Genomic DNA, 288,358 nt, shown 5'->3' with positions numbered 1-288,358 from the left:
TTTATACAGGGGTCTGTGGGAGGAGCCACAGGAGCAGTCAGCAGGGGGCGTGTCCCGACAGGTATATGTAGTTCACCACAGACATATTCTTCAACATCCAATCTGGGCCAGCCATGCACTATTGGATATCCAATAACTGAAGTCAGAGAAGGTGGCCAGTTAGAAAGCCCAAGGAAAGCTTAAAACAAACTACACTAATCAGAACTTCTTCTGATCCAGTTGATTCAGGAGCTACAGAGTCATATCGTACAGAGAAAGGTCTGTCAGGCAGTCACATCCATGGCAACCCTTGACTACCTGTCTATACATTACCTATTCACCACCATTTTCAATGTGTTGTGATTCAAGTGCTCATCTCGATATTTGTTAAAGTTGGTGAGAGTACTGGCTGCCACTACTTCTCAGAGAGTATGTTTCAGATTCCAATCATCCTTCCAGGTAAAAATGTTCTGACTCAGATTCCATTTAAACTCTTACACTTTACCCTAATCCCACGCCCTCTGCTTGTAGGCACCACTGCTGTTACTGATGTTTCCTGCTATCTGTGCTATCTGTCTCCCTTATAATTGTGCATTCCTTTCAGCTTCCTTCATTCCAAGTAAAATAGACCCAGTCGATCCAATCTCCTCATAACTGAAATGTTCCATCTCAGAAAACATCCTGATGAACTCACTCTGCACCCACAATTACATCCTTCCTGCAGTGTTTAATGAAACAACAAATTGTAACTTCAATAATAACCTGCAAAAGAACAAGCCGTAAGGGACCACAAAACAAGAGAAAAAAGATATTAATCACTTTAGCCAAGGAGGTAACTGAAGGCCAGGAGGTTCTCCCAGTGGCCACCCCCAGTTTAATTCCAATTCCCATTCAGGTTAGAGGAGAAACACCTTATATTCCGTCTGGGTAGCCTCCAACCTGATGGCATGAAAATTGATTTTTCAAATTTCCTGCAATGCCCTCCTTCTTTGCCATTTCCTATCCCCCTTTCCCACTCTCACCTTATCTCCCTTTTTCTTCTTCCATGGCCTTCTGTCCTCTCCTATCAGACTCCCCCTTCTCCAGCCTTGTATCTCTTTTGCCAATCAACTTCCCAGCTCTTTACTTCACCACTCCCCTTCCCAGTTTCATCTATCACTTGTGCTTTTCTCTCTGCTGCCCCCACCTTTTAACTCTAATCCTCATCTTTTTCTCTCCAGTCCTACTGAAGGGTCTCAGCCTGAAAAATCAACTGTACTCTTATCCATAGACGCTGCCTGGCCTGCTGAACTCCTCCAGCATTTTGTGTGTGGTGCTTGGATTTCTGCATATCTGCATCTGCAGATTTTCTCTTTTTTTGTGAAGGCTGGGAGGAACTGGTTGAAGCTTAAACTGATTTGTAAGAGCGAAAAGGGCTGTGGATCGGAGCTGGGTTTTAAAAAGGCTGGAGGTGATGAGTTAGAAACAAGTGGCAGATGACTCCTGTTGGTTGGGTGGAGACTCGGAGGTGCCTGCCCTTGCAAGCCTGACAGAACACCCACTCTTATGGCTGGCACACGATGGTCTGGGACAATCCAGATAGGTCCGGTGGAATTTCCTGATTAGCAATCGATCCAAGATGAAACCAGATGGCACCAAAGTCCTCCCCTCTGGGCTGTACCTTTCCCATTTGACCAAATACAGCTCGCCTTGTCCACAACAAGATGAATCTATCTACTGCTGAACTGTGCACACAACCATACACCATTCATGGTTCCGGAGGTACAGGCTCAGGTGGATTGAGAGGTAGGACACATGGAAGTTAAATGTGATCCTGAGGGTGGTGGCAGTCGGAGACAGTAAGCGACTGGGTCAATGCGATGGGTAAACGTAAAGGGACCAATAAACCTGGGCAAGAGCTTGTTGGAGTCGGTGCACAGGGCAGATCTTGAGTGGACAGCCAGACACAATCCCCTCACTTCTACCATTGGCTCCTCTTCTGGGAACAGCAGGGTTTAGTAACCATGAAGCACCTTATGAGTGACATATCTGTGGCAGAGGAGGTATGTAGATTGTGGGGCATTTCAGCCAAGAGCACTTATTTCTCCCATGTGAAAGGGTTAGAAGCAGTGAAGCACTGATAACCAGAAGAGCAGGTGCGGAGGAGGGAGTAGAAGGCTTGCCAGAAGCAGGAGACAAGTTGTGGGTCCCGGTCTGACACAATGTCCTGAAGGAGAAGAGAAGAGTGGTAATTTGGCTGTAGTTCCTGGTGAAATTGCAGTAGGAATTGGAGAAGCACAAGAAGCATTGTTACTGTTTGAGGGCGTGCAGTTGTGGCCACTGAACAATGGTGCACACTTTCTCTAGGTCTGTGGTTATACCTTGGTGTGAAAGGATGTAACCCAGGAAGGAAATGACTTAGGTGTGGAACTGGTATTTTTCTAACTTGCACTACAGCTGGATATCAAAGAGATGCTGAAGGACAAAATGGTTGTGACAGATGTGGTCTAGGGGGTTCTTGCAGAAGATAAGGATGTTGTCAAGGTAGACCAACACATACTTGGGTAGCACATCTCAGAGGATCTCTTTATTGAAGGCTTAGAAAATGGCTGGACTGCTGGAAAGTCCAAAAGACTTCACCATGTACACGAAGTGGCCAGTGTGCATTATGAACATCATTTTCCACTCACTTACCTAACAGGCGCAGAACAGATTGTACATGCTCCATAGCTCCAGTTTGGTGAAGATCTCGACCCTGAGGTGTGTTTCAAATGTGCTCTACATCAGAAGTAGAGAGTACCGATTTGTTTTTGGTGATTTTGTTGAGTCCATGGTAGTCAACACAGGGACAAAGACTCCCGTCTTTCTTCTTGACAAAGAAGAACCCTACACTGGCTGGATACTGGGTTGCTCAAATGAAGCCATGCTGTAGCACTTCAGCGATGAAGACATTCATGACTTGTGTCTCAGGAGGAGAAATGGAGAGCAGATGAAGTCGAGGAGGGGTGGTGCCCAGGAGGAAGTTGATTGTGCAGTCATGTGGTCTGTAAGGTGGTAGGGTGCTCGCCTCCCTTTCACTGAATGTGTTGGCTAAGTAGCGGCATCCCTGAGGGAATTTGCTGAATTCTCCATGGATTTATGGAGTGAGGTCAACTGAGGTGCACACAGATTCTCCAGCAGGTTGGTCCCCAACTCAGCAGTGAAGTGAGGGTGAAAAGTGGAGAGCCAGAGGTAACCCAAGATGAGAAGAGTGTTTGGTGAGTCGATCAGGAGGAGATAAGATGGACTCGTGGTGCTCTCCAATGTTCATGTGTGCAGACCGTATGCGTGCTTTGACCATTCCTGACCCCAAGGGATGTCCATCAATGGCCATTTTGCAGAAATGGACAGATTCTGGTCCAGGAAGTTGCCTACCTCACTTACGTCCACAAGAGCCTCCTATGTACGTAGAGCCATCTGGCTGTGGAGGAGGACAGAGAGAGTGAGTGGGGCTATGGAGCAGGAACGAGAGGCAGTGGGGAGCTTACCAGATAGAAGGCCTCTTGTTTCCGCTTAGCGATGCCATCATCCTGGACGCAGCAGGCATTTGATGCATGGGCAATCTGCAGTAAGTACACAAATGGTTTCTCCACTGACTCTCACACTCTTGAGGTGGGGGGGGGTGGGAGGGAGAATAAGAGAGCTCTGCCTACCTGCATGGGTTCTGAAGGCATTGATGAGGTTTCTGGGAATGGAAACTGAGGTTCTGGCTGACATTCTGGTCATTCCATAAAATGCTTGCCAACTTGGAAAGCCAGAGTGATGAGACTTTCAAGGTCAGGGGCATCTCCCAGGTAGGTAGCTTGTCTTTCGAGCACTCTGAGAGGTTGTGATGGTAATGAGCCAGCAGTTCTTCCACATTCCACCTGCACTTTGCTAGGAGGGTCCTGAATCCAACATCGTAATCCAACACCAAGTATGAACCTTGATGCAGGCACAGTAACTAACCCGCTGCCCCACTTCCACTGCCCAGATGGTCAAAAGTGACACACCTCAGTGGTGAATTCTTCATATTTATTGTAAATGATAGTTTTTTTTGTCCCAGTTAGCAGCTGCCCAGCTCAAAGCTCCCCCTGTCAGGAGAGAGATGATAAAGGCAATCTTGGCTCGGTCTGAAGAAAACAGAGATGGCTGGAGCCCCAAGTGCAAGCTGCACAGAGACAAGAAGTTGCAACCCAGAGCTGAGGTCTATCAAAGCATTTGGGCATCAGAATGTGGGGATCCAAGTGTAGGATTGCTGCATCAAGACAGAGAGTTAGTTGAGATTGGCGAGTAGATGATCAATGGATTCCTGTGCTTCAAGCTCATGTGCTTCTGTCAACAAACAACTTCCTTTAGACAAGTGTTCTCTCCTGGGTCAATTGTTGGTTCACTCATCCTATCAGGAAATGTAGAGGAGGCTTGACCCAAAAGCAGAGCAGTGGAGACAATTCAGCGATGAATGGTAACCTTAACAATAGATTGTAAAATAACAAGCCGTACTAATCACCAAAGGCAACAAGGTAACTAAAGGCTAGGAGAAAATGGTTGAGGCTGGCTGGTTCATATGAGTGAACAGGGGCCGTGGATGAGAGCTGGGTTTAAATAGGCTGCAGGTGATGAGTTAAGAATGGGTGGTAGGTGACTCCTCTTAGCTGGGTGGAGACTGGGAGGTTCTTGCCTGTGGAGACCTGACACCAGCCAGACAAGCTCAGCTGTGAACACAACATCAGTTCTTTTTCAGAGAGACACAAGAGACTGCAATTGCTGGAATCTGGCACAGCATACAAAATGATGGTGGATCTCAGTCAGCATCAATGGAGGGGAATGAACAGTTGTGGCAACCCACTTCCTCGCGCACTCGAACCGGCTCACAAATAGCCAGCGTGCAGGCACAAAGGCCAGGTCCGCAACAAAGGGAAAAAGCCTGCGTGGGTTTGTGAGTACGTGTCCCTTGGAGCGTCCGTGCCCGGGGAGGGCGGGATGAGGGAGGCTTTAAAGCAAGGCTGTGAAGTTCGAATAAAGTCATCTTTAATTGCAGTTTACCAACCCCGTGTCATTATTTTAGCACTGCGTGTAGCACACCGCTACAATTGGTGACACCGACGGTCCAAACGATTTTTGGACGGCAGATGACCGACGCCACATCTGTTCATGCGGTTTCGTTGAAACTGCCAAGCTTCTGGGCGCTGCGACCTCACCGATGGTTCCAGCAAGCAGAAGCCCAATTCCACGTTTGGCAGATAACCTCAGAGGCCACACGTTACTACTATGTGGTGAGCTCCCTCGACCAGGACACAGGTTGCAGAGTTCGTACAGTCTCCCCCGGCGGACGGCAAGTACACGGAATTCAAAGCCCTGCTTCTAAGGACTTTTGGACTCTCATGGCGCGAGTGAGCTGCCCATTTACTGCATCTGGATAGCTGGGGCGACAGACCTTCATCGGCTTTAATGAATGAGATGTTGTCTCTGGCCGACGGACACACACCCTGCCTCATGTTTGAGCAGGCATTCCTGGAGCAGCTGCCCGAGGACATACGCCTGCTGCTGTCCGACACGGATTTCAGCGACCCCCGGAAGGTGGCAGCCCAGGCGGACTTGCTGTGGAACGCCAAGAAGGTGAGTGGGGTGTCCATCGCACAGATCACCAGGCCACGCTCCCAGCAGCAAACCAGTCCAGGCCCGGCCGCAGAGCCCATTAACCCCAGAGGCAGGGGTGGGGAGCCCAACGAACAATGGTGTTTCTACCACCAGCGGTGGGGCACAGAAGCCTGCCGCTGTAGCCCGCCCTGCAAGTTCTCGGGAAACGCCAGGGCCAGCCGCCACTGATGGCTATGGCGATTGGCCTTCGGGATAGCCTCCTGTATGTGTGGGACCAGCGGTCGGGACGCCGTTTTTTGGTCGACACCGGTACCGAGATCAGAGTCTTACCTCCGACAAGTTACGACACCTACAACAGGGCACCGGGCCCCCCCCCCCCCCGAGGGCCGTGAATGGCAGCACAGTGAGGACCTATGGCACCCATCAGGTGCAGCTACAGTTCTGCTCCAGCCAGTTCACGTGGGACTTCACACTGGCCGCCATAGCCCAACCGCTTCTGGGTGCAGATTTTTTGCGAGCTCACAGCCTACTGGTCAACCTGCCCAGGAAGATACTGGTCCACGCCGAGACCTTTCAGATGTTCTCCCTGGGTGCAGCCCAGTTGCCAGCCCCTCACCTCGACTCCATCATGCTGTCCAACAATGACTTCACCAGGGTCCTGATGGATTTCCCATTGGTTCTGGCACCGCAGTTCACAGCAGCCATGCTCCGACACGACATACAGCACCACATCCCAACCCAGGGACCACCCCTCCATGCCCGAGCTCAGCGGTTTCCCCCGGACAAGCTCCGACTGGCGAAGGAGGAGTTCAAGAGGATGGAGGAATTGGGGATCGTCCGGTGGTCTGACAGCCCATGGGCCTCCCCCCTGCACATGGTGCCCAAAGCGAAAGGGGGCTGGAGACCATGCGGCGACTACCGCAGGCTGAACGAAGCTATCACACCGGACCGCTACCCTGTGCTGCACATTCAGGACTTTGCAGCAAACCTGCATGGCGCACGGATCTTCTCCAAGGTAGACCTCGTCCAAGGATACCATCAAATCCCAATGCATCCGGACAACATCCCCAAAACGACTCTCATCACCCCGTTCGGCCTTTTCGAGTTCCTCCGCATGCCGTTCGGCCTGAAGAATGCCGCACAGACGTTCCAGCGGTTAATGGACACGGTGGGACGGGACCTGGACTTCGCGTTCATCTATTTGGACGACATCCTCATAGCCAGCAGCAGTCGTCAGGAGCATCTGTCCCACCTCCGTCTACTCTATGCCCGGCTGAGTGAATACAGTCTGACAATCAACCCGGCTAAATGCCAGTTCGGGCTTGACACCATTGACTTCCTGGGCCACAGGATTACTAAAGACAGGGCAACCCCTCTGCCCACTAAGGTAGATGCAGTCCGCCATTTCCCCCGACCCACCACGATCAAAGGCCTTCAGGAATTCGTAGGTATGGTCAATTTCTACCACCGCTTCCTCCCTTCAGCTGCCCGGATCATGCGCCCCCTGTTCGCCCTGCTGTCGGGTCCGGGCAAGGACATTACCTGGGACGAGGAGTCCGTCGCCGCTTTCATTCAAACGAAGGAAGCCTTGGCGAACGCCGCGATGCTAGTGCACCCCAGAATGGACGTCCCTACAGCCCTCACAGTGGACGCCTCTAACACGGCAGTCGGTGGGGTACTGGAGCAGCTCATCGCGGGTCGCTGGCAACCCCTGGCGCTTTTCAGCAAACACCTGCAGCCACCCGAGCTCAAATACAGTGCTTTCGACCAGGAACTGTTGGCGCTATACCTGGCAATCCGGTATTTCAGGTACTTCTTGGAAGGTAGGCCCTTCACCGCGTTCACGGACCACAAACCGCTTACCTTTACGTTCACGAAGGTGTCCGACCCCTGGTCATCCCGCCAGCAGCGCCATCTGTCCTACATCTCTGAATACACGATGGATGTCCGACACGTCTCGGGTAAGGACAATATCGTAGCAGATGCGCTCTCTCACCCTAACATTCATGCCCTTTCCCAAGGTGTAGACTTTGAGGTGCTGGCAGAGGCACAGCAGGCAGACGAGGAGATCCCGAGTTACAGAACTGCAGTCTCCTGTTTGCAGCTCCAGCACCTCCCCGTAGGCCCAGGTGAGAAGACCCTACTCTGTGACATCGCCACCGGCCAGCCCCACCCAGTCGTCCCGGCACCTAGGCGGCGAAGTGTTTTCAACTCCATTCGTATCTTGGCGCACCCCTCCATCCAGTTTGTTTGGCACGGACTCCGCAAGCAGGTCAGTGAATGGTCCAGAACGTGCATGCATTGCCAGATGGCCAAGGTGCAGCGGCACACCAAAGCCCCACCGCAGCAGTTCCATCCCGCCCACTGGCGTTTCGACCACATTCATGTGGATATCGTGGGCCCCCTGCCAGTGTCGCGCAGAGAGCGGCACCTCCTGACTATCAAGGAACGGTTCACAAGATGGCCAGAGGCGATCCCGCTCATCGACACCACCTCCAAATCTTGCGCCCGGGCACTGATCGCCACCTGGGTGCCCCGCTTTGTGTACCAGCCCACATTACCTCCGACAGAGGCGCCCAGCTCACCTCCAGCCTGTGGTCAGCTATGGCCAGCCTTTTGGGGACTCAGCTGCACCACACCACTGCCTACCACCCACAGTCGAATGGTCTAGTGGAGCATTTCCACCGTCACCTAAAGTCGGCTCTCATGGCCCGCCTGCAAGGAGCTAATTGGGCGGACAAGCTTCCCTGGGTCCTACTCGGCATCCACACGGTGCCCAAAGACGATCTGCATGCCTCATCGGCCGAGTTGGTATACGGCGCACCCCTGGTCGTCCCCGGGGAGTTCCTACCAGCCCCAAGGGGGCAAGAGGAAGAACCCGCAGCAGTCCTAGGCAGACTACGCAAGAGGCTCAGTGACCTGGCCCCCATACCCACTTCGCAGCATGGGCAGAACCCAACCTGCGTACCCAAAGACCTGCAAAACTGTAAGTTTGTGTTCGTACGAAGGGGCGGGCATCGGCCACCGCTGCAACGGCCCTACGAGGGGCCGTTTATGGTGCTCCAGAACAATGGGTCCACGTTCGTGCTGGACGTTGGGGGGAGAGAGGAGGTTTTCACAGTGGACCAACTCAAGCCGGCCCATGTGGACCTGGCGCAACCGGCCGAGTTTCCAGCACCTCGGCGGAGAGGCCGACCTCTCAAACAGGGTCCGGCCCAGACTGTGGACATTGGGGGGTGTATCACCGGTTCTGGGGGGGGGGGGGGGGTGGTTATGTGGCGACCCACTTCCTAGCACACTCGAACTGGCTCACAAATAGGAAGCGTGCAGGCACAAAGGCCAGGTCCGCAACAAAGGGAAAAAAGCCTGCGGGGGTTTGTGAGTACGTGTCCCTTGGAGTATCCGCGCCTGGGGAGGGCGGGATGAGGGAGGCTTCAAAGCAAGGCTGTGAAGTTCGAATAAAGTCATCTTTAATTACAGTTTACCGACTCCGTGTCGTTATTTTAGCGCTGCGTGTGGCACACCGCTACACAGTCAACATTTTGGGTTGAGTTCCTTCATCTGGACTGGATTTTCAGATGTTTTGGATTCCAGAATCTCTGCCAGATTGCATTTTATTATTTGAGGAGAGTGGTTGCATTAGTGTGGCAATGTGGTGGAGCAAATGGAAACTCTATCTTATCAACAACCACTTCTGTCGAGCTTCTCCCAATGTTTAATTCAGTCCTTGCATCAGCATGAAACAGTGAGTTGACACACGTCCTTAGCACAAAGGGTTGCTTGTCATCTAATCCAAGAACAAGGTGGAGTAGTACCCATCCCAACCTTACAATCTCCTGTTAGACCCACAACAGAATAACTTAATTAAGATAAATACGCAACTGTTTAAACTTTGCCCAAGGGTCGGGTTCAGATCCAAAGGCTCCCTTATACCTTGTGGACTTCTGGAATTTAAACAAAGGTCAAATGTGCTTAAGTATCTTCTGAGAGAAAAATGAGAGCGAGACAGAGAGGCATAGAAATACAGAGACAAAGACAAAAATAGAGAGATAAATATACAAGAGATATAGAGCAAGACAGAGCGGGGTGCGGGGAGAGAGGGTGGAGAGAGATGGAGTTACAGATAGAGACAGAGAAAAAGAGTGAAAGAGGTTCATTGCATTAATTGGATAGAACAGCAAGTAACATAACACACTTAAGTTCTGCTGACCTTGCTCAGGCTGAACCATATCTTGTTTTTCATCAGTTATTGTAGCGTTAACATTTGCAAGTCATCACCGTCATTATGGGCCATGTCATATTTCATAGGCAGTAATGGCCTTTATGACCATGATAGTTCTTGGCATTTTTTTTTAATATACAGAAGAGGTTTGCTATTGCCTTCTTCTGGGCAGTGTTTTTTTCAAGATGGGTGAGCCCAGAGGTACGAGGGGGCAAAGTGTGGAATTGAACAAGAGGGAAGGAGGGGGGAAAATTATTGGAAGTTAGAGAAGCTGATTTTCATGCCATCAGGTTGGAATATGAAGTGTTGCTCCTCCAACCTCCAAGTGGCCTCATTGTGGCAGAAGAGGTGGCCATGGACCAACATGACAGGATGGGAATGGGATAGGAATTACAACGGTTGACACTCCCTTTGAACATTGCTTTGGGATGACATGAATCTGCACTGATTTTTTCCAGCAACCTCAAGGTAGAATAGCAAGCATTAATTTTTACTTTAAAAAGGCTGAAATCATTCTGGGGCTATGAAATAATGGATAGAATAATTATGGATTAACTAAAATGAGGACTTGTCTTCAGGAAATAAGACAATATAACTTAACTTCCAACTCAAACTTTGTGCTACTGAAGCCAATCACTGGGTGTGGGACATTCTGATGCGGCCCCATTGAAACTACATAGGGTAAGACGAAAGATAAATAGGCGCCACATGAGCATAGTGGTTAGCGCACATTATTACAGCTCAGGGTGACAGAAATCGGAGTTCAATCCCAGCATCCTCTGTAAATGGTCTCTGTACGTTCCCCCTGTGGAATGCATGGGTTTTCTCCAGGTTCTCCAGCTTTTTTTTCTCTCACTCTCACTCACTCACAAATGAAGCTGGAATCACAAAGGTTAATTTCAGCTGCTTCCATCTACTTGGTGCTGGAGTGTTCAATGTTTCTGAGGACCAGACTGGCTCTCAGCACTTGAGTGGAATTGTTCAAATGATCTCCACCAAGGAGGGCTGGGCCAGTGAAACTCGGGCTTCAGCAAGGCACATTTTGAATAGGGATGAAGGAAAAACACATCCCGTTAGCGATAGCATAAATAAAGTCAAGGAAAACTAATGGGAAGTGTTATTAATCATCTGAAATGAAAGTGGCTGCATTTTGTTAAATTGACAAGAGCTCTGATTACACATGGAATGGTAAGGGTCACAAACTAATGGTAGCATAGCGGTTAGTGATGATATTACAGCCTAGAGCAGTCAAGAGCTCAGATTAAGGAGTCTCTGTACGCCCACCACTTGGAATGCATGAGTCTTCTCTGGGCGCACCGGTTTCCCGTCACAGTCCATAGACATATTGGGTAGGTTAATTTGTTATTGTAAATTGGCCCTGACTAGGTTAGGATTACTCGGTGATGTGGGATTGTTGAGGTGGTAAGGACCGACTGTGTGCCGTATTCCTAAATAAACAAAATAAATATTCTGGGTTTTATTATTAGAAAAGTCCATCAGAAAACTTGGCCGTTATATAACTCTAAGTAAAGCAGTTAGAGTACTGCGCGTAATAGTGGGTGATACTGATGATGGTTCACCAGGTTGCCATTTCCAGAACTATCCTCAAAGCCTTGAAAGCATTTCCCCTGGAAAGCAGTTCCATTATGACTTGTTTCCATAATGCAAAGTGGTTATAATGCAATTGGTGGATTAGGGACCGTATTTGTAACATGAACATTGATCATAGCACAGACATGATGGGAAAAACCTGTTTAAGTCTGAGTTGGAAGGTAATTGCAGCCTTTTCTGCTATTGTATAACCTTCTATAACAAAAGTTTCTTAGGAACTGTCACATTTTAGCAGAATCTCCTGTATGGCAAGCACCAACATTAAACCTAACCTCATTGGTAGAACTCAAGTCATTTGTAGGTCCGTGAGTCGGCAAGAGGTTCCAATTCCAAGGAGCATAAAACTCATTTTCTGTGTGGACCATGTTCAGGTGTGAATGCTTCCAGCTTGCAAGGCCACAACAACAACCTGTTTGCAACCTGTTTCAAAGTTGTGGCACTGTCTGATTCCAGAGTAGCCCCTCCAGTGTCACTTCATCATCAGAATGTCCTGAAAAGCTGGAGAGCAAGCCCAAAAGTTAGAATAAAATACATTGGTAGGGTTCTTTTAGATGCATATGTATTTTTTCAAACAAGTAACTGGAAAGGACAAGGAGGAGGAGGATATTCTTCCTTCCTTCATCAGAAATGAAGGGAAGGCGCTGTGTGTTATTTCAGGGACAGCAGATACTCCCTGCATCTGCAGTGTAGATGTAGATGATAAAGAAGTTAGCAAACACAAGGGTCCCATGAATTAAAAGCAAAGAGATCAACAATACTAACAAGAGAAAATTTGTAGATGCTGGAAATCCAAGCAACACACACACAATGCTGGAGGAACTCAGCAGGACAGGCAGCGTCTATGGAAAAGAGTAAACAGTCAATGGTTCAGGCCAAGACCCTTCATCAAGACTGGAAAAAAAAGATGAGATGTCAGAGTAAGAAAGTGATGGGACAGGAGGAAGAAATACAAGGCAGTAGATGATAGGTGAAACAGGGAAAGGGGCAGAAGTGAATTAAAGAGCTGGGAATTTGATTGATGAAAGAGATAAAGGGCTGGAGAAGGGGGGATCTGATAGGAAAGGATGGAAGGCCATGGAGAAAAGAGAAAGGGGAGGATCAGCAGAGGGAGGCAATGGGCAGGTAAGGAGATAAGGGAATTGAGAATGGTGAAGTTGGGGAAGGGGGGAACATTACCAGAAGTTTGAGAAATCGATGTTCATGACATCACATTGGACACTTCGCAGACGGAATGTCAGGTGTTGCTCCTCCAAACTGAATGAGACCTCATTGCAACAGTACAGTAGCCACAGATTGACATGTCAGAATGGGAATGAGAAGTCGAATTAAAATAGGTGGCCACTGTGAGATCCCACTTTTTCTGGTGGACAGAGTGTAGGTGCTCAGAGAACTAGTCTCCCAAGCTACGTAGGGTCTCCCAGAGACTACACTGGAAGCACTGGATACAAGAGTTGACCTGTACAGATTTACAGGTGAGCAGAAGGGAAAGATGCACTTAGTGGTGGGATCCCACTGGAGATGGCGGAGGCTATGGAGAATTATGTGCTGGACACTGAGGCTGGTGGGGTGGTAGGTAAGGACAAGACAAATTCCTTGGTGGTTTGGCAGGAGAATGGGGTGAGGGCAGACGTGTTTGAAATGGAAGAGATGCAGGTCAGGGCAGTGTTCATGAAAGGGAAGCCCCTTTCTTTGAAGAAACAGGATATTTCCTTAGTTCTGGAATGAAAAGGTTCATCCTGAGAGGAGATGTGGTGGACACAGAGGAATTGAGAGAAGGGGGTGGCATTTTTACAAGTAACATGGTGGGAAGAGGTATAGTCCAGGTAGCTGTGAAAATCAGTGGGTTTATAAAAGATATCAGTAGATAAGCTGTCTCTAGAGATAGAGACAGGGAGATCAAGGAAGGGGGCAGATGGTGTTAGAACTGGACCAGGTAAATCTGAGCGCAGGGTGGAAGATTGAAGCAAAGTTTTTGAATTCAATAAACTCTACATGGGTGCAGGAAACAGCACCAATACAGTCATCGATGCAGTATAGGAAAAGTAGCAGAGTGATACTTTTTTTTCCTCTCTCTCTGCCCATCACTCTGCCTGTTCTCCATCTCCCTCTGGTGCTCCCCCCTCCCCCTTTCTTTCTCCCGAGGCCTCCCGCCCCATGATCCTTTCCCTTCTCCAGCTCTGTATCACTTTCACCAATCACCTTTCCAGCTCTTAGCTTCATCCCACCCCCTCCAGTCTTCTCCTATCATTTCGCATTTCCCCCTCCCCCGACTAGTTTCAAATCTCTTAGTATCTTTCCTTTCAGTTAGTCCTGACGGAGGGTCTCGGCCTGAAATGTTGACAGTGCTTCTCCTTATAGATGCTGCCTGGCCTGCTGCGTTCCACCAGCATTTTGTGTGTGTAGAGTGATACCCGTGTAGGCTTGGAACATAGACTGTTCCATGTAGTTGACAATAAGTCAGGCATAGCTGGGACCCATGCAAGTGTCCATGGATACACCTTTTGTGTGAAGGAAATGGGAGGAGCTGAAGGAGAAATTACTGAGAGTGAGGACCAGTTCCGCAAATAGAGGAAATTGATGATGGACGGGAACTGGTTGGGTCTGGTGTCCAGAAAGAAACAGAGAGCTTTGAGGCCCTGGAGGTGTATAGGGACTGGACATCCATAGTGAAAGTAAGATGATCGGGGCCAGGGAACTTGAAAGCATTGAAAAGATCAACAACATATGAAGTGTCACAGATGTAGATAGGAAGGGACTGAACTAGGGCAGATAAAACTAAGTTGAGGTATGCAGATATAAGTTTGGTCGGGCAGGAAGAAGCAGAAACAATGGGTCTCCCTGAACTGGCAGGTTTGTGGATTATGGGTGGGAGGTAGAAACAGCAGGTATGGGATAAAGGAACTATGAGGATGGTTGCAGTGGTGGGAGATCCCCATTGTTAATAAGCTGGGTGATAGTTTCATTCTAGGATTCAGGAAATCCCCAAGCCATTTTCGTCCTTTTATATGCTTTTGACCTAATGTAGGAAAGACCACAGCCAATTTTCAAGTTCCAAGAGCAGCAATCTGAGGAGCAGTTTTTTTTTACTAATGTTGGGTGGTGGTTTAATAGAAAAGATGGAATGGAGGGAATTCACCTGCTTCACTTCAAAAAGTGCAATGAATCTTTTATATTCAACTGAGAGGACAAGCAGCCCCTCAGCTTTATAACCTCTTAAGATTCTCCACCAAATTTCAACATTTCAATTACATGCTCATGGCATGGCTACACAGGGCTGTGTTTAAGATCTTACTGGATGGTATAAGAAGCATGAAAGAGCAAACAGCCTAAACATGCTCTTATTTATTGTATTCTTATGTTTCTTGCATGGTCTACAAAATCAGGAGTCAGCATGCTTGGATTAGATTGCTGTTTTAAGCACATCATTAATTGAAGGTTTAGAATGAATAGAAAATGTGTTGTGGATACTCAAAGGATGTGATCAAATTCTAGATTGTAAAGTGCATGTCTGACACTGAAAAAGTGCAGTTCTTCCACATGGCAGCCCAGACACAATTTGACGTGGAGTTTGATCCCACCACCTCAAGCAGGATGCGGGTTGTTACCGAGTCATTTTAGTGCCCATAGGTCCATGAATGCACCTACTTCATAGTTCCAACAGCACTTAAAATGAAGAACTTGCATTTGCAAAATTGAAGAAACTCTAAAATGAACAGTAGGACAAATGGACCTGAGAACACAGACGTATTATTCCTTGAAAGCAGCACCACAAATAGATAGGGCCATAAGAAGAACTTACGGCACATTGGCCATCATTAATCAGGGAATTGATTACAGGGGTTGGAATTTTATGTCGAAGTTGTGTAATATATTGGTGAAGCCAAATTTGGAGTTCAGGCAAATTTGCAGTTCAGGCAACCTACCTACATGAAAGGTATCAAAAAGCTTGAAAAAGTGCAGTGAAAAATGACAAGGATGTTCCCAGGACTTGGGGAATTGAACTATAGGGAAAGGTTGAATGGGTTAGAACTTTATACTCTGGAGTGTAGGAGAAAGAGAAGAGATTTGATAGATTATGTGGGGTATAGAAAGGGTAAATGCCTACAGACTCTTTTCTCCTCAGGTTAGGTGAGACTAAAACTAGAGACCAGAGGTTCAGGGTGTAAGGTAAAATAGATGAAGGGATCTTCTTTACTCTGAGGGTGGTACAAGTGTGGAAAAAGCATGGACTAGATGGGTCAAAGGGGCGAATTCTGATCTATAGTGCTCTAGCACTCTATAACGTAAAATGAACAACACAGGAGCAATGTGGCCTGTACTGATGCAAAATCTGCCCAAACTGATCCCTCCTTCCAGATCTGATCACCACTCTTCAAAGACACATCAAAGTAATGTTTAAATGTGATAGCTCTTTACAGTCCACTTTTGTACATCTACTTCTTAGACCACCTATCCCACATTAGATCATCATGCCTATTTTATGTTTTCCTATTTCTATTTCCATTGAGAGTCCAATTACAGAATCTCTTTTGTGAAGGTAGCCTTCTATTGATACAGCTTCAGTCTCTAAGACTACCTCACAACTCAAATTGCCATGTTGTTATTCTTCTCCAAAAATCTGTCCCGAATGCCAGTAGCTCTGGGCTTCAGAAATAATGGAATTTTTACTCAAGAGTGCCTAGTAATGCTTGAGAAGTTATACAGCAACGGGTTCAGATTGGTAATCATTCTGAAGCATTGCCATGGACATTCTACCAAGTTTACAATCAAAGAGAGACCACCAATCTGTTCCCATTATCATCTATCATGTTGCCAACCACTGACTAATCTGAAAATTTCCATCGTAGCCACAACCAAAATAGCAAAAGAATGAAAACTTCAGAACTGTTGGTCTGCATTAGATAGGCATAATGCATTGCTTGGATTGAGTTCTCAGAATAGATTGTACTAGGAACAACAGAGGTACAGGCACAGGAATGACAAGAATTATGGTGAATTATGGAGTTGCTGAAGGGGAAAAAGAAAATACCAGAGGTTCTCATAGGTGATAAGTTTTTATCTGCAATTTGAGAAGGATAAGGGCAGATCGGAGGAGTCAGTGATGCAGTTGAACAGGGGAAACTATGGAGCCATGAGGGAGGAGCTGGCCAAAGTTAAATGGATGGATATCCTAGCAGAAAAGACAGTGGAACAGCAATGGCAGGTATTCTTGGGAATAATGCACAAGGTGCAAAATCAGTTCATCCCCCGGAGAAGGAAGGATTCAGAGGGGGGAAAGGGGCCACAGTGGTTGACCAAGGTAGTCAGAGATTGCAGAACATTAAAAAAAGAAGTATGACAGAGTTAAGGTGAGTGGGAGGACAGATGATTGGGAAATTTTTAAGGAATAACAGAACTTAACTAAAAAGACAATACAGGGAGTAAAAATGAGGTACGAACGCAAGCTAGACAGGAATATAAAGGAGGATAGCAAAAGCTTTTTTAGGTATATGAAGAGAAAGAAGATAGTTAAGAACAATGTTGGGTCCTTGATGAATGAATTGGGTGAAATTGCTTGTGTCTTCCCTAGTGAAGACAGATCTAAAGTACTTATTAAATTCTTCTGCCATTTCTCTGTTTCCCATAACAATCTCCCAGATGTATGGATGGACCAAGGACATAGGGTGACAGAGGAAATGAAACAGATTGACATTAGGAAGGAAACGGTGATGAGTAGACTGATGGGACTGAACGCTGACAAATCTCCAGGTCCAGATGGTCTGCATCCTAGGGTACTAAAGGAGCTGGCTCTGGAAATTGCAAATACATTGGTAATCATTTTCCCATGTTCCTTAGATTCAGAATCAGTTCCTGAGGATTGGAGAATGGCTAATGTTATCCCACTTTTTAAGAAAGGAGGGAGGGAGAAAACAGAGAACTATTGTCCTGTCAGCCTAACATCAGTAGTGGGGAAGATGCTAGAGTCCATTATTAAAGATGAAATAGTGGCATATCTAGATAGCAGTGATAGGATTGGGCCGAGCCAGCATGGATTTACCAAGGGCAAATCATGCTTGACTAATCTATTGGAGTTTTTCGAGGATGTAACCAGGAAGTTAGACAAGGGAGATCCAGTGGATGTAGAGTACCTCGATTTTCAGAAGGCATTTGATAAGGTCCCACATAGGAGATTGGTGGGAAAAATCAGAGCTCATGGCATTGAGGGGAAGATATTGACATGGCTAGAAAACTGGTTGGCAGATAGAAAGCAAAGGGTAGCTGTGAATGGGTGTTTCTCGGAATGGCAGGTGGTGACTAGTGGGGTGCCACAGGGCTCAGTATTGGGACCACAGCTGTTTATGATTTACATCAATGATTTAGATGAAGGCATTGAGAATAACATCAGCAAGTTTGCTGATGATACTAAGCTGGGTGGCAGTGTGACATGTGATGAGGATGTTAGGAGAATTCAGGGTGACTTGGATAGGCTGGGTGAATGGGCAGATACTTGGCAGATGACGTTTAATGTGAATAAATGTGAGGTTATCCACTTTGGAAGTAAGAACAGGAAGGCAGATTATTATCTGAACAGTGTAGAGTTAGGTAAGGGAGAAATACAAAGAGATCTAGGAGTTCTTGTTCATCAGTCACTGAAGGTGAACGAGCAAGTGCAGCAGGCCGTGAAGAAGGCTAATGGAATGTTGGCCTTTATTACAAAGGGAATTGAGTACAAGAGCAAGGAAATCCTTTTGCATTTGTACAGGGCCCTGGTGAGACCACACCTCGAATATTGTGTACAGTTTTGGTCTCCAGGGTTAAGGAAGGGCATCCTGGCCGTAGAGGAAGTGCAGTGTAGATTCACAAGGTTAATTCCTGGGATGTCCGGACTGTCTTACACAGAGAGGTTAGAGAGACTGGGCTTGTACACGCTGGAATTAAGGAGATTGAGAGGGGATCTGATTGCAACATATAAGATTATTAAGGGATTGGACAAGATAGAGGCAGGAAATATGTTCCAGATGCTGGGAGAGTCCAGTACCAGAGGGCATGGTTTGAGAATAAGGGGTAGGTCATTTAGGACAGAGTTGAGGAAAAACATCTTCTCCCAGAGAGTTGTGGGGGTGTGGAATACACTGCCTCAGAAGGCAATGGAGGCCAATTCTCTGGATGCTTTCAAGAAGGAGCTAGATAGGTATCTTATGGATAGGGGAATCAAGGGATATGGGTTAAGGCAGGAATTGGGTATTGATAGTAGATGATCAGCCATGATCTCAGAATGGTGATGCAGGCTCGAAGGGCCGAATAGTCAACTTCTGCACCTATTGTCTATTGTAATGCAAAACTATGCTGACTTCCCAAGGTTTCAAGGACAAGAAGGTATGAATGGAATAACCGTGAGAGAGAGAAAAAAAATCAGTCTTGAGATTAAGATAGGAAGAATGCAATTCAATTCACTTGGGATATCGTCAGAGGGAACAAGATCACTTGGGAAAAATCCAAATGAATTAAGATTCTGCTAGATAACTAAAGTTATAAATCCCACATGTGCATCCATCAAAAAAGGAAATTGCTGCATACAATCCGATTTTAGCTCTAAAATACCTTTCTAATTCCTTGCCCATAGGCTCATTCCTACCAGAGAAAGGGGCAGGAACTGGAAAAAGAAAGTTAGATCAACCTTGATCCTATTGAATGGTGTGAACTTGAAGGACTGAATAATCTACTTCTTATGGTCATGGTCTTTTAAGTGAACAAAGTTCACTTCTATTAAAATATATCTGACATTAAAGAAATATTTTAAATAGCTATTGGGATATTTCTTCCTCGGTGATGGTGATCAAAAACTTCTGGAGGCAAGCTAATGCTTTAATGGGACAGTTTTACATGTAGAGAAATAGATTTCAGTGGTGAATAGATTTCGGTGAAGGCTGCTCGAGATACAGCCCATTGAGGTTAGATAAGTCATTGAACCCAGAACCTAAGACTATTTGACTCAGCTTCATAGTATAACTTCTGATAGATATCTCAATATTCTCTTGCATCTGTGTGGCATGAAGCCACACCATACATTTCAAACTGTTCAAAACTATGAGTGCTTTCCTTGTGGCAGTTTGAGAAATTCATATTTATTTTGCTCAATGAATCAGTAAACAGAGATCACAAATTGTTGCAGATATTTATCAGGCTGGAGACCACCCAGCCAGAAAATATAGTAAAAGTAGAGTCCAAAGTTTTCAACCTCCTGGGCTTGAAACCAGCATTGCAGAATAGCCAACCATTATCTCCATGGCAATGAACTTTGGGTGGGTTCTTCATCAAGTTGGCAAGTCACAACACCAGATTCTAAACTTGCACTTGAAAGACGAGCTGAAAATCTACACCCAGTATTTTATAAATGACGAGTGTCATGCATTCTTTAGAGGATTTAAAAGTGAAAAGGGGACAGGATGAAACAAGAAAGATAATTAACAAAATGTTAAGCAATCTGCAGAGAAAGATGGGCAACAAGATCTTATCTTCTGCTGTAGCATTAGCTTTGACATTGATATATGAATATGTAAATTCACTTAGAAGCTTGCATTTTTGAATCATTACACTGATAAGCCTGCGTGATAGAAGGATAAAGAAAGTCACAACAATTTTATGTTATCTTTAGTTTGGGTGATATGATATTGCTAGCTGAATGCCAATGGGAGCTCATTGTGCAAACTCTGAAAGTCGTAGCATGTGGAAATTGAAACTTGGGCCAATCAAGTTCTCACTGCTCAACAAGCACATACTCATCTTGTTTTTATTTCTGTTATTTGCATATTGCCGTCAGCCCCAGCCCCAGATTCCACCACTCACCTACACACTAGCAGCAATTTACAGTGACGAGTTAACTGACAAATCAGTATGTCTTTGAGATGTGGGAGGAAGTTAGAGCTCCTGCAGTCTTGGGGTGGGGGAAGGGGTAGGGGCTGAGAGGGGTGTGATGTACAAAACCCTCGAATCTGTAGAAATATCAGGCTGCAGCTCTGCACTGCTCTTTGCTCAATTTTCCTCTATGAATGTCACTCTGATGGTCAATATTTTGTTCAGAAACACTTAACTAAAATCCTGGTACATTACTTCCACAAACCAGTCCTCACCATATGAAGAAGAAATTCATTGCGCTCAGAGTAAAGCAAACTTAAACATATCATTTACAATTTGCTACAGGTAAGCAATTTCATCACTGAAGATTTAATTACTATTGCTTGATTAATCTAAACTGGGCCACCAAATCAGTCCAAACTGAAAATAAATGCAGATATAATGGAAATCTGATCTAAAAACATGAAGTCTGAAATACTCTACAGCCTAGGCAGGAACCATAGAGATAAGAGCAGAGTTCAACATTTCAGATCATCTAACCAGAGAAGAGAAAAGAAATATGTTCTAAGCTATAGGGTGTGGATGGAGTAATTGGTTTATTAATGTCACGTGTGCAGAGATAAACTTTGTTTTGCACGTGTTACCATTTGATCATTTCAACACATCAGTACATCATGGTAGCGCAAGTGAAAAGCATTAACAGAATATAGTGCTAAGGTTACAGAGGAAGTTCAGTGCAGGTAGACAATAAGATGCAAGATCACGATAATGTATACTTGGGGATTGGACGAGGTGGATACCACTCAAGCACAGTCTGTGACAGAACAAGGTTATCCGAGTGGTAAAATACTTCCAGAAGTATATGGCCAAAAGATGATTGAAGCAGTAGGTGAAAGTGGTAAAAAAAAACACAAAAAGGATATGCTGGAACTGAGATGCAGAACACAAAGCAGTCAGTGGAAATAAGAGACAAAAGAGAATGTTGGAAACCCTCGGCATATCTGTCAGCATCATGGGCTCCAAATGCACTACACCAGATTGGGAGAAGTGAAAGTGATTTGCTACTGCACCTGGAAGGAGTACTTGGGTCCCTGGAAGGTGGGAAGAGGCAAATTGTGACATCATCTGTAGCTACACAAGAAAATGCTGAGGAAAGGAAGTAGATGGGTGGAATCAGAAAGTAAATTGCCAAGTCTCAAAGGGAGTGGTCTCTTTGGAATGCTGAAAGAGAAGGTGAGATTCTCTCACCAGACAGCTGCTGCCCGATCTGTTGGGTATTTCTGATATTCCCTTTTATTTTGGATTTTTTTGAAACTGCTGTGTTCAGTTCCGGTTTTTATTTCTCTTACTGCCTTCTCTCACCTATAAACTAGAAATGAGAATCACTGGAAATTTGTCTTGGAGCAGAAACACTGGCAAATTTTGTTTCTCATTCCATCTAAGGCCACCCTTGAAGGTGAATTAACTGAGGTCAGTTTGTCTAGGGGGTTCTAGGCTTTGAATTTTTAAAGGACAGAGTTTAGGACTTAAGTGTTCTTAGTGACTCTGAAGTTTTACTTGACAATAGGGGTTAGATCAAGTGTTTGCACTCCATTGATTTCTGCCTGATTATTTCAGAATCAGGGTTAATATCACTGGCATGTGTCATGAAATTTGTTATTTTATGTCAGCAGTACTTTACAATGCATAACAATAAAAACAATAAATTACAATAAGTACATACATAAAATTATATATGTATGGCAGAGGGGAAGAAGCCGTTCCTGAAATGTTGAGTGCGTGCCTTCAGGCTCCCATACATCCTCCTTGATGGTAGCAATGAGAAGAGGGCATACCTTGAGTGATGGGGGTCCTCCTTATAAATTGGAAAGGTTGGGTTTATCAGCCAGTTCTAAAGCTTTGAATATGCGTGTTACTTAACATCAAGTTTAAAAGCATGTAATCCACATCATGAAAATCAGCACTTACATGCCGCAGAAAAATAAACATTGAATGTTATTTGATAAACAGAGATCGCATTCTTACACATGTATTCTCCAGACGTGCTGATAACCATGGTCCGGTAATCTGCAGCTTCGAACATTTTACAGTGACTTGTCTTCAATGAATTATACATATTTGATCCTTCAATAACACTATATTTAGGACTGGTTTCTAAGAATTCAGAGCTGGTTAGGACAAGCCCTTAACCCCTGCTTCCTTAAGGTTGTTACAGCCCAGGTTGCTAGTGGGGATAAGCTCCCATACTTATTAAATGCTCCCAATGGCATGCATCTCAAATAGTCTCTGCCAACCAAGCCCAGCTCCTGAGCTACTAAGCCCAGTGGAACTATTCCTACTGACAGGAGAAGGGGCAAAGGCAGGCTACTAGCACCTTAGAAACAGTTGCTTTGAGCAGATGGAGCTCATCAGCCATGTTTGACAGCTCATCAAGGCAAAGGGAAACTCTGACCTTAAATGGGGTAGGCTTTGGGAGTAAACCCCAAGGAAAAATCAGGAGCTGGAGTATCTAAGGCAGTCCTGCATTGAGTTCAATGCTAACTGACAACTCCTGTGTCGCCACTGGTGCCAAACTGTATCAGTCTCTACCGTTCCTTTGGATTAGCTGCATGGAGAGGGGAAGCCTGCTACAGAGGCAACAGCTTGCTCTCCATATTGTGGTGCCCTGGCTTGTTTATTGGCTTGTATATCATGCGGAGAGGTGTGATGCAACATCCACAGTCGATCCCAATCAACAGAGGGCTTCAGTTAGAACGAGACCATAATAAACAAATACTGTTGCCAACCGAGAAGAAAAAATATAGGCCAATTACATCAAGTACCGTCTTCAGGTCAAGTTATCTTCAAGAAAAAAAATCTACATTGTATTTCAGAAAACCTTTTTGTAAAGTTGTCAGGTCAACATTGGTCTGATACATATGAGTCACGTTAAGCATGTTGAGAGAGTTTCAATATAGTCTACTGCACTGTTGTCCAAATACTTAAGACTTTTTTCAAACTGAGAGGTCAAGAATACAATGAGTGAAATGTCAACTCAGGTTTTGTTTTGAAAAAGAAATCTGATTAACATATGGCTCATTTCATTTCAGCTAGTAACATAGAGAGGAAGGAACAAATTTACGGGAACAACCTTTCTTCAAACTCATTTATTAGTTATTTTACAATTTTTCACTGATGGTCCACTAAATTCACCATTGAAAGCCAAGTCAAACAATCAATAGCGTATATGATAAATGTTAGTAATTGCCTGTCAAACTTCCTTTCAGAGAAACTGAGTTTATCAGAAGCATGGGCTCATTCCTACAATGTGAATTGCTGTGCAGTCTTAAATATGTCAAATTCTTTTTCGTTAATTTACTTTCCCCTACTCTTTCCTGACCTATTTCAATCTCTCTCTCTCTCTCTCTCTCTAAAAATTGCTTTCTCCACTTAACACTGAATTCAATCATTCCAGAATCCCACATCTCATTCCTGGCATCAATTATTTTATTTTAAATGTACAGAGAAACAAATGAGACCAATCAGTCTGTTGGATCCATGCTGGATCTCAGCAGAGCATTTTCATCAGCTCCATTCTCCCTCTCCTTATATCCCTACGTCCACCTTTTCTTCTTGGAACATCTTTTTCATTTAACTTCCTCTGTGAGGTAACTGCCAGCAGCCAACTTAACTACCAACAGCCCTTTTGGATGTAGGAGGAAACTAGAAACCCACGAGAAATCTACGCAACCACGGGAAAATCATGCAGATTCCACACAGACAGCATCCAATGTCAGGAATGAATCCGTTTAATCCTCTGCCCTCACTGGGTAAGGAGGCAGACCCTTCTGACTTGCATCTGTGTGGGAACCTGGTATTACCACAAACACCCAAGTACCTGAGATGTAGATCCCATTGCAGCAACAAGGCATCCTCAGGAAACCTCCCATTCTTCCAGCAGATACTTCCTTTTCTTGCCTCTAGACAAAAAGAAATCCAAGAGATTAATTAGGAAAACTTATTGATTCTAGCAATAAGGCATTGTCAATATTATCCAATCACATTTACTAGATTTGATCTATCCCAGGTCTCTTGCAATCCTGGCTTTAGCGTAGGCTGACAGGTGACTTCAGGTTTTGGATACTCTCTGCTTTGGGACACGGCTATTGCACGATGTGGAAGGAACGTCTCAGTTTCCATCTTTAATAATCTTTGGAATATCCTTCTTTTCCACCAAACTTCCACTCTGCTCTCCAACCTCTTTCATCTTGCCTCAAACCTGTTCCTTTAACCCATACTAGCTGCTGTTATTTTAATAGCTCCAGTTAACCTGCGATGAGTTTCTCTGGCAACTATTCATAACCTCTAGTTACTTCAAAGTATTTTGAAGAGATCGAAGCAGCTATCAGTAGCAACCGCAAAAAGCAATGAGATAAACATGAATGTTGGTGAGGGTGAGAAATCTGCTCCATAAAAATGTATTTAAATGTAGTAAGTTTGGTGGCATTGTGGGTAGCTTAGAAGACTGGAAAAGAGTACAGCAGGATGTATAGCATTTCCGGTCCTGATGCAGGATTGACAGTTCCTTTATCCCCACTTACAATGCTTGACTCACTGAGTTTCTCCAGCTGTTTGTGTGTTGCTCTTGAGTCAGTGGAGATGGGTGGTTAACAATTGGCATGGGCTTGATGGGCTGAAGGGTCTGTGCCCAGACTGTATCTTTTTATGACTTTATAATTAAATTTAATCACCTCAGAGCCTTGTTGAGATTTAAACATATCTCAAACCTCTGGAATGCTTAATTACTTTGCTGATATACCCCTGAAAGAGTTCTGAGTGACTGGATTAATCAACAAGGGAGGTTGAAATGCAGACCTGGTCAAATAACTTACCATGATTAACACAAGTGCAACAGGTATTTCTAATAATTCTAGTGGCGCAGGAAGTACAGGAGTAACCCGGGGGAATAACTGATCTCTGCCTATAATGAAGAGAGAAATGGAATGTGCTTATCTGGAGCTCACAGACAGACTCATGGTTATGGATGTTGTGGTATAATTTGGTCTGAACAAATAAAGGGCTGAGTCTTAATGTTCTGAAACACTAGGAGCAGTGTGGGTGGGGGGGGAGACTGACTGCACAAGGAAAGCTTGAAAGATTAAACAGTTCGGTGGGTTTTGAAATTATTAGCATATTATTTATCCACACCAACAGCTAAGTGCCTTCGATGATGATAACCATGACTCAAATTCAACTCTATTAACACAAGCAAAAGTAACAATTGAGGGGCTTTGTGGCTGGATGTGGAGCAAAGTAAATGGAGAGTAGACCAATCGTGGCTCTCTCTACATTCAGTGATTCTTCATGGGTTGCCATGGTGACCTGTGAGGGGATGACTTCACCTTCCCCACTGACCAGAGGAATCAACAGTGCAGCTAAAAAAGGATGTCTGGGCACAGCCAGCCGAGGGGGTAGCAGCACCAAATCAGTCTCCAGGATTCCAAGGAATTAACCTGTTCACTAAAGTTAGGAAGCATTCACACATTAACCACATCCATAATTTGAGAATTATTGAAACCCCCTCAATCTTCCCTCTTTAAACTTACACCTGCATCACTGCTCATAAACCAGACATGCAAACATCTGAAGTTACAATGGATATGCTAAAAGAGGTTATAAAAATACCCACAACTGGGAACATACCAGTAATAATAATATTCATAATTATTGGTCTAAAAATTACTTGTCATTATCCATTTAGATATACATATCAACAATTTTCTTAAAATCTTGGAAAAAGTTCCTGAATTCTTGATAGAAGGTAAAACATATCTCTTACCTAAAGGAGAAACCACAAATAACAAACAAAATATCGTCCTATCACTTGTTTATAAAACTATATATGAAATGGTAAATTCATACATCTTGCAACTAATCATCACTCATAGATTACCATAATAAACTTACAGAAGAGCAGAAAGGATGCTGTAAGGGTATGAAAGGATGTAAAGAAGACCTGATAATAGATTCTATATTTCTAAATCAACTTCAGAGGAAAAGCAGAAATGTTTCAGTTGTTGTATCGTCAACCAAAAAGCCTTTGATTCTGTCCCATGCTTATGGTTAACAGCTCTTAATATATAAACAACATTCAATTCTTGTTAAATTCTTACATCTGATGGAGTGGACCATATCCTTTACATGGTCAAGCAGTTCAGTTGTTGTCCATTGTTACGAATGTGCCACAACTCTGAGGGGCCGAAGGGTACAAAGTAGCCCCCTCCTTTTTGAGAATCACAAGATCGCGATTAATTCAGGTCTGGGACCCAGGAAATGAGAGAGAGACATGCAGAATCCTCAAGGTTTGGAATGTGTCCTGGGCCTCCGAAAGACAAAGCCACGGATAACCCCCATTGTCTCTTGGAGACGGAATTGTGTATTGAGTACTGTAGTATTCATTGAAGCCCTCAGGGAATGAACAGAGGGGGCTTGTTGAGGGATTGCATCATCCCAACCTGATTGACATCTGAGACCCCGTGAGTAAGGATAAAAGAGGGTCTGGGGAACAACCCCTTTAGACGCACCAGGAGAAACGCTTGAAATCCCATGCCAGTGTTTTAATAGCGACAGCCGGTGGTGACTCGTGTGTGTGTCCATACTTGCCCAGATGACGAGTTTTCCACGGAATGGCTTAGCTAAAGGACCAGCTACACAAACGGAACTCTCGAAGGATCAACATCATAAAAAGGAAAAGCTGGCAAGTTTAAAACATCGGTCTCTCTCCAACCAAAAGCTGCAGCCTGAATGAACTTGAGTGACTTTTATATTTCCATCGGACAATACATTATCCCCTAGACAATGATAGAGCTATTTCTTATTGATTATTATTAAACCCGCACCTTTAGATCTAGTATTGATGATGTATAGTATCTGTATGTTTGCATTGATATTATTTTTGTGTATTTTTACAAATAAATACTGTTAAAATAGTACCATCAGACTTCAACGGACCTCTCTATCTTTGCTGGTAAGTTACCCAGTTACGGGGTATGTAACACCATCCCATGAGGATGGGGAAAGAATGTGATCAAAGAGATTTTGACCTTGGAATGATTGTTGATGCCAAACAGGGTTGCTTGAGCATCAGAAGCTGCTGATCTGCTGTGATTTTCATGCATACCAACCTCTACAATTAACGGGCAATGGTGCAAAGAACAAAAAACACCCCATGAGCAGCAGCTCTGTAGGCAAAAACGCGTTGTTAATGAAAGAGGTCAGAGGAGGACCCCAGTCTGGTTCAAGCTGAGAGGAAGGTAACAGTAACGCAAATAACCATGCAATACACCAGTGGAGTGCAGAAGAGTATCTCTGAATGCACAACACGTCGAACCTTGAAGTGGATAGCTACAACAGCAGAAGACCACACTGAGTTCCACTCCTAACAAAGTGGATACTGAGTGTAGAAAGGAATGTAGCACTCTAAGGGAAGGTGAACCAGCCACACTGCACACTCTAGTAATGAGATTTGAGGAGTATGTGCCGAGTATGAGGGCACCACATCCTGATCCTTTCCAGTGATTTCTCCATCTATGGAAAAAATCCCTCCCCATCCTACTCAACACAGCAATGAAATGGGTATGTGCAGGTCTATAGACCACAACTGCCCAGTGGAATATACAGTGCTTTCATTTCAGCTACTCAAACCCACTGACTGGAAGCAAAGAGTTCAGTGGCTCGTTGTTCGGAGATGATAATGGGGATGATGATGATGAGGGGACATGGAAGTGAGGTTGCTATCAATGTGTGTACTCAATGCCCACATGCTGTCCTGACCCATCAATCCATCCTTGCATATGTGGGCAGGCTCTCTGTGTCAGAATGTATAGTAAGAGCACACCACCTCTACGTCTATCTGTTCAGTTCTGTTCATTGGACTATGTAAACGTTTAGTACACATGCACACTCTCCCTGTTATGTGTGTCTGCATGGGAGGAGGAAGGGGAATTGTGGGATGAAAAGGTGGTGGCCCTCAGATATTGAACAGAGATGTTGAAACTAAAGCTGTTTCAACAAAAGAAAAACGTATCCTATTGTTTGCACATTAACAGTGGTAGGAGAGGATGATTTCCAATTATAGGATCCCACCAGCATTTGATGAGAACAAGCCTTACGAAAGCTAGAAAAAATGAAATTGAAATATAAACTCATGTTATGGAATATAGGGTAGCAAGAAAGGAGCTTAAGAAGGGACTGAGAAGAGCAAGAAGGGGGCATGAGAAGGCCTTGGCGAGTAGGGAAAATGAAAACCCCAAGGCATTCTTCAATTATGTGAAGAACAAACAGATGACAGGAGTGAAGGAAGGACCAATTAGAGATAAAAGTGGGAAGATGTGCCTGGAGGCTGTGGAAGTGAGCGAGGTCCTCAATGAATACTTCTCTTCGGTATTCACCACTGAGAGGGAACTTGATGACGGTGAGGACAATATGAGTGAGGTTGATGTTCTGGAGCATGTTGATATTAAGGGAGAGGAGGTGTTGGAGTTGTTAAAATACATTAGGACGGATAAGTCCCCGTGGCCTGACAGAATATTCCCCAGGCTGCTCCATGAGGCAAGGGAAGAGATAGCTGAGCCTCTGGCTAAGATCTTTATGTTCTCGTTGTCCACAGGAATGGTACCAGAGGATTGGAGAGAGGCAAATGTTGTCCCCTTGTTCATAAAAGGCAGTAGGGATAGTCCAGGTAATTATAGACCAGTGAGCCTTACGTCTGTGGTGGGAAAGCTGTTGGAAAGATTCTTAGAGATAGGATCTATGGGCATTTAGAGAATCATGGTCTGATCAGGGACAGTCAGCATGGCTTTGTGAAGGGCAGATCATGCCTAACAAGCCTGATAGAGTTCTTTGAGGAGATGACCAGGCATATAGATAAAGGTAGTGCAGTTGATTTGAGTTACATGGATTTTAGTGAGGCATTTGACAAGGTTCCACATGGCAGGTTTATTCAGGAAGTCAGAAGGCATGGGATCCAGGGAAGTTTGGCCAAGTGGATTCAGAATTGGCTTGCCTGCAGAAGGCAGAGGGTTGCCGTGGAGGGAGTACATTCAGATTGGAGGGTTGTGACTATTGGTGTCCCACAAGAATCTGTTCTGGGACCTCTACTTTTTGTGATTTTTATTAATGACTTGGATGTGGGGGTAGTAGGATGGGTTGGCAAGTTTGCAGATGACACAAAGGTTTGTGGTGTTGTAGATAGTGTAGAGGATTGTCAAAGATTGCAGAGAGACATTGATAGGATGCAGAAGTGGCAGATGGAGTTCAACCCAGAGAAGTGTGAGGTGGTACACTTTGGAAGGACAAACTCCAAGGCAGAGTACAAAGTAAATGGCAGGATACTTGGTAGTGTGGAGGAGCAGAGGGATCTGGGGGTACATGTTCACAGATCCCTGCAAGTTGCCTCACAGGTAGATAGGGTAGTTAAGAAAGCTTATGGGGTGTTAGCTTTCATAAGTCGAGGGAAAGAGTTTAAGAGACGCAATGTAATGATGCAGCTCTATAAAACTCTAGTTAGGCCATTCTTGGAGTACACAAGTCAAGTCAAGTCAAGTTCTGTGTCCAGTTCTGGTCGCCTCACTATAGGAAGGATGTGGAAGCATTGGAAAGGGTACAGAGGAGATTTACCAGGATTCTGCCTGGTTTAGAGAGTATAGATTATGATCAGAGATTAAGGGAGCTAGGGCTTTACTCTTTGGAGAGAAGGAGGATGAGAGGAGACATGATAGAGGTGTACAAGATATTAAGAGGAACAGACAGAGTTGACAGCCAGCCCCTCTTCCCCAGGGTACCACTGCTCAGTACAAGAGGACATGGCTTTCAGGTAAGGGGAGGGAAGTTCAAGGGGGATATTAGAGGAAGGTTTTTCACTCAGAGAGTGGTTGGTGCGTGGAATGCACTGCCTGAATCAGTGGTGGAGGCAGTTACACTAGTGAAGTTTAAGAGACTACTAGACAGGTATATGGAGGAATTTAAGGTGGGAGTTATATGGGAGGCAGGGATTGAGGGTCAACACAACATTGTGGGCCAAAGGGCCTGTAATGTGCTGTACTGTTCTATGTTCTATTATGGAACTGGAGAAAACAAATCAAGCCTTGACTTGAGATGTGATGTATTTGCTTTTTCAGAAGGCCTTTGACAAGGTACTGCACATGAGGCTGCTTAGCCCATGGAATTACAGGGAAGTTACTAGCATGGGTGGAGTATTGGCTGATCAGCAGAAAACAGAGGGTGGGAATAAAGGGAAACGGTTCCGGCTGGCTGCCAGTTACCAGTGGAGCTCCACAGGGTTCGATGTTGGGATTGCCGCTTTTTACGATGTATGTCAAAGATTTGAACTATGGGATTAATGGATTTGTGGACAAATACAAAGATAGGTGGAGGAGTGAGTAGTGTTGAGGAAACAGAGAGACTGCAGAGAGACTTAGATAGTTTAGGAGAAAAGGCAAAGAATTGGCAAATGAAATACAACATTGGAAAGTGTGAGGTCATGCACCTTGGTGGAAGAAATAAACAGACAAGACTATTATTTAGATAGGGAAAGAATTCAAAATGCAGAGATGCAAAGGGACTTGGGAGTCCTTGTGCAGGATAACCTACAGGTCAACCTCCAGGATGAGTTGATGGTGAAGAAGGTGAATGCAATGTTGGTAGTCGTTTCTCGAGGTATAGAATATAAGAGCAGGAATGTGATGTTGAGGCTCTATAAGGCACTCATGAGACCACAGGGAATATCGCATGCAGTTTCGTGCTCCTTATTTTAGAAAGGATATACTGACATTGGAGAAGATTCAGAGAAGATTCTCGAGAATGGTTCCAGGAATGAAAGGGTTACCATATGAGGAATGCCTGGCAGCTCTTGGGCTGTACTCCCTGGAGCTCAGGAGAATGAGGGGATCTCATAGAAACATTCCGAATGTTAAAAGGCCTGAACAGATTAGATATGGCAAAGCTATTTCCCATGGTAGGGGAGTCTAGGACAAGAAAGCATCACTTCAGGATTGGAGGACAGAGATGTGTAGAAATTACTTGGTCAGACTTGGTGTTCCACTCAAGTCTGTCATCCATGTGCACCCCCAGCTCGTGAAATTTGTTGCCACGAGCAGCTGTGGAGGCCAAGTCATGGGTATATTTAAGGCAGAGATAGATAAGTTTTTGATTAGTCAGGGCATCAACCTGTATGGAGAGAAGGCAGGGGAGGGGGGATGATTGCAAGAATAGGATTAGCCCATGATTGAATGGTGGAGCAGACTCAATGGGCCGAATGGCCTACTTCTGCTCCTGTATCCTATGGTCTTATGACTGTTGCGTTGTTGCTTTCAGGAAGAGCAAGAGGGACCATGATGGGACTTACAGTGTAAAATTTGAACAAAGATGACGGTATGAATATGCTAATAAATAGATAGATTGATACTTTATTGAGCCCAGAGAAAATTACAGTGTCACAATAGCATTACTAGTCTACAGATATAAATAAGATACAGAAGTGAAGAAAGGATAAAAAATAAGTTACTACAGTCTAACAGAAAGGCGTCAAAACTTCCCTGGTTATAGGTTAACTCATTACAGAGCCTAATGGCAGAGGGTAAAATGACCCAATTTAGTGCTCTTTGGAGCAGCGTTGTTGTCTTGGTCTATTACTAGAAGTGCTCATCTGTTCAGCTAAAGCGACAAGCAGAGGGTAAGGAACATTGTCCACAATTGCCAGCATTTTCTGTAGGGTCCTTTGTTCTACCACAGATTCCAGTGTATCCAGTTTGACTCTTATAACAGAGACAGCATTTCTAATCAATTTAATGAGCCTGTTGGCATCACCCATGCTGACACCATTGTCACAGCACAGCACAGCACTGGGTAGAAGATTGTACTGGCGACAACAGACTTGTAGAACATGTGGAGGAGAGGCTGAGTACTCCAAAGGACCTCAGTCTCCTCAGGAAGTAGAGGTGACTCTTGTACACAGCCTGAGTTGGTGTTCCACTCAAGTCTGTCATCCACGTGCACCCCCAGTATTTGGAGGTCCTCACCACATCCACGCACATCCTCACATCAATAGTAACAGGCAGCAATGCCGGCTTTGTCTTCCTAAAGTCCATCACCACCTCCATTGTCTTACTGATGTTGCGCTGCAGGTGATTCAGCTTGCACCATTTACAAAGTCCTCCACCAGGACCCTGTATTCATCCTCCTGTCCTCCCTTTATGCACCAAACTGTTCTTGAGTCATCAGAAAATTTCTGCAGATTACATGACTCAGATTTATATCTAAAGTCTGAGGTATACGGGGTAAATAGGAGTGGAACCAACACAGTCTCCTGTGGGGTCTCAGTGCTGTTCATAGCCATGTCTGACACACAGCTCTGAAGTCGCACATACTGTGATCAGCCAGTCAGGTAGTCCATTATCAGGATACAATAGAAGTGCCAATCTGCATTGAAGAGAGCTTTTCCCCCAGCAATGAGGGCTGTATGGTACTGAAGGCATTTGAGAAACCAAAAATCATGATCCTCACAGTGCTGCTCGGCTTATCCAAATGGGAGTAGGCTCTGTTCAGCAGGCAGATGACAGCATCGTTGACCCCAGTGTGCTCCTGGTAGGCAAACTGCAGGGGATTGAGGGCTGATCTGACCAGGCATCAAATGTGAGCCAGGACCAACACCTCAAGAGTCTTCATGATATGTGAGCTTAGGGCCACTGGATGGGCCAAAGACTTTTGGTTGGCCCTCCTTGGGTTCTGGGACCACACATGATGTTTTCCCCACAGTCAGGACTCTTTCCAGACTGGGACTCAGATTGAAAATGTGTTGGAGAACTCCACACAGCTGCTCAGCACAGTCCTTCAGGACCTCAGGGATCAGACCGTCCGATCCCAATGCTCTGCCGTGTCTGAAGTTCCCCAGAGCCCTACTCACCTGCTCAGTACACTTGACTCCTCTTTTGAAGGAAGAAAAGGAATGGATTTATGAGGCATATTCAGACTTTGATGAAATTTATACATTCAATTCTAAAATATGGCTGATTATATTATTGATTTTGAACAAAAGCCCAGTCACATGCGTAATTACAATATGGAACTTCCTGATGCTAAGAATTGAAAATACACGTGGACTAAGATGTTAACTGTCCTGTTCTATCATCAATGGGATCATCAGTTGATCTGCCACCTGTCCTCAGGAGTTTTGGCCCGCTTATGATCAAGACCCCCTCGAGGTGGTGGGCCAGCAGTGATGAGCTTAACAACTTGGCATCTGCCTCTATCAGAGTTGTTGGTCACTTCCATCCAACAGATAGTCTACTCTTCAGCTGTCTATGCAGCTACTGAAGAGTTTACAAAAGATGGATACACTGTCTGACTATTTGCCCCTCTGGACGTACTTGGTCCACACCCATGATGATCCTGCCTCTGCTGCCTCAGCTACAGCCCTGCTGGTTGACTTGATCTCTCTTCTAGTAAAGCCAAGGTCATGGAGCCACTTCTGGAAAGTGAACGCAATAAAGCCACGGCACCCTACTTCGAATAGCATGAGACCTTCCACCCTCTGTCTCTGTACTCTGATCTTAATTCTGCATTCTTGGTTAACTTGCACTGATGGGCTTCATTGATGTTGTCTTCCCAGGGGACCGTGAGTTCACCAATAACCACTTCTCTACTGGTGTCAGACCAGGTGATTATACCTGGACGCAATGTGGTGAAAGCTATTTGCTCCGGGAAATTGCCTTTCCCATCCAGGTCGGCCTTGACACACCAATCACTGGCTGAAGAAAGTATGCTTGATCGTGGGCCTGCGCTGTACACCCTTGACTTGGAGCCTTCTTTCACAAATGATATGCGATGTTCTGTGCAACAAGGGGCATGAGATAAGTTGTGCTGCAGTACCCTCAGCTCAATCGCTTCTGTTACAACTTTGAGAACATTGTTATGTCTCCAAGTGTACATGCCACTGGAAAGATTGACTCTGCATGCACTCAAAATATGCTGAGGTGTATATTAGCTTTTAAATTGCTGGATACTGTGTTTAGACATAAAGGACGCACAGAACTTACATTTCCTTCTATGAACTCAACATTGAAGAGGATTTTTGGAGAAAAGGCTGTTAAGACGATAGTCAGAATTAGATTATGTCAAGAAATGGCATACTTCACTGAGCGTAGATCCCAGAGGGATCAGACAAGGGTAGCATTATCTGGCACAAATCCAATAAACAAGTCCAGTAGGAGATAGAAAAGTGCAGTATGTCTAAGTATTTACCACTGAGCAAGAAACTGTCCACACAGAACCGAACGAGTGAGGCTAGCTGAAGAAAATAATAAACCTGAAGATGTAGAAGAGTGCCATATCACATTGTTTGCAAAGAAATCACTTACTAATGTGGAGACATCTGAGGCAGAGGTTTCAATGATCTCTAGGATCTGCTGTTATTGATACAGCATGCACATGCACAGTTTGTGGACAAAAGTGGCTTGAAAGCTACGTAAGTGAACTAAACCAGAATGAAGTGCAGAAACTGGTGAACACAGACACACCTCGTAATAAAGCATTCAGATTTGGAGAAGGAAAAAAGTGAAAATTCCCACAAAAATACGGAAGACAAAATGTTACATTGAAACGGAGGTGGTACCAGTGAACATTCCATTACTCGATTAAATTTTCCCTAAAGAAAGCAGGAGCAGTACTGGATATGGAGAATGATCAGACACCAATGTTTCAACAGCCAGTGTCTCTTGAGCACATCTGCTCTGGACATTACTGTGTGAACGTTCTAGATAAAGACATTACTAACAATCTATGTGAAAATGAAGTACTAACTGTCACACAAAACATGACCATAGATGAGAATTGCAAAACGTTGTTCAAACTTCACAAGCAGCTTGGACACACTTCAATTGATAGACTTCAAAAACTGCTCAGCAGTTCAGGAAACAAAGATGCTGATTACTCTTCCAATCTAAAGCAGATAATTGACAGCTGTGAGACGTACCAAAAGTTTGGAAAGCCCAAGCTCAAGCCTATGGCTGGTCTGCCACTAGGAAATGAATACAATGAAATACAATCTAGCCATAGACCTAGATGAAGGAGTGTGGTGTCTCCACATAATTGATGTGTTCACATGTTTCAGTGCTGGTAGCTTTGTAAATACAAAGAGACCATCAGAGATAGTAAAAAAAACTTCATCTATTCCTGGATAAGTGTGCACGGCCCACCTCAGAAAGTATTCAGTGATAATGGTGGAGAATTTAATAATGATGAATTCAGAGATATGGCAGAGAACTTTAACATTGAAACAAAGACAACAGCTGCATATAGTCCTTGGAGTAATGGACTTCTGGAGTGACACAATCAGATGCTTACTGAAATAATGCTGAAGGTAAAAGAAAAGCAGTGTCTGTGATTGGAACACAGCCCTGGACTGGGCCTTTATGCCGAAGAACACCATGCACAATGTACATGGCTACGCTCCGTATCAACTGATGTTCGGCCAGAATCCAGACCTTCCCTCTGTACTGGGCAGTATCTGCTCTGGAGGACACTACAAGAAGTGAGTGTGTGTTGGGAAACATACTTCAGCACTGGGAAAGTTCATCAAGGAAACTTTTCACCAAAGCAGAATGTTCAGAGAGAATTCAAAGAGCACTGGGAGCATAGGTCCATCCTACAGGGGACAAAGTGTATTACAAAAGAGCAGACTGTGCAGAATGGAAAGGTCCTGGAGTTATCACTGGTCAGGATGGAGTTGTGGTATTTGTGAGACACAGAGGAACATATGTGAGAGTGTATCATTCCAGACTATGTAAAACACAAACTGAAGACTGTCGGAACTCCATGCAGAATGACACAAAAATGAAAAGCACTTACTGGCACATGGTCACGTAGCACAAACAGGGACGTGCAGCAAAGGACCCAACAGAGTCGCTGAACAGTGACACAGAGAGTGGGAAAGAGAGTGCAGCTGGGGACAGAATTGCCTGAACAGAAATTATCACAAGTGCAAAGACAACATGGAAGCTTGTCTTAAAAAAGGATGAACTGTGAGATTTGTAGACAAAGACATTGATATTTCATTCAAAGCTGAAGTCAAACTCAAACGAGCAGGCAAACTCACTAGGAGAAACAAAAGTTGGTACAACTTGAATTACCTAGAACCAGTCACGGTCACCGACACTTCAGGGTCAGTCGACATGTTATGTGTAGACAGACTTTCTATTGAATCATTTATAGATCAGGCTGGACCATCAGAGAAATGTCACGATGAAGAAGTCCGAGTAACTAAAGAGGCGTCACTTGAATCTGCAAAACAGGATCACAAGTCGGAGAAATAATGGAGTGTTTGAGGAAGCCAGAAACATTGGCTGAAAGACAATGTCTACAAGATGCACACACAAAATGCTGGAGGAACTCAGCAGGCCAGGCTACATCTATGGAAAAATGTACCATTAACGTTTTGGATTGAAACACTTTGGCAGTACTCAGCAGCAGAGATCAGAGGGGGAGCAGTGAGAGAGGGTTTCACTAAACTCCCATTGAAGAGAAGATTTAAACTTCTTCAGGATACACATCTCTGGAAGAGACTTTGCAGTGTAATAATCAAATCTCAAACAAGAGAAAATCTACAGATGCCCAAAATCCAAGCAACACACACAAAACACTGGAGGAACTCATCAGGCCAGGCTGCATCTATGGAAATGAGTAGAGTCAACGTTTTGGGCCAAGACCCTTCGGCAGGACTACGAGATGGGCGTGCGCCCTGAAAGAAATCCTGACAAGAATTATGCTAAAAGCATGTCTGGTGGCTGGAAGTTTTGAGGAACTGAACATAGAAGAACTCTGAAAACACTTGCCTATATGGGCATCAGAGTCTCTCCAACTCCTTCTCTCAGGGAAATGTCAAAAGCATTGGCAACCCCATTGCATGGACATAAAATATGCATTCTTACAGGGAAGGGAGCTGTCACATGACATTCACATTAAACCCCCATCTGAAGCCAGAAGTGAAGGAACACTGTGGAAACTCAAAACTTGTGTGTAGGGTCCAGCAGATGCATCACTCTACTGGTATAAAAATGTCAAGGAAATAATATTGAAAACAGGTGAACAGGTATCACATGTGGATCCAGTTGTTTTGTTTTTGTTGGCAAGATTCAGGATATCATGTGATTGGAATACTTGACTGTCATGTAGATAACTTCATATGGGAAGGCTCACAAAACTTTGCCACAACAGTCCTCCCTCTAAAGCTAAGGTCAGCTTTTCAGGTTGAACGGGAGGAGCATGATAGATTCTGCTATGTAGAGATAGGCAACCTTGCTATTGATGGAACAGTACAACTGCACCAAATCAGGAATCTTCAGACAATCCACATGGAATCATCATGTGTAGCACAATGGGATGCACCCCTCGGTGAAGCGGAAGCTGAGCAACTTAGGTCAAAGACGGGTCTGATTCTGTGGGAGGCAAGACAGAGCAGACCTGACATCATGTTTGATGCCTGCAACTTGGCATCTAGCACAAAAAATTGCCGCAGTACAAAACTTCACATGAGGCAAACAAGATAGTGCACAAAATTCAATCTGAAATAGTAGTCCTGAAGTTTCAACAGCTTGGCAAAGATAGGTCATTGAAGCTCATTGTCTTCAGTGATGCCTTCAGTGGACCTCTTCCTGATGGCAGTACTCAAGGCAGACATTTTATTGTACCAATGGGAGAAAAGGGAAGATTTTCACCTCTATTGGCAAGCAAAAAGGATCCAAAGATACCTTCAGATACCTTCTTCTGATAGCATACTGGCAGGAGAAACCCTTGCAATGTCTGAAGGTATTGATAATGCTGTTTTTACGGCCACACTCTATTCTGAGCTTTTCCATGGTGATCCAAAGGACAGTCCTCAAATAACTTGTGTCACAGTCAAAACTATTGTTTGGTTGATGCTATCAAATCCAACAGGTCAATGCAGAGAAGAGGTCTCATCTAGAAGTAAGCAGCATCAAAGAACTTGTCCAAACACAGCAAATTCATCATGTTATGGTCAACTACAAAAGAATAGCTAGCTATTCTAGCTCCCTTCACAAGGGAGGGAGCGCCGGCTCTTGTGCTGTTAAAGGCACTTAGTGAGGGCATTTGGTACCTTAAGAATTGTATTAACATCAAGGGTTAAAACTAATTCCTATAAATTGTTTGGATATTTGAATGGACTTTATTTTTTTCAAATTTAACTTTATTAAGATATACATAAAAAGGATGTGAGTTTGTTGAGTTCTGTTTACTTGGGCTATGTAAATATTTAGTACACATGCGCACGCTCACTGTAATACACACATGTGTGGGAGGAGGAGGGGGAATTGAGGGATGTAAAGGTGGTGACCCTCAGGTACTAAATGGAGACGTTGAGAGTAAAGTTATTTAACAAAGGAAAGACATGCCCTTGTTGTTTGTGTGCTAACATATTGAAGCACATGGGCTGCCTCCATGTTAGATTCGTTGGAGAATTTACATCTGCACATGGGTACTTTACTGGGTGTCTGCAAGAGACAGATGGGTACATATATATTATACTATAATATTTATGGCCAGTGACCATGTGATTATAGAGTAGACAAGATTGGAGGGCTGGATTTGTGGAAGGACCATTGGATGGACAGCAAAGGGATTCAGAAGCTGCCTCAAACTGCAATGTACTGGCCCTACACAGGCAGGCCAGGCAGAGCTAAGTCATCTCCAACTCACAGACAAGGGCAGCCCAGGGCTATAAGTCTGTAGTGCAAGTGTAAAATATAGAAGTTAAATGGCTACTACTATGTGAGTAGAACAGGATAAACCTGGGTGAGAGTTTGTTTATTTATTTAGTGATAAGGCGTGAAATGGGCCCTTCCAGTACTTGAAGCCACACTAGCCCAGCTACGCCACAGCCCCTCATAACCCTAACCCAATCACGGGACAATTTACAATGAGCAATTAACCTACTTGGTATACCTTTGGACTGTGGAAGAAAACCAGAGCACCAGAGGAAAACCCACCCATTCCGTCAGGGGAGGACGTACAGACTCTTTACAGAGGACACCAGGATTGAACTCTGAACTCCAGGGCTGCTCAGAAAACACAAAAAGCTTGCACCATGAAGCCAGGCCATGATACATCGGCAGCAATGCACATGCAAACTGGTGCTGGTCCATTCAATGACAAATGTGATGATTGGCTGCAAGGAAGCCAACCACTTGGTAATGAGACATACTTGGGAAAAGGTAAGACAACAGACTGGCCAGGCAAACTGTGGAAAATAAGAAAGTTTGCACATGATAGAGTCAAGGCCAATGGTGAAGCAGCATGATAGTGAGAGGGAGCTTTTATCTTCAGATGGATAATACACACAAAGAGTTCTACCTTCAGACACAGAAACCACTGAAGGCATTTTTGAAGTGTCAGGGATTCTCAATGCTAATTAATCTGGTATCTGACTGTAGGCTGCTTGGCCAGTGTCCATTTCACCACAGGTCAACAGGTAAAACAGGTATTATGTTATGAGAGCAGTGAGATATTGGGGCAGATGGTGTCATTTACAGAAATAAACCTACAAAGCAAAGTGACGAGCTGGGCAGAGTATTAAACCAGGTGGGGTGTCCCAGATGAAAGGTATTCTGAGCCAGAGGCCAGCAGAAAACAATCCAATATGATTAGCCTGATTCAAAGGCATCACTTTGAGAGTGAATTAGCATTTTCTAGATAATGGAGCTATTCACAAACCACCAAGGCAGGCAGGTGGACAGTCTGTGTGAATCTATGTGAGTGAAAGAGCCATTTCATATGATGCACCATCAATAACTCTCGGAGACGGGAGGTGAATGATAGGCTTTTATTAGCTGTAAGAGACCACCACACAACATCCTGGAGACTGAGGGAAGAGCAGTGCCTCCAATCGCCTTTATACAGGAGTCTGTGGGAGGAGCCACAGGAGCAGTTAGCAGAGGGGCGTGTCCAGACATGTATATGTAGTTCACCACATTCACCCCCCCCCCCCCTTTGTTTTAAAAGAGAGTCCCCATGGGGTGAAGTTTCTTACAAGTATATTTACAGGTTAAGTCTATCAGGCGGTCAAATCTGTCACTGCGGTCTACATAGAACCGGTGGTGATTGCACCAGTGCCGGGGGTGATTGCACTGGTGACAGTGGTTGTGCTGGCTCTGGCCTGACTTAAGGTGTCAGCCCACTAGGCGTCAGTAATCCCTCATGCGTGTGCGAGAGAAGAATGCTATCGGCCTGTCTGCCTGATTGAGGGTAGCAGCCAGCGTGAAATCGGAGGTGTCACTCTCTACTTGGAAGGGAATGGTCTCGTCCACCGCATGCATCGTTGCTTTGGTAATGTCCCCTTTAATGCAGCTGAAGGCCGTGTGGGCCTCGGCAGAGAGGGGAAATGTGGTAGACTTGACCAGGGGGTGGGCCTTGTCTGCGTAGTGAGGGACCATTGGGCATAATAGGAAAATAAGCCCAGGCACCGTTTGAGGGCTCTGAGGGTGGGGGGGAAGAGGGAGTTCCAACAGGGGCGCATACGATCGGGGTCAGGGCCAATGACCCTGTTCTCCACGACATACACAAGAATAGCAAGTCAGGTGGTTCCAAACACACACTTGTTCCTGTTATAGGTAAGGTTAAGAGCTTTGGCCGCTTGGAAAAATTGTTGGAGGTTAGTGTTGTGATCCTGCCAGTCGTGACCGCAGATGGTGATGTTATCCAGATATGGGAACGTGACCTTCAGTTGGCACTGGTCCACCATCCGGTCCATTTCCCTCTGGAAGACAGAAACACCATTCGTGATACCGAAGGGGACATGCAGGAAGTGATTGAGCCTGCCGCCCACGTAGAAGGCGGTGTAGGGACGGTCCTCCAGGCGGATGGGGAGCTGATGGTAAGTGGATTTCAGGTCTATGGTCAAGTACACCTTGTACTGAGCAATCTGGTTGACCATATCCACGATGCGGGGTAGGGGGTATACGTCAAGCTGCGTGAACCTATTGATGGTTTGACTATAGTCCACGACCATCCTATTTTTCTGCCCAGTCCGAACAACCACCTGGGCCCTCCAAGGACTTGTACTTGGTTCAATGATCCCCTCCGTGAGCAGCCGCTGCATCTCTGACTGAATGAAGGCCCTGTCCCCCGCGCTGTACCTCCTGCTTTTAGTTGCCACAGGTTTACAGTCAGGGGTCAGGTTGGCGAACAGCGGTGGGGGAGGAATCTTGAGGGTGGAGAGGCTGCAAGTGGTGTCAGTAGCACAGCTGTCAGCATGGTGCTGGGTGGGATGTGCGGGTCGGTGTGTGTGTGGGGGCAGTAGCAGGGTATATGACAAAACCCCACAAAACTGAGGATTTCTGACAGTGATTGGTGGGAGGGGCCCATCATACTCCATTGTCACACTTTTGAGGTGGCTCTGGAAGTCCAGCCCCAATAGCACAGGGGCACAGAGTTGAGGCATGACCAGTAACACAAAGTTCCGATATTCTGAGCCCCACACCAGCAATGTCGCTACACAACCCCCCGGATGTCTGTGGAATGCGACCCAGAAGCCATGGTGACCCTCTGGCTAACTAGCCGTGTCACGAGTCCACAGCGTTGCACTGTGTCCGGGTGAATAAAACTCTCAGTGCTGCCCGTGTCAAACAGGCAGCTAGTCCTGTGCCCCTCCACCAGGATGTCCATCATTGACCTTGCAAGCTGGTGTGGAGCGCTTTGGTCGAGGGTTACGGAGGCCAGAGTTGAATCGCCATCTTGGTGCCCGGTAAGCACCCACGGGTCGGAGGCGGGGCGAGGTGGTGCTGACAAAGATGGCGACCCCCATGCCTCGCACACGGCGCTGCTCGACTCCGCTCGTGGTTTAGACTTATAGGCCTTGGCGAAGTGGCCCTTCTTTCCGCAGCTGGAGCAGGTAGCTTCTCGGGCCGGGCAGCGTTTTCGGGGGTGTTTTTTGGTCCTCAGAAGTAGCACTGCGCGGACTTGCGACTGGCAGGAGCTGTGGTCGATTGCGGGGATTTCATGGGCTCGCGACTGGCAGCAGCTGTGGCAGCAGGACTACAGCCACTGCTATAAAAACCCAAAGTCAGGGGAGATGCACCAGGCTCAGCAAAGTGTGTTGATGAGAAAAGACAGCAGCTGGGGGGTATAAAATTCACATAGGCAAAGAGGTTAAATCTACTTAAATTGTGGATACATGTGTTCAAAGAGTTTGCTCTTTACAGAGTTGCCGACTGGCCTGACTCAAGCAATAGTTTGATGTTTCAGAGTGGAGTGCAGTGTAGAGGAAGTTCCAAAGCTCTGAAAATACCACAGGGGTTTGAACTCTCTAGTGTCCACCCATATTGGTATAATAAGACAGACTGGAGACAACCGTGTAAAGCTAAAGGTCTTGGAGATGAGCCAGAGGAGATGACTTTATGTCCTCAAAAGTACAGCAAGAAAGAGTAAAGATCCAGTGGTCACAGTGTCAGGGAATAGGATAATGTGGAATCAGAGGCATGGTGGTGCAGCAGTTTACTGCTGTCTTCGAATTATACCACAGATTCCACCAATATTTTATCATCCAGGAAAAATGCTTGGAGCATCACCAGCCTTCCCAACCTTTGACAACATCTTTCGGGAAGCGCTGTGAAACATCTTTCTCAGATTCAGCTGCCCACCACAATTCATCATATTTTGACTGTCGGCTGCTTGGCCAGTGTTCATTTCACCACAGGCCAACAGGTAAAACAAGAACTGTGTTGTGAGGGCACCACGATATTAGGGAAGGTGGTGTCATTTATGGAAATAAATCTACAAAGCAAAGTGACCAGCTGGCGAGAGTTCTAGTCCAGGGTGGGGTGTCCCAATGGGAAAGGTATTCTGGGCCAGGGGCCGGTGGAAAGCAATCTGTTATGAGTAGAGTGATTCATTGGGTCGTATTACATACACTAACCAAAATGGTCCATAAACGAATCAGTCTCAGTGAAACCATTGTCAAACATGGTCTAACACAGTTTTCGAATTTCTTAAATTCTTATTAATTTTGCTTCTCTCTCTGCAGATGTTGCCTTGTCCTTTCAAAATTTCTGCTAACATTTCAGAATTCCAGCCTCTGCAATATTATGCTTATAATCTTAGTTTAAATGAATACAAGGACTTCTTTTTAAAAAGAGGACAACCAATACACACCTGTGTTTGCATATATTGTCACATGCTATAATTCATACTCCCTTGTATCCAGACACAGCAGTTTGAGTTACTGCCTTCAATAAATTATTCCCTTACTTATTAATAAATGACACAGCTCAAACACCATCTATAAATTTGCTGATGACACAACCATTGTTGGCTAAATTTCTGATGGTGACGAGGAGGTGTGAGGAGTGAGATAGATCAGCTAGTTTAATGGTGTCACAAAAACAACCTTGTTCTCAACATCTGTGAGACCAAGGAATGATTGCGCACTTCAAGAAGGGGAGGTCAAGGGAACACACACCAGTCTTCATTGAGGGATCAGCAATGAGCAGTTGGAATTTTCCAAGTTTCAACATCACTGAAGATCCACCCGGAGTCCAACATATAGATGCAATTACAAACAAGGCACAACAGCTGTTATATTTCATTAGGAGTTTGAGGAGACTTGGCATCTTACCAAAGACTCTCTCAAATTCCTACAGATATATATGTAGAGCATCCGAACTGGTTGCATCACCATCTGGTATGGTAGGGCCACTGCACAGGATCAGAAAAAGCAGCAGAAAGTTACAAACGTAGTCAGCTTCATCATGGGTACTTGCTTCCTTGGCATCGGGGACATCTTCAAAAGATGATGCCTCAAAAAGGTGGTAGTCATCACTAAGGACCCTCCTTTGCTACCGTCTTCTCATTGCTACCGTCAAGGAAGAGGTACAAAAACAGGAAGACATACACTCAACATTTTAGAAACAACTTCTTCCCCTCTGCTCTTAGATTTCAGATTGAACAATAAACCTATGTACACTACCTCACTCTTTTAACATTTATTTTTTGCTCTCTGTATGTACAACTTAATTGATTTAATTTATATGTATATTTCTTACAGTAATTTATACAGATGTTTTTAAAAAATTATATACTGCTGCCACAAAGCAACATACAGTATTTCATGGCATACTGTATGCCTGTGATATTAAACCTGATTCTGATCTAATAGAGGTTTTAAAAAATCATGATAATAGCTAAGGTGAATTATCACTGTCTTTTCTCCATGGTAGTGGAGTCCAAAACTAGAGGATATGGATTTAAAATGAGAGAGAAGAAATTGAAGAGAGACCTGAGGGGCAATGTTTTCCACACAAAGGGTGGAATATCTCAAGAATGAGCTAGCAGAGGAACTGGTAGAGGTGGGTACAATTACAATATTTAAAAGATATCTGCGGAGTTACACGTACTGGATATATTTAGATGGATATGGTCCAAGTCCAGGCAAGTGAGACCTGCTGAGCTGGGCGACTAAGGTAGCATGGGTGAATTGAGCCAAAAGGCCTATTGCCATGCTGTATAATTTAGTGACGATGATTCTATGCTCCATTTATAACTCTATTTCTGTTTACTTGCTTCTGGAAGCAGTACAACAAAGGAACCTATACAGATGCTGTGTTAAAACAGAGAACAGTACAGGAATGGATCATGGGGCAAGATGTCTGTGCTGTACACGTATCAAATTAAACCAATCATCAGATTAATTTAATCCCTTCTGCATGTACCTGACCCACATCCTTTCATTCTCTGCATATTCTCATGCTTGTATAAATGACTCATGAATTTCATCTTGTGTTCTCCCTCCTCTGTCCACACAGCACGATACGGGCTTCTTTTTGTTGCCGTGTGGTATCGGTCCACTGAGTGAATAGTGATGGCAAGATCAGTGATCAGAAGGATTCGCAGGGACATGAATTAAGAATGCCTGCAGCAAGCTTGCAGGAAAACCACAACTCAGACATGCTAAGAAAGTCCACCCACTGTCTGGGCAGACCCACAGCCTCACAGACCCCCTGTGGGATGCTCCTGTCCACCACTGACCCTTCGCTGTTGTACAGCTGTTGTAGCTGTAGTCGAGCAGCCTGCCTTTGCTGCTGGCACAGCTAGTGTACGTCAGTCCTCTCTAAATCCCATATTACTGATGTTGCCATTTACACCTAATCCCCTTCAAAGTCAGAGAGTGAACCACAAAGTTTACAAACTTAGTGCCAAAAATTCTTAAGTGATCCCTTCAGCCCGTTTGAACACAAAGTTATACGGTCTTAATAAGCACATTGAAACTGACAATCCAAGAGAGACTGCAGATACTGGAACCTGCAGCAAAACAAAGTGCTGGAGGAACTCACTGGGTCAAGCAGCACCTGTGGAGGTAAAAAAATGGTCAGCATTTCAGGTAGGGACTGGTGCAGAATCTCAGTCCAAAACTTTGACCCTTATTATGCCTCCATTGATGTTGCTCGACCACTGAATTCTTACAGTTTTTTTTTCCAGTGGGTCACAATTGACAACCTACTTGCCTCAAGAGAGTGATGTCTGATGTGATTAACCATGGATGACAGTGGTTTGTCTGCATCTGCTCCTTGCACTGTCAATCTCAATGCATTTAGCCTCACTCAGCTTCCAATTAAGCAAACGCAGGAGTTACATTTCAGCCCAGAGTCAGGGGAAATGGAGAGGTTAGAGATGCAACTGTCAATAGATCTACAGAAGTCACTCTTAACATGTACATATCATAATGCACACTGCGATCCTCCATTCCACTACCAATGTATAACTTTTAATCCCTATTCAAAGTTTGGTGACTATTGTGCACAGAAGCATTTATTGCTTCATCCCCAATGAGACAAATGATAGAATGTTTGGTACACTGGTTTTGCTTTCAGCAGTTTTTGTTAATAAGTAACTGAATAATCCTAAAAATTGTGCAGCACATATGATATGATTCACATCTCTCCCTTCTACTGTTACAGCAGATTACCTTAAAATATTTCAAATAGAATCATCAGGGAAATTTGACCTCCAGATAGCAAACACCTGCCCTTTGTTCCCTGAGATGTGCATACTTTGGATTTCTTTGGTGAATCCCCAGTTTTCCAGCGAAGACTAGAAATGTTTACAATGTTCAAACCATGCGAGAGACATGCCTGCCCTGAAATCCGCTCAGATAGTTTGCTGGATATTTTTCACTCGCTCAAACTTTCTGGTCACTTCTTTGCACACACGGAGAACATATTTCAAATGAATGCAACAAAGGCTAAGCAGACTGATTCCTGAGGTGAGAAGGAGAGATTAAATAACCTGTCTGGTTCAGAACGTAAGACATACAAGGAGAATTAGGTCTTCTGGTCCATTGAATCTACTCCACCATTTGATCATGGCTAATTTATTTACCCTCCCAACCCAATTCTCCTGCCTTCTCCCTGTAACATTTGATGTCCTTACCAATCAACAACATCAACTTATGCACAATTACTTGGTCTCCATCGCTGCCTGTGGCAATGAATTCCACAGTTTCACCACACTCTGACTGAACAAAGTCTTCCTCATCTCTGTTCTGAAGAGACGTTCTGGAAATATGGCCCACAATCTCAAAATAAAGTGTCAGCCACACATGACTAAGATAGTAAGACATTTTTTCACCTGATAAATGTTTGTAATTTACGACACAATAGAAAGATGGAGGTCCAGTGACTGAGCATATACAAGAAAGGAACTGAAACATCTTTTGTTAATCAGGGCATCAAATGATATGGTGTGAGCAAGGAAACATAGCTTGAGGCAGACGACTAGCCATAGTTTTACTGAATGGTGGACCAGGCATGAGAGGCCAAATGAAACGATCTTGCTTCTATTTATTGTGTTAACGTTGTCACATAGAGCTGAATTATACAACAAGCTGTGCCACTTCACTGGCCCAAAATGTGTAGGACATAATAACAGACATAAAAAAATAGTAGCTGGAAATCATAACTGAAGCTGTGCCTTTGGCTCTAAGTTCCTATTAGCATCCATCCAGCCAACATCCCTGAAATCTTGCACATTTCAATAATATCACCTCTCTTCCTCTTATCCTCCAACAAGTACACCAACAAATAAGACATCTCTTCTTTGCAGGAATCAACCCTGTGAATCTTTTTTGAACTGTATCAAGTATATCCCTCTCATTTGCCCTCATAAGTGGATCTCTTGCATGCTGAAGATGAACTGCGATCTCCCAATCTACCTTGTGATGATCCTCATACTTCATTTGTCCACCTCTCCATATTTAAGCTTCCCTGCAGTTGCGATATTCTGCATTCTGTTTGCATTTATTATGTCCATGTACTTCAGTATCGTGATCTGCCTGGGTGGCACAAAGTCTTTCATGATATCTTGGTGTACGTGACAATATTAAACAAACATTATCCCTCCTAAAACAAGAAGACTATTGCCGTGCTCCAGGTAGAAAATCACTAATGGTCTGTACAGATAGAGCAAGATTTCCCTACTTTTGTATTCTATTGCTTTTGTGATAAAGGCCAATATTCCATTCCCTTTTTAATTACATGCTGTCCCTGCAAGCTAATGTTTCTGTATTGAATGTAAAATGGCACCCAAGTTCCTTAGGATGGCAAACCATCGAACTAATGACTTCTATACAAGCTAATCAAATGTCAGCAGAACTCCTACTACTGCTTGCGTCATGGTGTGCTCACGAAGGACTGGACCCAGGTGTGGAAGAACAGCAGTATCTCCAGGACAAGATGGAAACAAGAGGTTAAACACTGGAATCAGAACTTCAGAGGTGCAACTGAGCAAGACCACGAGAATTCATCCTCTCTGACACAATGACCCCCACTCAAGCACCAACTGAGAGACCTCTTAAAATAATCATAAGACATGGGAGCAGAATTAAGCCATTCAGCCCACCGAGTCTGTTCAGCCATTCCATCATGACTGATCCCAGAGCCCACTCAACTCCATACGCCTGCCTTCTTGCCATATCCTTTGATGCCCTGACTGATCAGGAAATGATCAACTTGTGGCTAAAATATACCCATGGACTGCAGTGTGTGGCAGAGCATTCCACTAATTCACTCCTCTCTGGCTAAAAGAAATTCCTTCTTACCTCTGATTTAAAAGGTCACCCCTCAATTTTGAGGCTATGCCCTCTAATTCTGGATGCCCCTACCACAGGAAACATCCTATCCAGTCCTTTTAACATTCAGTAGGTTTCAATGAGATCTCTTACCCATTCTTCTGAATTCCAGTGAGTACAGGCCCACAGCTGCCAAAAACTCCTCATATATTAACCCCTTCATTCCTGGGATCATCCTTGTGCACCTCCTCTGGACTCTCTCCAATAGCAACATGTCCATTCTGAGATATGGGGCCCAAAACTGTTAACAATCCTCCAATTAATCAGAGACTAAAGGAGACATGTGCCAGCCACAATTAACTTGATGAGGTCAAACCAAAAACACAAGGGTTTATCAACTCTAGTTAAGGCAGTGATTAGCAAGTACAGGTGCTCAAAAACCCAGAAGCTCAAGGCTCTACGGCAAGCTGCAGGGCCCATGACAGCTTGATTCGGTTCTGTCAGATATAAAGCATGCAGACTCTCATAAGTTCAGGGATTTCTGGAAACGTTGTGTGAATCAAGTGATGCCAGAGTGCTGGAGAACTGTATGGGGAGGCAAGAAGTGGTAGCTAGGGGTGGGAGAAAGTGCACACCAGGCAAAGCACCTTATGGGAGCTGGGGAAATAATACCTTTGGTCAGGGAAGAAAATGAGGTCTGATGAAGGCATGAAACTGCAGTTATTGATTCACATTCACAAACCAAGAATTTTCTATAATGTATCATAATTAGTGAAGTAGTCCGACATAAGTCAACAGGACCACAAGACGTTGTAGGAAACCCAGCAGCCAATGTACATGCGGAGAACTAGCTCAAACTGTAGTATATCTGTTATCTTTTTTCTTGTTGGCTGTGGGATAACTCTTTTCCAAGTTATCCCACTATACCTTTCACATTAACATGAGGTGGCAGATTAATTCAGAAGATGAATATCTCCCCCTGATGAAGGTACTGGGGATTAAGTGTATATATTTTACATTCAGGTTTCTTGTGTTGCACAGATTCACCAGCTTCTGATTCAGAGGACAGCAAGCCAAGGCTGACATCTGTCAACGGGACCACGAGAGGTTGGAAAGTGTTGGCACCGGTGAGAAACAGGTGGAGAAGGTGAACAGTCAGCAGGACCCTTGGTGTTCGAGGCTGAGAAGAGAGCCAGATGGAATGGGAATAAGGAAAAGTCGAGAAGGATTGAACTGGATGCAATTTGGCTATAAGATCTAGATGTTTTATAAAATCTGAACCCCTCTTTATTACAAAGACTCCTTTGGAAACCTTATTGCCTTCCACTGCACAGTCCCACTGACCCAGGTTCAATTCCAAAGTGGGTGCACTGTTTCCACATGCTCCCTTGGGTATTCCAGTTTACTCCCATATCACAAAGGCATGCCAATAGGTCAGTTAGTCATTGTAAATTGCCCTTTGTGAAGGTGAATGGCAGAAAGCAGATCTTGGGCATGAGAGAGAATAGGATACAGGAAAAAGTACATGGAAGAACTGGGCTGATGAGTGTTTTGAAGGCCAGAATGCATTCATGGGTCAATAGGCCCTTTCATATGAAACAGGTATACATGTTCACTTTTTAAGAGTCTGCATTTTCTTTTAGTAATTCTCAGTGGTAAACCTATGATCTATTATCATTTTCATTCGTTCATTATGTGCTGTGTCATATGACATGGACAATCATGATCTTTCCATGATCTTTATTGTTTCTAGCAAACTTTTTCTTTACAGAAGCAGTTGTCATTGCCTTCTGAGCATTGTCTTTACAAGATGGGTGACTCCAGTCATTATCAATACTCTTGAGAGATTGTCTGCCTGACGTCTGTAGTTACAAAACCAGGACTTGTGATATCCACCATCTGCTCCCATGGCATCATGTGATCCTGATTTTGGGGAGGGGGGAGGATGCTAAGCACGTGCTGTATCTTGCCCAAGTGTAACCGGGTGACCACCGAATCCTACACATTATCGTAAAAAGTGTACTCAGGTACCCATCTGGGTAATTCTAGAATAGTTGTCTGTGCCTTTAAGTGGAGACAATGACATTATTACACACACATGGGATAGTGGGGAGACCATTTTGTTTCCTGCAGAGGAAGCTGGTGGAGCTTTGGGATTAAGTTCCTCCCAGAAATACAGGGAATGGTGAGAAAAAGTGAGTATTAATTGACGATATCCATGTGAATTCGTTTATGCTTGTTGGTGAATCAAGAATACCAGTAATCTGACACGTTTTATAGAAACATAGTAAATAGGTGCAGGAGTAGGCCATTTGGCCCTTCGAGTCTGCACCGCCATTCAGTAAGATCATGGCTGATCATCCAACTCAGAACCCTGTACCTGCTTTCTCTCCATACCCCCGACTCCTTTAGCCACAAGGGCCATATCTAACTTCCTCTTAAATATAGCCAATGAATCGGCCTCAACTGTGGCAGAGAATTCCACAGATTCACCACTCTCTGTGTGAAGAAGTTTTTCCTCTTCTCGGTCCTAAAAGGCTCCCCTTTACCCTTAAACTGTGACCCCTCATTCTGGACTTCCCCAACATCGGAAACAATCTTCCTACATCAAGCCTGTCCAATCCCTTTAGAATTTTATACGTTTCAATAAGATCCCCCCTCAATCTTCTAAATTCCAGTGAGTACAAGCCTAGTTGATCCAGTCTTTCTTTATATGTAAGTCCTGCCATCCCAGGAATCAATCTGGTGAATCTTCTCTGTACTCCCTCTATGGCAAGAATGTCTTTCCTCAGATTAGGGGACCAAAACTGCACACAATATTCTAGGTGCGGTCTCACCAAGGCCTTGTACAACTGCAGTAGAACCTCCCTGCTCCTGTACTCAAATCCTTTTGCTATGAATGCCAAAATACCAATTGCCTTTTTCACTGCCTGCTGTACCTGCATGCCCTCCTTCAATGACTGGTGTACAATGTGTGGTGAACTACATATACCTGTCTGGACACGCCCCCTGCTGACTGCTCCTGTGGCTCCTCCCACAGACCCCTGTATAAAGGCGATTGAGGCCTGAGCCCGGCCTCATTCTCCAGGATGTAGTATGGTGGTCAACTACTGCTTGTTCTTTCTTCCAGTCAATAAAAGCCGATATCTCGACTTCACATCTCAGAGACAGTTATTGATGGTGCATCAATTTTATTGACTGGAAATTTTAAAACATGGAAAGCGTTTTACGTCCGGAAAGATTGGATTTGGACCCCCAAGCCCCTGAAGCAGCTCTGGCCTTTGAACTCTGGCTTGCATGCTTCCAATCATACTTGGAGGAAGTTAGTGCAACTGAACCCGCTGTTATGCACCGAATTCTCCTCTCAAGGGTCACCCCGAAAGTTTACTCACTTATCAGAGGCCTACTGACCTACGAAGGGGCACTGGATGCCCTCAAAAGACAGTACCTGCGGCCGGTGAACACCGTCTACGCAAGACATCACTCAGACCCCTCTGCCGCTGGTTCCCGCGAGCGAATTTGCCAACGCCGCTGCCAGTCACGATTCCACGAACTCCCCGAACCCAACCACAGCTGCTGCCAGTCGCAAGCCCATGCAGTGTTACTTCTGCGGACTCAAAAAGCACCCCTGCAAACGCTGCCCGGCCCGAGAAGCGACCTGCTCCAGCTGCAGGAAGAAGGGCCATTTCGCCAAGGTCTGTAAGTCTAAACCACGAGCGGGGTCGGGCAGCGCTGCCTGTGAGGCATGGGGGCCACCACCTTGTCTGCCCGTCTCGTGCGAGGCATGGGGGCCGCCATCTTGCATGCCCAGATGGGGTCGGCCTTCTTTGTCGGTGCCAACATGCCCCGCCCCCTACCCACCGGTGCTTACCGGGCACCAAGACGGCAGTTCAACTCTGGCCACCGTAACCCTCGACCAAAGCGCCCCACACCAGCTTGCAAGGTCAATGATGGACATCCTGGTGGAGGGACACAGGACTAGTTGCCTGTTTGACACGGACAGCACTGAGAGTTTTATTGACCCAGACAGTGCAGTGCTGTGGACTCGTGACACAGCCGGTAAGCCAGAGGGTCACCTTGGCTTCTGGGTCGCATTCCACCAGACATCCGGGGGGTTGTGTAGCGACATTGGTGGTGCAGGGCACAGAATATCGGGACTTTGCGCTACTGGTCATGCCTCAACTGTGCGCGCCTGTGCTACTGGGGCTGGACTTCCAGAGCCACCTCGAAAGTGTGACTATGGCATATGACAGGCCCCTCCCTCCACTCACTGTCAGGAATCCTCAGTTTTGTGGGACCTCGCCATATACCCCGCTACTGACCCCACACACACACACTGACCAGTACCATGCTGACATCTGCGCCACTGACACCACTTGCAGCCTCTCCACCCTCAAGATCCCTCCCCCACCGCTGTTCGCCAACCTGACCCCCGACTGTAAACCTGTGGCAACTAAAAGCAGGAGGTACAGCGCAGGGGACAGGGCCTTCGTTCAGTCAGAGGTGCAGTGGCTGCTCAGGGAGGGGATCATTGAGCCAAGCACAAGCCCTTGGAGGGCCCAGGTGGTTGTTGTTCGGACCGGGCAGAAAAATAGGATGGTCGTGGACTATAGTCAAACCATCAATAGGTTCACGCAGCTTGATGCGTACCCCCTACCCTGCATTGCGGATATGGTCAACCAGATAGCTCAGTACAAGGTGTACTCGACAATAGATCTGATATCCGCTTATCACCAGCTCCCCATCCGCCCAGAGGACCACCCCTACGCCGCCTTCGAGGCGGGCGGCAGGCTCTATTACTTCCTGCGCGTCCCATTCGGTGTCACAAATGGTGTCTTGGTCTTCCTTAAGGAAATGGACTGGATGGTGGACCAGTGCCAACTGAAGGCCATATTTCCCTATCTGGATAACATCACCATCTGTGGTCACGACTGGCCGGATCACAACGCCAACCTCCAACGATTTTTCCAAGTGGCCAAAGGCCTGAACCTTACCTATAATAGGGACAAGTGTGTGTTCGGAACCATCCGACTCGCTATCCTTGGGTATGTCATGGAAAATGGAGTCATTGGCCCTGATCCTGACTGTATGCGCCCCCTGTTAGAACCCCTTCTTCCCACCACCCTCAAAGCCCTCAGACGGTGCCTGGGCTTCTTTTCCTATTACGCCCAATGGGTCCCCCATTACGCAGACAAGGCCCACCCCCGGTCAAGTCTACCACTTTTCCCCTCTCTGCCGAGGCCTGCGTGGCCTTCAGCTGCATTAAAGGGGACATTGCCAAAGCAACGATGCATGCGGTGGACGAGACCATTCCCTTCCAAGTAGAGAGTGACGCCTCCGATTTCGCGCTTGCTGCTACCCTCAATCAGGCAGGCAGGCCAGTAGCATTCTTTTCTCGTACCCTTCAAGGCTCTGAAATTCGGCACTCCGTGGTGGAGAAAGAAGCCCAGGCCATAGTGGAAGCTATTAGGCACTGGAGGCACTATCTCGCTGGCAAAAGGTTCACTTTGCTGACCGACCAGCACTCAGTTGCGTTCATGTTTAGCAACCAACAACAGGGCAAAATCAAAAATGATAAAATTTTGCGGTGGAGAATAGAACTCTCCACCTACAACTATGATATCCTGTACCGGCCTGGAAGGCTCAATGAGCCCCCTGATGCCCTATCCCGGGGAGTGTGTGCCAGCGCACAGCTCGACCAGCTACATGCCCTCCATGCACATCTTTGCCATCTGGGGGTCACCCGATTTTACCATTTCGTGAAAGCCTGGAACCTGCCGTACTCCCTTGAGGACATCAGGATGATGACCAGGGACTGCCAAGTCTGCGCTGAGTGCAAACCACACTTCTACCATCCTGAAAAGGCGCAACTTATCAAGGCCACCCACTCCTTTGAGCGACTGAGTGTTGACTTTAAGGGCCCCCTTCCCTCCACCGATCGCAATGTCTACTTTCTCAATATTATCGATGAGTACTCGCGGTTCCCCTTTGCCATTCCCAGCCCCGACACCACTACCACGTCCGTCATAAAAGCCCTGCGCCAGCTCTTCACTCTGTTCGGATATCCCTGCTATATCCACAGTGATAGAGGGTCCTCCTTTCTGAGTGACGAGCTGTGCCAGTACCCGCTGGGTAGGGGCATTGCTACTAGTCGGACCACGAGTTTTAATCCCCGGGGAAATGGACAGGTGGAGAGGGAGAATGCCACAGTGTGGAAGGCCACACTTTTAGCCCTTAAGTCAAAAGGGTTGTCGGTGTCTTGATGGCAGGAGGTCCTCCCCGAGGCACTCCACTCTATCCGCTCCCTGTTATGTACGTCCACTAATGCCACCCCTCACGAGCGCCGATTCTCTTTTCCCAGGAAGTCTGCCACTGGGACCACCCTACCGGTTTGGCTGACGTCCCCAGGGCCAGTGCTGCTCCAGAAACATGTGAGGAGCAATAATTACTCCCCTCCGGTTGAGAGGGTTCACGTTCTACATATGAACCCCCAGTATGCTTACGTGGTCTTACCTAATGAGCGGGAGGACATGGTCTCCGTCCGCGACCTGGTGCCCACAGGAGCAGCAGACCACTACCCCGAACACTCCACGGAAACTATGAACCCTGTACCCAAGCTGACACCGCGCACACCGAGTCCTACACAGACTCCTCACGTTCCTATACCGGGCGTCTCGTATGTGCATATACAAGGCGCCTCGCACATGCATGAGGGATCACTGACGCCTATTGGGCTGATACCTCTAGTCAGGCCAGAACCAGCACAACCACCGTCTCCGGTGCAATCACAGCCGGTGCTACGTAGATCGCAGCGACAGTTTCGACCACCCGATAGACTTAACTTGTAAATATAAACTTATAAGAATAAATATAAACTTATAAGAAACTTCGCCCCATGGAGACTCTCTTTTAAAACAAAGGGGGGGGGGGAGTGTGAATGTGGTGAGCTACATATACATGTCTGGACACGCCCCCTGCTGACTACTCCCGTGGCTCCTCCCACAGACCCCGGTATAAAGGCGATTGAGGCCTGAGCCCGGCCCTCATTCTCCAGGATGTAGTATGGTGGTCAACTACTGCTTGTTCTTTCTTCCAGTCAATAAAAGCCAATATCTCGACTTCACATCTCAGAGAAAGTTATTGATGGTGCATCACAATGACACCCAGGTCTCATTGCATCTCCCCTTTTCCTAATCGGCCACCATTCAGAAAATAATCTGTTTTCCTGTTCTTGCAACCAAAGTGTATAACCTCACATTATCCACATTAAATTGCATCTGCCATGAATTTGCCCACTCACCTAAACTATCCAAGTCACCCTGCATCCTCTTAGAATCCTACTCACAGCTAATGCCCAGCTTCGTGTCATCTGCAAACTTGGAAAAGCTGCATTTACTTCCCTCGTCTAAATCATTAATATATATTGTAAGCAACTGGGGTCCCAGCACTGAGCCTTGCGGTACACCACTAGTCACTGCCTGCCATTCTGAAAAGGTCCCGTTTACTCCCACTCTCTGTTTCCTGTCTGCCAACCAATTCTCTATCCAAATCAATGCCGTACCCCCAATATCGTGAGCTTTAAGTTTGCACATTAATTTCTTGTGTGGGACCTTGTCAAAAGCCTTTTGAAAATCTAAATATACCACATCCACTGGCTCTCCCCCATCCACTCTACTAGTTACATCCTCAAAAAAATTCTATAAGATTCGTCAGACATGATTTTCCTTTTACAAATCCATGCTGACTTTGTCTGATGATTTCACCTCTTTCCAAATGTGCTGTTATCACATCTTTGATAACCAACTCTAGCATTTTCCCCACCACCGATGTCAGGCTAACTGGTCTATAATTCCCCGGTTTCTCTCTCCCTCCTTTTTTAAAAAGTGTGGTTACATTAGCCACCCTCCAATCCTCAGGAACTAATCCAGAATCTAAGGAGTTTTGAAAAATTATCACTAATGCATCTACTATTTCTTGGGCTACTTCCTTAAGCACTCTGGGATGCAGACTATCTGGCCCTGGGGATTTATCTGCCTTTAATCCCTTCAATTTACCTAACACCACTTCCCTACTAACATGTATTTCCCTCAGTTCCTCCATCTCACTAGACCCTCGGTCCTTTACTATTTCTGGAAGATTATTTATGTCCTCCTTAGTGAAGACAGAACCAAAGTAGTTATTCAATTGGTCTGCCATGTCTTTGTTCCCTATGATCAATTCACCTGTTTCTGACTGTAAAGGACCTACATTTGTCTTAACCAATCTTTTTCTTTTCACATATCTATAAAAGCTTTTACAGTCAGTTTTTATGCTCCCTGCCAGCTTTCTCTCATAATCTTTTTTCCCTTTCCTAGTTAAGCACTTTGTCCTCCTCTGCTGGTCTCTAAATTTCTCCCAGTCCTCAGGTGTGCCGCTATTTTTTTGCTACTTTATATGTTTCTTCTTTGGACTTGATACTATCCCTAATTTCTCTTGTCAGCCACGGGTGCACTACCTTCCCTGGTTTATTCTTTTGCCAAACTGGGATGAACAATTGTTGTAGTTCATCCATGCGATCTTTAAATGCTTGCCATTGCATATCCACCAACAACCCTTTAAGTATCATTTGCCTGTCTATCTTAGCTAATTCACATCTCATACCTTCAAAGTTACCCTTCTTTAAGTTCAGAACCTTTGTTTCTGAATTAACTCTGTCACTCACCATCTTAATGAAGAATTCCACCATATTATGGTAACTCTTACCCAAGGGGCCTCGCATGACAAGATTGCTAACTAACCCTTCCTCATTGCTCAATACCCAATCTAGAATGGCCTGCTCTCTAGTTGGTTCCTCGACATGTTGGTTTAAAAAAACCATCCCGCATACATTCCAAGAAATCCTCTTCCTCAGCACCCTCACCAATTTGGTTCACCCAATCTATATGTAGATTGAAGTCACCCATTATAACTACTGTTCCTTTATTGCATGCATTTCTAATTTCCTGTTTAATGCCATCCCCAACCTCACTACTACTGTTAGGTGGCCTGTGCACAACTCCCACCAGCGTTTTCTGCCCCTTAGTGTTATGCAGCTCTACCCATATTGATTCCACATCCTCCAGGCTAATGTCCTTCCTTTCTGTTGCATTAATCTCTTCTCTAACCAGCAATGCTACCCCACCTCCTTTTCTTTCCTGTCTATTGAATATCCCTGGATGTTGAGCTCCCATCCTTGATCACCCTGGAGCCATGTCTCTGTGATCCCAACTATATCATATTCATTAATAACTATCTGCACATTCAATTCATCCACCTTGTTACAAATGCTCCTCGCATTGACACACAAAGCCTTCAGGCTTGTTTTTACAATACTCTTAGCCCTTATACAATTATGTTGAAAAGTGGCTCTTTTTGCTTTTTGGCCTGGATTTGCCTGCCTGCCACTTTCACTTTACTACTTTTTGCTTCTACTCTCATTTTACACCCCTCTGTCTCTCTGCATTTGTTCCCATCCCCCTGTCACATTAGTTCAAAGCCTCCTGAACAGCAGTAGCAAATGCTCCCCCTGGGACATTGGTTCCAGTCCATTCCAGGTGCAGACCGTCCTGTTTATACCAGTCCCACCTCCCTCAGAACTGGTTCCAATGCCCCAGAAATTTGAATCCCTCCCCCTTGCACCATTTTTCAAGCCACATATTCATCTGAAATTTCCTGCTATTTCTACTCTGACTAGCACATAGCACTGGTAGTAATCCAGAGATTATTACCTTTGTGGTCCTACTTTTTAGTTTATCTCCTAACTCGCTAAATTCACCTTGTAGGACCTCATCCTGTTTTTTACCTATATCGTTGGTAACTATGTGCACCACGACCACTGGCTGTTCACCCTCCCATTCCAGAATGTCCTGCAGCCGCTCAGAGACATCCTTGACCCTTGCACCAGGGAGACAACATACCATCCTGGAGTCTCGTTTGTGGCCGCAGAAACACCTATCTATTCCCCTTACAATCAAATCCCCTATCACTATAGCTCTCCCACTCCTTTTCCTTCCCTCCTGTGCCACAGAGCCACCCATGGCGCAATGAACTCAGCTGCTGCTGCCTTCCCCTGATGAGACATCTCCTCCAACAGTATCCAAAACAGTATATCTGTTTAGGAGGGAGATGACCTCAGGGGACTCCTGCACTACCTGCCTAATGCTATGCTGTCTAGTGGCCACCCCTTCCCTTTCTGCCTGTGTAGCCTTTACCTGTGGTGTGGCCAACTCACTGGACGTGCTATTCAAGACTTTCTCAGCATCGTGGATGCTCCAATCGCAGCTCCAGACATGTGGATGCTTTAGATTTTCACGAGTAAAGAACTTGACGTTGGACAGCATGGCTTGCAAAGTTCCTCACCAGCCAAGTAGGTCAGTCTTCCTGTAATTTAACTGCCAGACAATATCTTGTAAAAGTTGTGCCAAAGTGTACCTTTTGTCTAACTTTATTGTTTCATGACTGACTGTGAATGTAACAGCACAACGTGAATGTTTAGTCTCTGTCTGGAAGTTAAGCACATGTGGGAGTAGACGTCATAGATGAAATGTATTCACTTACGTTTCTGCTGCTATGTTTCGGATACAGGGTTGGGGGGGATTCTAACATTCTTTGTATTGTGTTCCTTCAGAATTGTCACTACTGTATTAGTACAGTATTAGTTGTGTGCGGTTTCCTTTATGTATTTTCACACAGCATACGCAATCCGTTGACACACAAGTGTGTGGATTGAAGGTTAAACTGAGATTATATCTGCAGGACCTGATTGTAAAGTCGTTCGTTTTGTTTTAAGACCCTCTTCCAGCACTAAAACAGATTAAGGAATTAAAACCCGAAAAAGTATTTGTTGTCCTGAGTGTGTACTTTTCCCCAGGCTGCAAAACAAGGATGACCTTCAGGCTAGCAGAGAGGAACACCTTACACCTCCTTTACTAGAGACGTATCTCCACCTACCAACCAGATATGTATAAGCACCTCTTGTAAAAAAAAACTGTTGTCCACAAAAGCTACACATTGCCTTCTGTAAAACAGGAGGCAATGTGTACTACCCTGCCATCTCACAGACCACATGATTGACCTCCTCTCCAAGACCATCTGTTTTCTCTCTCCCCTTGAGACCCTAGTCATGAATGACTACATCACTAAAGCAATACAAAACCTCCCATCCCCCAGCCAGAGGATTCTTCTTTGTCAAAAAGAAAGATGGGACTCCTTGTCCCTGCACTAACTACCACGGACTCAACAAAATCACCATTAAGAACTGCTAGCCTCTCCCCTTGATGGTTAATGCACTCAAAACATTCTGTAAGGCCAAACTGGATCAACAGTGTGCTTACAATCTAATCTGCATCTACTAGGGGATCAGTGGAAGACAGTGTTCAAAACACCCATTAGCCACTATGAATACTTGGTGATGTCTTTTGGTCTTTCCAAAAGTCCAGCCATTTTCTAACCCTTCATTAATGAGATCTTTGGAGAGTTCTTCTAACTCAACAGCATCTTCATCTTTTCCAAGAATCCCAAAGACCATGTCTATCACATCCATTTAGACCTTTAGTATCTCCTTGAAAACCAACTGTACTGCAAGTTAGTAAAATGCCAGTTCCACACCAGTCATTTCCTTCCTGGGTTTTATCCTTTCACCCAAAGGCATTTCTGTCGACCCAGAGAACATGTGCGCTGCCTTTGGGACATGCCTCCTCTACATTTCATCTTTGAAGCTTGACGTAGGTTACAATAGGTCATTGACAGAAGATAAAGCTAGGCTGAGAATTGGCAGATGGAGTTCAACCCAGAAAAATGTGAAGTGGTAAACTCTGGAAGGACAAGCCTGAAGGCACAGTAGAATATTAATGGCAGGATTCTCAGCAGTGGGGAGGAATAGAGGGATCTTGGGGTCCACATCCATAGTTCCCTCAAAGTTGCCACACAAGAAGGCGTGGGGTGTGTTAAATTTCTTTAGTTGGGACACTGAGTTCAAGAGTCACAAAGTAATGGTGCGGCTCTATAAAACTAGTTAGATTTCAGTTCTGGTCACTCATTATAGGAAGGATGTGGAAGCTTTAGAGAGAATGCAGAGGAGGTTTACCAGGATGCTGCCTGAATTCGAGAGCATGATTTAGCAGGATAGGCTGAGTGAGCTCCAGCTGTCCCTTAGGAGCAAAGAAGGATGAGAAGTGACTTTATTGAGGTGTACCAGGTAATAAGACATGCAGAGGTGCTAGAAGTTTGTGAGACCAGTAGAATTTTATCTATTTCTGCATAAATATGACCTGAAATATGATTAAATCTTCAAGTTCTAAAACTAGATAAAGAGAACCCATTAAATAAATAACACAAATTTATTTATTTATTTATTTATTTGGGGGGGGGGTGATCTAATATTACATGTATTTATTGGGAAAAAATGTGAATCTTTGCTTTCAGTAACTATAACCAAATGTTTCCAGTAATTGTTAATCAGTCCTGTACATCAGCTTGGAGGAATTTTAGGCCATTCCTTCTTACAAAATTGCTTCAGCTCTGGGATGTTGGTGGGTTTCCTAGCATGAACTGTTTACTTCAAATCCTTCCACAACATTTTTATAAGATTAACCTCAGGACTTTGTCTCAGCCATTCCAAACCAGGAATTTTCTTTTTTAAACCATTTTGTTGTTGATTTACTCTTGTCTATTGGATCATTGTCTTAATGCATTACCCAACTTCTATTAAGCTTCAGATGATGGGCCGCTGACAATTCTCCTATAAAGTGCCTTGATACAATTTTGAATTCATTGTTCCTTCAACAATAGCAAGCTGTTCAGGCCCCGACACAGCAAAGCAGCCCCAAAACAGATGCTTCACAGTTTGGATGAGGTTTTGGTGTTGATGTGCCCTGCCCTTTTCCCTCTGAGCATAGCAGTGTGCACTTCTGCCAACAATTTCAACTTTTGTCTCAGAAGAATATTGTCCCAGAAGCGTTGTAGACATCCAACTGATCTTTTGCAAACTTGAGATGTGCAGCAATGGATTTTTTTTGAACACCAGTGTCCTTCCATGAACAACATTCTTGTTCAGTGTTTTTCTTATTGTGGACACATAAACAGAGATTTTAGCAAGTTCTAGAGAATACTGCAGGTCCTTTGCTGTTAACTTTGTGTTCCTTTTCACTTCCTTCAGCACTGCACGTTGTGCTCTCGATATGATCTTTGCAGGATGCCCACTCCTAGGGAGAGTACTGAGTTTCCTCCATTTGCAGACAATTGCTCTTACTGTGGACTGATGAACACTCAGGTCTTTAGAATTGCCTGTGTAGCCTTTTCCAGCTTCATGCATCTCTACAATTCTTCAAAAGTCCTCTGAAAGTTGGTCTGATTGAGGCATGGTGCACATAAACAGATCTTTCTTGAGAAGAGCAGGCTCCATCAGTAACCTGACATCATGTATCTTTATTATAGGGCAGAGCACCCTCCAATCTCATCTCATTGATTGGAACACCTGACTCCAAATAGCTTTTGTAGAAGGCATTACCCCAGAGGTTCACATACAATAAATACATTGCAACACCTACAAAATGCTGGAGGAGCTCAGCAGGCCAGGCAACTTCTATGGAAAAGAATAAAGTCGATGTTTCGGGCCGAGTCCCTTCATCATTATTGGATAATTTTTCTCAATAAATAAGTAAACAAGTATAATGTTTCTTATGTTATTTATTTAATTGGGTTCTCTTTATCTACTTCTAAGACTTACATGAAGATCTGATCATATTTTAGGTCATATTTATGTAGAAATAGAGAAAATTCCACAGGGTTCACAAACTTCCTAGCACCACTGTAGATCGAGCGGCTAGCCTGACACTTTTTCTCAGGGTGGTAATGGCTATCATGAGATGACAAAATTTTAAAGTGATTTGAGGTAGAGCAAGCGGTGATGTCAGAGATAGGTGTTTTTTTTTAAAAAACATGGAGTGTGGTGGGTGTATGGATTGTGCTGCCAGAGGTGCAGGTAAAGACTGATGCACTAGTGATTTTTGTAGGCCTGTGGATAAAAGAAAAAAATGCAGGGAAGGGTTATTTTGATCTTAAAGTAAGTTAAATGTTTGGCACAACATCAAGGGCCGAAGGGTCCAAACTATACTGCTCTGTTCTATGTAAGCCAGAGTATAGATTGTTGTTTTTTTAAATACCAACAGGTTTTCGCTCTTTAAATCTCCTCAACCAACCACAGAAAGTGTAAAACAGTTTGTTGGACCATGAGCCTAGTTAATAAGAGCATTTTGACTGGTTGCAACCAAGCCTGATATGGTGCATTCAATAGGATGAATCACAAGAGGCTGCTGAAGGTTATAGACTCAGCCAGCTCCATCGTGAACATAACTGTCCTCACTGTTGAGGACATCTTCTAGAGGTGATGCAGTGTCCATCACTGAGGGTCCTCACCTTCCAGCACACACCCTCTTCTCATTACTACCATCAGAATGGAGGTACATGAGCCTGGACTCACAATCTGACTCAGGAACAGCTCCACCATCAGATTTCTGAATGGACCATAAGTTCATGAACACTGCCTTGTTATTCCTCATTCTTACCGTTTAGTCTGTATATTGTACTGCTGCAGTGAAACAGCAGGTTTTACATTATCTAAGTCAATTATAAAAAATCCAATCTTGATTCTGATGACTCGTGTGTCTCAACTTTCCCAGGTAAGCCCCACTTACTGTGTCCAAAAATGTATTGGCCTTAAATAAATTGCATTGCTGACCATTGTCAGTCTTTTTTTGAGAGGTTACAAACTCTATGAGAAAAGGAATTTCTCTCTCTGGACTTAAGGTCTTTAAGACAATAACTGGGTAGTTCAAGAGCAGTAGCAGTAGAGGGCCTAATAGGGATGATCTAGGAATTTCATGTTTCAACTTGATCACCTCATTCTCCAAAGCTTCAGACAATGCAGCTCCATTATGCTTGCTTTTTCCCCCTCATGCAACATCTATCTTATACCAGAATCTGACAGAAAAATGATGTTGAAATTGGTTTTAATAAGGGCACATTCATTCCGTTTACCTTCCTTACCTAAGGAAAGAGACTGAAACTGAGCATAATGAAGCTCTGTTCTTCAAAGAGTTGGACAACAAGGTGATATAATTGGATCATAAAATTCCATCTGTCTTTCTTGTTTTCGATGTGTGTAGACATGTGCGTATTCAGTAATATCAACTGTCTCTAAAACACCGTCTTTCCTTAGGTGAGGAAAATAAACTGAACAGGCTCTGCAGGCAAAACCTTCTTGACCTTATACGCATACCCTCTGCAATAACCTCTGACACATCAGTCTACCCAAGTACTTGCTGTACTATGCTGTGCCACCACTATTTAGGACTAGGGAGGATGGCAGACAACTTCCTTTGATTTAATCTCTTTAGCTTTATACCTCAAAAATCAAATGCATTCAGTCTACCTACATGGAGTAGCTATCACCCCAAACCCAAAGAAAATATGACATTTCAATTCCAATACTGTACTCACACAGACAGCGGTATAAATTTAAAATATTCTTTGTGTGGACCTTCAGGAATAAAAACAAACATATGAGAAGAATACAGCAGGTCAGCCAGAGTCAATTGTGAAAGAGGCAAATAACATTTCAGTCCAATAACCTCCATTCTGATGGAAGATCATTGATATGAAACTTTTATTTCTCTCTCTAAAAAATGCTATGTGAATTGCTGAGGCTTCCTTCTAGCATTTTTCTATTGGATTTTCCACATCAGAAGTTTTTTTTCTTATGGATATATTTTATTTTATTCAGGAGAATAAGATTTATTTCTGGCATTTAAAGAAATTATGTAATTCATCTTCCAACACACATATCTGTTGGTAAAGAGACCCAAACTTCTCTAATTGCCATGAAGCCAAGGAACACCATTTGGAATAATTTTTATTCAAAGGCACTTGGTGGTTTCCCCTCACATCAGTTTTGTTTAATCATGCCAAAGTAATGATTCCCAAAGATAAGGTTATAGCAAAGTTGTATTTCTTCATTTCTCCAGAAAGAAATTGTGGAGTTTTATAACTGAAGAAAGTACAAGTGCTTTATCCATGATCATCCCAAGCTCTTATAGACCAGGAATGGAAATCTAACCTTTTAATAAAAGATGGGTAAGAAAAACCATGAAATTATGGACCTGTTAGCCTATCATTTGTTGTCAGGAAGTTATTGCAACTAATAATTTAACTACAGCAACAGAGAACCTAAAGATTAAAGAGAGTGAAGTTACAGAGGTGCTTTCAAAGCTGTTTTTTTTTTGATAAAGCTTTTATAATGAACAGGAAAAGGTCCATGGTCAATATTTATATGAACTTTCAAGAGGAACTCTGCAAGATTTCATGTTAGAGACAGACAAAAAAATGAAAGTTGCTGGAACTGAAGGCAATTTAAGATGTAGCTACGAGATTGATAAGGTAATAGAGAATGAAGGAAATGGAAGGAAGTGACAAATGATATCCCACTAAGATTTGTACAGGAGCTCCAGTTCTTCACAACTTTTATAAGTGACTCAGTCAATTCCTTAGAGAATATTATAATCCAAAGTTTTGAATAAATTCAAAGATTGGTGACATGCCGGATAATGAAGATACAGCTCAAAACTACAAAGGGATTATGATAAATCAGATGTAAACCTACAATATAACTTTTTTGGAGTAAGTATAAAATCTTATATTTTGAACAAAACAAAAGAAAGATCCAAATATGTTTTTTTAATTGCTAAAAGGCAAGGAATAAAGGAAGTCTAAGTCGTCAAGAAACTTGTGAACACAGCTTATGAAAATATAGAGATCAGGATAAATAAACATTACAATTTATAGTTGGAACATTATTATTTCTTACTGTTCTTCACTTGGTTTGAACATGCTTGTCCTTCAGGCTTGGATTGAACATGTGTGAAAATTTTCTCCTAAAAAAGACTAGATCATATGAATACGAGGCCAGGCATTAATAAGATCTGGAACCAAGGAAAGTGAAGATGTTGTCGTGACCCAGCCCAGCAAGGAGTCAGTGATTATTGAATCGGATTCATGAAGCTGGATGAATTGGAAGTAGAATTGGAATTGGTTTATTATTGTCACATGTACGAAAATAGAGTGAAAATCCTTTCTCACATAACGTTCATACAGATAAAATTATCAAACAGTGCCTTGAGGTAGAACAAGATAAAGCAATAACAATGCAGAATAAAGTGCAACAGCTACAGAGAAAGTTAAGTGAAAAACAATATGGTACAAGATCAGAATGTGGTAGACTGAGGTCAAGAAACCAAATTATCATACTAGTAGACCCAATCCTCTCACTATATTCCTACAATTTCTAATGTTTGCCATGTGAATCAACTGGGATGACCATTCCTGGCCAACAGTTTGGATCAGTGTATAACTGCGGTTTTGGATTGAATTGACTTTAGTACTTACATCCTTCATGCACATGAGGAATAAAAATCTTTACGTAACATCTCCATCTAAATGTGCAATGTGCAATTATAGTAATTTAGAATAAATATAATGTACAACAGGATAGTCAATATAACATAGAAATACAGTTGCAACCGCATGAATTAAGCAGTCTGATGGCCTGGTGGGAGAAGCTGTCTCGCAGCCTGTTGGTCCTGGCTTTTATGCTGCGGTACCATTTCCCAGATGGTAGCAGCTGGAACAGTTTGTGCTTGGGGTGACTTGGGTCCCCAGTGGTCATTCAGGTCCTTTTTATAACCTGTCTTTGTAAATGTCCTGAATCGTGGGAAGTTCACATCTACAGATGTGCTGGGCTGTCCGCACCACTCTCTACAGAGTCCTGCAAATGAGGGAACTACAGTTCCCATACCAGGCAGTGATGCAGCCAGTCAGGATGCTCTCAATTGTGCCCCTATAGAAAGTTCTTAGAATTTGGGGACCCATACCAAACTGCTTCAACCATCTGAGGTGAAAGAGGTGCTGTAGTGTCTTTTTCACCACACAACCAGTATGTACAGACTACCTGAGATCCTCGGTGATGTGTGACCTCAGAGTCACGGAGTTATGAGTATACAGTATGTGCCACTGCAGAAGAATGAGCTGATAACCCACAACTGCACTTCAGTGCAGTGCTGAAGGTATGCCACTGCATGGAATAATAGTAAATACCTTCTACTCAGTGCTTTTGTCAATAACAATCATTCAGCCATGGGGAGAATTTGTTCAGTGCTAAAGTTTGAAGAATACCAGTACAAAGAGCTGAAAATACTGACATTTAGTCAAAAAACAAATCTGTGGACAGAATGCAACTAGAAGCATCCTCTCCATGTCCACAGTGATGGTCCATCAAGAAAGAGCAAGGTGAAACAGTCACAGTGCAAGACAGAAGAAAGAAGTTGTCAGGAATACCACAGAACAGTTTAACACAGCAATGGGCCTTTCAGCCCAATACATCTGTGTTGATGATGATGCTAATCAAAACATGGTCTGTGAACTTTTATTTCCTTCCTATATTCTGTATAAATGTCTCTGAAATGCTGATACTTTATCTGCTTCTGCAACCTCCCCTGGCAATGTGTTCTAGGCACCTGTAACTCTAAAAATCTTACCTTGTGTATCTCCTTTAAACATTCTCTCTCTCTGCTTAAAGCTTCGCTCTTTTGTATTTCACATTTGCACTTGGGAAGAAGACCCTTGAGTTATCTACACTATCTATATTTCTCAACATTTTATACACATCTATCAAGTCTCCCCCCCAGCTGTCAACACTCCACAGAAAATATTCCAAGTTTTTATACCTACTCCTCCCCAATCCAGGCATCTGGTTTCAAATTATGAGGACAATAAGAAAGTTAGAAGCTTCCTGACATAATTTCTGATGCAGAGAGGAACACTGGTTTAGTTTTGGTTCCTGATTAGTTGCTGTGTGCTTGCTGTAGGGCAAAGCTGTTCTCGACTCCCAGGGGACTCTATCATGTAAATATAGTGATCTAATTGAAGTGGAATAAACTTACAGTGGTAACTATGGCAATCTGCCATTGTTCCAGGAGTCATTCACAATGGACAACTGGAGAAATGACAGCCAACAACAAGATCTCCATGGCCTCAGCTACCTGAAGAAACAATCAGAATAATTTTTCAGACCACATTCTGAGTTATCAGAGGCTTTTCTACTCAGTTTATCAGCCAAGCTACATGCTCAGTATTAAAAGCCTGCCTAGCAGGCCTGGAGGTGAAGATTGAGCATTTGTTCCAGATTGCTGGAGATACTCAGTGCAGGCTTTGTACTGATATTTGGCGGAATATTCCCAATGGATACTGAGCACAGACTCAAAAGGGTTGGGAGAGCTACCACTTCACATTAGCCTAGTGATTGGAGAGTTCTGCCTCTGAATATTGGTTGCCAAGTAGCCAGGCAATGTGAGAGTACTCTCCTTACCAAGCATAACAGACCACTTAAACATTGTGGAGGAGAAAACTACTTTAATTTGAATAATCTTATATCCTCGTGGGGCAGAACAAAGCCCACTCACAAAGAACAAATAACCTTAATTTCTCTAGCTGGCCATGACTGCCTTTGGTTTAGCTAATGTTGAAAAAGCTATTGTTGAATTGTGAGTTCATGGTTCCCTCTGAGATTTTGAGCACCATCTAGACTAGCAATAATCATAGTGGTTGAGGGAAAGTATTGCAACTCTGGAGGTGTCCTCAGACATCGAAATATATCTGAAGACATACAACTTACAGTACAATCATATCACTGTTATTATTGATATAACCTCTCCAACTGATTGTGACAGACACTTTGTCACTGTGCTGGCCTGTTTCAGCTTGCTTTCATCTCCCTGAAGGGAGGAATTGAATTGTAGGAATTTTGGAGTTGTTGCCTCGAAGTAGAGTGACCCAGGTTCAATCTGGTGACATCTCTGAGGAGTTTGCCTATTCTCCCTGTGGTCGGGTGGATTTTCTCTGGGTGCTCTGGTTTCCTCCCACATCCTAAAGGTGTGCTGTGAGACTGGGGAGCTGAGGGGAATATAGAGAGAATAATGTAGGATAAGTGCCAATGGGTGTTTGATGACACAATAGTCTGAAGGGTCTGCTTCCTTACTATCTGTGTGTGCAACAGTTGAACTAGTTGAAGGCGGAGGTAAATCTGTGAGAGGAGCTTGTATGATGGTAAGTACCTGACTGGTTGTGTCAATGACTTGTAGGGCTTTCAGATACAGTGTAACTCAATACTGAGTTTCCTCAACCACCCTGAGAACCAAACAACGCTGATACTTGAGATGTAGTTCAGCAACAGGCAAAGATAATTGAGAAAACTTTATTAGTGTCGATTTAGTTTTAAGGAAGGGTGGTGAAAGAGGCCTTCTAATAAGCCTTCCCCTCCCACTGGTAAATGTCAAGTTCAGCAGTTTCAAATTCAAGGTTCCTGGACTTTCTCATTTCCGGTGAAATAAAGCTGTCCTCTCGCTTCAATTAACAGAATGACTGGGCACATTTCTGAGAACAAACATGAAGTTGTACGTTCTGGCACATGTCTTTGGAATTGTGACAGAGACTTGGGGCAATCAGTTTTCCAGCTATTCAATTATCCCTTCAAATGCTCACACTTGTGCTGCCCATGGCACAAAGCAGCAGATGTAGAACCAGCCAAACCCACTGGCTTTCACTGCTTTCTCCACTGAGAGAGTTTTTCTAAGCTGGAAAACTAAGTGGGTTCACTCAGTGAATCTGGAATGGAACGTCATTCAATTACAAGGTCATGCTGGTAGTGGGTTTGCACAGTAACCTTTCAAACAGGGAATTGGTCAATGTAAACCAGGAGACTACTCCTATTGTGGACATCTGATATTGTTAACATCTTTGCATTGATTACTGAACAAATGATTCTGCCCAACTTGATCTTAATGTCATTTAACTAAAGCAAAAGGGTCAAACAATTTTCAAGCGAGAACAAAATAGTTATGTTTTGTTACACTGTAACAAATTACAGTGGATTATCTCCTTATTCATAAATCTTCAATGGAACTTCATAAGCACACTACAGTCAGCAAAAGAAAAGGATAGTTGTATTGAATCTTTAACCAGGCACTTCAGGGACGGATCCCACACTGAACCACTGTGGCAGTGACAGAGGAAGGGTAGGAGCTGAGGGAGTGTGAGAAAGGAGGAGGCTTTTAGGGGAAGGAGTCTGTCATAAGGTGGGTGCTGGGAGCGGACCCAAATGCAAGACACAGACACTGAAGTACTGGGAACTGGACTGGACCAGAGCTTAGGGATGGGACTAGACACAGACTAGGAGCTGGGACAGGAACATAGACTTGGGCTAGGACAGTGGAACCAGGACAAGGGACTGGAGCCTGGGCTTGGACTCCGAGCCACAGACTGGAGAAGGACCCAGAACCTGGGTCTTGACTCGGGCTCAGACTCCAGAACCAGGCGAAGACATGTGTGGCTACAGCACTGGATGAGGCTTGGATTCTTCGAGGCTTTCCTGGGCAGGATGAGATACTCCTGGGCTGGGCGAGGCACAAGGACCAAGGAAGCTGAGACTTGGTCTTGGCAGAACCAGAAACACAGACATGGAACACAGAGCCAGGACCCCTCCTTGGGAATAGGACTTGGGCTGGGGCTCTACACAGAATCAGGACCCCTCCTAGGGAGCATGACATAGGGCTGGGACTCATACACAATGAGACAGTTCGCAACACAAGGTAGCAGCAAACAGCTAGACATACCTAGTGAAGGCATAGACAGAGAGACAGTTCCAAACAACAATAGACAGTTCCTTATCTAGACACAGCAAGGCTCCAGTCTTGCTCCAGCAGTAGAACTTGACAGCATTACAGGCAAGGTTGCAGGTAGAGGCTTCAGGAGGAAGGTGAAGGGTACAGTCCAGCAAATGAAGCTGAACCCAGGAGCTATTGATGTAGCTAGCCCAAAATGAGAATCAGGTGCCTCAATTAGAGCACCCAACAGAACAAGGGAAAACTGGAAAACCTGAAATAAGGAACCATGGACCGGACCGTGAACTGGAATGCAGACTTCACGGACCGGACCATGACAGAGTCAAGATGATCAGTTTACAAGGGTGTAATCCTATGACAAGCCAAGGGAAAATGAAATTGTGCATGAGTGTGTATGGACTGACAGGTGATGGGGTGGGATGGGAAGAATATGCTGAAGATGAAGAGGGAAGATGATTCAAGTTATAAACAGGATAGGGGCAGATCTTCAGAGACACCTAGCATAGAATTGACAAGTCAGGGAAATACAACTTTTGCTGTTCAGAACAATTGCACCAGAAAGGAAATACAATCATTGCTGGGTTTGATGAGCAGCTCTCATTAACCATCTGAGCTTATAAACCAAAGGTCAGTTTTTATGCTCCATTTAGTTACATAATATTTTATAATATCTCACCTGATTTTCCATGAAATAGGAACGTTTTAGTAAATTATAGGATTTAATTCATTACAGAATTTTTGACAGTAGACAAAAAAAACTTTGTCACAACTCCAATCATCCGGGTCGTCGTGGAATGTAAATTGATGGAGACAGGTTTGTCACTGTGAAACACCAGGGTACACTACTGGTAGGGTCAATTCTGTCACTGTATAACAGTGGTTAGGATACGTCTATCAGGGTACTTATAGTGGGGTACAGTACTGAGTTGTGGGGCAGTTACGTCTCTACCAAAGGAGGTGCAAGGTGAGCCTTCCCTCTGCTAGCTTTAGGCAAGGTGTAGCACCTGATTAGCCACCACCACCCCCAATCAAGGTCACGTAAAGCCATGGGATTAGGTGGTGGATGGTCGTATGAGTAACTGGTGCATGGCACAAGTCCTGATTGAGCGACTGTCTTGTAAAGACCCTGCATAGAGGAAGGCAATGGAAAACCACTTCTGGAAAAAAAAATTGCCAAGAACAATGATGACGATGACCACGTCATATAACACGACACATAATGATGATGACGGTACTGGAAAGTGCAGCTTATGTTGGGGTGGGTCTGTCACTATAGAGCACTGTGGTGGGGACAGCTCTGTCACTGTTTAACACTGGAGTACAGTGCAGTCAGTAGTACACTACCAGATGATCACATGACCATAAGACATGGGAGCAGAATTAGGCCATTTGGCCCATCGAGTCTGTTCTGCCATTTCATCATGGATGATCCAATTTTCCTCTCCGCCCCAATTTCCTGCCATCTCCTCATATCCCTTCATGTGCTGACCAATCAACAATCTATCAATCTCTGCCTTAAATATATGTAAAGACTTGGCCTCAACAGCTGCCTGTGACAAAAAATTCCACAGATTCACCACTCTCTGGCTAAAGAAATTCTTCCTCATCTCTATTCTAAAATGACACTCCTCTATTCTGAGGCTGTATCCTTTGGTCTTAGACTACCCCACAACAGGAAACACCCTCTCCACAAAGGCCTTTCACCATTCGACAGGTTTCAATGAGGACACTTAGGTTTTCTGAATTCCAGTGAATGCCGGCCAAAAGCCATCAAATGCTCTTCAACTGAGAAGCCACTCAATCCTGGAGTAATTTTTGTGAACCTCCTTTGAACCATCTCCAGTTTCAACACATCTCTTCTAAGATAAAGGGCCCAAAACTGCTCACAGTACTCCAGGGGAGGACTCCTCAGTGTTTTATAAAGTCTAACATTACATCCTTGCTTTTATATTCTAGTCCTTGAAATTAATGCTAACATTGCATTCCACTTCCTCACCACAGACTCAACCTGCAAATTAACCTTTAGGGAATCCTGCACAAGGACATCCAAATCTCTTTGCACCTCCACTTTTTTAGAAAATGGTCAACCATTTAACTTCTACCAAAGAGCATGACCATACACTACCCGACACTGTATTCCATGTGCCATTTCTTCACCCATTCTCCTAATCTGTTAAGTCCTTCTATAGCTCATCTACTTCCTCAAAACTACTCAACCCTCCACCCATATTCATATTACCTGCAAACTTTGCAACAAAGCCATCAATTCCATCATCCAAATTATTGACATACTGTATAACACAAAAAGTATCGGTCCCTACACAGACACCTGTGGAGCACCTCTAGTCACCAGTTACCAGCCAAAAGACTCCCTTTATTCCCACTCTTTGCCATTGGGTGACTGGAACACAGAGCCTTGGTCTTGGGAGACAGGAGCATGGAACACAGTGCTGAGACCCTTCCTTGGGAACAGGACATAGGGCCGGGACTCATACACAGAAAGCTGAGCACGAGACAGTACCCAACACTAGGTAGCAGCAAACAGCCAGACCTACCTAGCAAAGGCATGGTCACAGAGACAGTTCCAACTCAAGGTAGCAGCAAATGGCCAGACGTACCTAGCAAAGGTGAGGACACAAAGAGACAGTTCCAAGCAATAAAAGACAGTTCCTTATTTAGACACAGCAAGGCTCCGGTCTTGCTCCAGCAGTAGAACTTGACAGCGAGAATAGGCAAGGACACAGGCAAGGCTCCAGCCAAGGTCTACAGAAAGAAGGGGAAGGGAAGGGAACAGTCCAGCCTCAGGGTGACAGCAAAAAACAGCTTGACTTACCAACAGAGACAAGGACAGGATACTGACAAAACAAACCAGCACCTACACTTGAACCCAAGGCCACTTATATTCCCAGCCCCAAGACGAGCATCAGGTGCCTATGATGAAGCCCAAATGAAGCAAGGGACAGCCAGAAGACCTGGAGTTCGGAATCCATGGACCGGACCATGAACCGGAACGAAGACTTCACGGACTGGACCATGATAGTATGACATATTATCCCGGGGTGCAGGATTGTCCCAGAGTGCTTGGAGAGGGAGGTTGGTCAGACCATGTTTCTGTGGATGTAGTAACTCTAGTTGGTTGTGTTTTCATGGACTGGGGTGCATAGGAAAGAATGTGATCATTCACCCATGAAAATACTGGGTTCCCAACCACTTTTTTCTCCCAGTCCTCACCATGAAACCAGATTTCACTGGAACCTTGCGAGGCATTGGTACTACAGGCCTGACATTGCTTCTTCTCATCCATTTTGTTCAGGTTGCTCTAATGTAAAGGGTTAATATTTGTGTGTGTTGCATGTCTTCACCACAGTTGCATTGACAAGCTGCAGAAGATGTAACTGTGGGAATACAAGGCTATGACCATGGAATTACAGTACAACCATGAGATCATGAGAGTCACTTGAACACAGGGTATGGATGCCTGATAAGTGGTGGCAAGTGACGACTTGGCTTGATGGTTTGAGGGAGGTCATGGAATCGCCTCTCACTGTACACAGATGGATGAGATCTTTCACCCTAAAGGTTCAGTCCATGAAAAAATTCCAACATCCTTGCAAAACTAAAGTGAATTATCCCCACTGGAGGAGGCATAATGAATATGTGACAACCTCTGTCCTTTGTGTTCACGACAGAGTCATTTACCTGTTGCACCTGATGAAAAGGTCTCTGAGTAGGTCACTGAGAGACAGCAGCTGGTACATAAACAAATGATCTGTATAGGGATGATGATGAGATGGCCTATCCCTTGAATTATAACTTTCCTCTCCCTGCAGCCCAAGTTGATGCTTTTTTATTCCACGATAAGACTGTACCATCATCTTTCCTTTGGATTCTCCATACACTTTTCATTTTGTTAGCTCAACTCTGAAAAATTCAAGATGGTCTCACTGCAGAACATGACCTTAACTACTTGATCCATCAGCTGCTGTGACAGATGGGTCTTTGAGCACATTACATGCTCCAGAGATCTGTTTGTTGTGGAGATTGCATAGGGAGATTTTTAATTACAATGTTAGGCTCAGGAAGGGAAGTGGTGTGGTTGGTAGTGGGAGCTCAGTCGAGCGACCATGAGGTCAGTCTCTGGGGAACAAGATCTCAGAGGGAGCAGTAAGAGAGAAAACGGAGTTTTCAGCAGAGTTCTGGATGAACTGTCCAAGCATGTAGGACTGGTTTGTACCAGCGAGTGGCAGCACCTTCATGTTTGAGCTGCTTCACAAAGCAATTTTGAGACAGTGTTGTGCACAGGAATTGAAATTTAATCTTTTTGGAGGGTGCTTTAATGTCAGTAAGGTAATAATTATCAGTGAAGAAGTCAGATGGACATTCCCCTGATTGTCCTCCTCTCTATCGTTGCATGTGTACCAGGTACTTTCAGTGCAAATGTCTTTAGTATAAAATGGCCAATTCCTCACGCTGGGGCTATACGGCTTTGAGGCGCATCCCCTGGGTGGTGGATGGGGGATCCCTCGTGTGAGGGGTGCTCCGGATAATATGGAAGAAGGTGCCGTGAACCAACATAGCCTAGGAGAAGGAACTCCGATTCCAAACCCGGGTAGATAGGACTCGTTAGCCTTGGATGGCAGCCTATCTAGGAGAGGGTAAACTTTGATTTCAAACCCGGGCAGGTGGAGCTCGTTAGCATGGAAATGCCATCGCCTGGGGGAAGGTGACCCCGACAGAAAACCCCTGGTCCTCCAGGTTGGGGGTTGTGCAATGGGCTAACAACCCGTTCATGTAAAACAAACAATTGTTACAGAAACCGTCAACAGATTGTTAACCACTAACCCAGATCTTAGGAAAAGCAGGGCCCCATTCAGGAGGCTGATAATGTGCTGTAACCAAACCCATCAGGAAGCTGCAGGGCTGACAACCCTCCTTCACCCGAGGAAAACCATAATGGAGGTTCCAAAGCTGGTCTCATAGAAGAAATCTATCCTAATAGGAACATGGAATGTGAGATCGCTTTGGGAGACAGGTAGGTGCGCACAGGCAGTGAAGGAAATGAACCGATACCCTCACACTCCTGGGCATGTGTGAAGCAAGGTGGAATACTTTTGGTGAGACCAAACTGCAGACGGGAGAAACTCTGTTCTATTCCAGCAGAGAAAAAGAGGAAGACCCGCATGAGGCTGGTGTGGCCCTGATGTTGTCCAAAGAAGCAGCCAGAAGTTTGATAGAATGGGAACCAGTGTCCGACTGTATCATCACAGCCAGGTTTGAGTCCAGATTCCAGAAGGTATCCATTATCCTGTGCTACGCCCTAACTAACAACGCAGAGGAAGAAGAAAAAGATCTCTTCTACACCCGGCTTCAAGCAGTAGTTGGAAAGGTACCTAAGCAAGATATGCTGATCATCATGGGAGATCTGAATGCCAACGTAGGCAGCGATAACACTGGCAGGAAGAGAGAGATGGGCCAGAATTGTTTGCAGAATAAGAATGAAAATGGAGAACTCCTTACCAACTTCTGTGCCTTCAACGAACTGACCATTGGAGGTACCCTCTTTCCCCACTGACGATGCCACAAGATAACCTGGGTCTCACCTGACCATCAAACAGAGAACCAGATTGATCACGCCACAGTCCACCAGTGCTGGAGAAGTTCATTGCAAGATGTGAGAGCCAAAAGAGGAGCAGATATTGGATCTGACCACCATTTGGTTGTTGCAAAGCTGAAGATGAAGCTGTCAGCCAAGAAGAAGCAACAGAACACGCGAATAAAGTTTGATGTTAGAAAACTACAGATGGAAGAGAGCAAGAAAGATTTCCACATCACCTTGCAAAACCGCTTTGGGGCTCTTCAAATAGAGGAACAAGATGAGAGAACAGCGGAACACGCCTGGATTACCTTCAAGCAGGCCACTGTAGGAGCCTGCGAAGAAGTACTGGGAAGACCACCAGTCAACAGTAAACCTTGGATCAGGGACGAGACATGGCAAAAGTTGGAGGAGAGGAAAAAGCTCAAACAGGAGTTGTATCAGGCCAGAACCCAGCAACAGAAACAAATCGCCGCCAACAGGTATAGCGTAATGGCCAAGGAGGTGAAGAAACAGCTCAGAAAGGACAAGAGGTCATACTTCAATGAAATAGCAGAGCAAACAGAAACAGCGGCCAGTAAAGGGGACGTCAAGGCACTCTACATAACAACTAAACTTTTGAGAGGGAAGAAAAGCAATTTCAACAGACCTGCTAGAGACAAGACAGGCCACCTGCTCACTTCGGTTGAAGATCAGCTGGCGAGATGGAAGGAACACTTCCAGGAAGCATTAAATAGACCACCACCACAGAACCCACCTGACCTGGAGCCTGGAGACCCACTCAACATCAATATAGGTGAAATTGCCAAGCAAGAAATTCGAAAAGCCCTGAAAAGCCTGAAGAATGGCAAGGCTGCTGGAGAAGACAACATTCCTGCAGAAGCATTGAAAACGGGTGGAGAGGTTATGGTGGACCATTTGCATATACTGCTGATTTTGATATGGAGAACAGGAGAGATCCCATCAGATTGGAAGAAGGGCCTCCTTGTTAAGCTGCCAAAATCTGGAGATCTTTCACTGTGTGGCAAGTGGAGGGGGGGTCACCTTGTTGTCCATTCCTAGCAAAGTTCTCACCAGGGTCATCTTGGAGCGGATGAAAGACGCCATTGACCAGAGACTTAGAGATGAGCAGGCAGCGTTCAGGAAAGAGAGATCATGCATTGACCAGATAGCTACATTTAGAGTCATTGTGGAGCAGACAATAGAATGGCAAACTCCACTATATGTGCGTTTTATTGATTTTGAGAAGGCATTTGACAGCCTGGACAGTAAGTCAATGTGGAGCATCTTACGACACTATGGTGTACCGGAAGAGATGGTGAATATCATCAAGCAGCTTTATGATGGTTTCTGATGCAGGGTCATCCACGATGGGAGACTGTCCGAAGAGTTCATAGTCACTACTGGAGTCAGACAGGGATGCCTGCTGTTGCCTCTACTTTTTCTTGTGGTACTCGACTGGGCTACAAGAACAGCCTATGCTGGCTCAGAGAGAGGCATCCAGTGGACGTTAACAGGGAAATTGGAAGACTTGGCATTTGTAGATGATCTTGCTCTTCTCTCACACTGGCTTCAAGATATGCAGAAGAAAGTAGATTCCTTGGGAGAGACCTCACAACGAGTAGGCCTTAAGATCAGTCAGGAGAAGACCAAAGTTCTACGCATTAATAACAAACAAGAGGAGACATTACAGATTGAAGGACAAATAGTTGAAGATGTAGACAAATTCACCTACCTCGGAAGCAAAATCAGTAAATCAGGAGGTACAGATGAGGACATCAGAGCAAGGATCGGAAAAGCCCAACATGCCTTCACAACCCTGCGACCTGTTTGGAGATCTACGGCCATCTCTGTCAAAACTAAGCTCTGTACATTCAGCTCCAATGTGAAAGCCATCCTGCTATATGGATCCAAAACATGGAGAATCACTAACACCAGCTGCAACAAGATCCAGACTTTTCTCAACAAATGCCTCTGGCAGATCCTCTGCCTCAAGTGGTACGACAGAGTGTCAAACCTAGACCTATGGAAGAGAGCAAACCAAGAGCCCACTGTATTCCAGATAAGGAGGAGGAAGTGGAGATGGGTCGGCCACACGTTGAGGAAGAGCCAGTCGAATGTCACTCGACAATCACTCGAATGGAATCCACAAGGGAAGAGAAGAAGAGGTCGCCCAAAGCAAACCTGGAGGCATAGGCTTTTGGATGAACTGAAAGCCGCCGGCCAAACTTGGGAGACTGTAAAAACATCTGCTGGAAATCGCAGAAAGTGGAGGACTTTTGTTGAGGCCCTATGCTCCATAAGGATTAAAGATAAAATGACCAATTGATAATTTAGTGGCTTGTTTTAAATTAAAACACCCTTGTAAAATTTTAGGGTAAATTTCTTCCTACACTCTAATGCAATTTCATTTATTTTACATTGTAATTTGGAACAAGACAATGTTGGTTATCACGTCTATACCAGCTCAGAGAGCCATGCCATCAGTTTTCCCCGATAACAGCTTGCCAATCAATTCTCCCTTGATTCTGCTGTTTCCCAACCCCACATTACAGCAGCCAATTAACCTTTAAAGCCAATTGTCTTTGGGAGTGGAAGGAAAGGGGAGCACTTAGGGAAGCCCTGGGGGATCAGAGGGAACTATCAGGGAACATTTGTACTTGCTGTGCAGTTTTATGGAGAGCTGCCACACTAGCTTTTCCTGGAAAACATTGGCAATCTGCTAAAATCCTCTCCCTTGCTTCTACCCTTACTTCCAAAACAAGTAATTTATGGAATACATTTCACTAGGATATTCTACATTTCCAATCCCCAGTTAACTGGGCTTAATCTTCACACAATCCTTAGGCCTGATCCTGAGCTTTCATTGTCTTCCATTTTCCAGCATAAAGATATCCATAAACTCACGTGGAAATCCCCAGATGGGAAAACAGAGAGTCAGATTGACCACATCATTATCAACTACAAATGGAAGAGATCACTCAATGATGTTCAGGTTAAAAGGCTAGCGGATGTTGGCAGCGATAATTATCTCCTTGTAGCAAAAGTGAAACTAAAATTGAGGGAAGTGAGAATGGGCTAAGGAAAAGGCCGATGCTTCAATTCCAGCAAACTTCAAAACTTTGAGACACCAAGAAAATTTATACTCAAACTTACAAACAGATTTAGCATACCTGGCCAAAGATACTGACATGACAATCCATGACTTTAATAATGTGATGAAGGAGACTTGTAAAGAGATCCTGGGATACCAAAAGAAATGGAAAGAAGAATGGATTAGTAAGACAACCTGGATGAAGATAACAAAAAGGAAAGAAACCAAGAAAAGAATGTTGTGTACAACTTCCCATCGCCTTAAGGAGAGACTTGCTGCTGAATATGCCGAGAATGACAAGGATGTTAAACGAAGCTGCAGAAAGGACAAGCGACAGTATTTTGAGACACCTGCCTCAAAAGCTGAAGAAGCTGCAAAAAATATGGATATGAGAACATTATACAAAATAACCAAGTGCATGAAGGGGAACTATGGAAACAAGCATGATATTGCTATAAAAGCAAAGGATGGCAATGTTATCAAAAACAAGAAAGGAATAGCCACCAGAAGGAAAGAACATTTTGAAGCAGTTTTGAATAGACCAACACCTCGAGAAACCCCTGAGAATTGTGAGAGTAATGAAGACCTTGATAACTCCATGGAACCACCCACAGCTGAAGAAGTCCAGCAAGCCATTAAGAAAATGAGATCGGGAAAGGCACCCGGAGAAGATGAGATACGTGCAGAAATGCTTAAGGGAGGTGGCAGAGGAATGTGCCGTGTGCTGTGTCAAATCTTTAACCCTATCTGGAAAAGTGAAGAAATACCCAAGGAGTGGAAAACTGGATTTATTGTAAAACTGCCAAAGAAAGGAGATTTAAGTATATGCGACAGCTGGAGAGGTGTTACACTCCTCTCAATTACAAGCAAAGTTTTGAGTCACATCCTGTTAAATCGGCTCTCAGAGGCTGTGGAAGATATCATCCGGAAAGGACAAGCCGGCTTTAGAAAAGGTCGATCTTGCATAGACCATATATTTGTACTAAGACAAATTCTCGAACAATCTGAGAGTGGAACAACAATCTTTATGTACTATTTGTGGACTTCAAAAAAGCATTTGACAGTATCCACCGAAAAACACTTTGGAAAATTATAAGAAGATACGGATTTCCCCCAAAAATTGTAAACATTATTCAAATGATGTACAGCGACTTGCAGTGCAAGGTGATTTGTGGAAAGCAACTGACAGAAAGCTTCAGGGTATGCACAGGACTTAAACAGGGATGTATCCTATCACCTTTCCTCTTCATTTTAGCAATGGATTGGCTTATGAGGGAAACAATCACAGAAACGAAACAATTCAATGGACACTTACCTCAACACTCAAAGACCTGATTTTGGTGACGATATCAGTCTGCTAGCGAGTCGTCATTGTGACATTCAGGAGAAATCATACAGACTTACATCATATGCATCGCAACTTGGGATGAACATTCAAGTGAGAAAAACAAAGATCATGAAGATGAACACTTCCAACCTCCAACTAGCAATCATCAATAATCAGCAAGTGCAAGAGGTAAATGAGTTCACGTACCTTGGGAGTAAAGTCAGCACTGACGGAGATAATGGTAAGGACGTATTAGCAAGACTATCTAAAGCAAAATCAAGATTTTGGCAGCCTCAATGCAGTTTGGAAATCTACACAACTCAAATTTAACACCAAAATCAGAATTTTTAAAAGCAACATCCTAAGCGTGCTACTTTATGGAAGTGAATGTTGGAAGATGACGAAAGACACCTGCAAATAACCTGACACGTTCCAGACAAAATGTCTACAACGTATCAGGAAGATCTTCTGGCCTGAGAAAATCAGAAACCAAGACTTACTTACATTTTGCAATATCGAATCACTCTCAGTTTGTGTGAAAAGGAGACAATGGAGTTGGCTGGGCCATGTAATGAGAATGCAAATGGTCAACTAGCAAAATTAGCACTAAGGTGGACCCCACAGGGAAAGCCAAGTAGGGGCAGGCCCAAAGTGACGTGACGAAGATCTGTGGCAGCAGAACTGAAAGAAGTCGGCCTGAACTGGGAAACGGCGAGCAGCAGAGCGAAAGACCGGCAGAAATGGAAAACCCTTGTGGAGGCCCCATGTGCCACCTAGGCACTAAGGGTTCAGACGACAACGACTTCCACAGATCACAGTTGTAAAGCATGGTTATTTGAATTACTGTCACTTTCCTGTCAGCTTGAACTAGTTTAGCCATTCTCCTTTGAACTTTCCAATTAACAAGATGTTTTTGCCCACAGAACCATCAGTCACTGTATTTTTTTTGTTTTTTGTACCATTCTCTCTAAAGTCTAGGGACTGTTGTGCATGAAAATCCCAGATCACAAGTTTCTGAGATACTTAAACCACCCCATATGGCACCAACAATCATTCCATAGTCACAGACAGTTAGATCACATTTCTTATCCATTCTGATGTTTGGTCCAAACACAACAGAACCTCATGACTATGACTGCATGTGTTTATGCATGAAGTTGCTGACACATGATTGGCTGATTAGACATTTGTATTAACGAGCAGGTATACAAGTGCAACTAATAAAGTGGTCACTGAGTGAACTTCACCATCTACTGCTTATAGTCATGGAGCCATAGAGAGATAGAGCATGGAAATAGGACCTTCAGCCCATTGAGTCCATGATGACCATCAACCACTCAATTACACTAATCCTACAATCATCCCATTTTTCTGATTCGACCCACTTTTTCATCAACTCTCCCCAAATTCTACCACTAAACTATGCACTAGAGAGAGTGACAAATTAACCTCCCAATCTGCACGTCTTTGAGATGTGTGGGTAAACCGAGCAGCCCGAGGAAACACACATGGTCACCAGGATATGTGCAAACTCCACACAGACAGCACCTGATATCATGTTTGAATCTATATCTCTGGAGCTATAAGACAGCAGCTCTACTATCAAAACTATTCTGCTACCCAGTTTAAATATGGCTCATGAATTTTAAGCCAATGATAAAGAGCCTTTCCAGTCTGTTTATTACAACTATTATATTGACTCATTGAAGATGATTAATTCCATTTTCACACACACTTGGCCCTTAATTATAAATCATTGGCCTTATACAATCAGCTACAGAAAATGAAATTATGAAGAGAAGTTTGGCATAGGTCATTTCTGGATGGTTGAGACTCGTTATCATCCTCTTGCAATGTGCATTCAGCAATGTGGGACTATAGTGACCAGAGAGGGCTAGAAAAGTAACATTCACAGAGTCATTCCTTATGTAGGAAAAATCTGTCAGTTTTTCACATTGGTGCCTGCGCCCAGAACCGTAATGAACAGTTGGTAGCTTTGGCAGCTGCAGATGAAAATGCCAGTTGTGAAGCCAGTGAATTTGTTGACGTTGGAAGGACAGTATTACAGATGGTCAGACATTGCAGACCAAGGAAGAACTGAAAATCATGAGCAATATGCAAAAATCTGGAGGAACTCAGTAGTCAGGCAGCATCTATGGAGGAAAATGGACAGTTAACGTAGTTCAGGACTGGAAAGAAAGTGGGGAGATAGTTATAGTCAACTATATTGTGTCTAATCCCTCAAAGTGCTATCGATTGTTTCTCTCTCCCTCCCTCTCTCTAGAAGCACTTCTTCCCATAATTCCTCGCAAGTATTTTGTTTTGAGCAAATATACATCTAGTCTGGCATTCATGTTTGAAATGAGCAACACATTATTCTCATAGAGGCTGCATCCAACAAACATGACATGATGGACAGGACTCAGAGGAGCCAGTCTATTGAAATTGGGTGTTAGGAAGTATTTGTTTGGAATTTAAAACATTCCAGGCCACAATCACAGCCATTTTTTTCTGCCCATCTGTGCCTGCTACAACCACTCTTCCTGTCCAAATCAGCAGTCAGTGCTGAGTACTGGATTATGTATACAGGAACTACAATAGACGGAAAGGGTGACAGAGGGACAATCCATAGGATAAATTCTTTCCAATCATCCCTGGATCAGTGTTAGTCACCTGGCATTATATACAGGAACTACAATGGACAGAAAGGGTGACAGAGGGACAATCCATAGGATAAATTCTTTCCAATCATCCCTGGATCAGTGTTAGTCACTGGGCATTATATACAGGAACTACAATGGACAGAAAGGGTGACAGAGGGACAATCCATAGGATAAATTCTTTCCAATCATCCCTGGATCAGTGTTAGTCACTGGGCTTTATATACTGCCCAGTTAGTGCTACAGAAGGATAAATACTGGTTAGGGAAGTACTTGGGCCAAACCATGTTTCGGGAACTGGAATAAGCAAAGAGATTACACAGAATGTTTAATTAATACCCGAGCATTGAAGTAGAATATTTAGCACTACTGATCTACACTGGGATATTTATCATCTGGGCTCACCCAGCTTGAAGGGTCAAGAGTAGTTATGGCATATTGGAAAGGAAGAAAGTGCTGTTATCATTGTACAGGGTGATTGTGAGGATCCACCTGAAAAACTAGACAGATTCAGTACCCTTATGTAAGAAAGCAAGCATACTCACATTGAAGGCGAGTATGAGAAATTCACTTGCCTATTTCCTGGGATAAAAAGCTCGTCCTGGAATGACTGACAAAATATGTTCTTTGAAATAATTGGAGAGCCCCAAATGAGGGTACATGGCTTCAAGATAAAATGGTGATTAATGAAATTCATGAGATTCCTATTTCAGAATCAGGTGAATCTGTGGAATTCTCTACTCCAGAAGATTGCTGAGATTGGATCACTACAGGTTTTCAAATAGATCAAGACTTGGATGACTTGGGAATTAAGAAATAACTGGCTTCGGCACGGGAGGGTTCACAAGGTAAGAACTTGTGAGATGTGAAGCAAATTAGCTTGCGAATAGCAGACAGGGATTGATAATGGAGAGTCACTTTTGTTGTTGGAAGCCTACTACCAAAATAACCTGTATTGGGAGCCATACTGTATGTTACATACAGTAATGATATAACTGTGAATGTACGTACAAGTTATGATTAGTAAGTTTGCAGATGACTCAAAAGTTGGTTGGATTGTGGATAATGGAAAGTATAGTTTCAGGCTACAGAAAGATAATGATCAGCTTGTAAATTGCGCAGAGCAACGACAGATGGGATTTAATCTCAATTACTCTAAGTGAAGCATTTTTAGGGCAGGGGCATAAAATAATGGTAGGCCACAAACAATAAATGATAGGGCCCTAGCATGTGCAATATTAGCATTCATTTCAAGAGGTCTAGAATACAAGAGCAGGGATGTGATGTTGAGGTTTTATAAAGCACTGGTGAGGCCTCACCTTGAGTATTGCGAACAGTTTTGGGTTCCTCACCTAAGAAAAGGTGCTGGCATTGGAGAAGGTTCAGAGGAAGTTCATAAGGATGATTCTGGGAATGGAAGGGTTACTATAGGAGGAACATTTGATGGCTTTGGGTCTGTACTCACTGGAATTTGGAAGGATGGGTGGGATCTCATTGAATCCTTCAACTGTTGAAAGGCCTAGACAGAGTAGATGTGGAAAGGATGTTTCCCATTGTAAATTTGTGGAATTTGTTACCACAGGCAGCTGAACAGACCAGGGCACTGGGTGTATTTAAGGCAGAGATTGACAGATTCTTGACTGGATATAGCATTAAAGGTGACAGAGCGAAGGCTGGAGAGAGGGGCTGAGGAGGGGAGAAAGGGATCAGCTATGATTGAGTGGTGAAGCAGCCTCAATGGGCCAAATGGCCTAATTCTGCTCCTATGTCTTACAGTCTTATGTGCTGAGGTATGGAAAAATCTTATAGCCCAAATCTAAAAATCCCAGTCATTGACAACATTGGTAAAAGAACGGGGAAAGAAAGCATATGGTATAGCAACTTATAATAGCTGGGACATAGAACATAAGTTGTGTGATAATCACATTGGTGCCACCAGGTTTAAAATATTTTAATTCAATTTTATTTAGAGATACAGTGCGGAACAGGCCCTTTTGGCCCAATGAGTCAGATACAGAGCAGCTCACCTATTTAACCCTAGCTAAATCACAGGACAATTTACAATGACCAATTAACCTATTAACCAGTACATTTCACGTTATTTGTCAGCTCTATTAACCACTTGGTCAGCAATGTTATTAACATGGTTAGTATGTTCACAGATGATGCCAAATCTGGTGCACTGAAGTGAGGTGAGTTATCACAAAGTAATGAAGCCAGACCAATGCGGAACTGAAAATCATAAACAACGCACTAAAAATTCTGAAGAAACTCAACTTGGTCAGGCAGTATCTATAGGATCTGCAGCAACTTGGGAAGTGCACCAGGAAATGATAAGTGAAATTTAACTCAGACAAGTTTGTGATGTTTTACTTTGGTAAGTGAAGCTAGGACATGGTGAATGGTAGTAACCTGGAAAGTGCAGTAGAACAGAGCAACTTTGGTTACAGGTACACATTCACTGTTCAGTTTTGAAATGCTTAAAGAGAAACACTTATTAGAAAAACAATATTTTTATCGGTATTTACAGATGCGACAATATGTTAATAAGACACTTAAAAATGTAAGCAAGGCAAATACATGCTTGATAGAGCTCTTTAGAAAAGCATATGATCCAGATAATGGTAGTAGAATCATTTCAAGCATGTATAAGGGGTTGTCAAATCTTAAAACACATTCAACTTCATACATTAAAATAAAATGGGAGAAGGAAGGAGGGATAATTTTATCTGAGGAAGAATGGACAACAATATGGAGATATCAATGGAAGTGTACCAGTTCACAGAAGTAGAGGGAGTTTGGATGGAAAAACTTGATAAGATATTTTATTACACCCTCTCAGAAATCCCATTATGATAGTAACCTCCCTGTTTGCTGGAGAAATTGTGGAAATCAAAATGAAAAAAAATTATCATATTTTTTGGGTCTGCCCTGTTATCAGAAACTATTGGAGGGGGATACACAATGTCCTACAAGACATCTTTAAATGTGAAATACCCTTAGAGAGTAAGACCATATATTTTGGATATATACCTCAAGAATTATTGAAAAGAGATAAATATTTAATGAATATACTGTTGGTGGCTGGTAAAAAGACTCTTACTAGGAAATGGTTATCACAGGAGAGCCCAACTTTAAATGCATGGATGGAAATTACAATGGACATTTACAAAATGGAGAAGATAACAGCATCTGTTAATCATATGCTGGAACAATTTGATTCATACTGGGGAAAACGGCTTAACTACATAATGCCTCCTAGGCCTGATTTTATTCTCACAAATCAATGAATCTGTTGTAAAAAAAAAGATCACTCCCTACTTGTACATAGTTCTTTCCATTGCTTGTTTTTTCTTTCCACTCTTTTCTATAAGTGTATACCTCAAATAAATACTTTGTGGAGATTTGTGATATATATGATTATATGATATATATGTACAATGTCTGAAATACATCTTGTATACAAAGTATATGTTTGTTTGATGATGAACTTCAATAAAAAACTAAATTACAAAAAAAAAAGGAAGTGGGGACATGGATGGACAGTGATGTGAAGGCCTGTAGCCTTCTGATTACAAGATTCGAGACAAATTTTAATTGGTGTACAAGATGTTGGTTGAGAATGCATTTGGATAACTGTGTCCAGTTCTGATCAGCTTGGTATAGGAAAGATGTCATTGATCTAGAAAGGGCCCAGAAAGGAGGTGAGCAATAAGGACAGACAGGATAGACTGGGCATTTTTCCCCTGGAGAATAGGAGGCTGAGATGGGAACTTATAAACACTCATTGAAATCATGAGAGGTAGAGATAAAGGGAATGGTCAGTGTTTCTCACAGGGTGGAGAGGGGAGACAGTCAACATTCCAATTAAGTTTTTATTTGCAGCAGCATGGACCAGCCATTGCTCTGAGCAGGAAATGTTTACACAACATGACAACAGTGTGATACTTTAAATCACAAAGAAGAGAAAATCTGCAGATGCTGGAAATCCAAGCAGCACACACAAAATGTTTGAGGAACTCGGCAGGTCAGGCAGCATCTATGGAAAAGAGTAAAGATGGACCTTTCAGGGCAAGACCCTTCATCAGGACCGGAGGGAGGGAGGGAGGGAAGGAGAGAAGGGGGGGTAGGAGGAGGGAGGGGGAAGGAGGGGAGGGGGAGGGAGGGAGAGAGAGGGAGAGAGTGGGAGAGAGTGGGAGAGGGGGAGGGGGGAGAAAGGAAGAGAGGGAGAGAGAGAGAGAGATCATATCATATCAGACCTGGGAATTGAAACTTTTTGTTTCTCAACCGTCTCCTGCCCCTCTGGGTCGCATAATCATACAGCACAGAAGAAGGGTTTTCTGTTCAACGTCTGTCTATGCCGACTCAGATTCCCATCCAAGCTAGTTCCAGTTGCCCACGTCTGACTCACATCCATCCAAACCGGGGGTTCCTAACCATTGTTATTCCATGGAGCCATACCATTAACAGAGGGTCTGAAGAGCCCAGGTTGGGAATCCCTGCTCTAAACATTTCCTATCTATGCATCTGTCCAAGTGCCTTATATGTCCTTCACCTCCACTCCCTGATCTCAAGTCTGGACAATGTTAGCCTCACAACTCTGGCGTCAAACTCTCGCATTCGCTCACAGATGGATCTGAGCTTGAGTGAAAATAAACTGGGAGATCCAGGAGTGAAACTGGTGCCAGCAGCTCTGATGAGTGCAGACTATAAAATGCAGAGACTGGCGTCTGGCCCCGAACATTAATATGATCCGTAATTGTGTTGCAGATAAACACTGGGGATTTCCCCATTTCCTCTCTCTCTGCCTCCTTCTACAATGCTCTCTTAGAACCCCAGACTAAAATGTGTCGGTCTCGAGGATCTTGCATGTGCCCTCAATATAAACTGTTCCATTGCTGGAGCTGGATTCAAAATCAAACTCCTTCACAGACCGACCTGTCCTCGCTCTCCGTTGCCACTCTACAGGCCCTCTAGAGTCTGCAATGGATTAGGTAAAAATTTGGGTTAATGTTTAATGCCAAAAAATATCAGTGAATTCATGGAGTTTTATGATGATATTTGTGTGTTGTTCAAGTATTAAAATATCGATGTATAATATTGTCAATATTAGGGCACGTATTTAACATTAATAAGTTAAAATGGTAGGTTACTAATTATTGAAGTACTAATCTGTTTTCCCACTTTATTCTTCAATGTGTTTCAGCCTGTGGGATAATTAATTCAATTTCATCAGGACCAAAGAGTTTGGGTTTCTGTAGGAAAGTAGACATAGGCTGAGTGTGGAACTGTGAACATATTAATATATAAATAGATAATAGATGTGACGTAGACTGGGGCAACACTTTGTCTAACACCTTTCACTATGTCCACCACAACAGGCGGGATTTCCTGGCGGCCACCACCCATTTTAATTCCGCTTCTCATTCCCATTCCAACATGTCAGCACTCCTCTATCAACACGATGAGGCCACCCTCAAATTCTGGGTAACCTCCAACCTGACGGCATAAATATCGATTTCTGTATCTTCCAGTAAATTTTCCCCCTCCCCCTTCCGCTCCTTCTTCCCTTTCTCCTATGATCCACCCTCCTCTCAGATTCCACCTTCTTCAGCTCTTTACCTTTTCCACCTATCACCTCCCAGTGACTTACTTTATTCACCCTCCCACACACACCCCGCTTCCCCTTCACCTGACCTTACCTGTCACTTGCCAGCTTGTACCCCTTCCCCTCCCCCACCTTCTTATCCTGGCTTTTGGCCCATTCCTTTCCAGATCTGTTGAAGGTCTGGAACGAGAATATTGTTGACAGATTTCCCATGCTGCCCATTTACAACATACCATGAGAATAGTTTTCAGCTGCAGCTGAACATGAGTCAACTGCCTGTCCATACAATGTTGTTTCTGACTGATATCTACGGCTGGATATTCTCGGGGGGACTCTCACGAATCGCACAATCAGGAAGAGGAAGCACCCAGGAATGGGCTGATAGTCTGGATCGGCATTAATCACACTCATTGTGCGCATGGTGGAGTCACCTTCAGTGAGAATCCTTTTAGCCCTGTTGCCGGGACAGTGTAGCTGTGACTTTTACTCCAGTTCATGCAGCAAGTTGTCAAGATTCAAAATTATTTATCATGCATACAGCAAAATTCGCAGTGAAACGCGTCATTTGCGTTAACAAGCAACACACCCGAGGGCGTGCTGGGGGTAGCCTGCAAATGTCACCATACATCCCAGTGCATAATGACATCAATTTATCAAGTACCTCAATGATTAATCTTAGATCTCTTCTGGAGTAATTTGTAATCAGCGGCCACCCGATTTAAAGTGACGATGATAAGTGGGACTTGATTATTCAGCCCGTCACACGTTGTAGCATGTTTGTGAACTGTGTATGATTAGAATTAAACTGTATACAATTTATTTTTCTTACAGGTTAAAAACTTATTCAATCTTTAAGTTACAATGATAACGGAGACTCCAACGAATTGTTGTCAGCTCCTGAAGTAGAGTTCACTGTGGTGGTTTGAGAAGCCCGACTGAGGTTCCCATTCTATCCCCAAGAGACAGAAGGACCACATAAATAGTTTCTGTCTATCTCCTCTACTTGATACTCCTGATATTCCGAAACCTTAATAAGGCCACTTGTCAGATTTTCACTTGCTAAAAGATACCGCCCATGTCTTAATCTGTGCATGTAATGCAACTCCAGAATCCCGGCATCAGTCTGAGAAATCCACTCTTACTTCATTCGAGATGGGACAAGAGGTAGATCCAGGCTATCAATGAGACAACGGTATCCCAGTCAGCTTCCCCGAGATATTACAAAACCTACAACACAACGGCCAGATACTCAGGATCAGCTTTATTATTGAACATGAACTGGAGAGGTATGAAGGGCTATGGTTGAGAAGCAAGAAGCAGGTTGATGGCACAAGGCAATGTAACAGTTCAGCGCCAACTACTTAGACCAAATAGCCTGTTTTTGGGCAGTAGTGCCTCCCTTGGCATAGCTGGTTGATTTATGCAACTGCCCGAGGGGATTTTTGCTTGTTCTGGCTGGTCATGACTTGGGAAGCAAGATCAAGTTTTGGTATGGGGAGGTGAAAACTCGAACAGCCACCGAGCCATGCAACTGCCAATGGTGGAATGGCATTCGGACTGGACTTTGAGGCAAGTGGTTCTGGGTTCGAATCCGGCTCAGCTCCTCACCATGCTAAATTGTTAGCATCTCGGCTTCGCAAAAAGTAAAGATGAGAAAACAACCCTCGCGTTAACAACAATGGAGCCATTTGACAGAGGTTTGGGAGGAGAGATTACATTCAGTCACTCCAGAACAGTATGGACTCAATGGGCTGATCAGCCACCTTTCTGTGCATTGCCTTGCCCAATTTAGGTGGGTAATATATTGTCTCATGGTGGTGGGAAAACCACTGAAATCCAGTCGAAAGAACTGTGTATCCCTGAGTTCATAAAGAGACCGATCAGGGTCTGATCCGAAATGGAAGATATAGAGAGGCTACTCATATTCTTAACAATATTCCATAGAAAACTCAAAATATCACCTCTCTCTCTCTCTTTCTCTCTCTCTCCCTCCCACCCTCCTTCACTTTGAAGTATTAGATAGCTTCCATCGGCCATAGGATATGTGTTCCAAATAGCAATATATTACAAATCTAAGTGCTGGAGCAAAATCGATGAGCCGAATTCTGCTCCTCTGTATTATGGTTTTATGGATTTGTTCATGAAAATAATGTCCAAAGTTTGGAGTAAATAATGAGGAATGGGTATTTCCTGGTGTTTGAGCCAAGGAAGCCTCCAAATGACTGAGGAACAGTTTGAAATAGCCCAAAGAACAGAAGGTGGTGTGGCATATGTTGACATCTACAAAACAGTTAAGAAAAGGCTGTGATCTGCCAGGGTGGGTTTAAACCTCAAATATTTCAATCTCCAGATTGCTTCTAGTTCCGCCAGGTAGTGAGTATAGGAATAACAGATAAATCAGAGGAATGTGTAACTGAAAGGATGGCGCAGTTGTGAATTTTAGCTTCTTGGGTCATTGGGATTGTTTCAAGGAAAGATCTGATGTGTTCAAGAGGGACAGTTCCCCTCCCTGATCGGAAGGGGGCCAGGGAAGCAACCCCTTTGCAGTTCAGATTTATGGTGCTACTGGGAAAGTTTTAAATTGATTTGGCCAATGAGTGGGTGGAGAGTAGATATTCCTATTGGGTGGCGTAAAAAAATGTCCAAGAGAAGAATAGAAATCCAAATTGCATCTACTTTAATGTATGGAATATAACCTGTAAGGTAAATTGACTCAAAGCTTTATTTAAAACACAGGAGCCAAAAGATTACGCAGACGCTGGTAATCCAGAGCCACACAAATGCTGGAGGAACTTCTATGGAAATGAATAAACAGTCAATGTTCCGGGCCAACCCCCTTCATCAGGGCTGGTGAACTACCACAAGAATACAAGAAATAGGAGCAGAATCAGACCATGTGGCACATCGAGTCTACTCCACCATTTTGCATGGTTGACCCAATCTTCCTCTCAGCACCAATCTCCTGCCTTTTTTCCATGTCCCGTTATGCCTTGACCAATCATGGATCTATCAACCTTGCCCTAAATTTCCCAGGGTGAAAATGGGTAATGCGAGGGGGCATAATATTGGAGGAAAGGACCATGACCTTGTTGCCTTCGCTGAGACATGGCTGAGGGGCGAGCAGCTCCGCGTTCCGAAATATAAAATGTTTGGAGGAAGCTTCAAATGAGTCCATTAGGAACAATAATGGGTGTCGTTACTTATTCTATATTACAAATCTCCTGTCCATCAACAGGAAATAGCGGTTTCACTTCAATGTTTATCAGAAAAGGTATGATTTAGATTAGTGAATTAATTGGTCATCTTTGAGCAGTCTGCCAAGCCGTATATGACTCGAGGGCAAATTACAGAGAGGTAATTATTAAAACAGGGTTATAGTGAAATAAATTCCGATTTCCCAACACCTTGCTAGGAAGGAGCTCTATTTTGAAAAGCTTTTGACACAGTTTGCAGAAAGTAGAATTATTGGAGTCTGTATTGGAAAGTGCAGGTGGTCAGTGGGGTGTGTTGCAGATGGCGAGCATTTTATTTGGAAGCAGAGAATTTAAGTCCTCAAATTTTGAAAAAAAATAGACACGGGCCAGGAATAAAGGTCTTGAGTTGGGCAGACACCAACTGAATTCAGAAAGGTCTGGAAAATGTAATCTGATAACATCTAATTGCATATATCTACATTCGTACTGTGCCGGGGGTGGCGAATCACGTGAAAGTCAGAAAACTATAAATAGAACATATGAAACAGAGAACAATACATCACAGTTTAGGCTCTTTGGCCCACGATGTTGTACCAACCTTTTAACGGACTCCAATAACAATCTAATCGTTCCATCCCACATAGCCCTCCATTTCATTCACCCCTGTGCCTGTCTAAGATTTTCTTAAATACCTTTAATGTACCTGCTTCTACCACTAACCCTGGCCATGCATCAACCACCCGCTGAGAATCCCCTCATACTTTCCTCCAATCATCTTAAAATTATGCCCCCTTGATTAGCCATTTCCACCCTGGCTGCCACTCTGTCACTGTCATTCCTATAATGAGGCACCCTGGACTGAACACAGATTCCAAGTGTGGTCTAACCAGAGTTATATAGAGCTACAAAATTACCTCCTTGCTCTTCAACTCAATCCCCCCCATTAATAACTTCTAACACACCATACACCTTCTAATCCACAGAGGAGGAGAAGATGGCAGCACGACGCAGCGTGCGCGGCCTCTCTGGAGAATGGATATCTGTTTCGTGTTAAGTAGGGGATCCATGCACAATCCTGATTTGATGGAGGCAGACATGAGAGCGTGGAGAAACATCTGGAGAAACTTCTGAAATGCCCGCTTTGCTGCCACTGCTACTGTGCGGTCCGGAATCTCCGGAGGAGAAGGCCTCTGAGACCTCGGCTTTGCTTGTTTTGGCAGCCAGGACGAGGTCGAAGGGGCTCAGCAGAGGTTGGAGCTCGGGAGGCTGTATCGGAGGGGGTGGTCGGAGGCTCGAAGTTTTCGGACGGACTCAGTGCCTGGAAGTTTGCTGCCTGATGATCAGACTACTGGTATCGATCGGGGACTTTGAGACGTTTTTTTAAACCGCCTCTATGGTCTGCGTTTATTGAATTACGGTATTGTTTTGCACTCCTGTAACTATATGCTATAATTATGTGGTTTTGTCAGTGTGAGTCTTGGTTTGTCCTTTTTTTATTTTGTGATATCACTCTGGAGGAACATTGTATCATTTCTTAATGCATGCATGCATTTCTAAATGACAATAAACGAGGACTGAGTGTCCTCATAATCTAAAATCTAAAAATCTATCAGCTTTCAGGAATCGATCTATGAAGGTGATCCCCAAGATACTTCTGTTCCTTCACATGGCCAAGAGTCCTGCAATTAACCTTGTACCCTGCTTTCAATTTCAAGCTTCCAGAATGGATCTCTTCGCACTTCTCTGGATTGACCTCCATCTGTCACTTCTTGATCTAGCTCTGCATCCTATCAATGGTCTGTTGTAGTCTACAACATCCTTTTACACCACAACACCAGCAACCTTTGTGTCACCTGCAAACCTACTAACCCACCCACCCTTCCACTTGCGCATCCAAGTCATTTATATAAATCATTAAGAGCAAGGGTCCCAGACAGTTCCCTGAGGTATACTACTGGCTGCTGACCTCCAGGAGGAATATGCTCCATCTACTACCACCCTCTGCCTTCCGTGGGGAAGCCAATTTTGAATCCCCGTAGACAAATTTCCCTGGATTCCACGCCTCCTGACTCTGAATGAGCCTACTCTCCTCCTCCAAACAGTATGCAAAGAAGTATACTTTCATTGTGGGGAATGGTCACAAGTGTATTCTGCACTTTCTGCCTGTTTCCTTTCCCTCCTCTTATAGGCAGCCAGCTCCTGCCTCCCTGTAGTTCCTATCAATGAACTCCTCATTCCCCTGAGTGATCTGTAGGTCATCCAGCTTCTGTCCCAGTTCCTTAACACAGTCCGTAAGGGGTTTCACCCAGATGTACAAATCAGGGAGATTATAGGTTCACCAGATCTCCAATATCTTGCAAGAAGACCATAGTACTGCCCCAGGATCCATCAGTGCTACTCTAGCTAGAAACTAATGAAGAAAGAGAAACTTGACAGAAACCTCAACCTAGCCTCTGCTTCTCTCACCAAGACCTCCCTTTCTAGCTCTAACTCTGTCCCGCTTGCACTATGGCCGCTCCACTTGAACCCATATTCTTTTTCTTGGTTCCTGCTAAGTGTCTAATTACTCAAACAATCTCGAGTTCTTCAGAAAATCCTGAAACAGCCTACTCGACTTTCAAATTAAAAAAAAGGTCATTTTATACTTTCTGTATGATTCCTTACATAGGGAGAATTTCTCCAGATGAGCTTTCCCCTTTATTGATTCACAGAAGTGTAGAAGAGAAATAAGCGCCAAGAGAAATAGAACTGCAAGGAGCGTTTAAAATGGAACTTGGGAAGTCACGGATGTGTCAATGTACATCACTGGTGGAAAATATACATTCTATATATACACAAGATCATAACACCCTCCCTTCTGAAGCCATAACATTGAACATCCCTCTACTCTGGGGAGATTCCACCAAAAGGCTCTTCATCCTGCGGATAATAAATTATTTTTTGGTGGTGCAATTTTGGGAAATTATACAGAGTAGCCACCCGCCCAGACTTGGGTGGATTACTCCGAGAGTACTGATGATCTACCGGTGAATTTCCATGTATAGTCGCACTCGCCAAGTAGAGGGGACACCCCTGATTTGTCTACGTGGTAATAAGCCACTATAAGTAAAATGGCAGATGTTGTAATTCACAGGAGGATCAGAAAAGGAGAGTAGAAGCTGACGACCTAAGCCCCCATCCTCCCGCCATTCTATTCAGTGAAGTCATGGGTAAATATTGCTGGCCTCAATTCCTCTGTGTCCATTCCCTGCCCTCTACAACACTCATTGACCATGAAACCTCCACCTGCTCTATGAAACCCTTTCTCTCTGTAAGCAGCTGCCGAGCCTTCACTCCTCCCTTTGTAACAGTGCCTGATCCCTACATCCCCCATCGCTGAAAACCCCTTTGTCGCCATATCCTCCGTAACTCTAGATCGATCCCGCTCCTACACCCATTTCCAATATCTCTCTAGTCTTCAGTATCCTCTCCAGCCCGATATCTGTAATCCTTTCTGATCCATTTTATACGCACAGTAGTGCAGCAGTCAGCCTAATGCTTTCCAGTGCCAGCCACAGAGGTTTAATTCCACTGCATCTGTAAAGAGTATCTATGTACGTTCTCCCAGTGACTGCTTGGGTTTCCCCACACTCTCCAAAGACATACGGATTGGAAAGCTGCGGGCATGCTATGTTGGTATCGGAAGCATGGTTACACTTGTGGGATGCCCCAGCACATTTCTCAAACTGAATTGGTCGATGATGCAAAATAACAAGTGACAAATAAAATTAATCTTGTAACACTAATCTATCTGCATTCCCCTTACAGCAATTACACAACTATGCCTTTAACAGCCCCTTGTCCTTATATTCTCTCCTGCCTAAATCCTTTCTTATCTCTGTAATCCCCCCCCCCCCCACTCCCCATCCAGGAAACTCCTCTTCATAACACTTTCCAGTTCACACGTCTCACAATTTCTCTGTAACCTGCATCACTGCTACCCATCCCAGTCTCTGTCCCTATTTCTATACATTTCAATATAGCTTCCAGGCTCTGCACCTCTCCCTTTCTCTGAAAGCCCCTCCAGCCCCTAAAGCTCTGTTTACTCTATACCTTCCTCCATGCACCTGTAAACCTCCCCCTCCACTCATTCACTGCACCTGTCCGTTTCTCTGCAAGCACCTTCCTTGCCCATCTCCATGATACCCTCTGGTCCCTCCATCCTAGCGTCCATCACCTTTTGTCTGCACATCTACCTATCTAAATATATATCTGCCTCTTTGTCTATCGGTCATATATCTATGTAATTGTTCTACCTATCTATTTACCTATCACCTGAATCCCTCTCTATTATCCTGGCAGCGGGTGCCTCTTTTACTTTTCCTGGGATCCTGGCCCACTATCTAGATCAACATGTGATTCGGGGTCGCGATAATTAGGAATTAATGGCGTACAATAAGCGAGAGCAAGAGTAGGTGCAAAAGGCAAATCCGGGAAAAGTCGCAATTACTGAAGGAGGGAAACTGTTGCTGGTTGTCTCTGGCCACCAAATCTGTAAAAACCAGGGGAAGAACTGAACCCTGGGCTTCCTCTGAGATAGCCGGCAGGTGGTAATAGTGGGCTCCCTCACCTCCGACCCTCCACACAGTTGCCCATCAGGGCTGTGTCCTAAGCCCACTTCTTTATTCTCTGTGTACCCATAACTGTGTCGCCACCCACAGCTCCAATCTGACTGGCCTAATCTCAGATAATAACCAGGCAGCCTAGAGAAGAAGCCATCACCCTGACACAGAGGTGTCAAGTAAACAACCTCTCCCTCAATATCACAAAAACAAAGGAGCTGGTTGTGGACTACAGGAGGAATGGAGACAAACTAATCTCTATTGACATCAATGGATCTGGGGTTGAGAGGGTGAACAGCTTTAAGTTCCTCAGCATCCACATCACCGAGGATCTCACGTGGTCTGTATGTACCGGCTGTGGGGTGAAAAAAGCACAACAGCATCTCTTTTTGGTATGCGTCCTCAAATCCTAAGAACTTTCTACAGGGGCACAAATGAGATATGTAGGAAAAGAAAGGCAGTGAACTGAAAGAGGGTTGGGGGGGACAGAAGGAGAATGGCAGTAAAGTGGCGAGAGTGGATTGTGGATGCAGATTGGAATGTAAGTTTGAAATAGTTCTTATCTACTTTCCTATCGAGCTGAAGATTCCCATCACCTCTTCCATCTCTCTCTCCTCCCCCCCCCCAATATCTCCTCCGGATGCCATCCTTTCCTTTTCCTTTCCCCGCTTCTTCTTTTCCCTCTCTGGTGTCTCCTCCGGTCTCCACCATCCTCTCGCTTTCAGTCCTACTGCTCTCTAGTCGGGGCGCTTCTAATGCGGCACCAGCTCTTCACGGGAGACCGCCATCAATTGAAACATCTTCCACATCGCCCTATGGGGTAGGGTGACACCATTCAACAAGCTCCCTGTTATTGGAAGAGGCGAGATGTCGGGACCACCTCCCTGACGATTTACTGTGAGAGGGAACAGATGAGTGAGAAAGGGATTCTTGCCAAATAATCATATAACCAACAAATGAATTCACTCTAAATCCGGTTAATGTCCATCTACATGTTGGAGTAGGGTACCAGTTACCTTCTATAGAATCTCGTTTCATCACAACAAATGGGCTAGCCCTTGCTGTGCCTGACAACCTGGGGATCTCCCAGGTGTTGGTGAACTCGTGCAAGCAATCAGACGGCATGGCGGTTAGCTCGTGATGTCTGCTGTCCTCTGACAGAATGTTTTCCCGCGTGGGTTTTCTCTGGGTGCTCCCGTTTCCTTCCGAAGTCTAAAGACGTAACGATTAACAGGTTAATTGGTCATTGTAAATTCAAAAAAAAAATGATTAGGCTAGGTTTAAATCGGCGGGTTGCTGGGCTGCATGGCTCGAAGGGTGGGAAGCACCCATCCCCGCGCCGGATCTCTAAATAAATAAATAAAACTTCCGTAAACACTCAGTTACCAAAGAGTAACCACTCCAGGTCATCTGTATTTCCATATATAAACTTCCGCTTCCATTGAATAGATTCCAACCCGGAACTCGTTCCCTGATCAATACTGTATTCGATTTATAAATTCCGCAAAAACTTCGATTTAATACCAGTTTATAACTCATTCCCATCTATCCCCTACGTGTGATCTTATCAACACATTGATTAGATTCCAACCTCATGCTCACTCCCGGGGTTTGTTATTCTGTACATAGCCCCCAGCCCTCGAGATATATGATTAAATTCCGTTAAATTAATGCCCAACATCACAATTTACACCCCCATACTGTAAAAGCATGATACCATGAGAAAAATGATTCTGCTTTAAACTTTAATTTGTCTTTAAAACTAGCTTACACAGTACCTGTGCGTTGTACAGCATCTTTGATATTAATGTGATCCTTGGGCTTAATGGTTTTTAGCAGGAGTTGAAATATCTGGTTCAAGCTGTGACAGCAAAGGCTTTAAGCCCCCATGCGTAACAATATCCAAACAGTTTCTGTTTTTTGTGAGTGACTGCACTGAAGTCTCTTTCAACAAGTTAAGAGGATGGACAAGCAATGAAAAGCAGTTTGGTTCTTCTCCAAAGACCAGAGAACTTCATATGACAGTGTAGCCATTTACCACAAAAGCTGACATTTTTGAAAAGCATTTTTTGTTTCTTCATCATTCTGAATTTTGATATTTTCTTCTTGTAAACTCTCTTCATTTTCTTCCACCTTGCAAAGAAATGAGTTATTTACCCAGTCCTGAATTTCCAGATTGTTCAATTCCTTGAATCAATTCTGAAAATCCTTCTTCAGTGTCTGGATCTCATCCCTGTATAGTTGCTTAACTGCCTTGATGACTTTGCGTAGATTGTAGCTGCACTTATTGAGTTCCTGTTGGCTACCAGCAATGTAAGCTCTGTCTCGCATGGAACTGTTGATCCAGGGTTTCTGGTTTGGATGGGGACAAAGTCTTTGATGCATTTCCGGATGAAGCTTGTGACCCATTCCATGAACGCAGAGACATCCTCAAAGCTATCCTGCAGCATGGAGAATGGTTGTTCGGATTAACAGTGGATGATTTTAACTATGGCCACCTCTTGTTTCAACTTCCACCTGTACGCGGGCAGAAGCAGGATGGAGGAGTGATGGTCGGAGGAGTGCTCTGTAAGCATTGTGGAAGGGCGAGTAGCAGTGGTCGAGCATGCAAATCTCCCCGTGTGCTCACCTGGCTGTGCTGACAAAACTTCGGAGAGACTTGAGTCAGCGCTGCTTGATTAAAGTCACCAGCGACAATGAAAGCAGCCTCCAGGTATACAGTCCCCAGGGTGCTGATGGTCTTGTACGGTTCCTTGAGAGCCAGGTCAGTCTCCATAAAGCACAGAACGTTACATTCCTTTGTTTCCTGCTGATAGAAGATTCTGACTTTCAGTTCACAGTTTCTTGTCCAGGGATTGAATGTTAGCCAGGAGTATGCTAGAGATTACACAATGGATTGCAAACAGATTTGGAATTTCTTTTTTTCACAAACACTACTAAACCAGCATGGCGATCTGTAATATATGGTGCTCCATCTGTTGTACAAGAAATCATGTTACTAATTGAAAAACTTCTTTCCTCAAAAATATACATTTTGAGCTTGTTGTAGATTGATTTTCCAATAATGTTTGTTTTTAACTTGTTACATATGTAGCTGAAGTTGTTTTGAACACCTTAGGGGAATCCTTGGGATCGGCAGGTTATCTGATTGGCTCTAATTCACTGTTTGGTTCCAGGCAGTGCTGTATCGTTGCACAAACTTCTTTTCCGTAGAACTGTAGAGAAAGCTGACAGGGCATATTTGGCTTACTGACTGTTAAATTGCATGAACTCGATCCATGTCGCAAGTCAAGTGGAATTGTTGGGCACCTTGGTTGCTAATTCATGCATCAGCAGTAATGCTTGTTCAATTGGTAAGGTCAGGTGAGATTGCTGAGTTTCAGACACGTTATGACGATCAGTGCTCACCACTTGCAAAGCTATGGATCTTCCTGTGTTCCAATGCACCACCCTTTAAGTGCCTGCTCTACTAACAGACGATCAGGTCTTGTGCCTCAAGTTAGGATGCTGCTTACTGTCATCCACCCCCCAAGACTTATGAATGCCCCCAACAATTTCTATTTCCCCTAATACCCCCTTAGGACATGTAACTGGGAATCACTGGGTTATGGTTATATCAGAGGTAGTTGGGCAGTGCAGCTCAGAGGGTCAGAAGGGCCTATTCCACTCTGTACATCCAAATAAAATAGAGATCAGAGATTAATTGAGCGGAGACAAACACAACACAGGAAACTTTAGTAGAGAAACCAAACAATGCACAGGTGCACTGTTAACTAAAACAAGACACAGGTGAAAATAATCAGCTAATAATCAGGGACGGAGGCTCATTGGAGCTTGGAAGACTCTGGTGCCCCCTAGAGATCAAGCCAAAGCCTGACAGGATCCCCCATGCCTTCTCACCCCACCCCACTCCCCACAGCTCAGGGCGATTCAGATGGTGACAGTGGAAGTCACTGAACATGTCCAGGTCCGGCATGTCACAGGAGGGAACCCATGATCTTTCTTCTGGGCTGAAACACACTCAATCCACCATCTACTAGATTCAGCCATGAACCAGACAGGAGTCCAGAATCCAACAGACAGTATAAGCTGGCTGACTGTCAATGATGAGAGGGGCTGGGACAGTTTGCAAATTGGAGCCAGCACACTGCACAGAAAGGGTTTAGATGGGAGAAGTGGAAGGTAGGGCTGATAGGCATGGCGTGTGGCAAATGGAAACATCAAGTGACTGGGTTGATCTGACATAGAAGCTTGAATGGTCCACAGTAGCATGATGCCACTTTAAGAGACTCAACCTGCAGAAGAGGGTCTTTGGAGGAGATTCAGACCCTTTGACTGGGACAGAATGAAGGCTACAGCCACCTTCAACAGTTAGCATGCTGCTCCTGGTGCAGAGAGGCCCTCAGCAGGGCTGCCTGATCTTTCTTCCACCCTGCCAGCAATGATGGATAAACTGTGCAGCAACAGGACTCCCACCTCAAACTCCTGATAAGGAAACAGAGGGATTTTTTAACCAAACAGACACTCAAAGGGAGACCTACCAATAGAAGAGTGGTTTAGAGTGTCCATGAGCAAACTCTGCACAGAGCAAGTTAACACTCCAGGTTGATGGGTTGCCCAACACAAGGCACACCATGGTCTTCACCAGGTCCAAGTTGATCCTCTCCATCTGCTCATTGGTCTGGAGGTGAAATTCCAATGACAGGCTGACCGTAGCTCTAATGAGTCTACAGAAGGCCAACCACAACTGGAAGAGTTCTGTCAGAAACAACATCCAGGGAAAAACTGTGCACTCTAAACACTAAACAGTATAAGGTTGGCCATCTCCTGAAATGAGAGAAGCTTGAGAAGGGTACAAAGTGGCCGGCCTTGGAGAACTGGTCCATCAACACCATAATCACAGTTTTACCACACAATGGTGGCAGACCGCTCATGAAGTCCACGAAAATATAGGACCAGGGACAGGAAGAAATGGGCATTGGATGTAGCAGCCACTGTGAATGTGATCAGAGTTCTTTGTTCTGGGCACAGTCATGACAGGCTGCCACATATGATTTTACACTGCCACACATGCCAAACCACCAGAAATGCCTTTTGATGAACTCCACCATTTGAGCAGTTCCTGGATGTCCATGATGTGTGCCTGCACTGGAACACATCTGAAAGGACAGAGTTAGCTACGAAAAGGTGACCTGGTGGGCTGCTCCTGGTATGTTTTGTAACCCCAAGATCTAAAATTAATTGAAAGAAAAACATGAAGCAGGGGATAACTTCTATATGTTTAGTTTTACTTTTGTAAGGTGTGCATATATGACGTGGTGGCGTAATGTCGTAAGCCACTCATGTATTTCTTACATATAACCCATAATGAATTATGTAAACAAACAAATAATACCTAATTGAACAATATATTTACCACATTACTCAATTATTAGTGAAATATTAAGTACACTGCAATTTCCCAGATCTGTCTCCTGCTGTTGTGCTTTCCTGACAATAGTTTCAAGCTCCCATTGGACCAGTACCATCAGCGTGGACCTCAGGGAGATGGGTTCTGGGGTGGTGACTGGGCCAGGTTGTTCAGTCTGGCTGGAGAGGGCATCTAGCTTCTGATTCTTTGAACCTGGGTGGATGATGATAAAATCCAAATGGTTAAAAAAGAGAACACCAGGCCTGGTGTAAATTTAACCTCTTCACCTCTTGAATATAAGTCAGGTTCTTGTGGCTGGTCCAGACCACAAACAGATGCTTGGCCCCCTCCAGCTAATGTCTCTATTCTTCCGTCAACAGCTCTCTTTTCCCTTTGTCATAATTCCTTTGTATGGGAGAGAGCCACCGGGAGAAGTAAGCACGGAGATGGAGTTCTTGGTCAGAGAGGTTCAATACGAGTGAACAGCTCCAACCACAAAGCTTGAGGCATCCACCTCAATGATGAATGGTCATGGAGAACAAGGCTGGGAGCCGTAGTGAAGTGGCACTTCCATTCCTGAAAAGCTTCCTCAACTTCTTGGTTCCAATCAAATGGTCCGGAGGTTCCGTTAGTCAGAGCAGGAAAGGGTGCTGTAATGGAACCGAGGTTGCAGTTGATCCTCCGGTAAGAATGAGAGAACCCCAAAAACCTCTGGAACTGCTTGAACATGGTGGGTTGTGGCAAATCCTTGATGGCCTGGATCTTACTAGGTTCCATCTGCAGATTCCACTCAGAGAAAGTGAACCCAAAGAAGGAGACTGAGGAGATGTAAGCTCACTCTTCACCAGTTTACTGAATAGTTGGTTCTGGATTAAGCATTGAAGGATCCATTGAATATACATGTTGGACATATTCATGGTAGGTCTTAGAGAAGATGTGCATGTCATCCAGTTATATAAAGACAGAATGATTTAGTATCTCTCAGAGAACATAGTTAATAAAGTGGGGAAGACTGCCAGAACGTTGACTATACTGAACGCCATCGCAAGATATTCATAGTGGCCAGTGGGGTGTTAAAAGTAACCTTCCATTCATCACCCTCCCAAAATAAGGGCCAGGTTGTATGCATTTTGGAGGTGCAGTTTTGTAAAGGTGGTTGCCCTTTGTGGAAAGTTGAAAGCCGTAGTTATCAGTGGAAAGGGGCATTGCTGTGACATTATTGATCCATTGATAATCTGTAACTGGTCAAAGTCCACCATTCTTTTACACAGACCAGCTGTGGATGTATAGGGTGAATGAAATTAGACACTAGGGCCTCGTGGATCTACTCTACCGTGGCTATCCTTTCTGGAGTTGACGGGGAATAGAGTATTCTTTGGGGCATACAGGTTCCAGCCAGTGATTCAATTATGTAGACTCAGTGAAGTGCAAGTGCTGTGGCCCTTTGCTTACTAAAAACCTTTGGCAGATCTGCTTACTTTTGGGGAACTTGGGACAGTCTGGGAGAGACTGGAGGCATCCCAGGAGAGGCAGGCAGGCTCAGCAGTAAGAACATCTGTGGAGTGCACTGATGGACTGGTCAATTTGAAGGTTGTGGAGGGTTAACCAGGGGTGTCCTAAGATTAAAAGGCATCTCAAGAGAATGAATAGGGTGAAACTGGACAGTGTCGGTATGCTGTTCTATATGTAAACAGATGAGAGCAGTTAGGTGGGAGATCCTCCCAGGGCCCAGAGGTCTTCCATCGAGAGTCAAGGCTGTCACCAGCTGGTTGAGCTGGACCAGGAGAACTTGAAGATGTCTTTTTATCCAAAGTGCATTAAATTGCCTGCTATGCCATAATCTACAATGGCTCCAAGGGCATGTTATTTTTCCTCCAGGAGATGAGAGCAGACCTCTCAACCCAGTTTGTAACAGACCTGACAGAAATGGAGGGAAAGGTCATAGACCCCTTGTCTCTGGACTGGACTAGTCTGAACAGGCTGAACTCTGAACAGGCAGAACAGAAATGGCCCACACAACCACAGCAGAAGCAGCGCTTTCCCTCATTCTCCAATCTGCTTAGCTGGAGCAAGTTGGGCTCTGTTTAGCTGCATTGGCTCCTCCGGATGAAGCTGAGGGGGGTTGGGGGTTTGTGTGTACAATTACATGAAGGATGATGAGGGTGGAGGAGCTCAGAGACTTGCAACCCTAGAGGACTCATTACAGTACTCTCTTCACCTTTCAGAAGAGATCTTGGTGGTTTGCAACTCAAAAGCCAGAGAACTCTGAGCAAGAAACCCTCTATAAGTCCCCTTATAATCATAAAATTGCACAGGCACCAGCAGGTCCAGAGGCTCGGGAGTTGGGTGGTGGCAGGGATTTGCTGCTTCAGCCAGATGATCTCAGTGAGTGTCTGCAAGGTGGTCAAGATCTGATGGAGCACATTCTCATGTTCATTCACCATGTCCCTTCCTGGCTGGCCAGCACTGACAGGAGATGCTCTATTCTGCTCGGTCCATGTAATTTGCCTCATTCTTGCTGTAATGAAGGTCATGGGTTGAACCAGAGTTGTTATGATAAAGTTTAATCCATGAACCACCAGGAGATGTAGACCAGGTGGATCTGAGTGCAAAGGAGAACAGAGACGAGGGTGCAGTTGAATGAAACATCTTTACTTAAGGATTAGTTTGTAGAGAACACAGGCTCAAGAATCACTACACACAGGGCAGGTAAACTCAAGGGCGAACAAAGGCAATCAAAAAAACTACAGAGAGAACAACTAGAGAAACTAAACAAGGCAGAGGTGTACATAATCAACTAATAATCAGAAAGGGGCATCAGAGCCTGGAGGACTCTGGCACCCCTTGTGGGCAGACAGAAGCATGACACCATCATGGCTGATTTATTATCCCTCTCAACCCCATTCTTCCCATTACCTTTGACACCCCTACTAATCAAAAACATATCAACCTCCACTTCAAACACATCCAGGGACTTGACCTCCACATTCACAGTAAAGAATTCCACAGATACACCACCATCCAGCTAAAGAAATTCCTCCTTATCTGTTTTAAAAGGATGTCCACTCAATCTAGGCCTTTCAGTATTTGATAGGTTTCAATGAAATCCTACCTCATTCTTCTAAACTCCAGCAGGTACAGGTCAAGAGTCATCAAAGGCTCCTTATATGTTAAACCTTTCATTCCTGTGATCACTCTCATGAACCTCTTCTGGACCCACTCCAATGCTAGCACATCCTTTCTCAAATTAGGTGCCCAAAATTGCTCACAATATTCCAAATGCAGTCTGACCAATGCCTTACAGAGCTTCAACATTACATCCTTGCTTTCTATACTAGTCCTCCTGAAATACATGTTGACATACATTTACCTTACTTACCACCAACTCAACCTGCAGGTTGACCTTTGGAAAATCCTGCACGACAATTCCCATGACCTTTGCACCTCTGATTTCTAAATTTTCTCCCCATTTAGAAAACAGTCTATGCACTTATTCCTTCTACCAAAATGTATGACCTTACACTCCCCTATACTATTTCCATCTGCCACTTCTTTGCCCATTCTCCTAATCTGTCTAGGTCCTTCCGCAGATTCCCTGCTTCCTCAACACTACTTGTCCCTCCACCTATCTTTGTATAGTCTGCAAACTTGGCCACTAAGCCATCAACTTCATCATTCAAATCATTGACATGGAACGTGAAAAGAATTGGTCCCAGCACCAAACCCTGTGGAACACCACTTGTCACTGGCAGCTAACCAGGAAGGGGACACTTTTCCCCCCACTCTTTTGGATGATGCCACAGCAGTGTTCAAGAATGGTATTGGGAAATTCAAACATATCAAGGGCAAAATAGTGTCAAATTTAAATGCCATACCCTAGTTTTACAAAGCCAATGTGGTTCCTTATACCTTCTGTGATAAAGTGGCCCGTGATCTTGATTGCATGCAGGCAAAAATAAATTCTTGCCAATTTTGAGTGGAGCCCATGAACCCAAGTGGCAAAGAAGAATAGGCCTGTCAGGATCTGTGGTGATTTTAAGGTCAACATCCACCCAGTGCTGTATATATTAAATAATTAAAATAAGTAAGTAGTGAAGTAGCATATATGGTTTTGATACCTGTTCAGAAGTCAATGGTAGAGGGGAAGAAACTGTTGCTGAATCATTGAGTGTGTGCTTTCAAGCTTCTGTACCCCTTTCCTGATGGTGGCAATGAGAATAATTATAAAACATGACCTGTGTATGGGAGTTCTTAATGTTGAACACCGTCTTTTTGAGGTGTCACTCCTTGAAGATGTCCTGAACACTATGGAGGCTAGTGCTCATGAAGGAGCTGAATAAAGTTTCGACTCTCCACAGCTTATTTCAATCCTATGCAGTAGCCTGCACTCATACCAGACTCATGCAGCCAGTTAGAATGCTCTCCACAGTACATCTGTAGAAATATGAGTGTTTTTTGTGACATAGCAACTCTCCTCAAACTCCTAATGAAACATAGCCGCTGTCAAGCCTTCTATCTAGGTGATATGTTGGGTTCAGGTTAGATCCTCAGAGATATTGTTACCCTGGAATTTGAAACTGCACACTCTTTCCACTTCTGAATCCTGTTCTATAACACATCTGATAGAGGATATCTTTGGAAATCTTTCTGGAGAGAAACACTTCAGCAAAGTGGGCTTAGCAGAGGCCCACCTACAGATGGAGATGGAAGAAGACTCCAAAGTGTTTCTCACCATAAACACTCTCAAAGGGAATTATCTCTATAATAAGCTTATTTTTGGTGTAGCATCTACATTCTGGAAGAAAGCTATGGACCAGGTGTTGCTAAGCTGTTAGGCTACTCAGTGCTATCCAAAATTTCAACAGTGTTAAAAGGATTAGAAGGCTCAGACCACAATGCAACAAGTGTAAATTCTTTCAACCTAGCATCACTTACTGTGAACTCACCACTGACACACAATTGTACTGAGAAAATTCGAGCAGTGGAGGATTACCCAAGGCCAAAGGACATGTCACAGTTGAGGTCCTTTTTAGGATTTGTCAATTATATTAACAGGTTCCTGCCAAATTTGGTTACTGTGTTCCACTCCTTGAACTCATTGCTACAGATCAGGAAGAAATGACAAAGGACAAAGCAGTGTGAGGTGGCTTTCCAAAAGGGATAACCGTATAACGATTACAGCACGGAAACAGGCCATCTCGGCCCTTCTAGTCCATGCCGAATGCTTACTCCCATCTAGTCCCACTGACCCGCACTCAGTCCATAACCCTCCATTCCTTTCCTGTCCATATACCTATCCAATTTTACTTTAAATGACAATACCGAACCTGCCTCTACCACTTCTACTGGAAGCTCGTTCCACACAGCTACCACTCTCTGAGTAAAGAAATTGTCCCTCATGTTACCCTTAAACTTTTGCCCCCTAACTCTCAACTCATGTCCTCTTGTTTGAATCTCCCCTACTCTCAATGGAAAAAGCCTATCCACGTCAACTCTATCTATCCCCCTCATAATTTTAAATACCTCTATCAAGCCCCCCCTCAACCTTCTATGCTTCAAAGAACAAAGACCTAACTTGTTCAGCCTTTTCCTGTAACTTAGGTGCTGAAACCCAGGTAACATTCTTGTAAATCTTCTCTGTACTCTCTCTATTTTGTTGACATCTTTCCTATAATTCGGTGACCAGAACTGTGCACAATACTCCAAATTCGACCTTACCAATGCCTTGTACAATTTTAACATTATATCCCAACTCCTATACTCAATGCTCTGATTTATAAAGGCCAGCATAACAAAAACTTCCTTCATCACCCTATCCAGATGAGATTCCACCTTCAGGGAACTGTGCACCATTATTCCTAGATCACTCTGTTCTACTGCATTCTTCAAAGCCCTACCATTTACCATGTATGTCCTATTTGGATTATTCCTACCAAAATGTAGCACATATTTATCAGCATTAAACTCCATCTGCCATTGTTCAGCCCACTCTTCTAACTGGCCTAAATCTCTCTGCAAACTTTGAAAATCTACTTCATTATCCACAACGCCACCTACCTTAGTATCATCTGCATACTTACTAATCCAATTTACCACCCCATCATCCAGATCATTAATGTATATGACAAACAACATTGGACCCTGAGGCATACCACTAGTCACGGGCCTCCAACCTGACAAACAGTTATCCACCACTACTCTCTGGCATCTCCCATCCAGCCACTGTCGAATCCATTTTACTACTTCAATATTAATACCTAATGATTGAACCTTCCGTGTGGAACCTTGTCAAAGGCCTTACTGAAGTCCATATAGACAACATCCACTGCTTTACCCTCTTTCCTCGTAACCTCTTCAAAAAATTCAGTAAGATTTGTCAAACTTGACCTTCTATGCACAAATCCATGTTGACTGTTCTTAATCAGACTCTGTCTATCCAGATAATTATATGTACCATCTCTAAGAATACTTTACATTAATTTACCCACCACTGACGTCAAACTGACAGGCCTATAATTGCTAGGTCTACTCTTAGAACCCTTTTTAAACAATGGAACCACATGAGCAATACACCAATCCTCTGGCACCATCTCCATTTCTAATGACATTTGAAATATTTCTGTCAGAGCCCCTGCTATTTCTACCCTAACCTCCCTCAAGGTCCTAGGGAATATCCTGTCAGGATCCAGAGATTTATCCACCTTTATATTCCTTAAAAGCTTCAATACTTCCTCCTCTTTAATTGTCATAGTTTCCATAACTTCCCTACTTGTTTCCTTTACCTTACACAATTCTATATCCCTCTTCTTAGTGAATACCGAAGAAAAGAAATTGTTCAAAATCTCCCCCATCTCTTTCGGCTCCACACATAGCTGTCCACTCTGATTCTCTAAGGGACCAATTTTATCCCTCACTATCCTTTTGCTATTAATATAACTGTAGAAACCCTTTGGATTTATTTTCACCTTATTTGCCAAAGCAACTTTTAGCTTTTCTAATTTCTTTCTTAAGATTCTTCATATTCCTCGAGCACCTCATTTACTCCATGCTGCCTACATTTATTGTAGATATCTCTCTTTTTCCTAACCAAGTTTCCGATATCCCATTTGGTAAAGGAAATGGTGACATCAGACACTGTATTCACACTTTATGGTCCACATTGTCCAGTGAAGCTTGCCTGTGATACTTTGCCTTATGGTATAGGTGCAGTCATATCAGATGTTATGAGTGATGGAAGTGAACATCCCATAGTCTTTGCATCATGTTCCTTTATTGCTATAGAGAAAATTACACTCTGATTGACAGAAAAGCCTTGAGTCTGGTTTAGGGTGTAAAACACTTCCCCTGGTACTTGTATGGGAGAGAGTTTATCCTCATTACTGATCTGTCCTAAGGTGGGCATTGGGAATGGACCCAAATGCAAGACACAGACACTGAAGTACTAGAGAGAGGACTAGGTGTATCAAGAAAGCAAGGGAAATGGGGAAGAAACAATGCTGGACAAGACACAGGCCCTGGACAAGACTAGGAGACAGGGCATGGGCTAGGACTGGAGTAGGAAAGTGGGACCTGGACAAGGAACAACGAACTGGGAACTAGGAACTAGGAACCTGGACAAGGACTCCAAGCCAGACACTGGACAGGGACCCAGAACCTGGGTTTTGACTCGGACCCAGCTGAGAACTGGACGTGACAAGGCAACAGGACTGGACGTGGGGGCAGGATGCAGGACTCCAGGGCTGGGCGAGGACATGAAGCTCAGACTTGGTCTTGATCGAGGGAGAGCTGGAACACAGAGCCTAGGTCAAAGGAGAGCAAAGCAGCAGCGGGGAGAGGCACAGCTGGACACTGACACTAGCCCTGGACAAGACAAGGACTCAGGGCCTAGGCTACAACTTGGACTTGGATACGGACTGGAACCTCCTCAGAGCCTCAGACTGGAGGACAGGAACACAGAACAGAGCCGGTACCCCTCCTTGGGAACAGGACATAGGGCCGGGACTCATACACGGACACTAAACACAAGGACACAAAGAGACAGTTCCAAGCTCAACGATAGATAGTTCTTTCTGTCGGTGTGGCAAGGCTCCAGTCTCACTCCGGCAGCTGAACTTGACGGCAATACAGGCGAGGTTGCTGGCAGGGCTACAGGCGCGGCTAGCCGGCAGGGCTTCAGAGGGAAGGAAGGGAACAGTCCAGCCTCAGGGTAATGGCAAAGACAGCCTGACTTACCCAACAGAGGCAAGGACAGGAAGGGACAGATCCCACCATAGGGTAACAACAAGGACAGCCTGATTTACCCCACAGAGGCAAGGACAGGATACCAACAAGCTGAACCAGTAACCGCACTTGAACCCAGTATGAGAATCAGGTACCTGTGATTAAGCCCAACTGAAACAATGGACAGCCAGAAGACCCAGAGTCCGGAGTCTACGGACTGGAACGCGGACTTCACGGACCAGACCATGACATGATCAACTACTGATGTCTGTTTTCAATCCACACAGGGGTGTTCCGCTAACAGCAAAATGCAGGGCTCTGTCCTCAATTACAAAATTGAGTTCAAGAAGATGACTAATCATAGAAATGACAATGGATTGTCCTAGTTCTCCCCAATGCAAATGGAATTCTCTCTATTACAGCAGAGATTATCCAAAGGGAAACCTGAAAAGACCCCTTCAGGACTACATGGCCATGTGAAATGGAATATGCAGAAGAAACTGTAGTTTCCCCATTTTTACCAGCACTTGGATGAACTTGACCTTGATGGGAGTTGTCATATGTGGGGATTGAGACTTGTTGTACCATTTAAGCTGAGAGCTAAAGTATTGGAGGAGCTGCATAATGCTCACCTGGCTATGGTCAAAATGAAAGCATTGGCTCGAAGTTCTGCCTGGTGACCTGGGTTAGGCCAGCAGATCGAGCAGCTTGCCATGTAGTGCTCGGGTTCTAATGCATTCAGGAGGTGCCAAGAGCAGTGCCTCTCCATCCCCAGGAATATCCTGCACTACCCAGGCACAGGATCCATGCGGAATTTGCTGGAACGTTCATGGGCATATATTTCTCGGTAGTAGTGGATGCAGCTACAAGGTGGCCAGAAGTGTTCCCAATAGCCTCCACTACAGCCTCACACACTGCTGATACGTAGAGAAGCCCTTTCCCAATGGACCAAAGTTTGTTGCAGAATATTTTCAGATTACATCTGCACTGTACCAACCAGCTACAAGAGGCTTGGTGGAAAGGTTTGTCCAGCGTCTAAGGAACGCACTGCAATGTCAGCAGAACACTCTACACGGACACTGAACCAGAAATTCCCCAATTTTCTCCTTGCATGTCACAATGCAGTACACTCCACAACCTAAAAGTCACCAGCTATGCTGTTCCTGGGTCAAGCCTTGCACCTGTGCTTGGATCTGCTCAAAGCCAGTCTCAGAAGGAGTATACAGTGGTGTTCCACAGGGGTCTGTGTTGGGGCCGCTTCTTTTTACATTATATATCAATGATTTGGATTATGGAATAGATGGCTTTGTGGCTAAGTTTGCTGATGATACAAAGATAGGTGGAGGGGCTGGTAGTGCTGAAGAAACAGAGAGATTGCAGAGAAACTTGGATAGATTTGGGGGAACAGGCAAAGAAGTGGCAAATGAATTACAATGTCGGAAAGTGTATGATCATGCACTTTGGTAGAAGAAGTAAACAGGCAGACTATTATTTAAATGGGGAGAGAATTCAAAGTTCTGAGAAGCAATGGGACTTGGGAGTCCTCGTGCAGGATACCCTTAAGGTTAACCTCCAGGTTGAATCGGTGGTGAAGAAGGTGAATGCAATGTTGGCATTCATTTCTAGAGGAATAAAGTATAGGAGCAGGGATGTGATGTTGAGGCTCTATAAGGCACTGGTAAGACCTCATTTGGAAAACTGTATGCAGTTTTGGACTCCTTATTTAAGAATGGATGTGCTGACATTGGAGAGGGTTCAGAGAAGATTCAATAGAATGATTCTAGGAATGAGAGAGTTAACATATGAGGAACGTTTGACCACTCTTGGACTATACTCCTTGGAGTTTACAAGAATGAGGGGGGACCTCATAGAAATATTTCAAATGTTGAAAGGCATGGACAGAATGGATGTGGCAAAGTTGTTTCCCATGGTGGGGGAGTCTAGTACAAGAGGACATGACTTGGGGATTGCAGGACACCCATTCAGAACAGAGATGCAAAATTTTTTTTTAGCCAGAGGGTGATGAATTTATGGAATTTGTTGCCACGGGTGGCAGTGGAGGCCGGGTCATTAAGGCAGAGATTGATAGGTATCTGAGTAGTCAGGGCATCAAAGGTTATGGTGAGAAGGTGGGGGAATGGGACTAAAGGGGAGATTGGATCAGCTCATGATGAAATGACGGAGCAGACTTGATGGGCTGAATGGCCAACTTCTGCTCCTTTGTCTTATGGTCTAAACAGCTGAGATGAACTGAGAGCTCCTCAAACAAGGAGACTCGATGTTTCACTCCTGGACAAGCAGTCCTGGTGAGGGTCTACAGAGATGAACAAAAATGGGTATTTGCATAGATTAAGGACAGAAATGGACCACTCTCCTACACAGTACAGATTGCATCTGATGTCATCTGGAGATGACACAACTATCAGCTGAGGAGAGAAGAGTCAATTGTTGGAGAAGAAAGATGTCCAGATCTATCAGAACACTTCCTGCAGACCCAGAGTCAAGTCCTACAACCACCATCGTGGAGGTCCCAGAACCTGAGACCATTTCACAGCCACAAGTCTGACCTGAAAACCAGTGGCCGACCTTGTTAGGAAAGGTGTTATCCCACAAGATTAAGAAATCCTCCATTCTATATTGAGTTGGAGTTTATAGATAAGCAAAAAGGAATGCTGTGTACTTAATATTTCAGTAATATTTGAGTAATATTGTAAACACGTTGTTTGATTAAGCATTCTTTGTTCATTAAAATAATTTATTTTGGGTTGCGTGTAAAAGTACGTGAATGGCCAGCATGACATAAGTGCACAGCACACTAAAAGTAAAGGTGACGTACTCGTTTATCCTGGTCTCCCAATGTGTTTCTTTTAATTAATTTCTGGAGTTATAAAACAAAACAGAACTGCCAACATCTCTGCAAGGTGTTCCCTTCGAATCAACTTTGGCCAGATCCTCTCTCACGTTTCGGTAGTTCCCTTTACTCCGACATTAACTTTGTTGCAGGCATTCACAGTAGAACAATTAAATACAATAGAATGAAAGAAAATCTACAAAGAGTGACAAAACAACATGCAAAAGAAGAGAAACTGTGCAAATACATAAAATAATAAACAGAGGACATGAACTGTAGATTCCTTGAAAGTGAGTCTATAGCTTGTGGAATCAGATCTGAGCTGAGGTGAGTGAAGTTGTCCACACTGGTTCAGGTGCTTGGTAAGGTAATAATTTCCTGAACCTGGCGGTGTGGGACATGAGGCTCCTGTACCCCCTTGCAGCAGCTAGAGGGGAGCATGGCCTGGGTGGTTGAGGTCCTTGATGATAGATGCTGCTTTCCTGTGGTACCGCTTCTTCCAGATGTGCTCAATGGTGGGTGGGCTGTATCCGCTTCAAGAATCAAGATTGTTTAATGTAATTTCCAGTATACAGGTGTAAAGGAGAATGAAATAATTGTTACTCCGGATCTCTTTGTAGCTTTTTCCGTTCTATTTACACATACACACACACATTAACAGTTGTAAATTTTAACTAAACCAGAAAATGTAAAAGGGTGGGGATTGTCTGTGAAGGCTCAGATAGGAGTTCTGATGACATCTGCGCATGCTCGCTCGGTTGACAGTCTCGGAAGGTCAGTGGTTTCATATTTGACGGGTTGTTGATAGGGTTGGGAGAGGGAGAGGACTCTCAAACCCTAGGGCGAGAAGCGGAAGGAAAGCTCGCGGCCCGGGGGCAACAATTTCCTATCGGTGAGTATTTCCCGCCGGTTGGGAAGCGACTCCAGTTAAAATTCGAGACATGCAGTGCCGGCTGAGGTCGCCCCGGTTAACGAGGCTTTACAACAGGCCTGCCTAACGCCGAGCTGCCACGAATGCCCAGGTGCTTCTGTTCTGGGTCGGTGAGGGCGGTGACTGATCGCCATCCTTTCAGTTGTGGCTCCCTCTCCAGCAGCAGTGTCCAGTAATGAGATCTTGCTGCAGAGGCTATTCAGAGGGAATGGTTAGCTGATAACAACCAACCCTGCTAATAGGCAAAAATCCAACTTGCGATTCCTGATATTTGAACCTCTTATCGGAAATAGGGCGTATCCAATTACTCAATCCGAGCATCGCAAAAATTTGTACATAATTTTATTCCCCGAACTCCGACCCCCCCGCCACCTTTTTCAAAGCAAGAATCCAGGCTCTCTAATATTTCTGCATAATTGAAATGATTTTTCTAGCCTTGCTCTCTGGCATTTTATTAGTCATTAATGTTTCCACGTTTCCACCTGTGTGTATTGTTTGAACACAACTATTCATTGACATTGGTCAAGATTTGTGAGCTGCTAGCCCCATCAAGTACAGCCCGTGTGGTAAATGGCTGCGCTGGGACACATCAGTGATGTAACCGGGTAATCGGGTGTTTCAGATCTTTCAACGTCAGCCACACCACCCTCTCCCAGGCAGTCCGGGTTTGTGCCCCAGCAGCGTTGGTCCACGGGTCACACCTCTTGATCCATAGCTGTATGGAGGCTCACTCAGCAGCCCCTGTGACTGTCTGATGTCTCATTTCTTTGCAGCGCCTGTAATGCCAAGGAGAGAGTAGGTTGTGCAAAGCGAGCAGCCAGCAAAACCTTTACGCCCCTCCTCTATAAGCTCACATCGTGCCATCCTCCCTTGAATTTGGTACCAGCTCCCAGTACTTGGCTTCCTTATGCTGAAACGCCTGCTCAATCAGGTCTTCCTCAGTTATATCATAACCACCTGCTTCAGCTTTCTGACAGAATGACTGTGTCATAGAAACACAGAAACATAGAAAAACTACAGCATAATACAGCCCCTTCGGCCCACAATGCTGTGCCGAAGATGTACTTACTTTAGAAATTACCTAGGGTTACCCATAGCCCTCTATTTTTATAAGCTCCATGTACCTATCCAATAGTCTCTTAAAAGACCCTATTGTATCTGTCTCCAGTACTGTCGCTGGCAACCCATTCCACGCACTCACGACTCTCTGCGTAAAACAACTTACCCCTGACATCTTCTCTGTACCCGTTTCCATAGCACCTTAAAACTGTGCCTTCTGGGTGCCAACTTGGTGATGATGTGAACAAGTCGGGGAACTTTAATTGCTTGCTATGATCGACTTACAGTTTCTAGTCAGACACCAGAGTAAGCAAGCCTGCTGGTGATCTGGGCTGAGGCCATGGATGGTTTCCAGCTTTGACACAAGCTATGGGCTTTCTAGGTTGGTGAGTTCAACATTTCGAGCCACAAATACAGAAGAAGTAGCACATTTGCAAGTCTGAAGGTACCCAACCAGTCCATGCCTGCTGTCCCTGTCACCCCTATTAAATGTTGTACCTAAACTTTCCCACTTTGATACTCCACAGCCTTGCCAACATTCCATATGAATTCCTGATTATTTGGTATATTTTTGTTTCAAGCAGAATAATTCTGGGCAGCTCTGTACCACAACATTGCTGTCACACTAAGTTTATAGATCTGGCTTTTGTTGTTGTTGCTTCCTGAGTGGATAAACTCCCATTTTCCCAGTTTGATGACTTTGTGTGCCCTCACAGTCTATCCATTTCCCTCGGCAGGCTATTTGTGTCCTTGGTTTTCCAACCCACCAACTTTTGCATCATTGGCAATTTCATCTCCAATGCACACAGTCATCAGATATAAAATGAAGGAAGGGAATTCCAGACACATTATACTCTGTGTCTCGAAGAAAACTTGACCCCCCAACATATCACTTGAACCTCTCAACTTAAATGCTTGCTTCCCACTTAGACATTTTGCCACTGGGACAAAGGTACTGACTCTCCATTGTATTCAGCCTCTCAAAAGTTATACGATTGGGTCTCCCCTCAGTTGCTTGCTGCAGAGAAAACCCTCCAAGTTTGTCCAATCTCTCTTTATAGCACATCCCTCTAATGCCGGGAGCATCCTAGTAAATCTCTTCTGTACCCTCTCCAAAACGTCCACATCCTTCTATAATGAGGTGACTAGGCAATGGTCATTAATCGTTCGCAAATAGTTGAGAGAGTACTGATAACTTGGCACTTGATGCAAATTGAAAATCACCTATTTATCCCAGTGATTGGTGGTCTGCTTATCTCGGGATCTGTCAGACTTCTTGAGGAACCCACACTCCTGGTGTTCACACCTTCACCTCTCCACTCATTTTACTACTTTTGTTCTTTCAACAATCTGTTACAGAATAACAATGCACAAGCTAATTTAATCAACAGTGCTTTGTTTTAAAAGTAGATAGTTTTTTCGTAATGTGGAAGTTTCATGGATTTCACTACTGAATTTATTGTGTGATTTCTGGAGCAGACACATCATTTCCAGCACTGTCTTATTTTAGGATATGCATCTCTAGATGCAGTGCTGCTGAATATTCTGTAAAGCTGGAAATGAAGGTGAATTTATTGAATGAAATCAGAAGGAGCTTAAAGGTGAACAGGGCTGCTATGAAATTGCAAATCAGCTGAATGTGCTGTTTTTTTTCAATGTGAAGCTCATAGCATGTGTTGTTGAAGTTGTTATTTCCGTTTTCAATAGTTTATAGTGAGCCATTTCCTCCATTGCCAGAGCAACCTCCCACTAGCGCTGCAAGTAGCATCCTGCATATGATTTCCCCTCTGGTTAATGCCTTTCAGCAGAAAGATGGAAAAACTTGTAGAACAGGTGTGACAGACTTGTAGTAGAAGGAAAGGGTATTTGGAGAGTTTGCAGTGTGTGAGTCATTTTATGTGTATGTAAATAAAGAATGAAAAACTTTCTAATCATTGGGGAGTAGAAGGATGATAACTGCAAATTCTGATGGGCATCCTGAAAAGGTCAATGTAGTTTCCAACCAGTTAATATTTTGTGTATCAAAGTAAAACTTTGACAAGGTGCCACACATGAAGCTGCTAAACAAGACCCCATGGTATTACTGGTAGATAGAAGATTGGCTGACTGACAGGTGGTAAAAGCTAGGAATAAAGTGGGTCTTTTCTGGTTGGCTGTCAGTGACTAGTAAAGTTCTGCAGGGGTTGGTGGTGCGACCATTTTTTTAAAGTTATAGGTCAATGATACGGACGTTGGAGTTATTGGCCTTGTGACCAAGTTTGCAGATAATACAAAGGTAGCTGGAGGGACAAATAGTGTTCAGGAAGCAGGGAGTTTGCAGAATGACTTAGACTGGGAGAATGGGCAAAGAAGTGGCAGGTAGAATATAATGTAGGGAGATGCATGGTCATGCAATTTAGTAGTGGAATAAAGGCATTGACTATTTTCTGAACAAGGAGCAAATTTAGAAATCAGATTTGAAAAGGTACTTGGGACTGCAGCATTCCTTAAAGGTTAACCTACAGGTTGAGTTGGTAGTAAGGAAGTCAAATGCAATATTAGCATTCATTTTGAGAGGACTAGAATATCAAAGCAAAGATGAGCAACACATACAACACGCTGGGGGAACTCAGTAGGTCAGACAGCATCCGTGGAAACGAGCAGTCAACGTTTCGGGCTGAGACCCTTCGTCAGGGCTGAAGAGGGAGGGGGTAAGGGCCCTATAAAGAAGGTTGGGGGGAGGGTGGGAAGTCCTGATGGAGGGTCTCAGCCCGAAACGTTGACTGCTTGTTTCCACGGATGCTGTCCGACCTGCTGAATTCCTCCAGCATGTTGTACGTGTTGCTTTGACCCCAGCATCTGCAGTGTATTTTGTGTTTACTAAAGCAAAGATGAGGCTTTGAGGCATTAATCAGACTGCACTTGAAATACGATGAGCAGTTTTGTGCCCCTTATCTAAGAAATGATGTACTAGTTTTAGAGAGGATATAGAGGATATTCATGAGAATGATTCCAGGAATGAAAGGGTTAACATACAAGGCACATTTGATAGCCCTCAGCTTGTACTCACTGGAGTTTGGAAGAATTATTGGTGGATCTCATTGAAACCTATTGAATATTGAAAGGCCTAGATGGAATGGATGTAAGAGAATGTTTCCAATAGTGGGGGAGTCCAGGACCAGAAGGCACAGCCTCAATAAACAAAGATGTCCCTTCAGAACAGAGATAAAGAGGGATTTCTTAATCAGAGAGGGTGGTGAATTTGTGGAATTTTTTTGCCGCAGATGGCTGTGGAGGCCAAGTCATTGGGTATATTTTATGAAGAGCTTGATAGGCTCTTAATTAGTAAGGGCACCAACAATTATGGGGCAAAGTTGGGTAATAAATCAGCCATGATGGAAGGGCAGTGCAGACTCAATTAGGTGAATGATCTAATTCTGCTCCTGGGTTTATAGTTTAAATGCCTTCCTACTCATCTCAGTTATTCCTTAAACCTCCTGGTGATTTTTTTTTATTACAGAGCATTGGAATTTGTGAATACCTGTCATCATCATGGTTAAAGATGCCGACACGGGAGAGGTTGCAGCAAACATCCACTGCAAAACAACGCAGAGGTCTGTGCAGCCTTTTGTAAAGTATTGAGGATCTCATGGCTTTTCGATCCACAGATTCTTTTAGGAGTCCAAGGATGAGTGAAAATTTCTTGCTTCACGTTCATTTACTTAAAGTTTAAACAAAGAAACAAATACAGAGCATATGAACTAAAGGCAAGAACCAGAAAAAGACAAAGGCAGGATACTAAAACCAAAGACCAAGATGATGATTTTTGCGGAGACTGACACTTTTATACTGAGCTAAGGCTACATTCCTGGGGTAAACGAAGGATTAATGAAGGACACAGACATAACGTGTCTGACACTTAGCCAGTGAAAAATGAAAGGGTGATAAACTATTATGTAACTGATGATGAGCCTCAGCCCAAAATATCGACTGTTCACTCTTTTCCATAGATGCTGCCTGATCTGCTGAGCTCCTGCATTTTGTTGCTTGGATTTCCAGTATCTGTAGATCTTCTCATCTTTACATAACTAGCCTATTGTTTTGCCACCAATAGGTGGAATCTAACAGCATATATTTTGGAAATTACGTTAAAAATACTAGTTAAAATACAATGTTAAAATATTCAAAGGTTTCAAAGGTACATTTAATGTCAGAGAAATGTATGCAATATACATCCTGAAATTCTTTTTCTTTCCAACCATCCACAAAAACAGAGGAGTACCCCCAAAGATTGAATGACAGTTAAAAGTTAGAACCCCAAAGTATCCCCCCAACTCCCCCCTCCCCCCCCACATGTAAGCAGCAGCAAAGCAATGATCCCCCCTCCCTCCACCAGCAAATAAAAAGAGCATGGGCACCCAAGACTGACCACTCAAGCGTGCAGCAAAGACACAGACCTGCAGTATCCCAAAGACTACTCGTTCACCCGGTATTCCACTTACCATTGTGTCTCTCTCTCTCTCTCTCTCTCTCTCTCTCTCTCTCTCCCCCCCCCCTCCCCGTCTCCCTCTGTCTCCCTCCCCGAGAGGGAAGACATAACAAACAACTTGCTGATTTATGATGTTAAAAGTCCATTGTGTTGCTTCTCTGAGCTCTGTGCCCAAACAACTCAGGTCTCTCGCCATCCAGCCATTTTGCTGCTTTCGATCTTCTGTCTCCCATGACACACCGAATTCCTGCAGAAGCACCGACCTTCAGTCCACCTGTCTCCAGAGCCTTGAGATCCTGGAACTCCAAAGGCGAGCAAATCTCCTAAGTCACATCCTTGGCATGTCGAATAACAGCCAGTCGTGAAACCCTGAGAGTGGGTCCCATTACTGCAAAGAACCAAAGTCAGCGTGTAACTTCAGGTCAGGGTCTTCAAAGGAATTCTGAAAGGGAAAAATAGAGATATTAAAATTAGAAATAGCGCTGTTTCCGAAAGTGCACGCAAAGGAGTCGTCATTAGCTGCCCTTGTCTCTCCTAAGCTCCTTCTCCAAATGTCTTACTGAAACTACAATTTCAATCTTGCTAGAAACTTATTAATTCAACTAATACCTTTTTAAAAGCATACAAACAGCAACCAATTCCAACAAGTATAAATGTTCTCCTTATAGTGATCCTGGAGCTGTTGCAAATTCTAAGTTCAGACTAAGTTTATTATCAATGTACAAATAAGTCAACAAATATTACCTTGAGATTCATTTTCTAGCAGGCATTCACTGTAGAACAAAGAAATATAATATAAATGGAAAAACTACGCACAAAGTCTAACAAACCACTAATGTGCAAAGGAAGACATACTGTTCAAATACATAAAAAAATAAGTGGAACCTTCTCATCGTAGGCTCATGATGAGTTAGCTATTACTGTAAATCCAACCAAACATTGAAGCTCTCAAGGCTTACAAAGGAAGAGGAAGTGGGAAATGGGCCAGGGAAGGAAGGTTAGCATATACAGTGAAGAACAGTCACAAGTGAAAGAAACGGGAACCAACAACTAGCTTTCATTTTTTGCTTTTGTAAGTAAAAAACAGTGACTGAGGACAGAGGCTTCTTGAGGAACAGAGAGAACCAGGAAGCAGGAGGCAACCGAGCAGGGAAGGGAAGAAAACCAAACACTGACACCCAAAGTAGAACAGTGGTAGTGAGCAAACCAGACACAATAATAAACCAGCAACAGTGATGGGGTGTCCTATGTCATGTGAATTGATAGTGTTCTCAAGGGAGAATCCTGTGAAGGGAAGTAGGCAGGAAATGTGTCATCATTGGGTTTGATGGGTGGAATGTGCCATTACTCTCCAATCTAAATGAAAACAAAAGCTTACAAAGGCTATTTTAAATTTTAGCAGAGATGATGTGATCTCATTGGACAGTAGCATATGGTGTGACTGATTCAGCCACAGATAGGTTCAGTTTTGCAAGACAAATATCACATTAGTGGAAAAAAAACAGAGAATTTTCAATGGTTGTCAGTTGTTGAAGAGAAGCTGTCCAACACTGACCCTAGTGTGAATACCTTCCTGGGCACCCATTTGCCTTGAGGATAAAAACATTGGTGAAGGGTTAAAATATGTAGATTTCAATGAGGCATGTTAAGTAGAGATTTTAAACAAATAGTTGGTGGTATGCCTATAGCTTAATTAGAATATTTGTGTCTGAGTCACAGATCATCCATTGCAGAATCATGCCTGTGACCCACTGAGCCCATGTCAAACATCGATCTGTTTGTACTAATCTTATTTATCAGCAGGTGATCCATGGCATACTGTATGTTTGAAATTTGAACAACTCATCTAGATTCTCCAAAAATACTGTGAGATTACCTGATTCACTACTTTGTTAGGTGTTATGTCTCAGACTACAATGTCTGTTGGAGTGAAAAATATCTCCTCAAGATCCCCTCCAAACCAACTGCTCTTCACCTTCAATATATGTCCACTGGTCTTAGGTATTTGTGCTGTGGGGGCAAAAGGTTCAAAGTGAATTAATTATCAGAATGCATAGACGTCACCATATACTACTGAGTTTCATTTTTGCACAGGTATTCACAGTGGAACAGAGAAATATAATAGAACCAATGAAAACCTACACAAGACTGACAAACAACCAGAGTGCAAAAGAAGATGATCTGTGCAAATACAATTTAAAAAATGAGTAATACTGAGAACATGAGCTGCAGAATCCTTGAAAGTGAGTCCATAGGTTGTGGAATCAGTTCGGAGTTGAGGTGAGTGATGCTAGCCACACTGGCACAGGATGTTTGAAGGGAATAGCTGTTCCTGAACCTGGTGGTGTGAGACCTAAGGCTCCTGTACCTCCTTGCCTATGGTAGCTGCAAGGAGAGCGCATGAACTGGATGATAAGGGTTCTTGATAGCGGATGCTGCTTTCTTGTGGCAGCGCTTGCAGGTGTGATCTGTGGCGGGGAGAGCATTGCTTGTGGCGGACTGAGCTGTCTCCACTTGTTTTTGCAGGCTTTTCTGCTTCGGGGCATTGGTGTTCCCCTACCGGACCGCAATGGAACCAGTCAGGATACTCTCCACTGTGCACGTATAGAAGTTGTCAAATTTTTAGATGGCATGATGAATCTGTGCAAATTTCTAAGCAAGTGGAGGCACTGCCATGCATTCTTTATGTGTTGTTATCTACTCAATCTGTAGCTTTCAAAATGTTCTGCAGGTCTCTCATATTTCCCCTTGTCAGTCTCTGCTGCAAGGAAACTAAGCTGAAAAAAAACCAAATGTGGTGTCTTCTGAAAGTGAAAGCAATAATCCAGATGCGACAAATGCTGAAGATTTATACAAATGGAATAACTTTCTGACTCTTGAACTTAGTGCCTTGACTAATAAAGGCCAGCATGCTTTATACTTTCCTTACCCTCCAATCTACTTGTGTGACCACTTCTGTGGAGTGATGGACCCAAGATCTGTCTGTACATTACTGCTGCTGAGTGCCTTACCATGAACTATATACTTTCACTTTGAATTTTGCTCTCCCAAAGTGCAACACCTCACACTCAGATGGATTAAATGCCGCCTTCTCTTACTCCGCCCGTATTTGGAACTGATCAAATCCTGCTGTGTCCTGTGGCAACATTCTAGACTATCTACTTGGCCACCAGTCTGCAACCATACTAACCCACCTATTGAATTTTTTATTCAAGTCATACCAAAAGACCATTTCTCTGCAGATTCCATATATCTTAAACTTTTGGCTGAGCCTATTATGAGAAACCTTTTTGAGTGCCTTACTAAAATCCTTGCAGATAATATCCAATGCTCTACCTTCATAGATCAATTTCGTCACCTCCTCAAAATTCATTCAGGTTAGCAAGGCATGGCCTGACCTACCTGAATTTAGTCTTCTAAGTCTCTCCAGCTGGCATGTTGGTTCACTTTATAGAATAACTGAAGTGAAGGCACAATCATATTAAATGGCTGTGTAGGGAAAATGGTTGTTTATTCATTTCTATGGATGCTGCCTGACTTCTTGAGTTCCTCCCAGCATATGTGTGCATTTCAAGCATCTGCAGAATTTCTTGTATGGCCTATTCCAAATCTATTTACTCTGATAAAGAGTTTAAAACATTTGCCCCACAAGAATGTATCTGTGATCAAATAGCAATATTTATTTTCACAAAAGATGCTGCAGATGCTGGAAATCCAGCTGGAAACATCAGGACTGGAAAACAAGGGGAAAGTTGGTGGTGGGGGGGCGATGGAAGCAGTAGTACAAGCTGGCAGTTGATTGAAGAAAGCGGGTGAGAGGGAAGGTAGGTGGATGGAAGAGGAGAGGAATTAAGTTAGAATCTTAGATGTGATAGGTGGAAGAGATAAAGGGCTGAAGGAGGAATCTGACAGAAGAGGATACTGGGTTATCGGAGAAAGGGAAAGAGTAGTGGTACAAGATAGACAGTTAAGGAGAAAATGAGTATATTGGGAGCTACAGTTGGGAGGTATTTGCCCGTCTTTATCTATTCCCTATTCTAACTCTCCTCTTACCCCCCTTCCTCTTCTCACCTGCCTATCACCTCTGTCTGGTGCCCAATCCTTCCCTTTCTCCCACTGTCCTCTCTCCTGTCCTATCAGATTACCTCAACCTAACACCTCCAAGCTTTTTACTTCATCTCCCACCTTCCCCCTCACTTGTTTTTCACCTATCACACCAGTTTGTAATGCTTCCCTTACCCCTGCCCCACCCATTATTTTGGCTTCTTCCTCTTCCTCTCTGGTCTAGACGAAGGGCCTCAGCCTAAAACATTGACCGTTTATCCCCTTTCATAGATGCTGTATGATGTGCCATAACTTGCTGAGTGCCTCCAACATTTTGTGTTGCAATATTCATACTTGTTTACACATAATACCTGCTTCAAAAAATATATATGTATATGTGTGTATGTATAATATATATATACTGCATAATTGATGATGGATAAACCATTGCATTGGTGATATTTTTGGTTATTCATACTAACAAATGGTGTATCGGCATCATACGTTGCATGTTTTTTTTGTTTTCTAGATCTCCCTCCAAAGATTGTTCCTCTTCCATAGAAAGAGCTATATCTGACGTTTCTTGTCACTAGAGTAATTGGAGGTCCATATAGATTAAAGACTCTGCAACTCCAGGAGCCAAAATGGCCGGAGGTATTGTCATACATTTGTTTGAAATGTAATTTACGTCCTGACAGAGATTAATGTTAATTAAGATAACACAAGTGGTGGTAGTAAAACAATCAGATAGCATAGGGCAGGGGTAGCCAACCTTTTATATTCCATGAGTCAATTTTTTCACGCACAAGTTCAAATGTGTCATACTTGTAACCCCATTCAATTCTTGTAAGAATATGTTAATATAGATATATTTAGCATTTTTACATGATAGATTTAATATAAAAACAAGATAAACATTACTTACCTTAATGAGAGTTTTGAGTCTGTTTTGATTTCTCCAAGCTTTTAATGTTTGGAGTTTAATTAGTTACTGAGAGCAGTAGAGAATTCTTCAAATTTGAATCAGTCAATCGTGACCTCGTTTTGTTTTTAATCAATTTCATGGCTGAAAATGCTTGTTCACATCCGTATGTCGTTCAGAAATGACAGATATAACTCTGGGCAAATTTTCTTAGTTCTGGAAAATGTTCACAGAGCAGTGATCTCCAGAAATCATGTCAGAAGCATTTGGGACTGAGAGAAGTTCATCAAATTTCATGTTCAATAATGAATTTGTTTTCAAGTCAATAAGTTCCGTTTGTATGTGTCTAGGCATCTTCATGATTTTTTGTTAACAAAGTGAAAATGAGCTTATAAATGCAAGTCTGCAGTCTTGTTCTTTAGCAAAATCACGAAAATTACTTTCAAATGACTCTTGAAATAACCTGATTTTTTTCAATATATTTTGTAAAATTGTCATTATCTTCAGCACATTCACTCTGCTCTTTTTAGTGTGGAAACTGGTTCAAATCCTCATTTTCTTTCTGAGAGGTGAACAGTTTTAACTTCATCTTGAATGCATTGATATCATTTACTAAGCTAGCAAACAATTTGTTCTTGCCCTGGAGTTTCAAATTTAGGTCATTGAGATGGCTGATAACATGAACTAAAAATGCAAAATCAAATAGCCAATTGTTAGTTATCACATAAAAAGGGCTCTTTCCTCAGGCAGCTCATTTTTCTCTTCTGGAAAATTATCAACAGTACTTTTCAGTTTCCAAAATCTACACAGAACGTGTTCTGTAGAAAGCCAGCACATCTCACAATGAAGGACAAGATCGCCATATTCCAAATCTGAGATTTCACAATATTCTCTGATTTCTCGTCTGTTTAATCCTCTTGCTCTAACTTTATTCATGCATTTCACAACCAGTAACATAATATGCTGCAAATTTAAAGTTTTTCTGCACAGTGAATCTTGGTGTATAATGCAGTGATATTTTAGTAGAGGATGAACTAAAAAGTTCTCAAGCAAAGCTGTAGTCCCAGCGGCTTTAGCAATCATTGATGGCGCTCTGTCAGTACAAACACCGATGAGTTTACTAGAATCTAGTTGTGCATTTTCTAGGCATGATTTTACTTTGTCAAATATGTCTGATCCTCTTGTTTTTCCATGAAGCGACTCAAGACCGATAAGTTCTTCAAAGACGTTAAAGTTATCATCAATACCTCTTATAAAAATGCTTAACTGGGCTATATCACATATGTCAGCAGATTTGTCCAAAGCTAAAGAAAAGAAAGTACAAGCATGGACAAGGTCTTTCAGTTGCTCGGATACATCATGACAGAGTTCTTCAGTGCTTCTCGTAACTGTTTGCTTTGACAGAGCAAATTCATCTACTTTCCTTTTGATATTTTTATCACCAAGACATCTTGCAAATATTTGGAGACAAGGCTTAAAATTTCTTCTCCATCAGAGAAAGACTTCCATTTTTTGGGCAAAACTAAAGCAATTTTGTAAGGCGCTTCTGTCATCACCAAACTTTCACAACTTCTTTTAACAAATATATTTTGTCTTCTTTTCATTTCTTCCTTTTTCTTAATCATATATTCTTTCCGTAACTCAGATCCAAGCACTAGCTTCAGTTTTCCTTCTATTTGAGTCCGATGTTGCGGTTTATAGTGTCTATTAAGATCATGTCTTTTATTATGTGAGAAAGTGTTTTCACAGACAATGCACAACAGTCTTTCTGACAGACCCACTATAAATAAGAACTCATTTTCCCACTATTCATTGAATTCACGCTTACTATCACATTCTGCTTTTCTTTTGCTCATTTTCTTTTGCACTGTGATGGGTAACTGAATGTAAAAACAAGGCTTAATTTTCAAGGAAGTACAAAACTGCAAATGTTCACAAAGGACGAACAAAGCACAACTCCGTAACACACGTGTGTCAATTGCAAACTGACTGACAAAAACCTGCGACGCACCACTGGTGCAGAGGCCTGGCGCCTCATGATCAAATAAGTATGAAATGTGTATTGAACAGTTATGAAACGACCGCAGAACTACAGTCCTTCTTTCCTAGTTTGACTCATTAAAAAAATTTTTAAAAATTGAAGACAGATTAATGTGAAAGAAGATGACATTCGCCAAATGATGTGCACAAAATAATAAAATCGCTAAAAATAATTGCCAAGTTTTAGATTTATTCTCAGTAAAACCCACTTCTAGCTCTAAGCGACTTGAATTCTTGTTATAGATTTTTTTTCTACAAATTGGTTTTTGGTTAATACTTTTTGCATGAGTAGGTTTACTTTTTTATTATTATCACTGGGGTGCAATGCACCACTTCTAATCATCCAATGCACTACTTTTGCCACATGCGCCATAGGTTGGCCACCCCGGCACAGAGTGTTAGACAGTATAAAGAGGTATCATTGGTGGGAGCCTTAACCTTTGGTTCCCTAGTAATAGAAACTTGGAGTGTCACTGTTCAACCAAGCAAATGTCTGGATTGCAGTGCAGGAGGCCAGCTTCAGTGCCGGGGGCAAATATACAAAGAACAAAGCAGTACCGCCATATTGTGGGATTGCACTGCCATATAAACCTGCAGGGAAAATGTCCTCTTGGGTCCAAGAGGCACAGATAGATTGGAAGAGGTGAACCAGCATTGTGTAAGAGCAGGTAATGAGTAATACTGACAGAAGAAATTATCCAGAGGATACTTTATGTCTGCCATTCAAGATTAACTGCCATTACTTTGTGGTAGTGACTGTCCGATTGAACAGCTGCAGGTACAAAGTTACAAAGCTACAATGATATTGTTCATAACATTTGAATTTGCTCAGAGAAAATAAATGAAACATTCGCTGGGATGATTCCTGAGGAAATGTAAAATAAGTGTGTTTGATACTCATTTGTTAGAAGTAAGAGGTGATCTAAATGAAACATGCATTTCTAAGGGGCAGCCAGTATATCAGGCATTTTTGTAAAGCATTGGATATTTCTGAGTGTACATGAAAAGGGGTATCCTTAACAGACAATCCAGATGAAGGACATGGACACTGAGGTACTGTGGAGGGTAAGGGAAGGCAAAAGTAATTTAATATATATTTTACATGAAGCTTTTTTTTTGCAAAGGAAGGATTGGAATCCCCATCAGGATAGACATTATGTAAATATTCTGTTCTAACACCAGTTTTCTCCACAGATCCGATGTTCATAATTACTGAGATCCTGAGAACATGGGATGATAAACAACTTATTGAGTTGACAAGCATTTGTGAGGATAGACTAAGAGGGGCAATTGAAGAGGTAGTGCACAAAGTCAGTTTTGTGTTGGCCTATGAGAAATATTTCAGTGAACGTGAACATGAGGTGAGTTGGATAAGAGGGTGCCTGTTTAGATTATTGCATTTCTGATTGAATATTTAAAATGAACGCTTATGAAAAGAAATCAAGAAAACGAAGAAGTGAAAGAACAGCATACACTATAATGTAGAAATCGTTATGCAAGAATGTGAAAATCTCTAGAGGATTTTTCAATTTCTGTTCAATGGCCTGGAAAACTTATCTTTCAATATTAATGTACCAATGTCCTCATCAAATGTGGGTCCTAAGTTTCATCTGTGATCTCTTTAAATGTAAGAACAAGGGTATCGGGTTTCAGCAGTTTTCTGGAATTCACATATGATTGCCAAAGTATGTAAGATGCTGGGAATCCCCCTTCCTTTTTAGTCCTGATGAAGAGTCTCAGCTCAAAATGTTGACTCTACTCTGTTCAATAGATGCTGCCTGGCCTGCTGAATTCCTCCAGCATTTTGTGTGTTACTCAAAATATATACTTTCAACCAGTGATTAGATAGACACTGTTGTCTGCAAATGTTGTACGCTGCTGGTTCACGGAGGGAAACCACTCAGTTCCACTGACTCTAATCTGAGTTTGTTATATTTACATTTCACCCATTTTCTTTTATTCTATTGTTTATCGTTTTTGTTGTCTTTATCTTACGGGGTAAAATGAGTTATTGACAAATTTGAATAAATGCAAGTTTAATATAAAGGCACAATCGTGTTTTGTCTTCATCGCCACTATGTCCTTGTTCTGTTGGGCAAATGTAATCTCCAGAGTTACTTCCCATCACAGACCAAACCCAAGTCTTTATGTGATTTTTCTGGGTAAAAAGGTCAAGGCACTTTGATCACTCCCTTTAATGCTTTCCAAAATCTGTACCAGAATATCAGGCTCAGCCTTTCAGTTCCACTTTATCTTGTGCAGCTGACATCTTGCTGGGGAATAAACTAATAAAATGCAAATTGTGTGCAGTTCTGCTAGCCTCATTGCAGGAAAAAGATAGGGGCTTTGTAGGAGGTGCAGAAGAGGATTGCATGAATGCTGCCTGGGTTAGAATATATGAACATATACTCTGGACTGGACAGACTTGGATTGATTTTCTCCGGAGCATCAGAGCTTAAAGGGTGGCGTAATAGTAATTTATAAAATTATTAAAGGCATATATGGGGCAGACAGCTTCTTTTTCTAAGGATAAAAATGTCAAAAATTAGAGGACGCATATTTAAGGTGAAAGGCAAAACAGTTAAAGGAGACATACAGGGCAACATTTTAGTTTCTAGAAGAGTCTACTAGCCATGGTGTGGCAGTAAGTACAATAGTGTGTTCAAAAGTTTGTTAAGTACATGTAAGAATATGCAGGGAGTGGAAGGATATGGACAATATAAGAGCATAAGACAACTAGCTTTGTTCAACATTTTGATCGTCACAGATACAGTAGGCCGAAAATCTATTCCTGTGTTGTACTGTTCAATAAACTTCAAGATTTTGACTGTCTGTAACTCACAAGCATAATATTTCTAATTTCCGCTTTGGTTAACTTGACTATTTTTTGTCATAATTTACTGACTTGAGAAAGTTAACAAATATTCAGACCCTGGTGGTTATGGGTCAGACTGCTTTTCAGTTCTTGCAACATCTGTGAGATCCCACTGCTAAGCAGTTCCTTGTTTTTTCATTCCCTTTACAGGATGTCATTAAGACTGCAGAGACAGAAAATCGGGCAAATGCTTGCAAACTCTTCCTCCGTCTGGTGAGGGGAAAAGATTCCGAAGTCCAAAGATTGATATGGAAATCCTTTGTGAAAATGCACCACATTGTACCAAAACTGGATGAATTGCTGAAGGAGATACAGGGGCTTGGTGCAGTAAAACAGCATTTTGAATTAATCATTTAATACAAATTTCACATCTTTCATCAGAAAGGAACATGTTTATGATTTTGTGTCATAATTTCAACAGGTTCTGATCCTGTTGAATGCTGGAAGGTCATGCGAGGCTTATCAGAACTACCTCCTTACCTGCGAGGTAAGCTAAGATGGGAAAATGTGCACTCCATATTAGAGAACCTTGACATCTGTATGGTGTAGCTGAAAGGGTAAACATAGGATAGGAAGTTGAGATTATCAGGGAAATTGGGTAATGGAGAATGAAGATTGGATGCTGAGCATGAATGTCCTGCTTTAATATTGCATATTGTGTAAAAGTTAAGAAATGCAAACATTCAGCCATGAGACCATCCTTCAGTTTAATAACAAAGCCCAACTTTCTACATCAACTCCACTTACCAATACTTTCCCATATTCCTTAATTACCTGGATTCCCTAATGCCCATCAGTTATATGCTTGAATGTATTGAAATTGCCCATGATGCTAAAGAGATGGTTTTCAAGGTCACATTGCCTTGTCTTACCAAAATCTTGGATGATTTGTGCATTGTTTTAACTCTCCAGCAAGTCTCTCATTCCAAAAGTACTGAAAACCATTGGTTCATTACATTTGCCATTCCTGGAATCAATGTGATATGAAGAACTACACTCTGTATCAGGTACAGAAGTGAAGCCCGCTGTGGTCTTCTGCTATCGTCCATCCATTTCAAGGTTCAATATATTGTGTATTCAGAGATGTTCTTCCACACACCAGTTATAATGTATGGTTATTTGAGTTACTGTTGTCTTCCTGTTAGCTGAACCATTCTCCTCTGACCTCTATCATTAACACGGCATTTTCACTCACAATAACAGTTGCTCACTGGATTTTTTTTCTGTTTTTCGCACCATTCTTCATAAACTCTTGAGACTTTCGTGCATGAACACTCCAGGAGTTCAGCATTTACTGAGATACCTAAACCTCCCCATCTGGCACCAGCAATCATTCCACGGTCAAAGTAAATTAGATCACATTTCTTCTCCATTCTGATGTTTGTTCTGAACAACAACTGAACCTCTTGACCATGTCTGCATGTGGTTTTGCATTGAGTTGCTGCCAAATGATTGTCTAATTAGATATTTTCATTAATGGGCAGGTGTACCTAATATAGTGGTCACTGAGTATATATTGACATCTTATGGAAAGATGTAAATGCAGCAGCGGTGTCGTGGTAGATGATTTTAACTTGCCCAATATTGACTGGGAGTCCTTAGTGCAAGGGACTCAGATGGGGGAAAATTTGTAGGTGCATCTAAGAGGGCTGTTTTAAACAGTGTACAAGGATAGTCCATCTAGAAGTGGTACCGTATTGGACCTTGTTTTAGAGAATGAGCATTACCATGTTACTGGCCTTTTAGTGGGAAAGCATTTTGGGAATAGTAATAACAATTCAATTTTAAGGTAGTTATGAATAAGGATAAGTGTAAAACAAATAAATTACTAAATTTGGGGATGAAAAAAAACTATTAGACAGGAGATGGGAGAGTTAGTTGTGAAGAACTGTTTTTGAGTATGTTTACATGTGACATGTGGGAGATGTTTAAGGACCAGCTGATCAGAGCTCAGGATGGACATGGTCCAATAAAGACAGACAAGTTAGAAAGCTAAGAGGTCATTGGATGATAAGAGATTATGAATTTAGTCAAAAAGTAAAAGAAAACTTATCTAAGCTTTAGGAAGCTAAAATCAGACAGGTGCCTTGAGGAAACAGGAAAGCTATCAAGCAAGGGATTAAGAAGGCCAAAAGGGCTAATAAAATGTTCTTGGCAAGTGGGATTAAAAAGAATCTGAAAGCATTTTACGCTCACGTTGAATACAAGAATATAACTAGGGAGAAGGTAGAAGCACTCAAGGATAATGGAGGGAGTTTTTGCCTGGAATCAAGGGATATTGGTGAAGTGCTAAATGTGCACTTTAGTTGAGGATACGAAGATTAGTGAGAGCATTGCGGGGTATGCAAATATACCAGGTCATTTTGACACCATGAGGTGGTGGTACTGAGTCTTTTTAAAGAGCATGAAGGTGAATACGTCCCCAGGACTGAAGGGATATATTGCAGTTTAATGAAAGATGGAAGCGAGTTTGCTAGAATCTTGACAAAATATTGTGTGTGAAGTCCCAGAAGACTGGAAAGTAGCAAATCTTTTGTAGAAGAGAAGTGAAGTACTACAAGAAATTATGTCATTGGTAGGAAAGCTATTGGAGAGGGTTCTTTACTCACATTTAGAAAACTATGTGGATGTTGTTTACACAGATTTTAGTCGGGCACTTGACCATGTGATAAATTGCATGGGACACGCACCATTGTTATTTTGGATTTGAAATTAGCTTTTACTTAGAAGACAGAGGGTAGTAGGACAGGGGTGCTATCATGGCTGGAGGACTGTGACCAGTGGAGATGAGCAGGGATCAGTTTGTGCAGGACCTCTGTTTGTGAAATATATCATGTTGTGGTCAGTGAAGGTTGTCAAAGGGATACAGCAGAATATAGATCAGTTACAAATGCATGTATAGAGGAGAAATTTAATTTGGGATGTGTATCGTGTTTGTCTTAGGGAGTTCAAACGGAAATTATGCTGATAATATCAAGGCTTTATATAGCATAGGTGTATAGAGGGGTTTTCGACTCTTAGTCCTTAGCTCCATGAGAGTGTCTACATTAGTAGACAGTGCTTTTTAAAAAAGGCATATGACATGATTGCCTTCCTTGTTCGGTACATTGATTGTAAGAGCAGGGAAGTAATGGTGCAGCTATATAAAACATAGGCGAGGCCGCACTAGAAGGGTTGTTTTCCCTAGAGCATCAAAAACAGAGAGAAGACTGATAGAAAATGGTAAGATTAAGAGAAATCAATAGGGTAGGCAGTCAGAATCAGTTTTCCTCAGTAGAAATGCCAAATACATTTCAGGTGAGAAGGGAAAGTTTTACTTACCAGAGTGGTGAGTACTCGTAGCAGGCTGCCAGAGCCAGTGGTGGAAGGGGATATGATAAGAAGCTGTTAGACAGACGCATGAATATGAAGGAATGGAGGAATGTGGATCACGTACAGGCAGAAAAGATTTAGTTTAATTTTGGTCCTCACCACAGATAATGTAGACCATTGGCCATGTGTTACTTTGCTGTACTGTTCTATATTCAGTCTGTAAATAAAGAACAAATCACTTTGGACTGGGTCCCCTGCCCAGATATGTTATTGGGATGTTATCAATCTCATGCTTACTTGGGACTGATGGTGATAGCTTGCCTTAATGACTCCAGCTAAATCATGGCCAGGCCTTGGGCCGCACGTGGAACCACCTCCCCAAATGTCCCTGACAGAGTTGGATTGCTGATTCTAGTAATCTTAAGATGTTGCTAGCATTGAGTCTGAAAAGCCATTAAAATTAAAACAAATAATTCTTAAAGAGAATTTAGTTACTTAAAAGAAAACAAAATAAATATTTGAAAATAGTTTTAAAGTACCTTTGCCTAGCAATGAAAGTTGGTGGGAACTGGGATTCTGGGAAGCCTTATGGCAGAGTGCGCTGCAAGATCTCTGCATCCTCGATGTTGGCTCGTCAGTAATGTTATCATATTCACTAAAGAGCAGCACAATCTGTACATGAGAACTGAAAGAATGATTAAGGGTATGCACTGTATGTTTGGCATAAATAAATGATCTTTTATTGAAGCAATTGAACCTCCAACTTCTCGTGTGCAACTTTAAATATATTTAATCCAAATTACTTTGTTAATTGTGAGTGTTATGCTAAGATATGAAAATACACCAAAATTGCATGATCATTGAAATGCATCCAAAACTTTCAAAGATGAAACTCTTTAATGTAATCCTGGCTTTTTTGTAGATTCAATTTAACAATGACTGTCACTTACAACCTATAGTGTATGCCTTGTCTTTTTCACACATATGCTGTATGCTTACACAGTACAGCAAGTAACCTCACCATGTCCTGATAAAATGACAAAATATATTATTATGTGCAGCACTCTCACTGGGGCTTGTACCCCATCTTGGCTTGTTAGCTAACTGTGCTAACAGCCGCGTAATTCAGTGGTGAGAAGGCAATCTTACATAAGCAAAATATATCTAGGATCGGTATGATTTGGGGTTCAACCAAACCGGAAAGTAGGGATGTTCCAATTAAGGAACGTTGAGTGTAGTAAATGCCGCATAAAACCATACACAATTATCAGTTGCCAAGGGATGACAGATTGTACACCAGTATAAAATTACAAAAATGGTATCTTTTCCAATTCTCAACTTTATCAAACAATTAATAGGAAAAGAAAGAAAAAATATAAAAGGGCTCATTACAGTTAACCAGTCTAAATGTGCACAAAGCTTTGGAGCTCATTTCTGTAGTAGCTGGGTGTATCACTTTACTCATAGCACTGAATTCCCATCACCAGCCACAGATAGAACTTTCCATCTTGGAATCCTTTGTTTTGCAAAGCACTCTTTGCATTAGGGTCTCCTCTTTGGATGGGATCCTCTGGTCGTCTTCTCTGGTGCTCTTTTCTCCACACCACCTGCCAATAGACCCCAAACCAGACTACTGCCCTCCAGAAATATCGTCCCATCTAGCTCTCTGGAATCTTCTCTTGAATCCCACTGGGCAACGCGTATCCAGACAGACCTGATTAACTGACACAATATTCCAAAGTTGGGCAACATGGCTCCTTGTCTTTAGCCGAAGCCAAAACACTGTTAATAGCAGGATACACTGCTTTTGCAGAAACTGCTAAAATAAAAATATTTCGCAGCATAGCAGTAGAAATCTTACTTGGGGCATACATGTGTATGGAGTCAGAGGTGTTTAAAGAGCGTTCCAGCTGTCTGAGGGTCCAGGTGTTACTAATAAAATTTTGAACAACCAAGATAGAAGAGTTAGAAGTGAAAACTTGCTGAAGTTTGTGGCAGAGACAATGAAAACTTGCAAAAAATGTAATATTAAAGGCAGATATGTTGCTGGAACTGGAGACATTGGCCTCAGAGAGTGGGGGAAGTGGGAGTGGACATAGTGAGGTGATGCTTCCTATGTTGGGAAAGTCTAGGACCAGCCTTAGAATAGAAGAGTGTCCCTTTAGAATAGAGATAAGGAGGAATTTCTTTAGCCAGAGGGTGTTGAATCTGTGAAATTCATTCCCACAGGTGGCTGTAGAGGCAAAGTTCTTGGGTATATTTTCATCGATGGTTGATAGATAAGGGTGTCACGGGTTATAGGAAGCAGACAGGAGAATGGGGTTGAGAGGAATAATAAACCAGCCATGATGGTGCAGATTTGATGAGCTGGAAGACCAGAATTAGGCCATATATTTTATGGACTTTTAGGAAGTTTGTGCTTGGTGTAGCTGGTAAATCTGGTTATATCCAAAATGAGTAAAATTACAAGAAGATTTATTCTGGGTTAAATTGCCAAAATGAGCTAGGCTGGGGGATAGACTGGAAGACAATCTAATTGTTGATTCCCAGGTAGCAAATATATTGACAGAAGAGCAGAAAAACTGGTGTGGTAGAGGGTGAAGTATATAGATTGCTCATAAGTTGGTAATCTGATCAACCGCTGAATGGGTCTTCTGCATTTTCCTGCTTGAGGGACTTTGTCTGTATTCTGTGTTGATTATCTGAAGATGCTGAAATTGACTCAGGAAGATGTGGGGATCTGAAAGATGGATTTAGTGTCACAGAAGATCTATACAGAGAAAATATTGAAAAACAAGGTTCTCCCTTGTGGAAGAGTGAGTAACTAGGTGACAAAAAGCTTGGCTATCTCGGCATGAACATTTAGTTAGGTAGATTTGTTTGAATAATTTAAATGATCAGGATGATCGTCTGAAGGGGAAGTATGTGTAGGACTATTGGAGAGGGTGGGACAAGGAGTTTTTTGTTTCTTATTTTTGACTCAATGGTCCAGATGCTCTCTCTCCATGTGGTTACTATTCTATGAATGTACAACACCCAGTTCATCCCAGCTGCAGAAACAAAGAAACTTTTGACAATTCGCAGTCAATCCACTATCAGGTCATATAACATCTTATCTACTCCCCGCACTGTAAGGTAATTCAGATGGAAGACCAGCAAATTTGTAGAAGGCTCCTCTATCAAGGTTTATATCATGCAGATCTTCTCTAGGTCTTGAACATTTTCAGTAAGATTCACACGGTCACTGCATTTAACTCTCTCCGTGCATGTCACCTACGCAAGGATCTAATTGCAATGAACCTTCTTTCCACTTCTATACTGCCCCAACTCCTACATCTACTGTAGGTTTGATTATTGCTCCAAATTAATAGCAAATTGGGCATTTGAAAGACTTGAGTCTTGATAATACCAAATCTGTATCACAAGGGTCATTCATTCAATTAGAAACAGCTGTCAGAGGGCACAGTACCTGAAATATTAAAGCAATTAAATGCCGTAGTAAATTTCAACACATTACTCAGTTTAGGAAAGTTTTCATGAAGTTGTCAGCTTTCCAGATATAATTTATTTTCAACTGTGATCACAGTTCACACTCATGAAGTTAATGAGTAGTTGAGCAATGCTGGGTGTTTATATCAGTTAAACTAATTTTGAGCTCTGCTAATCTGTCTATTTGATGGAAGATATTCAGCAGCAGCACAAGGAGACTCTTCGGACACAAACAGAAAAACTGAGTGTCAGCACCATCCTGATGAGGGAGAAGGTTATGGATTTCCAGCTGACCGATCGATATGCTGAGCTCACGGTGATCTCTACTGTTCGAGATCGGCAACTTGTGGAACATGAGCTGCTGGCGAGAGGTCGGGACCACGAGAAATGGAGGGACAAGCATCTCCAGGGAGTGCTGGAAAAAATCCGGACCGACCAGTTGTTTCAGAGCAGGTTTTCCCGGAGTAAATTCAAATCTCGGAGATCGGCAGCAGTGGCCGGAGTAGCAGGGATTGGCAAAACAACAATGGTGCAAAGAATTGTATATGACTGGGCCATAGGGAGAATATACCAACACTTTCAATTTGTCTTCTGTTTCAAATTCCGAGATTTAAACAACACTGGCTGCAAAACAACCCTGAAGAATTTGATTCTGGATCAGTACCCTTACTTCGGGAGTACACTAGAAGAGGTCTGGAAGAACCCAGAAGGATTGCTGTTTATTTTCGATGGTTTGGATGAATTCAAGTACACAATTGATTTTGCTGACAGTCAATCTCAATACATGTGCCTTGATCCCGAATCGTGGTGTGACAATGCGTCTGACATTGTGTACAGTTTAATCCAGGGCAAGTTGCTCCCAGGGTGTTCAGTACTGGTGACCACCCGCCCCACTGCGTTACATTTATTGGAAAAGGCAGAGATTGGTGTTAGGGCTGAAATCCTGGGGTTTGTCGGCGAGGAAAGGAAAAAATATTTCAGCATGATTTTTGAAGATCAGGCAGTAGCAGCAGCTGTTATTAAGCATATTGAGGAGAACGAGATCCTGTACACCATGAGCTACAACCCTTCTTACTGCTGGATCCTTGGTTTGGCACTGGGCCCTTTTTTCAAACAAGAAGACAAGAACCTACGGCAAGTTCCCAAGACAATCACCCAACTATATTCCTATCATATTTACAACATCCTGAAAAACCACAGCCTTGAGATTGAAAGACCCTGTGACATGTTACTGAAGGTTGGTGAGATGGCCTTGGCAGGAGTATGTGAGAAGAAGATCGTGTTTACAAATGAGGATTTGAACAAGTACAAGCTGGAGCCATCCCAGTTCCTGTCCGGGTTCCTGGTGGAACTCTTGGAGAGAGACAATTGTGCCAAGAGCGTGGTGTACACTTTCCCACACCTCACCATCCAAGAGTTTGTAGCTGCACTCGCACAATTCCTGACGCCAGATAACAAGGATATCCTGAAATTCCTCTCTGAAGCCCACAGTGCAACTGATGGGCGATTTGAAGTATTTCTCCGTTTCGTTGCTGGTCTGTCCTCTTCATTGTTACAGGTCCTGAAGGAGTTTCTGGTTCCAGTTCCTTATGAAAGAATTTGCCGAGTGATTGACTGGGTGAAAGAGGAGATTAAACGTCAGGCTAGCAATGGAAACAAAAGGAGCCTCCTGAACACATTGCACTACCTGTTTGAGTCTCAGAATACTGGACTGGCTCGGGATGCACTAGAATCTGTGCAGACACTTACATTCTGTGGCTTGCGACTGACCCCGATTGACTGCGTGGTCCTGTCCCATGTCATTGGATTCTGTAACACAATAAAGCATCTCAATCTGCGGGGCTGCTACATTCAGCATGAAGGACTCCAGCGGCTGGCACCTGGGCTGCACAAATGTTACGAGTTACGGTAAGTTTATTTTTGTCTCTAAAATATAAAATTGTTTTATACTTTAAAATGATAGAAAAGTGGATTCTAACCAATCATGATAAATAAATTTTCACCCAGCATTTAATCAACCCTAGAATGATTCTATGTGAAGGGATATTGGAGTTTTTTTTTATCAAATATGTAAGCGGAAACCATTAATTAGACTGCTGAGCATCTCAGCCTTTTCCGAAGGAGAAGGGGCAAAGGGTGGTGTCCAGCTTGTCAATGTGAATAGGAGAGGAAGCTAAAACATTGAATATTGAATAGAAGAGGGCAGCACTTAGCCTGGGCAGTCTTATTGGTTGAGCTAAGCTATTCCTAAATGGGAGGGGAGGGGGGGCCCACACATTCTCTTATACATGTAATGCTCTTCACACACTCCAGTCCATTTACCACCAGTCAGGGTAAAATGGCTTACAATTCGGTGCAACTGTTGTAATCTGGGCAGGTAAGAATTGAGAGTTAAGAAGCCTTCAAGCAACTGCTGGGTGTGGAGATCAAACCCTTGTACAATCTGCGGGAAAAACTCAGCAGGTCAAACAGCATCTGTACCTACTGTACCTTTTCTACCCACCTGGCTTGACCCATTACCTCCTGGCTACCCTGCTTGCACTCATCCCCACATTTTATTCTGGTGCTTTCCCCCTGAAGAAGGGTCTCAGTCCAAAACGTCGACAGTTTATTCATTTCCATAGACGCTGCCAGACCGGCTGTGTGTAGCATCTGTAGGACCAAAGAACTGTTTGGGTTGGCACCCTGCATTACATCATTGACAACTCCTCTCCTCCTACAGATGCTGCTAAAGCTGCTGTGCTCCTCCTTCAGATTGTTTGTTGCTCCAGATTCCAGCATTTGAAGCACTCTCATGCTCCCTTCCACAAATCCTCTGTTTAACTGTTTACCAGTTAAACCTGAAACGCAGAGCACATTTAATGGGACCAAGCAGAGATGCCTTTACCCAGTATTAGAGAGACATTAACAGAAGATTCCCACAATCGTGCTGATAAAAGTACCCTTCTCATAAAACCATGGAGAGGATTTTTCAGCAGGTGTTAGCAGAGTCTCAAAACTTATTTCATGAAAATATAATACATATTAATATTTTTCAGTGTAAAGAGTATCGTTTAACTGCACGATCATGTGACTAGAAAATTGGTGTATTCTTAAAAAAAATCTAGCATTTAAAAAGCAGCAGAACGTATTTATTCCTTCAAAGGTAAAGAATGGCCACTAGGATGTTCATTATCCAGAGTGAGGGTGAATAAAGGCTTCACACTTGAAGCATTTTGTAAATAATCAGGAGATGGACTATGAGTTTCATGTTCGGTGATGTGAAAATCTGTTTACTAATTTCCTGTTTATTAATCTCCTTAAGTTATTCTTAAAATACTTAAGTGAGTGAAAATATGGCAGACGCAGGATTTGAATAATTTTATCTGTTTGTCTCTAGGCTGGGTGATAATGAACTGGGAGATTCGGGAATAGAACTGGTATCTGCTGCTCTGAACAATGCAGAATGTAAAATACAGAAGCTAGAGTAAGTACCAGACTCAGAGATTGTGTTTATGATCACTAGCTGATGGTGAACATTAATATGATCAGCTATTCTGTTACTGATAAACACAGGATTTGCCCTGTCTCCTGAATTTCTGCATCCTTCATCCTCAATCTCTCTAAACTGCAGGTTGGATAAGACTGGTCTCACAGCCACTTGTGCCGCTGGCTTGGCTTCTGCTCTCAATAAAACACGCTCACTGACAGAGTTTGACCTGGGTATTAATAAACTGGAAGATTTAGGAGTGAAACTTCTGTCTGCAGTTCTGAGCAACCCGGAATGTAGCATACGGAAACTGCGGTAAGTTTGGAGATTGGGCAGATAATACTCTGTTTCATCTTCCAATACCTGCTGTCACCATATCACTCAAGTAATATGTCCTGGCTCTCCCAGAACCTCTCCAATGCCAGCCCTTCTTAGATATGGGGCTGAAAACTGCTGCAACACCCCAAATGTAGTCTGACCAATACATTACAATGCCTCGGCATTACATCTAAGGTTACTTGCAAACTGGCACAGGACACCTTTCAGACTGAATGAAACAGCAGGCCATTTCAAATGTTTATCTGTGATTAACCTGAGGTACACTTAAGTTCTGCCAATGTTTTATGGCAGGCTAGGACAAAAGCAGAAAACCAAACTGCTGAAGGTTTTGCTGCCTCATACTCAATCAGTGGCTGCACAAGGCCCAGAATTGCACATGCTGTCACTGGGCTCTGCAATGTGTGGACAAGTGCTCAACTTCTCCTGGCTTATACCAATCGCTTACATCTGTGCTCTTTCCGAGTGAAAGGTTTATTGATGTTTCTGGTCATTGCATACTGAGTGTTAGTATTATCAGTGTTTGTGATATGGCAACTCTGCAATGGGATGTGCATTGGTTAAGCGAGTGGGCAAATGTTTGATAAATGGACATTAAAATGAGAAAAAAGTGAGGTCATGGACCTTAGTAAGAGCACTTGAAAGGCAGACTCTCATCTAAATGGAAAGAGACTGAAAATGAATGATGTTCGGAGGGATCTAGGTAATCTTGTGCATGAATCACAGATAAACAAGGAAGTGCAGCGAGCGGTTATTGCTAAGTGTCTGGAGTTCAGAAGCAGGAAGTTTTGCTACTACAGCCCAGGGTGGTGGTGTGGTCACACACGGAATACTATGTACATTTTTGTTCCCCTTAGCTAAAAAGGAATTTAGTAACATTGCATTGGTACTGCAGGCTAATTTTTAGGATCAGTGGATTTTCCTTCTGAGTGGTTTGAGCTGCATTGTTCGGAGTTGAAGAGAATAAGGAGTCTTAATAGTGAAGCGTATACCAGGGTGGGGGGAGCATGGCAGGGCAGATGTGAAGGTATTTTTTACTAGTGGGAGAATCTTGAAACGAGAAGGCATAGCTTCAAGATGACGGACCGTTCATTTAGAGTCATTAAGCATACAAACAGGCTGTTCAGCCTAACTGGTTTTTGCTGATCAAGATTCAGATCTAAGCTCATCGCCTTTGACTTTGTTTGGCCCACATCCCTTTTGAGCTTTCCGCATACCTAGCTAAGAATCTTCCTAAATTGAGTTAATATACCTGCCTCATCCACTTCCTCTGGCAGCTCACCACTCTTTTGGTGGAAAAAGTTGCCCCTCAACTGTTGTCATAGTCTTGAAACCGGTCCAGAGGCCCAGCGTATCCTTGCCAGTGAGCTAGTCCCACCTGCCTTCCAATTCATCTTATCCAAATACAGATATAGATGTTTTTTTTAATACTGCTATTGTAAACCTTTTAAATATTCCACCCTGATCTTAAATCTATTCCATTTGGTTTTTAGTACCTTCACCCTCAGAAAAAATCTGTGCCTGCACTGTCTATGCCTCTCACGATCGTATATACATATCTTGTCAGGTCACCCTGAATCTCCTGCATTCCAGGGAATAAAGTCCTGGTCTATAGAGCCTCTCCTTGTAACTCAGGCCCTTGTTAAATCATTACTCTCACCTTAGATCCTTGCCCTGCAGTTCTTCATTCCCCTAGAATCAAAAGACTGATTTCCCCTGTCTGTACACCTCATGGTCTTGTACCTCAGTAAGATCAGCCTTCATTCTCCCACACGCTAATGAAAATACTACCGTTACTATTACCATCGGGAAAGAGGTACATGAGCCTTATGCTTAACCGTTTAGAAACAGTTATTACCCAACAGCATCGGACTCCTGAACTGGCGTGGATAATTTCAGTCACAAACAACTGATTCCACACACTGCACTCTCCCAAGGACTCTTCACTACTCGTGTTCTCGGTGTTTTCTTATTTGCACAGTTTGCCTTTTGCACATTGGTTGTTTGTCAGTCCTTTGTTTATTTTTTTTTCATAGATTCTATTGTATTTCTTTCTTTCTTCTAAATGCCTACAAGACAATGAAAGTTAAGATAGCATATGATATATATTGTACGTACTCTGATAATTAATTTACCTTCAACTTTGAAATAGTCACAACCCGCTCGACGTCTCTACATAACTCAATCCCTTATGAATCGCCTCTGCACACTTTCCAGTGTAATCTGCATTTTTCTACACCAAGGTGATCAAAACTGAACACAATATTCCAAATGTGGTCTCACCAATGCCTTGTACAACTGCAGCATAACATCCAAGTTCTATACTCAGTGCCCTAACTGTTGAAAACTAGCTTGCCAAAAGTATTCATCGCCTTTAGTGTGGCACCACTTACAGGGAACTTGTATTCTTCTATTCTACAACAACCCATTCACAGCAAAAATTGTGCATTCACCTTCCAAAATGTAAAATGTCACCCTTAAGGCAATGAAACTGCATTTCTTATTCCTTGATGCACTTACCCAGCTGATTAAGATCTCTCTTTGAATCCTGACAGCACCTTCATGGTCAATGACAGCCCCTATTTTTCTTTTTCAATCTTTTTATTATTATTATTAATATCAACATAATAAGATTAATTCATAGATAATGGGATTACAAACATACAAATTTCAGCTGAACATGAAAGGATACATAAGCAATAGTTACAATATAAATGAGTCTTCCCAAATCATGGACAATACAAGTAACATATAAACAAAGCAAACCTAGGTATATCATAATATATATTTAAAAAAACAGAAAAGAGAAAAAAAATTATGCTAGAAAAACTAATCTGACAATCTAATAACTAATAAGGAAAAAAAATGAAAAAAAAGAAAAAAAGGGAAAAAAAGAGAAAAAAGGGCTGTTTATAATATCTAACAAAAATACAAAATCATCAGTGTTGTCAGCTCCGATCCTCTCAACATATGTAAAATCAAAACTGGAAAAACAAATAGGCTTGGAACAGGGTCATATTACATCATATGAAAATATTGAATAAATGGTCTCCATATCTTTTCAAATTTAATAGAAGTATCAAATACAACACTTCTAATTTTTTCTAAATTTAAACATAACATAGTTTGAGAAAACCAATGTAATACAGTAGGAGGATTAATTTCTTTCCAATTCAACAAAATAGATCTTCTAGCCATTAATGTAAGAAATGCAATCATTCGACAAGCAGAAGAGGATAAATGGACTGAGTCCATCATTGGTAAACCAAAAATTGCAGTAATAGGATGAGGTTGTAAATCAATGTTCAATACCGTGGAAATAATATCAAAAATGTCTTTCCAATATTTTTTCAAAAGTGGACAGGACCAAAACATATGAGTTAAAGACGCTATCTCAGAATGACATCTGTCACAAATAGGATTTATATAGGAATAAAAATTAGCCAATTTATCCTTGGACATATGAGCCCTATGCACAACTTTAAACTGTATTAATGAATGTTTAGCACATATAGATGATGAATTAACTAATTGAAGAATTTTATCCCAATTCTCAATAGGGATAGTAAGGTTAAGTTCTCTTTCCCAATCATTTTTAATCTTATAGAAGGGCTCTGAACGTATCTTCATAACTATATTGTAGAGTTTTGATATTACCCCTTTCTGGGAAGGATTTAGTTCAAACAAATTCTCCAAAATACCCGAAGACACAAGATTTGGAAAGGTAGGAAGTACAGTATTTAAGAAATTCCTAATCTGTAAATATCTAAAAAAATGAAATCTAGGCAAATTATATTTATTAGATAATTGTTCAAAAGACATAAAACAATTATCCAAAAATAAATCGGAAAATTGTAGTAATCCTTTAGTCTTCCAAGCTGAATAAGCTTGGTCTATAATAGAAGGATAAAAAAAAACAATTTGATACAATAGGAATATTTAAAACAAACTGAGTCAACCCAAAAAATTTCCGAAATTGAAACCTATATACGTAAAGTATGTTTATCTATCGGATTGTCAATTCATTTCTGCAATTTAGAAAGAGCAAAGGGAAGAGAAGACCCTAAAATAGAACCCAATGAAAATCCTTGTACAGATTTAATTTCCAGGTTCACCCAATGAGGGCTAAAAGATAAATCCGAATCCTTTAACCAACATATCAAATATCGGATATTGACTGCCCAATAATAAAATCTAAAATTTAGCAATGCCAATCCACCTTCCTTCCTTGCCTTCTGTAAATATTTTTTACCTAATCTAGGATTTTTATTCTGCCATATATATGAGGAAATTTTTGAATCAACATTAGCAAAAAATTTCCATAAATTGGAACCTGTCTATTTAAAGGAAACAATTCACTCTTACTAAGATTTAATTTATACCTGGAAAAATTACTAAATATATATAAAAACTTGGATAAAATAACCATCTTAATAGCATTAATCCGACCTATCAGAGATAAAGATAATGGTGACCATTTAGTAAACAAACATTTAATCTGATCGATTAGGGGTAAAAAAATTAACCTTAAATAAGTCCTTATAATTTTTTGTGACTTTAATCCCTAAGTAAATAAAAGAGTCATGAACTAATTTAAAAGATAAATTTCCATAAATTGGAACCTGTCTATTTAAACAATTCACTCTTATTAAGATTTAATTTATACCTGATTTATAAATTTATAAAGATTTATAAATTAATTTATAATTTATATCAATTACTAAATTGAGCCAACAATGATATAACTGCCGGAATGGATTTCTCATGATCAGAAATAAATAATAATAAATCATCTGCATATAATGATAGCTTATGTATATCCATCCCACGAGTAATGCCAAAAATGTTCTGTGATTCTCTGATAGCAATTGCCAAGGGTTCTAAAGCAATATCAAATAATAATGGACTAAGAGGACAGCCTTGTCTAGTACCCTGAAATAAACGAAAAAAGGGAGATCTTTGATTGTTAGTAAACACCGAGGCTACTGGAGTATGATATATCAGTTTAATCCAGGAAATGAATGTCGGACTAAAATTAAACTTCTCAAGCACGGTAAAAAAGTATGGCCATTCAACTCTATGAAATGCTTTCTCCACATCTAATGAAATGACACATTCTGAAGTGCTATGTGAAGGAGTATAAACAATATTCAATAATCTCCTAACATTGAAAAAAGAATAGCGATTTTTAATAAAACCAGGTTGATCTTCCGAGATAATTTCAGGTAATACCTTCTCCAGCCTGGATGCCAGTAACTTGGAAAAGTTCTTGGAATCTACATTCAATAAAGATATTGGTCTATAGGATGCACAGTCAGTAGGGTCTTTATCTTTCTTCAATATTAAAGAAATGGAAGCTCTATAAAAAGATTGTGGCAGATTACCCAGTCTAATTGCTTCTTCAAAAACCCTGCATAACCAAGGAGAAAGAGTAGAGGAAAAACATTTTAAAAATTCTACTGTATACCCATCTGGACCTGGTGCTTTCCCAGAATTCATAGAGGAAATAACCCCTTTAACTTCTGCATCCATAATAGGAGTATCTAATTTTGAAAGATCATCTGATGATAATTTTGGAAAATTCAATTTCCCAAGAAAATCATACATGGTATAATCATGAGGGAATTCAGAATGATACAGGGAGGTATAAAAATCTTGAAAAGATTTGTTTATCTCATCATGGTTAACTGTCAGATCCCCATTCTGCTGACGAATCTTAATAATTTGGCGTTTAACCACCGATTTATCACTATGTATATAAAAATTAGATCTAGTTTTCATTAATTGATTTTTGAAGATGTAAGTAATAAACTATGTTCCATTTGAAGTTCAACCCTTTGTTTGTAAAGCTCCTTACTAGGGGCAATTGAATATTTCTTGTCAATCTCTTTAATTTTATCAACTAGTAAAAGAGTTTCCTTCTTAATGCGTTTTCTCAAACCAACGGAATAGGAGATAATCTGTCCACGTATATATGCTTTAAAAGTGTCCCAAAGTGTTCCGCAAGAAATATCATCCGTGGAATTAGTTGAAAAGAAGAAATCGATCTGTTCCTTCATAAATTTAATAAAATCTTGATCTTGCAGTAAGGTCGAATCAAATCGCCATTGTCTAGCACTAGAAGCTGTATCCGTAAATTTAATAGAAAGTTTAAATGGAGCATGGTCAGAGATGGCTATAATATCATAATTACAACCAATTACCGATGGAATAAAACAAGAGTCAATAAAAAATAATCAATTCTCGAGTAAGAATGATAAGCATGTGAGAAAAATGAAAACTTTTTGTCCTTAGAATGCCAAAATCTCCAAATATCAAAAATTCCATTATCAGTCAAAAAAGAGTTAATATAAGTGGCCGGCTTATTAGGTAAAGTCTGAGTAGATATAGATCTGTCCAACAAAGGATTTAAACAACAATTAAAGTCACCACCTATTATTAACCTATATTCATTTAGATTAGGTAGAGAAGTAAATGAGGACTTAAAAAAATCAGGATAATCCACATTTGGAGCATAAACATTAACCATAGCAACCTTTTTGTTAAAAAGTAACCCAGTAATTAACAAAAATCTACCACTCGGATCCGAAAAAATATTGTGTTGGACAAATGCAATAGAGGAGTCAATAAAAATTGAAACTCCCTTTACTTTAGCATTCGAATTCGAATGGTACTGTTGACCCCTTCAAAACCTAAAATAACGATGATTGTCCTCTTTCCTCACATGAGTTTCTTGTACAAAAATAATATGTGCATTCAGTCTTTGGAATACTTTGAAAATCTTTTTCCGTTTAATCCGATGGTTTAAGCCATTAGTATTCCAAGAGCCATATTTCTGAAATCAACCCTTTGGTATATAAAGGGTTAACCAAATTATGAACTCATGCACCCAGAAGAGGAACAAAAATAAGTGGCGGACCCAGAAGTGACAACATCGCAGACATTTTAGTAGTTTAAAATCAGCCCAAATGAAAAAACTAAAAAAAAACTGATATAAAGAACATTAAATTTAGAAAAAAAACCCCACCCACCACCCAAGAAGAGAAAGCTCCTCCCCAGCCAGGAGAAGGCTGGGAAGAAAGAGAAATGAAACTAAATCTACTCAGCAGAAGACAACTCCGTACATAAAGGATAAAAAAGATCCACCCAAACTCTAAAGAAATAATAATCACTATACTAAAACCAACTTTCTTAATATAATTGCTAGTTAAAAAAAACCAAAAAGAATATAATCACTAGTAACTTATAAATCGGGTTAAAACCCAAACAAACCAAAAAAAAATATAAACTGTGATGATAAATGGTTTATAGGAAGAAGACGAGAGAAAAAAAAATGGGGAAATAAAAAAAAAAGCCAAAAATATTTTAGAGAAGAAACTGCCATCTTAGTAAAAAAAAATTTGCCTTCGAAGGATTAATAATAATGACCAAAGATAAAGTACAGTGGTTGAAGTAAGTAAAATAAAAAGATTAGTACGTCAAAAAAAAACTTTAATTAGAGTATAAAATAGAAAGTAAACCGACACCAATAGCCAGAAACAAAATCTGGTTTTGGAAAAAAACTATCTTGTAACGATCAAAACCACTCATTTATTAGAGACGAGAATCCGCAGCAGTAGGGTAGTTCTCATTCAGAAAGCTTCGAGCTTCAGATGTAGAAAGGAAAATACGCCATGATGCATTGGGAGGCGAGATTCTGAGTTTCGCAGGGTATAAGAGCGCAGGTTTTAGATTTTTCTCATAACATTCAGACATCAGAGGTTTAAAAAGAAGCCTTGCCTTCATTACTTCTGGACTAAAATCCTCCACTAATCGAAAATCAAATTATTGGAATTTGACCATCCCTACACGCCGAGCGACACGAATAAGTTGCTCTTTAACATGCACATAGTGAAATCGGACAATTACAACTGGTGGTTTAGCTGAAGCACTTGGTGATCGTCGCTTAATTCTGTGAGTGCGATCAGGAAACGGAGGGCTGTCTGGGAATACAGAAGTTTATTCCTTTAAAAGTTGAGCAAAATACTTCGAGGGGTCCCCTTGTTCAATACCTTCTGGGAGATCAAGTATGCATAAGTTCTGTCTTCTGGACCGATTTTCAAAGTCGACACTCTTGGCTTTAAGTGTTTCCACCTGTTTAATCATCAAAGATAATTTCTGCTCCAGTTTTTCGATTATCAAATCTCACTTCCGAGCATCCTCTTGCAAAGTTGCAATTAGAGCTTACTGCTGGTTAACTACTGAATCAGTCTTATCCATATAATCCTGAAAAGCCTTTATATCTTGTTTGAAAATTTGTCGTTGTTCTTCAAATTTTTCATTTAAAAGCTCCAATAACATTTCATAAGTCAATTCAGTGTGATTAGGATCGGTCTTTTTCTTCATTCCGTTCCCATTAGAATCTTTCCCAGGGTCTCACCCTTTAGATCTCAAATCTGTACTAATTTCTTCAAAATTCACAATAGACTCTTAAAGATAAGTCCAAAAAAGTAGGAAGAATCTTTTGGTGTAGGTAAAAGTAAGTTAAATAAGGGTGATCATAGGTTAAAAAAAGTAAAGGTTATGGAGCGAATCTGAAACAGTGCTCACTCCATGAGCGTCTCCTGCTGACCTCAGCCCCTATTTTAATGTCATCTGCAAACTTACTGTGCCTTGTACTGTTACATTCTCATCCAAATCATTAATAAAGCTAATGAATAACAATGAACCCAGTTCCGAGTTGTGGGGAACAGGACTACTCATGGGTCTCCACTCCGAGAAACACACTCCCACTGTCATCTTATGCTTCCTTGCTATCAAGCCAAATCTATATCCATAGCACTAACTCTCCCTGGATCCCAAGCAAGCCAACTTTCTATAGCAGTGCACCAAGCAGAACCTATCAAAGGTATTACTGAAATCTATATAGAGCATGACTACCATCCTGCCCTTGTTGGCCCTTCTGGTCACTTCTTCAAAAAAACTCAGATTAGTGAGACATGATCTTCGACAAGCAAAGCTGTATTTAATATTCCTAATTAGCCCCTGTGGTCCAAAGTGCTTAGAAACATAGAACACCTACAGCACAATACAGGCCCTTCAGCTGTGCCGAACATGTCCTTACCTTAGAAATTACCTAGGGTTACCCATAGCCCTCTATTTTTCTGAGCTCCATGTACCTATCCACCAGTCTCTTAAAAGACCCTATCATATCCACTTCCACCACCATCGACAGCAGCCCATTCCAGGCACTCACCACTCTCTGCGTAAAAAAAACTTACCCCTTCCTCTGTACCTACTTCCAAGCACCTTAAAACTGTGCCCTCTCAAGCCAGCCATTTCAACACTGGGGAAAAGCCTCTGACTATCCACATGATTAATGCCTCTCATCATTTTATACACCTCTATCAGGTCACCTCTCATCCTCCGACGCACCAAGGAAAAAAGCCCAAGTTCACTCAACCTATTTTCATAAGGCATGCTCCCCAATCCAGGCAACATCCTTATAAATCTCCTCTGCACCCTTTCTATGGTTTCCACATTCTTCTTGTAGTGAGGTGACCAGAACTCCACAGTACTCCAAGTGTGGTCTGACCAGGGCCCTATGTATCTGTGACATTACCTCTCGGCTCCTAAACTCAATCCCGCGATTGATGAAGGCCAATGCACCATATGCTTTCTTAACCACAGAGTCAACCTGTGCAGCTGCTTTGAGTGTCCTATGGACTCAGACCTCAAGATGCCTCTGATCCTCCACACTGCCAAGAGTCTTACCATTAATTCTATATTCTGCCATCATATTTGACCTACCAAATTGAACCACCTCACACTTATCTGGGTTGAAATCCATCTGCCACTCTCAGCCCAGTTTCTAGCAGTCCTCCACACTATCCACAACACCCCTAACCTTTATGTCATCAGCAAATTTACTAACCCATCCCTCCACTTCCTCATCCAGGTCATTTATAAAAATCATGAAGAATAGGGGTCCCTGAACAGATCCCTGAGGCATGCCACTGGTCACCGACCTCCATGCAGAATATAACCTGTCTACAACCACTCTTTGCCTTCTGTGGGCAAGCCAGTTCTGGATCCACAAAGCAATGTTCCCTTGGATCCCATGCCTCCTTACTTTCTCAATAAGCCTTGCATGGGGTACCTTATCAAATGCCTTGCTGAAATACATATACACTACATCTACTGCTCTTCTTTCATCAGTGTGTTTAATCACATCCTCAAAAAATTCTATCAGCCTCATAAGACATAAACTGCCTTTCACAAAGCCATGCTGACTATTCCTAATCATATTTTTCCTCTCCAAATGTTCATAAATCCTGCCTCTCAGGATCTTCTCCATCAACTTACCAACCACTGAAGTAAGACTCACTGGTCTGTAATTTCCTGGTCTATCTCTACTCCCTTTCTTGAATAAAGGAACAACATCCACAACCCTCCAATCCTCTGGAACCTCTCCGTCCCCAATGATGATGCAAAGGTCATCACCAGAGAGTCTGCAATCTCTCCCCTCACCTCACCTGGGGTACATCTTGTCTGGTACCAGTGACTTATCCAACTTGATGCTTTCCAAAAGCTCCAGCACATCCTCTTAATACCTACATGCTCAAGCTTTTCAGTCCACTGCAAGTCATTCCTACAATCACCAAGATCCTTTTCTGTAGTGAATACTGAAGCAAAATACTTAATAAGTATTTACTAACCTCTGCTATCTCCACCGGTTCCATTCACACTTTTCCACTGTCACACTTGATTGATCCTATTCTCTCACATCTTATCCTCTTGCTCTTCATGTATTTGTAGAATGCCTTGGGGTTTTCCTTAATCCTGACCACCGAAGCCTTCTCATGACCCCTTCTGGCTTTCCTAATTTCTTACTTAAGCTCATTCCTGCTAGCCTTATAATGTTCTAGATCTCTATCATTACATAGTCTTTTGAACCTTTCATAAGCTCTTCTTTTCTTCTTGACTAGATTTACAACTGCCTTTGTACACATGGTTCCTGTACCCTACCATCCTTTCCCTGTCTCATTGGAATGTACCTATGCAGAACCCCACGCAAATATCCCCTGAACATTTGTCACATTTCTTCCGTACATTTTCCTGGGAATGTCTGTTCCCAATTTATGCTTCCAAGTTGTTGCCTGATAGCCTCATATTTCCAATTACTCCAAATAAGCGCTTTCCTAACTTGTCTGTTCCTATCCCTCTCCAATGCTGTGGTAAAGGAGATAGCATTGTGATCATTGTCTCCAAAATGCTCTCCCACTGAGAGATCTGACACATGACCAGGTTCATTTCCCAATCCTAGATCAAGTACAGTCACTCCTCTTGTAGGCTTATCTACATGTGTCATGAAACCTTCCTGAACACACCTAACAAGCTCCACCCCATCTAAACCCCTCATCTAGGGATATTCCAATTGATATTTGGGAAATTAAGATCTCCAACAACCCTGTTATTATTGCATCTTTCCAGAATCTGTCTCCCTTTCTGCTCCTCAATGTCCCTGTTACTATTGGGTGGTCTATAAAAACACACCCAGAAGAATTATTGACTCCTTCCTGTTCCTAACTTCCACCCACAGAGACTCCGTAGACAATCTCTCCATGTCTTCCTCCTATTATGCAGCTGTGACACTATCTCTGATCAACAGTGCCATGTCCCCACCTCTTTCACCTCCCTTCCTGCCCTTTCTGAAACATCTAAAGAATGGCACTAGGTAATCATTCCTGCCCCTGAGCCATCCAAGTCTCTGTAATGGCCACAACATCATAACATCAAGTACTGATCCATGCTCTAAGCTCATCCACTTTGTTCATAATACTCCTTGCATTACAATAGACACGTCTCAAACAATCGGTCTGAGCACGTCCCTTCTCTATCACCTGCCTATCCTCCCCCTCGCACTGCTTGTGTATCTTATCCCTCAAAATCCTCTATAGTAACTTGCCAACCACAGATGTTAGGCTTAACAATAACTTTCTGGTCTATAGTTCCCATGTTTTCCCTTTCAGCCTTTAAGTGAAGATATAATATTATGCCATTCTCCAGTCTTCATGCACTTCTCCTGTCGTTCATGATGGTACATGTATCTCAGCTGGGGAACCTGTGATTTCTTCTCCAGCTCCCGCTGTGTTCTGGGATATATCTGATCTGGCCCTGGAGATTTATCTACTTTTCTTACTTCATATGTTTAAAACCAGATAACTAGAAATCTTGTCCCATAGAGAATAATGAACCTCCGGGGTCTTCTGTGCACAGCATTGTAGAAGCCAGTTGATGAGAGATGGAAAAAATTTGAAAGATCAGAGATTAAGGCATCAGGCACAAAGAAGAAGTTGAGGCCCAGTATTGACTAACTATGTTTCTATTGGGTTTGTGGAGCAATCAGGCCTGCTCTAACTATTCTCTTGTTCTAGTGATGTTGAGCGTATTTAATGGAATGTGTTTTATATAAGTGATTTACTGTTTTATCAAAATTATCTGATAAAGCAAAAGGATGTTTACTTTAAAAAAAATTGCTTTCTATCATTCACTGACCTTTTGGTAACTTTTATCCTCAGTCTGTGGGATGTCGGTCTCACAGCCTCTGGTGCCAGTGATCTCGCCTTTGCTCTATCGACAAACTGCTCCCTGACAGAGCTGGAACTTGGTGATAATGACCTGGGAGATTCAGGAGTGGATAAAGTATGTGTGGCTCTGAGGAACTCCAGCTGTAAGATACAGATCTTGAAGTAAGTTCTATAACTGTGGGAGAGTTTGTGGTTGTAGTCTCTAGTGTCTTGACACTAAACACTGAGGCAGGTCTTCTATTGAGATGCCGAGCCATTTATTGATAATGACCCCTGTATGCTTCTCAGAAGTCCTGAAGTCCGATGGTGAGACTGGCTTGTGTTGGCATCTGTAGCTTCTGTGCTACCATTGTATTGTCACAGTGCAGTTTCCTTGTAGTCAAATAGAGCAGAACAATTTCCCTATGTTCCCCGGCTCTCAGGCTGGGAATTGTGGCTGTGGAACCAGCAGTAGGTTAAACCAGTACAAATTCAGTAACCCCAGTGAAATCAATGGGCACGAGAAGCTGCTGAGAGAATAATCATTAGATAAATCTCATCAGCCCATTCAGCTCAGATCTCTGTGTGGACGTGCATACCCTTGCATTACACCGAATGTGTCCATGGCAGAAGTTCACAACCAGTTAATTACTGTGACAGCATTAACCTAGGCAGAATCACAGCTGCCATGTCCATCTGTCAGTGGAGTTAGCTAAAGATTTGAAGCCATGGAAAACTACACCCAAGCACCCAAGCGAGAAAGTGTCAGCGTGAATATGATTCCTGTAGAAGGAAATTAGCCGGCTGGTGGTGTAATGGCATCGCACCGTATTTTGAGGCGAGTGGTCCCAGGTTTAAATCCAGCCAGCTCCTTACACACTTTCCATCCATGCTGGGTTGAGTGATGAGCTAGCAACTCTGTCTCATTATAAAATAAAATGATAAAAATGCTAAAGAAATGGTAAGATTGTCACCCGATGCACCACAGGGCATGGAGAGGAACAACAGAGAAAAAAATGTGATTTTTGAGTCTCAGCCTACTGACTTCCTCTAGCAGCTCGTGTTTATTTTTCTTTTGCTTCAGGTTCTGGTATCTGGTGTTAACTTCTAGTTAGTTTTCATTTTCTGATCCATAGGCTGTGGAATACTGGTCTCACAGATGATTGCGCAGAGAATCTTGCTTCTGTGCTCAGTAGCATCCAATCACTGAATACTCTGGATGTGGAATCAAACTCCTTCACAGACCAATCTGTCCCTGCTTTCTGCCGCCTCATACAGACCCTCCAGAATCTGGAATGGATTGGGTGAGTGTTTATTAATATTTATTATCAATAGATCCACTGGATTTTCTGTGATATTTTTCTGTGATATATAAGTTGAAATATTAGCTTCAGTCCACTTTATTGATACTAGCAATCTGTTATGTCCTTTTTAATCTTCATTCTGTTTCAGGCTTGGACGAAATCGATTTGGTTTTGATGGAGAGAAGGATCTGAAGTCACTGCAGCAATCCAGGCAGAGATTGATTGTGTCAGTATGAACATCTGAATGTAGAAGCATCACTGCCCTCTGGATGCTAATATTTTTGGCTGATCACGTATCTGCCCTCTTTACAGCAGTATTCTGGGTTGAGACAACGGCAGGCATTAAATCTCTAATTACCATCCTGTACTTTAATGCAATTGTCCAAATTAGTCCATTCCTGGGAAGATCTGTGGTTTGATATAGCAGAGTGTGACTGAGACAGTGCTTTCATGTAGTCGGCTACATCAGAGCTTCGAGAATGTGGACATTGTGTCATTGTGTAATCAAGAGCTCAGCAGCTCTAGGTAAGGCACAGAACAGAGCATAAAATATAAAAAAGAACCCTCCTTTCTTGTGATGGACGAATATTTTTTCTGACAGGCTTTGTTGTAATGTGAGTATTGTTAAAAGTAAGTTAATACCGATCAGGAAGCTGTTGGTAACAAGTGGCTAGTTCTGGGGTCAGCCGGGTTATTACTTCCAGTATGCATTGTATACAGTTCCACTACCCATGCCGCACGAGGTACCTGAAAGCCTCTGTATTGTAAATATTATTTGCCGTCCCAGATAAAGATGTTCTTTTGGCCATAAAATTGCTGAGTGGTCCTTTTGTAAAGTAGAAGTTACCACAGGTTTATTACAACTATTGCTTACCGTGCCATGTTCAATTCCCACTGAGTGTGCTTAGTGACAAGGATGCTGATGAACAGGTTGAGAAAAGGAATAGAAGTTGAAACTGCTGGAAGAGTGCAACATATTGGTGGCATTATTCTGAAACACGAGATTCAGCAGATGCTGGAAATTGAGAGCAACACACAAAAAATGCTGGGGGAGCTCAGCAGGCCAGGTAGCATCTATGGAAATGAACCTTCATCAGGACTCAGTAACATTATTTATATGTTTACTGTTGATAGATTGTTTATTAACCTGCACTTTACATCTAGCCAGCTTATTTTTAAGAGTTAAAAGTATTACAATGCTGAATCACTTTAATACTAAGGGAAGTTGTATATATGCACTGCAGAATATATTGTGTTTGAGTGCATGAAGGTATCTCAAACTTTCTGTGCAACTTTAATAATAAATTGATTTGCTGCTACCCTGCAATATTTTATTCTGCTTTATCTTCAGCACGGATTTTGCTTCTGCCACCCCAGGTTAATCAAAAACTAAAACTGGTTTCACTTTATTCTATCAGAAATTGATGAATTGAACAAAATTTTGAAAGTGATCTGCTTTTTGGAAATACATCAAATAGTTGGCTGCCATGAGCTACTAACCACAAAGTGGTAATTGCCCTTCTATTGAAAGTGGTATTACTTTCTATTGAAGATAATTTCAGTTCTCAGTTTGGGTTCTCATGGTTATTTTGTTGCACCAATCACTTGACAGCGTAAACAGCTCAATCTGACTTTCTGGCAGACCAGAGAGTTTCATTCACCATATAGAAAATTGTTCCTGTGCATATTTCTGGAGATTCCTGAAAAGAGGAATCCTAGAAGGAATGGACAACGGTTCAACATCCAGTGCTGCCAGTAAAGGCAGTGTGTAAAGTGGGTAATTTTTGTCATGGAGGTGCAAAAGATTGGAGCAACAAATAATCTGCTGGAAGAAATTTGAAGGCCCAGCAGCATTTATGAGAGGAAGAGAACTGATGGTGTCAACAATGCATTTCCTTCTACAGCTGCTGTGTGACCTGCTGAGTTCCTCCAGCAGAATGAAATGGCCTAATGTGCATGAGAATAATAATTTTAACGATGATTAAAAGCATCTATAGGTAATAAATTAAAAAGAAAAGAGTGTCTGTGAACGAGGTTCACCCAACTGAGTGAAGTGGATTCAGGCAGTCAGAGCCAGTGAGTTGACTATTCACGAGAGGCAGAGGAGGCTGCTCAACCCATCGGCTTCATGCCAGCTCCTGGTGGAGCAGTATCTTTCTTTTCAAATCTTTTTATTATTATTATTATCCAAAATACAAGAGTACATCAAAGTGAGTAACAATTACGTCTCAAAAGAGAAAAAGAAAACAGTATTAAGGATTGAAAAATATGGTGATGTGGCGACCCATTTCTTGGCACATCTGAACCGGCTCACAATTAGCCAGCGTTCCGGCTAAGGGAGATAGCCTATGGGGGTTTGTGAGTATGTGTCTTTTGGAGCATCAGCGCCCCACGGGGGGCAGGTTGAGGGAGGCTTAAAAGCAAGGCTGTGTAGTTCGAATAAAGTTTTCTTTGACTGCAGTTTACCGACTCCGTGTCGTTATTTTAGCGCTGCGTGTAGCACACCGCTACAGTGACCCAAAAAAAAAGAGAAGAAAAGAGAAAAAAACCCTGCTAAAGCGAGAAAAAAGTGAGAAAAAAAAAGAACCCATTAGGTGTTCAACCCTGGAGCCATGCATCATACTTAAAGCTTCTAAAGATAAACAAACCACCAGCAAAAAAAAATTATACCAAAATTTACAATTAGATCGTGGAGAAACTCTAGCAATTAATTCAAATGGTAGTAATGAGCAAATGAACCCCATCTTTTCTCAAAATCAAACATAGGTTCGAAGGTTCGACTTATAATTTTCTCCAAACTAAGAAATAACATCACTCGAGAGAACCATTCTGACAGACTGGGAGCTGACGTGTCCTTCCACTTCAACAAAATCTCCATCCTAGCTATCAATGTAACAAATGCAATAACATGTTGGTCAAAGAAATACCACGATTATTTTGAGGTATTATTCCAAAGAGCACAGTTAATTTGTTAGGTTGTAAAGTAATTTTAAGTGCTTTAGAAATTGTAGAAAAAACTGACTTCCAAAACTGTTCCAGTATAGAACAAGACCAAAACGTGTGTGTTAGTGTAGCTGCCTCAGTTTTACATCTATCACAATAACTATCAACATTAGGAAAGATTTTAGACAATCTCTCCTTCGTCAAATAGTAGCAATGTACAATTTTAAATTGAAACTATGAATGGCTAGCACAAATGGAGGAAGAGCTAACCAACTTCAAGATCCATATCCAGTCCTCCATTATAAAAGTCAAATTAAGTTCCTTTTCCCAATCTTGTTTAATCTTAAAGAAAGGATGCTTATCCCATTGTAATAATAAATTATAGATTCTTCCAATGGAACCCTTCATCAAAGGATTCATACTCATAATAGTATCTAACAGGTCGGCCTCTAATATGCAACGAAAATTACTTAAATATTTTTGTAAGAAATGGCTAACTTGAAGGTATTGTAAGAAGTGTGAATATGAAAGAGAATATTTATCAACTAATTGTTCAAAAGACATCAGTCTATCTTCTTTAAATAGATCCAAAAAGGAATTAATACCTTTATTTTCCCAAAATAAAAAAAAATTGGTTCACTCAAGGCTTAAAAAGTAGTTTCGATACATTAAACCACAAAATTTAAATTCTTTAAGATTAAAAAAATTTCGGACCTGGAGCCAAATTTGTAACGAATACTTAATCACAGGGTATAAATTTAAATTAGCAACTTTAGCTAATTGTATAGGTAGAGCAACTCCCAATAATGAGGTTAAATAAAACTGTTTCACAGCTTTCAATTCCAAATCTACCCAAATTGGGCACTCGTTCTTAACAACCCAGTATAACCAAAAGCACATATATTGCACATTAACAGCCCAGTAATACATTCTTAAATTAGGCAAAGCAAGACCTCCATCCTTCTTCAATTTTTGTAAGTGACATTTACCAATTCTTGGTCTTTTATCATTCCAAATAAAAGATGAGATAATAGAATCAACTTGATCAAAAAACTTCTTAGTCAAAAAAGGGATATTCTGAAATAAATATAAAAATTTTGGTAAAATCATCATTTTAACTATATGGATGTGGCCAGCAAGTGAAAACGTAAGTGGGTTCCATCTGTTAAATAAATATTTCATAGAATCTACCAAGGGAACAAAATTAGCTTTATGAAGATCCTTATATTTTTTAGTGATTATAACACCTAGATATCTAAAGGAATCCATAACTTTTTTAGTTTAAGCAAGTAGTCTTCAATAGGATGAATTAATAATAAATTATATTGTGATTGAAGTTCCTCCCTTTGTTTAAATAAATCAATATTAGGGGAAATCACATAAGTATTATCTAAATCTTTAATTTGTTTTGAAATCTTATATAATTCTACTTTAGTCTGTTTTTTAAGCTAAGCTGAATAAGAAATAATCTGAGCATGTAGAAATGCTTTAAATGTATCCCATATGATTAATTTAGACATACCCGCTATATCATTAAAAAGAAAAAAATCTTTTATCTGGGTTTCAATAAAACTAACAAAGTCAGAATTTTGCAATAATGTTTGGGATAGGCGCCAAGGTGGACGAGCAAGGATGACATCATCGAATTCGAAAGACAGACTCAAAGGCGCATGATCAGAAATAGCAATAGCATCATAATCACAATTCTTAACAATAGGCAAGAGGCGAGGGTCAGCTATAATATAATAAATCCTCAAATATTTTCTATAAACATGTGAGAAAAAATAATATTCTCTGTCATCAGGGTGTAAATATCTCCGTAGTTTAACCAATCCAAAATTGGTCAAAAAGGAATTAATAAGTGACGCAGAGTGATTTGGAAGTCACTGATTGGCTGAGCTCTTGTCAATCAAGGGATTTAAACAACAGTTAAAATCCCTGCCCATTATCAACTATATTCATTTACATCAGGCAATAGAGCAAATACATTTTTTCAAAAAAGGATCATCTAAGTTAGGACCATACAAATGGACCAAAACAACTTTTCTATTACATATTACTCCTTTAACAATTAAAAAACTACCATTAAAATCTGACTTAATATCTTCTTGAAGGAACAAAATATTGGATTTAATAAAAATAGACACCCCTTTAATTTTACTTTGAGAGGTAGAGTGAAATTGCAAATCATTCCACGATCCAAAAAATCTGTCTTGATCTCCCACTTTGATATGCGTCTCTTGGGCAAAAATTGTATCAGGCTGGAATCGATTAATGATTTTAAAAGTCTTTTCTCATTTGATAGGATAATTCCAACCATGTACATTCCAATTTACTACGTTTGTACGTTTATCCGTTTAAATACCATACTATAATTTTATTCTACTTTACACATGTGCAGAGCACATACCAATACGGAATGATCAAAAATGGTGGCGATGAAGAATACAACCACATAAGAAACACGTATGCTCCGGAACCACCCAATGGGAAAAACCCCCTAACTCTAACCCCATCCCCTCCTCCCACAGCTCTGTCCAAAGAAAATTTTAAAAGGGTCTCTACTCCGCCCCCAGTTGAAAAAAGATGAAATCCACTGACCTTGTAAGAGAAACGAGAAAGACTCAACAGAGAAAAGTATTTACATTCCAGCATCTACAAACTATCCCATGTTTATATTTAAACGTTTTAAACAGGGAAAACCAAAAAATTACCTCTTAAAAAGAAAAACCAGCGCCATCTTAAACTTAACAGTAGATCCCCTAAAAAAGCTTTAAATTCAGTTATAAGACACTATAATATTCTATCATGTAAAAAAAACATACTAACATATTTTTAAAAATTTAAAAACATAAACAGTTAAGATCTAAAATATATTACCTAGAGAAACCAAGCACAGTATTTAATAACAAATCAACACAATTTTTTAAAAAAGCTAAAAAACAGTAAAGAGATGTTAATAGCATATTTAACCCACCTAAACTTTCAAAACTACCAACTAATAATATTATACGAATAATTGAAACCTCCACTAAGTATACATAAAAAAAAAGAAAATAGCCCCATTATTAGGAAAAACTACCAGTTAGTTAATTAAGAAACAAAAAAAAATCAAACCAGATATTAGATTAAAGGAGTAAGTCCTCTTATCTTCTTTTTCTCAGTCGAACGTCTGAATAACCATTTAAACAGGCATACTTGAACCATGAATCTTCTTTCCAAAACAAACCGATGATATGCAATAATGAACAAGTTCATTGATCTTCATAAATCAGTCTTCATAACTCTTCTTTCAGAAATGTTAATGTAGATAATCAAACAACCTTCCAGACAGTTTAATCGGCAGTTACAGCAGGTATGGTTTGAACAAACACCAGTGCCACTTTGGGATCAAAAAATATACGAGGAGGAGAATCAGGGGGAAAAGCTTTCGTTCTTGTTGGGTGACTCAAGGATGGAAACAATTTCTTTTAATATGCCTGTTTCATTACTAGAGCAAATTTTGATCTTTGCTCCATTACCTCTTTTGGATAATCTTCATAGAAACGGAGCTCAGATTTCTCAAATCTGAAAACTCTCTGCTTTCTTGCCTGTTGCATTGTTTGATCCTTAATCTTAAAATGATGAAAACAGACCTAAACAGCACGTGGTTTATCTTGTTGTCTTGAAGTAAACAATCTATGTGCTCTTTTTATAGTAGGCACTGTAATAGTATAGTAGGAAATAAGGTATAAAAAAGCTTACCAAAGTAAACAGTTAAGTCACTGATACACCATCAATAACTCTCTGAGACGTGAGGCGAGATATCGGTTTTTATTGACTGGAAGAAAAAACAAGCAGCAATTGACCACCATGCTACATCCTGGAGACTGAGAGGCCGGGCTCAGGCCTCATTCGCCTTTATACAAGGGTCTGTGGGAGGAGCAACAGGAGCAGTCAGCAGGGGGCGTGTCCAGACAGGTATATGTAGTTCACCACATTCACCCCCCCCCCTTTGTTTTAAAAGAGAGTCCCCATGGGGCAAAGTTTCTTACAAGTATATTTACAGGTTAAGTCTATCAGGTGGTCGAATCTGTCGCTGCAATCTACGTAGCAACAGCTGTGATTGCACAGGTGCCGGTGGTGATTGCACTGGAGATGGTGGTTGTGCTGGTTCCAACTGGAGGTGTCAGCCCACTAGGCGTCAGTGATCCCTCATGCGTGTGCGAGGCGCCTGGTATATGCGCGCACGAGACGCCCGGTATAGGAGTGTCGCAAAGGGGTGGGTGGCCTTGATAAGTTGCGCCTTTTCAGGATGGTAGAAGTGCGGTTTGCACTCAGCACAGACTTGGCAGTCCCTGATGTCCTCAGGGGAGTACGGCAGGTTCCGGGCTTTCACGAAATGGTAAAATTGGGTGACCCCCGGGTGGCAAAGATGTACATGGAGGGCATGTAGCTGGTCAAGCTGTGCGCTGGCACACGCTCCCCGGGATAGGGCATCAGGGGGTTCATTGAGCCTTCCAGGCACAGGATATCATAATTGTAGGTGGAGAGTTCTATTCTCCATCACAAAATTTTATCATTTTTGATTTTGCCCCGCTGTTGGTTGCTGAACATGAACGCAACTGAACGCTGGTCGGTCAGCAAGGTGAACCTTTTGCCAGCGAGATAGTGCCTCCAGTGCCTAATAGCTTCCACTATAGCCTGGGCTTCTTTCTCCACCGCGGAGTGTCGAATTTCAGGGCGTTGAATGGTACGAGAAAAGAATGCTACTGGCCTGCCTGCCTGATTGAGGGTAGCAGCCAGCGCGAAATCAGAGGCGTCACTCTCTACTTGGAAGGGAATGGTCTCGTCCATCGCATGCATCGTTGCTTTGGCAATGTCCCCTTTAATGCAGCTGAAGGCCGCGCAGGCCTCGGCAGAGAGGGGAAATGTGGTGGACTTGACCAGGGGGCGTGCCTTGTCTGCGTAATGGGGGACCCATTGGGCGTAATAGGAAAAGAAGCCCAGGCACCGTCTGAGGGCTTTGAGAGTGGTGGGAAGAGGGAGTTCTAACAGGGGCGCATACGGTCGGGATCAGGGCCAATGACCCCGTTCTCTATGACATAGCCAAGGATAGCAAGTCGGGTGGTTCCGAACACACACTTGTCCCTGTTATAAGTAAGGTTCAGGGCTTTGGCCACTTGGAAAAATCGTTGGAGGTTGGCGTTGTGATCCCACCAGTCGTGACCACAGATGGTGATGTTATCCAGATAGGGAAATGTGGCCTTCAGTTGGCACTGGTCCACCATCCAGTCCATTTCCCACTGGAAGATCGAGACACCATTTGTGACACCAAATGGGATGCTCAGGAAGTGATAGAGCCTGCCGCCCGCCTCGAAGGCGGTGTAGGGGCGGTCCTCTGGGCGGATGGGGAGCTGGTGATAAGCGGATTTCAGATCTATTGTCGAGTACACCTTGTACTTAGCTATCTGGTTGACCATATCCGCGATGCAGGGTAGGGGGTACGCGTCAAGCTGCGTGAACCTATTGATGGTCTGGCTATAGTCCACAACCATCCTATTTTTCTGGCCGGTCCGAACAACAACCACCTGGGCCCTCCAAGGGCTTGTGCTTGGCTCAATGATCCCCTCCCTGAGCAGCCGCTGCACCTCCGACTGAATGAAGGCCCTGTCCCCCGCGCTGTACCTCCTGCTTTTAGTTGCCACAGGTTTACAGTCAGGGGTCAGGTTGGCGAACAGCGGTGGGGGAGGGATCTTGAGGGTGGAGAGGCTGCAAGCGGTGTCAGTGGCGCAGCTGTCGGCATGGTGCTGGGTGGGATGTGTTGGTCGGTGTGTGTGTGTGTGTGTGTGGTCAGTAGTGGGGTATATGGCGAGGTCCCACAAAACTGAGGATTCCTGACAGTGAGTGGTGGGAGGGGCCCGTCATATGCCATAGTCACACTTTCGAGGTGGCTCTGGAAGTCCAGCCCCAACAGCACAGGCGTGCACAGTTGAGGCATGACCAGTAGCGCAAAGTTCCAATATTTTGTGCCCTGCACCACCAATGTCGCTACACAACCCCCCGGATGTCTGTGGAATATGACCCAAAAGCCATGGTGACCCTCTGGCCTACCGGCCGTGTCACAAGTCCGCAGCATTGCACCGTGTCCGGGTGAATAAAACTCTCAGTGCTGCCCATGTCAAACAGGCAGCTAGTCCTGTGCCCCTCCACCAGGATGTCCATCATTGACCTTGCAAGCTGGTGTAGGACGTATTGGTTGAGGGTTATGGAGGCCAGAGTTGAACTTCCGTCTTGGTGCCCGGTAAGCACTGGTGGGTCGGGGGCGGGGCGTGTTGGCGCCAACAAAGATGGCCACCCCCATTCGGGCATGCAAGATGGCGGCCCCTATGCCTCGCACGGGCGGGCAGGCAAGATGGCGGCCCCCATGCCTCACACGCAGCGCTGCCTGACCACGCTCGTGGTTCAGACTGCAGACCTTGGTGAAATGGCCCTTCTTCCCGCAGCTGGAACAGGTCGCTTCTTGGGCCGGGCAGTGTTTTCGGGGGTGCTTTTCGAGTCCGCAGAAGTAATACTGCGCGGGCTTGCGACTGGCAGCAGCTGTGGTCGGGTTTGGGGAATTCATGGAATTGTGACTGGCAGCAGAGTTGGTGAATTCGCTCGCGGGATCCGGCGGCGGCGGGGTCTGAGGTGTCCACGGAACCGGCGATGGATCGCACGGCTGGACTGCATCAGCGTTGTGCAGAGCAGCCTCCAGCGTGTCGGCTGTCTCGATCACCGAACATAAGGTGAGATCGGCATTTTCCAGCAGCCGCTGGCGCACGTACACTGACCTGATCCCCGTAACAAAGGCGTCTTTTACCAGGAGCTCCGAATGCTGCTCCACCGTCAGAGCTTTACAGTCGCAAGTTCGCACGAGTGTCTGTAAGGCTCGGAGAAACACGGCGCTCAACTCTCCAGCCCGCTGTCACTGCATCGCTAAGCGATGTCTTGCGTAGACAGTGTTCACCGGCCACAGGTACTGTCTTTTAAGGGCGTCCAGTGCCCGTTGGTAGGTCGGTAGGTCCCTGATAAGGGAGAATACTTTTGGACTTACTCTAGGTAATAATATTTTGTACATTGTGGCAAGCTCGGTCACTGGAATCTGTTCCAAGTATGATTGGAAGCATGCAAGCCAGAGTTCAAAGGCAAGACCTCCTTCGGAGTCTTGCGGATCAAGGTCTAATTTTTCCGGACGTAAAATGCTGTCCATGGCTTATACTTCCAGTCAATAAAGTTGATGCACCATCAATAACTCTCTGAGACGTGAGGCGAGATATCGACTTTTATTGACTAGAAGAAAGAACAAGCAGCAATTGATCACCATGCTACATCCTGGAGACTGAGGGCAGGGCTCAGGCCTCAGGCCTCAATCGCCTTTATACCGGGGTCCATGGGAGGAGCCACAGGAGCAGTCAGCAGGGGGCGTGTACAGACAGGTATATGTAGTTCACCACAGTCACCATTTTTAATTCCTTCCTGCAGCCCAACAATTTGTATATTCCTTCGGCGAGACCTAGCTTTCAGGTCTATAATCTCATTTCAATATCTTTCCAAACAAGTTGTAGTTTCAAGCAATTTTTGCTTAGTTGCCTTCAATTCCGCTTCATGTGTAATGACTTGAGTTTCCAGATCTTTAAGTTTTCCCAGAAATGACAACATTTCATTACTGTTCTTTTCCATTTGGTCTTTAATTGAACTCAGTGTTCGAACCATATCTTCGGCCCACTACGGCATCTCATCAGATCTTTCCTTTTGCATCATTCCTTTTCTGTTGCCTTTATCACTAGGTTCAGACAAGTTCTTCCCACTCCTCAAAGACATATTGTTCCCCTTCAACAATCAGCAACTAAAAATGTTAAATTCGAAGTTTAAGCTGGGAGGGAAGGGAAAAAAACCAGGAGCAGCACAGAAACTGCTGTTACTCCATTCACAGGCAGGTGCAGTCTCCCCCGGAGGAGTAGTATCTGTGGAAAGAAAGGAATCGTCGAGGTTTCGGATTGAAACTCTACATCATGATCCTTGATGTGAGGTTTACAACACAGCATCAACATACGTAGTATTCCAACAACACACACAAAATGGTGGTGGAACACAGCAGGCCAGGCAGCATCTATAAGGGGAAGCACTGTTGACATTTTGGGCTGAGACCCTTCATCAGGACTAACTGAAAGGAAAGATAGTAAGAGATTTGAAAGTAGTGGGGAGAGGGGGAAATGCAAAATGATGGAGAAGACTGGAGGGGGTGGTATGAAGCTAAGAGCTGGAAAGGTAATTGGCGAAAGTGATACAGAGCTGGAGAAGGGAAAGGATCATGGGACAGGAGGCCTCGGGAGAAAGACAGGGGGAGGGGGGAGCACCAGAGGGAGATGGAGAACAGGCAGAGTGATGGGCAGAGAGAGAGAAAAAAAACAAACAACTAAATATGTCAGAGATGGGGTAAGAAGCGGAGGAGGGGCATTAACAGAAGTTAGAGAAATCAATGGTCTTTTCCTTTCCCATGATCCTTTCCCTTCTCCAGCTCTGTATCACTTTCGCCAATCACCTTTCCAGCTCTTAGCTTCATCCCACCCCCTCCAGTCTTCTCCTATCATTTTGCATTTCCTCTTCCCCCCACTACTTTCAAATCTCTTACGATCTTTCCTTTCAGTTAGTCCTGACGAAGGGTCTCAGCCCGAAACGTCAACAGTGCTTCTCCTTATAGATGCTGCCTGGCCTGCTGTGTTCCACCAGCATTTTGTGTGTGTTGTTTGAATTTCCAGCATCTGCAGATTTCCTCGTGTTTGCTCTTTAAATACACAGTATTCCCACTGGAATTAGTGAGCCTTCACTAATAAGCCTTTTTACTTCAGATTTCCAATTTCTGCATTTCATGGATTTTCTTAATCAGGTTCTTGATTGACACTTTGGTTTAAATGATCCAATCAGAATGACTTCATTGCCTTTTAGAAAGAAACTTTTGATCTCGTCTCTGTGGATCAACACATTACCCATACATAAGCAGTAAACTCATTAAAGGTTTGTTCATCTAAGTCATAAGTTCCCAACCATTTTTTATACCATGAACCCCTATCATTAACCGAGGGGACTGCAGGTTGGAAACTCCTGTTCTAGAAGTTTACTGTAATAATTATTAAGGTTTTGCAATAACATGAGGAAGAACAAAATTTATGCTGATATTTTTTTCTTTCCCAAGCAATTGTGTCTTAGCTCCTGTTACCCTTCTGCCTCTGTGTGATTATCAAAGGTAATAAATGTAATATATTTACAGGTAATGAATGTAGTAATGTACAATCACTCGGATCGAGTAATGTTTCTGAAGGGGTTATCTACTAGTAGGTCCTCAGGTAGCTGTAGAAGATCCATATAACTGGGATGTTAGGAGTTGATTCCTTTAATGAAGAATGGAGTGCATGACTTTGTTTAATGTGACAGATCAGGGTCAAGGTCCAGTGGAATGGAGTGCACGACTTTGTTTAATGTGACAGATCAGGGTCAAGGTCCAGTGGAATGGAGTGCACGACTTTGTTTAATGTGACAGATCAGGGTCAAGGTCCAGTGGAATGGAGTGCATGACTTTGTTTAATGTGACAGATCAGGGTCAAGGTCCAGTGGAATGGAGTGCATGACTTTGTTTAATGTGACAGATCAGGGTCAAGGTCCAGTGGAATGGAGTGCACGACTTTGTTTAATGTGACAGATCAGGGTCAAGGTCCAGTGGAATGGAGTGCATGACTTTGTTTAATGTGACAGATCAGGGTCAAGGTCCAGTGGAATGGAGTGCAAGATGATGAAGGACCCCTCACTGCTGCAGGCTTCCTCTGCCTTTACTGCATTGTGATGTGACATCACCTTCCACCATTTCCACCTTGTTGGAACGCTCCTTGTCTGGAACCTCCTCATGACCTTACCTTCATGGGTGACCCAACCAGGAGCTCAGTACCAGGTGGATAAACTGAACCTTTGGGAATGGAATGATCTCACAGAGAAGCATTTATTGCTTTTCAGTTTATTCCATTGACAAGAACATGGAGGACAATGATTTAATATAATGAGCTACAGAACCAGAGTGGATTGAGAGGATATTTTACTTTTAGATATATAGTGCCCTTCTGGCCCTTCGAGATGCACCTCCCAACAACCCCAATTTAACCTTAGCCTAATCGCTTGACAATTTAAAATGACCAATTAACCTACCTGACACGTCTTTGGACTGTGGGAGGGAACCGGAGGACCAGGAGAAAACATTCCACACGTTCCAGAGAAGGACATAAGAGACTCCTTACTGAGGATGCTGGAATTCCTGCCACTGTCCGTAAGGAGTTTGTACGTTACCCCCATGTCCGCACGGGCTTCCTCAGGGTGCTCTGGTTTCCTCCCACAGGCCAAAGGTGTGCCGCTTGATAGGTTAATTGGTCATTGTAAATTGTCCAGTGATTAAGCTAGGGTTATCCTAGGTCTATCCTACACCGTATCTCAATAAATAAAAGCTCTGCTCTGAGCTGTAATAGCATTGCATTAACTGCTACAATACCATGGTGCCCTTCAATGCAGTAAAAACTACTGCATTTTCAATGCAGTAAATTATTATTATCCGGATTGCACTGTTTAAAGGGTAGTTGAATTCACTAGCTGAAGCTCTGTGAGCTAGTTGGGTCACCTAATTTTACGAAGGATGTGGATACATTGGAGAGGATGCAGGGAAGATTCATTCATAAGAGGATGGGTAGGGTTGGTTTATTTTTCTTGGAATAGAGGAGGCTGAGGGGGGATCTGCAAACCATGAGGGATATAATTACAGAAGATAATGAAAAACTAGGGCTAGGCTTAAGGTTATGAATAGGAGGCTTGTCGGGGGTCTAAAGAAGAGTATTTTTGACCTAGAAGGCAGCTGAAATCTGAAACACTACCTGAGAGCATGATGGAGATCAAAACTTTCACAACATTCAAGAACTATCTTTGAATTACCAAAGCTTAGAAGGTTACAGTGCAGGTGTTGCTAAATGAAATTAGTATATTAATTTGGTCTCCAATGATTAATTTGGATATGATAGATGACTATCCTTTTTCTCTGCTGTATCATTCCATGGCTCCATGCATCCCAAAATGAATAAATTCTGGAGAAAGAAATATTTCAGAAGAAAGGGGAAAGAACAAAAGGGTGAATTGAACTGATTGCATTGCAATTTCATAGCAGGTTGAAGAAGCTCATGCATGATGCATGTGATTACAAATTAAAATATTGGAAAATAATTATAACAAGTAGAAATTTATAAACAGGAAAATACAACTGAAATGTTTGAAGTTATTAAAAAGCACACAATTTACCTCAAACAAATCTTTACAAACTCACCAACAAGTTGGCAAACAAAACCTAGCACAGCTGAGAACTGTTTCTAACACATTTCAATTTCATATCAGGAAAACGGTATTTAACCTTACATTTAAATGAATGATTACATTTAGAATTATTAAAAGTTTATCTTCAGATTACAACAATCAATACCAAAATGTCAACAAAATGGTAAAAATGATTAAACATTTCTAAGTGCAAATAACACAGACTTTTACTTGTAGTTTGTTATTTAAAAACTGCATAAATATATTATCCTATAAATATCATGTGTTTACTGTCTGTGGGAAAAATGAATGACTCTGGACCTATAGTTTCTAAAACTCAGAAGGGTTTATCTGTTCTTCTATCTGGGCCCACTGCATATTCATTGATAAAAGTTGCTATGCCTATTTTTAAAAAGGTAATTTCTCTATAGGTCCCTCCCACTATGTTGACTGTGGGCCCAGATATTTCCAATTTTACTTTTAATTCATTTGACTGACTAGAAAATTCAGATGCCAGGTTTGCCCTGCACCAGCAACATTTAGCAAAGTGTGAGGAGATCTCATTCAGACTTAGAAAGTTCATACTGGACTTGGCACAGTGAGAGGCGTTACCCCGGCTGTCCAGAATAAGGAGTTACAACCTTAGATTAAGCGGTAGACCATTTAGGACTGAAATGAGGAGGAATGTCTTTACGTAGTGGTATTGTTTGGAATTCTCTACCCCAGCGCTTTCAGTTGGCTCAGTCACTGAACTAATTCAAAAAAAAGATTGATAGATATCTCTGTATACACAGGAATCAAAAGTATGGGGCTAGTGCAAGGAAATCGAGTTGAGACGGAAGATCAGCTATGATGTTGATGAGAGGTGAGCAGGCTTGTAGGGATGGGTGGCCTTTTCCCCCTTTCATTTCTTTTATTCTAATGTGGGTACTTGAGATTTCCTAACAAGAAATGTAGAACTTCTCAGAGACAGATCCAAAGCATTAAATCACCTCAATTGTAATATTGCTTTTTTAATAACAAGGATTCTTGAAATTATCTTTATGGTTGGCATGCAAAACTAAGTTTTTCATTGTATCATGATACATATAATAATAAAATAATGTCAACACATTAAATTTAGACATTATCAGCAACATTGCGATGTGCAAAATCACTATCTGTGTCGTAGTTATGTTCCATCAGTCATGAGGATAAAGCAATAATGCACCACTTTAGTTAATATTGGACCGGTTTTAGTGACATCAATCCCTTATAAAATCTTTATGGACATTTCACGACAAAGAGCTCTTCTTCATACTAGTAGCTCCCCAGGGCCAAATACAGCACAGGAAAGATTATGTTTTTCCTAGGTTAAGAGGAATGCAAAGTTCAGGAGTAATAGAGATGGCTGTTGGACATGGCTTACAGATAAGACCTCAGGTTTATTGGAAGGCAAAAGCAAAGGCACAATAGAGTGAGGAGAGAAATCTTTCCTTGTTCAACTGGGCTTCAGTGTTTCACATAGCATTAATCCATATCCACCACCAAGGCTGAGGTATCTGTTACGAGAATTAGAAATAATTGTTTTTGAGTTTATTTTTGTTTTTATTTTATCCCATATTTTGAGGTGCAATGTAATTTCTGACTGCAAGTAGTATAACACATTTTCCCCGATGGCCGCCTTCCTCAGTGCTCCTTCTCTGCCAAAGGCCATTTATGATGATGGATATTTGAAGGACTTGAGAAAGGGGGATGAACTTCCAATCAACATTGTGTATGTTGTTCCCAATGCAATAGCAATGAGAAAATACCACACCATACGTACTGTCCAGCAAACAACTTGACCTCTTCTGGCGAAAGTGTTCAAAAAGTGCCAAGAATAGAGGTCATGCTTCTTCTGCTCCAACATACACTGAATCCAGACCTGTATTCATAATCCAGTAGGAGATGGTTTGATCTCCTGAAAAGAAAATTAAAATAGTTTCTAAAGCTGGCACCAACTTAATGGAAAAATGTTAAATCATTGCTTAACACCTTCCCAAGCATATAAATATTTAGAACAGCTTTGGTGAGGGCCTCTCCAAGTGCAGTCAGCATAATTCTCAAAGCTTATAGAGTCATACTCAAGTCCATACCTAACAGGTCCATGCACAACCAAGGTTCCCATCCTATCTCCATTCCAGCCTTACATCATTTACAGTTGAATTCAACTTTGGGCTTTTGTGCCTTTTAATCATAACTACTTCAATGTTGCCATCTTACACTCCTGTAAACTTAGCTCATCCAAAACTGCTGCTGGAATCCTAACATGTATCAATGGTCAGCACAGTGATAGAATCCAGAGGGAATTAATAAGGTATAAGGGAGAGTCAAAGATGAGATTAATGTCAGATGGGTGGTTGATGTACAGTCCAGATTTGTTCAGTTTGTATGATGCCTCTGTGCTCACCAAACTACCTTTCAATAAAATATCTTGCTTTAATCATTGCAAATCTTAAATTTAATATTTTCCACTGAAGGTCACCTCCAGCTCTGCATGTTTCTCTAACCCTGCAGCTCTCGTTCATCAGTCACTTGGGGATGCCGGGGTTTAACTGTTCTGTCACCTCTGCCTCCATTAATGACCACTCTGGACACATGAAGAAGATGCTCAGAATCTCACCTGCATTGCTCGACCTTGAGTCTCAATTGGAAGGGTGAAAGCCAAAACGGAACAGATAATACACACTGCACTGAAGAGGCACAAGGCTGCTGTGGGCCATGAGGCAAGAAGAACCTGAATGGACAAAGCATTACTTATTAGAGAGAATGCATTCACCAATCAGGCCTGAGTGTCAGTAATGAGCAAACATGAAGTATGATGGCATGTCAGGCTGCAGCTACAAAAAAAACAGTTAGTATTTCAATCTTGAGACCTCTTGTTGAAATTACTGCCTATTTCTCATTATTGTAATCACTCAGCTATCTCAAATACCTATAAGAAATTAAGTACAGTCTACCCTAGTTAATGAAAGAGTTTGTCCTTAAATACCTTTGTTAAATAGGAGTATCCTTCCATTACTTCCCATTGAGAAAGGACTGCCCAGTGTCTGGTGGTGGAGGAGGAAGAGACAGAAGGGGCTGCACAAATCTTTCTTTTTCTGGTTAGCAGTCATTGTCAATTTAAATATCTAAATTAACAAATGTTCCAAACAAAGTAGAATTCCAATTTGATCTAATCTAAAAATTGGATAATTAATTGATGGAATGGCCATTTAATATCCAATGGTTTACCACGGGCCTTCCCATCACCTTGAGGCAGAATGAGACACAGCTCACCTGTGCTATAAAGGGTGCAATCATTGCTCCAATGCGAGCCATCGAACTACAGGACCCTAGTCCCAAAGAACGCATGATTGTGGGATAGACCTAGAATGAAGAAAAAAAGCAACAATTATTGTTTTCTTCTTGGAAAAACATATTCATGCACACCATCAAGCTTGAGATGATGGACATAACCCTAGGATCATGACAAGAAGTCATTGTACAAGTTGCCATTTGGGAAGGATCACTAGATTGATTAGTGTTAAGGGCAGCATTAATCCAGTTAATTGGGGGAGTGCCAAGCATATGGCAGAATGATGGTTCAGCAGTTAATATTGCTGTCTCACAGACTGAGATTCAATCTTTGTCCTCGTGTGTGGAGTTTGTATGTCCTTCTGCTAGGTTTCCACCAGGTGCTGTGGTTTCCACCCATATCACAAAAACATCCTGGCAGGTTTATTGTCTTACGTCACATGTTGGCATTGGTATGAGGCAAAGGAATCACAAAAAGAGTGATGTGAGAATGGATAAGTTGCATAGGTACAAAGTAATAACAGGTTTCAGGATTGCTAATCAGGGGTAGTATCACAGCTATAGAAAGTGAGGAGCTTCTGGAGGGATCATCTACTGAGCTGGTGTGGGTGAAAGTCAGATAATAGGAAGGAAGCAATTACTCTATTGGGAGTATTCTGTAGACCCCTCACTCCCCATAGCAACAGATACTCTGAGGAGCAGATTGAGAGCCAGATTTTGGAAAGGTATAAAAATCACAGGGTTATTATCATGGGTGAGTTCAACTTCCCTGATATTCATTGGCCCCTCCTTAGTGCAAGAGGTTTAGATCATGCAGAAATTGTTAGGGGTAACTGGGAAGGACTCCTGACACAATATGAGGAGAGGCCATACTGGATCTAGTATTCAGCAATGAACTTGGACAGGTGACAGATCTCTTAATGGGTGAGCATTTCGAAGTTAGTGACTACATCTCTGAATTTTACCGTAGCCTTGGATGACAGGAGTAGAAAAGTATTTAATAGGAGGGTGGTGAATTATGATGCTATCTGGCATGAAGTTGGAAGTATGAATTGGGAAGAGATGCACAATGGGAATGTGGAAGTTGTTTAGGGAGCAGTTACATGGGGTTCTGAGTTTTTTTTAGTATCGTGTTCTTTATTTTAGTTTGTGCTTTAGAGGCCACATCAGATCTAGAGAAATAATCATTTCATTCTTCCTTACACTGGCGTTCTGGAAAAGGCATTAAACAATCTTGATCACAAACAAGAGAAAATCTACAGATGCTGGAATTCCAAGCAACACACACAAAATGCAGGAGGAATTCAGCAGGTCAGGCAGCATCTATGGAAAAAGAGTACAGTCAATGTTTTGGGCCAAAACCCTTTGGCAGCACTGGAGAAAAAAGCTGAGGAATAGATTTGAAAAGTGGGGAGGGGGAGAGAGAAACACCAGGCAATTGGTGAAACTTGGAGGGGGAGAGATGAAGCAAAGAGCTAGGAAGTTGATTGGTGAAAGAGACAAAAGGCCACGGAAGAAAGAAAAAAGGGGAGATGAGCATCAGAGGGAGGTGATGGGCAGGGAAGGAGTTAACATGAGAGATGGAAAAGGGGATAGGAAATTGTAAGGGAAGGCATTACTTGAAGTTGGAGAAATCAATGTTCATGCCGTCAGGTTGGAGGCTACCCAAACAGAATACAAGGCATTATTCCTCCAACGTAAGTGTGGTCTTATCCCGATAGTGGAGGAGGCTATTGATTGGACATATTGGAACAGGAATGGGAAGTGGAATTAAAATGGGTGGCCACTGGGAGATCCTGCTTGTTCTGGTGAACAGAGTGTAGATGCTTGGTGAAACGATCTCCCAATCTACATCATGTCTCACTGACATATAAGAAGCCACATCACGAGCACCAAACACAGTATTTGATCCCAACAGACTCACAGATGAAGTGTTGCCTCACCTGGAAGGACTATTTGAGGTGCTGAATAGTAGTGAGGGAAGAGGTGTAAAGGCAGGTGTAGCACTTGTTCCACTTGTGCCAGGAGGGAGATCAGAGGGAGGGACGAATGGACAAGGGAGTCGTCCCTGTGGAAAGCAGAAAGTGCGGTGGGGGGAGGGGAAGGAAAAATGTGTTTGGTGGTGAGATTCAGTTGGTGGTGGTGGAAGTTTTGGAGAATTATGACACAACCTTGAATCTTGAAGAAGGGAATTAGGAGAGCTAGAAGGGGAAATGAGAAGGCACTGGCAAGTAAGATTAGGGATTCTGCATGTATGTGAAGAACAGGAGGATGACTTGGGTGAGGGTAGGACTGATCAGGGATAAAACAGGGAGCATATGCTTGGAGTAAGAACAGATGGGGGAGATCTGGAAGCAGGCGACACAGTAGCATAGTGGTTAGCACAACGCTTTACAGTACCAATGACCCAGGGTTCAATTCCCACTGCTGCCTGTAAGGAGTTTATATGTTCTCCCAGGCTTTCTCTGGGTGCTCCAGTTTTAGTAGATTAATTGGTCATTGATTAGGCTGGCATTAAATTGGGGGATTTCTGAGCGACACAGTTCAAGGGGTTGGAAGGCCTGTTGCATGCTGTATCTCAATAAATAAATATAGATCCTTAAAGAACACTTTGCTTCTCCCCTGAGAGGGACATGCCGAGGTTAAGGAGGAACCAGCATGTTGGAAATTCTGTAAAACATTAGGATAGATATGTCCCTGTAGCCAGATAGGATATAACCCAGGTTATTTAATAATTACTTTCAGTGAGAGGGACCTTGATGTATGTGAGGTTAGTGTAGAGCTGGCTAATATGCAGGAATATATTGACGTTAAGAAAGAGAATGCATAGGAGCATTTGAAAGGCATCAGGATAGATGTGTCCCAGGGCCAGGTGGATATACCCCAGGTTACTATAGGCAGAGACTGCTGCAACATTGGTGATGATGTTTGTGTCCTCATTAACAATAGGAATGGAACCTGAAGACTGGCAGGTGGCAAATGCTATTCCTTTGTCCTAGAAAGGTAATAGGAATAATCCTGGGAATTATAGACCAGGGAGTCTTACATCAGTGAGTGGGGAAACAATTAGAGAGGATTCTTAAAGACAGGATTTATGAGAATGAGGAGAAGCTCAGGTTGATTAAGGGCGGTCAGCATGGCTTTGTGAGGGACTGGTCATGCCTCATGAGCCCAATTGAATTCTTCAAAGGAGTGGCAAAACAAGTTGATGAATTCAAATGGTGGATGTGGCGTTCATGGATCTAATATCTTTGACCACCTTCCTTCATTAGGCTCATTTAAATAGTCGGGAGGAACGGATCAAGGAAAGTCAGCAGTGTGGATTCAGAAAGACAAGAAAGTCTGCAGATGCTGGAAATCCAAAGCAACACACACAAAATTCCGGAGGAACTCAGCAGGCCACGCACCTTCCATGGAAAAGAGCAAACAGTTCATGCCATGGGCCAAGACGTCACCTATTTGTTCTTTTCCGTAGATGCTGCCTGAACTGCTGAGTTCTTCCAGCGTCTTGTGTGTGTTGCATGGAGTTGGAATTGGTTTCCCACAGAAGGATGAGGGTGGTAATGGAGGGTATTCTGCCTGGACCCCTGCTCCTTGTGATATTTATAAAAGACCTGGATTTATAAAGGACATGAGTGAGCTAGGTCTTTTCCCTTTGGAGTGAAGGAAGATGAGAGGTGGTTTGAAAGGGCTGTAGAAGAAGATGCACCAGTGAACAATGCAACCTAGCGTGACCTTGTCCAGGTTGTTCACAAAACTACTTCCTTCACTTCTTTATGTCTTCTTTATCTTTCAAATGTGGTTCTGCTACTGTTAGAGCTTGTGATCTACATTTTGGTGGTGGGTTATCAGGCCAATTGAGCAATCTGGTGATATGCTGTCTGTGAGAATGTTCCATGAGGTTTCAAGTGAAGCATGTGGCCTAGAGGCCAAGAAGCCTAGAGACAGGGTGCAAGCCCATGATTGACTGCTTCTCACCAATCTCGCTGATTAAAGCACTGAGGAAGACTGAAATCATCGAGGTGAGCTGGTGTCCAGACTATCTACCAGCCTCTCGCTTGCTGCTCCTGAAGGGAAATCCTGCTTTTGAATGGTCTCTTTCTCTGCCTCCCTCAATGCTGTCAGAGGATGGCATCAGAGTCTGGGTTTTTGATCGACGTGGTTTGTGGATTGGACTCTTTAATTCATGTTATGAGGTGTCTCCGTTTCTGAGGTACCCACCTGCTTCAAAGAGGCTTGAATTATAGCGGTGCCTACAAAAAGCAATAGTAACCTGCCTCAACGACTATCATCCAGTTGCACTCTACCTCCTTTTATTGTTGTTACCTTGGATGATTTTGAATTGAGGCAGCCTGCAGACAATGAACACTGAGCTGAACTGAATATGCCTGGAAAATTTGTGTTTTATATTCTGTGTGTTTTGCAGTTGTGTGACTTTTTACCTGTGCGTGTAGGGTGGGGCTGGGGGTTGACATTGTTGTTTGAACGGGCTCCATGGTGTTTCTTTGTTTCATGACGAATCTCAGGGGTTGCATACTGCCTACGTGCTTTGATAATAAATGTACTTTGAATCTTTGAAGATGATAAAGAGGCACAGATAAAGTGGACAGCCAGTGTCTATCTCCCCATCCCCAGGGTGGCAATGGTTAATAAGAGAGGGTATAATTTTAAGGTGATTGGAGGAATGTATAGGGGAGGTGTCAGAGATATGTTTTTTTTAAACAGAGAGTGGTAAGTGCATGGAATGCATTGCCAGAGGAAATGGTAGAAGCATTACATTTGAGGCACTTAAGAGTCTTATAGATAAGCACGATGAACAGATATATGCAGGGGTATGTGCGAGGAAGGGTTTCGATTGATCTTACAGTACATTAAAGGATCATTGTGGGCCAAAGAGCCAGTATTGTGCTACACTGCTCTATGTTCTAAAATCAGTTAGAGTAGTATGTGTAACAGTGGGTGACAGAGGCGATGGTCCTTCCAGGTTACTATTTCTAGAAGAATTATCCCCAAAGCCTGTACCTACAGGTAATTCTGCTATAACATCTGTTTCCTTAATGCAAGTTGGTTGCAACATGATTGATGGAAGAGGGAATACTGTTTGTATTATGAACATTGTTTAAGTACTTGCTTTGCAAGCAACTGCAGCCTGTTCAGCTATTACAACGTTCTATAACAGAAGCCTTCTTCAGAACGTAACTATCACATTATTACAGAGCTTCTTGTATGTAACAAAGAACATTTTATTGCTGACTGACATTAAACCTGCTCCTCATTGATAGATCCAAGTCACTTCCAGGCCTGGCCAGTCAGTGAGGAGTTCCAATACCAAGAAATATTTCCTGATTCCAGCCCATCTGGTAATGACCATATGACCATAAGATATAAGAGCAGAATTAGGCCATTTGACCCCATCAAGTCTGCTCCACCATTTCATCATGGCTGATCCATTTTAACTCTCAGCCAATCTCCCAACTTCTCCCCATATCCTTTCATGCTCTAATCAAAAATCTATGTCTTCCATAAATATATCCTGCGTGAGGACTCCCAAGTCCCTTTGTGCCTCAGATTTTAGAATTTTCTCTCCATTTAGAAAATAGTGTATACTTTTATTTCTTCTACCAAAGTACCTGGCCATGCATTTCCTGACACTGTATTTCATCTGCCACTTCTTTGCCTATTCTCCTAATCTATCTTTCTCCTAAAACCTCTCTGCTTCCTCAACACGACCTGCTCCTCCAGCTATCTTCGTATCATCTGCAAACCTGGCCACAAATTCATCAATTCCTTCATCCAAATCATTGACATATAAAGTAAAAAGAATCAATCCTAACACAGTCCCTTGTGGAACACCTCTAGTCACTAGAAAAGGCTCCTTTTATTCCCACTCCCTTCTGTCAATCAGCCAATGCTCTATCCATCCGAGTACCATGGGCTCCTAGCTTGTTCAGTAGCCTCATATATGGGACCTTGTCACAGGCCTTCTGAAAATCCAAGTACACACCATCTATCAATTCTCCTTTGTCCATCTTGCTTGTTATTTCTTTAAAGAACTCCAGCAGATTCATCGAAAAATATTATCCCTTAAGGAAGCCATGCTGACATTGATCTATTTTACCATGTGCCTCCAAATAGCCTGAAACTAAATCCTTAATGATCAACTGCAACATCTTCCCAATCACTGAGTCAAACTAACTAGCCAATAGGTTCCTTTCTTCTGCCTCTCTCGCTTCTTGAAGAGTGGAGAGACATTTGCAATTTTCCAGTCCTCCGGAACCATGCCAAAATCAATTGATTCTTGAAAAATTATTACTAATGCCTTCACAATCCCTTCAGCCACCTCCTACAGAACCCTAAGGTGCACACCATCTGCTCCAGGTAATTTATCTACCTTCAGACCTTTCAATTCCTCAAGGACCTTTCCCTGGAAAAGGCAAATTCACTCAATTTCACCACCAAACACTATTGAATATGCAGCATACTGCTAGGGTCTTCCACAGCAAAGATTGATGCAAAATACTTATTCAGTTTATCTACCATTTCATTGTCCCCCATTACTACCTCTCCATCATCATTTTACAGTTGTACTCTTGGCTCTCTTTTACTTTTCATATATCTGAAGAAACATTTATATCCTCTATCTATTATTCGCTTGCTTTCCTTCATATTTTCCTTCTTTGTGACTTACGTAGTTGCCTTCTGTTGGTTTTTAAAAGCTTCCCACTAATTTTTCTTCTATTATATGCTCTCTCTTTAGCTTTTATGTTGGCTTTGACTTCTCTTGTCAGCCATTGTTGCATCATCTTTGGGATATCCTGTGCCTTCCAAATTCCTCCCAGGAATTCCAGCCATTGCTGCTCTGTCATCAACCCTGCCAGTGTTCTCTTCAAATCAATTTTGGCCAGCTCCTCCCCCATGCCTCTTAATCCCTTTACTCCATATCTAACTTTAACTTCTTCCTCTCAAGCTACAGGGTGAGTTCTGTCATGTTACTATCACTGTCTCCTGAGGGATTTTTTTAACCTTAAGCTCCCTAATCATTTCTAGTTCCTTGCACAATACCCAATCCAGAATAGCTGATTGCCTTGCGGGATCTACCAGAAGCTGCTCTAAAAAGTCATCTCATAGTCACTCTACAAACTCCCCTCTTGGGATTCAGTGCCAACCTGCCTGCATATTGAAATCCCCCATGATTATTGTAACATTGCCCTTTTGACATGCATTTTCTATCTCCCATTGCAATTTGTAAACCACATCTTTGCCACTGTTTGGAGGTCTATATATAGTTCATATCAAGGTCTTTTTACCTTTGCAGTTTCATTGCTCGACCCACAGTGATTCTACACTTCTGATCCTATGTCACTTCTTTCTAATGATATGATTTCATTTTTAACCAACCTGCCTGTCCTTTTAATACAATGTACACTTTAGAACATTAAGCTCCCAGCTATAATCTTCTTTCAGTCACGGTTCAGTGATTCCCACAAAATCATAAATGCCAATCTGCCACTGTGCTACAAATTGATCTAACTTATTTTGTATATGCAGTATATGTGTCGGCCTCCATTAGTCTCGATAGACCACGGATTTGCACCTTGGAAAGTTTCTAGGGCGCAAGCCTGGGTTTTTTTTTAATGGAAGACCGGCAGTTGCCCAAGCTGCAAGTCTCCCCTCTCCACACCACCAATATTGTCCAAGGGAAGGGCATTAAGGACCCATGAAGCTTGGCACCGTTGCAGAGCAATGTGTGGTTAAGTCCCTTGCTCAAGGACACACAAGGCTCAGCCAAGGCTCGAACTAGCGACCTTCAGATAACTAGACAAATGCCTTAACAACTTGGCCACACACCAACACCTTATTTTGTATACAGTGAGCATTGAAATCTAACACATTCAGTCCTGCATTCATTGCCTTATCAGTTTTGTACCCCTTTTACATTGCAACTCAACCCGTTGACTGCAGATTTGCCCTATTATCAGGCTCTCCTTGCTAGCAGACTCACTACACACTGCCTCTGTTTGTGAAGCAACTGCCCTATCCTCAGCCCTATCACTCCGGTTTCCATCCCCCTACCAAAATAGTTTAAACCTTGCTGAACAGCTCTAGCAAACTGACACGCAGGATATTGGAACTCTGCTGGGCCCAGATGCAACCCGTGCCCTTTGTACAACATGTACCTCCCCCAGAAGAGGTCACACTGATCCAGAAATCTGAATCTCTACCCCTTACTCCAGTTCCTCAGCCACACATTCATCTGCCAATGATCCTATTTTTACCTTCGCTGGTGTGTGGAACAGGCAGCAATTCCCGAGGTTACCACCCTGAATGTCCTGCTTTTCAGTTTTCTACCTAGCTCCCTAAAATCTCTCTTCAAGACCTCCTCACCTTTCCTACCTATGTCAATGGTGCTGATATGTACCAAGACTTTCTGGCTGCTCACCCTCCCCATTTAGAATACTGTGGACATGATCTGAGACATCCCCTATCCTGGCCACTGGGAGGCAACATACTATCCGGATGTCTCTATCTTGTCTCTGTTCCTCTGTCTATGGAATCTCCTGTCACCACTGCAGTGCCCTATACCTCGCCTCCTTTCTGAGCCATAGAACCAGTGCCAGAGACCCCGTCACTGCAGCTTCCCCGGTTGGACATCTCCTTTAACAGTATCCAAAGTGGTATACTTATTACTGTGGGGAACGGCCACAGAGGTACTCTCTACTGAATGCCCGTTTCCCTCACTCAGTTACCTGCCTCCTGCAACCTTTGGGTGACTACTTCCCTCTAGCTCCTATCCATCACCGCCTCATTCTCCCATATTTTCAGTGTGGCCATGTTCAGATATGAATGCCTCCAACTTGATATGCTACAACCATACTCTCATTTCAACCTGCTCGAAGGTTGTGGCACTCTCAGCTTTCAGTGCAGCCTCTCTAGTGACACATTATCATCAAAACATGCTGGAAAACTGGAGAGCAAACTCAAAAATTGGAATAAAATACAATGGTCGATTACCTTGGAGGCCTTTATGTTTTTTTTAATAAGTAACGAGAAAGGAAGAGGAGGAAGAGGACTTTCTTCCTCTCTCCCTCTGTCTTGTTTTACAACGGTTGGCATCCAGCTTAATGGTGCATTACTGCCACCTTCTGCTCTGGAGTGTGCAATAGACTCCCATTCTAAATCCCTTCACCCAATCTCTCTCTCTCTCTCTCTCTCTCTCTCTCTCACACACACACACACACACACACACACACACACACACACACACACACACCCCCCCCCCCTCCCCAACCTACACTTTATCCTCCCATCTTTGGCCATCCTAGTACCCTATTCCTGTTTATCCATCACATCCTATAAAAAACCCCTTTGCCCTTAAGAAAGCTAAAAGTACCCTGACCTGTGTTCTCTCACCCATGCCCAGCAACCCTTTTAATGTGAATTCCTGCACCCCCAATTCCCTTAGATTAATTCTCATCATCTCTCTCTGTATCCCATATCTTATATCCATATAAGGATATTCTTCCTTCTATTAGCTGAAATGATGATAAGCCCAGTAAGCTAGTGCAGGCATGGGCAAACTATGGCCCGCGGGCCATATGCAGCCCGTTAAGCTTTTTAATCTGGCCCGCAGAACTTGATGAAATTATATTAATAAACCTTGTTAACATTTTTTCCCCGCAATTCTGGCGTTTTCCCAATAGATGACGCACTCTATATACATTTGTGGCGACCCATTTCCTGGCACATCCGAACTGGCTCACAATTAGCCAGCGTTCCGGCGAAGGGAGATAGCCTGCGGGGATTTGCGAGCACAGAGCTTTGGAGCCTCTGCGCAGGGGGGCAGGTTGAGGGAGGCTTAAAAGTGAGGCTGGGGATTTCGAATAATGTTTTTTTTCTTCGACTGCAGTTACCGACTCCGTGTCGTAATTTTAGCGCTGCGTGTAGCACACCGCTACACATTGACCTTTGTTGAGGTGCAGCGTATTACTCCACATTTGCGCTTTACTCTTTGTTCGGCTCGACCTATTTGTGTGAACAGGCGTTCAGCGTCATGAACATCAACAAAGCCAGCCACAGATCCAAGTTAACTGACCAACACCTCAGATCCATCCTGAGAATCGCCACAACAAAACTAAATCCAGAATTTGATGCGCTGGCTAAAAAGGGAGACCAACAACACTGTTCCCACTGAAATTAAAAATAAGTTTCTTCGTTGTGTTATGTAAAAAATGTATTTGAAAATATTTTTTTCAATAAGCCTTACATGTTACATGTCATTTCTGTTACGTGATGGACATGAGTAGTGCGCAGGTGCACGTACGTTCTCAGAATAAAAAATGTGCTCCAGATCAAAAACGCGCTCCGCATACTGCCGCGCTCTCACTGTTCTGTCATTGTGCGGGTCGTTGTTGAGTTTTGGCACAGGGGACAATTGAATAAGATCGAGCAGGACAAGGAGACCTGCATCTCCTACCGTTTTTGAAATAAAGGCAGTCAGGAGGAGAGTGATGATGATAATATCTTGAAGGATAACAGAATTTTCAGTGCTTTAAAATAATAACTGTTACTATTTAAAAAAGCTGTATTTTATTCATTTAATTTTCAGTGTTTTAAAAGTCATTTCAATAAATAGCTAAATACCATGGGACTTCAAAGACAGATATTTTGTTGTAATGCATTTGTTCATTTTCAATTGAAATTAAAGCACATGTTTTCTACATATCCCATGATATTTTATTTTCTCTTATGAGGTGTATTACCAAAACACTCCGTCCATCTGCTCCTGGTCCGGCCCCCCTGTCAAATTTTAGAATCCTTTGTGGCCCTCAAGTCAAAAAGTTTGCCCACCCCTGAGCTAGTGGATGCTACCTACCTCTGCAGTGTAGATATAGATGATACTGAAGTTGGCAGAGACTAGGGCACGGAGAATGAACAGCAAAGTGGTCAGTGATCCCCTAAGAATGAAAATAGATCTGCATTAAGATCGCCTAATGACTCCAAAGGCCATTTCCTCCCTCTTACAGGCTTTTGACCTGATAGCTTCATTGTGATTTCGGAAAGAGAACAGTCGATTTTCCAACCATAAGTTCCAAGAGCAGCAACCTGAGGAGCAGTCTTCACTAATGTTGGGTGGTGATTTAACAGAAAAGGTGGAATAGAGGGAATTCACCTGCTTCACTCCAAAAAGTGGAATGAATCTTTTATATTCAATTGAGAGGACAGGCAGCCCCTCAGCTTGATAACTTCATGAGATTCTCCACCAAACTTTGCAGTTCAATTACACGCTCATATCTCAATACTTTGGATATTCAGGGAATCAAAGGATATAGGGTTAGCATGGCTACACTGGGCTGTGTTACAAGATCTTAGAGGAGGGTGTCGGAGGCATGAGTGGGCCAGCGGTCCTCTCACTTATTCTATCCTCAGGTTCCAGAACAAGCCGCACACCTGAGGGCTGGGAGAAATTCAGAGTCCAGCAGAGGAGGACAAAGGGCTTAATTAGGGAAGGGAAAAAAGATTAAGAGAGAAAGCTGGCAGGGAACATAAAAACTGACTGTAAAAGCTTTTATCGATAAGTGAAAAGAAAAAGATTGGTTAAGACAAATGTAGGTCCCTTACAGTCAGAAACAGGTGAATTGATCATAGGAACAAGGACATGGCAGACCAATTGAATAACTACTTTGGCTCTGTCTTCACTAAGGAGGACATAAATAATCTTCCGGAAATAGTAGGGGACCAAGGGTCTAGTGAGATGGAGGAACTGAGGAAAATACATGTTAGTAGGGAAGTGGTGTTAGGTAAATTGAAGGGATTAAAGGCAGATAAATCCCCAGGGCCAGATGGTCTGCATCCCAGAGTGCTTAAGGAAGTAGCCCAAGAAATAGTAGATGCATTAGCAATAATTTTTCAAAACTCCTTAGATTCTGGATTAGTTCCTGGGGATTGGAGGGTGGCTAATGTAACCCCACTTTTTAAAAAAGGAGGGAGAGAGAAACCGGGGAATTATAGACCGGTTAGCCTGACATCGGTGGTGGGGAAAATGCTAGAGTCGGTTATCAAAGATGTGATAACAGCACATTTGGAAAGAGGTGAAATCATCGGACAAAGTCGGCATGGATTTGTGAAAGGAAAATCATGTCTGACGAATCTTATAGAATTTTTTGCAGATGTAACTAGTAGAGTGGATAGGGGAGAACCAGTGGATGTGGTATATTTGGATTTTCAAAAGGCTTTTGACAAGGTCCCACACAGATTAGTGTGCAAACTTAAAGCACACAGTATTAAGGGTATGGTATTGATGTGGATAGAGAATTGGTTGGCAGACAGGAAGCAAAGAGTGGGAGTAAACGGGACCTTTTCAGAATGGCAGGCAGTGACTAGTGGTGTACCGCAAGGCTCAGTGCTGGGACCCCAGTTGCTTACAATATATATTAATGATTTAGACGAGGGAAGTAAATACAGCATCTCCAAGTTTGCGGATGACACGAAGCTGGGCAGCAGTGTTAGCTGTGAGGAGGATGCTAAGAGGATGCAGGGTGACTTGGATAGGTTAGGTGAGTGGGCAAATTCATGGCAGATGCAATTTAATGTCGATAAATGTGAGGTTATCCACTTTGGTTGCAAGAACAGGAAAACAGATTATTATCTGAATGGTGGCCAATTAGGAAAAGGGGAGGTGCAACGAGACCTGGGTGTCATTGTACACCAGTCATTGAAAGTGGGCATGCAGGTACAGCAAGCGGTGAAAAAGGCAAATGGTATGTTGGCATTCATAGCAAAAGGATTTGAGTACAGGAGCAGGGAGGTTCTACTGCAGTTGTACAAGGCCTTGGTGAGACCGCACCTAGAGTATTGTGTGCAGTTTTGGTCCCCTAATCTGAGGAAGGACATTCTTGCTATAGTGGAAGTACAAAGAAGGTTCACCAGATTGATTCCTGGGATGGCAGGACTTTCATATAAAGAAAGACTGGATCGACTAGGCTTATACTCGCTGGAATTTAGAAAATTGAGGGGGGATCTTATTGAAATGTATAAAATTCTAAAGAGATTGGACAGGCTAGATGCAGGAAGATTGTTTCCGATGTTGGGGGAGTCCAGAACGAACGATCACAGTTTAAGGATAAAGGGGAAGCCTTTTAGGACCGAGATGAGGAAAAACTTCTTCACACAGAGAGTGGTGAGTCTGTGGAATTCTCTGCCACAGGAAACAGTTGAGGTCGGTTCATTGGCTATAGTTAAGAGGGAGTTAGATATGGCCCTTGTGGCTAAAGGGATCAGGGGGTATGGAGAGAAAGCAGGTAGAGGGTTCTGAGTTGGATGATCAGCCATGATCATACAATGGCAGTGCAGGCTCAAAGGGCCGAATGGCCTACTCCTGCACCTATTTTCTATGTTTCTACGTTCTTTACATAGTCTACAAAATCAGGGAGTTAACAAACTTGGATTAGGTAGATTTTTTAAACGCATCATTAATTGAAGGTTTAAAATAGATGGAAACTGGGTTGTCAATAAATTCCACCACGAAGGGTCCCAAACCCTGCTGCAAACGGAGGAGGGATGGGCATGGGGCTAGCAGCTGCATCCCGTAAAAACACAGAGCTACAGAAGACTGAAAGACTGCATATCTGGGTGAGGAAGGATACACCAAGGTGGGCTACACCAGGCAACAATGTGAAAGACTGGCCCAGAACAGTTGAGCTACTGTCAGAGGTCCACACTCCAGTCGGGGTAATGGGCTTAAGTAAGTCTTATGGATACTCAAGTGGTGTGATCAAATTCTAGATTGCAAGTGCATGCCTGGCCCTGATTAACGTCACAACTTGGGAAGTGAAGTTCTTTCATATATCATCCCAGACATGACCTGAAGTGGTGTTTGAACCCACCACCTTATCAGTCGGGTGAATGCCACTAAGTCATGCTGGTTCCCGTATCAGTACCTACTTCAAAGTTTCAACAGCAAACCTGCAAAATTTCAAAACTGAAAACATTTTAAAATTGACAACGAGTTTACAACACAGTCTATGTCTTTGGATCGTGTACTGATGGAAAACCTGATTCCACCTTCCTGTTCTGGTTGCTGCTCTTTAAAGACATATCAAAGTAATGTTTAAACGTGATAGCTTTTTACAGTCCACTTTTGTCCATCCACTTCTCAGTCCACCTACCCCAAGTTTGAACTTCATTCCAATTTTATCTTTCTCTATTTCTACTCCCATGCAGACTAATTACAGAATCACTATTGCAAAAGCACCCGTCCACAGATACAACTTCAGTCTCCAAATCTACCGCACAACTCAAATTGCCATGGTTGCTCTAAAGATTTCTCTGAATCCTCTATGGGAGTTATATGCACTTCAAAGCTTTCACACTGACTGTATCTGAATTAGCACCCATTATACTGCAGTGGTGCCTTTGCACTTGTTAGATATGTGTTTACCTATATGCTTTTCCCTTCACTGTTTACAAGAGTATCATACACTTCCAACAGTGAGAATGCTCCTATGTTGTCATTAGTTCAATCCATGTAAATGTGTAATGCTCCCTCAAATAGATCTTCCCTCCTCATGGCTGTGGACGATTAATTAGCCATGAGTACCACCAACAATCTCTAACTGCCCACCAACCCCATCCCTGTTTATCCCTGACAACAGCTAATTGTTTTCCTTCTTACCTTTAGAGCAAGTGGTTTGGCATTAAGAAGAGAACTACTAAAATGGAGGGCAGAATCTGATAAGAACAGGAATCAGAGGAACACTTTGAGCAGGGAATTCAATGTGCTTCTGGAAATATGGTTTTTCTGTATTCTCTACTAGAATAATTTCTTAATAAAAGCTATTCCTGAACAGCAGGTATCAAGTCACATGTTCACTAACATTTGGTTGCAGTTACTGCCATTTTTACTCTAGATTGTCCACTAATGCTTGAGAAGTTCAAAAACCTGTTCAGCTCGGTAGTCATTCCAAAACATTGCCACGGATGAACCACCTCATTCTAACAAGTTTGCAAACAAAGGGAGGGCAGCAACCTGCTCACATTATCATCGCACAAGGTGCCTGCCTCTGATTATCCTTAAAATCTCCATGATAGCCATAAAGAAAGAGTAAAAGAATGAAAATGTCTGAACCTTCGACGCCCTTACTAATCTAGAATCTATGAACCTCCGCTTTAAATGTACCCAAAGACTTGGCCTCCACAGTCATCTGTGGCAATGAAGTCAACAGATTCACCACCCACTGGCTAAAGGAATTTCTCCTCCTCTCTGTTCTAAAGGACATCCTTGTATTCTGAGGCTCTGTCATCCGGTCCTGGACTTGCCCAGAAAAGGAAACATCTTGTCCACATCAACAAAATCTAGGCCTTTCAATATTTGAGAGGTTTCAATGAGATGCACCCTCATTCTGCTAACCTTCAGTGAGTACAGGCACAGAAGCATCAAGCGCCTCTCATAATTTAACCCTTTCATTCCCAGGATCATTCTCATGAATCTGATCTGGACCCGTTCCAAAGCCAGCACGTCCTTTCTTAGATAAGGGGCCCAACACTGCTCACAATATTCCAAATGCAATCTGTCTAATGCCTTATAAAGCCTCAGCATTACATCCTTGCTTTTATGTTCCAGTCCTCTCAAAATGAATGCTAACATTACATTTGCCTTCCTTACCACCAACTCGACCTGCGAGTTAATCTTTAGGGAATCCTGCTCGAGGACTCCCAAGTCCTTTTGCACTTCTGATTTCTGAATTTACTCCCTGTTTAGAAAATAGTTGACATCTTTATTCCCCCTACCAAAGTGCATGACCATACACTTCGTTACACTATATTTCATTTGCCCCTTCTTTGCTGATCCTCCCAATCTGTCCAAGTCGTTCTGCAGACTCCCTGCTTCCTCAACACTATCTGCTCCCACCTATCTTGGTTTTGTCTGTAAACTTGGCCGGACACTCCATCATCCAAGTTATTTACATATAACATGAAAAGAGGCTGACCCAACACCAACCCCTTCTGAATAACACTAGTCTCTGGCAGCCAACCAGAAAAGCCCCCCCCCCCCTTTATTCCCACTCTTTGCTCCTGCCAGTCAGCCAGTATCTGAGCTGATTGTACCGAGAATAATAAAGTTACAGATGCAGGAATGGAGAGAATTATGGTGAAAGGTGGGAGTGGCAATGTAAGAGAATCTTGATAATTGACAGAGTGATGGATAGGTAGAAAACACTGAAATAATGACAGAAAGCATTATGAGTGAAGAGCAGCAACAATGAAGGAAGGAATTGCAGCTAAATAATAGACATGGGGAAGAAAGGGATGGCAGATAAAGGACAGGTGTGCTGGAAAAGGAACTGTGATTAAAGGACAGATATGTTGAAGTAAAGGCTAGTATGGAAAGTACAGATAAGCGGATGAAAGGGAATGTGAGTGAAGAACAGTTACAAAAAGATAAAGGATGGGTATGCTGAGGGAAGGATTAAGTGTGAGTATTAAACATGGTCAAATTTATACAGTGGAGATATGCAATAGAGAATGTAAGGCAGAGGACAAAAGGTGTATTGAACTATAAAATTGATTGCTGGGAGTGAAATCGCAAGAAGACCCATGAAATCTTGTGTCACCTTTGGGAAACTCTTACTCCTATGTCCCAAGAGATGTTACAGAACATTCTCCATATGCAGCATCCATTATTCACCCTACCTGCTACTGCAGATGTTGAGGAGGAGAAAGAAAATACCGGAAGCTCCCATTGTTAATGCCAGACTGCGTCGTCTCCCCAAGGTTTCAATGATGAAAGGGCTAAATGGAATAACTGTGAGAGAAAAAAAAATAACCGGTCATTCTTTAGAGAAAGATAGAAACAATACAATTCAATTCATTTGGGAAATTACGGCTTCTAATCAATAAGCCTTGGTCTCGGTATCTTCTTGTGCAACTGGATCCTGGACTTCCTCACTTGCAGAGTCCAGTCAGTTCAGATTGGCAACAACATCTCCTCCAGAATTACCATTAGCATCATTGCTCCACAAGACTGCACGCTTAGTCACCTGCTCTATTTGATTTCTGCTTATGACTGCGAGGCTAAGCACAGCCCCAATACCATATTTAATTTTTCTGATGTTGGCCAAATCAAAGGTGGCGACGAATCAGCATAAAGGAGGGAAATTGAAAATCTGGCTGTGGTGCCACAACAGCAACCTCTCACTCATTGTCAGCAAGACCAAGGAACTGATTATTGACTACAGGAGTACAAAACTAGTGGTCCATGAGCCAGTCCTCATCAGGGATCAGAAGTGGAGAGGGTCAGCAACTTTAAATTCCTCAGTGTTATCATTTCAGAGCAGCTGTCCCAGGTCTAGCAGGTAAATGACATTATAAAGAAAGCACAGCAGTACCTCTACTAGGTTAGATGATTGTGAAGATTCGGTTTGTCATGTGAAACCTTGACCGACTTTTATAGATGTGTGGTGGAGAGTATATTGGCTGATTGTATTATGGCCTGCTATGGATCACCAATATCCTTGAATGGAAAAACCCATGAATAATAGAGGATGTGGCCCAGTCCATCACATGTAAAGCCCTCCCCACCATTGAGCACATCTATATGGAACACTGTCACTTGGAAGCAGCATCCATTAGTGGTTCAACGGTTCAATTTAATATCAGACATTATGTACACCGTATACAACTTCAAATCCTTACTCTTTGCAGACTCCATGAAACAGAGAAAACACGACCCAAAGAATGAACGAGAGACGTGAGAACCTCAAAGCCCCCACCCCTCCCCACACACACAAACAGCAGCAAAAGCATCAATGAAGGACCCCCAACAACCAGGTCATGCTCTCTTCTCATTGCTGCCATCTGGAAGGAAGTACAGGACCATCAGAACCCACACCACCAGGTCCAGGAACAGCTATTACCCCTCAGCCATCAGGCTCTTGAATCACGGGGCATAACTTCACTCACCCTAATAACTTTTCCCACAACCTATAGACTCACTTTCAAGGGCTCTTCATCTCATGTTCTCAATATTTATTACTTATTTATTTTTCCCTCTCTTTTGTATTTGGACAGTTTGTTTTTTACACATTGGTTGTTTGTCCTGTTAGGAGCAGTCTTTCATTGATTCTATTGTGTTCCTCAGATTTACTGTGAATGCCTGCAAGAAAATAAATCTCAGGGTTGTATATGGTGACATATATGTACTTTGACAATAAATTTACTTTGAACTTTGAGATTGTGTGAGAGGTTAATATCAGCTAGCTAATAGAATGAAGGTACAGATGAATGAGTGGCTGAGGAAGTAGTACAGGCAGCAAGGGTTCAGATTTCTGAATCATTGGGATGTCTTCTGGGGAATGTATGATCTGTACAAAAAGGATGGGTTAGACCTGAACCTAAGTGAGGCCATTATCCTTGTGGTCAAGTTTGCTAGAGCTGTTGCGAAGGATTTAAACTAATTTGGCAGGGGGATAGGATATGTGTGATAGGGCTGAGGATGGGATAGTTGGTGTACAATTTGATGCAGTGTGTAGTGAGACTGTGCAGAGGACAAACAAATGATAAGGCAGCATGGCAGTCAGTAGGCTGGGAAGGCAAAGTCATTGAGTATATTTAAAGTGGAAGTTTAAAATGGAGATTCTTGGTTCGTCGGGGCGTCAAAGGTTATGAGAAGGCAGGAGAATGGGGTTGAGAGAAGTAATAAACCAGCCATAATGGAATGGTGGAGCAGACTCGATGGGCTGAGTGGCCTAATTCTGTTCCTATGGTCTAATATGGCTTCTACAGATATGTTAAGAGTAAACAGATAGGAAAAGACAACACTGATCCTCTAGAAGATAAGAATGATAATCTATGTGTGGAGCCAAGAGAGATGGGGGAAGATCTTAAGTGGACTTTTTGCATCTGCATTTACACAGGAGATGGACACAGAGTCTATAAAAGTGAGGCAAACCAGCAACAAGGACATAGACCCTATACAGATTATGGAGGAAGAGGTGTTTGCTGTCTTGAGGCAAATTAGGGTGGAAAAATCCCCAGGGTCTGAGGTTCCAGAAGAAGATGGCACTGGAAAACAATGCAACCAATTGCGACATCCTTCAGACAGTTCATGAAACTACTTCTTTCACGTCTTCTTTTTCTTTCAAATATTGGACCTGTGATCTACATTTTGGTGGTGTGCTTTCGGGCCAATTGAGAAAACTGTCACTTTGTTGCCTCTGAGGGTATTTGGTGAAATTTCAAGCAAATCATATGGCCTCAAGGCCAAGAAGTCTGGAGACGGGGCATAAGCACACAATCAACTCAATTTCTCATCTATCTCGCCGTTAAAGCATCAAGGAAGATTGAAATTAACGGGGCAAGCGAGTGTTTGGCGTTGTCTACCAGCCTCTTACTTGCCGCTCCAGAATGAAGGTCCTGCATTTGAATGGTCCCTCTCTCCATTTCACTCGCTGCTGACGGAGGATGGTGCTGGTGTCATGGGTTTTGGGTAAGGTTTAATTAATGTTGTCTTTAGACTAGACTCTATGGTTCATGTTACGATGTCTTTCTGGTTTCCGGTCACTCCTTTCTTGCTGCTATTTTGGACGATTTTGATTGGGGCAGACTGCAGCTAACGAATGACTCAGCAGTAGATTGATTGAACTGGACGCTTTTATATTCTGACTAATTCGATCTTTTTTTGCAGTTTGTGTGATTTGGCTTTTTTTGTGTGCAGGTCGAGGGTTTGATTGATGGTTCTCTTTGAACAGTTTCCATGGTTTTGTTTCGAGGCTGTGTGTGGGAAGACGAATCTCAGGGTTGTATATTGGACACATCCTTTAATAATAGTGTACTTTGCATCTTGAAGCTTTGAAGTATTCCCTTGGACTCTGTGGGAGGCAAGCGCAGAAATTGCAGTGGCCCTAGCAGAGATATGTAGACCATAAGATATAGGAGCAGAATTAGGCCATTTGGTCCATTGAGTCATGGATGATCCATTTTTCTTCTCAGTCCTAAGTCTCCCGTCTCCCCCTGTATCCCTTCATACCCTGACCAATTAAGAATCTATCAACCTCTGCCTTAAATATACATAAAGACTTGGCCTCCACAGCTGCCTGTGGCAAAGAATTGCACAGACTCACCACTCTCTGGCTAAAGAAATTCCTCCTCAACACCGGTCTAAAAGGACACCCCTCTATTCTGCGGCTATGAATTCTAGTCTTAGACTCTCCCACCATAGGAAACTTCTCCACATCCACTCTATCAAGGCCTTTCACCATTAAATAGGTTTCAATGAGGTCACCCCTCAGTCTTCTGAATTTCAGAGAATACAGACCCAGAACCATCAACACACTTAATATGACAAGGTATTTAATCCTGGAATCATTATTCTGCACCTTCTTTGAACCCTCTCCAGTTTCAGCACATCCCTTCTAAGATAAGGGGCTCAAAACTGCTCACAATACTCCAGATGAGGCTTCACCAGTCCTTTATAAAATTCTCAACATTACATCCTTGCCTTTATATTCTAGTCCTCTTAAAATAAATGCAAACATTGCATTTGCCTTCTCACCACAGCCTCAAACTGCAAATTAACCTTTAGAGAATCCGCTCAAGAACTCCTAAATCCCTTTGCCCCTCAGATTTTCTATTTCCTCTCCACTTAGAAAGTAAATAACCCTTTCATTTCTTCCACCAATGTGCATGACCATACACTTCTCATCTGCCACTTCTTTTCCCATTCCTCTCATCTGTCTAAGTTCTTCTGTGGCCTCTCTATTTACTAAAAACTACCTGCCTCACCACCTATCTTTGTATCATCTGCAAACTTTGCAATAAAGCCATCAATTCCATCATCGAAATCATTGACATATATTGTAAAAAGTATCAGTCCCAACACAGACCCCTGTGGAACACCACTAATCACCAGCAGGCAAATAGAAAAGGCTCCCTTTATTCTCACACTTTGCCTCCTGCCAAACACCCACTGCTTTATCCACGCTAGAAGCTTCCCTGTAATACCATGGGCTTGTGCCTTATTAAGCAGCCTCATGTATGGCACCTTGTCAAAGGCCTTCTGAAAATCCAAGTACACAATATCAACTGATTCTCCTTTGTCTATCCCGCTTGATACTTCTTTGAAGAATTCCAACAGATTTGTCAGACAAAATTTTCCCTTGAGCAAACCATACTGACTAGGGCCTATTTTATCAGGTGCCTCCAAGTACTCTAAACCCACATCCTTAACAATTGATTCCAACTCCTTCCCAACCACTGAGTTCAGACTAACTGGACTATAATTTCCTTTCTTCTGCCCCTGCCCTTCTTGAAGAGTGGAGTGACATTTGCAATTTTCCAGTCCTCCAGAACCATTCCAGTATCTAGTGATTCTTGAAAGATCATTACTAATGCTTCCTCAATCTCTTCAGGCACCTCTTTTTGAACCCTGGCATGTACACCATCTGGTCTAGGTGACTAATCAACCTTCAGACCTTTCAGTTTCCTGAGAACATTCCCCTAATAATGGTAACTTCATATACTTCATGCATGGCTTTGTGCACGGCAGGTTGTGTCTAACCAATCTTATAAAGTTTTCCAATGAATTTACCAGGACAGTTGATGAAGACAAGGCACTGGATGCTGTCTACATTTACCTTAGCAAGGCATTTGATAAGGTCCTGCATGGGAGATTGGTCAAGCAGGTACAGTTGCTTGGTATTCAATATGAGTAATTAAATTGGATTAGACATTGGTCTTGCAGAAGACACTGTAGAGTAGTAGTAGATAGTTGCCTCTCTGACTGGAGGCCTGTGACGTGGTATGCCACAGGGATCAGTGCTGGGTCCACTGCTGTTGGTCATCCGTCTCAATGATCTATTTGATCTAATGATTGAATGTGGCTACTTCGATTAGCAAATTTGCCAATGACACCAAACACATGCGCAAAAGCCGAATATCATTCCTTGCTAAGAAAAAACAAATGCTTCCCGGAATTTTAATTTTAATTGCAGAGGTCATGAGAAGTTAATGGTGTAACTGTTGCAATGAATTTCTGGTTGTGTATTAGTACCTTGGAATTTGACATCCATTTATTATTGGATTTTAACTCCATGGATTTCAGAATAATTATTTTAACTGTCTAAAGCTGCTTTATATGTTGGAAATATCAGATGTATCAGCCACTCCATTGGCTATGAACATAAACGTATCTTAACAAAAAGTTCAAAACTATGTAGCCAACATCTCGAAAACTGGCAATTACATGTAACAGAAGAATAATATTTTATCTTTTAAATGACATTTGATCGTGTTCTTACACATGAATTCTCCTAAAGTGCTGATAATCATGGTCTGGTAATCTGCAGCTTCGAACATTTTACAATGGCAAGTTTCCAGTGAGTTATACACATTTGATCCTTCAGGAACACCACAGACAGGGTTGTTTTCCAAGAGTTCTGAGCTGGTTAAGACGAGCCCATAATAAGCGAATGCTGTTCCCAACCTAAAGGGAAACACGTAGGCAAATTACATCAATCACTGTCTTCAGGTCAGATTATTTTATTAAATAAATTTCACAACTTCTCTTTCCGAAAAAAAATTTTTTAAACAGTAGTAAATTGGCACAGTCCTGACACATTTGAGTCAAGTCAAGCAGGCTGAGTGTTTCAATATTCCCACTGTATTATTGACCAAACCATTTTAAGTTTTCATCAAACTGAGAGGTCAAGATTAAAAAGTGAGGATTTATTTTGACAAAGGAAAGTGATTAACAAGACATAGGAGCAGAATTAGACCACTCAGCCCATTGAGTCCGTTCTGCCATTCTTTCATGGCTGATTTATTATCCCTCCCAAACTCATTCTCTTGCCTTCTCACTGTAACCAAACCTCTAACTTCTAATTTTTACTATATTATATGCCCTCTCTTTTCCTTTTGTGTTGGCTTTGACTTCCCTTGTCAGCCACTGTTGCCTCATCCTCCTTTTAGAATACTTCTTCTTTGGGATGTATCTATGCCTTCTGAATTATTCCCAGAAACTCCATTCTCTGCTGATCTTCTGTCATCCCTGCTGCTGTCTCCTTCCCATCAACTTTGGCCATCTTCCTTCTCATACTTCTGTAATTCCCTGACATCTGACTTTAGCTTTTCCCTCTCAAATTGCAAGGTGAATGCTAACGGATTATAATCACTGTTTCCTAAGAGTTCCATCACCTTAAGATCCCTAATCATATCCAGTTCAGTACACAACATCCTAGTAGGCTCAACCACAAGCTTCTCTAAAAAGCTGTCTCTTAATCACAAACTCCCCCTCTTGGGATCCAGCACCAACCTAATTTTCCAAATCTATCTACATACTGAAATCCCCCATGACTATTGTAAGATTGCCCTTATTAACCCTTACATGCTGTTCATATTCTAAACTTCACAGTATGGTCCGGGTCAATGGTCCCTCATAACAAGTGACTATACCAAATTTTGAACCACAGATCTATTTAGAATGTATAAATAGCCTATCTGACATTAATAAATGGGTGATTAATCCTTAATTAATGTTTCAGAGATCTAAAATCCATTTCAATAGATACAGGTCAAATTTGACCCAGAACAGCCTCAATGTACATAAATTTGTAGCACCTGTACAAAAGTATAACATTTTTAAATATTTTCATTTTTGCACATTTTGGGTCAGTTTAGGAAAAGTCACAAATTTCAGCTAAAAAAAAATGGCATTTAGGTTGTTTTTACTGCTGTCAAATGTCAAAACGGATCAAATTTGACCCAAACAGTATGTAAGGGTTAAATGACTCTATGTGCTGTTGAAATTTATATCCTACATCTGGCTACTGTTCGGGGGCCAGTATATAACTCGCAACAGGGTATTTTTATCCTTGCAGTTTCTAAACCCTATCCACAAAGATTCTACATCTTCTACAGGATTTGATTTCATTTCTTATCAACAGAGCCATGCCAACTCCTTTGTTTGCCAGTCTGACCTTTCAATAGAATGTGTATCCCAACTACAACCTTCTTTCAGCCACAACTCGGTGATGCCCACAATGTAATACCTGCCAATCCCTCATTGATCATGTGTAAGATCATCCACCTTAATCTGTACACTGCGTGATTTCAAATATACCAACTTCAGTCCTGTGTTCATCATCCTTTTCACTTTTGCAACCATGTTACACTTCACCTTATCCACTGACTGCAATTTTGCACCATTATCCGCCTTTCCTCCATTTCAGCTGAAGACATGGAAAGGAAGGAACAAATTTGCAGAACAGCAGCCTTTCTTCAACCTAGTTCATGAACTTCTTGCAATTATCCAGTGTTGGTCCACTAAACTCACCACTTAAGTCAAGCGCCCAACAGGGTGGGTGATATATGTTAATAATTCTTCCACAGAAACTGGGCTCATCAGAACTGAGTGCTCAGTCCTTCAATATGAATTCTTGCTCAAAATCTTAAATATGTTGTACATTTTTTAAAAAATGTACTTCCCTACCTTTTTTTTCCCTATTTCAGTCTTCTCCTCTTTTTATTTCCTTCTCCATGTGACTTGACGTAGAATTCAAGAACTCCATTTATCCCCCTCCCCCACCAATCTTCTCGATCATGGCTTCTATTATATTTATTATGTTATATTTCCAGTGAAACAAATGAGGCCATTCGGTCCATTGGATTAGTGCCGGCTCCAAGCACAGCATTCTCATCAGTTCCATTTCCCCCACCCTTATAAACCTTCACCCCTGCAAAATATTCTCTCACATATGCCCGTCATTTCTTCCTGAAGAACACTCACAAAATGCTGGAGGAAGTCAGAAGGTCAGGCAACACTGAATGAACGAAATAAACAGCTACCCACCATCCCCCTCACCTGGCTTTACCTATCACCTGCCAGCTTGTACTCCTTCCCCCCACCCCCAGTTTCTTATTCTGGCTCCTGCTCCCTTCCTCTCCAGTCCTGATGAACAGTCTTGGCCAAAGATGTTGATTCATTATTCCACTCCATTGATGCTTTCAATCTGTAAGTTCCACCAGCATTTTCTATGTGTTAGAAACATAGAAACATGGAAAACCTACAGCACAACACAGGCCCTTCAGCCCACAAAGCTGTGCCAAACATGTCCTTACCTGAGAAATTACCTAGGATTACCTATAGCCCTCTATTTTTCTGAGCTCCATGTACCTGTCCAGGAGATTCTTAAAAGACCCTATCATTTCTGCATCCACCACCATTGCCAGCAGCCCATTCCACGCACTCACCACTCTCTGTGCAAAAAACTCACCCCTGACATCTCCTCTGTACCCACTTTCAAACAAATTAAAATTGTGCCCTCACGTGCTAGCCATTTTGGCCCTGGGAGGAAACCTCTGACTATCCACACGATCAATGCCTCTCATCATCTTGTACACCTCCATCAGGTCACCTCTCATCCTCCGTCGCTCCAAGGAGAAAAGGCCGAGTTCACTCAACCTATTTTCATAAGGCATGCTCCCCAATCCAGGCAACATCCTTGTAAATCTCCTCTGAACCCTTTCTATGGTTCTTCAGCCACTGCAGAATCCCTTGTGTTTATGATTTCCTCTTGGAACTTTTGTCTTGAATTTATCTTTCTCTGAGGGAAAACTTACAGTGGTCAAATAATCTGTCGCAGTTCAATGACCTAATCCTCATTTCACAGGCTCAGATGGGAACAGGAGGATTATATTTTTAAATATATTTTAGAGATCGAGCAGAGTTACAGGCCCTTACAGTCCAACCAGCCTATACCACCTAATTACATCTTGTAACCGATTAACCTTCCGCCCATTCTTTGGAATGTGGGGGAAAATGGTGAACCAAAGGAAACTCACACATCACAGAATGAATGTATAAACCCCTTACAGACAACAGCGGGAATTGAACCCACGTTATGCATTATGCTGTCTGCTGTGCTACTGTGCCAAGCCTACAGAAGCTACAGACTACCTGAACATGGATATCGGTGTCTGTGGAACCTCCACACAAAAATAGCCATGCATTTCAAAGGAGGGGTAAATGAAAGGACAATAGCAAAAACAACTAGAGAAATAAATAATTAGAAAACGTGTAAGGAAAGGGACAAAATGCTGCAATTTTTAGGTTATGTTATAATTACTTTTAACTTTAATATCAGCAGGTATCCAATATTTACCATATGAACCAGCATTGCAGTGTTGTGCGTCTATATTCAGAATCTACCAAGTCAAAGACACTTCCCTTCCTTACCTGTCAACAAAAAGAAATCCAAGGTAGTAGCTGGGAAAATTCATTGTTCCTAGTAATAAGGCACAATAACATCTGATCATGTTTAGTAACTTCGACCTGTACCAAAGTTTGCATTCCCAGCTTTAGTGTAGGCTGAGAGGTGATTCCAGGTTTTGGGTACTCTCTGCTTTGGGACATAATGTATCAGGAACACCTCACTTTCCATAGAACACTACAGCACAGAAAACAGGCCATTCAGCCCTTCTAGTCTGTGCCAAAACTGTCCCTCTTTTAAAATCTTTGGAATACCCTTTGCCTCCAATGAACTTTCATTCAGGCTCTCCAGCCTCTTTCATCTTGACTCACAATCTTCCCTTAACCCACTACTAGTTCCTGCTATTTCAATGGTTGCCATTAACCAGTGATGCACTGCTCTGGCAACTGTTCATAGCCTCTAGTTACGTCAAAGTAACTCGCAGAGATTACAGCAGTTTTGAGTAGCGACAAGATAATAACTAGAGAATGGTCAGAGTGAGCTCCCTGCTGCATAAACAAACTGGATGAAAACGTAAGTGGGGAGGGGGTTTGTAATGTTGCAGACGATACAACTATTGGTGGTACTGTATTGTGGGAGGTGTAGGAAACAGCAAAGGTTAAAGTAGGATATAGATCAGTCGCAGATTTTGTGTAAGTTGTAGAAAGGGGTAAGGTAATGTCCAGGCAAGGATAGATTACAAATAGCGTGCAGTAAAGCCGGGGAAGAAATATCACTGAAGAAGGTAGCTTCCTTTGCACAGCAGGGGACTGGAACCATTTGGTATACAGAAACAAGATCAGGATGCAAACAAAGGATACGGGGGTGATGGCTACTATTGGTCAGTTACTTTACTAATTCTGAAGTAGCATTGTATTTTATTCTGCTGATTCTATTGGCTATAAGTACCTTCATTACTATAGTATGATTGGTGAATGATCAAGCAAATAAGGAATTTTAACAAACATAATGTTACCAATTGGTCAATATCTGTACCCAATTACTCTATTTTTGTATACAAATGGTATTTCATTGTTCAGACTTCAGAATAGTTTGGAGACATGAACAATTCTACTCTCCTTGTGCACAAGTGAATAAGTGTGCTTGAGGAATGAGAGCAAGGTTTCAGTCTCCAGTTAATCAGCAATAACAGTATTGGCGCAGAGATGTCTGGGGAACTTTAACATGGCTAAAAGTGATGTGCTACAATATGGGAGATCAAATGTAAAGAGACAGTACATACACTGTTAATGGCAAGACCCTTAATAGTGTTGATAAGCAGAGGGATCTTGGGATCCCAGTTCACGGCTCCCTGAAAGTGACTACATAAGATGGATAGGGTGGTGAAGAAGGCATATGGAATGCTTGCGTTTATTAGTCAAGGAATTGAGTTTAAGAGTCCAGAAATCAGGTCCAGCTTTTCAAACCTCCATCAAGGCTGCATCTGGAGTATTGCATTTAGTTCTGGTCGCCTTGTTGCAGGAAGGTTATGGAATCTTTGGAGAGGAGTCAGAAGAGATTCACCAGGATCCTGCCTGGGTTAGAGGACATGTGCTACAAGGAGAGGTTGGACACTCTTGGTTTATTTTCTCTGGAGTTGTTGAGGCAGACCTGATAGAGGTTTATAAGATTGTGAGAGGCATAGATATCGAGTATACAGCCAATACTTTTTTTTCCCCCCAGGGTTAAAATGTCTAATACCAGAGGGCATGAATTTAAGGTGAGATGGCTAAGTTCAAAGGAGATGCATGAGGCAAGCTTTTGCAGTGAGTAATGGATGCCTAGAATGTAATACCTGGGGCAGTGATGAAGGCAAACGTGACAGTGTGGCAGCCCACTTCCCAGTGCACTCGAACCAGCTCACAAATAGCCAGCGCGCCGGCACAAAGGCCAGTCCCAAAAGGGTGCCGAGTCTGCTTCACCAACAAAGGGAAAAGCCCGCGCGGGACTGTGAATACGTGCCCCCTACAGCATCTGCGCGCGGGACAGGACTGTGAATATGTGCCCCCTACAGAATCCGCGCCCAGGGAGGGCGGGATCAGGGAGGCTTTAAAGCGAGGCTGCGAAGTTCGAATAAAATCTTTTTGTAACTGCAGTTTACCGACTCCGTGTCGTTGTTTTAGCGCTGCGTGTAGCACACGGCTACATTTGGTGACCCCGATGGCCCAAACGATATTTGGGCCGAAGATGAACGACGCCACATCTGTTCATGCAGTTTCGTTGAAACTGCCAAGCTTCTGGATGCTGCGACCTCACCGATGGTTCCAACAAGGAGAAGCCCAATTCCACGTTCGGCAGATAACCTCGTATTCCACACGTTACTACTACGTGGTGAGCTCCCTCGACCAGGAGACAGCCGCCCAGGTTGAGGAGTTCATACAGTCTCCCCCAGCGGATGGCAAGTACACGGAATTCAAAGCCCTACTCATAAGGACTTTCGGACTCTCACACCGCGAGCAGGCTGCCCCCTTACTGCACCTGGATGGTTTGGGAGACAGACCTCCATCGGCTTTAATGAATGAGATGTTGTCTCTGGCCGGAGGACACAAGCCCTGCCTCATGTTTGAGCAGGCATTCCTGGAGCAGCTGCCCGAGGACACACACCTGCTGCTGTTCAACGCGGATTTCAGCGATCCCCCGGAAGGTGGCAGCCCGGGCGGACTTGCTGTGGAACGCCAAGAAGGAGAGTGGGGTGTCCGTCGCACAGATCACCAGGCCACGCTCCCATCAGCAAACCAGACCATGCCCGGCCACAGAGCCCACTAACCCCAGAGGCAGGGGTGGGGAGGCCAATGAACAATGGTGCTTCTACCACCAGCGGTGGGGCGCAGAAGCCCGCCGCTGTTGCCCGCCCTGCAAGTTCCCGGGAAACGCCAGGGCCAGCTGCCGCTGATGGCTATGGCGGCTGACCATCAGGATAGCCTCCTGTATGTGTGGGACAAGCGGTCGGGATGCCGTTTTTTGGTCGACACTGGTGCTGAGATCAGCGACTTACCTCCGACAAGTTACGACACCTGCAACAGGGCACCGGGTCCCACCCTGAGGGCCGTGAATGGCAGCACGGTCAGGACCTATGGCACCCGTACGGTGCAGCTACAGTTCGGCTCCAGCCAGTTCACATGGGACTTCACACCGGCCGCCGTAGCCCAACCACTTCTGGGTGCGGATTTTTTGTGGTCTCACAGCCTACTGGTCGGCCTGCCAAGGAAGAGACTGGTCCACGCCGAGACCTTTCAAATGTTCTCCCTGGGTGAAGCCCAGTTGCCAGCCCCACACCTAGACTCCATCACGCTGTCCGACAATGACTTCACCAGAGTCCTGGTGGATTTCCCATCGGTTCTGGCACCGCAGTTCACGGCAGCCATGCCCCGACATGGCATGCAGCACCACATCCCGACACAGGGACCACCCCTCCATGCCCGCGCTCGGCGGCTTCCCCCGGTCAAGCTCCGACTGGCGAAGGAGGAGTTCAAGTGGATGGAGGAATTGGGGATCATACGGCGGTCCAACAGCCCATGGGCCTCCCCCCTGCACATGGTGCCCAACGCGACAGGGGGCTGGAGACCATGCGGCGAATAACGCAGGCTGAACGAGGCTACCACACCGGACCGCTACCTTGTGCCGCACATTCAGGACTTTGCAGCAAACCTGCACAGCGCACAGATCTTCTCCAAGGTAGACCTCGTCCAGGGGCATAATCAAATCCCGATGCATCTGGACGACGTCCCCAAAACGGCACTCATCACCCCGCTCGGCCTTTTCGGGTCCCTCTGCATGCCGTTTGGCCTGAAGAATGCCGCACAGACATTTCAGCGGTTAATGGATGCAGTGGGATGGGACCTGGACTTCGCTTTCATGTATTTGGACGACATCCTCATAGCCAGCAGCAGTTGTCAGGAGCATCTGTCCCAGCTCCGTCAACTCTACACCTGACTGAGTGAATACGGTCTAACAATCAACCCGGCCAAATGCCAGTTCGGGCTCAACTCCATCGACTTCCTGGGCCACAGGATCACTACAGACAGGGCAACCCCTCTGCCCGCTAACGTAGACGCAGTCTACCATTTCCCCTGACCCAGCACAATCAAAGGCCTTCAGGAATTTGTGGGTATGGTAAATTTCTACCACCACTTCCTCCCTTCAGCTGCCCGAATCATGCTCCCCCATTCGCCCTTATGTCGGGTAAGGGCAAGGACATTACCTGAGACGAGGAGTCCGCAGCCGCTTTCATTAAAATGAAAGAAGCCTTGGCAAATGCCGCAATGCTAGTGCATCCCAGAATGGACGTCCCTACCTCCCTTACAGTGGATGCATCTAACACGGCAGTCGGTGGGGTACTGGAGCAACTCATCGAGGGTCGCTGGCAACCCCTGGCGTTTTTCAGCAAACACATGTGATGCACCATCAATAACTGTCTCTGAGACGTGAAGTCGAGATATCGGCTTTTATTGACTGGAAGAAAGAACAAGCAGTAGTTGACCACCATACTACATCCTGGAGACTGAGGGCAGGGCTCAGGCCTCAATCGCCTTTATACTGGGGTCTGTGGGAGGAGCCACGGTCACTGGGAGGAGCCACAGGAGCAGTCAGCAGGGGGCGTGTCCAGACAGGTATATGTAGTTCACCACATTCACCCCCCCTTTGTTTTAAAAGAGAGTCCCCATGTGGCGAAGTTTCTTACAAGTATATTTACAGGTTAAGTCTATCAGGTGGTCAAATCAGTTGCTGCGATCTACGTAGCACCAGCTGTGATTGCACAGGTGCCGGTGGTGATTGCACCGGAGACGGAGGTTGTGCTGGTTCCGGCCTAACTAAAGGTGTCAGCCCTCTAGGCGTCAGTGATCCCTCATGCGTGTGCAAGGCGCCTGGAATATACGCGTACGAGACTCCCGGTATGGGAGTGTCGTGAGGAGTCTGTGTAGGGCTCGGTGTGCGCGGTGTCACCTTGGGTACAGGGTTCATAGTTACTGTGGAGTGTTCAGGGTAGTGGTCAGCTGCTCCTGCGGCCGCCAGGTCGCGGACGGAGACCGTGTCCTCCCGCCCATCAGGTAAGACCATGTAAGCATAATGGGGGCTCACATGTAGAAGGTGAACCCTCTCGACCAGCAGGGAGTATTTATTGCTCCTCACATGTTTCCGGAGCAGCACTGGCCCTGGGGATGTCAGCCAAGCTGGTAGGGTGGTCCCAGTGGCAGACTTCCTGGGAAAAGAGAATAGGCACTCATGAGGGGTGGCATTGGTGGACGTACATAACGGAGCGGATAGAGTGGAGTGCCTCAGGGAGGACCTCCTGCCATCGAGAGACCGGCAACCCTTTGGACTTAAGGGCTAAAAGTGTGGCCTTCCACACTGTGGCATTCTCCCTCTCCACCTGTACATTTCCCCGGGGATTATAACTTGTGGTCTGACTAGTAGCAATGCCCCTAGCCAGCAGGTACTGGCGCAGCTCGTCACTCATAAAGGAGGACCCTCTATCACTGTGGATATAGCAGGGATATCCGAACAGAATGAAGAGCTGGCGCAGGGCTTTTATGATGGACGTGGTAGTGGTGTCGGGGCAGGGGAGGGCAAAGGGGAACCACGAGTATTCGTCAATAATATTGAGAAAGTAGACATTGCGATCGGTGGAGGGAAGGGGGCCCTTAAAGTCAACACTCAGTCGCTCAAAGGGGTGGGTGGCCTTGATAAGTTGCGCCTTTTCAGGACAGTAGAAGTGTGGTTTGCACTCAGCACAGACTTGGCAGTCCCTGGTCATCATCCTGATGTCCTCAGGGGAGTACGGCAGGTTCCGGGCTTTCACGAAATGGTAAAATCGGGTGACCCCCGGATGGCAACGATGTGCATGGAGGGCGTATAGCTGGTCGAGCTGTGCGCTGGCACACGTTCCCCGGGATAGGGCATCAGGGGGCTCATTGAGCCTTCCAGGCCGGTACAGGATATCATAGTTGTAGGTGGAGAGTTCTATTCTCCACAGCAAAATTTTATCAGTTTTGATTTTGCCCCGCTGTTGGTTGCTGAACATGAACGCAACTGAGCGCTGGTCGGTCAGCAAGGTGAACCTTTTGCCGGCGAGATAGTGCCTCCAGTGCCTAATAGCCTCCACCATGGCCTGGGCTTCTTTCTCCATCACGGAGTGTCGAATTTCAGAGCCTTGAAGGGTACGAGAAAAGAATGCTACTGGCCTGCCTGCCTGATTGAGGGTAGCAGCAAGCGCGAAATCGGAGGCGTCACTCTCTACTTGGAAGGGAATGGTCTCGTCCATCGCATGCATCGTTGCTTTGGCAATGTCCCCTTTAATGCAGCTGAAGGCCTCGCAGGCCTCGGCAGAGAGGGGAAAAGTGGTAGACTTGACCAGGGGGCGTGCCTTGTCTGTGTAATGGGGGACCCATTGGGCGTAATAGGAAAAGAAGCCCAGGCACCGTCTGAGGGCTTTGAGGGTGGTGGGAAGAGGGAGTTCTAACAGGGGGCGCATACGGTCAGGATCAGGGCCAATGACCCCGTTCTCTACGACATACCCAAGGATAGCGAGTCGGGTGGTTCCGAACACACACTTGTCCCTGTTATAAGTAAGGTTCAGGGCTTTGGCCACTTGGAAAAATCGTTGGAGGTTGGCAATGTGATCTGGCCAGTCATGACCACAGATGGTGATGTTATCCAGATAGGGAAATGTGGGCTTCAGTTGGCACTGGTCCACCATCAGGTCCATTTCCCTCTGGTCCAATGTCCCTCCATTGTGACACTGAATGGGACGCGCAGGAAGTGATAGAGCCTGCCGCCCACCTCGAAGACGGTGTAGGGGCGGTCCTCTGGGCGGATGGGGAGCTGGTGATAAGCGGATTTCAGATCTATTGTCGAGTACACCTTGTACTGAGCTATCTGGTTGACCATATCCGCGATGCGGGGTAGGGGGTAAACGTCAAGCTGCGTGAACCTATTGATGGTCTGGCTATAGTCCACGACCATCCTATTTTTCTGCCCGGTCCGAACAACAACCACCTGGGCCCTCCAAGGGCTTGTGCTTGGCTCAATGATCCCCTCCCCGAGCAGCCACTGCACCTCTGACTGAATGAAGGCCCTGTCCCCCGCACTGTACCTCCTGCTTTTAGTTGCCACAGGTTTACAGTCGGGGGTCAGGTTGGTGAACAGCGGTGGGGGAGGGATCTTGAGGGTGGAGAGGCTGCAAGTGGTGTCAGTAGCGCAGCTGTCGGCATGGTGCAGGGTGTGATGTGTGGTTCAGTGTGTGTGTGTGGTCAGTAGTGATGAAGTCCCACAAAACTGAGGATTCCTGACAGTGAGTGGTGGGAGGGGCTCGTCATATACCATAGTCACACTTTCGAGGTGGCTCTGGAAGTCCAGCCCCAATAGCACAGGTGCGCACAGTTGAGGCATGACCAGTAGCGCAAAGTTCCGATATTTTGTGCCCTGCACCACCAATGTCGCTACACAACCCACCCGGATGTCTGTGGAATATGACCCAGAAGCCAAGGTGACCCTCTGGCTTACCAGCCGTGTCACGAGTCCACAGCACTGCACTGTGTCCGGGTCAATAAAACTCTCAGTGCTGCCCATGTCAAACAGGCAGCTAGTCCTGTGCCCCTTCACCGGGATGTCCATCATTGACGTTGCAAGCTGGTGTGGGGCGCTTTGGTCGAGGGTTACGGTGGCCAGAGTTGAACTGCCGTCTTGGTGCCCGGTAACCACCGGTGGGTAGGGGGTGGGGCATGTTGACGCCGACCAAGATGGCCGCCCACATCCGGGCATGCAAGATGGCAGCACCCATGCCTCGCACGAGGCGGGCAGACAAGATGGTGGCCCCCATGCCTCACACGCAGCGCTGCCCGACCCCGCTCGTGGTTTAGACTTACAGACCTTGGCGAAATATCCCTTCATCCCTCAGCTGGAGCAGGTTGCTTCTTGGGCTGGGCAGCGTTTTTGGGGGTGATTTTCGAGTCCACAGAAGTAACACTGCACGGGCTTGTGACTGGCAGCAGCTGTGGTCGGGTTCAGGGAGTTTGTGGAATTGCGACTGGCAGCGGTGTTGGCAAATTCGCTTGCGGGAACCGGCGGCAGCGGGGTCTGAGGTGTCCATGGAACCGGCGGGGAATCGCGCGGCTGGACAGCATCAGCGTTGTACAGAGCAGTCTCCAGCATGTCGGCCATCTCGATCGCCAAGTGTAAGGTAAGATCGGCATTTTCCAGCAGCCGCTGACGCACGTACACTGACCTCATTCCTGTAACGTATGAGGAGCTCCGCATGCTGTTCCCCCGTGAGTGTTTTGCAGTCACAAGTCCGCACGAGTGTCTGTAGGGCTCGGAGAAACTCGGCGCTCGACTCTCCAGGCCGCTGCCGTCGCGTAGCTAAGCGATGTCTTGCATAGTTGGTGTTCACCAGCCGCAGGTACTGTCTTTTGAGGGCATCCAGTGCCCCTTCGTAGGTCGGCAGGCCTCTGATAAGTGAGTAAACTTTCGGGGTGACCCTCGAGAGGAGAATTCGATGCATAACAGTGGGGTCAGTTGCACGAACCTCCTCCAAGTATGAGTGGATGCATGCAAGCCAGAGTTTAAAGGCAAGAGCTGCTTCAGGGGCTTGGGGGTCCAAATCCAATCTTTCCGGACGTAAAACAGTTTCCATGATTTAAAACTTCCAGTCAATAAAATTGATGTACCATCAATAACTCTCTCTGAGACGTGAAGTCGAGATATCGGCTTTTATTGACTGGAAGAAGGAACAAGCAGTAGTTGACCACCATACTACTTCCTGGAGACTGAGGGCCGGGCTCAGGCCTCAATCGCCTTTATACCGGGGTCTGTGGGAGGAGCCACAGGAGCAGTCAGCAAGGGGCGTGTCCCGACAGGTATATGTAGTTCACCACAACCTGCGACCACCCGAGCTCAAATACAGTGCTTTCGACCGGGAACTGTTGGCGCTGTACCTGGCAATCCGGCATTTCAGGTACTTCTTAGAAGGTAGGCCCTTTGCCGCGTTCACGGACCACAAGCCGCTTTTTACGTTCACGAAGGTGTCCGAACCCTGGTCGTCCCGCCAGCAGCGCCATCTGTCCTACATCTCTGAAGACACGACGGATGTCCGGCACATCTCGGGTAAGAACAATGTCGTGGCGGACGCGCTCTCTCGCCCTAACATTCATGCCCTTTCCCAAGGGGTTGACTTTGAGGCGCTGGCGGAGGCACAGCAGGCAGACGAGGAGATCCCTAGTTACAGAACCGCAGTCTCCGGTTTGCAGCTCCAGGACCTCCCCATAGGCCCAGGTGAGAGGTCCCTACTCTGTGACGTCACCACCGGCCAACCACGCTCTGTCGTCACGGCGGCGGCACGTTCTCAACTCCATTCACAACTTAGCACACCCCTCCATCAGGACAACCGTCCGGATAGTCTCCAGCAGGTTCGTTTGGCACGGACTCCGCAAACAAGTTGGTGAATGCGCCAAAATGTGCATGCACTGCCAGACGGCCAAGGTGCAGCGGCACACCAAAGCCCCGCCGCAGCAGTTCCACCCCTGTGGTCAGCTGTGGTCAGCCTTTTAGGGACACAGCTACACCACACAACTGCCTATCACCCACAATCGAATGGCCTGGTGGAGCGTTTCCACCGTCACCTGAAGTCGGCTCTCATGGCCCGCCTGAAAGGGCCTAACTGGGTGGACGAGCTTCCCTGGGTCCTGCTCGGAATCCGCACAGCGCCCAAAGACGATCTGCACACCTCGTCAGCTGAGTTGGTGTACGGCGCTCCCCTGGTCATCCCCGGGGAGTTCATACCAGCCCCAAGGGGGCACTAGGAAGAACCCCCAGCAGTCCTGGGCAGACTACGCGAGAGGCTCGGCAACCTGGCCCCCATGCCCACTTCACAGCACGGATGGACCCCGACCCATGTATCCAAAGACCTGCAGAACTGTAAGTTTGTGTTTGTACGAAGGGGTGGACATCGGCCACCGCTACAGCGGCCCTACGAGGGGCCGTTTACGGTGATCAGGAACAATGGGTCCATGTTCGTGCTAGACATTGGGGGAGAGAGGAGGTTTTCACGGTGGACCGACTCAAACGGGCCTATGTGGACCTGGCGCAACCGGTCGAGTTTCCAGCACCGCGGCGCAGAGGCAGACCTCCCAAACAGGGTCCAGCCCAGACTGTGGACATTGGGGGGTGTATCGCCGGTTCTGGGGCGGGGTTATGTGGCGACCCACTTCCCAGCGCACTCAAACCGGGTCACAAATAGCCAGCGCACCGGCATAAAGGACGGTCCCAAAAGGGCGCCAAGTCTGCTTCACCAACAAGGGGAAAAGCCCGCGCGGGACTGTGAATACGTGCCCCCTACAGCATCCGTGCCCGGGGAGGGCAGGATCAGGAAGGCTTTAAAGCGAAGCCGTGAAGTTCGAATAAAATCTTTTTGTAACTGCAGTTTACCAAATCCGTGTCGTTATTGCAGCACTGCGGGTAGCCACACCGCTACAATAGAGATATTCAAGAGGCTCTCAGATAGATACATGAATGGGCAGGGAATAGAAGGATATGGACTTGGTGTAGGCAGAAGGGTTTAGCTTCGTGGGCATTTGATTATTAACTTCATTAGTTTGATACAACCTTGTATGCTGAATGGCTTGTTCCTATGCTATCTTCTTTCACTTCTACGCTATGTTCTATGTTTTATTCAAGTCAAGGAGGCATTAGTGATTTGTGCTCAAGTATGGTGATAAAATGAAACACTTGCTTGCAACATTGCAAGCACTTTTCAAAGAAGATGTCTACAGGAAAAGATATCAGTAAGATTGAAAGAGTACTGAGAAAATTTACAAGGATATTTGCTGGGACTTGAAGACCTGAGTTATAGAGAAAAGTTGAATAGGTTAGGACTTTTCCCCTGGAGAATGGGAGGAGATTTGATAGAGGTACACAAAATTATGTGGAGTATTGATAAGGAAAATGCAAACAGTTTTTTCCACTGAGGTGGGGTGAGACCAGAACTAGAGGTCATAGATTATGGGTGAAAGGTGCAATATTTGAAGGAAACCTGAGGGGGAATTTCTTTACTCAGAGAGTGATGTGAGTGTAGAACGAGCTGCCAGCGGAAGTGGTGGATGGGGGTTTATTTAAGAGAAGTTTGGAGAGGTACATGGGTGGGAGGGGAATGGGGGGCTAGGCAAAATTACAGTTCAGCACAGACTAGAAGGTCCAAAGGGTCCATTTCTGTGCTGTTGATTCCCTTTGACTCTGTGATTCTCTGATCTAGTGGTGATAGAAATACCAAGGGAGACTATTGTACTGACTCAGTTTAAACTCTCCACGAGAATACTTCAGAATTACTCCTGCTGCCCATCCATATCTTTTCACTGAAGGAGTATATTAATGCACACTCCATTTGATACTTAAAGATACCCCATTGAATTTATTGAATGCAGGACCAGCTTAATTTGAGAAAGCCTCTTATTAACTCGCATATCCATACCAATCCAACACTGTTATCTTCAGCTCTCTGAGAATCTCGTAGTGAATCGGTTTTATTTTCTGTTTCTTTCTTGATCTCTTTCTCTTACAGCAACTAATTGTTTAGATTCCCACAACAATATGAAATTTTGCATCTTTCCTTCTAGGGGTTGGGAATTCACTAATCTTAGATATATTCTCAGAAGTATTAACCAAAAATCTTATCGGTAATGTGTTCTGGGGACACTGAGAATTTACCCCCAACAAAGGCAAGACCATTTGTGAACTTACCATTTGTGTTTCTATCAAAGAACCCCGAGGAAGGCAGGAGCGGTTCATCTTTGCAATGTAATTCAGAGTCTGCTTGGCACTCTGATTGTTTCCAACAGAAACGTTATACCGTGCTGACTCTGGGATGCACTGAAAAAGAGGTAAAAGTAGAACGTGATCAACTGGTTATTGGGAAGGAAACGCAGTATGGGCTGAATAAATATTTGATTGATGCACAACATGGACTGCCTCTGGCCAAGGGTGACACTTACTGCTGATCTCTAACTATTATTGAAGTTGATAGCATGCAAAGTTGTTTATATTGCTTTGGGACTGAAGTCACATACAGTAAAGAAAACGTGGTTCTGCGTTCTTTGGAGTTTAGAAAAATAAAACATTTAAGATCCTTAGGGCACATGACAAGGTAAATATCAAGATGTTTCCACTCATGGGTGAGTCTCAAACAAGTTGACATTCAGTGGTTACAGACTAGGGTAATTTAAAGCTAAGGGTGTATTGGAACCTCTCACAGAGTGATTAGTCTCCGGTATTTTCTATCCTAAAGGATTTTGCAGGCTGAATCATTGGGGATTTTAAAGAGAAAAGGCTAAATCTCCAAAGATAAAGAAGTTGAGAACTGGTACAGATCAGTCAAGACCATATTGAATGGTAGTGCAGGTTAAGGGGCCAAGTGGCCTACTCTAGCTCCTATTGTATTATGTCATTTCCCTTGATGATAATAGTGAATCAGTTGGGTTTTAATGATGGTACATTAACTTCCATAGTGGTATCACTGATAACACTGGAGGTCAGGCAGCATCTACGGAAATCATCAGTCGACGTTTCATGACAAAACCTTTCATCAGGACCGATCATTTCCCATTGCCTGACCTGTTGAGTTCCTCCAGCATTTTGTGGGCTGCTCAATATTCCCATCATCTGCAGAATCTTGAGACTCCTAATGTGTAGTTGAGTGGTATCATCGGTGGGGTGGTGGGGAAAGACTTCAGATGCTGGAGCAACAATCTGCTGGAGGAACTTAACAGGTTGAGCAGGTCTGTGGGGAAGGGGAACTGAATTATCAGCATTTCAATGTTACAATGTACAATGTTAAAATTGTACAAGGCATTGGTAAGGCCAAATTTGGAATATTGTGTACAGTTCTGGTCACCGAATTATAGGAAAGATATCAATAAATTAGAGAGAGTGCAGAGACGATTTACTAGGATGTTACCTGGGTTTCAGCACTTAAGTTACAGAGAAAGGTTGAACAAGTTAGGTCTCTATTCATTGGAGCATAGAAGGTTGAGGGGGGATTTGATCGAGGTATTTAAAATTTTGAGAGGGATAGATAGAGTTGACGTGAATAGGCTGTTTCCATTGAGAGTAGGGGAAATTCAAACGAGAGGACATGATTTGAGAGTTAGGGGGCAAAAGTTTAAGGGAAACACGAGGGGGTATTTCTTTACTCAGAGAGTGACAGCTGTGTGGAATGAGCTTCCTGAAGAAGTAGTAGAGGCCAGTTCAGTTGTGTCATTTAAGGTAAAATTGGATAGGTATATGGACAGGAAAGGAGTGGAGGGTTATGGGCTGAGTGCGGGTAGGTGGGACTAGGTGAGATTAAGAGTTCGGCACAGACTAGGAGGGCCGAGATGGCCTGTTTCTGCGCTGTGATTGTTATATGGTTATATGGTATTTATTTCAGTTCTTGATGTAAAGTTTTAATTTGACCCACTAAGTTCCTCCAGCAGTTTATGTGTTGCTCTAGGATTACTGTAAATGGGTGGTTAACGATTGGCATAGACTTGATCGGCTGAAGGGTCTGTGCCCAGTCTGTATCTCTCTATGACTTCATAATTGAATTTAATCACCTCAGAGCTTGACTGGGATTTAAACACATCACAAACCACTGGAATTACTCAGCTGATATACCCCTGAAACTGTTCTGAGAGACTGGATTAATAAACAAGTGTGGTTGAAATGCAGACCTGGTCAAATAACTTCCCATGATTAACAAAAAAATGCAACAAATATTTTTAAGAACACTTAAGGTGCACTGAGTACAGGGGTAACCTGAGGGAATGTTTGATCTCTGCCTCTAGTGAGGAGGCAGACGGAATGTGCTTATCTGGAGCTCACAGACAGACTCATGGTTATGGATGTTGTGGTATAATTTGGTCTGAACAAATACAGGGCTGAATCTTAATGTTCTGAAACACTAGGAGCAGTGTGGGTGGGGGGAGACTGACTGCACAAGGAAAGCTTGAAAGATTAAACAGTTCAGTGGGTTTTGAAATCATTAGCATATTATTTATCCACATCAACAGCTAAGTGCCTTCGATGACAATATCCACGACTCAAGTTCAGCTCCACTAACAAAAGCAAAAGTAACAATTGAGGGGCTTTGTGGCTGGATGTGGAGCAAAGTAACTGGAGAGCAGAGCAATCAAGGATGTGTCTAGGTTCAGCGATGCCTTATGCGATGTCATGGAGGGCCACAGCGACTTCACCTTCCCTACTGAAAGGAGCAATCAATTATGGAATCAAGAGCAGATGTCTGGGGACAGTCAGCGAAGGGGACAGCAGGATCAGCCTCCGGGACTCCAAGGAGTAAAATTAGCACTGAAGTCAGTACTTTGACACATTCGCCCACATCCTAATTTGTGGATTACTAAATTCCCCTCAATCTTCCCTCTTTAACCCTACATTTGCATCACTGCTCATAAATCAGACCACTGGTACCCTCACCTCTCTCTTCTCCCCACCCTCAAGGCCTGCCCAAAACTCACTCCAATTCTGTACCTCCTTTCTTTTGTTCCATGGTCCACCACCCTCTCTATCAGATTTCTTCTCCTTCAGCACTTTATCTTTTCTACCTACCACCTTCCAGATTCTTGTTTTATCTCCACCCCCCCCCTCACCGCTCACCCATTCACCTTCCCCCTCAGCTAGTCTAGCCTATCATCTGTCTGCTTGTACTCTTTCCCCTCTCCCACCTTATTCTGGTTTCTGCCCCCTTCCTTTCTAATCCTGATGAAATGTCGACTCTTCATAAATGCTGCCCGACCATGCTGAGATTCCCCAGCATTTTGTGTGTGCTGCTCAAGATTTCCAGTATCTGCAGAATCTCTTATGTCACACATCTTCATTTGCCTAGAGTGAGGACCGATCTCCAACTCCATACCTCTCCCTCATGACCCAGATCAGCAGAAGCCCTACAGCTACCACTCCAGCGCAGGCTATTTACCACCCTCGTCTCTCCCCCTCCTTACTAGAGAAGAACCTTCAAAACATCAGGGAAACCCTCCACAAACGAACCTTCACTATCAGCAAAGACCTGGGAATAACAGGAGCATCAGAAGGCATGGACATTGGAGGTGGGCAGGGGATTGGATTTTTGCAGCAAGGTAAGAGTTAAATGTCCAAGCAAGAGCAGTTTGCAGATAGTATCCAGTCTGCCCAGACAAGAAGGATCTGGTAGGTAAAGTCTTTGAAGAATATAGCTTCCCTTTGTACAGCAGGGGACTGGAGTCATTTGTCAAACTGAGACAAGACAAGCATGTAACGGAGGAATGCAAGGCACACTAGAGGACAGTTACCTTACTAACTTCAAAGTATCATCAATTGTTACCTTGTAGTTTCTATTGACTATTAACACCTCTATCGAATGGTGATTGATCATGCAAATAAGGAATTTGAACATTTTACTAGATGGTCAATATTTGTCATTGTTAGCCAATTCTGTAAAATGGTATTTCTCTCTTCTTCAGAACAGTGTGGTGACAGGGGCCATGCACAGATAAATGAAGTCTGATTGAGGAACGAGTGCAAGTTTTGAGTTGCCAGTTAAGCGGCATCAATAGTGTCATCAGTTAACCAAGTTCAGAATTCAGCCACATTGCATACCACACAGGTGTGGACCCAAGTTAGCACTGTATGATGCAGTCATGCGTAATAAAAATCTGAAATATTCTCAACATGATACACCTAATGCACGCTCTTCATTGCCTAGTGTGACATGCACTAGGATAATAACAATAAATCACTAGACTGCAGAGGATATTGTACACACAGTGGTGTCCACCGTGCATAATTCTAGACAACTTCTTTGGGTCTGGAAAGGCAGATCGTTTTACTTTCATGGTGACTCACACACTGAGTGAGGCAAACGGACGGCAGAAATAAGGGAAGCAATGGAAAGCTTGCGCCTGACTGCACAGGAACATCTAAGCTTTGCTCAGGGACAGATATAGAGGCAACACCTCCAGACCTGTGTGCAACATGATATTTCCAGAGCAGCCGCTAGTAAATGAGTGGAAGGAGACATGACAGACTTCAACTGCTAGAATCGAAAGTGAGGAATAAACTGCTGGAGGAACTCAGTGAGTCAGATGGCATGTGTTGAGGAAAATGGAGAGTTCATGTTTTGGGTCAAAACTGTGTTTTACAAAGTGGGAGATGTCGGTATTAGTTTATTATTGTCATGTGTACTGAAGTAAAGTGAAAAGCCTGTCCTGCATATTGTTCATGCAAATCTGATCATTACACAGTACTGTGGTAGAATAAGGTAAAATAATAAAAGAATGCAGAATGAAGTGTAAAGCTACAGAGCTGCACACACAAAATGCTGGAGAAACTCAGCAGGTCAAACAGCATCTATGGATAGGAATAAACAGCCAACTGTTCATTAGAAAGTGTCGACTGCTTATTCCTCTCTGTTGATGCTGCCTGACCTGCTGAGTTTCTCCAGCATTGTGTGTGTGTGTGTGTGTGTGTGTGTGTGTGTGTGTGTGTGTTTTGCTCTGGATTTCCTGAATCTGCAGAATCTCTTATGTCTATGACAGCTACAGAGGACATCAACAGAAGTACACAGGAATCAAATGAGTAGTTGTTAAGGGAAAGCACAAGTTCCATCAGACGGTGGACAGTGTTAGAGAGCTAAGAGGGGATCTATACTTTAGAGAGGACAGAGCACTCTAAGAAAAGCTGACCAAGCCACACTGAGAGGCACCACGCCCCAATCCTTTGCAGTGATGTCTCCACCCATACAGAAATGTTCCCACCCACCCCTTAAGGTATTCAAATGGGTGTGTGCAGCCTCCCATAGAGGGCTTGAGGACCACGAATGTCTAGTGGGATATACAGAGCTCCTGTCACAGTTATTCAAATCCACTGACCTGAAACAAAGAGCTCAGTGGCTCATTGCTTAGAGCCTATAAAGGGAATGATGATGATGAGGGATTGGAAGAGGGGTTTGCTATTGAGGTGTATACTCAATGCCTCACTCTCTGTCTTGTGTCCAGTGTCTAGAGTTGTGAAATGGTGAACCTATGGCGTGCATGCCCAAGATGCCACGTACAAAAATTTTGTTGGCATGCGGTACAGATACTCAATTCTTTAAACCCCACTCATTAGAAAAAGATACATAATGATCATATCTACTGCCAAATTAATCCACAGATAATTTTTTACAGCCCAAAAGTAGACACTTGGGAGTATTGTGAGCAGTTTTGGGCCCTTTATCTAAGAAAAGGTATGCCGGCATTGAAGGGGGTCCAGAGAAGGTTCGCTAGACTAATAGACAATAGACAGTAGGTGCAGGAGTAGGCCATTCGGCCCTTCTAGCCAGCACCACCATTCACTGTGATCATGGCTAATCATACACAATCAGTACCCCATTCCTGCCCTCTCCCCATATCCCTTGACCCCACTATCTATAAGAGCTCTATCTAACTCTCTCTTGAATGCATCCAGAGACTTGGCCTCCACTGCCTTCTGGGGCAGAGCATTCCACATATCCACCACTCTCTGGGTGAGAAAGTTTTTCCGCATCTCTGTTCTAAATGGCCTACCCCTTATTCTTAAACTGTGGCCTCTAGTTCTGGACTCACCCATCAGCAGGAACATGCTTCCTGCCTCCAGCGTGTCCAATCCCTTAATAATCTTATATGTTTCAATCAGATCCCCCTCATCCTTCTAAATTCCAGTATATACAAGCCCAGTCACTCCAATCTTTCAACATATGACAGTCCCGCCATTCCGGGAATTAACCTTATGAACCTACGCTGTACTCCCTCAAAAGCAAGAATGTCCTTCCTCAAATTTGGAGACCAAAACTGCACACAATACTCCAGGTGGGGTCTCACCAGGGCCCTGTACTGCTGCAGAAGGACCTCTTTACTCCTATACTCAATTCCTCTTGTTATAAAGGCCAGCATGCCATTAGCTTTCTTCACTGCCTGCTGTACTTGCATGCTTGCTTTCATTGACTGATGTACAAGAACACCTAGAGCTCGTTGTACCTCCCCTTTTCCTAACTTGACTCCATTTAGATAGTAATCTGCCTTCCTGTTCCTGCCACCAAAGTGGATAACCTCACATTTATCCACATTAAACTGCATCTGCCATACATTTGCCCACTCACTCAACCTGTCCAAGTCAGCCTGCATTCTCATAACATCCTCCTGACATTTCACACTGCCACCCAGCTTTGTGCCATCAGCAAATTTGCTAATGTTACTTTTAATCCCTTCATTTAAATCATTAATGTATATTGTAAGCTGCGGTCCCAGCACCAAACCTTGCGGTACCCCACTGGTCACAGCCTGCCGCTCCGAAAGGGATCCGTTAATCGCTACAGCTTGTTTCCTGTCAGTCAGCCAATTTTCAATCCATGTCAGTACTCTGCCCCCAATACCATGTGCCCTAATTTTGCCCACTAATCTCCTATGTGGGACTTTATCAAAAGCTTTCTGGAAGTCCAGGTACACTACATCCACTGGCTCTCCCTTGTCCATTTTCATAGTTACATCCTCAAAAAACTCCAGAAGATTAGTCAAGCATGATTTTCCCTTCATAAATCCATGCTGACTCGGACTGATCCTTCTACTGCTATCCAAATGTGTCGTAATTTCCTCTTTTATAATTGACTTCAGTATCTTTCCCACTACTGACTTCAGGCTAACCGGTCTATAATTCCCTGTTTTCTCTCTCCCTCCTTTCTTGAAAAGTGGGACAACATTAGTCACCCTCCAATCCGCAGGAACTGATCCTGAATCTATAGAACATTGGAAAATGATTACCAACGTATCCATGATTTCTAGAGCCTAGAAATTCCTAATCCTAGGAATGGAAGAGTTAATGAATTAAGAGTGTTTGATAGCTCTGGGCTGTAGTTACTGGAGGTTAGAAGAATGAGGGAGGATCTCATTGAAACCTAACAAATATTGAAAGGCCTGAATAGAGTGGGCGTGGAAAAGTTGTTTCCTACAGTAAGGGCATCTAGGACCAGAGGGCACAGCCTCAGAATAGTAGGATGTTCATTCAGAACAGAGATGGGGAGGAATTTCTTTAGCCAGAGGCTGGTGAATCTGTGGAATTCATTGCTACGGACAGTTGTGGTGGCCAAGTCATTATGTATATTTAAAGTGAAGGTTGATAAGTTCTTGGTTAGTGAAGATGTTAAACGTTGCGCAAAGAAGGCAGAAGAATGAGGTTGAGAGGAATAATAAATCAGCCATGATAGAACAGTGGAGCAGACTCAATGGGCTGAATGGCCAAATTCTGCTCATACGTTATACGACCTTATGGTCAGTTGATATAACGGGTTAACTGTGGAAGTCAGTAGTTTGGTTACAACTGTCCCTTGCACTGTCTATCACAATGCACTTAGCCTCATCCAACTCCCAATTCATGCACAAAGAGGTGTTACATTTCAGTCCAGAGTCAGGGGAAATGGATCAGTTATAGATGCAACCTGCAATGAAACTGCCGACCCACAAAAGTCAGCCTTAACACGTACTTATCAAACTGCACAACATATACCTAATTCATTTCTACCCCAAGTCAGGGGGCCATAGTGCACAAAAACATTTATTTCTTCATCACTGATGAGGCAGATTGTTGATCTATGGGCCTTCGACTCTACAAAAGCAGAGAAGGAATTGAGCTCTGATCAGCCACGAACTTAATGAATGTTGGGGTAGTTTTTGAATGGCTGCATTTCTGATGTTTTTATTATGTGCTTTCGTCGAGCCAAAGGCTCATAGACCAAAGATCTGCCTACACTGGCCTTGAAGATATTCAAGTCTCTGCCTACCAAGCTCATTGTGGTTGAGTTCCAAGATTTCACAACCATTCATAGAGGAAAGTCCCCTTATCTCCACCTTAAATAAAGAACACTATTAAACTATGCCCTTGGTTCCAGATTGCTCGTTAGCATCCAACCAGACACATTTCCTGAAATCATTTCCATTTCAGTAGTATCATTTCTCTTCCACTTATGCTCCAACTAATTTGTTCAGCCTTTTTTCATAAAACAATCCTTCATGCCAGGAATCAAGCTTATGAAGCTTTTCCAGTGCATCAAAAACAAGTATATCCCTCTCAAGCAGACCTCTTGTATGCTGAAGATGAGCTCCTGAACTCCTGAACTACCTTGTGGAGACCCGTACACTTTATTTGTTCACCTACTCTGCAGTTGCAATGTTACATACAGCATTCTGTTTCCATTTTACTATGTCGGTGTACTTCAGTAACATGATCTGCCCGAGTGGCATGCAATGATTTTCATTGTATCTTGGTTTGTATGACAATGATAAATAATCTTTACCTTCCTTACAACAACATTCTTAAATAAGGAGATCATTTCAGTGCTCAAGAAAGAGACACACTTAAGCTCTGTACAAATGGTGCAAGATTCACCTACTGTTGTACTCTGTCATCCTTGTGATAAAGGGCAATATCATATTTAAAAGAATATAAAAATTGCCGCACAGTACATGTCCTTCACCCTATGATGCAGGTTCAACCTTTTAACCTACTCCAAGATCTATCTACCCTTCCCTCCCACATAGCCGTCCATTTGCTTTAATCCATGTGCCTATCTAAGAGTCTCTTAAATCTCCCTAATGTATCTGCTTCCTCCATTCCACACACCTATCACTCTTGTAAGTACCTGCTCTGACATTCCCCTTACAGTCTCCACCTTAAAGTTATGCACTCTCATATTAGCCACTTCTGCGCTGGGAGAAGGACATTGGCTATCCACTCTATCTGTGCCTCTTATCATTTTATACACCTCTATGAAATTACCTCCCATCCTCCTTCACCCCAAGGAGAAAAACCCTAATTTGCTTAACCTGTTCCCGTAAGACATGCTGTCTAATCCAGACAGCATCCACTAAAATCTCCTCTGTACCCTCTTAAAAGCTTCCACATCCTTCCTATAATGAGTGGACCAGAACTGTATACAATACCCCAGATTTGTTCTAACTAGGCTTCTATACAGCTGCAACACTACCTATTGGTTCTTGAACTTAATCAGAATCAGAATCCTTTATTATTGCCAAGTATGAGGACACATACAGGGAATTTGATGCCAGTTTCCCTGAGCTCTCTCTCTACAGAATTAAAAGCAAACAAGAACAATAGTGCACCTCATTGAATGTACAGGTGGACTTGATTTATAATAGACTAAAATTCAAGTGTTCATAAGACTGATGGCATACGGAAAGAAACTGTTCTTGTACCTATTTGTCCTGGCATACAGTGATCTAAAGCGCCTACCAGAAGGAAGGAGTTGGAACAGGTGATGTCCAGGGTGTGATGCGTCTACAATAATGTTGCTTGCTCGCTTCCTGACTCTGGATGCATATAAGTCCTGGATCAAGGGCAGCTTCACACCAATAATCCTTTCTGCAGCCCTGATGGTTCTTTGGAGTCTATTCTTGTCTTGTTTGGTAGCTGATCCAAACCAGACAGTGATCAGACAGTAATCCCCAGATAAATGATTGACAACACACCATAGACCCTCTTAACCACTCTATCAATCTACTTTGCAACTTTGAGGGATCTAAGAACGTGGACTCCAAGGTCCCTCTGTTCCTCCACACTGCTAAGAATCTTGCCATTAACCTTGTACTCAAGTTCAACCTTCCAAAATGCATCACTTCACACTTTCCTGGTTTGAGCTCCATCTGCCACTTCTCAGCCCAGTTCTGCACCCTAACTATATCCCATTGTAACCTATGACAACCTTCTGCACTATCAACAACACAACAACTCTTTGTGACATCTGCGAAGTTACTAACCCACATTTCCACTTCCTCGTTTATGAAAGTCACAAAGAACAAAGGTCCTGGAACAGTTCCGTGAGGAACATCACTAGTCTTGGACCTGCAGACAGAATATGGTCCATCTACTACCACCGTCTGCCTTCTTGAGTAAGCCTGTTCTGAATCCACACAGCCAAAGTTCCCTGGATTCCATGCCTCCTAACTTTCTGAATGAGTCTTCCATGGGGAACTTTGTCAAATGCCTTAATGAAATCCATATACACCATATCTACTGCTCTACTTTCATTAATTGATTTTGTCACTTCCTCCAAGAATTTAATCAGCCTTGTGAGGCACGACCCGCTCCTTAGAAAACCTGATTGAATTCTTCGAGGAAGTGACAAAATAAATTGATGGTATACCTGCTCCTCACAAAGTCATGCTGACTATCCCTAAAATCACTTTGCTTCTCTAAATGCTCTTAAATCCTGTCTCTAAGAATCATCTCCAATAGTATGCCCACCATTGGCATAAAACTCACTGATCTATAATTTCCAAAACTATCCCTATTATATACTTGTGTTCCTAGTTACTTTCCAAGAAAACCAAGGTAGCGTCCTGAGCAATTGGCGCCATGTCAGACTCACCTAAATTAAGAGCAAATGCTTTGAGAGGCTGATTAAAACTACATCAGCAGCATGCTACCACCCACACTAGACCTCCTACAATTTGCCTACCTACGGAACCGGTCTACTGATAATGCCATAGCCACAGGACTACACACCATCCTCTCTCCCTACATTAGAATACTGTTCCTGGACTACATTCAGCATTCAACACCATAATTCCTTCCAGAATTGACAGGAAACTCAGAGACCTCGGCCTGCACCCCACCTTGTGCAGTGGGATCCTAGACTTCCTATCGGATTGCCAACAGGTGGTTAGGATGGGCTCCCTCACCTCTGGCCCTATGACCCTCAATACATGTGCCCCCCAGGGTTGTCCAAGTCCCCTCCTCTACTCCCTTTACACCCACAACTGTGCTGCCACATACAGCTCCAATCTGCAGATCAAATTCGCAGATGACACAACTTTGATCAGCCTTATTTCCTGTGGTAATGAGACAGCCTACGAAGGAGAGGTTGACACTCTGACACAGTAATACCAGGATGATAACCTCTCCCTCAATGTCCAGAACACAAAAGAACTGATTGTGGATTACAGGAGGAACAGAGACAGGCTCACTGGGTCTGCAGATGAGAGGGTGAGCAATTTCAAGTTCCTCAGTATACACATCACCAATGATCTCACCTGGACTGTACACACCGGCTGTGTGGCAAAAAAAGCACAACAGTGTCTCTTCCATCTCAGGCGACTGAAGAAGTTCAACATGGGCCCCCAAGTCCTCAAGACCTTGTACAAGGCCACCATTGAGAGCATCCTGTCTGGCTGTATCACCAACTGCTACGGGATCTACACCAACTTTGATTGCTGGGCACTGCAGCGAGTGGTACGGATAGCCTAGCACACCTGCGGATATAAACTTCCCTCCATTGAGAACACCTACAGCAGGAGGTGCAGAAGGAAGGCCTGAAAGATCATCAGGGACACCAGTCACCCCAAGCATAAACTGTTTCAGCTGCTTCCATCTGGCAAACACTACTGCAGCATTAAAGCCAGGACCATGTCTGTATATTGCAATGGAGTCATAATGCAAAAACTTTTACTCCCTCACGTTGTGGGATGGATGTAAGATTTAAATAAATTCTAATTTCTGTCCCTGCATACTAACGTTTTTAATTGGATGTAAAATAGGCACCTAAGTTCCTTAGGATGGCAAAACGTAGAACTTATTGCTTGCATACAAGCCGATCAAATTTCAGTAGCGATCAGAGTCATAGGCAACCCCATATACCTGTAATTGCCATCCCAAAACTGCTGCTGGGTTTGACCCGATTCAGCCAGATGAAATGCATGCAGACCCATGCAAGGTCAGAGGATTCTAGCAACATCGTGCTTGAATCAAGTGTAGTGGTGATGCCAGGGCAGTGGAGAATTGTATGGGAAGGCAAAGAAATAGTGACTCAGGATGAGGGGAGGTGCACACCAGGAGAAGCATCTTATGGGAGCAGAGGAAATAATACCTTTGCAAATGAAAGGAAAGAGCTGATGAAATAATGAATCTGCACTAATAAATCACCCTCACAGACCAAGAATTTTCTAAAATACGTCAGTCAGTAAAATAGGGTTCTTGCAGCTGGAACGTAGGAAACCCAAGAGCCAATGTACAAACACGAGGAAATCTGCAGATGCTGGAAATTCAAGCAACACACACAAAATGCTGGTGGAATGCAACAGGCCAGGCAGCATCTATAGGAAGAAGTACAGTCGACATTTCGGTTTGAGACCCTTCGTCACGATGTACAAGCCATGAACAGCCCAAACAGAAATTTATTCAGTGACTATATTAGCTGCAGGAATGATGTGACCATCTCTCCCAGCTCTCTTCCAAGTTATTCCACATTTCACATGACTTTCACATGATCGTGGGATGACACATTAATTCAGAAGATGAATATTTCCCCTTGGTGAAGGCACTGGGGATTAAGTGTATGTATTTCGTGTTTAGGTGTCTGGACTGTTGCACAGACTCACAACCTCCTAATTCAGAGGACAACACGCCAAGGCTGGCATCTGTCAACAGGACCACGAGAGGTTAGAAAGAAGTGTTGGTACCCATGAGAAATGGGTGGAGAAGGAGAACCATCAGCAGGAACCTTGGAATCTGAGGCTGAGAGAAGTACCACAGAAATGGGAGTAAGGGAAAGTAAGAGAAGAATTGAAATGGAAGGAGTTTTGCTTGTAATATTCAGATGTTTTATAAAATTTGCATCAGTTAGCACTATACAAGAACTCCTTTGGAAACCTTATTACCTGCTGCTGCACAGTCTCACTGATCCGGGTTCAATTCCAATCTGGGTGCAAAGTTTCCACAAGCTCCCTGGCTATGTGGATTTCCCTTGGGTGTTCTGATTACTTCCCATATCGCAAAGGCATCCTGTTAAGTTAATTAGCCATTATAATTCTTCCCTTCTGAAGGTAAGTGGCAGGACAAAGTCAGCAGCCAGTTCATGGGCACACAAGGGAGAATAGGATACAGGAAAACTGGCCTGATAAGAATACTCTGAGGGCCGGAACAGACTCAATGGGTCAACAGACCAATCTTGTGTCACAAGAAAATATGAAACAGGAAATATATGTTCATGTTGTAGGGCTATTTTTTTAATGTAATACAAAATGGCAAATCTATGATCTGCCATCGTTTTAGCCCATACAAATCCAAGACTTGCTGGGTGCTGAAACCATGGATCAGAGAGTGGAAGGATTCTTGGCCTCACCTTAAACACCACCAGCAGAACGATACTCGGTACGGTAGAAATGCGCACAAGCCATCGCCAACCCAGCGTAGGAATAATTAGGTAGGCCAAAAGGATCTCTATTGTGGATCCAGTGAGCCAGAAGATCTGTGAGAAAAGAGAGAGATTAAAAAGTAGGAAAGATCATGAACGGTAAGAGTGAAAATCAGGTCTCTCGAATCTGGAGAGGGTAAAGGTGGGTTAAGATTTTGATTGAAGATCATTTACCTGAATTATCAAGAGGCCATTTACAATGGGGCAAATACAATATTAACATTCATTTTGAGAGGACTAGAATATAAAAACAAGGATATAATGCTGAAGCTTTATAAAATTTCGGTCAGACTGGACTTGGAGTACAATGAGCAAACTATCTAAGAAAGTAGGTACTGGTATTGAAGAGGGTCTGGAGGAGGTTTAAAAGAATGATCACAGGCTAACATATGAGCAGCTTTCAATGGCTCTGGGTCTGTACTCACTAGAGTTTAGAAGAATGAGGAGGGATCTCATTGAAACTTATTAAATATTGAGATGACTAGAAGTGGAGAGGATGTTTCCTATAATGGGGGAGTCTAGAACTAGAGGACACAGCATCAGAATAGAAGGACATCCCTTGGGAATAAAGTTCAGGAGGAATACCTTTAGCCAGAGGGTAGTGAATCTGTGGAATTCATTACCACAGGTAGCTGTGTTGGCCAAGTCATTGAGCATGTTTAAAATGGAGGTCAGTAAGTTCTTGATTAATAAGGGTGTCAAAGGTTACCGGGAGAAGGCAGGAGAATGGGGTTGAGACAGATAATAAATCATCCATAATTGAATGGTGGAGCAGACTCAATGGCCTAAATGGTCTAATTCTCCTCGTATACTTTATGGTCTTATGGATTGCCTGTCCATCATACATCCCAGTCATCCAAAACTACCCTCATATTTTTGTTTTAAATCAGGTTTTCCATCAGCATCTGGAGAAACATTAGTTTAACTGAGATAAAAGCTTAAAAATATCACTCCCAAACAAGTCATCGCTGGTTCACGTTCTGAAGTTTCAGAACATACATGGTTGGGTACTTACCTGCCCCAGAGGCAAAATACGCCCTCGATATTTGGAGGGAATGAATTCAGTCATCAGAATAAACCTGTGCAAAGTAAAGCTGGAGTTACCATGTTACATTGACAAACCCCTGTATCTGTGCTATGACCAATAGGAAATACCCGTTGAATCCTCTGGGTAAAACAGCAAATGGAAATTACCTTTATAACTACTTCAATTTCAGAAATACAATGCCTTCACTGATGCATCATGCAATTGGGAAGTCTCCTGCTTAATAAAATCAGTCTATTGACTTCAATAATAATTGGCACAAAATATGTCAGTACCATAATTTTACCTAATCAATGTAGGTGATATCAGTGTAAATGTAAGACTGATAATATGTCTGTAACACAAGGGGGCACAACTGGGAGAGCCCAATCAACTTGGGTTTAACCCTGACCTCTGGGTTCCACTGACTGTGTGGGGTTTGACCCGATGCTCCGGTTTCCTCCCACACCGTAAGAACGTACAGATTGGTAGGTGAACGAGCCATTGTAAACAGCCTGTAGTGTTTAGGTTAGTGGTAGAATCTTAGAGGAATTGATGGAAATGTGGGGAGGGTAAATTGGGTGGGATGTAAATGTACACTTGGGCACACCCAGTGACGCAAAGGGATCTGTATTCACACATTATTAATCAGTGACAATGTGCTTTTCTCTCCCTGAAAGACAGACACTCTGGGCTTGTGGTATAACTATCCCGTCTCTATTTTACTTCAAGAACATGGCTTATCAACTCCTGGGAAACAGCAGCCGGCATCTTTCCAAGGAAAGCTGCACTGGAAATTGTGGTATATTGAAATATTCAAAACTGGCATTGACAGGAGTTAGTTTGGTAAATCTGTCAGGGGCTACGGATCAATAGTAGGTGAGATACTGATCAGCAGTGAACTGAGTGAATGGGGAAATCAGCCCAGGAAGCTGACTGCTCTGTATCAGTTCCCATGTTCATGTGTGAATGAACTCAGGTTCCATAATTATCTTGTGATCTTGCAAATACATAAAATAACCTCAACAAAGATCAGTCTAACAGCTGTCAAGGAAAGGTGTGTGCTCTGGGTCTTTTACCTCGTTAACAGAGAGATGCAGTACTAATGACTGTGCTTGCACAAGTACCGGAAGAGTAAAGCCATCCAGGGATATCACCACCAGATCTCTCTCAGTCCAGCTCTTCCCTGAACTGTATCTGGCTGACAACTCTCTCTCTCCATTGACTGTGACCCGGCCTCCAGCCAGACTGCAAGTCCAATCATAACCTCATCCACCCTCCACCCCAGTAGAGAGACACCTCTACCAGTTTACTACTGACCTAACGGCTGGCCCAGGGTTCAACCTCTCCAGTTATGAAGCAACGAATCCTATTGACTCCCCAGCTGCTCAATCACCCTGAAAACCCCCAATCCCGCCCAAGACCTCCCTCCCACATGACCTGCTCTCTGCACACTATGGCAGAGAAGGCCCGCACAATGTTGAGTCCATAGCACATCCTGCTTATGCCTAGTGCAGGGGAAACTTTAGATCGAAGCCACAGATCAGTCATACTCTGCAACCAATTCTGTAAGTGCTAGACATAATCTAACTGTTCAGGGAAAGGGAAATGTAAACAAAAAGCTCCCTACCCTTGGGAATGGCCAGATACTCCACTTCCTACCATGGAACGCAGGAATACAAACCAACCATACGTGTGAGCGAACGATGTTAACCCTGAGTAATAGGAACTCCAGACTGTGGATATGAGAAGAATCTGGAATAGAAAGAGATGTGTAAAGAGAGCCTCAAGAACTACAGACAAACAAAACCTCCAACATTACCAAACCTGGCTTATACAGAAAAGGTTAATGTCATTGAACCTTTTATCCGGGGCAAAGATGAGGGCCAATAAAATAGTCTGACTGTCTGCAGTTGCTGATGATCTATCGGAGGCACAACTTTAACAGGCACTTTCTTGATTGTTTTCAAAAATATTTACAGAAAGGTAAGTAAATAGACATGGAAATATCTTTTATTCAGGTCATATTTATGCTAAAGAACTTCTAAAATTTAGAGGTTGGAAACCAGTATGAATGCTGTTACAGACAGGTCTCTTACTTACCGAGAGGGGTTTTAGTGTCAGTGATTGTTTATATTTTGTGTTCAGTTTTACTCAGACTCATTTACTTTTTCCCCAAAAGATGCATAACCAGGAGACCATTGAAAATCATTTTTTATTGTTAAAGTGCACATATGTAATGACCCTGATAACGCTAAAATAGCTGCCTGTGCCTTTAAGAGATGGACCTTTTGGAATGAGAATGGGGAGTGAAATTAAAGTGGATGGCCACTGGGAGATCCCACTTTCTCTGGTGAGCGGAGTGTAGATGCTTAGCGAAGCAGTCTCCCAATCTACGTCGGGTATGACCTATATGTAGAAGGTCACACCAGGAACATCAAACACAGTAAGTGAGCCCAACAGACTCACAGGTGAAGTGTCGCCTCACCTAGAAGGACTGTTTAGGGCCCTGAATAGTAATGAGGGAGGAGGTGGGTTCCACACCCACGTCTGCTCTTACCCCATCTTCCCACCACCCTACCAGGGATAGGGTTCCTCTTGTCCTCACCTACCACCCCACCGGCCTCCGTGTCCAGCGCCTAATTCTCTTAAACTTCTGCCATCTCCAACAGTATCCCACCACCAAGCACATCTTTCCCTCCGCTCCACACTTTCTGCTTTCCACAGGGATTGCTCCCTATGTGACTCCATTGTCCATTCATCCCTCCCTACTGATCTCCCTCCTGGCACTTATCCTTGTAAGCAGAACTAGTGCTACACCTATCCCTAAAGCTCCTCCCCCGCTACCATTCAGGACCCTAAACAGTCCTTCCAGGTGAGGTGACACTTCACCTGTGAGTCTGTTGGGGTCATATACTGTGTCCGGTGCTCTCGGTGTGGCCTCCTGTATATCGGTGAGACCTGACATAAATTGGGATATCACTTCACTGAGCATCTACCCTCCGTCCACCTGAAAAAGCAGGATCTCCCAGTAGCCACCCATTTTAATTCCACTTCCCATAGTCCATCCGTAGACTCCTCTACTGTCATGATGAGGCCACACTTAGGTTGCAGGAACAACACCTTATATTCCATTTGGGAGAAGGTTCAGGAGCTTGAAGATTCATACGGCCAGATTTGGGAACAGCTTCTTTCCAACTGTGATAAGACTGCTGAACAGATCCTGACCCGGATCTGGGCCGTACCTTCCAAATATCCAGACCTGACTTGCACTACCATACTTTCCCTTTTTTATTTTCTAATTATGATTTATAATTTAAATTTTTATTATATTTACTTTGATTTGTACTTCAGGGAGCGCAAAGTGCAGAATCATCACAAAGTGCTGTGATGATTGTATGCTCTAGTATCAATTGTTTGGTGACAATAAAGTAAAGTAGCCTCCAATCTGATAGCATGAACATCGATTTCTCAAATTTCCAGTAATGCCTCTTAACAATACCCCTCCTTCTCCATTTCCCATCTCCTTTTCCTTCTCCCACCTCATCTCCTTGCCCACCAATCACCTCCCTCTGATGCATCTCCCCAATTTTTCTTTCCTCCATGGCCTTCTGCCTCTTTCACCAATCAGCTTCCTAGCTCTTTACTTCATCCAGGTTTCACCTATCACATGGTGGTTCTCTCTCCCTATCATTATAGAGCCTCACTACCTGGGAAACACTCTCTTCTCATTTCTACCATCAGGGAAGAGGTACAGCAGCCTAAAGACCTACGCTCAATGATTCAGAAATAGTTTAATGCCCTCGACCATCAGATGTCTGAATGACCCATGAATGCTTGAACCTTACCTTATTATTCCTTTTGCTTACTACTATTTATTTATGTTTATTATTTATAGTAGTTTTAGGTCTTTGACAAAACAACACATTTCACATCATGTAAATCAATGACCATGAATCTGACTCCGATGACTGATGCATCTCAACTTACCCATTCAAGCCCCCCTTTCTGTGTCCAAAACTGTATCAGCCTTAAATCAACTTCACAACTGGTCAAAGACATCCTTTTGTTGGAGCAATTCCAATTCCAAAGAATTCTTCTTCTGTGAAGAAAGGAACTTCCCCGCCTCATCTTAAATGGCCAGCCCATTATTCTAAGACAATGACTAACTAGTTCAAGAGAAATAACAGTAGTGGGCTTGATAGGGAAGATATTAAGAATATTGTGTTTCAATTATTTTCGTCCATTTTCCAAAGCTTCAGATAATACAGTCCCATAATACTCAGTTATTCTATTCTCCAAGCAACATCCATCTTACAACAACAGATCCAATAGGAAAAGAGTGTGGAGTATAAAGTCAAGGAAGTTTTGTTTAAATTGTTCTGGGTGGTTTTAAGAACCCATGTGGTTTACCTTCTTTACTTAAGGGAAGAGAGAAAACTGAGCATAACGGACCTGTATTTTCCAAAGCTTTAGATAATCAGGTGATCTAATTGGAGCATTTTATTCTTAACATCTTTCTTGTCTTGGGGGTATATGGACTCATAAGATATTCAAAGGGACCTCCACACTGAAACTTGGTTACACCCTCTCTAAAACACTATTTTTCCTTAGGTGAGGAAACTAAACTGAACAGGCATGCTCCTACTTAAGCCCGGTGGGCTAGACTTTGTTGACCTTGTACTCATCCCCTTCATAATAACCTCTAACGCATCATCAGTCTACCTAAGTAATTGCTCTACAAAGCTGGGCCACAACTATTTAAGGACTGGGAGGATGACAGGCAACTTCCTTTTCCCGCCATTTTACCTTCTCAAAAATCAAATGTGTTCAGCACACCCACATTGAGCAGCTAATTATAATCCCAAACTCAAGGAAAATACGAAATTTCGATCCCAGTACCATATTCACACAGACAGGGGCATAAAATCAAAAGTATTTTTGCATGGAATATTCAGAAATAAAAATGAAAATACTAGAAACATATTGTAGGTCAGGCAGAGTTATCGGTAAAAGAGAAAGATGATGCTTCCTTTCTGATGAAAGATTACCAATATGAAATACTGATTTTATTTCTCTCGCCACAAATCCTGCCTGACTTGCTGAGATCCATTTTCAGTATTTTCTATCTTGGACTTTCTCCATCTGATATATTTATTGCTTATGAATAACTTTGAGTTCACTCAAGAGTATACGGTAAGACTTCAGGCATTCAAAAAAATAATGTAACTCACCTTCCAACGCCCATATCTATCAGCAAAGAAACCCCAAACTCCACTAAATGCCATGAAGCCAAGGAACACCATCTAGAATAATTTTTATTTAAAGGCACATATTAGTTTCCCATCACATCAACTTTGCTTAAATCATGCCAAATTAATGATTCTTCTCTAAAGATAAGGTTATAGCAATATTTTATTTCTTTATGTCTCAAGCATGTGAAAGGTTCTGCAGTGGTGTTTCATAACTGAAGAAAGTGCAGATGCTTTATCCTTGATCTTCCCAAGTTCTCGTAGTCCAGGAATGGAAAGCTAACATATTAAAAGATGGGTAAGTACTACCATGAAATTATATGCTTGTGAGTCTATCATCTGCTGTCAAGAAGTTATTGGGACCAATAATCGAGATCACAGTGACAGAGTATCTTAAGACTAAACAGAGTTAAGATAGAGAGGTGCTTTCAAAGCAGATTATTTTAAGGTGAACAAGAAAAGGTCCATGAACTTCAAAGAAGAACTCTGCAAGGTTGCATGTAAGAGACAACAAGTGAAAATGAAAATTCCTGGAATTGAAGGGAAGTTATAGACATAGCTAGGAGATTAGTGAGGTGATAAAAGATGAAGAAGAGGGAAATGGAAGGAAGTGGTAAGTGATATTCCACTAAGATCTGTACAAGGGCTCCAGTACTTCATTACTTTTTTAAATGAATTAGTTAACTCTGTAGAAAATATTATAATCTACGTTTCCGAATGAACACAAAGTTTAGTGACATAAATAGATTCTTTATTGATCCCAAAGGAAATTGTAATTTCACAGTAGCATTACAAGTGCACAGATATAAATATTAGAAGTAGAAAGAATAAAAAATAAGTTACTACAAACAGTGTAATAGGAGGGGGTCATCACTTCCCTAGCTACAAATTGACATTATAGAGCCTGATGGCTGAGGGTAAGAATGACCACTTTGGAACAGCTCAGTTGACTCAGTCTATTACTGAAAGTGCTCTTCTGTTCAGTCAAGATGGTATGCAAAGGATGAGAAACATAGTAAAAAAAATTGCCAGGATTTTCTGAAGGGTCCTTTGTTCTCCAGCAGCCTCCCTTGTGTCCAGATTGACTCCTCTAACAGAGCCAGCTTTTCTAATCAGTTTGTTGAGCCTGTTGGCATCACCTGTGTTGATGCCATTTTCCCAGCACACAACAATATAGAAGATTGTACTGTCACAGGAAAGGCCTACATACTCCAAAGGACCTCAGTCTCCTCAGGATGTAGAGGTGATTTTGGCCCTGCTTGTACACAGCCTGTGTATTGGTGCTCCACCAAGTCTGTTATGCAGGTGCACCCCCAGGTACTTGTAGGTCCTCACCACATCTACGTCCTCAACATCCATAGCAGCAGGGAGCAGGGAGATAATGTAGAACAGCTCAAAAAATTCAAAGAGATTATGATAAATTGACTGCAAATCCAGAACAAGATTTTCAGAATAAGTTAAGTATAGAATCATTTACTTTAAACTAAAAGAAAGAGAGGCAAGAGTGTTTCTTTTAAAACTGGTAAAGCATAAAGAATAATGGAGGCTTGAGCTTATTGAAATGCAGTGATCAGGATAAATAAAAGCCAGTTTACAGCTGGAACATTATTATTTATTACAGTTGTACATAGGCCTGGTGTGAGCTCTGGGAATGAGTTCTGGGCACTGCACCAAGGTAAGGAAGCAGTGACCCCAGTGGAGATGCAGCAACACTTCTACTAGTGTGACAGCAGGGTCCCAAGATCTCAGTTCAATGGCACAATCAGTGTGTGTTCATTGTGTCAAGCAAAGTTAACAGCTGACTTGATGGAACTTTTTAGAACTTGTACAGAGAAAAAGCATTACGCTGGTCAAGGATTCTGTGAAACGCCACACAAGATCAGAACCAGCATATTCTGGGAGTTACTTAATTACTTGCTTATTAAAATACAGAAGTGGCCATTCAGTCCACCATGTTGATACTGACCCATCCCATTCCCCTCTTGATTTTTGCCTATAGTTCTAATCTATTTCTCTTACATACGCTCTATGAATTTTTTACCATTTTACCTATATAATGGGGTAGTTTACCATTAATCCACAGAGTGTCCTTTGGAATGTGCGAGGAATCCAGATCACTGATTAGAAACCCATATGGTCACAGGGAGAACATGCGAATTCCACACAGCCAGGTCTGGTGGTCAGGTTCAAGCTCTAACTGTCCCACCATTGACTCAAGGTTTTGCAAACATTTTACACAGTGGACAAGTGTAAAATCTTCTCCAAAATAAGAAGTGAAGATTGTGTGTGTGTGTGTGTGTGCATCTTTAACTCTTGGTAGAGTCGTCAGGGCGCCGTCATAACAAGCTTTTTGTACCAATCTTTTTTTGGTGATTGCTCATCGTCTTGGGCATCTGAAACCTGGTGGAGCCCATCCTCTCCAGAAGTGAAGATTAGATAATTTAAATATGAAGCCATCCCTAGGCCAGGCAATAAAGTGATTTGGAACCAAGGAAGGCGAATCTTGTCATGAACTCAGCCCAGCAAAGATTCAGTGATTGTTAGATAATATTCATTGAGGCTGGGTGAATTAGAAAAGGGGATTAGTTTATCATTTCATCTTGCATGCTGTTCAAACAGATTGAATTATTTACAAGTGCATTGAGTAAGAACAGGGTAAGCAGTTACAATGCAGAGTTAGGTGTAATAGCTTCAGAGAAAATGCTCTGCAAGTAAACAAGGTGCAAGATCATAACAAGATAGACGGATATCAAGAGCCCAACTTATTATTCTAGTAGACTCAGAATTCTCCTACAATTTCTAACGTTTGTCTTGCTGACCAAATGGGAGGATTATTCCTGACCAACAGTTTGGTTCAGTGCATGACTGTGCTTTGCCCTCAGAATCACAGGGTTATGAGTTTATATGCCAATATAGAATGATGAGCTGATAACCCATAACAACACTTCATTGTGTGAAGGATATTCACATTCCAGGGCCCAAGAGGCTTATTGCTAACCTCAGCTTTCTAGGACAACAGCATCAACTTTCCAAAGGGCCAGAGTTGTTTTTGACAAAGTTAAACTTCTAACCAAGATTCCTTGCTCTGCTTCTTGTTGTAAATAAGTAAATAGTGAGGATTTGTAGGCCCATGTTTAATCAACGAAAGACAATGGGGTTATGCTAATTGGCCTGCATCAAACCTGACAACACTAGCTAAGCCTTTCCTATTGTGACTGAGTTCAAAGAAGCTTGCAGATCAGATGGATGTTATCACTTAGCACATCAAACATAGTCACAGGTATAGTTGATCAATTGGTAGTTGGGATATTTGTGTACTCAGAGAGTCATCCCTCACAGCATTAATTTTGGATATCTGAGATCTCTATCCCTAGAAGCTTTTAGACCATCTGTGTGAATTACTTTGTCCCAGCAAGAGTATCTGAAAAACAGCACATGCAGATAATGTCAACTAGTAGCAAAACAGTACAAATGTAATAAAGCACTGGGAATTGTTAAGAATAACAAGATGAATAACAGAAATACTGGGTGACAGGAAGAAGAACAACTAGAATTTGTTCCACAACCTTCGATTTCTGCGACTGTTGATTTATTCATCTGAAACTCATTGGTATGTTCTTTCAGTTTGTAAGAATTGTTCTTGTGTTTGAAAATTCTTTGTAGTTTATAAATCTTATGTAATTCAGAAATCTCTTATTAATTTAAAATCATCTGTGTGCTAAATGTGTTTTAAGAACTAATTGTCTAAAATTAAAAACATGTATCATTAAAAATATAACAAACTGGGTTTGAACTATTGTGCTTAAGCTGGTAGTTTCTCATTCTTGGCAGGGAAGGGAGAGCCACCAATCAAATAGTGGATATTGGGAGCTAGACCGCACCCCAGAGGCTACACAGGAGAGTATGGTAATATTTGAAAAATAGGTTGATACAGTATACCCTACTTAGAGTGAGGGCATGCATAGATACCTGTATCGGATAGGGCTTATAACCTCCTTTACATCTTTTGTGGCAGTGTACCCAGCACTTTCACAAATGCCGTTCAAAAGGTGTGCCACTGCACTTTTGGGAGTTGACCTTTTACAATGGGCCTGGAATAATAGTAAATGCCTTCTCCTCGGTGCCTTTGTCAATAACAATCATTCAGCATCAAGACAGAAGTTGGCCAGTGCTAAAGTTTGAAGGATACCAACATCTGAGTGTACTGACCTTCAGTCAAAAGTCAAATCTGCAGACAGAATACAACCAGAAGTCAATACATCAATGCTAGACACCAAGTATCAGGATGTTTACTTCAATGGTGTTAGTGGGATCTTGCTGAATGTGAATTAGCTGCAGTGGTGCTTACATTGTAAAGCACTTTCAAGCATCCTGAGATTGTGGAAAAGTAAAAGTCTCGTTTTAAGTTTAAGGTAGAATTTAATAATGGTAGCCCAGCTAGAAAGAGCAAGATGAATGGATGGCAATTCAAAGCAGAAGTGAATCGTTAAAGGGTGGCTGGGAACTCCATAGAACACACACCAAACAGTATAGCACAGAAACAGGCCTTTAGCCCACTACATCTGTGCCAACCATAATGCCACTCCAAACTAATCCCACATTAGTTCAATCCTTCTATTCCCTTCTTGCTCATGTGTCTTTCTAAATGCCTTTTAAATGCTGATATCACTTGCTTCTCCTACCTCCCCTGGCACCTACTGCTCTCTTGTAGAAGCCTTGCCTTGCACATTTCTTTAAGCCTTACCTCACCCCACCCCCCAGTAGCTTAAAGTTGCCCCCTTTAGCTGTTCACATTCCACCCTGGGAAATGGACAATGGTCATCTACCCTACCTACTGACAGAATACAAAGTTGATAATTTTGTTCGCTTCTATTGTCACCCCTCAGCTCCAACACTCCAGAGTAAACATTCCAATTTGTAGGCCCACTCCTCTCTAAGTCAAGCATCTGCTTTGAAATTATGAAGACAATAAGGAGGGTAGAAGCTTCCTGTCATCAGTTCCTCTGTAAAGATGAACCTTGGATTGGTTTTGGTTCCTGATTAGTTGCTGTGAGATTGTCACAAGGTGAAGCTGCTCTTGACTACCAAGGGACACAGCACCATGGAAATACAACAATCTCAATGAAGTCGGATAAACTTACGGTGGTAACCATGGCAACCTGCCATTCTTCAAGGAGCCACTCACAACGGATGACTGGAGAAATGACAGCCAGCAGCATGATCTCCATGGCCTCAGCTACCTGAAGAATCAATCAGAGAAATTTCAGGCCACATTCTGAGTTATCAGAGGCTTTTCCATTCAGTTTATTAGGCAAGCCATGTGCTCAGTGTTAAAACTCCTGCCTAGCAGGCCTGGAGGTGAAGATTGGACACTCCTTCCAGATTGCTGGAGATACTCAGTGCAGGCTTTGGACTGATATCTGGAAGAATATTCCCAATGGATACTGACTACAGGCTTGAGGAAATATTCCCATCTCACATCAGAAAGAGTGGGATGAGGTTCCAATTCACATTAACCTCATAATTGGAGAGAAATGTTCCAGCTCAGAGTATTGGTTGTCATACAGCTGGGGTCCCTGTATTCAGGTAGTGTGAAAATTCCTCTTTATCAAGCTTCATGGGACCCTTCAATCTTGTCCAGGAAAAGAAAAACACACTTTAGACCGAAAAATCCCATATCTAAAATGGGCTTAGGAAATGCGTCACAGAGCAGAGAAACCAATGTTTACAATCAGAACACACACGCACAAGGACCAAACATCTTCTGATTCTCCAGCTGCCCATCTCTGCCTTCAGTTTTAATTGATGCTGTCAAATCTATTGTTGATTTGTGAGTTCAAGGCTTTCTCTGGGATTTTGAGTTCATTAGCTACGCTGGGAGTCAGAGTGGTTGGGTTAAAGTGTTGCAACTCCAGAGGTGTCCTTAAAAACTAGAACATACCTGAGGACGTGGATGAATGTAATTTAGATTTCTTACAGTAAGGTTTGCTAATATCACCAATTTAACTCCTTGTATTGATTATGAGCTTTGTCACTGATACAGTACGTTTCAGCTTACTTTCACCAATGGATGAGGCAGAATTGAACTGCAGGCAGCACAGTGAGAGAGCTGCCGTCTCACAGTTCAGTAATTCAGGTTCAATACTCTCACAGCCACTACCCCCACAAACGAGAGAAAATCTGCAGATACTGAAAATCCAAGCAACACACACACACAGTATGCTGGAGGAACTCAGCAGGCCAGGCAGCATCTACGGAAAAGAGCAAACAGCCGACGTTTCAGGCTGAGACCCTTAATCAGGAGCTCCCACCATGGTGGCAGCTGAGCAGAGTTTGGCAATTCTCCCTGTGAACAGATGGGGTTTCCCTCAGGTGCACTGGTTTCCTCCCATGTCCCAACGAGGTGCCGGTCGATACACTAATTAGTCACTGCAAATTTCTGCAGGTAAGTTGAGTGGTAGAAACTGAGGAACTGAGGGAATGTAAGGGAAACTGAGAAGAATTAGCGCTGACGGGTGTGGATCGATGGGCTGAAAGTCCTGTTTCTATGCTGTATTGCTGCAAGTGTTGGGATAGGATCTGGACTGGTTAAAAGAGGCCTGTCTGGATGGTAAACCCCTGACTCCTTTCATCAATGACTTCTTGGACTTCAAGATTCAGTGTAACTCAATGCTGAGTTTCCTAAACCAAATTGAGAACTGGACCACGCTGATACTTGAGATGTGGTTTATCAATAGGCAAAGATAACTGAGAAAATATTAAATCGTATTAGGGTCAATTAAGTTTTAAGGAAGGGTGGTGTAAAATACCTTCTAATAAGCCTTCCATTCCCACTGGTGAGTCTAAAATTCAGCAGTTTCATCTTTAGGATTCCCGAACTTTCTCATTTTAGGTGAAATAAAGCTGTTCTACAGCTTCAACTAACGGAATGACTGAGCACATTTCTGAGAACAAATGTGAAGTTGTACGTTCCATCGGAGTTCTCTGGAGTGGTTGGGGCAGTCAGTATTCTGGCTATTCCCAATGTACAGCTCAACCATTCCACCAAATACTCACACTTGTGCTGCCCATGATACAAAGCAGCAAAACATGGAACCGGCCAAACCCAATAGTTTCCACGGCTTCCTCCACTGTGTACGTTTTTCTCTGATCTGCAAAACAAAGTGGGCTCGCTCAGTGAATCGGGAATGGGCCAGAATTCAGTCAAGGCCTTTGGCCACAAGATGGTGTTGTTAGTGTGCTCCAGTGGCAGAGGATTAGCTCAGTGACCTCTCAAACTGGCCACTGCTGGGAGGTCTGGACAATGCTAACCAGTCTGGCTCGCCACATTGGAACAATTGATAAATCGTTAAAAGCTTTGGATTAAGTTCCAGAGCAAATGATTCTGCCCGTCCTGAAATTTAAGCTCTTAATGTCATTCAGATTCAGACTCATTTATTTACTCATACATTGAAACATCGAATGAAATGTGTTGTTTGCGTTAACAACTAACACAACCCAAGTTGTGTTGGGAGCAGCCTGAGAGTGTCACCACACATTCTGGTGCCAACATAGCACAATCACAATTATCAGCAGCAACTACAAAACGGGATGATTTCCCCACCCCTTCTCTCTCTCTCACACACACACACACACACACACACACACACACACACACACACACAAACACACACCCCACCACCCCACCACCCCCAAGGACAAACCACCAAGTAACTCAAGCAAAAGAATCAATGGACCTTTAAACCAGAACAAGACAGTTATGCCAGTCACAAATTGCTCCTTATTCATCAATCTTCAATGGTTCTCTGGCACTTCAGACACACACCACAGCCAGCAAAAGAGAACAGCATTCATTTAATTTTCCATATATTGATTGGGACTCCCATACTGTTAAAAGTCTAGATGGGTTAGAGTTTGTAAAATGTGTCCAGGAAAGTTTTCTAAATCAATATATAGAGGTACCGACTAGAGAAGATGCAATATTAGATCTCCTATTAGGAAATGAGTTAGGACAGGTGACCAAAGTGTGTGTAGGGGAACACTTTGGTTCCAGTGATCATAACACCATTAATTTCAACTTGATCATTGTTAAAGGTAGATGTGGTCCTCGGGTTGAAGTTCTAAACTGGAAAGTGGCCAAATTTAATGAGAAAGGATCTAAAAAGCGTGGATTGGGTCAGGTTGTTCTCTGGCAAGGATGTGATTGGTAAGTGGGAGGCCTTCAAAGGAGAAATTTTGAGAGTGCAGAGTTTGTATGTTCCTGTCAGAATTAAAGGCAAAGTGAATAAGAATGAACCTTGGTTCTCGAGGGATATTGGAACTCTGATAAAGAAGAGAGAGATGTATTAACATGTATAGGCAACAGGAAGCAAATACGGTGCTTGAGGAGATAAAAAGTGCAAGAAAATACTTAAGAAAGAAATCAGGAGGGCTAAAAGAAGACATGAGGTTGCTTTGGCAGTCAAGGTGAAGGATAATCCAAAGATCTTCTACAGGTATATTAAGAGCAAAAGGATAATAAGGGATGTGCTGTCTTTACGACAGTTATTTAGTTTATAATATTTTCGCTTAGTAATTCATTCAATAGTATTTTCTAGTTAGAATTAGAAGTGTTTAAAGTGTATTCATTGCATGTAAAATATATCGGCATGCGATGACGTCACATCCGGTTTCGCCGCGTCTTGTGGGAAAACACCGGTTTGAAATTAGCGCGAGGGTGGGGGCTTTCCACGAGGCAGACCCGAGCAGAAGCAGTTTTGCAGGCATGAGAAATCACAGTGAGAGCAACGCTGTAAGTTAATAGATAATCGATATATTGAACTAAGATGTTAATGTTGATCCTGTTAGAGGTAACGACGGTAGATAATGTTTATGCTTTCCTTAGTTAAAGAGTCGCGGATAGTTTGCATGGAAGTGTATTTAAAGTAGTCAATGGAGCAGGTAAACTCTCCCTGTATACTGCACCTTAGTGTAATGTAGTTATAGTCACCTTTGCAAGTATTTACACTTGAAATGTGATATTAAGGAAGGAACAAATACTGTATCAATCTTGTATTGTTTTATCAACAGTTTTCACCATATGTTAATGTGAAGAGTGAACAGTAAATGGTTAATCTTACTGCGATCTGGTTCTTATTAACTGTGGTTTATCCGGACGTTAAATTCGGCGTTTCGTTACACCCGAAGGAGAACGTGACAGTGAAAAAGCGACATTATCAGGTGTTTCAAGTGCTGCAATGTCAGCTCAATCCAGCATCAAGTCGACGCCGCCCAGCGACAGGGGCAGTAAACCGACATCAAGTAAGCCCACCCAGGCGTTATCAGGTGTTCCAAGTGCTGCAATGTCAGCTCGATCCGGGATCAAGTCGATGGCGCCCAGCGACAAGGGCAGTAGAACGACATCAAGTAAGTCCGCACAGGCAAGAGCCAAGGCAGAAGCCGCCAAGGTGCGACTGCATTACGCCAAACAAGAAGCAGTTTTGAAAATTAAACTGGCTGCCAGAGAAGCCGAAAGGGCCGCCAGAAAGGCAGAAGCCGCCAAGGTGCTACTGCGTTACGCCAGACAAGAAGCAGTTTTGAAAATGAAACTGGCCACCAGAGAAGCCGAAATCCAGAAAGAAAGGGCCGCCAGACAAAGAGAAGAGGCCGCCAGAGAAGCCGAAACCCAGTTGGAAATGACAAAAATATCGACAGAGTTGCATGTGCTGCAGCTAGAAGGAGAAAGAGAAGCTGCCAGGGTGGAAGCAAAGTACATAGAACAAGCTGGAAAAGGGTCGCGTGATCTGACCGAAGTAAGATCTACTTTAGAAAGGACCAGACTGGAACGCACAAGTGACTATGTACAATATCAAATAGACAGGCAGGCTCGTCTCCCCTCTCCATACGTATTCGATAACTTCCCCAGCTACGAGGAACCTCAGAGAGTCACGATTGCATCACATCCATACGAGGAAGGAAATTTACCCTCACGGCTCCGTGATGAAGTCAAGAATGAAAGAACCGACAACGCTCCTTCACCCCCACAACAGGACGGCGGGGAGGGAGAGGTTCACTCCAGGACAACAATTGTCAGCTCGAACTGTACAGAAGTTTGCGGTCAAACTCAGTCAAGCCGTTCTTGTTCCGAGATCTGCCTCACTGAGGTGTACCCTAAAGAAGCACAACAAGACATTACCAAGCGTAAAGTAACCGACGAGACGCTAGGTCAGTCAGTTTTCGTTCAAACCGAGCACGGAAACAAACTTGCACAATCAGCTCAAGATACCATTTCTTTAAAAACCAAAGACACCAAGGTCTTCAGAGATGAAGCAAATAATGGGATTGCCCCATTGCCAATCAGAGAACCACGCCAGCGCTCACCAGATAACAAAGAGCAGGCAGTCAAACGGTTCACGTCCTTACGGAAAACCCGGAAAAGGAAACCCGAGATGCAGCAACGCACCCGATTGGCCCACGAGGTACTGTGCACCCTAATGGCAGAGGTCACAGCCATTATAAACACACAATCATTCCTACCTGTGTCTTCTGACCCAGAAAACCCCTTTATACTTTCGCCATCAACGCTCCTTACGCAGAAGGCAGGAGCACCTCCTCCACCAGGAGACTTCTCAGACAAGGATTTGTACACAAAGCAATGGAGACAAGTCCAGGCTCTGGCAAATCAGTTTTGGTCTCGCTGGAGACAAAAATATCTACCCTCGTTGCAACAGAGACAAAAGTGGACAGGACCCCACAGGAATCTGGCCAATGGCCAGAATCACTGCTACATTCCCTAGCGGGGATGGACATGTCAGGAAGATCGAATTGAAGACTACCGACCAAGGCGATGTGAAAATTTACCAAAGGCCAGTTACAGAAGTTATTCTACTTCTACCCAATGACTGATTAAGAGACTAAGTTTTGTACTCTGCTCATTGTGACCTTACGAAGGTCAAGCGGGGAGTGTGCTGTCTTTACGACAGTTATTTAGTTTATAATATTTTCGCTTAGTAATTCATTCAATAGTATTTTCTAGTTAGAATTAGAAGTGTTTAAAGTGTATTCATTGCATGTAAAATATATCGGCATGCGATGACGTCACATCCGGTTTCGCCGCGTCTTGTGGGAAAACACCGGTTTGAAATTAGCGCGAGGGTGGGGGCTTTCCACGAGGCTCACCTGAGCAGAAGCAGTTTTGCAGGCATGAGAAATCACAGTGAGAGCAACGCTGTAAGTTAATAGATAATCGATATATTGAACTAAGATGTTAATGTTGATCCTGTTAGAGGTAACGACGGTAGATAATGTTTATGCTTTCCTTAGTTAAAGAGTCGCGGATAGTTTGCATGGAAGTGTATTTAAAGTAGTCAATGGAGCAGGTAAACTCTCCCTGTATACTGCACCTTAGTGTAATGTAGTTATAGTCACCTTTGCAAGTATTTACACTTGAAATGTGATATTAAGGAAGGAACAAATACTGTATCAATCTTGTATTGTTTTATCAACAGTTTTCACCATATGTTAATGTGAAGAGTGAACAGTAAATGGTTAATCTTACTGCGATCTGGTTCTTATTAACTGTGGTTTATCCGGACGTTAAATTCGGCGTTTCGTTACACCCGAAGGAGAACGTGACAAGGGATAAAATTGGTCCTATTGAAGATCAGAGTGGTCGGCTATGTATGGAACCAAAAGAAATGGGGGAGATCTTAAATGGGTTTTTTGCATCTGTATTTACTAAGGAAACTGGCATGGAGTTGATGGAAATAAAGCAAACAAGTAGTAAGATCATTGAACCTATACAGATTAAAGAGGAGGAGGTGCTTGCTGTCTTGAGACAAATCAGAGTAGATAAATCCCCAGGACCTGACAGGATATTCCCTCGGACCTTGAAGGAGACTAGTGATGAAATTGCAGGGGCCCTGGAAGATATATCTAAAATGTCGGTATCTATGGGTGAAGTGCTGGAGGATTGGAGGATAGCTTGTGTTGTTCCATTGTTTAAAAAAGGTTCTAAAAGTAATCCGGGAAATTATAGGCTGGTAAGTTTGATGTTGGTAGTAGGTAAATTATTGGAAGGAGTACTAAAAGATAGGATCTACAAATATTTGGACAGACAAGGGCTTATTAGGGAGAGTCAACATGGCTTTGTGCGTGGTAGGTCATGTTTAACAAATCTATTGGAGATTTTCAAGGAGGTTACCAGGAAAGTGGATGAAGGGAAGGCAGTGGATGTTGTGTACATGGACTTCAGTAACGCCTTTGACAAGGTCCCACATGGGAGGTTAGTTAGGAAGATTCAGTTGCTAGGTATACATGGTGAGGTAGTAAATTGGATTAGACATTGGCTCAGTGGGAGAAGCCAGAGAGTGGTAGTGGAGGATTGCTTCTCTGAGTGGAGGCCTGTGACTAGTGGTGTGCCACAGGGATCAGTGCTGGGTCCATTGTTATTTGTCATCTATATCAATGATCTGGATGATAATGTGGCAATTTGGATCAGCAAATTTGCTGATGATACAAAGATTGGAGTTGTAGTGGACAGTGAGGAAGGTTTTCAAAGCTTGCAAAGGGATTTGGACTAGCTGGAAAAATGGGCTGACAAATGGCAGATGGAGTTTAATGCAGACAAGTGTGAGGTATTGCACTTTGGAAGGACAAACCAAGCTAGAACATACAAGTTAAATGGTAGGGCACTGAGGAGTGCAGTAGAACAGAGGAATCTGGGAATACAGAAACAAAATTCCCTAAAAGTGGTGTCACGGGTAGATAGGGTCATAAAGGGAGCTTTTGTACATTGGCCTTTGTAAATCAAAGTATTGAGTATAAGAGTTGGAATGTAACGGTGAGGTTGTATAAGACATTGGTGAGACCAAATTTGGAGTATTATGAGTAGTGTTAGTCACCTAATTACAGGAAGGATATTAATAAGGTTGAAAGAGTGCAGAGAAGGTTTACAAGATGTTGCCAGGACTTGAGAAACAGAGTTACAGAGAGAGGTTGAATAGGTTAGGACTTTATTCGCTGGAGCGTAAAAGAATGAGGGGTGATTTGATAAAGGTATATAAAATTATGATGGGTATAGATAGAGTGAATGCAAGTTGGCTTTTTCCATTGAGGCTAGGGGAGAAAAAACCAGAGGACATGGGTTAAGGGTGAAGGGGGCAAAGTTTAAAGGGAATATTGGGGGGTTTCTTCACACAGAGAGTGCTGGGAGTGTGGAATGAGCTGTCAGATGAAGCGGTAAATTTCAGGTTCACTTTAAACATTAAAGAAAAACTTGGACAGGTACATGGATGAGAGGGGTATGGAGGGATATGGTCCAGATGCAGGTCAGTGGGACTAGGCAGAAAAATGGTTCAGCACAGCCAAAAAGGGCCAAAAGGCCTGTTTCTGTGCTGTAATATTCTATGGTTCTTCTATGTGGAATCTTTACCAAAGCAATCCGGGGGGTCCCAAACTGAGCCAGAGGTGGGGAGGTGAAGAGGGAACGGAGAGACTTGAGAAGGACAGTGATAGTCAGTAAGGTGTTTAGCTTTTAGGGGAAGGAGTAGAACTGATCAGGATACAAAGTGAAAAATGACACAAGCCAAGGAAAAAGGATGTAGGCAATGGTGTGTGTGCGTGTGTGTGTGTGAGAGAGAGAGTTTGTGTTGTGTGTGCGTGCAGTGAGAGGAGGCAGGTGGCGAGGGTAGGAGGAAGAGGCACTTCAGACATACACCACAGTCAGCAAAATAAAACAGTAGTTGTGTTGAATCTTTAACAATGCACTTCAGAGTGAGTTCAAAGATTCAAATGTACAAAAAATAAAAACACAAAATGCTGGCAGAACTCAGCAGGCCAGACAGCATCTATGGGAGGAGGTAGTGACGACGTTTCGGGCCGAAACCTTTCATCAGGAGTGTGGATGATGAACCCTCCTGATGAAGGGTTTCGGCCCGAAACATCATCACTACCTCCTCCCATAGATGCTGTCTGGCCTGCTGAGTTCTGCCAGCATTTTGTGTTTTTATTTATTTCCAGCATCTGCAGATTCACTCGTGTTGCATTCAAATATACAAATTGCATTTATTAGCAAGGAACCTATGCAGCAAACAACCCTGAGATACATCTTTCTACAGACAGCCACAAAACAAAGAAAAGCATGGAGCCCACTCAAAGAAAAACATCAACACCCACCACTTACAAAAAAAAGAGCAAACTGCTAAAAAAACAAGTGAAAAACACAGAATATAAAACACTAACTGACAAGATCATCAACGAAAGAGTCCAACCATAAACGAGAAAATCTGCAGGCACTGGAAATCCAAACAACACACACAAAATGCCAGAGGAGCTCAGCAGGTCAGGCAGCATGTATGGCAAAAAGTACGGTCAACTTTAGCTCGAAACATCGACTGTACTTTTTTCCATTGCTGCTGCCTGGCCTGCTGAGCTCCCCCAGCATTGTGTGTGTGTTGACCGAGGGAGTCCAGGCATATTCAGTTCAGTTCAATCTAGCACTGTGTCATTAGTTATCTGCAGACTACCCCTGATCAAAATCGCCCAAAGTAGTGACAAAGAAAGGAGAAACATATCATAATGTGAACTAGAGTCCACTCCACAAACCGTGTCTATTAACCTTGCCCAGGACCCAGGACTCCGCCACTGTTGTGACTGTGAACTAAGTCACTGGAGGGACACTGAAGCTGGTGGATATAGAAGCCTTTATTCAGTAAAACAAGCAGGCATCATACTGGAAGATTACCCTGGTGCCACCCACTTTCACTCAATCACTGACCCAACCACTGAAAGGGCCCAGCTCATTTGTGTTCACTGCCCATACAGGCTGGTTTACTGCCTTCAGACGCTATGGGTAATTTCTTCTCTTTCTCAGTTCACTACGCCTTTGAAGTTGTGGAACCTAATGTCCCTGCTGTAACTTGGATCCCTTCCCACCTATTTTCCCCAATGCTTCCTCTGTTCAGCAACCAGCCTTCCTTATAGAGTGCAGTCACTTTAACATGCTCTTCCTGGCTTGCTGTCACGCTCTCTCAGTGCATTCTGCTGTGGGTCTGCTTCCATCGGGTGTGGGCAGGCCTGGCACAGCCAGCTGGTGTTCATCACTTGGGTTCTCTGCAGCAACACCCTTACTGGGGACAGTTGAAATCCCACTCCGTCTGTGGGGGTGACAAAATGTGAGCCCTACGGTTTAACCTGACTACAGGCAGCCTCACCAGGACCGCACACCAACATATGCATCATTCATCCCATGTAGATAGAACCTGTCGTTCCATCCACCTGGGAGCGAAACCTGTCTTTAGCCAGATCCCTTACCATGACTTGGTTACCTGGCTGTGGGAGGACTATCTTCTCTCTCTCTGGCTTCCTCTGATCTGCAATACATTGCTATTGCTTTGCTCGATCCCTCGATGTGTTACTATGGTCCTTCACATCTCCATGTAATCGTATTAACCTGGAATTTGTAGCTTCTTCCTCTACACCTGTAATTTCTGTTACTTCTTGTTCCCCCATTGCCCTGCTCACACTGATATCTGCCCACTCGCTCCCTTTCTGCTCCTCACTATCCCCTTTCTGGTGAGTCTTTACTTCAATCACTGCTCCCTCCTCAGGCAGATACATTACATTTAACAGCCGCTGACTGTGCTCGGCCCTTCTCCATGGGGCATGATTCCCGCACATCGCCCTGTCTCCCCTTCCTGCTGGGGGCTATTGTCTCTTCGTGGGCCACGTTAGCTGCTTTGCGAGTTACACACGTTCGCTATTCCTGCCTTGTCCATGTTATCTCTCCTTTTCCTGAGTCTATGATCACATGTCTATCCGCAGGATAGTACCTCCATTGTTTGGGCACACCCAAAAATCCACAGGAAGCTGCGCTCCTTCAATCTCCAGTACCTGGGGCTGACTTCTCTCTACCCTCATTGTTTCACCTCCTGCACTGGTAATGTAAATCGCCTCTCCAGTCATGGGCAAGGGTAGATCAGTTATCGAGACTGATGACCCCGACGTCCAGTAACATTTCACTTTGCCAGCCCCTTAATACTGTAAACCTTGTGTGTACATCTGTGGGTGACTACCACTGGCAATAGAGGCTGCTGTCTGATCTCCCCAGCTCTATAATCTAATCAGCAGTAAAATCAGAAAAAGAGGGAGTGCTGTGGATTCAGCCTGCTTTCCTCTCTCTTCAGGACACTGCCTCCAACCATGGCCGAGAATACGCTGCTGTAACAAATCATCTTTACCCTCCACAACTATTCCAGCATCTCCTGGCTTGGTGCCCTGATTGCTGGCAACACAAACAAGTCCTCTGTGACATCAGAGCAGCTACGTCCACTGCAGCTGCTTTACAACTTCTCTTCCCCCTCCTCTGGTCTATCTCAGTCGCCCGTGATACTGTTGCGGGGCAGAACGATCCCACAGCTATCCCCAAATCTAAAACTTGCTGGTGAGCTGAGCTCAGGCCTTCCTTCAGCATTTTCAGGAAGACTGGATGGTCCCTCCCTGGGTTATCCAACCCTGAAAACTCCTCATATGCTTGATATCTCTAATCCCCAGCTAGCTCATCAGCTCTCTGAACCACTGACATAATCTTTCCCTCGTTTCTCTCACCTCCCCCCAGCTGTTGCCTCACTTCCCTCTTAAGGAAGCGATATCTCTCTTCATTGCTGCCCACGTACCACCCTGCACTCACTGGGCCATACTGTCCCGCTGATTCCTCTGGCACTTCGCTTTTACCACCCGATGTATACCTCTGTGGTGCCTCTGATGAACTTCAATCATTTCCTCGAGCTGGCGCTAGAATTCTGCATTCTCGCAGGTGGCTTTAAGTAAGAGCAACTCTGCCAAAATGCTCTGCTTCTCCGAGGGTGAAGAGCCATTGGATGTTGCAATCAGATCATGGGCTGGCTTAGGTCATCAGGGTTCTCGACCTGATATTGGCTGACCACAACTGGTGCCATCCCAACTGATATATCTGGGTATAAGCTCTCCCTCAAATATCTCCACACTAATTCCCACATTATGCAAAATATAAATGACAAATAAAAAATTAAACAGTATATACTTAAAACCACAGAGGTCACACTCTGCAATCTGCCACAATGTGCATCTGAACTCAGAATGCCTGTTGTATTCCTTCACATTCAAAAACACTTACATCAAGGTTTCAGACTTATTCTTAAAACACACAAACGAGTCTGCAACTCTACAGTTTCCCTGGATGAGTACACACACCCTACTGGTGTCCCAAGTGGTCAGTAAACACCCTTCTCAACTGGTGACCCTGTTTCATCAAATTACACAAAAATGTCTAGTCCCTTACATAAACATACATGTATGCACACTCCTGTTATAGCAATCAGTTCAGCTCTACACCGTGGGAAGAAGATGTTGAAGATGAAGACAAGAGGGAAGATGATTCAAGTAATAAACAGGATAGAGGCAGATCTTCTGAGACACCTAGCATAGAAGTGACAAGTCAGAGAAAGACAAGTCACCTTTGCTGTTCAGAATGGTTGCACCAGAAAGGAAAAACAATCATTGCTGGGTTTGATGAGCAGCTCTCATTAACCATCTGAGCTTATAAACCAAGGGTCAGTTTTAACAGTAAACAACAAAATCTTTTAGTCACAACTCCAATCACTCCATTAAAAAGATTAAAAAGATAGATTTTAATTGTGTTGTAAATATTAGCTGATAAACTACTCATCTGTTGTGCTTGTCCAGGTGGGTGAACTTTATTGAGATTCTACAGGGACAGATTCAATTAGCTGAGTGGCCAGTGCATGAACATCAGGCAAGGAAGAGGGGGAATGGGTTGATTTTGGTTCAAGACCCTTCTTCTGGACTCAGCAGCCATGGCCTCACCCCTTCCTATTCCCTTTTCCAGGCAGAGCTATCTGCACCTCTCACTCAGCTGTCTTCCAGAAACTCTGGAATACCTTTGTCCAGGCTTCCTACATTCCTCAATGGCCTCTTTAAAAGCCAGCTCTCTGACCAAGCTCCCTGTCACCTGCTCTATTACCTCCTGTCATGCCTCAGTGAGAATTTTATTTGAAATCTTGTAACTTAGATGACATAAAATGATAAAGCTGCAACATCAATAGAAGTTATTGCTGTTGTTAGATTGTGGCAGATCTTATTTCCTCCTTTGTCCCAGAATTGTTAATAATCTGAACGTATATAATTTCTCTGATCCAATATCAGAGGTAACTCAAGGGAGCGTACACCAAATAACTTTAGCAGAAGACTATTTCATTCTATATCATCACTTTCTTTATAAAGACATTCTCACTACACACCGCAATTCTTCCCACCTTCTCTCAGAAATCTCTAGGAATTTCTGGAACCTATTTTTTCAAACCTTGAGATGTAACTTTTTAAAACCAGAATTTACTATTCCAGTAATTTTCCATTATTCATTGTACATGGGCCCATCAAGTCCATGCTGGTTGATCAGTCCCATCACCCATTAATATTCCCTGTGAGTTATTCTGCCCCCAGATTCATCTACTCATTCAGATATTACGGGCAATTTACAGTGAGTACTAGTCCACCGACCCACATGCCTTGGGATGTGGAGGGAATGGGAGCATCTGGGGGAAACCCTACAGAGTCAGGGAGAGAAAGTGCAAACTCCACACTGGATTGTACCTGGGTTACTGGAGCAGTGAGGCAGCTGCACTACTACATGTGAGTGTGATCAAACATCTCAGATTGTTTCTGTTCAGTGAATCATCTACATTGCCAAAACCCTCCAGGCAAAAGCTGGAGTGGCGGGTTCCCATACAACTGCACTGTGGCACAGCAAGTACAAATGCTTTCTCATAGCTCCAGTGATCTGAGCTTGATGCTGACCTCCAACAACATCCATATGGAGTTTGAACATTATCCGTCTGACCCCACAGGATTTCCCTAAGTGCTCTAAGTTTCTCCCACTCCCAAAGACAAATGACTTTAAAGGTTAATTGGTTCCTGTAAAGTGGGGTTGGGAAACAGGAGAGTCAAAGGAGAATTGATGGGCAGGTGGTTATCAGGAGGAAAACTGAGGGGAGGGATCTAAGAGCCAACATGATAACCAACATTGTCTTGTTCCAAATTCCAATGCAAGATATATGAAATTGTAGCAGAACGTAAGAAGGAAATTACCCTGGACTTTTAAAAAGGTGTTTTAATTTAAAGCAAACCACTAAATTATTAGTTGCCTATTTTATTCTATATACATTTATACTAAAGGTAACTGGCACACACAGGAGGATAACCAGGGGAATGTCCATCTGACTTCCTCACTGATAACTATTACATACATAATCTTACTGACATTTTAATTCCTGTGCATACCCTTTGTTATGTTTAGTAAGTCCAAAGCATTAAATCATTGAAAAAAACACACAAAACATGGATAACTCATGTAGGTTCTTAGTTTTTCTGTCAGGACTTTATGGTAATGTGATGACGTCTGCCATTCATGTACTTTTACATATAACCCTTAACGAATTATGTAAACAACAAAGAATGCTTAATCCAACAATATATATTTATAACAATACTTAAATATGATATGTTACATACCAGCAGCAATGGATCACAAAATGGGTCAGGTTTTGATGTTAAAACCACTATCTTTATTAGTATCTACACATAATATAGTAAATTTAAAGAAATAAACAGAAGTTAACAGTGGTGTGTGTGTGTGTGTGTGTGTGTGTGTGTGTGTGTGTGTGTGTCTCCCAAACGATCAAGCTTAGGAACAGTTCTTAAAGTCTTAAGATGGCAAACTAGAAAAGCTCCAGTAATCCACGAAATGAATAAAGGGACAGATCTGTAAATCCATTTTAAAATGTAGTGAGGAGACGATTACGAAAAATTCCACAGGTTCCACGCTGGGAAAATGAAGTAACAGTCACTGAAGATCTTATCCGTCGAGTCGTTCCAAAATCCACGTAGAAATACCACAAGGTGACAGTCACAGAATATCTCTTTGCATAAGTGGTTACCACATGACACACCCGAATCCAGGTAAGGGTTAACAAAAGTGGTGACCGCAGGATACTCCAACAAAATTCTCATATGGATCATACAAAGTGACAGTCACTCATCCAATGCACTGTGTGCCATTAATCAACCCAATCTTGGGCATGGGAAAGTATCAGACTTCACCCATATCATAGCAAACTACTGCCAGCAGCTTGCAGTCCAAACTTCCTCTCTCGCTCTCTCTTTACTGAAAGTCCCGGCCGTATGTTACAGTTTGTTATACTGAGGTCAGAGTCCCACCTCATTCAAGCATTTTTAAAGTGACACCCACAGTACGAAACAGTGATCACATAAAAGATTGAAATATTAAACACACAACACTCCTCCCTGCTTAACTATATACTTCTACTCGATGTAGAACGCATCTTAACCAAATACACTGTATACTGTATAATAGAACTACTGAAGAGACATCCACAGCACAGTAAATTATAAATTGTCCTATGCAGGCCTAAAGATTTAATTGCTGTGGAGGATTTCTTACTCTTGTGGATAACGTCGTTCCTGAAAAGTGGTGTCACTTGGCAGGTGAGACTTATGACTTAAAACAATCTCAGGTTCCAGAGCCTCCTCTATGGTGGTTTAAGGAATTGACTCTGGGACTGCAGGAAGTGGTTCTGACAGCTCTGGACACCTTTCTCCAAGGTTCTCCATCATCATTTCTATGATTAGTTGTTGTCTTGAATTCAAACTTGGACCTGTGTCCTCCAAGGGGCATCATTGCATCCATGCTCCTGCTATTAGTGGAATACCTTTCCGAGAATTGAACATGGACACCAGTGGTTGATGGCCAGTAATTAAGGTAAACTCCCTCCTATACAAATACAGGTAGAAATACTTTACGCCCCAAACCAGACTCAAGGCCTCTCTGCCAATCTGTGCGCAATTTTTCACAAGGGGATATGATGACCTTCACTTCCATCACACATAGCATGTGACGTGGCTACACCTAAACCATAACGCGAGGTATCACAGGCAAGCTTCACTGGGTGATGTGGATCATCACCATTTCTTTTATCTTTCTGAAAGCCACCTCACACAGCTTTGCCCGCTGCCATTTCTTCCCGTACTGTAGCAACAAGCTCTAGGGGCAGAGCACAGTAGCCAGGTTTGGTAAGAACTTGTTACAGTAATTGATAAATCCTAAAAAGGGCTGCAAATGTGACATTTCCTTTTGGCCTTGAGGAACCCACCACTTTTCTCACCACAATTGTGTAAATCTTATGTGTCAATGGTGTGACCACAGTAAGTGTTGTAGGCTTAAAAAGTCACACTTGTTGTGTCATGCTTGGAGCCCATAACCTTCTAATCTTTTTAACACTGTCTTGATGTTATTTTTGTCATCCTTACTGATAACAATGATGTCATCCAGGTAACATGAGTACCTGTGCAGTCTTGCAGCACCTGGTCCATAGCTTCTGACAGAGTGCAGGTGCAGATGCTAATCAAAAAGGAGCCTATTATAGTGATAAAGCCCTCATTGGGTGTTTATGATGAGAAACACTTGGGAGCCTTCTTCCATCTCCACCTGCACTTAGGTCTCATGTAAATCCACTTGCTGAAGTGTTTCCCTCCAGAAATTTGCAACAATATTCCCTATTCTGGGCAGAAGGTATTGATCTAATTTTACCACATATGAGCCCATGTGGCATGTTGGTTGTTGTACTTCACTGTAACAAATTTCATTCTCACAGGAGTTATCTTTTCTCCAGTGTAAATTTTGTTGGATATCTGCAAGCTACAGTTCAGTATCTTTGAAATGCCATCCATTGTGGGAAGACTGTAATAGCGGAGCCAGTGCCCAATTCCATTTTAATTAATTTGCCATTCACTTCTGGTGTAAGCCATACTGCTTGTTTGTTGTTTGTTTTCACATTGTAACTTTCAAGGCTATCCAGTGCTGTTTTTGAAACTGCAACTTGACTTTTTATTTTTTTCTCTTCCCTGTACAGTCCATTTATTTCTGTCTGCCTGACATGCTATTTGTATGTAGCATACTTTGCTGCATTTTCGACAAGTTTCACCTTTAAATCTGTATTGGTTTGGTGCAAGTAATGAGCCCAGCCACAACAATAACACAATTTGTCCAGCCAGGCAGGTTTCTGTTTAGATGTTGCAATTTTGTTCATGCTCTCCTACTTACTGGACTGCAACTTATTTGCATCTCTGTCAACCTTTTCCATTGATACAGTGATTTCAACCGTCCTTTTAAATATGAGTTGTGCTTTAGTTAGGAGCTATTTTTAATGCTTTCTTGTAAGATTCTATGAACTAAACAATCTTTCAGTGCATCATTAAGCCCATCACCAAAATGACAATGTTTGGGTAACTTCTTCAATTCAGCCACATTTGCTGAAATGGACACCCCTTCTTTATGAAACCTAGAAGTGTTGTTCAATCAACAATGGTTGCGGTTCTAAATGTTTCTGCATTACTTTCATGATATCAGCAAAGATCATTTTGTCTGGTTTGGTTGGAGCAGTTAAACTTCTAAGCACCTGTGTACACTTCCATATAATGCTCTCAGCAGAACTGGTACTTGCTCTCATTGGCTATTCCATTTGCTTCAATATACTGCTCAGTTTGTTCCATATACAGCAGCCAGTTATCAGTTGTGCAATTGAATGTCTCTGTCTTTCCAAAATAGTTAGCCATTTCTGCTTTTTAAAAATTTATTAGCATTCACTACTCACTGTTTAAGAGCCTTTGAATTTGATCTTTTTCTGCCTTTTCCCCCCAACTTGACCGCCTCCTTTTCTGAAGAAGGATGTGCTGTGCTTTTTTAAAACTCATACATCACCCTGCACTTTTTCAACATGAGAGCCTTGCTGTGCTTCAACAGGTAGGTAATATTCTCGCATTCAATTTAAAACCTAGTCACACTATTGTTTGTAACACCAAAACATAAAACTAACTGAAAGAAAAACACGGAGCCCAGATCGCGCTCTTAGTTTTGTTTTTAGCAATTATGTTGTGGTGGCATGATGACGTATGCCATTCACGTACTTTTACATATAACCATAATGAATGATGTAAACAACAGAGGGCTTAATTAAACAATATATTTACAATATTACTGTAATATTAAATACACAACAATCCTGCCTCAAAATTCCCTTGTGAAGTTGCACAACCATGTGCCACTCTGTGGTACAGGCAGGTACTGCACCCTTAGATGTCCTCGATAGTGGGGAAGCTAGTGCTCACATTGGAGCTGACTGAGATTAGAAACCTCTGCAGCTTTTGCCTATACTGGGGACTGATACCTCTATACCAAACTGTGATATAACCAGTTAGAATACTCTCCATGGTACAGCTGCAGATATTTGCTAGAGACTATGATGACATCAGAATCAGAATTAGGTTTAATATTACTGACATAAGTTGTGAAATTGGTTAAATTCACAGCAGCAGTATAATGAAATATGTAATAAATATAGAGAAAAAACTGAATTACAGTTATATCATTATTACAGTTATTAAATCGTTAAGTTAAAATAAGTAGTGCAAAACAAACAGAAATAAAAAGTAGTGAGGGAGTGTTCACGGGTTCAATGTCCATTTAGAAACTGAAGGGTGTGTGTCTTCAGGCTTCTGTACCACCTTCCTGATGGTAACAATGAGAAGGGAGCATGTCCTGGGTGGTGCAGGTCCTTAATAATGGATACTGCCTTCCTAAGGCACTGCTCCTTGAAGATGTCTTGGATACTACGGAGGCTAGTACCCATGATGGAACTGACTAATTTTACAAGTTTCTGCAACCTACTTCAATCTTGTGCAGGAGTTCCCCACATAACCAAGAATACACTCCACAGTACATTTGTAGAAGATTTCAAGTGTTTTAATTGACAACCAAATCTCCTCAAACTCCTAATGAAATATAGCCACTGTCTTCATTGCTGCATCGATATGTTGCATCCAGGTTAGGTCCTCAGAGATATTGACACCCAGGATCATGAAATTGCTCCACTTCTGCTTCTTCTATCAGGATTGTTTTGTGTTCCCTCATCTTACCCTTTCTAAAGCCCACAATTAGCTTTGTAGTCTTGCTGACGTTGAGTGCAATGTTGCTGCTGAAACATCACTCACCTAACTGGTATTTCTCGCTCCTATATGCCCTTCCGTCACCATCTGAAATTCTGCCGACACTGGTCGTGTCACCAGGAAATTTATAGATGGTATTAAAACTGCTCCTAGGCACACAGTCGTGGGTGTAGAGAGAGTAGAGCATTGGGCTAAGTAGCCACCCCTGTGGTGCACCAACTTTGATTGTGAGGTGGAGACGTTATTTCCAATCTGCATAGATTGTGGTCTTCCGGTTAGGAAGTCGAGTATTCAGTTGCAGAGGGAGGTACAGAGGCCCAGGATCTGTTGCTTTCCAATCAGGGCTATAGGAGTGATGGTGTTAAACACTGAGCTATAGTAAACAAACAGCATCCTGACAGAGGTAATAGCATAGTCCAGGTGACCTAAGTCCACGTGAAGAGCCATTGAGATCACGTCAGCTGTAGACCTATTGTGGCAGTTGGCAAATTGCAGTGGGTCCACGTCTTTCCAGAGATAGCTGTTGATTCTAGCAATGACCAACCTCTCAAGGCATTTCATCACCATAGATGTGAGAGCTAAAGGGCGATAGTCATTATGGCAGTTCACGCTGCTCTTCTTGGGCACTGGTATGACTGTTGCTTGTTTGAAATACGTGGGAACTTCCCACTGGAGCAGTGAGAGACTGAAGGTGTCTTTGAATACCCCCACCAGTTGGTTGGCACAAGTTTTCAGAGCCTTACCAGGTTCTCCATCGGGCCCTGCCACCCTGTGAGGGTTCACCCTCTTGAAAGAGTCTGACGTTGGCCTCCGAGGCAGAGATCACAGTGTTACTGGATGCTGCAGGGATCTTCATAGCTGTGGTTTTATTCTCCCTTTCAAAGTGAGCATAAAAGGTGTTGAGCTTGTCTGGTGGTGAGGTATCATTGCCATTCATGATGTTAGGTTTTGCTTTGTAGGAAGTAACAGTCTGCAGAACCTGTCAGTGTTGACGTGCATCCGATGTCACCTCCAACTTCTCTTGGAACTGTTTCCTGGCTCTTGAAATAGCCCTCCACAAGTCATACCCAGTTTGCTTGTACAGACCTGGGGCACCCCAGACTTAAATGCCACAGATCTAGCCCTCAGCAGACTATGAACCTCCTGTTTCATCTACAGCTTTTGGCTTGGGAATGTACAATAACAAATTTCCTCAAGCACCTAATGAAATATAGCTGCTGGCACAACTTCTTCATAAATGCATCAATATGTTGGGCCCGGGGTAGATCTTCAGAGATGTTGACAGCCAGTAACCTGAAAATGCTCACTGCTGACTCCTCGATGAGAGCTGGTGTATATTCCCTCACCTTCACCTGGGGAAATTTGTTCACATATCCTTTAAATTAATCTGTAGGATATTGTGCAGATGGCATGGCTGGCATCTTCGCACTGCCCTGAGATGCCCAGTCTTAGAGGCATAAAGGAGGACAGGGATCACTGCTGTATGTTCACGGGCTTTGCGCCAAGTCTGATGTCTCGAACATCAGTTGAACCTTTTCCTCAATGCTGTGCATTGAAGGTCGTGGTGAATCCATCTTCTGCATCTGCAATCACCGAGAGGTGATGCCCATAGAATGGAGAGTGGTCCTTGTTTCCAGATTCTTCTTTTGAACTTGCATTGTAGGAGGGTGGGGTGTTGCAGTTGGATCAGGTTGGTATAGGACGCTGGTCTTGTGGATGTTGCAGTAAAGCTCATCCTCTCGTAGCGAAAGTATCTACAGGTGTTAGAGCTCAGCCTCTAAATGTCCACAAATGCAGGGGCCATTTGCATTCTGCAGCTCAGCCTTGAAGGACCAGGTGAACCTGGCTTAGATCATGTCACTACATGTTTAAAACTTTCTAAAGTTCACTCCACTTCCCCCAGAGGTTTGTTGGAAACGAGATTGAACATTGTCAAGGAAATATTGAGAAAAGTGTTGGTGTAACAATACAGTCTTCTTTGACCCTGGTTGTCTGGAGACTGCTGGTTGGCATCATTGCTTTAATGCTGCTCTGAAGCAAGCATAAGATGCAAACAAATTTCTGATAGCAGCCAGATTTAAGGATAGTGTTACACAATCCCCCCCAACTGATATTACCAAACACTTCGGTGACATAAAACAAGGCCATGTACAGTGGCTGATGATGACCCTTACATTTTACTTGGAACTAATACATGTTGAAGCCCATGTCCATTTAGATGAATCTCACTCTTTGGCTACTTGAGGAAGACAGTGTATGAGGACTCTGACAGTGCATTTCCCATTAGTCAGCAGCATGGAGACAACTTCTTTGGGGTTTCCTTCTTTGAAAACGTTCTCAGTCACATCTCTGAGGTTTACTAGAATATCCTCCTCTTCCCACTATATTGCTTTCAAAGATGAAGTATTGTTTGCATTCCCTGAGCAAGCACAGTAGCTATAATTTCAGTGGATGCACAATATTAATGCTATTGACTTTACCCAAAAAAAATGACTAATCAAACAGAAAAGGACAGCAGATCATGGAAACCTAAAAAACCCCCACAGTAAATGCTAGAAATATTCAGCAAGTAAGGCAGCATCTGTGGAGAGAGGACCTTTCATCAGCATTTACCCATTATTCGATGAGTAACATGAAAGGTCCTCTCTCCACAGATGCTCCAGTAGTTCAGCACACTTTCTTGATGTAGCTGAGAGTGAGTGCCTGGACATCAACTCATAGACAGAGGGGCAAGTTACCAAAATGAGCTACAGTGACAGCAGCAATCTGTGTGTGGAAGAGCTATCACCAATGACAAATCAGAGCTGACGTGGGTCCATTAAATGTGAGAGCCTTTCTATATACAATGCAAAGTCAGGATGGTTGCTCCAGCTGCTTCACCGAAGATTAACTTACAAATGCACAGCCTTAATTATGTTTTATAACAGGAGCAACAACATTGATTTAGTGAGGGTCTTTTCAACAAGAACAGGTAAGCGCCATGTCATTGCAAATGACGTGGACAAGGCAGGTGTTCAGGTTCAGACAGGATAGTACCTGAATCAGCCATAGCCAGATATTATCACACTGTTGCTGATCCTGCCGGCAAACTGAACTCTCTGAGCAAAAATGGCAATTACCGATGTGCTATTGTGTCTGGGTCATGATTATTGACAGACTGTTATTCCTCGGTCACGGCTTATCAGCTGATTTATTGGTTAGAATAGGGGATTTTCCAGAACCAAATGAACATCAGCATTGTCACGACTTCCTGATTGTGCTCAGTACAGTGAAGTCACTGGCCTGAAATGGACTGAGTTTTGTGGAATTACAATTCATACTCATTTGTGTTATCATGGTCTGGGGTATGTGGAGAATGGGATAGGGCTGAGGCTACGGGAGATCATTATCCAGTTGTACAGAGGTGGAGGCATGAGGAAGGATGATCTGCGTGTAACAGATATGAAGCAGGATTTCTCACTGGGATTGTGTTCTGCCAGGATGCCTTCTCCCCACGCTTATTCCTCGAAGTTGGGGACCCTGCACACCTGAGTTCTTAAATATACCCCACACGTTCAACTCTCCAGTCTCCCTAATCTAACCATTTCCCTTCCCACCCTTCTTATCCCCTATCTCTTAGTCCGTAATAACAGAGTGAATCCAGTCAGGAAGACTCTCCCCGTACGTGACCATCTGGGACACTGGAAGTATCAGGCCACCCTACATGCTGTGGGCAGCTATCCCATTTGCTGAACTACAACCCCTCTCAGAACCAGTAAAGCCATTTAAAAAAAAACACTCTCACTATCAATACCAACCGGTTGAATCAATAGTCAATGTTGAGGGACTCCCACGGACTCCAGTCACCCTCACTCACACATCACAAAAGCCCTACTCACACACCAAAGAAAATCACTGTGTACGATCCATGCTGTTGTCTCTGTAAACACCAAAAGAATACCCGTTCAGTCAGCTGCCTTCACCATCTCGGTTTAAAGGAATTCTGTAGTAAAAGGCTTCTCTTCATCTGATCTTACATACCTAATTCTTTCAACTCCCCTGTTCCCTGATCCTTGCCCCACCCCAATCAATCAGCCCCTTCTCTTATCTAATCACCCTTCCCTAATCACCAGCATTTTGGAAACCCTTCCCTCCTATCTCCCAATCTCTTCCCACATCCTCAGACAGGCACAGCGTTAACTCTGAGTGTGTTTTCACTCTTGTGACCCATTTCATTGTATGGTTTCATTTCCCACAAAGAAGAAAACCCCACATATTACCGCATGGTCTGTGTGGCACTTTGTATGCTGCATGTTTATGAAAACCCTTCTATTCATTTGATAGAGTGTTATTAAAATGTAACAACCTGAATTTCTGTCCACTACCATTGGCAAACCAGTCCTCAATGGCAGGTCAAACAGAATCTGTTGAGAACATGATTAACCACTGTCTGAATTCATTGTGGGTATGTGCAGTTCCTTTTCCCATTGGTTAGCTGCATAGTGTCCAGTTTCAAACATCCTTGGTATATAGAAAGCATATGTGGGAGTCAGTCTCCCTCTCCCTCTCTCTCCCTCTGTTTAAGGCAAGTGGTGAACATGGCCATTGGGAAGGTATGCTCTTTGCACACTTTTAAACTGTTGAATGTATATTTGTTGAATATTCAGCTTTGTAGCGTTTGTAACTTGGGGAACATGAATGTTTGGTCAAATTTTTATCATTTGTAAATTAATGATTAACATACTTATTGTAAGTCAGTGCTTTTAATGTCACTTGCTTGACTCACAAACCTGATTCAGTGTTACAAGGTGTATAGGTTAATAGGTTACATGGCTACTGTGTAGTTGATGTGTACAGTCTGGGGAAAAGTTGTTGAGAATACTGGAGAAGGAAATGCGTGTAGACTCGGTGTGCTGAAGGACCTGTTTCAAAGCCAAAGTCAAAAGTCGAAGTAATATTTATAATCAAAATATGTATTGGTTACCATATTTTGCAGTATACACAGTGGATTCCATTTTATACTTTAATTGGGCCATCACTTTAATCCAAGCAACCATTTATTTGGGAAACAGCCGGGAGTGAAAATGAAACGATTTCACTATTTCAACAAGTTAGGAACTACGAAGAATTTGAAGGTACCAAAGGTATTGACAATCATCTTGAATATTACAATAAAACTGAAGATTTGGAGGATACAGTCCTCTAATGCATTGCATTAAATTAGTCCATTTTCTGTACCAGGTGTCTGGACTGATATTGTTCATTAAAGTCAATCAAAAGATCATGGCAGCATATCCTGGATGAATTCCTCTCTTGATAACTACTAGTAAGTAATACACAGTTTTATAGCATGGTAGTAGTCTTGGCAGTGATCATATTTGTTCTGTATTTCATTTAAATACATAACTTGTTACTCACTTAAAGAGCAGTTAGTCCTTTTTATACCTTTTTAACTATTTCTGTGAAACTGGGTAATTGGGGCAACTATTTAACTGAGTCAAAAAATACTGGTCCCGATGTGTCCCAATTAAACAGAATCCACTGTATATATTTTCTATTGTAACTTAGAATTTTTATGTATTGCACTATACTGTTGTCATAAAACAACAGATTTCATGACTTATGCCAGTGATATTAAACCTGATTCTGATTCTAACTCTGAGCTACATAATGCACTGTGACAACAGCCAGCACCCCTAGTACCTGTGTCTCTCACTCCATCACCATTCAGGACAAGCAGGAGTGTGGAAATTTTCATCCTGAAATTCCCAGTCCAACAGTACATTCTCAGCTCACTGGCTTTGAAGTTCAAAAATTCAAAGTTCAGAGTAAATTTATTATTAAAGCACACATACGTCACCATATACAACCCTGAGAGCCCAATTTTAAACGCATGGATGGAAATTACAATGGACATTTACAAAATGGAGAAGATAACATCATCTGTTAATCATAAATTAGAACAATTTGATTCATACTGGGAAAAATGGTTTAACTACGTAACACCTCATAGGCCTGATTTTATTCTCACAAATCAATGAATATGTTGTAAAAAGAAATCACTCCCTACTTGTACATAGTTTTTTTCATTTTACTTGTTCTTTCTTTCCTCTCTTCTCTATAAGTGTATACGTCAAATAAATATTATGTGGAGATCTGTGGCAAATATGAATATATGATATATGTGTACAGTATCTGAAATACATCTCATGGAAATGTTTGTTTGATGGTGAACTTTAATAAAAAACAAATTACAAAAAAAAAAGAAAACAATTCAGCACGCCACACAAGCATACACAATTCTGTTAAGTATATACCACTGAACTTAAATGAAAGCACAACACCGAAAAATGAAGAAATTATTACTACTGAAGAATAACTTAACCAATAGAAGAATACGTTCTCCTTATGTAAGACATCCCCAGAGCAGACTTGATATCAACAAGGAAGCATTGAAAACTTTGCTCAATGTTGGAGACCTCCTCCCAAAAACAGAAGGGTTCCTTAAACATTAACATTAACACAAAAAATTATCAACAATACATAGTAAAAGACCAACAAATTCAAGACAATAAAGGCAGAAAATGCCAAGAAAAACCAGAAAGAATCCAACACATTACAGGATCCTGCAGCAGTTTAACTCAGTCTGATTACTTACATAAGCACAATCAAGTGGCAAACATCATTCACCAAAATCTTGCTTTAAAACACAAACTCATAAAAGACAACATAACTTACTGTAAATACAAGCCATTCCAAACTCACATACAGAAATCAATAAAGTGAAAAACACCAGAAATATATCAAATTAAAAGAGGAAATCAAAAGACTATGGAACTTGAACAGGGTATCCATTGTCTCAATAATGATATCTACAATTGGCATCATCCCAAACGCACTACACAATAGCATTAAACAATTAGGTCTACACGGCAATATCTATGTAAATCTTCAGAAAGCCACAATACTAAACATCACTAGAATAGTCTGGAAGTTCCTAGCAATTGAGTAATGAGTGTGCTTGGCTATAACCATACCTCAGGTTTTACCAGCTTGAATTGAGAAAAAATAATAATGATAAATAAGCAATAAATATCGAGAACATGAGATGAAGAGTCCGTGAAAGTGAGTCCAGAGGTTGTGGGAACAGGTCAGTAATGGAGCGAGTGAAGTTGAGTAAAGTTATGGAGTCATAGAGTCATAACAAAGTACAACACAGAAATTGGTCCTTCAGCCCATCTAGTCTATACCAAAATCATTTAAGCTATCTACTCTGATAGACCTGCACTGGGCCCATAGCCCACCATGCCCCTACAATCCATGTACCTATCCAAACTTAGCTTAAATGTTGAAACTGAGCTCACATGCACCACTTCTGCTGGTAGCTCATTCCACATTCTCACAACACTCTGAGTGAAGGAGATTCCTTCTTGTTTCCCCTTAAACTTTTCATCTTTCACCCTTAACCCATGACTCTGGTTGTAGTCCCCAACCACAACCTCAGTGGAAATAAGCCTGCATGCATTTACTTTATCTATAACCCTCATAACTTTGTATACATATCAAATTTCCCTCAATCTTATGCATTCTAAGGAATTGAAATCCTAACCTGTTCAATCCTTCCTCAAAACACAAGTTCTACAGACCCTGCAATATAAACTTTCTCTGTACCCTTTCAACTTTATCTATATCTTTCCTGTAAATAGGTGACCGAAACAACACACAATACTCCAAAATAGGCCTCAGCAACATTGTATACAACTTCAACATAACATCCCATATCCTATACTCAAAGCATTCATTTATGAAGACCAATATGCTTTATTTACAACCCTATCTACCTGTGACATCACTTTCAATGAATTATGGACCTGTACTCCCAGATCCCTAAGTTCTACCACACTTCTCAGTGCCCTGCATTCACTGTGTAAGACCTACCCTGGTTGGTCTTAACCAAAGTGCAACACCACACACTTGTCTGCATTAAATTCCATCTGCCATTTTTCAAGCTGATCTGAATATCTCTGCAAGCCATGATGTCCTTCCTCGCTGTTCACTACACCCCTAGTCTTGCTGTCATCTACAAGTTTGTTGATCCAGTAAATTCCATTATCATCCAGTTCATTGACATGGATGACAAACAACAATGGCCCCAGCACTGATTCCCGCAGCACTTCACTTTGTCCCAGACCTCCAGTCAGAGGTGAAACCACCCCCTGGCTTTTCTCATAAAACTGAAGTCTCATCCAATTCACTACCTCATATCGAATGCCAAGCAACTCAATCTTCTTGACCAACCTCCCATGCGGGACCTTGTCAAATGCTTTGTTAAAGTCCATGTAGTTATTCCCTCTGATTTAGGACCTTGATGGTTGAGAGGTAAAACTTCTCCTGAACCTGGTGGTGAGAATCTTGAGGCTCCTAGACCTTCCTCTTGATGGCAGCATTGAGAAGAGAGCACGACCAGTGCGGTGGGAGTCCCTGATGATGGATGTTGCTCTCCTGCGATAACGCTCTGTGTCGACATGCTCAGTGGTGGGGAGACCTTTATCCGTGATGGACTGGGCTGGAACCACTACTTCCTGTACTATTTTCCATTCAACTCTCAACCACACACCTATAGAAGTTTGTCAAAGTTTTAGATGTCATGCCAGCAACAAAGAGTGGCAGCTGAACAAACCTTGACAGAATCAAACTAGGGAAGAACACTAAATATGAGCCTTGTCAACTGTAGCTCTGTGTTGAGAATGAATTTGTTTGGGGATATGAAACTTTAGACCATGGATTAAAAAAAAAACTGGGTAGGGGCAATAATTACTCAAGAATGCAATGAACAGGAGCAACAGACAAACAGTAAAAGTCCAAAGTAAATTTGATTATCAAAGTACATATAAGTCACTATACGCAACCCTGAGATTCATTTTCTTGTGGGCATACTCAGCAAATCTATAGAATAGTAACTTTAACATGATCAATAAAAGATCAACTAGAGTGCAGAAGACAACAAACTGCAAATGCAAATATAAATAAATAGCAATAAATAACCAGAGCATGAAATAACAAGAAAAAGAGTCTTTAAAATGAGATAATTGGTTGTAGGAACATCTCATAGGATGAGCAAGTGTGTGTCGATATCCCCTTTGTTCAAGAGCCTGATGGCTTAGGAACTATTCTTGGTGCTAGTCCTGAGGCTCTTGTACCTTCTACCTGATGGCAACTGTGAGAAGACAGCATGACCTAGGTGGTGAGGATCTCTGATGATGAATGCTGTTTTCCATAAGACCATAAGATATAGGAGCAGAATTAGGCCATTTGGCCCATCGAGTCTGCTCGGCCATTTTAACATGGCTGATCCAATTTTCCTCTCAATTCAATCTCCTGCCTTCTTCCCGTATCCCTTCATGCCCTGACCAATCATGAACTTATCAACCTCTGCCTTAAATATACATAAAGACTTGGCCTCCACAGCTAACTGTGGCAAAGAATTCCACAGATTCACCACTCTCTGGCTAAAGAATTTCCTCCTCATTTCCATTCTTAAAAGACACCCCTCTATTCTGAGTCAGTGTCCTCTTGTCAGACTCTCCCACCATAAGAAACATCCTCTCCACATACACTCTTTCAAAGTGGTTCTCCATTCAATAGGTTTCAATTAGGTCACCTCTCATCCTTTTGAATTCTAGTGAATACAAGCCCAGAGCCTTCAAATGCTCTTCATATGACAAGCCTTTCAATCCTGGAATCATTTTTCTGAACCTCCTTTGAACCCTCTCCAGTTTTGCCATGTCCTTTCTAAGAGGCCCAGGACTGCTCGTTATACTCCAATGAGGGTTACCAGTGCTTTATAATGTCTCAACATTACATCCTTGCTTTTATACTGTAGTTCTCTTGAAATTTATGTGAACATTACATTTGCCTTCCTCACCACAAACTCAACCTGCAAGTTAACCTTACGGGAATCCTGAACAAGGACCCCAGTCCTTTTGTCCTCAGATTTTTGTATCTTCTCTTCATTTAGAAAATAGTCAATGCTTTAATTTCTTCTACCAAAGTGCATGGCCATGCACTTCCCAGCACTGTATTCCATCTGCCATTCCTCTTCCCATTCTCCTAGTCTGTTGAATTCTTCTACAGCTTATCTACAAAACAACCCACCTCTCCACCCATCTTCATATTGTCTGCAAACTTTGCAACAGAACCATCAGTTCCATCATCCAAATTATTGACATATAATGTAAAAAAAATCAGTGCCAACACAGACCCTTGTGGAACACCACTAGTCACCGGCAGCTTTGCACCTTGTCAAAGTCCTCTGAAAATCCAAGAATACAACATCAACCAATTCTCCTTTGTCTATTCTGTTTGTTGTTTCTTCAAAGAATTCCAACATGGTTTCCTTGAGGAAAACATGCTGACTACGGGTTATTTTATCATGTGCCATGAAGTACTTTGACACCTCATCCTTAAAAATTGACTCCAACATCTTTCCAACCACTGAGGTCAGACTAACCGGCCTACAGTATCCTTTCTTCTGCCTCTCTCTCTTCTTGAAGAGTGGAGTGAGATTTGCAATTTTCCAGTCTTCCAGAACCATTCCAGAATCTAGTGATTCTTGAAAGATCATTACCAATGCCCCCACAATTTCTTCAGCCACCTCTTTCAGAACTCTGAGGTGAATGCCATCTGGTCCAGGTGACTTATTTACCTTCAGACCATTCAGTTGCCCAAGAACCTTCTCTCATATTATAATAACTTCACACACTTCATACCACAACACCTGAAACTTCCACCATAACACTAGTGTCTTCCACACCAAAGACTGATGCAAAATACTTATTCAATTTGTCTGTTATTTCATTGCCCCCCATTACTACCTCTCCAGCATCACTTTTAGCGGTCTGATGTCCATCCTCACCTCTCTTTTACACTTTATGTATCTGAAGAAACTTTTGTATTCTCTTTAATACTATTAGCTCTCTTACTTTCGTATTCCACCTTTTCCTTCGTAATGTCTTTTTAGATGCCTTCTGTTGGTTTTAAAGGCTTCTCAATCCTCTAACTTACACAAATTTTTGCTCTACTATATGCCCTCTCTTGGCTTTTATGTTGGCTTTTATTCTCTTGTTAGTCATGGTTGTGTCATCTTTCCTATAGAAGACTTCTTCCTCTTTGTGATGAATATATCCTGTGCCTTCTGAATTGCTTCCAGAAATTCCAGCCATTGCTGCTTTGCCGTCATTCCTGCCAGTGTTTTATTCCAATCAATTCTGGCTATCTCCTCTCTCATGCCTCTGTAATTCCCTTTAATCAACTGTAATACAGGTACATTTGACTTTAGCTTCCTCTTCTCAAATTTCAGGGTGAATTCAATCATATTATGAAGACTTGTGCCTAAAGACTCTTTTACCTTTAGCTCTCTAATCAATTCTGGTTGATTGCTTAGCATCCAATCCAGAATAGACAATCCTCTGGTAGGCTCAACCATGAGCTGCTTTAAAAAGCCATCTCACAGGCACTCTAGATCTTCCCAATCTACCTGCATATTGAAGTCTCCCATGACTATTATTACATTGCCCTTTTGGTATGCATTTTCTACCTCCTGTTGTAACTTGTAGGCCACATCCTTACTACTGGTTTGGGGTCTGCATATAACTCTCATAAGGGTCTTCTTTCCTTGCACTTTCTTAGCTCTATCCACAATGATTCAACATCTTCTAACCCTACGTCACCTCTTTCTAATGATTTGATTTCATTTTTTAGCAACAGAGCAATGCCACCCCTTCTTGTTTCCTGCCTGTCCTTTCAATACAACGTGTATCCTTGGATGTTAAGCTCCCAGCTATAATCTTCTTTCAACCACAATTCAGCGATGACGACAACATCACACACGCCAATCTGTAACTGTGCTACAAGTTCAGCTACTTTTATTCCGTACACTGTGCACATTCAAATATAACACCTTCAGTTCTATATTCACCCTTTTTGATTTTGTCCACCTTTTACATTGCAACTCATCCTGTTGACTGCAATTTTGTCCTATCATCAGCCTCTCCTTGCTTGGAGTCTCACCACACATTGCCTCTGCTTGTAAACCAACTACCTCATCTTCAGCACTATCACTCCAGTTCCCATCCCCTGAACCTGAGGGGGTCCAATATCCTTACAGGCAGGTTGGCTAGAGTTGTTTGGGTGGGTTTAAACTAATTTGGCAGGGGATCCCCTGCCAAATTAGTTTAAACCCACCCAAACAACTCTAGCCAACCTGCCTGTAAGGATATTGGACCCCCTAGAAGACACCCCAATGATCCATAAATCTGAACCCCTGTCCCTTGCACCTGTTCTGCAGCCAAGCATTTGCCTGCCAAATCATCCTATTCTTACCCTCACCAGAATGTGGCACAAGCATCTATCCAGAAATCACTGCCCTGGAGATCCTGTTTCTTAGCTTTCTACCTAACTCCCCATTCTGTAACTCTTTAGGACCTCCTCACCATGTCCACCTATGTCATTGTTGCCATTATAGAACATAGAAATCTACAGCACATTACAGGCCCTTTGGTCCACAATGACTTTAGCTTCTCCTTATCAAATTTCAGAGTGAATTTGATCATATAATGATCACTCTTCCCCGAAGGGTTCTTTTACCTTAAGCTCTCCAATTCTGGTTCATTGCACAACTTCCATCAGGGTCTTTTTACCCTTAGCTCTATCCACAATGACTGGACTTCTTCCAACCCTATGTCACCTCTTTCAAATGATTTGATTTCAGTTTGATTTACCAATAGAGCAATGTAACCCAGCTACCTTCCTGCCTACCCTTTCGATATGATGTGTATCCTTGGACATTAAGCTCCTAGCCATCATCTTTCAGCCAAAGATTTCCTACACAGTCCTTCATGTAGATGTGCTCAATGCTCCATACACGATGTTCTGGGTGAATCCACTATGTTTTGCATGATTTTCAGTTCAAAGACTTAGGTGTTTCCACAGCAGGTGGTGAAGGAGCCAGTCAATACACTCTCCGGTACGCATCTGTAGCTAACTCCCTCCACCTCTGATCCTCCGTTGAGGACTGGCTCATGGACCTCAAAAGAAAAAGATGCCATACCGCATTTGCAAAACAAACTGAACACTGAACGGGTTGCACGTGGGAAGAGAGAATCCTTTGTTGTAACCTATTTGCAAAACAAACTAGACATTCAACAGATTGCATGTGGAAAGAGAGAATCATTTGTTGTACCGCACTTAGAAAACAAACCAGACACTGAAAGGTTTGCATGTGGGGGAAAAAAAGGAGAATCTTTTGTCTTAAAAAACACAAAATGCTGGCAGAACTCAGCAGGCCAGACAGCATCTATGGGAGGAGAAACGATGTTTCCGGCCGAAACCCTTCATCAGGAGTGAAGTAACATGGGATGGTCGAGGGGGGATAAGAAGTGGGGGGAGGGATGAAGTAGAGAGCTGGGAAGTGATAGGCTGGAGGGAAACGGGCTAGGAGGAAGTTGGAGAATCCTTTGTCTTACCTCATTTCCAAAACAAATCAGACACTGAAAGCTTTGCAAGAAGAAAGACTGGAATTTAAGTCACACCTTATCTTTGAATGCCAAGTCTGTATTCATATCTGCTATCGAGTTGCAATCTGAATTCAGGACATGTATTGTGTGTGTGGGGGTGGGGGTGGGGGTGGGGGTGGGGGTGGGGGTGGGGGGGGGGGAATTGGAAGCCCGTCTGCCTTTTTCTTGGCGTACACCTGAGTAACAGCGGTAAGGAAGTACAGGATTGATCAGTCCAGCCAAGCAGAGCAATAAGATCAAGCCAGTATGTGTTTACAGTTACTTGTTAGCCTCTGATCAACCGCACGACTGCATTTGGAGGATCTGCTTATTAGATCACTACTTAGTGAGAGGTCGGAGGAACCAGATCAATTAAAGAGACCGTCTGAATGCTGATTTTGCACCGTGCTCGGAACAACATCCAACCTGCTATTCAAAGAAAAACGACAGATGCACCATTGGCCACAGAACCTACGTTTTTTTTTCAAGGTTTCCGAAGCCTGGCGTGAGTCGATTACCATACTGAGTTTAGTTGCTCCACAGCCCAGTTGCGCTGTTTATTGTGCGATTTGATTGTTTTCGTTCCTTGTTCCACTGACGCCAGAGTTTCTCTGACAAAAACAAGCTTGTCGCCTGTCCCTGGACTAACGGCTTTGGTTCCAGCGCAACTCACAGCGAGTCACACCTGTACTCGCTTGTGCATATTAACTCCGCACGGTAACCGCTGCGTGAACGCAATTTTTGCAGCCGTGTACCATACCTTGGATCTTACAATTGTCGAATTCCTTATACTCCTGCATCGACACGTCCATGATTCCACACAGTGCCACTTGGAAAGTCAGCAGAGAATAAACACTTCAAGTGAACGGGTGATTGGCTGGCGGCTGGCGATCCTCCTGACGGAGTACGACAGGCGGTTAAGGGGGCATATACAGAGAAAGCCACATTTCCTTGATCTTTGTAAAGGAACTTGATGCGATTCGTGAAAGTCTGTAAAGGTAACTGGACACAAGAGCTCCGGAATTTGCTCGATGTGAGGTACAAAGCAGGAATTCCACCGCCATCCTTAACTTGGAGTAGCAACTGGTGGTTCAGTGCGCTGTCCTGTTACACGGAATGAGGGTGGAGACTGGGTGGGCTGTCAGTAGGAAGCAAGTTGGGTGGGAGATGTGGTGTGAAAGGCGGTTGAGCTCCAGCGGGTAAAGCGTATTTGAATGCGAGGGTTTGTTAGGATAAAGTCCGTGTGAAGAGTGGGGCAACGAGAAGCAAACAAGAGAAAATCGACAGACGCTGGAAATCCGGCCCAAAACGTCGACTGTACTTTTTTTCCATAGATGCTGCTCGACCAAACTGAGTTCCTCCGGCACTTTTGCGTGTGTTGCTAGGGTAACGAGACGGATGGGGTATGCTAGATTAAAGAGATTGCGTGTGAAATGGAGAATTGGTTTTGGTTGAAATATTGTGCATCGAACTAATTGGTATTCAAAGGTCAGTGGTTTGTGACAATGGAGGGGAAGTGTTTTTTTATGGGAAGTACTGGGAAGCCTGTATCAATCACAGTCCCCATTCCTTCCCCTTCTGTATTCCATCGACTGTAGCCGGTGCAGCACTAGTTATTGTCATATACCAATTGTCATTGTTATAGTTATTGTCATTGTAATCCCGTTCAATAAAGTACTTTGCAAGCCCGTTCCTTTATCCTGCCTCAGTTAATTTCCACATTAACCTTACCCATCACAATCCTATCTGACATCATTTGATATTTTTGGCAATTTTTTTAGACAATAATTTTTTTAATCCAAACAGGGGAAGGAGGGCATGCATGGTTTGATATGGTATTGGTATATAATTGTCACATGGACTGCGATAGCTGATTGTTTGCATACCACCAAGGGAGATCATGCTATACCCAAGACTGTTAGAGTGTATTATGCAGTTAGGTTATTATGTTAATATTAAAATTAGGTTATTATATTAATATTCACTTCAGCAACCAATCTTTAGACCTGAATGTGGATTTTAGATTAAATTTAAAATGCAGCCCTGGACAACAGTTTCCTGGGGCTGCGGACATCAGTTAATTGAAAACCACACAGTGCAGATTAACATTCATTTTGGGTGTCTGGAGTGTGGGTGTGAAGATGGAGGTGTGAATATTATATGTAATTCAAAGAAAGCATTGTAAATACATTGTAACTATAGAATTGTCCTGCCACTACCTTTGATCTTTAGCATATAAAATATCATGTAATATTGGGTGAAACAGGCCTCTTCTACCGAGTGTCTCATTTTGTTGAATAAAACACTTCTGTATCCACTAGCTTCAATGTTTCTCCAGTGACTTTGTTCACATTACAATACCAATTACACTGAAGTAGTATGAAGAAAAACCACCTTCAGAATACAGTGTTGTAGCTACAGACAACGTACAGTGATATACAAGGGCCTTAATAGGTTAGATTGGTTGATGAAGAGCTCATCGTTTACATATGAGAGGATCACTCAAGACTCTCACAAGAACATGATAGAAGCTGTGCTTGAGTCTGCTGATTTATGCTCTCAAACTTAGGTATCTTCTGCCTAATGGGAGAGGGCAGAAGAGAAAATGATTGGTGTGAGCAGAGCCTGTGATTTGTGATCGCTGCTTTCCCAGGGCAGTGGGAAGTATAGTCATTGGGGGGGGGGGGGGGGAGAGTTCGGTTTGCATGATGGATGATGCCATGCAATCTGTACACCAACTGGCTGATGATGGATGGGAGATAAAACTATGCAGTGACATCAATACTATCAGCATTGATGGTTACAAGCTGGTGAGGTGAAATCTTCATGTTCAGGATTCCAGATTCCTTAATGTTTATTTCTTACACACAAGTGTAAGAACAAAATAATTGTTACTCCATATAACAAAAAGACACAAAAGATAAAGAACATAATAATAATCAAAAAAAACACGCAATAAATATAAAAACAAGATAGCATACATACTTGGTTCGATTGTATGTCTATAAAGTGATGCCAGACTGTGATAAGCTGTGATATAAAGTGATAAGATGACTGATGGGAAAGAATAAAGTAGATTGAGTTAGTGGGTGGAGGTGTTGATCAGCCTTGCTGCTTGGGGAAAGTAACTGTTTTAGAGTCTGGTGGCCCTGGTGTGAATTCTGTGTAGCCTGCACTCTGATGGGAATGAGACAGCAGTCCATGAGCAGGTTGTATGGGATCCTTCATGATGTTACTGGCCCTTTTCTGGCACCGGTCTGTATATATGTCCCTGATGGCAGGTAGGCTGGTGTCAGCGATGTTGTGGGCAATTCTGGCTACCAGATGTAGAGGCTTCCTGTCCACCGCAGTGTAGCTTCCGTAGCAAGCAGTGATACTGCATCTGTAGAGTGAAGTGACCATGGATGCGCAAAGTCCAGCTCTCTTCAGCCTCCTCAGAAAGTAGAGGCATTGGTGAGCTTTCTTGACTGTTCTAGTTCCATGAAAGTGTATGTGTGATGTGAACTCCCAGAAGTGGAAACAGATTGCATTTTCCATTGCTGTGCTGCTCATGTAAGAGGTATAAGTTCTCTTGAAGCTGATAACCATCTACTTGTTGACATTAAGGAACAGGTTATTTGCCTGGCACCAGACCTCGAGCTCTTCCACCTTCTCCCTGTAATGAGAGAGCTACATATTCCCACAAAACAGCTGCCTGTGATTACCCAGCTGCAGGGGGGTAACCCAAGAAAACACAATGCCACTGGAAGCATCAGACATTTTGGGGACTTTACCATCTCAAAATTCTCTCCGATTTACCACCTGTGCTGGAAACAAATCAACATTCCTTCATCCCCTGGCAGGACTTGGGGTCCTACCTCAGCCATCCAGGGCCAATAGTGATGGGCATTAAGTATTGCCCTGACCAGCAAAATACACATTCCATAAGTGAATTATAAAAAAGACATTGAGCAATGTTGGATGACTTTAGGGAGTCTGTGGTAAAATAAGACAATAAAACCACACATAATACTAGGTATAGAGTCAGGGAGTTATAAAGAGATATAGCACGGACACAGGACCTTCAGCCTATTGAGTCTGTGCTGTCCATCAACTGCCCACTTACACTGATCCATTACTCCTCCCTTTTTATGAAGATTCTCCCCACTTCTTCATCAACTCTCCCCAATTTCTACCACACAGCTAATCACTAGGGGCAAATGACTAATTAATACTCCCGCCCTGTATGGGGACAAACCAGTGCAGCCCAGGAAAACCCACATGGTCACCAGGGAAACCTGATGTGGGGATAGAACCAACTCTCTGGAGCTGCCTGTCAGCAGTTCTAACTACACCACTCCGCTGCCCAGCTGCAAAAAATGTGGCTCACTAGTACTAAACTAATGATAAAAAGGACTGCTTCCCATCATTCCAGGGCATTCACAAACATGAGAAGGTCTGCAGATGCTGGAAGTACAAAGAAACACATACAAAATGCTGGAGGAAATTGGCGCTGGTCCAAGTGAATCAGTGCTGGTCCAGGTGAGTCGGTGCGGGTCGGAGTGAGTCGGTGCCGGTCCAGGTGAGTCGGTGCCGGTCCGAGTGAGTCGGTGCCGGTCCGAGTGAGTCGGTGCGGGTCCAAGTGAATCAGTGCCGGTCCGGGTGAGTCGGTGCGGGTCCGAGTGAGTCGGTGCCGGTCCAGGTGAGTCGGTGCCGGTCCGAGTGAGTCGGTGCCGGTCCGGGTGAGTCGGTGCCGGTCCGAGTGAGTCGGTGCCGGTCCGGGTGAGTCGGTGCCGGTCCGGGTGAGTCGGTGCCGGTCCGGGTGAGTCAGTGCCGGTCCGAGTGAGTCGGTGCCGGTCCAGGTGAGTCGGTGCGGGTCCGAGTGAGTCGGTGCCGGTCCGGGTGAGTCGGTGCCGGTCCGAGTGAGTCGGTGCCGGTCCGGGTGAGTCGGTGCCGGTCCGGGTGAGTCGGTGCCGGTCCGAGTGAGTCGGTGCGGGTCCGACTGAGTCGGTGCGGGTCCGAGTGAGTCGGTGCCGGTCCGAGTGAGTCGGTGCCGGTCTGAGTGAGTCGGTGCCGGTCTGAGTGAGTCAGTGCCGGTCCGAGTGAGTCGGTGCCGGTCCGGGTGAGTCGGAATGCGTTGATGCCGGTCTGGGTGAGTCCAGGTGAGTCAATGCGGGTCCGAGTGAGTCGGTGCCGGTCCGGGTGAGTCGGAATGCGTTGATGCCGGTCTGGGTGAGTCCAGGTGAGTCAATGCGGGTCCGAGTGAGTCGGTGCCAGTCCGGGTGAATCAGTGCCGGTCCAGGTGAGTCGGTGCCGGCCCTGATGATTTGGAGCTGGTCCGGGTGAGCCCGAGTGATTCGATGCCGGTCCGGGTGAGTCAGTGCCGGTCCGGGTGAGTCGGTGCCGGTCCGGGTGAGTCGGTGCCGGTCTGGGTGAGTCCAGGTGAGTCGGTGCTGGTCCGGGTGAGTCAGCGCTGGTCCGGGTGAATCAGTGCCGGTCCAGGTGAGTCGGTGCCGGCCCTGATGATTTGGAGCTGGTCCGGGTGAGCCCGAGTGATTCGATGCCGGTCCGGGTGAGTCGGTGCCGGTCCGGGTGAGTCGGTGCCGGTCCGGGTGAGTCGGTGCCGGTCTGGGTGAGTCCAGGTGAGTCGGTGCTGGTCCGGGTGAGTCAGCGCTGGTCCGGGTGAATCAGTGCCGGTCCAGGTGAGTCGGTGCCGGCCCTGATGATTTGGAGCTGGTCCGGGTGAGCCCGAGTGATTCGATGCCGGTCTGGGTGAGTCGGTGCCGGTCCGAGTGCGTTGATGCCGGTCCGGGTGAGTCCAGGTGAGTCAGCGCTGGTCCAGGTGAGTCGGTACTGGTCTTTATAAAGCTACTGGTATAGATCTAGGCTGATATGTGCAAGGTACAGAGCTGGGTGAGTGTTTGGGTTTGCATTGAACGTGTAGGTGCTGATGCAGGGTAACTGTGCAGGTCTGGGTTGAGTGGGTGCCTCTGCGAAAGCAGGGTGTGAACAAATGGGTGCTGGACAAAGCAGGTGGGTGCTCTGTGGTTCAGGTGGTGCACACATGGGTGATGTGAAGCATTGAAGGAGAGGGCCCCAGTGGTCTCAATCAAACTACATCACACTGGAAATCTTGTACCTTTCTGAGGCTTCCTGCCATGGCATTCTGGAAATGAAATCGTGCAGTACTCCTCCAGATGAATGTAATTGACCAGGGCCTCTTTCCGGGAGGTCATGTTGTGACCTGGATACAGAATCACTGCTTCTTCTTAAGTGATAACGGCTCAGCATGACACCTTCCAACATCAGATTGGCCTGAAGGAAGACAGGATGAGATGACTATAACTGTTTACATACTATATAAAGTTATTGTATCAAGTATTACAGCAAATATAAAATATTATAATAAATTATTGTGCTCCTTGAAATTCCTGAAACTGCCTCACAAATACAAGAGATTCTGCAGATGCTGATAATTCAGAATAACAAACAAACTGTTGGAGGAACTGTGCAGATCAGGCAGCATCTGTGGGAAGGAATAAAGAGTCAATGTTTCTCAGGCTGGGATCCTCAGAAAGGAAGTGGGAGAGAAAGGGAAAGGGGAAGGGGAAGAGAAAGGAATGTCAACTCTTTATTCCTTTTCAGTGATGCTGAGTTCTGCTGAGTTCCTCTAGCGTTTTGTGTGTGTTACAGAGCAGTGTAAACACTGATACAGCACATGCCAAGAAACCCCAAACACATCAGTGACTACATTTCAGTAGTAAATTGTTGATTGTAAAAGACGTTAGAACTATTGGAATGATGTGTGGGCTGTAAATATCAGTGCAAGCCTTCTTTATTTACTTGTTAATCATGATGAAATTCAACCCCACCTATGAACATGAGCACATCACTACAATCCACGTAGGTACAGACACAGAACCTGTGCTCCTAGGTATAGTTGTAGCATTCTTAGGTAATGATAAAATTCTTCGATACTCCCTCTAGACTTCATATATTTATATTAATATAAACACTGACCTCCTCTTGAACCCACACAACATATCTTGCATGAACCCTGACACATTCCTTAAGTTCTGACAAATACTGAAGCCCCACCCTACAACCAGCTCCATGCTCCTGTGAACCCTCGTAGATGTTGGTCCTGGTGCCTACCAATGCCAACTCTGAAGCAGCCTGTATATATGAGCGAATGTTTGGGAGACTGATGGGATGGACTGAGCTGCAGGCATTGCCTGGCAAGTGGAAAACTTGGTTTGTGGCCTCACTTCTATTCAGCAAACCATTCAGGTAACGAACAGCTCACAGGAACAGAACCCCTCAGTAATTCTCCAGAGCACCTGTCCACTCACAGGACTCCCCTCCGCCATAAGATTTCCAATCAGACGATGAACCCATGAACACTACCTCACTATTCCTGATGAAGGGTCTCAGTTCAAAACATCGTCTATTTACTCTTCTCCATAGGTGCTGGCCGACCTGCAGAGTTCCTCTAAAATTTTGCCTGGGTAATACAACCTCATCATTTTTTGCTCTGGTTTTTCCTTACTTATTAATTTTTAAAATATATTTCTTATTATAATTAGTATATTTTATGTATTGCACTGTACTGCTGCTGCAGAACAACAAATTTCATGACATACTGTATATTTGTGATAATAAACCTGATTCTGATTCTAACACCCATAAATACCGAAACATTCCTGGGAGATTCTGCAAACTCACCCTCCCTGAAATTCCTGTAAATACAACACATTCCCAGATAACCATGATTAGGTTAATGCCCTCCTGAAAATTATGTAGTGACAACCTCACAGGGACTCCTTTAAACAAACTTTAAACGTTGGCAAATATTGACTCTCTCAGAGATCCCTTCTAAGCATTGACACTATTTCAGGCATCACCTGCACGCATATTCAAAGACATTTTCAACTACTGATGCACCCACTCATTCAACATTCAGAACTCCTGAAACTCCTGAAAGTTTTGACACAATCCCAAAGATGCACTGTATTAATGAGGGACCCAAAGTTCAAAGTAAATTTATTACTAAAGTATGTGTCTGTCACCATGTACCACCCTGAGATGTTTTCTTCGCAGGCATTCACAACAGAACAAAGAAATACAATAGAATCAATGAAAAACTGCACACAAAGACTGACAAACAACCAATGACCAAAAGAAGTTAATATAAAGCATACTAACGCACAATATAATATACTAACACATCCAGTAAATGTTATTAGTACAAACGTTTGTACAAACACCCTCAGAGAGATACTTGTAAACTGTGACACTGTGCCAGGACATTGAGGTAATACTGATACAAATCCTGACACACTTCAAGTCAGAGGAATCTTCTGGTGGGCACTCTTGAAACTATTGACATTCTTGGGAATTAAGGGTTATGGAGAAAAGGCAGGTAGGTGGAGATGAGTCCATGGTCAGATCAGCCAAGATCTTATTGAATGGCGGAGCAGGCTTGACTGGCCAGATGGCCGACTCCTGCTCCTATTTCTTATGTTCCCCAGAGAGATCACTCCACAATAACCAATCCCACCTTCAACTCCCACCACTAGTCACCTGTGGATTCCATGATGCTCGCAATCTATTGTATGTGTCAATACATTCTCAGAATCCTCCTGTAAATAGAGATGAAGTCCTGAAAAAGATGTTTACAGTGAGGAGAGGTTTCTTCAGAAGGAAGAAAGGTGAGCTCTTTGAAGTGTATAGAATTTCTACCAGCTTGACGGGAGGAATGGCGAAGCAGACTAAATGGTCTAATTATGCTTTTATGTCTCAGAGTCTTGACAGGGTAGATGCAAGAATGATGTTTCCTCTGGCTGTTGTGTAATGAGGGTTGCCCACTCAGAAGAGAGTTGAGAAAAGATTTCTTCACTCAAAGGATAATGAACCTTTGGGATTCTCTATCCAGGAAAGGAGGTGAAGGTTTAAGACAGAAATTTTTTTTTGTTATGAAGGGAATCAGGGGACATGGGGTTAGTGCAGGAAGGAGGTACTGAGGTAAAAGGTCAGTCCTGACCAAGGGACTGAATAGCCTATGCCTGTTTCTTAATATTCACAGCACCGTCCATGATAAATACATACACACATCGTGGAGTTTGACAGCACCAAAACAGGCCCTTTGGCTGAGTTCATACACACTTTAACACAATTAATAAAGCTCCTCAGAAGACTAAGTCACACTCCAGCACATTCTCAAAATTTCAACATATTCCCAGGAAAAAGATATCCATTTCTTTAGACTAGGGTTGGAGGAAATTTGTATTAATTTGTAAACACCCAGTGAAAACAGTGCTGGCGTATCTATAGAAATAGAAATATTGTACATAAACAAAAGCAGTTAATCCTGGAATCTACCCATCAAGCGCTCTTTTACCCCTAAGCTACCCCACAATAATATCAAAGTGAGCACAGCACCAGGGCAGGAGTCCATGTCTTGAGTTCAGAGATGCTGGGGGAGAAATTAAAAGTGGCTGAAAAACCCAACTCAAACTGCAAGGGCAGAGTAGCCTGCAGGAGCTGGGTATGGTGCATGAGACATTGAACGTGTCTTCATTTTCACACCCAGCCTGAGGCACCAGTGTTGTTTATCACACCTGGGTACCTGTTTCACATGATGCAGCAATCCCTGTGTCTCTTGAAGGGAAGGTGATTACATCCTCGTGCTGCTGGAGGTTGTTTCAAAGCTTCAAGATGTTTGCTGCAAATCATGCTAGAATAGGGCAGGGAAAAGGGGTGCAAGGAACCCCAATATTTTCACAGGTTATTTCAGTAGATGAGGCACGAAGGTCCTTTACTCTCAGTGGTGAAGGGGTGCAGCCGGGTCTATCATTCAACACCATGTTGGCCACTTAAACTTGAGGAAAGTCAAATGAGAGGGAATTCTGCTGCCCTGCTAACTCCAGCCACACCAGTGAACCCTGACCTCTGATGTCACTATTGTGAAGTTCATTCTTCCTTTTGACTACAATTGCTTCCCTTATATGCCCTGCTTTCCCCTCACAACCAAATAAAGACATGGTTGGTAGGTTAGTTGTCACTGTAAATAAGAGTCAGAATAATACAGCACAGAAGCAGGTTCTTCAGCCAAACTCATCCATGTAGAACAAGATGCCCATCTAAGCTGTGTTTGGCATATAAACTTCTCAACCCCTCCTAACCATATACATGTCCAAATGTCCTGTAATTGTTGTTATTATACCTTCCTCAGCCACTTCCCTGGTAGCTTGTTCCATATAGTTACCACAATCTGTATGAAGAAGTTGCCCCTCATGACCCATTTAATTCTTTCTCCTCTCACCTTGAAAATTATGAGGAGAATGACTGGGTAGAGCTGATGGAATTATGAGGAGAATGACTGGGTAGAGCTGATGGAATTATGAGGAGAATGACTGGGTAGAGCTGATGGAATTATGAGGAGAATGACTGGGTAGAGCTGATGGAATTATGAGGAGAATGACTGGGTAGAGCTGATGGAATTATGAGGAGAATGACTGGGTAGAGCTGATGGAATTATGAAGAGAATGATTGGGGCGAGCTGATGGAATTATGAGGAGAATGAAAAGGGGAGTTGAACAATCAACATCAGAGAATGTATTAAGGAACTGGAACTGCATCTCGATGACCTTCAACTATACAGGAGAATGAGGACGTACCACAGAAACATAGAAAACCTACAACACAATACAGGCCCTTCGGCCCACAAAGTTGTGCTGAACATGTCTCAACATTAGAAATTACTAGGCTTACCCATAGCCCTCTATTTTTCTAAGCTTCATGTACCTATCCAAAAGTCTCCTAAAAGACCCTATCGTATCCGCCTCCACCACAGTTGCCCGCAGCCCATTCCACGCATTCACCATTCTCTGCATAAAAAACTTACCCCTGACATCTCCTCTGTACCTACTCCCCAGCATCTTAAAGCTGTGTCCTCTTGTGGCAAAGATTTCAGCCTCTGACTATCCACACGATCAATGCCTCTCATCATCTTATACACAGGAGGTAGACAGGAACTACAGGGAGGTAGTTACCTCTAGCATGCAGAAGACAGGTAACTGAGTGACTGTCCGGAGAATGAGGGAGAATGCATAGCCAGTGCAGAGTACACCTGTGGCTGTTTCCCTCAATAACAGTATACAACTTCAGATACTATTGAGGGGACAACGTATGGGGGGTGGGGTGGGGGAGCCACAGCGACCAGGCCTCTGGCTGAGTCTAGTACTGTGGCTCAGAAGAACAGAGAGGTGAAGATGACTACAGCATTGATAGGAGATTCCATAGCCAGGGAAACAGAGATGAGATTCTGTGGGCGCGATAGAGACTCCCAGATGGCATGTTGCTGCTCAGGTGCCAGGGTAAGAGATGTCTCAGGTTGGGTCCATGGCATTCTCAAGGGCAAGGATGAGCAATCAGAAGTATTGGTATAATGTTGGTAGTGATGACACAGGTAGACAAGGTGAGGAGGTCCTGAAGAGAGATTTTAGGGAGCTAGGTAGAGAGTTGAAAAACAGGACCTCCAGGGTAATAATCTCTGGATTGCTGTCTGTGCCACGTGCCAGTGAGGATAAGAATAGGATGATTTGGCAGGTGAATGTGTAGCTGAGGAACTGCTGCAGGGGGCAGAGGTTCAGATTAATGGATCATTGAGATCTCTTCTGGAAAAGGTATGACCTGTACGAAAGGGATAGGTTACACCTGAACCCAAGGGGGTCTAATATCCTTGCGGGCAGGTTGGCTAGAGTTGTTCTGGAGGGTTTAATTTAATTTAGCAAGGGTATGGGAACTGGAGTGATAGAGCTGAGGATGTGTGGTTTTACAAACAGAGGCAATGTGTAGTGAGACGCCTAGCAAGGAGAGGCTGATGGTAGGGCAAAATTGCAGTCAACAGGATGAGTTGCAATGTAAAATGTGGACAAAATTGCTAAGTATGAATACAGGACTGAAGGTGTTATACTTGAATGTGTGCAGTATATGGAATATGGTAAATAAACTTGCAGCACTGTTATAGATTGGAATGTATGATGTTGTAGACAACACTGAATCATCGGAGAAAGAAGATTATTGCTGGGAGCATATTGTCCAAGGACAGACATTGAATAGAAAGGACAGGCTGGAAGGCAGGGAGGGTTATGTTGCTCTGTTGGTAAAAAATGAAATCAAATCATTAGAGCGGAGGTGTTGAGTCATGATTATAGAGCTATGCAACTGCAAGGGTAAAAGGACCCTGATGGAAGTTGTATGCAGACCCACAATGGTAGTAAGGATATGGTCTGCAAATTAAAACAGGAGATAAAAAATGCATGCCAGAAGGGCAAAGTTACAATAAACATGGGGGATTTCAATATGCAGGTAGAGTGGAAAAATCAAGTCAGTGCTGGATTCCAAGAGGTCGAATTTCTAGAATGCCTACAAGATGATTTTTTAGAGCAGCTCATGGGTGAGCCCACTAGGGGATCTGCAAATCTGGTTTGGGTGTTGTGCATTTTACCAGAATTGATTACAGAGCTTAAGGTAAAGGAACCCTTAGGGATGATCCAATTCACCCTGAAATTACAGGAGAAGCTAAAGTCAGATGTATCAGTATTATAGTGGATTAGAAAGGATTACAGAGGCATGAGAGAGGAGTTGGCCAGAATTGATAGGAAAAGAACGCTGGCAGGGATGACAGAAAAACAGCATTAGCTGGAATTCCTGGAAGTAATTCAGAAAGCGCTAGACATATAAAGAGAAAGAAGTATTCTGAAGGCAAACTGACATAACTGTGGCTACCAAAAGATATCAAAGCCAACATAAAAGCTAAGAGGGTATATAATAGAAGATTGGGAAGCTTTTAAAAACCAATAGAAGGTACTGTAACTACAAAGATCATTAAGAAGGTAAAGATGGAACATGAAAGTAGGCTAGCCAATAATATTAAAGAGGATACCAAAAGTTTCTTCAGATACATAAAGTGTAAAAGCGAGGCAGGAATGGATATCAGTCTGCTGGAAAATGATGCTGGACAGGTAGTAATGGGGGACAAGGAAATGGTGAATGAACTGAATAAGTATTCTGTATCAGTTTCACGGTGAAGGCACTAGCAGTATGGTGGAAATTCCATGTGCTTGGGGTCATGAAGTGTGTGAAGTTACCATTAGTAGGGAGAAAGTTCTTGGGAAACTGAAAGGTCTGAAGGTCACCTGAAAGATGGTTGAGAAGATTGTGGAGTCATTAGTAATGATCCTCCTAGAATCACTAGGTTCTGGAATAGTACTGGAAGACTGGAAAATTTCACTCCAAGAAGGGAGGGCAGCAGAAGAAAGGAAATTATAGGCCAGTTAGTTTGACCTCAGTGGTTGGGAAGATGTTGGAGCCAATTGTTAAGAATGTGGTTTCAGAGAATTTGGAGGCACATGATAAAATATCCCATAGTCAGCATGGTTTCCCCAAGGGAAAATCTTGCCTGACAAATCTGTTGGCATTCTTTGAAGAAATAACAAGCAGATAAACAAAGGAGAATCGGTTGATGTTGTGTACTTGGATTTTCAGAAGGCCTTTGACAAGGTGCCACACAAGGCTGCTTAACAAGCTACAAGCCGATGGTATTACAGGAAAGATTTTAGCATGGATAAAGCAGTGGCTGATTGGCAGGATGCAAAGAGTGGGAATAAAGGGAACCTTTTCTAGTTGGCAGCTGGTGACGAGTGGTGTTTTACAGGGTCTGTGTTGGGACCACTTCTTTTTATATTGTATATCAATGATTTGGATGATGGAAAAACATGATAGAATCGATGGCTTTGTGGCCAAGGTTGCAGACAATGTGAAGATGGGTGGACCGACAAGTAGCTTTGAGGAAGTGGAGAGGCCAAAGGAGGACTTAAGACAGATTAGGAGAATGGGCAAAGAAGTAGCAAATGGAATATAGTGTTAGGAAGTGAATGGTCATGCACTTTTGTAGAAGAAATGGAAGGATTGACAATATTCTAAATGGAGAAAAATATTAAAAACTGAGGCACAAAGGGACTTGGATGTCCTTGTGCAGGATTCCCTAAAGGTAATTTGCAGATTGAGTCTGTGGTGAGGAATGCAAGCGTGATGTTAGCATTCGTTTCAAGAGGACCGGAACATAAAAGAAAGGATGAAATGTTGAAACTTTGTAATGTACTAGTGAGACCTCATGTGGAGTATTGTGAGGAGTATTAAGAGAAGTTTCAGGCGCTTTATCTTAGGAAGAATGTGTTGAAATTGGAGAGGGTCCAAAGGAGGTTCACAAAAGTGATTCCAGGATTGAAAGGCTTGTCATATGAAGAGCACTTGATAGCTCTGGTCTTCTACTCACTGGAATTCAGAAGATTGAGGGGCGATCTCATTGAAACCTATCGAATGTTGAAGGGCCTCGATAGAGTGTATGTGGAGAGGATGTTGCTTATGGTGGGAGAGTCGAAGACCAAGGGACACAGCCTCAGAATAGAGGGGTGTCTTTTAAGAATGGAAATGAGGAGGAATTTCTTTAGCTAGAGAGTGGTAAATCTGTGGAATTAGTTGGCAAAGGCAGCTGTGGAAACTGCAGATCAGCAGAAAAGGTCATTGGCTGCAGTCTACTATCAGTGCAGGATTTGTATGTGTCCAGGACAAATAAGCAGTCAAAAAAATCATTGCAGATTATATCCCACCCCCCACCCCTGCAAACTGCCTTATCCAAAAGTTCCCTTCCGGAAAGCACTCTGGTGCTACTAAAAAACAAAACTTCACCCCTTCTTAAATGTTTCTTCCCCTCCTCCACAGGTAGTTTATCTGATCAATCTTTCTAGCTAACCCCACCTCACGCCCCTTAGTCTACTACCACAATACTGCACTATAAACCATTTACACCACTGTTTACATTGAAAATACATACCACTATTTATGTACATTTTATTCCATATTTGTACTTCAACCTCTAGCTTTATTTTGATATACAATTATTTTTTCCTTATAATTGTTGAATGTTACATACACAAAATGGTGGGACTCAACAGATCAGGCAGAATCCATGAAGATGAACAAACAGTCGATGCTTCAAGCCGAGGCCCTTCTTTTGGGTTGGAAAGGAAGGGAAAGATGAAAATGTAAAGGTAGGGGGAGGGGAAGGAGGGTAGCTTGCGATTCATAGGTAAAGTCAGGTGGGTGGGAAAGCTAACGAGCTAGAGATGGAGGAATCTGATAGGAGAGGAAAGCAGGTGGGGCACCAGGGGGAGGTGATAGGCAGGTGAGAAGGGATAAGCAGCCTGAGTGGGGAGTAGAAGTTGAGGAGAGTGAGAGGAAATTTTTTTAAACCAGAGGGGGAAAATAATCAATATTCATATTAGGTTGGAGGCAATTCAGATGAAATATAAGGAGCTGTTCCTCCACCCTGAGGGGGGCCTCATTGTGGCACAAGAGGAGGCCCTGGACCGACATGTCAGAAAGTGATTTGGAATCGGAATTAAAACATTTGACCACCAGGAATTTCAGCTTTTGGCAGATGGAATGAAGGCGCTTGACGAAGCGGTCCCCCAGTTAATGACAGGTCTCACTCGTAAAGGAAACCACACCTGGCAAACCGGATACAACAGGCAACCCCAGCAAATTCACAGGTGAAGTGTTTCCTCACCTGGAAGGACTATTTAGGACCCTGAATGGAGGTGAGGGAGGAGATGAATTGGCTGGTGTAGCACTTTGGCCACTTGCAGGGATAAATGCCGGGAGGGATGAATAGACAAGGGAATCACAGAGGGAACGATCCCTGAGGAAAGTGGGGGTGCAGGGGAGGTAAGGACAAGTTTAGTGGTAGGATCCTTTTGGAGATGGCGGAAGCTGCTTAGATTGATATGTTAGATGCAGAGGCTGATGGAGTGGTAGCCAAGGACAAGTGGAACTCTATCATTGTTCAGGCCACAGGATTATGGGGTTTGCGCGGGTGTATGAGAAATGGACGAGATGTGGGTGAGGGCACATCAATGATGGAGGAAGAGAAACCACGTTCTTTGAAGAAGGAGGACATCTCTGATATCATGGAAATGAAAAACTCACCCTGGGAACAGATGTGTCAGAGACGAAGGAACTGAGAAAAGGGAATAACATTTTTACAGGAGACAGCATGAGAAGAGGTATTGTCAAGATAGCCATGGGAATTGGTAGGTTTATAAAAGATTTCAGTTGACAGTTTGTTTTCAGAGTTGGAGACAGAGACATCAAGAAAAGAGAGGGGTGTTAGAAGTGAAGCAAGTGAATTTAAAGGCAGGGTGGAAGCTGGAGGCAAAGTTGATGAAATTGAGAAGTTCAGCATGGGTGTGTGAAGCAGCACCAATGCAGTCATGAATGTAGCAAAGGAAAAGTTGGGGAGCATTACAGGGATAAGGCTTGGAACATGGACTGTTCTACGTAGCCAATGAAAATGAAGAGGTGAGGGACAGGGAACTGAAAGTTAGTGAGAAGATCAAGGCCAAGAGAACTGTCACAGATGTAGGTGGAAGGGCTGAACCAAGGGGATAAAATGGAGTCAAGGTACGAGTACGTAAGTCCTGTGGGGCTGAAGCAGGCAGAAACAATGGGCCTACCAATTGAGTCAGTTTTGTGGATCTTGGGTAGAAGATAGAAGTGAGCAGTGTGAGGTAAGAGAGCTATGATTTTGGTGGCAGTGGATGGGAGTTTGCCAGAGTTGACGAGGTCATTGATGGTATCAGAGTTCTCTGATGGTCTAGCGTGGGGTCCTCTTCAAGGGGTAGGTAAGAGAAAGTGTCTGAGAGTTGCCACGTGGCTTCTGTTAGATAGAGGTCAGTCCACCACACTACAACAGCACCCCATTTGTCTATGGGTTTCATGGTAATGTTGGGATTGGTGTAGAGAGAGTGGAAGGCAGTGTGTTCTGAGGGGGCATGGTTCAAGAAGGAGTGAAGAATACTGTATTTGAGCTGGTTGATGTCTCGTTGGCAATTAGAAATGAAAAGATCCAAGGCAGGCAGAGAACCAGCGCAGGGTGTCCAGGAAGAGCAGGAGGGTTGGAGATGGGGAAAAAGGATCATCGGTGCAGGGCAGGGAGTTCTTGCTGAAGAACTGGGCTCGAAGATGGATGCGATTGAAGAAGAGCTCAGTGAGTGGTGGGCACACAACTCACTGAGGTGTGGGCAAAGGCCCTCTCTGAGTGCAGAAATTTCCACCTCAGTGAGGGGAAGTTCGGCGGGTGTGATGGCGGCGTGACAGGGTTTAGAGATTGAAGGGGGGAGGAGAGTGGGAAGTGTGGAGGGTTAGGGTGTTCAGGAGAGGTGGGGAGGGAGGAAAATGGAGACTTTGAGGACCCAAGAGGTGATGGTGTTTTTTTTCTTGCATGTCAGATGTGGACCAACAGAGTGCTTTCTAGCACCACAGCAAATTCCAAATGCATATAAATATATCTGGCGAATAGAGTTGATCCTTGAATCAGTGACAGTCAGAGCTGAAGAGTTTGCTTCAATGCTCTATGCTTCTACAACTCTAATTCAACTCAAGCAGCTGCTTTAGGTGCTATTTGTTTGGTGATCAATATTAATCACAGAGCTTTATATATTATGGGACGAAGCAGGTTACAAGTACTTGTTTGGGAACCATAGGCAATCTGTTAATCTGCTTATCAATACTTCATACCTAGAAGATTGAGAGGGCTTAAATGCCATGCAGTACAATTTTTTTTGTAGTGTTGCATCGTTTGTCTTTTCCCTACAAGAACTAATAAACTACAGATCATACGTACAAAGTGCAAAACAAGCCTGTATGGTTTCCCAGTATTTAAGTGTTCCTATAGCAACCTCCATGAATAGCTACAACCACAATAGTCATTAATATAATTGTGTGTCATGGGAGAAAGCACCATGATAAACTCCCTCCAACCCATGTAATTTCATCTTTTGAACCTCAACCTGACCGTGTGAAGGTAAAAGATTTTGATTTCCCATTTCAAGTTTGTTGTAAATAATTTGCAGTGATAGCAACGCTTCTGAGGAGTAAAATCTTTAATAATTTAAAGATAAAAGCATCGCTGAGGCATTAATGAAGCAAATCTGCACATTATAGAGCTGTTGTATTCCTTCCTTTCAAATCCAGCTGATTATAATATGCAGCTTGAAATAGTTCAAAGTTCAAAGTAAATATGTTCTCAAAGTACATACATAGGTCACCATGTACCACCCAGAGATTCATTTCCTTGTAGGTAATTACAGTAGAACAAAGAAATACAATAGAATCAATGGAAAACTGCACACAAATACTGACAAGCAACCAATGTATGAAAGACAAACTACAAATACAAAAGTAAATGAACAAACAAATGCTAAGAACACGAGTTGTAGAGTCCTTGAAAGTGAGTCCATAAGTTGTGTTCAGTGACCAGTTCATTTCTGAGGTGAATAAAGTTACTCATGCTGGTTCAGGAGCAATTTGCTATTATGTGGAATTATTCAGTCTATGCTTTTGAGAGGGGTAATGCATTTTGACCAGTGGAAGAATACCTTCGTTTTCAGGGTGTGCTTAAATCCAAATGTATTACCTGAGCCTCATTGCCATTGAGGCAGTGGTAGTAAACAGTCATCTTGAATTAATGTATACCCTATGGTGAAGATATTCCAACAGAACAGTCAACAGATAGTTCCCAACAATGATAACAGTTCTGTGCTTTTTAAATTTTTTTGGCAACTGGGTATCATTGGCAAAGCCAGCATTTACTGTCTTTCCCCAACTGCCCATGAGAAGGAGCTTAGCTGCTTTCTTGAACCAATGCCATACTTCTGGTGAAGGTGTCCAGAAGGTGCTGCTGGGGAAGGAGTTCCACAAGACTCTATGACAATGAAGGACTAGTAAGAGATTTCCAAGTAGGGATAGTGTAAGACTTGGCGGGATGTGGGGGAGGGGGGTGGAAATTGAATGAGGATGCATTCCCATGCACCTTCCGGATTGTCCTTCTTGGTAGTAAATGTTAGGGCATATTCTGGATTTAGGATGAAAAGCCTATATTGATTTCTTCAGATATGAATGTCAATTGTAAATTGAATTTAAAATGCAGCTATGAACAATAGTCTTCCTGGAGCTGCAGGTTGGGGGTTGATTACAAACCAGGAAGCAACCATTTACTTGATGCCTGCATATGCATGAATAGAGATACAGAGAGGACTAACATTCATTTTGGGTGAATGGAGTGTGGGTGTGAAGAAGGATGTGTTTGAAAAATATAAGTAATTCAAAGGAAGTACTGTAGACACATTATAACTAGAAATGGTTTCTAGCATATAAAAATGTCATGTGGTATTGGGTCAAGCAACCTCTTCTTCAAGACTGTCTCAAATTATGATGCCTGCTGCCTGTTTTTATTGAATAAACACTTTTATATCCACCAGCTTCAGTGTCCCTCCAGTGATGTTATTCACACCACAACAGTAAACGTAATGGGTTTTGCTGGTGTTTTCAGATTAATCTGAGTAAATACAAAGCATTTGTAGATAGCTTACACTGAACACTGAAGCCACTATGTCTTGATGGTGAAGAGAATGCATATTCAGTGTGGTGAGTGAGATGCCAATGAAGCAAATTGGTTTTCGTTGGATGATGTCAAACTCCTTGAAGGTCATTGGTGGTGTACTTTCCCTGGGAAGTGGGGGCAAGTTCCATTATACTCCAAACTTGTGCCATCTACATGTGGAAAAACTTCAGCATGTCAGGAAGTGAGTCACTCACCACAAGATGCCCCGTCTCTGACCTGCTCTTGTTGCCAGAATATTTATCTGGCTGCTCCATTTGAGTTTCTGGGCAATGTTGACCCCAGCAAGGGACTCGGGTGTGGTAATCCCAATGTCAGGGGTAGGAGGTTAGACTCTTGTCCGATATGGCAACGGTCTCTCACTTGTGTAGCATAACCGTATTTGACATTTACCAGTCCACACCCAAATTTTGTTTAGGTTTTGCTGTATGTAAAACCTGTGCTGTTTCACATTTGAGGAGTTGCAAATAGAGCTGGTCACAGTACAGTTATCAGCAAATGTCCTCACTCCTGACGTAAGTAGCTGCTGATGTTTGGGGTGAGAACATCACTCGCAAGAGCTCTTACAGTGACTGAGATAATTAACCATCAACAACCACAACCATCTCCCTTTGTGCAAGTTTTCTCCTTGAAGATCTTTGACTTCAGCTTTACCAGGGCTCCTTCATGCCACACTTTGTGATGTGGTGTCCAAATGACAAGCCATTCTTTCTCACCTCTGGAATTTGGCTCTTTGCTCTTTCTTTGAACCTAGCCTGTGGTGAAATCTAGAGTGCAGTAGTGCTGGACAAATCCCAAAACGTAAATCACATAGCAGGTTATGGTAAGTGCTACTTGTTCACACTACCAGCAACAGCAGTCATCACCTTGCTGGTGACTGAGAGAAGCCCGATTGCGTGGTTTTAAGGCAAATTGGACTAGACCTGCCTTTTGTAAAGAGGATGTACCCTATGCAATTTTCTACATCGTTGGCTCAATCCCAGTGTGGTAACTATATTGGAACAACCTGGCATAACTAATTCCAAATTTTCAGAACATTGTTTGGCATGTTTTATGGGCTTTGCTGTATCTAGTGGTTTCAGCCACTTCTTGAAATGCTATGGAATGAGCAAAATTCTCTGGAGATTGGTTTTCATACCTCAGGAGGAGGGAACACTGCAATTCTGGATGAACAATCCTGACAATGTTTCGACCTTGTCTTTGCTGTTCCTCTTCTCTTGTGGTGCATTGGACATCAACCTTGCTGTTTCTTTAGCATTTGTTTTTTTTTCCTGTGGCCAAGTAGCTAGCTTGACACTCAATTTATCAAAGGTGGAAAGTGTGCAAGGTGCCAGCCGGATTTGAACCTGGGAGCACTAGCCTCCAGTCCGGTGCCAATGCCACTACACCACAGACAGGGAAGCCTTGACTTTAGCACTCACATATTGGCACTGCCATTGATCGAGATGGGGATAGAGCCACCCTCAAAGCCTCTTCTTCTGATTAGCTGTTTATCTGTCTACCGTTAATGTCAGCATGTTAATGTATAATGAACAAATACTGTATGATTGATACTCAATGCCGCAAGTATAAATGTATGCGAATTTTATTTTATCAGGACATGTTTATTGTTATTTAATTATACACACGCATACCGTCAAATGAGACTACGCTTCTCTGGACCAGGGTGTAAAGCACAGAAGTACACATGACACACAATAACTTAGGAAAGTAAGAATTAAATCTACAAATGAATTACACATAAATAAAGTGCATAAACAAAATATTGTATGGATTAACAAATTAACTGATGACACTTTGAATGTTATACATCAAGAAGTTCAGGCCTGAGAAAAGAACCTTTTTCCCATCCTGACCATTCTTGTCTCTATGCATCAGAGCCTCCTGCCTGACGGTGGAAAGTCAAAGAGGTTGCGGGGCAAATGGGTGGGATTGTTGATAATACCAAAAGCCCTGCATACACAGTGCTCCTGATAAATGTCCCCAATGGATGGTAGGGAGACCCCAGTGATCCTCTCAGCCATTCTCACTGCCCTTTGAGGGGACTTCTGGTCCAATGCTCTGCTGCTCCCACACCAGATGGAGATGCAGCTTGTCAGGATGCTCTCAATGGTGGTCCTGTAAAATTCAGTTAAGATGGGGTGGTGGGGGGGGGGACTTGCCTGCTTCTATCTCCTCAGGAAGTGGAGGCACTGCTATCCCTTCTTATTCAGGGAGATGATAGTGAGAAATCAGGTGTGGTCATCTGTGATGTGAACTCCCAGGAACTTGGTGCACTTAACTCTCTCTACAGAGGAACCATATATGTGCAGAGGTGGATGGTTCATCTGCACTTTCCTGAAGTCCACAATCGTTTCCTCAGTGAGTTCCACATTCGAACCTAGACTGTTATTTTCACACCAGCCCACCAACTGCTCCGTTTCCTCTCTGTGCTCTGACTCATCGTCA

At 43.2% G+C, this 288,358-nt stretch overlaps 3 protein-coding genes and 1 long non-coding RNA gene across 7 annotated transcripts; 2 read left to right on the top strand and 2 right to left on the bottom strand.

The window, feature by feature from the left end:
- The first annotated feature begins 113,408 nt into the window (after window positions 1-113,408).
- On the top strand, window positions 113,409-156,098 carry LOC132398409 (NACHT, LRR and PYD domains-containing protein 3-like). 2 transcript variants are annotated; one of them, XM_059977792.1, is made up of 13 exons: window positions 113,409-113,546; window positions 118,144-118,237; window positions 121,207-121,392; window positions 123,686-123,810; window positions 127,313-127,479; window positions 129,144-129,315; window positions 129,415-129,480; window positions 135,989-137,702; window positions 139,174-139,260; window positions 139,408-139,578; window positions 152,160-152,330; window positions 153,284-153,451; window positions 153,600-156,098. In XM_059977792.1, exons 4-13 carry the CDS (start codon window positions 123,801-123,803, stop codon window positions 153,685-153,687), a joined length of 2,814 nt encoding a protein of 937 aa, XP_059833775.1. In that variant the 5' UTR covers window positions 113,409-113,546; window positions 118,144-118,237; window positions 121,207-121,392; window positions 123,686-123,800; the 3' UTR covers window positions 153,688-156,098. The 2 variants fall into 2 exon arrangements, with proteins under 2 accessions (XP_059833775.1, XP_059833776.1); XM_059977793.1 differs by lacking the exons at window positions 113,409-113,546; window positions 118,144-118,237; window positions 121,207-121,392; window positions 123,686-123,810; window positions 127,313-127,479 and having other exon boundaries at window positions 129,215-129,320; window positions 153,600-156,097.
- LOC132398410 (uncharacterized) lies at window positions 118,989-160,257 on the bottom strand. Of its 3 annotated transcripts, XR_009513645.1 has the most exons (4): window positions 129,474-135,980; window positions 120,989-121,122; window positions 119,857-119,885; window positions 118,989-119,554 (listed from the first exon to the last, which is right to left on the bottom strand). It is a non-coding gene; the product is annotated as an uncharacterized LOC132398410 (long non-coding RNA). The 3 variants fall into 3 exon arrangements; XR_009513647.1 differs by lacking the exon at window positions 129,474-135,980 and adding an exon at window positions 160,139-160,257 and having other exon boundaries at window positions 119,857-121,122; XR_009513646.1 differs by having other exon boundaries at window positions 119,857-121,122.
- A 6,192-nt stretch (window positions 160,258-166,449) lies between these two features.
- On the bottom strand, window positions 166,450-268,101 carry svopl (SVOP-like). The gene is made up of 15 exons (XM_059977791.1): window positions 267,167-268,101; window positions 235,877-235,971; window positions 233,962-234,060; window positions 228,803-228,874; window positions 225,199-225,323; window positions 223,560-223,623; window positions 222,473-222,598; window positions 209,041-209,169; window positions 197,224-197,297; window positions 193,363-193,547; window positions 187,760-187,871; window positions 181,944-182,025; window positions 171,053-171,142; window positions 170,397-170,510; window positions 166,450-169,694 (listed from the first exon to the last, which is right to left on the bottom strand). Exons 1-15 carry the CDS (start codon window positions 267,216-267,218, stop codon window positions 169,665-169,667), a joined length of 1,449 nt encoding a protein of 482 aa, XP_059833774.1. The 5' UTR covers window positions 267,219-268,101; the 3' UTR covers window positions 166,450-169,664.
- LOC132397803 (uncharacterized) lies at window positions 237,541-240,549 on the top strand. The gene is made up of 2 exons (XM_059976554.1): window positions 237,541-237,611; window positions 237,890-240,549. The coding sequence occupies exon 2, from the start codon at window positions 238,057-238,059 to the stop codon at window positions 239,593-239,595; it is 1,539 nt and encodes a 512-aa protein (XP_059832537.1). The 5' UTR covers window positions 237,541-237,611; window positions 237,890-238,056; the 3' UTR covers window positions 239,596-240,549.
- Window positions 268,102-288,358: the final 20,257 nt, after the last annotated feature.

This window comes from Hypanus sabinus, chromosome 8 (assembly GCF_030144855.1).
Source record: "Hypanus sabinus isolate sHypSab1 chromosome 8, sHypSab1.hap1, whole genome shotgun sequence".
In the NCBI taxonomy this organism is placed as follows: Eukaryota; Metazoa; Chordata; class Chondrichthyes; order Myliobatiformes; family Dasyatidae; genus Hypanus; species Hypanus sabinus.
Note: the sequence above shows the minus strand (reverse complement) of the source record. Positions and strands in the feature narration are given on the sequence as shown.

Excerpts from the sequence above, each read along its gene's own strand:
- LOC132398409 (XM_059977792.1), top strand. Across the intron at positions 137,703-139,173 it reads CACAAATGTTACGAGTTACG|GCTGGGTGATAATGAACTGG; the intron begins GTAAGTTTATTT and ends GTTTGTCTCTAG. Across the intron at positions 152,331-153,283 it reads TGTAAGATACAGATCTTGAA|GCTGTGGAATACTGGTCTCA; the intron begins GTAAGTTCTATA and ends TCTGATCCATAG.
- LOC132397803 (XM_059976554.1), top strand. The coding sequence starts at position 238,057 with ATGTCAGCTCAATCCAGCATCAAGTCGACGCCGCCCAGCGACAGGGGC.
- svopl (XM_059977791.1), bottom strand. The coding sequence starts at position 267,218 with ATGGACGTGTCGATGCAGGAGTATAAGGAATTCGACAATTGTAAGATC. Across the intron at positions 235,972-267,166 it reads CGACAATTGTAAGATCCAAG|ATCAGAGAAAAACGTACACA; the intron begins GTATGGTACACG and ends TTTGTTTTGCAG. Across the intron at positions 171,143-181,943 it reads TCTATATCTACACTGCAGAG|GTCTATCCCACAATCATGCG; the intron begins GTAGGTAGCATC and ends TCTTCATTCTAG.